Source organism: Mobula hypostoma, chromosome 13 (genome assembly GCF_963921235.1).
Source record: "Mobula hypostoma chromosome 13, sMobHyp1.1, whole genome shotgun sequence".
Lineage (NCBI taxonomy): Eukaryota > Metazoa > Chordata > Chondrichthyes > Myliobatiformes > Myliobatidae > Mobula > Mobula hypostoma.
The window spans coordinates 95,407,118-95,695,475 of NC_086109.1; the positions used below are offsets into that span (position 1 = coordinate 95,407,118).

Genomic DNA, 288,358 nt, shown 5'->3' on the forward strand with positions numbered 1-288,358 from the left:
GGTGTGGAAGGATGGGTTAGTGGGCGGAGGTGTTGATCAGTCTTACTGCTTGGGGAAAGTAACTATTTTTGAGTCTGGTGGTCATGTTGTGGATGCTACATAGCCTCCTCCCTGATGGGAGTGGGACAAACATTAATTTTAAAGGAAGAATATCTGTATTTAGATTCAAGGCAGGAAATGACACTGATTTTTGTTGTATGTTAGTGATTGAAGATTTTTCTTAGCAATCTAATGTTTCAGAAATATAAACCTTTATAGAACAATTTTTTTTATCGCTGTTCAACTTGATTTTTGAATTTACAAGTACAGCCTTTAAACTAATGATTGACAGGTAAGCCATCATTACACTCAAACAGTTTTATTTCAGCCTCTTTGCATTGCATCCCAGAGGAGATGCAGGACCAAGCAGTTAGTCTCTCAAGCTATCTTCAAATCTCTGTGAATGCCAACATTGTCGCCATCCCTTAAGAAAGCAGATGCTTGAATGTGGAAATGTTCAGGGCATTGCTGGGCTTCATACAGTAGGAAAAATCCTTGCAGTTTGTTATCCCTGCCTGCAGATGCTTACTAATTTATTTACAGCATGGAACAGGCTCTTCGGACTGCACTGCCCAGCAACCTACTGATTTAACCCATGCCTAATCACAGGATAATCCAATTAACCTACTAGTCAGTATGTCTTTGTGAGAGGCAACCCACGTGCACACGGGAAAGAATGTACAACCTTATTTATAGAGGATGCCAGAATTGATCTCTGAATTCCCGCTGCCCTGAGCTGTAATAGCATCGCACTAAGTGCTACGTTACCATAGCACCCCATTATTCTGCTGGATTCTGTGCAGCTCTGGGTGATTAGCTTAGCATTAGCATTTATTTACTTACCACATAGAAAACCTACAGCACAATACAGGCCCTTTGGCCCACAATGCTGTGCAGAACATGTACTTACTTTAGAAATTATCTAGGGTTATCCATAGCCCTCTGTTTTTCTAAGCTCCATATACCTGTCCAGGAGGCTCTTAAAAGACGTTATCGTATCCACCTCCACAGTTGCTGGCAGCGTCAAAATATACAGTGAGATATATCATTTGCATTAGCAACTAATACAGTCTAAAGATGTGTTGGGGGCAGCCTGTAAGTATCGCTATGTTTCCAGCATTAACGTGTGCCCATCCATACCTTACCCTAACTGCTTTGGAATGCAGGAGGAAACTGGAGCACCTGGTCTTGGGGAGAAGGTACAAACTCCTTACAGATATTTGTACTTGCTCCCCAGGCAGATGCTATGAACTCTGGTAGAATATTTCAACAACTGTCACTCAAATCTATTGAAAAGTTAAAGCTCAGCAGAAGATACAGGTGATCACAACAATTCGTCCTGTAGTTAGAAAACTTACGTTACATATTAATTTTATTTGTCACATGTACATACAGTGAAACGCATTGCTTTGCAGCAACAGCCAACACAATCCGAGGATGTGCTGGGGGTAGCCCACAAGTGTCATCATGCTTGTGGTGTCAACTAAAATGTAGTAACCCCACAGGAACTTTGTAATGAGGAGTTTGGGTTTGCTGAAAAAAAAGTCTTTCTGTGTCATGTGCAGGAATTCTCAGAGGAGTGAACTAAACTCATGATGAAGTATTCACACCACTGAAGGATCTAAAGCCCCAGGGGAAGAGAGAGGTTAAACTTGTGTTTTCATTAGTTGCCACTGGGTAGCAGGTCCCAACCAGTGACCACACTGTAGGCCCTTGTATGAAAGCAGGTATTTGCTTGCATTCAGAACTATTCCTATGAAAACCACCCCACCCAGGGCTCATCGTCACACTCTGAAGTAATGTCATCAAAAATTAACACAAAAGTTGTGTACAAAGAGATTTGCCAAGTTCAGCTAATTTTTCTAACGCATCAATGAGTTTAAAAGGACCTTCTCCCTCTGTTTGGAACCAATGAATAGTTTGCTAGATTGTTCTCTGCGTTTGTACATTATTTTTGGACTGTGTAGGGCTGCAGGATGGGCTTATTCAGTGAGTGTTTGGTATTGGTGGCATCTCTCCATCCTGATAAATGAAGAAAGCTTAGCAGGTAAGGTGATAATTTGTGTCATCTCAGTCTTTTATTAATCTCATTTGCCAAACTTAAAGATTAGCTTAAAAGTCGCACGTACCTCGAAAAATATGTACAGTGATGGAAATGTACAGTGAAATGCATCATTTTGCATCAACAGTCAGAGGATGTGCTGAGGGGGCAGCCTGCAAGCGTCACCGTGTTTCCAGCGCCAACATAGCGTGCCCACAGCACACAAACTATAACCACATGTCTCTGGAATGTGGGAGGAAACTGGAGCACCCGGAGGAAACCTGTGTGGTCACAGGGAGAACGCACAAGTTCCTTACAGACAGCGGTGGGAATTGAACCCCAATCAGTAATCACTGGCATTGTAAAGCATCGAACTAACGGCTATGTAACCGTGCTGAACAGATGTGTATATAACACACAGGATTGTTTTTTCCTACTTGATCGACACAGTTACTTAAATCAGTAAGTAAACACATCATCTGTTCAGCCAGGTGAAGGGATGATGTAACCAGGTAAACAATGGAAATGTATAGACTTGCTTTTATGACTGCTTAACGGTTCAAGAGGGTTTTTTTTTGGTGAATTTCAACATTATAATAATTTGCCATTTAATTTTCATAACTTGTACTGCACTAAAAATGATTGTGAAGTTTGTGTTTTGAAAGGAAGATTAGTGAAGTCCTACTTAGGCCACAATATAAGTCACTGATGTTGGCCTGAAGGTGTATGCGTTCACCACCAGTACCCTGGAGGACTCTGCACAACCCTAAAAGATGATTCTGTACTGGCGGTTTTATTTTCTGAATAGAGTATCCAGTCTGAGGGTAAATTCAGTAAACAATATTTCAATTATTTAGGTGTGGTGGTTATTAACATAACAGAAGACAACAGATGCAGTAGGACACATCTGTGATACTTGTGCACACACTAAAAGCTGTGCTGCTTTATAACTAACAATTACACAAGAGATTCTGCAGATGATGGCAATTTTGAGCAACATGCACAAAATGATGGAGGAACTCAACAAGTCAGGCGACATCTGATGTTGGCTCGAAACATTGACTGTTTTTTTCCCTCCGTAGATGCTACCTGACCTGCAGAGTTCCATCAGCTGATAGTCAACACAGTTTTATTTTAAAAGGGAAACAGCTCACAGCCTCGCCTTACCCCAATTCATCCCAGCAACCCCCCTGTGTTTCTTCCTGTGGGAATAATCTCCAAATTCATCCTTTAGAAGTGAGTTCCTTTCTTCTGAACTCCATGCTGGATTCATTACTGACAGTGATCTCCCTTCACAGGGGGAACACCTTTATCTACTAAAGTCTGAAAGACCCGTCAGGTCACCCCCTTGGTTCTCATCTTACAAAGACTTCTTGCCTGTTTGGTGTGTTTCTCTGTAACATTCTTGTGTGTGACTGTCCTGAGCTGTGTGTGCGGGCAGGCTGCAGAAAGGAGCTGTGACTGGGTAGAAGAGTGACGCTGCTGGACCAAGACGGGCTGAGGGATGAAGCAGACTGTAGTTCTGCACAGCATTCTACTGCCTCTGTGCTTGACCCTGAACTTCGACTGGACAAGAGATCACCGTGGATCCTTCTATTATGGGACCTTCCCTGCTGGTGAGGACACTCAAAGTATCTGAGCAGAACTAGAGACCATTGCAATGTATTATTTTGCCTGTTCATAGCTTTTAAGTTTTGTAAGATGCTGTGTGATGGAAGTGTGAGTTTTATGTTCAAAATAATTCTGCCTTTCCAGCCCTGCTCATTGACCCAACACTTTGATGCCTATTAGAATAGTGGAAATAAAGGAGGCCTTTTCGGATTGGCTGACGGTAACAATTAGTGTTCCACAGCGGTCTGTGTTGGGACTGCTTCATTTCAAGTTATATGTCGATGAGTTGGATGTCAAAATTGATGGCTTTGTGGCCAAGTTTGCAGACGATATGAAGGTGGGTGGAGGGGCAGGTAGTGCTGAGGAAGCAGGGAGTCTGCAGAGGGACTTGGACAGATTGGGGGAATGGGCAAAGAAGTGACAGATGGAATACATTTGCGGGGAGTGTATGGTCATGCACTTTGGTAGAAAGAATAAAGGCGTGGACTATTTTCTAAATGGAGAGAAAATTCAGAAATCAGAGGGTCAAAAGGACTTGGGAGCCCTCCTGCAGGATTCCATGAAGGTTAACTTGCAAGTTGAGTTGGTGAAAGGAAGGCAAATGCAATTTTAGCATTCTTTTTGAGAGCAAGGATATGATGCTGAGGGTTTATAAGGCATTGGTCAGAGTTCACTTAGTCATAGTCATAGTCATAGTCATACTTCATTGATCCCGGGGGAAACTGGTTTTCGTTACAGTTGCACCATAAATAATAAATAGTAATAGAACCATAAATAGTTAAATAGTAATATGTAAATTATGCTAGTAAATTAAGAAATAAGTCCAGGACCAGCCTATTGGCTCAGGGTGTCTGACCCTCCAAGTTAGGAGTTGTAAAGTTTGATGGCCACAGGCAGGAATGACTTCCTATGACGCTCTGTGCTGCATCTCAGTGGAATGAGTCTCTGGCTGAATGTACTCCTGTGCCCACCCAGTACACTTGGAGTATTGTGGGCAGTTTTGGGCCCCTTATCCAAGAAAAGATGTGCTGGCATTTGAGAGGGTCCAGAGGAGGTTAACAAAAATTATTCCAGGAATGAAAGAGTTAACATATGAGGAGCGTTTGATGGCTCTGGGCCTGTACTCTGGAGTTTAGAAGATTGAGGAAGAATCACATTGAAACCTATTGAATATTGAAAGGCCTAGACAGAGGGTACAGGGAGAAGATGTTTCCTGTAGTGGGGGAGTCTGGGATCTGAGAGAATGCAAGGACAACCCTTTAGAACAGAGATGAGGAAGGGTTTCTTTAGCCAGTGGGGAGTGAATCTGTGGAATTTATTGCCATGGATGGCTATGGAGACCAAGTCACTGGGTATATTTAAAACGGAGATTGATAGCTTCTTGATTACTATGGGCATCAAAGGTTGCAGGGAGAAGGTAGGAGAATGGGGCTGAGAGGGATAATAAATCAGCCATGATGGAATTCTGCTTCCTACGTCGTATGGGCTTATGGTGAACCAAGGATCATAATAGCGGCACCTGTCAGATCTGGAGTTTTCTCATTACACTAGATTGAGAGAAATCTTAGTAGTTTTTCATATCTTCAGAGCAAGCTGAAACCTTTGATAGTTTCTGTGCATCTAAGAGCTTCAGAATTTTTAGCAGTTTAGAGCAGACCAATGTATGATACCAGAAGCTGGATTTTGTGCATCATATTGAGTATTAAGTGTGAAGGATATTGTCCCCCACATACCATGGGTATTTTTATCTTCAAAGTTTACTAATTGGGACAAATATTCAAAAAGCTGATTTGATAAATATTTAGTCATCTAACAAGTGGGGCACTGGAATTGTTACAGCAGCAAGAGTTGGGATCAGCCTTGCCCATCGTTCACCATCCCCATGGTTAAAGGACACAATGACAACAGATGCTGACTAATGGCGCTGACCTATTAATGAGTCCAGACAAGAGGTGAATAGAGCCCCAGAGGTAACCTGCTCTCACAACTGAAAGGAGTTGGTCATGGGGTGTCTGCACTCTTCCATTAGATCAATCAACTTTATGCCAACTTTCTTGCCTTTGTTTGTCACAACCACAAAATTAAACAAACTTCAGCCTCAAATACTCAAATGACAGAGCAGCCACTGTCTGCTAATGTAGAGGATTTCAAACAGGCCACTTCTCAGCTCTGTCCCAAATTGATGACCTCACAGCTTGAACCCCAATTCCTAATTCCGGATTCGGGAGAAGTGGCTTCAGTATCCATCCATCCATGTCCTCCCAAAATCTTTTATGGACTCCTTGTTCTTCTGTACAGTGGGTTTAGGCCCATAAAATATAGCCCTTTGCAAATGGGTCCAATCTCACCTGCTCCTCCCACACACATTACATCCTCACAGATCACTCAGACTGAATCCCAAATGTTATTTCCAATAAGAACTATATCCAATTTGTTTCTGAATATGGACTCCTTCCACTTGCCATGCTGTTTGTGGGAGCTACATTGGTATCAGGTTAAGGAATGTCTTGGTATTAAACTTCCCATCCTTGTTTTCCAGTTCCTCTGGAGATTTTGTTCTCACTCACTCTAAACGGCATTCCCTTGTAACCTCCTCTGGTCCCATCTCTGTCTCACCTACCCCCTCCCACCCCCACTGCTTTGTGGTCTTCCAGATGTTACTCACTCCTCATTGTAGTCAGTTACTTGCTCCTCCTCCAAACCCAACTCAATAACTGATTCTGTCATCAGTCTCTGTGCCTCCTGCAAGGCATTTGGATGTCTTACATTGCCCAAGGCCGAATATAAAACAAGTGAAAAGTCCCATACATCTGTAGTTCCCATAGCAACAACATTTTGTTTGTTTCTAATCACTGATTAGACCAACCACGCTCAGTTTCACACAATTAAATTCTAAAATTACTTGAGTCATGTTTGGAGCTGAAACTTACGCATTGCAATTTTTCAACATTCTCTGCTCATGCCTCCAGTGACCAGAGTTCAGTCCTTGCCCTGCCTCTAGTTTCCAAAAGGGATTCTGCATATGCTTAAAATCCAGAGTAACACACACAAAATGCTAGAGGAACTCGACGCCTTGATTTTGAGAAAAGATGGGTTCATTTGCTCGTTATTATCATTTGAGCTAATTGATAGATTTTTTCCACGATCTAATTGTAAATTTTTTAGTATATTTTCTTTTCTTGCTGGCGGTTTGATGTTTACTTTTAGAAGCTTTTTGTATGACGCATGGCTCCAGGGTTGTACACCTAATGAGTTCTTTTTTTTTCACTTTTTCTGCTTAGTAGATTTTTTTTGTTATCACAAAAATTTTTTTCAATCTTTAAGATAATGTCTTTTTTGAGACATTGTAAGTGTTGTTACTTCAATGTACTCATGTTATTTCTTTTGTATAATATAACAATAAAAAGATTTGAAAAGAAAAGGAATAAACTATGAAGAGTCTTGGCCTGAAATATCGAATGTTCATTCCTCTCCATGGCTGCTGCCTGACCTGCTAAGCTCTTCCAGCATTTTGTCTGTGTTACTCCAGTATCCACATTCTCCCTGTGATCATACATTTACCTCCAGCTGTTCTGGTTTTCTTACACACCTCAAAGACTTGTGGATTGATGGATCAACTGGTCTGGATAAATTGTCCCTAATGTGGGTGGCGGGCAGGAGAATTAGACTGGAGCTGACGGCATGAATGGGAAAGAATGAAATTATGGGGAAATGGGATAGCATTAACAGCTGGTGTAAATTCAATGGGCTGAATGGCAGTGATGTTGTAAGGAAATATGAAATTTTAGATACCTTATTTTCAAGCAATTTGTCGTTGTCCCAAATAACAGTCAGTGCACTAATAAACTGTTGTGGAAAAACGGAATTTAAGTAGCGTGTCTGTTCCAGGTTTCTCCTGGGGTGTGGGCAGTTCTGCCTACCAGACGGAGGGAGCGTGGGATCAAGATGGGAAAGGAATGAGTATCTGGGATGTATTCACCCACAAGAAAGGAAAAATATTCCTGAATGAAACAGGGGATTCATCATGTGAAAGCTATTATAAATTCAAGGTAAGGACACGTAATAAAAGTTTGTATTATCAAGAGGTAAAGATAAAGATTGGCTTTATTTGTCACATGTACAGCAAGTAGTGAAATGTTTCAAATATGAATTCCACTCAGTAAGAGCTCACACAGAGATCTGCCCCTACCCTACCCTTGCTGCGCGTAAAGCTGCGGGCTTCTGCTGGAGAATTAGATCAAAATAAATTAGTCTGAAGCTAATTGCGAATTTCTTAGTATTTTTACACTTATTTGTTTGAAGTTAGGAGATGATGGTGCACTTTTACGTGCACTCAATGCTCACTTTATTAGCGACCTCTCATGTTTAATAAAGTGGCCACTGAGTGTATGTTCGTGGTCTTCTGCTGCTGTAGCCCATCCACTTCAAGATTCAATGTGCTGTGCATTCAGAGATGCTCCTCTGCACATCATGGTTGTAACACGTGGTTACTTGAGTTACCATCACCTTCCTGTCAGTTTGAACTTCTCTAGTCATTCTCATCTGACTGAACTCTCTCATTAACAAGGTATTTTCGCCCACAGAACTGCCACTCACGAGACTTTTTTTTTGTTTTTTGCACCATTCTCCATAAACACTAGAGACTGTTGTGCGTTAAAATCCCAGGAGATCAGCAGTTTCTGGGATATTCAAACCACCCCATCTGGCACCAACAATCATTCCACAGTCAAAGTCACTTTGATCATATTTCTTCCCCATTCTGATGTTTGGTCTGAACAACAACTGAACCTCTTGACCATGTCTGCATGCTCTTATGTATTGAGTTGCTGCCACGTGATCGGTTGATTAGATATTTCCATAGTCAAGCGGTATACCTAAGAAAATGTCCATTGAGTGTATCTGTACTAGATGGAATATAGTGTAGGGAAATGCATGGTCATGCACTTTGGTAGAAGGAATAAAGACATAGACTATTTTCTAAATGGGGAGAAAATTAAAAAAATCAGAGGTACAAGGGGACTTGGCAGGATTCCCTAAAGATTAACTTGCAAGTTGAGTCTGTGGTAAGAAAGGCAAATGCAATGTTTGCATTCATTTCATGAGGACTAGAATATAAAAGCAAGGATGTATTGCTAAGGTTTTATAAGGCATTGGTCAGACCACACTTGGAGTATTGTTGGTGGTTTTGGACCGCTTATCTAAGAAAATGTGTGCTGCCATTGCAGAGGGTCCAGAGAAGGTTCACAAGAATGATTCCAGGAATGAAAAGTCAGGAGCATTTGATGGCTCTGGGCCTTTACTTGCTGCAGTTTAGAAGAATGAGCAGGGATCTCATTGAAACCTGTGAAATATAGAAAGGCCTAGATAGAGTGGATGTGGCGAGTATAGTGGGGGAGTCTAGGGCCAAAGGGCACAGGTTCAAAGATTCAAAAAACTTTATTGTCATTCTAACCATATATCAGCTCTGCGGGGCAGAATGAGACAGCGTTTCTCAGGGGCAGTGCAATTCATAACATCACAAATGCAACACTAAATAATAAACATAACAATAAATAGTAAAACACAACAGCCACATGTCAGTTAAAATCAGTTATAAGTGTCCAGTGCAAGTTAAAAGTGTCCAAAGCAGAGTCAGGTAGAGCAGCTATTTAGCAGTCTGACTGCCTGTGGGAGGAAGCTGTTTAGTAGCCTTGTGGTTTTAGTTTTGATGCTCCTGTAACGTTTGCCTGATGGCAGAAGAACAAAACAGTTCATGGAGAGGGTGTGAAGGGTCTTTAATGATGTACCGTGTCTTCTGGAGGCATCGACTCCAAAAGAGGTCTTGGACAGAAGGTAGGGAGACCCCAATAACCCTCTCTGCTCCCCTAACCACCCTCTGCAAGGCCTTTTTGTCAACAACACTGCAGCTGGGGTACCAGGTTGTGATGCAAAAGGTCAGCACACTCTCAACCACACCTCTGTAGAATGTAGTTAAGATGTTAGTGGGGAGTGATGCTTGTTTAAGCTTCCTCAGAAAGTGCAATCTCTGCTGGGCCTGTTTCACAATCCCAGTGGTGTTCCTGGACCAGGTGAGATTGTCTGAGATCTGCACCCCAAGGAACTTGATGTTTTCCACTCAGAATGTGGAAACACTGTACAGCCTCAGAATGGAAGGGACTTCCACTGAGAACAGAAATGAGGAGGAATTTCTTTAGCCAGAAGATGGTGAATCTGTGGAAATCATTGCCACAGATGGCTGTGGAGACTAAGTCATTGGGTATATTCAAAGCAGAAGTCAGTAGGTTCTTGATTAGTCAGGACATCAGCGTTATGGGGACGAGACAGGAGAATGGGGTTGAGTGGGAAAATAAATCAGCTTTGATGGAGTGGCTGAGCAGATTCAATGGGCCAAATAGCCAAACTCTTGATTCCTATGTCTTATAACTTAGAGGTTACATGGATTATTTTTCAGGAAAAATTTAGCACAGAGGGGTTAAAAGATAGAAAGTGTATTGTGTCTTTGCTGTGGTTTGTAGAGAATATAAATAAAATGCTGAGTAATCAGACTGTTAGTCATTTTGCATTCCACATTCTACTCGTGTAATAAATCATTCCCATCGTTTCATTGTCCAACTGCTGTTAAGACAACACTGCCACTTTCCACTGCATTATAGTAATACTTGTTAAAATGACATATGACAATGAGTCCTGATGAAGGGCCTTAGCCCAAAACATCAACTGATTATTCACTTCCATAGATGCTGCCTGACCTGCTGAGTTCCTCCAGTATTTTGTGTGTTGCTCTAGATTTCCAGCATCTGCAGAATATCTTGTATGACTGAGATGTGTCATTGGCATCAAATCAACTCACAACTCAACTCAAGCTATTTTGCAGGCAATGGAATGTTTCAGGTTCAATGTGGCGAAATACTATTGCAAGACAGGGTGGGCCTGATTGGATCAGCCACTGTCAATCAAACTTAGTGACTCCATTACTGAGACGAAATTCGACTGCAAAATCCATCCAACTATCCTCTAACCCTATGCTTTTCTGGGTGAAAATACCTTGCACAGATTAACATGTTATAGTTCTTTCACTTGGTCTGTTTGTTTTTCTTTTAAGTAATTAGTTTCTAAATGCATCAATACCGACACTTCTCATACATGCAAAGCCTGGTTAACATTTAGTTTTATTGCAGGAGGACATTGCCTTACTGAAGGAGTTGAAGGTCAATCATTATCGCTTTTCCATCTCTTGGCCTCGAATCATACCTACAGGGATAAAAGGTAATGCCTCTCTTTGCACATCTTATGAGGGTGGGTACTACTTGTCTGCCACAGTACAGTTTCTGTGATGCAGCTTGTTAGGATTCTCTCTACTGCACATCTGTAGAATGACGTGCGTGTAGATGTACAAAGTCCAGCTGTCTTCAGCCTCCTCAGAAAGTAGAGGCATTGGTGAGCTTTCTTGAAAGTAGGTTCCTCGGAGTTGTTGTGCAAGTTGTTGGGGTGGTTAAGAAGACATATGGGGTGTTGGCCTTCATCGTTTAGGGGATCGAATTGAAGAGCTGTGAGGTAATGTTGCAGCTTTTTAAAACCCTGGTTAGACCACACCTGGAGTATTGTATACTGGTCGTAAACACAAAATAATCTGCAGACGCTGGGGTCAAAGCAACACTCATAACACGCTGAGCGTGTTATGAGCATTATATACTGGTGGACTCATTGTAGGAAGCTTTATAGAGGGTGCAGAGGAGATTGACCAGGACACTGCCTGGATTAGAAAGTATGTCTCATGAGGATAGGTTGAGTGAGCTTGGGCTTTTCTCTAAGGAAGATGAGAGGTGACTTGTTAGAGGTGTACAAGATGAAAAGAGGCATAGATCAAGTGGTAGTCAGATACTTTCTCCCAGGGTGGAATTGGTGAATACGAGGGGGGCAGAATTTTAAGGTGGTTGGAGGAAATATAGGGGGAATGTCAGAGGTAAGAGAGTGGTGGTTGTGTGGTAGAGACAGCTACATTAGGGACGTTTAAGAGACCACACTATACTATGGGAGAGGAAGGAGTGGAGTTGGGGGAGGAGCCCCTCAATTCCTGTAGTAACGAGCCACCCCGGGGGGGGGGGCAGTACTATTGGTGAGTAGGAATGTAATAGAACAGCATTGACTATGAATGTAAAGAATGAAAAGGCATTGAATGGTTTATTCTTCTGAATAATTTTTATTATAAATAAAGTTTATTTTCTTCTTAAAAAAGGGACTGTTAGGCACACGGGTAAAAGAAAAATGGGGGGATTGTGAGAGAGGGAAGAGTTAGATTGAGCATGGAGTTGATTAAAGGTCAGCAAACATTGTACTGTGCTGTACTGTTCTATGTATATAGTCTTTGTGTGGCTGTCGGAGGAGGTGCTCAAATGCAAAGAGAAATACGCAGCTGAGGAACGACAGGGCAGGGTAAAACAAGAAAGATTCTGTTTGCAAATAAGTGTCTGATTTGCACATCATAGATCATCTATTTCTTATCTTTACAAATTCTCCAGCCGAGCAAGTGAATGAAAAGGGAATCGACTATTATAATGAACTAATAAATGCCCTAATGGAGAGCAGAATCCAGCCTGTTGTCACCCTGTACCACTGGGATCTTCCACAGGTTCGTGCCAAATGTTTGACATGATTTATGACCTGCTGTATGTAGTCTCCCCACAGCAGCTTCTCCAGGCATTTCCAGCATGGGCAAGGTTTGCACTCAGCAGGGATAAATTAAAAACTTGCACACCAATTTTTGTTCCTGATCAGCAGATGCTGATAAGTTGAAGCATTTTTAAATGTTTTTTGTTGCAATGTTTTCAACATCTATGTCAATGTGTGCACACTTGTGTTTCACTGACGTCCCTCAGGAAAGGACATCTGCAATCCTGTCCTGACCACACAATCCATTTATTTTATTTGTTTAGCGATACAGTGCAGTCTGCCCTTCCAGCCACGCCGCCCCAGCAGCCCCTGACAACTCCGATTAACCCCAGCCTAACCACGGGACAATTTACAATGACCAATTCACCTGCCCAGTACATGTTTGGACAGTAGGAGGAAACCAGAAAAGAGTACGCAGGGAAAAGTCATGCAATCACAGGATGCCAGAATCGAACTCCAATCTCCGAAGCCCTGAGCTGTGATAGTTGTAGTTACACCAGACCTATCAATGTGCTCAACTCTGCACAAGGCTCAAGGAATAGGGAATAGATTCAAAGTTTAAAGTACATTTATTATCAAAGTATGTATGCAGTATACAGCCTTGAGATTCGTCTTCTTGCAGGCAGCCACAAAACAAAGAAACGCCATAGAACCTGTATAAAGAAAACCCTCACACAACAGTTCCATCAGACACACAAAAAACAAGAACAAATCACACAAACAGCAAAAAGTGAACAGATAACACACAAAGCATTAAACATCAAACCGTAGAGCCCCCACAAGTGGGTGCACAGCAACGAGCTGCCGAGGCGAGAAACGCCAGCCCAGGAGCCGACGGCCGCGGTCACAGCCACCAAGTTAGTTCCGCGCTGTGTCGATGGCTGCAGACCTCGATCAATAGTAAAGCGCATTCAGGTACAAGCATTGTGAGAAACTTCAACATCGTACGGATGGGCACTCTCCTCCTCTGCCTCACCCACGAGGTCTGTGCTGGAGGGACAGCTCCAGGGGAGCCTGCCTTTTGAGAAGTGTTAGTGTAATGGAGAGAACCTGTGATGATAACGCTTCGTCTAAATCTTCAACACGAGATGCTACAGATGCTAGAAACCTAGAGCAACACGCACAAAGTGCCGGAGGTCAGGCAGCATCTGTGGGGAGGAATGTTTTGAGCCGAGACCCAACAGGAGTGGAAAGCAGCAGGAAAAGAAGCCAGAATAAGAAGGGGGGAAGAGGGAAAAGGTTTTCAAGCTGGCAGGTGAATCTTCTAAACCAAAGCCTGGCTAGATCTTTGGATCCATTTGCTACCCCAGCTAATCGCAACCTTTTCCAGTGGGGGTGTCCACAAGGTTTGGGGTGATAAGAGAAGAAAATGGGGAAGGGACCACCTTAATAAACATTTAAAGATTATAAACTTTAACTTTATTTGCAATATAAACATTGAAACATACAGTGAAATGCCTCAGTGACTAACAAAGTTTTACCCCCTCCGAATTGGAGTCCTTGTAACTCTGCTCCATGCTTCTCTCACCATAGACCGAGAGTGCGGTGTTACGTACCCCGTAACTGGGTTGCCAAACCAGCAGAAATGGATCACTCAGTTGGAGTCTGGATTACTAGAACTAGGAAAGTTTTATTAAAGAAACAAGCAACACAGTACTCTAATCAAAAGGATAATAAATGCAGCAGTTCAGCAATGATAAACATACATGTACACAGAATTAAGATAACAGGATCAATCAAGCTCTATCGTTGTCTAGGGGCAAATGACCAGTTTCAAAGTGACACAAAGTTCAGTTCAATTTAGTTCAGTTCGCAGTAATCGCTGCCGTGGCGATGGACAGTGGGGGGGGGGAAGGAGAGAGAGAGCAAAACAAATGAATATTTAGCACAGCTTCCACACAGACCTTCGCAGTCAGCTTTCGGGCGAGCCCTTTGTGATGTCATCTGAGGTCACCGACTGTGACCCCTCCATTTCCAGATACGACCGTTTCTCTGCGCTGAACCTGGCACCCAGGCAAGGGTGGACACACACCAGGTTCCCGCCGATCGTGCCTTTCCACCCTGAGCGTCTAAGGCTTGATCCCGCGAGCAGCCGCCAAAAGCTTCCCACCGACTTGTGAGAGGCACACCGCTTCCAGGGTCTCATTACCTCGGGTGTCGTGTGTGTGCTACCTTAGCGAACCTGTCCCTTTTTATCCCCCTGCTGGGGTATCGCCTGTCCATCACTTCAAACAGTTCAGGGTTCAAAGGGGGGGCCGCTCTAGACAGCTCTCTCCTTCTGTTATTCTCTCTCCCGTCCCTTCATTACACATCTCCAAATGCTGCTCCATTGTTTCCCTTATCTCTCTCTCTCCTGAAGACAGGTGGCAGACCAACTGCTGATCACACAGGACAGCTAACATCTTAATCTATGTGTATTCTTGTCACAACGGACTGAAGCTTCCTCTGTTGCCAAACTGTTGGAGCAGTGTCTCCTCCTATCCACCCACAGAATGGGACTGAGTTCCTGATGATTGCACAGAGATTTAATAATGACAGTGGGCCAGGATTCGAGATCTGTGAGACTGAGAGAATATAGTAACTTTAGCCTAACAGCTTCACTCTGTGTTTCAATGTAAATGGATCTGAATCTGATGCTACATTGCCCTCTCTCCTTACTCCTCTATGCTACTAGCTAAGCCACACATCCTCATAACCAACCCAGGGGCCATAATTGTCAATAATTTAATGATCCGTGAATTCTGGTGACTGATCAGGTTGCCTTCTCTGGCTACAGAGACTCTCGACTCAGACTTATTTTACTACTTTGAGGTATGGCATGATAACGAGCCCACATCGTCCAATTACACCCATGTGACCAAATAACCGACTAACCCGTACGTCTCAGGCTCCTGTACTTCCTCACCAATGGCCGTAATGAGAAGAGCATGTGTCTGTGCATCACTGACAGACTTCATTCCACAATGGCCTAGCGGCAAAGGGTGTGTGTGTGTGTGTGTATAAATAAATAAAAATAAGGGGGCTTGTTTTGTTGTTGTTTGTGTTGTTCTGCTGAACATGGTGTGAATGCTATGTTGACACCAGAATGTGTGGTGGTACTTGCGGGCCGCCCCCAGCACATCCTTAGGCGCTGGCTGTTAACATAAACGACACATTTCACTGTATGTTTCGATGTACAGATGATAAATAAATGAATCTGAGTCTGAAACCACAGCACCTGGAGGAAACACACACGGTCACAGGGAGATCGTTCAAACTCCTTACAGACAGCAGTGGGAATTGAAAACATCTCGCTGGCACCTTAATAGCGACATACTACTGTGCAGCTCCAAAAAAGGGATCTCTCTCTTTTTCTGCAAAAGTCTGCCAGCTATTAACAGCTTTAATTGTAATTTCTCCTTTGACATTATGCTAATTTCACACTGTAATCTCCAGTCCAGACTAGCTCCCTGCCTAATATGAAACCATATCAACATCTCAATTTGAATTACATTCTCAGTGGCTACACACATTTCAAAAAGCAGTTCCAATTAGGTTTCAGATAGGAAAATAGAAAATTCAATACGTTCTCATCACCTGCTCTCTCCTGTTGACTACACAGTCTCACGTCTGGTTTATTGACACTGCTGAAAGAGCACATCAACAAACAGTCCTGATACAGTGGCCTTGGGATTATGATCACTCTTTGTCTCATTGGGTGAATCAGAATCAGGTTTATTATCACCGGCATATGATGTGAAATTTGTTAACTTAGCAGCAGCAGTTCAATGCAATACATGATATAGCAGAGAGAAAAAATAATAATAAATAATAATAATAAAAAACATAATAAATAAACAAGTAAATCAATTACGTGTATTGAATAGATTATTTAAAAATGTGCAAAAACAGAAATACTGTATATTATAAAATGTGAGGTAGTGTCCAAAGCTTCAAAGTCCATTCAGGAATCAGATGGCAGAGGTGAAAAAGCTGTTGCTGAATTGCTGAATGTGTGCCTTCAGGCTTCTGTATCTCCTACCTGATGGTAACAGTGAGAAAAGGTCATGCCCTGGGTGCTGAAGGTCTTTAATAATGGACGCTGCTTTTCTGAGGCACTGCTCCCTAAAGATGTCCTGGGTACTTTGTAGGCTAGTGCCCAAGATGGAGCTGACTAGATTTACAACCTTCTGCAGCTTATTTCAGTCCTGTGCAGTAGCCCCTCCATAGTCATAGTCATACTTTATTGATCCCGGGGGAAACTGGTTTTTGTTACAGTTGCACCATAAATAATAAATAGTAATAAAACCATAAACAGTTAAATAGTAATATGTAAATTATGCCGAGAGTGATGCAGCCTGTCAGAATGCTCACCACGGTACAACTATAGGAGTTTTTGAGTGTATTTGTTGACACGCCAAATCGCTTCAAACTCCTAATAAAGTATAGCCACCGTCTTGCCTTCTTTATAACTACATCAGTATGTTGGGACCAGGTTAGATCCTCAGAGATCTTGATACCCAGGAACTTGAAACTGCTTGTTCTCTCCATTTCTGATCTCTCTATGAGGATTGGTATGTGTTCCTTCATTTACCCTTCCTGAAGTCCACAATCAGCTCTTTTATCTTACTGACATTCAGTGCCAGGTTGTTGCTGCGACACCACTCCACTAGTTGGCATATCTCACTCCTGTACGCCCTCCCATCACCACCTGAGGTTCTACCAACAATGGTTGTATCATCAGCAAATTTGTAGATGGTATTTGAGCTATGCCTAGCCAGACAGTCATGAGTATACAGAGAGTAGAGCAGTGGGCTAAGCACACACACCTGAGGTGCACCAGTGTTGATCATCAGTGAGGAGGATATGTTATCACTGATCCACACAGACTGTGGTTTTCCGGTTAGGAAGTCGAGAATCCAATTACAGAGGCCCAGGTTCTGCAACTTCTCAATCAGGATTGTGGGAATGATGGTACTAAATGCTGAGCTTTTGTTGATGAACAGTGTCCTGACTTAGGTGTTTGTGTTGTCTAGATGGTCTAAAGCTGTGTGAAGAGCCATGGAGATTGCATCTGCCATTGACCTATTGTGGCAATAGCCAAAATACTCTTCTAATGGTTTTTTAAAACTCCATACCTCTATTTAGTATTTACAAAGACCTTGGATATATATATATTACTATATATTACCTTGATATTAATTTTCTTGCAGGCATTTACAGAAAAATAAATAAACACAATAGAATTTACGAAGAATAGAATAGAATTGTGTCCGGTGCTCCCGATGCAACCTCGTCTGCTTTGGTGAGACCTGTTGTAAATTGGGGGACTGCTTCATTATGCACCTCCGCTCCATCTGCCAAAAGCAGAACTTCCCTTTGGCCAAACAGTTTAATTTTAATTCCAGTTCCAATTCCCATTCCCAAGATGAGGCCACCGTCAGGGTGGAGGAGCAGCATCTTATATCCCACCTGACTATAAGTGCTTCCAACCTGATGGCATGAATATCGATTTCTCCTTCCAGCTTAAAAAAAAAATCCCTTTCCCTCCCCTGGTCTTCCATTCCCCACTCTGGTCTCTTACCTCTTCTCAGCTGTTCATCATCCCGCCCCCCTCCCGGTTCCCTCCTCCTTCCCTTTCCCTTATGGTCCACCCTCCTCTCCGGCCCTTTACCTTCCCACCCTCCTGGCTTCACCTATCACCTTCTAGCTGTCCTGCTTCCCCTCCCGCCACCATTTTATTCTGGCATCTTCCCCCTTCCTTTCCAGTCCTGAAGAAGGGTCTTGGCCCAAAACGTTAATTGCTGATTCAATTCCATCAATGGTGCGTGACCTGCTGAGTTCCTCCGGCATTTTGTTTGTGCTGCTTTAGAATTTGCAAAGACCAACAAACAGCCAGTGCGTAAAAGAAGATGAATTGTGCAAGTAAAACCACACTGAGAACATGAGTTGTAGGGTTCCTGAAAGTCTAACTGATCTATGCCTCCATCTGATGACTTGTTTATTTCACCTACAAGAAGTTTGTGATCTCTGTGGTCTAAGGTCTGTTAGAAAGAGCAACTACGATGTATTTCTCCATCTGTTTTTAGGTCCTGCAAGATAGATATGACGGCTGGCAGAACGACAGTCTGGTTAACTTCTTCAATGATTACGCCAACCTGTGTTTTGAGAAGTTTGGTGATCGCGTAAAACACTGGATTACCTTCAACAACCCCTGGGTAGGTTTGGTTTGATTCATTAAACATTAGCCTTTTAAGTTCAAGGTAACATTTTAGCTCCTGCACATTGGCAAAGAGTTCAGGGTTTTTTATCTGTATTTTTTTATTATTTAATAAGAAGAATTTATTTAAAAAAACAGAATTAGTAGCGCACAAAGAGAGCACAACACTGAGGTAGTGTTCATGGATTCATAGACCATTCAGAAATCTGATGGCAAAGGAAGAAGCTGTTCCTAAAACATTGAGTGTGTGTCTTCAGGCTCCTGTACCTCCTCCCTGATGGTGGTAATGAGAAGAGAGCATGTCCTGGATGGTGAGGATCCTTAATGATCGACGCCACTGCCTTGAGGCAAAACCATTTGTTCCCTAATCTGCTTAAAAATGATATTCATACAGCACTGAAACACCTCTTGTTCATTGTCCATGCTAACAATGTCTATCCAGACTTACTCCATTTGCCCACACTTAACCCATAATTTTTTCCGTCCATTTATCTCCCTGAATGTCTTTGAAACATTGTAATTTTAACCGCCTCTGTGATTCCTCTTGCAGTTCATTCCACAATGAGACCAATTTGTTTTTCACACCTTCCAAATTTATTCAGCTGATATACTATTCCCTCTATTGTTTATTGTTTAAACCTTTTGTTTAATATAATTGAGAGTGTAAGTAAAAAAACTATCATAAAAAATTACAACAATAGAACTACAGGTTCTAAAATTAATTAGTTCCCAAATGGCATTTTCTGTAAATGGAACAAGAAAAAATCTTCTTAGCTCAATGACTGTTCATGGTCAGTAATGAGATGTTGTAACCATGTGGGTTGGTTAATTACAAGTTTATCCTATTTGCCAGGGTTGACCTTGGCACCTCTGCCTCATTGGCAGATACACACTACACTTCGGCACCAAGAACTGATTCGAGATCAGCTTTATTCGTCACGTACAGTGAAATGCGTCATTTGTGACAAATCAATCAGTGATGATGTGCGGTGGGCAGCCGGCACCAACGTACCAGGTCCACAACTCATTGACCCTGATCCACACATCTTTGGAATGTGGGAGGAAACCAGGGCACCAGGAGGAAACCCACACGGTCACAGAGAGAAGGGAGAGCCTTACAGACAGTAGTGGGGATTGAGCCCGGGTCACTGTGCTGATCCAACTGCAACTTGCAACAGCATGACCAGACATGATCAGGCATGCAAGGCTCTGTAATGGACACCCAACGAAGAACAAGCCACTTGAACCTTGTATATCTGTCAAGTAAACTTTGATTTCGCTGACAGGAATTCTACATTGCATCTGATGGCCAGTGTTTGTGATGTAGTCCAGAAAACTTGCAGTAATGTGAACGAGTATCCTGAGCTTAAGTTTAGGGTGTGGGTTATTCTGCTTCCAATGGGGAATCGTACCTAATCTAACGGAAACTCTTTTATACATAGCGTAGAGTCATAGCACGGAATCAGGCCCTTTGGTCTATCTGTCTATTTGCCTGCATTTGATCCATAACCATCTAAACACTTCCAGTCTATGTAACTGTCTAAAGGTCTTTTAAACGTTGTTATTGTACCTGCCTCTACCACCTTCTCTGGCAACTCATTGCACATTCCCACCGCCCTTTGTGTGAGAAACTTCCCCTTTAGGTCCACATTAAACCTTTCGCCTCTCACCTTAAACTTTGGTGACCTCTGGACCAAATGCAGACAAACATGCAGATGGACTGGGGGGTATTTTTCTGTGCTATAACTCTTGTTGTCGTGGCTATCCCTCGAGGTCGAGGATGATGGTCTTCGTTCTGAAGAAGAGGCCCACAGAGTGAAGATGCCTGTGCGTGTATTTGTTTAACGTGTACTTGATGTTGCACTCCAAGAAGCACACGATACTTCACAAATCAACCAACTGATTCCAATGGCATGGAAACCACGACGATTGGAGCTGATGGATTTGTTGCAGCCTTCATCCGCCTTCACAGCCGTTGAGTTCGAAGTAACTTCGTCCGCCTGTTCCACCATTGAGGTCTTGGTTGGATTGTTCTTTGTCAGGGACCTCACCCTCGACCCTACCGCCATGGGTGACCCTACCAGGAGCATAGCTCCAGACGGCATCGCTCTTGGGATCACAGGACCACACAAGCCTCTCCACCACGACAAGGTGACAATCCATGGAGAAGACTATAACTCTACGACTGAACTCAATGTTTAGGGTGCTTAGGACAGGGTGTTGGGGCCCGGGGCAAGGGATGGACCAGTTCAGCCCGCTGCTCTGCTCTGAACCAAGGGTCTGGGGACAGACTCGCCTCGTGGACTTCAGTTCAGAATGCTGTATGTTTGCGTTTATTGTTTGCATGATATGTTTTTTTTCTGTTTGACAGTCTTTTTTTTAAATGGGTTCTTTTGGGTTTCTTTGTTTCATGGCTGCTTGTTAGGAGACAAATCTTGTGGTTCTATAATGTACATACTTTGATAATAAATGTACTTTGAATTCTAGGAAAAAGACTGAGGGCATTCACTACCTACGCCCCTTGTGATTTTACACACCTCTATAAAATCACTTCTTAGTCTCCTACCCTCTGAGGGAACAAGTCCTAACCTGTGCAGCCTCTCCCTATAATTCAGACCCTCAAGTCCTGGCAGCGTCCTTGTAAATCCTTTCTGCACTCCTCCTGTAGCAGGGCCAATAAATCTGAACACACTACTTCAAGAGCAGCCTCACCGATGACTTGTACAACTGCACCATAACATCCCAACTTCTATACCTCATACTCTGACTGATGAAGGCTGGCATAATAAAGACTCTACCTTTCAAAACTAAGGTATCAGAATCAGGTTTACTATCACAGACATCTGTTGTGAAATTTTTTGTTTTGTGCTAGCAGTACAGTGCAATACATGATAAAATTACTATCAGTTGCAGTACAACTCTAACAAACAAGTAGAGCAAAGTGGTGAGGTAGTGTTCGTGGACCATTCAGAAATCTGATGGCAGAGGGGAAGAAGCTGTACCGCCTCTCTGATTATAGCAATGAGAAGATTTGGAGGGAGGTAATAAAGGTGGGCTTTGTAGAGAGGGATGAGTGGATTGTGCGAAGGGAATGTCATAAGAAAGATGGTGAGGGTCCTTTGTGATGGGTGTCACTTTCTTGAAGCGCTACCTTTTGAAAATGTTCTGGATACCGGGGAGGCTGGTGCCCAGGATGGATCTGGCTGAGTCAGCATCTCTTTCCAAGCCTGTGCAGTGGCCTAGTCATCAGGAACCACTCCAAGTCCGGGGATGGACAGGCTGGGATAGTCTACATCTATACAAACCCCCAATTCTCCTCTGTAACTCTGTTTATTGCATCGAACATTGCACTTAAACATCGCATCATTCCCATCATTTTGTGAAGAAAGTTCAGTTCAGTTTCGTTTGTTGTCATTTAGAAATGCATGCATTAAAAAATGTTACAACGTTCCTCCAGAATGATATCACAAAAAAAGGACAAACCAAGACTAATACTGACAAAACCACATAATTATAACATATAGTTACAACAGTGCAAAGCAATACCATAATTTGATAAAGAGCAGACCATGGGCACAGTAAAAAAGTCACAAAGTCCCGATAGACTCATCCTCCCATGCAGACGGCAGGAGGGAGAAACTCTCCCTGCCATGAACCTCCAAGCGCCGCCAACTTGCCAATGCAGCACCATTGGAAGCACCCGACCGCAGCGGACTTTGAGTCCGTCCAAAAACTTCGAGCCCCCGACCAGCCCTCCGACACTGACCACTGAGCACCATCCTCTGCCGAGCGCTTCGCCCTCACCCCGGCCGCCGAGCAACAAGCAAAGCCGAGGACTCGGGGCCTTCCCCTCTAGAGATTCTGGACCACACAGTAGCAACAGCAGCAAAGCAGGCATTTCAGAAGTTTCACTAGATGTTCCTCCGTGCTCTCACGTCCACCTCCATCAAATCAGGATTGTGCATGGCACCCTACTGGACAAATAACAGACATCACCACCGGAGTGGCCGCTGCGATCTGTGTCGCGCTGCCATCTTCTGCCCTCTCATTTTGTGAAGAGAGTTGCAAAATAATGAAAATCTAATCCACGTCTTCCTTTAGAGATCCTCCTTCATTATCTGTACTTGTAAAACTATATCTTTAGATTTTCCTCAACTGTATTTGCTAGTATATTTTCACCTATTCTGCTCTCCCATTTTCATTTTTAATTCCACACCTATATTTTCAAGATTCAAGATTGCTTAATGTTATTTCCTGTACACGAATGCAAGGAGAGTGAATTAATTCCTATTTCACATCCAATGTAGCACAAAAAACTCTCAATAACATAAATAACACAATAATTTTTTTAAAAAATAAGTATAAATACATAAGATAACTTGTATACATTTCCATCCTCCAGGCTTTGTGCTGTACTGAGTATATCATAAGCATCCCTCTTCCTGTCACCCATGCACACAGTCGTCCACAAGGCACTATTTCTGGGAGAACCTATTTCACTGAAATCCCTTCAATGGCTCCTGTTGCTCATAAGCCAAATTGTCATATTTCCAACTGCCTTTCACCACTACCCATTTGCGTTGCATGGTGGACATGCTATGTACTGAAAATATGTTGAATTCTATACTCTGTGTGCCTCTTACACAGGTTGTATCACAGTTAATAGAACAGTGCAACATAGTACAAGCCCTTTGCCCATGATATTGTGCTGACCTTTTAATATTCTCTAAATCAGTCTAATCCTTCCCAACCTATAGTTCATCATTTTTCTATCAGCCATATGCCTAACTAAGAGTCTCTTAAATGGCACGGAGTTCCAGGCTCCATGCAGAATATGACCCGTCTACAACCACGCTTTGCCTTCTGTGAGCAAGCCAATTCTGGATCCACAAAGCAAGGTCCCCTTGGATCCCATGCCTCCTTACTTTCTCAATAAGCCTTGCATGGGGCACCTTATCAAATGCCTTGCTGAAATCCATATACACTACATCTACTGCTCTACCTCCATCGATGTGTTTAGTCACATCCTCAAAAAATTCAATCAGGCTCATAAGGTACAACCTGCCTTTGACAAAGCCATGCTAATCATATATATTCCTAATCATATTATGCTTCTCTAAATGTCCGTAAATTCTGCCTCTCAGGATCTTTTCCATCAACTTACCAACCACTGAAGTAAGACTCACTGGCCTATAATTTCCTGGGCTATTTCTACTCCCTTTCTTGAATAAGGGAACAACATCTGTAGCCCTGCAATCCTCCGGAACCTCTCCTGTGCCCGTTGATGATGCAAAGATCATTGCCAGAGGCTCAGCAATCTCCTCCCTCGCCTCCCACAGTAGTCTGGGGTACATCTCATCCAGTCCCGGAGACTTATCCAACTTGATGCTTTCCAAAAGCTTTAGCACATCCTCTTTCTTAATGTCTATATGCTCAAGCTCTTCAATCCAATGTAAGTCATCCCTACACTCACCAAGATCCTTTTTCTGTAATGAATACTGAAGCAAAGTATTCATTAAGTACCTCTGCTATCTCCTCCAGTCCCATACACACTTTTCCACTGTCACACATGATTGGTCCTATTCTCTCACGTCTGATCCTCTTGCTCTTCACATACTTGTAGAATGCCTTGGAGTTTTCCTTAATCCTGCTCGCCAAGGCCTTCTCATGGCCCCTTCTGGCTCTCCTAATTTCATTCTTAAACTCCTTGCTAGCCTTATAATCTTTTAGATCTCTAGCATTACCTAGTTTTTTGAACCTTTCATAAGTTTTTCTTTCTTCTTGACTAGATTTTCTACAGCCTTTGTATAGCACGGTTCCTGTACCCTACCATCCTTTCCCTGACTCATTGGAACCTACCTATGCAGAATGCCACGCAAATATACCCTGAACATTTGCCACATTTCTGCTGTACATTTCCCCGAGAACATCTGTTTCCAGTTTATGCTTCCAAGTTCCTGCCTGATAGCTTCATATTTCCCCTTACTCCAATTAAACACTTTACTAACCAGTCTATTCCTACCCCTCTCCAATGCTATAGTAAAGGAGATAGAATTGTGATCACTATCTTCAAAATGCTCTCCCACTGAGAGACCTGACACCTGACCAGGTTCATTTCCCAATACCAGATCAAGTACAGCCTCTCCTCTTGTAGGCTTATCTACATATTGTGTCAGGAAACATTCCTAAACACACATAACAAACTCCACCACATCTAAACCCCTTGCTCTAGGGAGGTGCCAATCAATATTTGGGAAATTAAAATCTCCCTCCACGACAGCCCTGTTATTATTACACCTTTCCAGAATCTGTCTCGCTATCTGCTCCTTGATGGCCCTGTTACTAGTGGGTGGTCTATAAAAAACACCCAGTGAGTTATTGACTCCTTCCTGTTTCTAACTTCTGCCCACAGAGACTCCGTAGACAATCCCTCCATGACTTCCTCCTTTTCTGCAGCCGTGACACTATCTCTGATCAGCATTGTCACGTCCTCACCTCTTTTGTCTCCCTCCCTGTCCTTTCTGAAACAACTGAAGCCTGGCACTCTAAATAACCATTCCTGCCCCTGAGCCATCCTAGTCTCTGTGATGGCCACAACATCATAGCTCCGAGTTTTGATCCATGCTGTAAGCTCATCCACCTTGTTTATGATGCTTCTTGCATTAAGATAGACACATCTCAAACCATCAGTCTGAGGGCATCCCTTCTATCACCTGCCTATCCTCCCTCTGGCACCGAATCCAAGCTTTCTCTATTTGTGAGCCATCTGACCCTTCCTCTGTCTCTTCAGTTCAGTTCCCACCCCCTAACAATTCTAGTTTAAACTTTCTCCAATAGCCTTAGCAAACCTCCCTGCCAGGATATTGGTCCCCCTCAGATTCAAGTGCAATCCATCCTTTTTGTGCAGGTTACTCCTGCCCCGAAAGAGATCCCAATGATCCAGAAATTGGAATCCCTGCCCCTGCTCCAATCCCTCAGCCACGCATTTATCCTCCACCTCACTCTATTCCTATACTCACTGTCGCGTGGCACAGGCAGTAATCCCGAGATTACTACCTTTGAGGTCCTGCTTCTCAACTTCCTTCCTAACTCCCTGTTGTCTGTTTTCAGGGCCTCCTCCCATTTCCTACCTATGTCGTTGGTACCGATATGTACCACAACCTCTGGCTGTTCACTTTCCTGGACGCAATCAGAAACATCCCGGACCCTGGCACCTGGGAGGCAAACTACCATCTGTGTTTCTTTCCTGTGTCCGCAGAATCGCCTGTCTGACCCCCTAACTATAGAGTTCCCTAATACTGCTGCCTTCTTCCTTTCCCTACCCTTCTGAGCCACAGGGCCAGACTCTGTGCCAGAGGTGTGGCCACTGTTGTTTCCCCCAGGTAGGCCGTCCCCCCCAACAGTATTCAAACAGGAGTACTTATTGTTAATGGGGGCAGCCACTGGGGTACTCTCTAGTATCTGACTCTTGCCCTTCCCTCTCCTGACTATTACCCACTTATCTGTCTCCCGATACTTACTTATCGCTTCTCTCTATCACCTCCTCACTTTCCCTGACAAGACGAAGGTCATCGAGCTGCAGCTCCAGTTCCCTAACTCAGTCTGTAAGGAGCTGCAGCCTGACACACCTAAAGCAGAAGTGGCCTTCCAGGAGGCTGAGAGTCTCCCGGACTTCCCACATCTGATACACAGTACAGAACACCAGCCTCACAGACGTGCTTCCTGTTTCTATTCTTCACAGGTAACCTACCTTGCCTCGGCCCATTATCACTGAAGCCCCTTTGAGCCAAAGCCCTCCTACTCTGACTCCCTCTACTGTTGCCCGCTCTATAAAGCTGTCTTCTTTTAAATTCTTCGTGCTTGTCTAACTTGCTGACGTCCACGTGCTTGTGCAGTCGTCCCTCAATCCCTTGTTAATGATTGTTCTAACACGGTATCCTATTTCACAACCCAATAATCCCACCCTGCCAAGCTCACTCTTTTTTTTTAAATCTCCCTCTAAATTTCACCAAAAGCCCTGTAACCATTCACTCTTTACTTCAAGGGAGATTGATATCACTTCCCTCATAATCCCCCATTCTTTGTCAGCCCTTTAGCTCTTCCACCTATCATCTCCCAGCTTCTTTCTTCATCCCGTCTCCCACATCCTCCCACTTTCCTCCTCATCAATCAGCTGCCAACTCATACTCCTCCCCCTCCGCCAAGTTATTCTGGCTTCTGCCTGCTTCCTTTCCAGTCCTGTTGAAAAGTCTCAGCCCGAAACTTTGACTGTTTACTCTTTTCCATAGATACTACCAGACCAGCTGAGCTCCTCCAGCATTTTGTGTGTTTGGGTGTTTCTCTGGATTTCCAGCATCCGCAGACCTCTTGCGTTTCTCATAATCCTGATCAGAGGGACGCAGCAACTGGCTTTGGCCAGCGCAGTAATCGGAGCAAATGCTTCTCTCTCCTGCACTAATTGTCCATTTTCCATTTACTTTGGCAGATGTGTAGTTCCTGTGTGAAACAAAACCTCGTATTGGTCTACTTGTTTGTAACTCTATTGTGGGAAAGTTCAACGTGATTCTCAGTTGGAATTAGAATAAGTGTGATCTGTAGGAATTGCCTTGGGTTGACAGTTATGTGTTTTATATTGTAGTCCGTGGCTGTAGAGGGATATGAGCTCGGAATGCATGCACCAGGGTTAAAGCTGAAAGGAGCAGGAGCTTACAGGGCAGCTCACAACATTATTAAGGTAAGTTTCTCCATCAGAAAATTATCTGATGCTGAGCTAAATGAACAGTAATCTCTGATTACCGGGTGCCTCCGGGACGTTGGTGGTGTTGGATTGGCAGATTTTCCAGACTGCTGGATATTTTTCCTCTTGATGCAACAACAAACTTTTAATGCACTTCAGTCCAACAGCAGCATAATAATTTTCCTAGTGAATCAGGGAGTGTAGCTGTAAAGCCCCAGTGAATCAGAGCACTACAGCACAGAAGCAGGCCCTTCAGCTGAGCTAGTCCATGCGAAAGTATTATTCTGCCACACATGGTACAAGACCTCTGCTCCAGCCCTATCTCAAAATCCCTGCCAAGCCCTGTCCTACAATCCGACCTCAGCCTACAACCCCGGACCGAGGGTCACCACCATATTTTACCTGGACCCTTCTTGTGTATGGCTTTGGGGGACGGGCATTTTCCGTTCGTTCTGTTGAGAAATTTAAATAACGTGGTGGGGCAAGTAAATGTGAAGAACCCGTGATCTCAGTAACATTCGAGGTGTCGACTTCTGTTTCGCAGGCCCACGCGACAGCTTGGCACACGTACGACAGGCTCTGGCGCAGTCGCCAAAAAGGTAATGAGCTCTCAAGATTAAGAAAGAAGGGTCTCAAACGTAAGTGAAACCTGTAGCGCAAGGCTCAGCTGATATCCGTGGTGTAGAGTGAAGTATACTGCACAGTTTGGCTGTGTAGGTGAGCAGTGTTGATGAAATGAACTTTTGTCACTTTGAGGTAGAATTCATGAGGCTTGTGCTCCAGATTCAGTAAGCCCATTCAAGCCATTGGAAGGATGTATGTTGGACCTTAGCTCGGCACATGTTGTATCTCAGTTTAAGAATAAAACTCTGAGCAGTTCTGTAGAGTTGTGAGAAGTTGCGATCTTCCTCCTTCAAGATGGCGTTCAGTTGAGATTTTAAAAAGATAGTCATGTTTGTGATAGGATTTCCAGAAATTAAATGAGGAATCAGTTGTTTAATGAACAAGAAACCAGAGAGCTCAGATTTGACATATCTGGCAAAGGAACATTAGAATAATTAGTGCGTGTTTCATAATGCAAGTTATGAAGGTACCAGCTGGAAGTGTTGCAAAGGCTAAATCAATAGAAATATGCTAGTGTAAATATACAGATAATTAGACCATTTGCCAGGCCATATGTTTCAATATCAGAGAGGGTGCAGGAGAGATTTACCACAACGCTGCCTGGATTAGAGAGCATGTTTAATGAGGATAGGCTGAGCGAGTTAGGGCTTTTCTCTTTGGAATGAAAGAGGATAAGAGATTTTATATTTATTTATTTAGAGATACAGTGCAGAACAGGACTTCCTGGCCCAATGATCTGCACCATCCAGCAACCCACTGATTTAGCCCTAGCCTAATCACAAGACCAATTAACCCATGAACCGGTACACCTCTGGACTGTGGGAGGAAACCCATGCACACTCACGAGGAGAACGTACAAACTTTCTTACAGAGGTCACTGGAATTGAACTCAGACTGTTACACCCCAAGCTGTAATACAGTCATTCTAACCGCTGCGCTGTCGTGGTTACCATGATAAAGGTGTACAAAATGATGAGAGGTGTAGATCATGTGGACAGCCGGAGACCACTTGCCAGGACGGAAATGGTTAATATGAGGGCACATAAATCTAAGGCGATTGGAGGAAAGTTTAGGAGGGATGTCAAAGGTAGGTTTTCCACACAGTGAGCAGTGGGTGGGTGGAACTCTCTGCCACAGGTGGCAGAGGCATTTAAGAGGCTCTTCGGCACACAATGAAAGAAAATTGGAGGCCTATTCGTAAACATGAGAAAGTCTGCTACAAATCTAAAGTAAGACACACAAAATACAGAAGGAACTCAGCATGTCAGGCAGCATCAATGGAATAAATAATTGACATTTTGGACCGGGACCCTACTTCAGGACTGATTAGAGGCCTATGTGTGAGGGAAGGGTTAGATTGATCTTAGAGAAGGTTAAAATGTGGACTCAACCTCATGGAGCGAAGGGTGTGTATCATGGTGTTGTGTTTTATGTTGTATGTTCACAGAGGAGGGTTTGGTTTAAACCAGCAAATGTCAAAGCCTGGAGATCTTGCCCGATAGAGGAGAGGACAAAAGGTGGCCCAGGATGTTGTGGAAGAGCTTCAACTTGGGAACTAGTTTAATTTACAACATCACAACTGAAATATTTATATTGCAGTTTAGAGATTATGTGTACTTATTAACCATTCTTTTACTATTAAAGGCATAGTGGGTATTTCCATCACAAGTGAGTGGGGAGAGCCAGTGGATATTACCAGCCTACAGGATATTGAGGCTGCAGAGCGATACATCCAGTTTAATCTTGGCTGGTTTGCCAATCCAATTTTCAACGGGGACTACCCTCAAGTTATGAAAGACTACATTGGTAAGTATAAAATAATAAGTTAATCTGGCACCAAAAAAAATCAAAAGCACAAAGTAAATAAACTTGTTTAGACCATAAGACCAAAAGATATAGGAGCAGAATTAGGCTACTTGGCCCATCGAGTCTGCTCCACCATTTCATCATCGCTGATTCAATGTTCTTCTCAGCCCTAATCTCCTGCCTTTTACCCGTATCCCTTCATGCCCTGACCCAGTGAGAATCTATCAACTTCTGCCTTAAATATACATACAGACTTGGCCTCCACAGCTGCCTGTGGCAACAGATTCCACAGATTCATCACTCTCTGGCTAAAGAAATTCCTTCTGTCTTCCATTCTAAAGGGATGCCCCTCTATTCTAAGGCTGTGTTGTCCTCTGGTCTCCCACCAAAAGAAACATCCTCTCCACATCCACTCTATCAAGACTTTTCACCATTTGATAGGTTTCAATTAGCTCATTCTTCTGAATTCCAGTGAATACAGGCCCAGAGCCATGAAACATTGTTCATATAACAAGCCATTCAATCCTGGAATCATTTTTGCGAACGTTCTTTGAACCCTCTCCACAGATGCCTATAAATCTGATTTTCCATTGGATTATTCAGGGGTCTAAGATGCCACCAGGTGAATCTTAAGAAAGGTTGGGTGAAAATTCAAACTAGGGGTCATACAATAAGGGTGAGAGGTTAAATGTTTAAGGGGAACATGAGGGGGAGCTCCTTCACTCAGAAGGTGGTGTGAGTGTGGAACAAGATGCCAGGGGAAGTAGTGTATGTGGGTTTGATTGTGACATTTAAGAAAAGTTTGGATAGGTACATGGGTGGGAGGCATGGAGGGCTACGCTATGGTCTTGGCGCAGGTCAATGGACTTGGCAGAATAAGAGTTCGGCACATATTTGAAGGGCCGAAAGGCCTGTTTCTGTGCTGTACTGCTCTATGGCTTTAATATATTGTGTTTACTTGCAGTCGAGTGCGAAATGAGACTAAATTTACAGTTTTTAATTTCCTCTGCTGAATACTGTTATAATAGGCCGAATGGGAAACCTGACTGGGGGATACTCCAGTGTGCCTTCTGAGTTCAGCTTGGCTCTGACTTAGAGATTCACCATACCACATATGCCAAAGCAGTGAATGGGACCATTGGGGCCTTCAGTAATGGACTCCTGCGTGCATCAATGAAATTATTTTAAGTAAGGAATGTTGGATCCTGATGCTTTTGCAATCCAAAGATTCTTCATCAGTCAAGAATCAGAATATCTCTGGTATATGTCGTGAAATTTGTTTTGTGGCAGCAGTACTTTGCAATATATAATAAAAACTATACATAACAGTAAGTATATACAAACAAAAATTAGATAAGTAGCACAAAAAGAGAGGAAAAGTGGTGAGGTAGTGTTCATGGACCATTAAGAAATCTGGTGGTAGAGGGGAAAAAGCTGTTCTTAAAGCGTTGAGTGTGTGTCTTCAGTCTCCTGTACCTCCTCCCTGAGGGTAGCAAGGAGAAGGGGGCATGTCCTGGGTGATGGGGGTCCTCAGTGAGGCATCACCATTTGTAGGTGTCCTCAATGTTGAGAACGCCAGTGCCTGGGATGGGGCAAGCTAAACAATAACACTAGTTGTGTACGATTGTTTTGTTAAGTGTTACAAGAACAAAAAGAAGAAGCATTAAGAAAACAAAGATAAGACCAGACTAAAGAGTAGTTTTGGTCGTCTCATACTGAGACTAGAGATGACAAAATGTGTTGGAACCCTTTTTCTTTTTACACTGCATGTCAGTAATTTGGATGACGGAATTGATGGCTTTGTAGCCAAGTTTGTGTACTGTCACGTACCCCGTGACGGGAGTAAAGAACCAGCAGAGATGGAGAACACTTTGGAGTCTCGTATTGCTAACAACTAATAATATTTATTAGTAACTACGCAATACAGTAATATTAAAGTAAATAATTCACACAGGTTAGCAATGATTATATATAAAAGTAAGTGTGGAATATATATGTATGAAAACCAAGCTTCTTTAAGTCTGGGGTAAAAAGATACAGTCTTACGATATTGAATAAAGTTCAGTTCAGTTCATGGTATTGACTTGAGTAGTGATGGAGAGAGAGAGAGAGAGAGAGAGATAGTTAGTTAGTTAGTTAGTTAGTTAGTTAGTTGAGTCTTCAGGTGAGCTGATGCCGTCGATTTTCTCGTCATCCTCCGAAATCCTTTACAAGTCACCGACTGTGACTTTAACCAGGGGGACCAGTTTCCTGTGGTGGAGCTATCACCCAGGCGAGGGTGGACACATAGACAACTCCCCACCAGTCAACCCCTTCTTCAGCGGTGGAATGGCAATTTGGAATCGATCCTCCAAAACCCACTTTCTCTGCGGGCACAACAATGCTCATTCAGTGTCCAGATCATGTGTCCTGAAGTCTGTATCATCTGACCTCCCATTTATTTCACCAGGCTGAGCATCACCTGTCACTCAAAGAGTGCCTCCCTCCTTTGTAAAGGACTGCAAGCAGGCAACAAGTCCTTGAAAGTTACATCAACAATCTGCCTTCGGTCACCATGGCAACCTTCGAGCTGCTCGGTGCTGTCTCCAACTCCAAACTCAGTAGAAATCCAAAGTTACTTCCAATGCCTTAAAGTGACAGTCCAACTGTCAATCTTCATCTCTCTCTCTCTTTTCCAAAAGCAACATATTGGTTGTAAATAACTCTGTCTCTCTCTCCTTTCCAAACAAACCATCAATGATAAATGTCTCTCTCCAAACAGTTAATAGGGGTACTCCAGGATCCCCTCACAGTACAATATGAAGATAGGTGGAGGGGCAGGTGATATTGAGGAAGCAGGGAGGCTGCAGAAGGTCCTGAACAGGTTAGAAGAATACTCAAAAAAGTGGCAGATGGAATACAGTGTTGGGAAGTGCATGACCATGCACTTTGGTAGAAGAAATGAAAGTGTAGACTATTTCTGAATGGAAAGAAAATTTAAAAATCTTAGGTGCAAAGGGACTTGGAATTCTTCGTGCAGGATTCCCTAAAGGTTAATTTGCAGGTTGAGCTGGTGGTGAGGAAGGCAAATGCAGCATTAGCATTCATTTTGAGAGGACTAGAATATAAAAGCAAGGATATAATGTTGAGGCTTCATAAGGCACTGGTAAGGACTCACTGTGAGCAGTTTTGGGCCCTTTATCTAAGAAAGGATATTCTGATACTGGAGAGGTTCAGAGGTGGTTCGCGAGAATGATTTCAGGAATTAAAGGGTTACCATATGATGACTGACTGATGGCTCTGGCCTGTACTCCCTAAATGGTCGGGGGGGGGCGGAATAGGGGGAGGAATCTTATTGAAACCTATCAAATGTTGAAAGGACTCGATAGAGTGGATGTGAGGAGGATGTTTCCTATGGTGGGGGAGTCTAGGACCAGAGGGCACAGCCTCAGAATAGAGTGACATTCATTTAGAACAGAGATGAGGAGGAGTTTCTGTAGCCAAAATGTGGTGAATCTGTGGAATTCATGGCCACAGACAGCCGTGGAGGCCAAGCCATCGGGTGTATTTAAAGCAGGGATTGATAGATTCTCCATTAGTCAGGGCACGAAGGCGTACAGGCAAAAGGCAGGAGATTGGAGCTGAGAGGGAAATGGATCGCCCACGATGAAATGGTGCAGCAGACCTGATGGGCCAAATGGCCGAATTCTGATCCTGTACTTTACAGTGTTATAATATAAAATTTTGCTGATAATTAACCTATAAAAAGCCAGATTTAAATGGTGTGACAACTAAGTTTCTAGAAACATATAGAAGCAACTGTACTATAATTACTGGAAAATTCACATGCACATATATGGGTGGTTATGTAAAAATGCAAGCAAGCATAGGAAGTTTAAACTACAAGGAAAATAATAATTCTACACCTCAATCCAACAAGTGCAGAACAAAATTCATAAAATCCTAGATAGAATGGAGCCACAAACACGTTTCCTGGGGAAGCTGTAATGTCCTGTGTGGCATCAGAAATGCTGGCAGGGTATAAATCCTTTTCATGGGAGTTGCTTTAATCTATTCAGCAGGGTACCAAGGGAGTAGTTGTTCATCTTGTCCACAATCTAAGTGGGTTGCCAGGGTTATTATCAGCAACTTCTAATGCACCCTTTCCAACTGCTTCAAGTTAGAAAAATGTGGGAGATGCTGATTGAATCTGACAATTTTTGTGAGGAAACTGTGCAAACGATTCTCACAACCGAGAAAATCTAGAAACAAATGAGGCCAGTTTAAGATCTGGGTAAACGTGGCACTGGTATTGTTCGAAGTATCTAACCGTTGTTCCCATATCTAACCAGCCTTGGTGTTTATCGTTAACAGGGAGGAAGAGTTCACAGGAGGGACAGGTTAACTCCAGGCTGCCCGCCTTCACTCCGCAGGAGAAATACTTCATCAGAGGCACAGCAGACTTCTTTGGACTGGGTCACTTCACAACCCGCTACATCACCAGCAAGAATTACCACCACAGCAAGGGGCCAAGTTATCACACCGATCGTGACCTAGTGGAACTCGTCGACCCACAGTGGCCGGACCCAGGATCCGAATGGCTGTACTCGGTCCCCTGGGGCTTCAGGAGAATCCTGAACTTTATAAAGGTATTTACTGCAGGTCAGATTGCTTACCCCAAACTGTTCCTTCCAGAGTAACAAGGAAGGGTTTATACTCTTTATGATCCCTTGACTTGCTAAATGCTATGAGTTAAGGGTGTCCTTTGTCAAGTCTTCAACAGTTTGTGTGTGACAGCAATCTGAAAATAACCACACCACCTGATCGATTAGGGTGAAACGTGAGTTACTCTCTTAATTGCCTAACATTGCATTTACCTACTTAAGGCTGATTTATACTTGTGCATCAAATGTACACTGTAAATACGGCATAGTGGCGCACCCTACGCTATACTCTATGCAAACCCTACGCCGTAGCCTGACGTGCACCTCTCCCAAAATGTAACTACGCGTCGCAGCGACGCAGACCGCAACAACTGTGATTGGTCCGCTTGGCAGCATCGCATTTCCTCCTACGCTGTAGTAGCTTCCCATTGGGCGACTGAAGGGCAGGGAAGGAACTCTGGCTGCAATGCTTTCCATAAAGCTTTACAGACCTCCGAAATTATGGAGGACCCTGTGCTTGATGCCAGTTTGTAGCCAGCTGCTACAGCCTGTTGACTTCCCCAACTTCGACTTCCAGCCAATTACCCAACCACCCATCAAACTGTTTTTGAAATTAAGCGTGAATCTCTTGAGTGATGGAGCTCTGAGGATGTTGTGGACCCATCCAGTGGGGGCAATGTTCGGACTATGCAGCAATATTTCACTAGTTTGGGATTTGGTTTGTCACCTAAAACACCCGCAAATTTTTACCGATGTACTGTGGAGAGTATTCTAACTGTCTGCATCACTGTCTGGTACGGGGCGGGGGGCTACTGCACTGGATCGTAATAAGCTACAGAGAGATACAGAGATACACCCTCGGTGTTTCAGGAACAGCTTCTTCCCCTCCTCCATCAGATCGCTGAACGTACAATGAACCCATGAACACTTCTTCAGTATTTTTCCCTCTCTTTTTATATATACTTACTGTAATTTATAGTTTTTATTATGTACTGTGATGTCGTGCTGCCATAAAACAATAAATGTCAGGACATATGCCAGTGATTTTAAATCCAATTCCGATTCTGATTGGCAGCAGAAAAAGGCCAGTAACATCATAAAGGGTCCACCCAGCCTGCTGATGGACTGTCTGTCCCACTCCCATCAGGGAGGAGGCTACGTGGCATCCCTGCTGGGACCACCGGACTCAAAAACAGTTACTTCCTTCAGTCAGCACCTCCACCCACTAACTCCACCACCACTTTATTATTTCCCATCAGTACAGCCCAGTGTCACTTTATGGACATATTCCATGTTATGTTTACTCTTTTTTTGTTACTATTTGCTTGCTTTGTCATCTTTTGCACATTGGATATGAGCCCATCTTTGTTGTGTGTGTTTTTTTTCATGAATTGTGTTTCTTTGTTCTGTGGCTGGCTATGATGAATCTCAAGGTTGAATATGGTATACATAGTTTGATAATAAATTTGAACTTTGAATATTTTGCCCTGCCACTTGAATTTGTGCAATTAGATGCTTTTTCTTTAAATTTGATGCCATATTTAACATTTTTTTAGTTATCTTCAGATGCAGGGTCCTCCCCTTGGAATATTATCTCTTTAGAATGTATCCATTCAGCCTGTTCTTTTAAGATTAGCTTTATTTGTCACATGTACATCGAAACACAGAAAAAGCAATGTTTTGTGTCAACAACCAACAGGGCAGCTCGCAAACATTGCCATGATTGCGGCACCAACACAACGTGCCTACAACTTAACAACGTGTTCACCTTTGGAAGGTGGGAGGAAACTGGAGCGCCCAGGTGAAACCCATGAAGTCACAGGGAGAACATACAAACTCGTTACAGATATTGTGGGAATTGAACCCCTATCAGTTGTCACTGGTGTTGGAAAGTGAGCTAACCACTATGCTACCGTGCCACCTGTTCTGAAAGATCCAGTAAATGTTTGCCACTGTGTCATGATTGAAGGACCCATTAATGTGCGGCAAAAGGAGAAAGGGAACTAATCAATCTCTGAACTCTTTCACCGTTCAAAGTTCTAAGTAAATTTATTATCAACGTACACAATGTCACCTGAGTTTCATTTTCTTGTGGGCAATCACCAGCAAATACAGGAATCACAATAGAATCAGTGAAAGACTGCACCCAACAGGACAGACAAACCACCAGTGTGCAGAAGACAACAAATTGTGCAAATACGACAAGAAAAATATATAAATATAATAAACAAATAAGCAATAAATATCAGGAACATGAGATGAAGAGTCCATAGGTTATGGGAACAGTTCAGTGTTGGGGTGAGTGACATTATCCCAGTCGTTACCAGTCTTCAGGCTCTTGAACCGAACACTTGCGGGCTGCTGCTAGGTCATCCTCTGACAGTGTTGGTTGTTGACGCAAACATGGCATTCCACTGTACGTTTCAATGTACATGAGACAAATAATCTTCATACTTGGAAGGGGTGCAACATAAAAGGGAAGTTTGCTTTCAGCACTTGCTGAGAAACAAAACCAGAGGATCAAGCTTTGAAACAAAAACAGAATTGCAGTAAGAACTCAGCCAGTCAAGCAGTATCTGTGGAAAGTGCAACCAGTTAATATTTCAAGTTGAATACCCTACATGGTCCAATGTGTTAACTGGTTTTTCTTTTCACAGTTGGAGCTTCACTAACTGAATTCTTCCAGCATCTCTGTTTATGTTTTATGTCACTCGGGCTGTCAAGAATTGTGAGGCACTGATGAAGGAGCCTCACGACCTTGCTGTGGGTTAGTTGTGGCTGATCTCTGTACTGTTCTGTTGAGACTCATGAGCAGACTTGGAACTGGAGCTCTGAAAGATGGAAACTAAGCCACGCATCATTTTCAAATAGCAAAAGGAAACAAAGAAAAATGTCTTTATTATAGGAAACAAAACAAACATTAAATACACAGATTACACGGGGCATAGACTCAGAATAGAGGGACATACATTTAGAACGGAGATGAGGAGGAATTCCTTTAGACAGAGGATAGTGAATTTGTGGAATTTGTTGCCATAGGCAGCTGTGAAGGTCAAGTCGTTGGGTATAATTAAGGTGGAGATTGATAAGATTCTTGATTAGTCAGGGTATGAAAGGTTACCAGGAGAAGGCTGAAGAATGGGTTTGAGAGGAAAATGGATCAGCCATGATGAAATGGCTGAGCAGACTCAATGTGCCAAATGGTCTAATTCTTCTCCTATCTCTTATGGTCTTGTCTTAAAACAAAACTATGGGAGAATATTTCAGACACTTAATTTGAGGTGAAGGGTAGGTGCGACCTCCAGTTAAAGTCCATCTGGAAAAGAATCAGAAAGATTGATCTCATTAATTGTACAATATATGTGGAAATGCTGATTTCATTACATCCTCATTTGGATCTCAAGGTGCTGAACATAAAATGAATTACTTTCCTGTCATTATCACTGTACTTATTGTAGTGGTTTGTACACAAGTTCATTTGTTGAGAAGTCACTAGCTCTTTGTCCAAGAAAAACCACCAAACACATTTAAAATAATAGATCACCTTCAGCAGAAATGGCTCATCTCTAGTTGGTCAGCAAAGCTAAACATGTCCTGCTATGTGTTACACCTAACCTCAGAACAAAAATAAAAAGGCCGGTTTGAACAAATTACAGGTGAAAGAAAATGTATTATGTCAGAATTTTCCTGGTATTGGATGTGGTCAGGAAAGTGACCAGCTCCGCTCCATCTGCCAAAAGCAGAACTTCCCGGTGGCCAAACAAATCCCATTCCCTTTCTGACATGTCGGTCCGTGGCCTCCTATTGTGCCAAATGAGGTCACCTTCAGGGTGGGAGAGCAACACCTTGTATTACCTCTGGGTAGCTTCCAACCTGATGGTATGAATATAGACTTTTCCTTCCATTTTAAAAAAAAATCCCTCCCCCTCCCCTCTTCTTCTATTCTCCACTCTGGCCTCTCACTCCCTCCTTCCCTTTCTCCTATAGTCCACTCTCATCTCCTTTCAGATTCCTTCCTCTCCAGCCCTTCACCTTTTTTATCCACCTTCTAGCTATTTTCCTTCCCCTCACCTCCCCCCCCTCTATTCTCCTTTCCCCTCATTTCCAGTCCTGAAGAAGAGCCTTGGCCCAAAACGTCAACTGTTTATTCATGCTGCCTGACCTGTCGAGTTCCTCCAGCATTTGCAGAATTCTCATGTTTATTATGGGGATATTATGTGCAGCAGACATTTTGGGGAAAAGGAAGAGGTTTTGATTAATAGTTGGATCCATCATTAAACACATGCCACTTTCCGTAAAATCTAAAAAACTTCAAGATCTAAAATTTGTCATTGGATAAGAGTCTAGATTGGCTTACAAAGCTAGGGGAAATATGAAACTGGATTTCAGTTTTGTAACACCTGCAAACATTAATAGCAAATTCAATGTAGAAAGTAGAATTATATGTTAGACATTATCATACAAAAGGTTTGGAGAACTGTGTGTGCAGGTGTTGGAATGATTTGAAGAGAGGCCACGGATGAAATGAATTTGCTGATATAATAGGTCAAAGACTACTTGGGTACAGAGCAAAAGTAGGAAGAAGATGCAAAGAACAACAGAATGTCTGAATCATAGTGTTTAACAATTCCATAAATTCCTGTGATTTTTTTTAAAGAAGGAAATCAGAGGAACAAGAAGTGGATATAAGGAAAGTGTCTGCTGTGAAGGAATTACCTTTGGAGGGAAACGGAAAACCAATGTTTTGTTTTGGGTCCAAAATGTCGTATGTACATTTCCCTCCACAGATGCTACCCGACCCACTGAGTTCCTGGAACTCCTTGTGTCATGCTCTAGACTTTTTTAATTATTTAAATTTATTTATTGAGATACAGTGCAGAAAAGCCCCTTTCAGCCCTTCGAACTGTGCCTTCCAGCAATCCACTGATTTAATGACAGTGTAATCATGAGACAATTTACAATGACCAATTAACCTACCAACCAGTATGTCTTTGCACTGTGGGAGGAAACCTACGCAGTCACAGGGAGAACGTATGAACTCCTTACAGGCAGTAGTGGGAACTGAACTTGGGTTGCTGGTACTGTAAAGTATTGTGTACCACTACTGTACCGTGTGGGCACATGGCCAAGTGGTTAAGGCATTGGACTAGCGACCTGAAGGTCATGAGTTCAAGCCCCAACTGAGGAAACGTGTTGTGTCCTTGAGCAAGGCACTTAATCACACAGTGCTCTGTGACGACACTGGTGCCAAGCTGTATGGGTCCTATTGCCCTTCCCTTGGACAACATCGGTGTCGTGGAGAGGGGAGACTTGCAGCATGGGTAACTGCTGGTCTTCCATACAACCTTGCCCAGGCCTGAGAGCGAAGACTTTCCAGGCGCAGATCCATGGTCTCGCAAGACTCTACCCTGCTGTCCCAGTATCTGTGCTCTTTGTTATGGTACCTGCTACATCCCAATATAAAAGGGATGAATAATTTTTATTCGTAATGCTTTTGTTTTCCGATGTGTTTCAGGGTCGCTATGGTAACCCTAGGATCTATGTGACAGAAAATGGAGTTTCGGAGAAACAGCTGTGTACTGAGCTGTGTGACAAGTGGCGAATGCAGTATATGAATAATTACGTTAACGAGATTCTTAAAGGTGCCTTTGTCATATGAAGATAATGAATTTCCATTACAACCACACACATTACTCAGTGAAGTAATTACTAATGTTATCTTCCCCATGGGAGTGAACAAAATTTAGAAGTCAGGAAGAATTTCTTTTTAAATGAGATCTGATTGTCTGCTGAAGAAAGTAGGGACGGACATTGGTACCTGACACCTCCAGCAGCCTGGGTCCAATCCTAACCTGTGGTTCTTTCCCCAACAGCAGTGGGTGCTCCAGGTCCCCCTCACATCCCACAGGCAGGTGGTTTGTTCGTTGGCTACTGTGGTGAAGGATTTAAAAATGGTGAGCAGGTTGATAAGGATAGGGTTGTTAAGAAGGTGTATGGTGTGTTGGCCTTCATTAGTTGGGGGATTGAGTAATGTTGCAGCTTTATAAAACCCTGGTTATACCACATTTAGAGTATTGTGTTTAGTTCTGGTCACTTCATTATTGGAAGGATGTCAAAGCTTTAGAGAGGGTGCAAAGGAGGCTTACCAGGATGCTATCTGGATTGGAGAGCATATCTTCTGAAGATAGGACTTTTCTCTTTTGAGTGAAGAAGGATGACAGGTGCCTTGATAGCACAGTAGATGATGAGGCATTGATTGAATGGGTAGCCAGAGACTTCTCCCCAGAGCAGAAATGGCTAACACAAGGATGCATAATTTAAGGTGATTGGATGAAAGCACAGGGGGACGTTAGAGGTAGTTTGTTTTTTTTTTACACAGAGACTGGTGGGTGTGTGGAATGCGCTGCCAGGGGTGGTGGTAGAGGCAGATACATTCCGGATATTTAAGAGACTCTAAGATAGGTACATAGATGATGGAAAAACAGAGGGCCATGTAGGAAAGAAGGATTAGATTGATCTTGGAACAGGCTAAAAGGTCTGCACATCATGAGCAGAAGGGCCTGTACTGCTCTTTGATCTGTGAAATAAGAAAAGAAATGATGGATTGCTTTAGTGGGAACCAGCATGGACTCAATAGGTCAAATGGCCTCCTGTGTTACAGTAAGTGTGTAAATTTGTTACTGAAATCCCTCAAGCCCTCAGTCAGACCTGTGGCTTCAAAGTGCATTGATGGCAAAGAAGGATTCATCTTTAGACATTAATACCTCCAAATATTGTGTATTTAGACGGCGTTACAAGTGTTTTGTAGGCAGAAGTTGTTCAAATTGAAGATAGTTTATGAACAATACAAGAACATAAGAATCAGCACGAGCTGGCCATTCAGAACCTCAAGCTTTCCCCACTATTCATCAAATTCATGGCTGATCTTCCATCTCAGCAATGTCTTTCCAAACTACTCCTGTATCCACCAAACCCTGATCATGTCTGGATGTAAAGGGAGCCTGTGCCACCCTTCAGGGTAGAGAATTCCAATGATTCGCTACCCTCTGAGGTTTCTCCTCACCGATGTCCTAAATGGCCTACCCTATGTGGACCGTTTCCTCAGCCATGGAAACCTGTATCCAGCTGTCATGCCCCACAGGAATTCTGTAACTTTCAGTGAGATCATCTGCCATTCTTGCAGGCGTTGGAGAATACAGATCTAGGCTACTGAAACTTCATGCGTATGTCATGCCATGAAATAGTTGGGTGAATTTTTTCTGTTCCCTTTGATAGCAAATATATATGTCTTTTGGTGAGTTAGCTAAAATTGTACACAATGACTCATCAAATTCCTAATTATTACAGCAAGACATTTTATGATAAAGGCCAATGTACCATTGGCCTTTGTAACTTTGGGTTTGATTTCAGTATTTAAGGGTAATTTGGATATGTATATTGATGGGAGGGGTATGGGAGGCAACAGGTAGATGGTACTAAGCAGAATAACAGTTTGTCATGGACTAGATGGGCTGAAGGGCCTGTTCCTGTGCTGTAGTGCTCTGCAACAATGACAAAGCTGGAATTTCAGAGTGGGATTGAGTAAAAAACCTTTTATTCTGCCTGAAAGTTTACTGCTTATGTATTAATTAAATTTTACTTGTTGCAATTTCTCATCAGATCACTGAGTTTCTGGCATTTCCTGGTTTGATACCAAATGATTGTTTTGTTTGTAAATGTGTGATTTTGAAACATTGCAGCTATTAAGGATGGTGTTCAAGTGAAGGGTTACACGTCATGGTCACTGCTGGATAATTTTGAATGGGACGAAGGGTATTCCGAAAGGTTTGGCCTTTACTACGTTGACTTTAACAGTAAGCACAAAAGGAGGTACCCCAAGGCTTCAGTTCAATATTACAAAAAGATGATCAGCTCTAATGGATTTCCCAACCGTAGAGAGGTGAGTACCACTGACTCTTTAATTAACAGCGATAATGCTCACTTTCAGTTATTCGTTGAGTTCAATAAACCATTTCATCATCTTGATACTGATTCAAAATTGAAGGAAAGAAAATGCATGGGCATTAGGCAGAGAGGTGTATAAATTCATGAGCAGCAGAGATAGCAAAAATGCACACAATCTCTCCCCCCCCCCACCAGAGTTAGGGAATCAAAAACTAGAGGGGGGGGGCATAGGCTTAAGGTGGGAGGGGAAAGATTTAAGAGGAACTGAGGGCAACTTTTATTTTTAAACACAAAGGGTGGCGTCAATGTGGAACGAAATGGTTAAGGCAAGTACAATAGCAACCTTTCAAAGTCAAAATAAAATTTATTATCAAATTATATACATGTTCACATGTATTACCTTGAGATTCATTTTCTTGCAGGCATTTACAGAAAAAAAATACAATAGAATTTATGAAAAACTGTACATAGATAAAGACTGACAAACTGGGTGTTTGTCAGGTAAAAACTGGGTGTTTTGAATGACAGTTTGACAGGCACATACATTGGGGGGGTTTAAAAAGGTTATGAGCCAAACACTGGCAAATGGGACTACTTTAGGTGGGGCATCCTGGTTGGTAAGGACCGTTTGGAGTGAAGGGCCTGTTTCTGTGCTGTACCGTGTGGGTTTCCCTGGATGGTCCAGTATCATTCACTTGTGGATTAGTAGCTTAACTGGCCACTGCAGGTTGCCCCAGTTGTTGGTTAGAAAGATGGGAATACAGGGAGCAGGTTTAAACTCCATGGAGATACACCAGCACTATCAGTCTGGACAGGGGGTTAACCAGTTCCAGGAAACTGAAAACATTTGGTCTGTTTATTATTTCGACATCACATTGCTGGTCCTCTCCTCAGCTGCAGGTCCTCTCCTCAGCTGCAGAATGTTGATCCTTATCCAAAGGACGTTCATTAAATAAGCTTTCTACTTTTCTCTGGCTAGATTGAACTTTGGCTGCGCAAGGCTGCAGAAGAATGTTCAACCACCAATGCACTGCTTGCCGCAGGTAGGTGAACATAGCCACAGGATTTGGGAACAGTCTGAAGCAAGACGACTCAGCCAGAGCCCATGTGGAGTAACTGTACTATGATGCGGCTGCCTAGCTACTGGTGACGCATGTTACAGGACACCAGTGTCTCTCTGCAACTTTGCAGAACACAAGCAAGTGGTGTTATTATTTCTCTAAGTAATTCCCCCCCCACCACCATTCAACAAAGAATTGTGTATTAAAACATGGGAAGCACGCTGTACTTTTAACCAATAACTCTGCAATCCATTTGATCACACTCAGATGATGGCAGCTCCACTTAACTCGCAATTGCTGTCTGTTGTAAATGCCTTGGATTTTTGCAGTGGTTAAATGTAGCAGAGTTGTACAACACTGAAACGGGGTCTTTCTCCCCAGGTACACTGAATGTATCAGAGTCGTATGACGCAAACAGGCCCTTCTCCCCAAGTACACTAAACGTATCATTCATACAACACTGAACGGGGTCCTTCTCCCCTGGTACACTGAACGTATCAGTTATACGACACTGAAATGGGTCCTTCTCCACAATTATAGTGAATATATCAGAGTCGTATGACACAAACAGGCCCCTCTCCCCAGGTATACTGAACGCATCAGTCATACGACACTGAAATGGGTCCTTCCGTCCAGGTACACGAATAATATTTGCCTGCATTAGGGCTATTCTTCTATCCCTTCCCTGTCTAAGTGCCTCTTAAACAGAATGACTGTATCAGATTCCTCCACTTCCTCTGGCATCAAGCTCCAGACATCAAACATCTCTATTAAAAAGGTACCCCCGAGATCCTTTCAAAATCTCACTTTAAACCTTGTTTTTCAGATTCAGATTAATTTATTTATCACATGTACATCAAAACATGCAGTGAAATGTGTCGTTTGTGCTGGGGGCAGCCTACAAGTGTCACCACACATTCTGGCGCCAGCATGGCATGTGCACGGTGTTCATCAGAACAACACAAGCAGGAGCAAAACAAGTCCCTCTCCCACCCACCCACATGATACTACTGCCGTGGGGATAAATGCCGAAAATCCTTAACCTCCTTGACTCCAGGGAAAACAAGGCCAGTCCAGCCTCCAATTGGGGGAAAAAATAAAAGGTAGCAACATGTGAAACATACTGTGGGGGGAACTTCTTCACTCAGAGGGTGGTGTGACCTATGGAGTGAGCAGCCAGTAGAAGTGGCAGATATTACATTTAAGAAAAGTTTGAGCCGGCACAGAGATGGGAGGGGTCTGAATCAATACATGGATGGGAGAGGTCTGAGTGGGCACAAGGATGGGAGGGGTCTGAATAGATACATGAAAGGGAAGGGTTTGGAGGGATATTTTTATTTTATTTTCATTTATTTTTAATTAGTGATACAGCATGAAACAACCTACCAATTTAACCCTAGCCTAACAATGGGACAACTTACAGTAACCAGTTAATCTACTAACCTTTGGACTCTGGGAGGAAACCGGAGGACCCGGAGAAAATTCACGCATTCCACAGGGAGAACGTACAGACTTCTTATAGATAACGTTGGAATTGAATTCTGAACTCCGTAGCCCCGAGCTGTAATAGCGTCATGCTAATCACTACTCTGGTGCCCTATGTCCAGCTGCACGTAGATGGGATCTGGCAAAAGACCAGGTCAGCATGGAGCAGACAGACTCTGTTGTGCAGGACCACAACGGGGGTGTACAAAAATCATTAAGTTGTAGCAGAGTTTAAAAAAAGGCAGCTCCCAAACAAACATATTGGTGATGGCAAGTCCATGGAATTTACAGAGATGGTGTAACATTGTCACTATTTCACACCAATGGAATGGACAGATACTCCTATGTTTCATCCACATTAATGGGGCTGGGGAACATATTATCCCGGATATCTGCATCCGATGCCAGTGGTATGGAATAAGCAGGTATCCCAGGTTAGTGGGGGGGGGGGGGCAGGAGGTGGAAGAAAAGCATATATGCTCCCACTTCATTATCCTGGACATCTGCAAAAGCTGCAACGGGCAAGTAAGGTTTTAACATTCCATGGAACAGAAGCAAAGTTTGATGTTCTTGTTACATTTTGGAGCAGTATTATTATCTTGACAGTTCTATTGCGAATAAGATACTCCCTTTCTACATCAACAATGCAATTATAATTTTAATCACACAAAGAGCTGAAGATTAAAGCCATGAACAAATTGTAGACACACTTGCCTTCACAACACTCCTCCCTAGGGTCACCCAAAGGCAGTGACAAAGTATTCAAGTAATTCCAGTAACTAAGAGGTTTCATAGTTCTATATACATCACCAGCAATGAAATAATAGTTGAATCTGTTCAATCTTCTCAAGACAGCTGAGTAACAAAATGAAGGATGGATAAATGTTGCTTTGTCTAAAAACTCCAGGAAAGCATAAATATTAAAATTAAAGAACTAGGTATCTAGAAACCTCAATGGGTCAAATGGCTTAATTCTGCTCCTATATATCTCATGGTCTAGATGGGAATAACTAACTTGAGGAAATATCAGACCACTCCTCTAGTTATAAAGGCACAAAACAAACGTGTTGCATTTTGTTTAAAAATGCACAGGATAATTGAAATTTGCATGTAGTAGGGATATTGACTGGCTGTCCCACAGCCCGGTATGGAAACACTAATGCCCTTTGAGGGAAAATACAAAGAGTAGTGGATACGGCCTAGTCCATCACGGGTAAAACCCTCCCCACCATTGAGCACATCTACACAGTGTTGTCACAGTAAATCAGAATCCGTCATCAAGGGCCCCCACCACCCAGGCTATGCTGTCTTCCTGGTGCTGCCATCAGGAAGGTGGTACAGGAGCCTCGGGACTCACACCACCAGGTTCAGGGACACTTTCGAGGACTCTTCATCTCATGTTCTCAATATTTATTGTTTATTTATTATCATTTCTTTCTTTCATATTTGCAGTTTGTTGTCTTTAGCACACTGATTGTTTGTCTGTACTGTTGCTGCATAATTGTTTCTATTGTAGACAGAGTAAATGTGAATAGGCTCTTTCCACTTAGAATAGGAGAGATAAATACGAGAGGACATGGCTTTAGGGTGAAAGGGGAAAGGTTTAGGGGGAACATTAGGGGGAGCTTCTTCACTCAGAGAGTGGTGGGAGTGTGGAACGAGCTACCATCTGACGCGGTAAACGCGGGCTCACTCTTAAGTTTTAAGAATAAATTGGATAGGTACATGGATGGGAGAGGTCTGGAGAGTTATGGTCTGGATGCAGGTCAATGGGACTAGCGGAATAATATTTCAGCACAGACTAGAAGGGCCAAATAGCCTGTTTTCTGTGCTGTAGTGTTCTATGGTTCTAAGCCTAAAATATTGGGTATAAGTTGGATCACTAAAAGTTGTATTTTCCCCATACTTTTTAAACTTCCAAAACTACTCCTTAAGATGATGTATGTATCAATTTTATAGAACTTTTCAATTGACACTGGCCCCACTGCATTTAATCTATTGGGGAAGGATTGAGTGAGGAGGCACCACTGTTGGGCTAACGGGTTCTTTTTGTTTGCCCTTTCTAGCTGGAAGAACAGACCGAACAAATGAGAAGCAGGCGCATTTGCCAACAGTTTGGCCAGTGCATGATGAAGTTTAGGTATTAAGGGTTTGAGATCATTTCAGTGCAAAGGTCAAGTCTTCAAAGCAACAAAGTTTTAAGTGCATGTTAGTCATGGTTAAAGTAGGCTGATTTTACTTTGTCCTCTCGCATTTAAAATCTCTCTGAAATAATCATATTGAGTAAATATTTTAACAAGTTGTGCATTTTGATTTCAATGTTTTCCCACTTCAGATCTCATACTGTCTTGAAAACTGCGAGCACTTTCTGGTAATGCGTTATTTATCTTTTAAAATACAAATGGCACACAACTTTTGAATTCTTGTAAATATGACAGCAGGAGCCATTTGGCCCATCAGATTAATACCACTTCTCAAAGCAATTCTATCAGTCCTATTCCTTGCTGCCCATTTCCTCACACGCCCAATCTCTCCTCTCAGATTCTCATACCATCCATCTCCACAAGAGGGGCACTTACACTAGCCAATTAACCTGCTGGCACATTATTGGGATGTGGAGGAAACCAGGGCATCCAGGAAATAATGCAAACTCCACACAGGTTAGCACAGGACATCGTTCCAAAGAAACACTATCTACAAAAGGGAAAAAGATAAGAGACTAGCTGGAGAAAGCAAATTTAATTCCACGAGACAAGACATAGGAGCAGAATTAGGCCATTCAGCCCACTGAAGCTGCTATGCCATTTAATCATTGCTGATTAATTATCCCTCTCAACCCCATTCTCCTGCCTTCTGCTTGTAATCTTTGTTGCCCTTACTAAACAAGAACAAATCAACCTCTGCCTTAAATATACCCATTGAGTGACTTGGCCTGCACAGCCATTTGTGACAGTGAATTCCACATATTCACCACCCTCAGGCTAAAGAAATTCCTCCTCTTCTCTGTTCTAAAGGGACATCCTTCTATTACGAGGCTATGCCCTCTGGTCCGAGACTCTCTCACTATAAGAAACATCCTCTCCACATCCACTTTCAATTTTTGACATGTTTCAATGAGATCCCCTCTCAATCTTCAAAACTCCAGAAGGTTTTACTGGTGACAAAAGCACGAATAAAGCTTTTATAAAAGTGAGTAGCAAGAGGGAGTATTATACAGGCAAGCAACGAGGCTTTATTGAAATAGTGCAGTTGCATCCAGGCAAGCCAGATTTCCCTCCAGACAACCTAAGCAAACACAAACAATCAGAGATGGTTGGACAGAGAATGGACATCAGGGAGCGATTGGAGAGAAGAAGAAAGCAATACCTACAAGACAGACCAGAGATACATCTGAAAAATATTCCATGACAAAAATTGGACTTGTTGATCTCTGAACCAACAGATCCGGCAGAGAACAGAGGTGACCCCTGCATTATCACTGTTTAGATAACAGAAATTCACCTTACAAAATTCACAAATCGCTGCTGAAAAATTTGAGATATGGAATAACTTCCCTAAGGTCCAAATCTAATGTTAAATAGAAGTACATTAAATAAACGTCTTTTCATCCCAGCTAGCATGGCTTGATACATGCAGAGATGATACAGCTTCACAGTAAAGAAAACTGATGCACACCAGTTGCTAGGAGCACAGGAGGGGTCACCTGTATTAAACAAGGAACAGAGGGATGCTGAGCTGGGTCCAGGAGCCTGAGTTAACAGGATGTACACGTTCTTTGGGGAATGGTCGAATAAACAGGCACTGGACTTAATAAGGAACTGGGATTAGAGTGTGCCTATAAAGACAGAATAGGCAGTGAAGGTGTGAGAGTAGCTGACCTCTTCATGTGCTGGTCTTGTGGACCTGAGTCAAACCTGGAAATAACAAGGAAGATCTTTAGGATGATTTGACACAAGTATGGAGAGCTCAGTAACTCAAATGGAGATGCTGAACTTTGCACACATTCCAAACACTGAAAAAAAAAATCAGATATATTCTTGGGTAACTTCAAGCCATAATTATAAACACAAGAGATTCTGCAGATAGTGAAAATCCAGACTAACAAACAAAATGCTGGAGGAACTCAGCAGGTCAGGCAACATCTATGTAGGGAAACAAACAGTCGATGTTTCAGGCTGACACCCTTCACCAGGACTGGAAAGGAAAGAGGAAGAAGCCAGAACAACAAGACTGGGGGAGGCAAGGAATACAAGGTGATGAGTGAAGCTAGATGGATGTGTTGGAAGGTGATAGATGGAAAAGGCAAAGAAAGAATCTGAAAGGAGAGGAGAGTGAAGTGAAGCATGGAGGAAAGAGGAAGGGCACTGAGGAAGGAAATAAATAGGTGAGAAGGGGGAAAGGGGGAATCAGAGTGGGGAATGGAAGAAGAGGGAAGGAAGAGGAGGAGTCAAGAGAAATCTATGTTCTAATGGAATTGAGGTGTTGCCCCTCCAACCTGAGGGTGGCCTCATCATGCCAGTGCAGGCATTGGAATTTAAATAATTGGCTATAATTCTACTTTTAAATTACATCACTATTAGCAAGGATGAATGTCTTGGTGTGTATTTCTAGCCTGTAAATAGTTCAATACTATCCCCCTCTCTATGGTTTAAGAGCTTCAAAGGAATTTAATGTTTCAATTATGAAAACTTCCCAAAAGTAGATGAACAGGAAAACACTACTATCAGTATTAGCAAAAGATCTATCCCAGCTTTTTTGTTTTATATAGGACCATAAGAGATCTTGTAACATATTAAATTAACTTCATTTAGTGAAATTATTTCCTAAACAATTGTAAAGAACATTTACATTGTGCCTTTTTCTTTTGAATTTTAGATCCTCTAATCAATCATATGGAAATGGTGACAGAGATTGTGGTCCCGACCGTGTGCACCCTCTGTATACTCCTGAGTGCTATTTTACTGATGTTCCTACTTCGGAGTCAATGAGAAACCTAGACTACTGTTACAGTATATGATGCTATATATGCAAGAAAGAAAATGGCTTCTTAATGGTTTGTTTCTTCAGAAAGTTAGTTGAAATAAAATTTTAATAAAAATTGGATTTGGTACTTCACCGGCATCATCTCAAAAAATACTGTTTTTTTGCCAGTGAATGAGATATTAAATCTTGGAATAATAAAATTCTTTTACTAATAATGCCATCATCCAGGCCTCCAATTCATATTCCATAACTGAGGTGAAGGAATTCACAACATGGTAACAGGATTTCAGCAGTTCCTTCCATAAAGGGCTCTGTGTACTATCCAAACCCAACAATGGTTAACTACTGACACAAGATATCTACCCAATTTCCCTCGGAATCAATTAAGTATATCTATCTATCTATAATAAATACCATCACCAAGTGCAATATGTATAGTGACAATGATATTATTTCATGCCAATGAAAAGGTCATGCTGAATAAATCAGTCAGGCTTTCAATGTGTCATGTTGAAGCCCATAACAACATGGTCCAGAAAATACTGGGTCAGTTAGTTAAACACATTGGTGAATTAATAATAACTGATAGACATTTGCCTAGTTCATATTATATATTCAATGACATATTTTTGTCTTCAAAAATATTTTTAAATTAATCTATTACATGTTTGGTTGATAAACATGACAGTGGTCAGGGGATTTGTTCAAATAAAATTACCTTTGAAAGGCTCAAATCTTCAGGCAATAATTACTAACCTGTAAAATAGGTATCAAAAGCAATTTGAAGGTAATTTTTTTTTTTACCCTAATGCAAAGGTAATTTTAAGTCCACTATATGAAATTAAAACCTCAGCCAGGTACAGGAGATGATATGAAATATTTGTCACTCGTAGCATTTGAATTTATTTGTGGCATGCCTATTGTTCATTTTTCTGAAATAAAATTTAGATTGTCCTTTCAGTAATTGTGGTATAATTTAGTAAACTGTTCTAACAGTAGATCATCAAACTGAACCATTAGCAACATATATAAAGTGCTGGAGGAACTCAGTGGGTCAGGCAGCATCTATGGAGGGAAATGGAGTCAACATTTTGGTCCGACACTCTTCATCAGGACTGGAACAAAAACAGCGGTAGCCAGAATAAAAGGGCAGAGGGAGGGGGAGGAGCACAAGCTGGCAGGTAATAGGTGAATCCGGATGAGAGGGAGATGGTAGGAAGATGGGGATGGAACAATATGACAAGTTGAGAGGTGATAGGTGGAAGAAGCAAAGGGCTGAAGAAGGAATCTGACAAGAGAGGACAGTCTACCATAGAATAAAGGGAAAGTAGAAGCGAGCTAGAGGGAGGAAGGTGTAGGTAATGGGCTGGTCTTGAGGCTGGGGAGGGAAAGGTTACTGCAAGTTAAAGAGATCAATATTGCTGCCATCCAGTTGGATGTCCCAAGCTGGAAGAGAGGTATTATTCCAGTCAGCATCTGGCCTCAATGGGGCAATTTAGGAGGCTCTGGATAGACATGTCGGTGTAGGAATGAGGGTAGCAGACACCAACAGAATCAGCAAACCTATTCGTAAGGCCAGTGATGTTGCAGGGATGGAACTGAACTCTCTGAGGGTGGTGTCTGAAAAGAGGATGCTGTCCAAGTTGCATGCCATCTTGGACAATGTCTCCCATCTACTACATAATGTACTGGTTGGGCACAGGAGTACATTCAGCCAGAGACTCATTCCACCGAGATGCAACACAGAGCGTCATAGGAAGTCATTCCTGCCTATGGCCATCAAACTTTACAACTCCTCCCTTGGAGGGTCAGACACCCTGAGCCAATAGGCTGGTCCTGGACTTACTTCCTGGCATAATTTACATATTACTATTTATGGTTTTATTACTATTTATTATTTACGGTGCAACTGTAACAAAAACCAATTTCCCCCAATAAAGTATGACTATGACTATGAATGTGTAGTGGAATTCAACTGGCTGGCCACCAGGATATCCTGGATTAATGGTGTTCGTAAAGCTAACCAGTCCCCCCAACCCATAAGCTGCTACAATCCCTACATCAGGCCTCAACAACGTAGAGGAGGCTGCACCAGGAGAACCAGACACAATAATTATCGCAATGGATTCACGTGTGAAGTGCTGCTTTACCTGGAAAGACTGTTTATAGGCTCTTGAATAGTGGTGATGGAGGTGTAGGAGCAGGTTTAGCACTTAGCACGGTTGCAAGGAAAGGTGTCAGGAAAGGGGTACTGGTAGAGAGGGTGATCCCTGTGAAAGTGGATAGGAAGGGGGGATAATGTGCCTGGTGGTGAGAGATCTTGTTAGAGATGGCAGAAGTTGCCATGAGTAATGTGTTGGATGTAGAAGTTCGTAGTATAGTAGGTAAGAACAAGTCGAAAACACTATCCCTGTTATGTCAGAAGGATGGAGTGAGGGCAATTGTATGGGAAATGGAGGAGATGCAGGTGAGGGCTGCGTGCATAGCAGTGAAGGGGAAACCTAGTTTTCTGGAAAGAGAAGAGCTGATCTTGAATGTCCTGGAATGAAAAGTCTCATCATGAGAAGAAATGTGGTGGACAGAGGGGAGCTAAGAGAAGGAAATGGAATCCTTGCCTGTGGCAGGATGGGAAGAACCATAATCAAGGTTCCTGTGGGAGTCAGCGGGTTTGTAAAAGGTGTTAGTAGATATTCTGCCTCCATCTTCAGAGGTCAAGAAAGGGGAGAGAGGTGTCAGAGATGGACCAAGTGAATTTGAGGACTGGGTGGAAGCTGGTGACGAAGTTGATGAAATTGACAAGTTTGGCATGTATGTACATAGCAGCACCAATGCAGTCATCAGTGTAATGGAGAAAGAGTTAGGGAGCGTTACCAATGTAGTTTGGAACACTGCTTGCTCCACGAAGCCGACGAAAAAGCAGGCATAGCTGGGGCCCATTTGATCTGGAGAAATGGGAAGAGCTGAAAGAGAAGTTGTTAAGGGTGAGTACCAGATCTACCAGAGAGGAAGGTGGTGGCAGAGGGTCTGTAATCAAGAAAAAAGTCTCCCTAATGGTGGATGGAATTGTACAGGTATTGGGCGTCAATGGTTAAATGAGGTGGTCAGGGCAGGGGAACTGATAGTTTGTATTCTATTCTCCACAAATGCTGTCAGCTGAGTATCTCAGCATTCATTTGTTTTTATTTCTAAATTATTTTGCTTTTCAAGCCAAGTACTTTGACCTGGTTACTAAGCAGTACTAAAGAAAATCTTGAGATTTCTGATGTTGAACCTGCAATCAATGCCTGTAGTGGGCTGGCTAATTCCTCATGTACAGTAAAAGGTGCAAAGTTATTAAGCATTCAAAGTATGGAAAATATATCCTTTTGTTAGATTTACCTTTTTCCTGCAATGATTTACAGGGAATGTGCTTGACTACACCTAATCACTGTGTTGTAGTAAAATGTCTCCTCGTAATCACCATTCAGTGATATATCCTCAATTGGCAGATCTTTAAAAAATAATAAAATTAGTCATATAATTTTGCATTTCAAACTGCGCAGTTTCAGATCTGAGAAGAATCATCAAACTGTCAGGTAGCTTAAGCTATGATATAATAAACCATAATGCAACAGTGCAGAAATCAGCTGTAAACATTCATCATCATTATGTGCTGTGTCGTATGACATCATCATTGTGTCGTGTCATATGACATGGGCGATCATGGTCTGCATGACCATGATTGTTCTTGGCAAATTTTCTACAGAAGTGGTTGCCATTGTCTCCTGGGCAGTGTCTTTATAAGTCGGGTGACCCCGGCCATTGTCAATACTCTTCAGAGGTTGTCTGCCTAGCATCAGTAGTCACATAACCAAGACTTGTGACATGCACCAACTGCGTCCATGGCTTCATGTGACCCCAATCCGGGGGGGGGGGGGGTGGCAGGGGGGTTGCTAAGCAGGTGCTACACTCTGCCCAATGGTTAGCTGCAGGCTAGTGAAGGGGAGGTGCGCCTTACGCCTCCTTTGGTAGAGACATATCTCCACCCCAGCACCCATTCACACAAGTAATAAGGTATATTTGGATTATATAGCACATTTGAAACAGTAACATTAACGGCTCTAAAGGAATAACAACCCACTTATGGTGTAATCAAAGCTAAGACCAAAACACAGGCCACAGCAGTAAATATTCTAGAATGCATAGCTATTTATACAACATTCAGTCAGATACCCCCTGCTTCCTAAAAATATTACCTTGTAAAAACATAAAACAAGTTTAATTGATTCCTGCCAGGGAAGCATTTTAAGTGTTAAGGAATCAGGACAGTTGTATGGAACTCAGCTACAGACAGAAGGTTAATTGACTGATTCCGGTTGCTGAGCTAATAACATATGGAATAATTATCTTATTCAATATGGTTAAACAGGCCTGTATCCCAAAAAACTAAAAGGCACAATTGGCATACTTTGTTTCAATACCAGAGAACATGAAAACACAAAAGAAAATACCTGGGCTAGTAAATGTCACATGGTCCACTGGTGGCCTGGCGTTCAACTGCCATATCGTCTTTAATTCTTTCTGCCCGTGGCCACTGGTGATCTCCATTCTCCACATGGTGGGATTTTCACTGCAACGCAAGAAGCCAGAACTACTAGGATATCACTTACAAATATAAAGAGCACTCTGTGTTTTATTGCTATTTGCCCCAAGTCGCATGTTCTAATCAGTCTTTGACTGGTGCTTGATCAGTGTGTGGTAACCACTGAGTAACAAGCATGCTCAAGGCACTTCAGACTGCAGACACAAATTTTAAATCATCTGATATTTGAGAACACCAGTGTGTACAATTTCCTTCAATTGATCAAAAATACCTGGATTTGAGGCATAAAAGATTATCAAGACACACTCAAATTTGAAGGAAAGTATTAAATATTAATGTTCAAGTTATACTCCAAATATCTACCTGGGTATTTTTAATCAAATAAATTGCTTCTGCATCAACACCTTAGGGATTATTATTTTGAATCTTACTTCTCAAAGAAAGCATTGATGGCCGTGGGTCTGATTGGCAATTGGAAAACATGATGTTCATCCAGTGCATTATCTTTGTAGTATTTAGAGCAGGACCTGTTGTAAGACAAATCAAGGAGATGCAGTATCATTTTTTTAAGTAACCAAAGAAAATACGTCTGCAATAATAATCTCAATAGTACATTTTAAAATCTTAACACACATGACTGATTTGTACTCACAATCAGTACCACTAATCTTACGCATTATAAATCAAACACAACCCTTTGCAAGTCCTTCAGCCCATTGTTTCCATTTTTCCGTCCAAGCAATTCAAAACTAATGTTACCATCTTTTCTCTTTCACTATTTTACCTTCTCCCTTTGCATCAAATACCACTTCACTTGTAATCACCTGTTAATTTTCTAAATTTCTACGTAACGTAGAACATACAACAGAACAGGTCCTTGGTCCACAATTAAATTAGTAATTATAAACTCAGCTAAACTGATCCCTCCTGCCTGCACAATGTCCATATCTCTCCATTCTCTGCACATTCACGTGCCTGTCTAAGAGCCTCTTGAATGCCTCATTTGTTTTTGCCTCTACCACCCACCCCTGGCAGCGAATTCCAGGCATCCATCACTCCTTGTGTAAAAATAAACAACTTCCCATAAACATCCCAGAATCAGATTTATTGTCACCTGCCTGAGTCCTGAAATTTGTTAACTACATAGCAGCAGTACAATGTAATACATAATATAGGAAGAAAAAATAAATAAGTAAATTAATTACAGTTAGCATATGTATATTAAACAGTTAAGATTAAAAATAATGCAAAACAAAAATAATATAAAAAAAGTGAGGTAGTGTTCATGGATTCAATGTCCATTTAGGAATCGAATGGCAGAGGGGAAGAGCTGTTCCTGAATCACTGAGTGTGTGCCTTCAGGCTCCTGTACCTCCTTCCTGATGGTAACAATGAGAAGAGGGTATGTCCTGGGTGATGGGGGTCCTTAATAATGGATGCCATACTTTAAGGCACTGCTCCTTGAAGACGTCTTGGTTACTATGGAGGTCAGTACCCAGGATGGAGCTGACTAATTTTACAACTTTCTGTAGCATCTGTCAGTCCTGTGCAATCGCACCCTGCCATCCCCACCCCCTACCAGACAGTGATGCAGCCTGCAAGAATGCTCTCCATAGTACATCTACAGAAGTCTGCATGTTTTAGGTGATAAACCCAATCTCTTCAAACCTCTAACGAAATATAGCCACTGTCTTGCCTTCTTTATAGTTCCATCAATATGTTGGGACCAGGTTAGATACTCAGATCTTGGCACCCAGGAACTTGAAACTGCTCTCTCTCCACTCCTGATCCCTCTATGAGGATTGGTGTGTGGTCCCTCGTCTTCCCCTTCCTGAGGTCCATAATCAGCTCTTTCATCTTACTGGTGCTAAGTGCAGGGTTGTTGCTGTGACTCCACTCAACTAGGTGGTATATCTTGCTTCTGCATGCCTTCTCATCTCGATCTGAGATTCCACCAATAATGGTTGAATCATCAGCAAATTTATAGATGACATTTGAGTTACACCTAGCCACACAGTCATAGGTACAGCGAGAGTAGAGCAGTGGGCTAGGCACACACCCCTGAAGTGCACCAGTGTTGACTGTCAGTGAGATTGTGGTCTTCCAGTTAGGAAATCAAGGATCCAATTGCAGAGAGAGATATAGAAACCCAGGTTCCTTAGCGCATCGATCAGGACTGTGGGAATGATGGTGTTAAACACTGAGCTATAGTCAACGAACAGCATCCTGACATAGGTACTTGTATTGTCCAGGTGATCTAAGGCCGTATGAAGAACCATTGACATTGTGTCTGCCATAGACCTATTGTGGTAATAGGCAAATTGCAGTGGGTCCAGGTCCTTGCTGAGGCAGGAGTTGATTCTAGCCACGACCACCTTCTCAAAAGTATTTCATCACCGTACATGTAGTGCTACTGGATGATAGCCATTAAGGCAGCTCACACTACTCTTCTTGGGCACTGGGATAATTGTTGCCCTTTTGAAGCAGGTGGGAATTTCCAACCATAGCAATGAGAGGTTGAAAATGTCCTTGAATACATCTGCCAGTTGGTTGGCACAAGTTTTCAGAGCCTTACCAGGTACTCCATCAGGGCCTACAGCCTTATATGGGTTCGCCCTCCTGAAAAATAGCCTGACATCAGCCTCTGAGACAGAGATCAGAGGGTCACTGGGTGCAGCAGGGATCTTCACAGCTGTTGTTATATTCTCCCTATCAAAGCAGGCACAGAAGGTGTTAAGCTCATCTGATAGTGAAGCAAATCCTGCCAGAGCTGATGTGCATCCAATGTCGCCTCCAACCTCCCTCAGAATTGTTTGTTCACTCTTGAGATAGTCCTCTGCAAGTTATAACTGCTTTTCTTGTACTTACCCCCTCACCTTAAAGGTATGCCCTCTGATATCAGCCATTTCAACCTCGGTAAAAAATTCTGGCTGTCTACTCTATCTACGCCTCTCATAATCTTATAAACTTCTATCAGGTCTCCCCTCTCTGGAGAAAAACCCAAGTTTGTCCAACCTTTCCTTATAGCACTAGCCCTCTAATCCAGGCAACATCCCGGTAGACCTCTTCTGCACTCTTTCCAAAGCCTAGACATCCTTCCTATAGTGGGGCAACCAGAACTGAATGTAATACTCTAGGTGCAGCCAAATTAAGAGTTTTATAAAGCTGCAACTTCTCTACTCTTGAAATCAGTATCTTGACTAATAAAGACAAACATGCCATATGCCTTCTTTACACCTTAACAACTTGGGTAGCACATTTAGGGAGCTATGAACTTTGACCCCAAGATCTCTCTGCTCATCAACACTGTTAAGGGTTTTGTCATTAAAAGTGTACTGCTTCTTTACATTTGACCTACCAAAGTGCAACACTTCACATTTGCCATTTCCCCGCTCATATCTGCAATAGATTTATATCATGCCATTTTTTTTGCCAGTCATCCACACTATTCATAACACCACCAATTTTCAAATCATATGTAAACTTAATAATCCACCCATCTATGTATTCATCCAGGTCACATACTATAACACAAGCACCGGAGGTCCCAGTGTGGATCCCTGCGGAACAAGACTAGTCAAAGACCTCCAGCCAAAATAAGTCCCATTGACCACGACTATCTTCTATTGGAAAGTCAATTCTGAATCCAAGTGGCTGTGCATCTTAATATTCTCAATCATCCAAGCAGGAAGAAGAGAACACAGAGTGCAATATCATTATAAGCCATGGTTTAGTTAAAAAAACAGTAGTAACACACACAAAATGCTGGAGGAATTCAGCAGGTCAGGTCAGGCAGCATCTATGGAGATGAATAAACAGTCAACACTTCAGGCGAAGACCCTTCATCAGGACTGGAAAGAGGGGCAGAAGCCAGAATAAGAAAGTGGGGCAAAGGTGAAGGAGTACAAGCTGGCAGGTGATACACGAGACCGGGTGAGTGGAAGGGAGGATGAAGTGAGAAGCTAGGAGATGATAGGTGGAAAAAGTAAAGGGTTGAAGGAGGAATCTGATAGGAGAGGACAGCTGACCATGGGAGAAAGGAGGAGAGGCACCAGAGGAAGGTAATGGGTAGGTAAGGAGAATGGAAAACAGAGAGGAAGGGTGGGGGGAGAATGACCAGGTTGGAGACATCAATATTCAAGCGATCACGTTGGAGGTTACCCAGACAGAATATGAGGTGTTGCTTCTTCAACCCAAGAGCGGCCTCATCTAAAAATGTAGTATTGTACAAAGAGATTTCTAAAGGAACAGATATCTACAAGTAAAGGAGACATTTCCCTGTGAGTCTGCAATCCTTGTTATAAACACAAGACTATGATTTACATAGAATATTTGAATTAACTAAGTGCTCACTGTGTCAACGCAAAGAGATTCTCATGGCTCAAGGTGAGGAAAGCACTGCAACTCACTACCAGCTCGAGCATATGATGGAGTTTTTGGAGACGGAGAATCTGGTCCTCAAAATTTACCGTGGAATTTATAAAGTAATCCTGAAAGACAGCATCGAAATGTCAATAAAGGCTAAAATAGATAGGGGAAAAATTAGTTCAGTCACAATTTATAAATATTATTCATTGCCCTTACCAAGTAATTCAAAGTGGTGAGTTCTTGACCTAGAAGAAAATAATTTTTCTATAATTACTTCAATTAAAAAACACACACATACAGAATTGAACTCGAGAAGTTCTGCAGATGCTAGAAATCCAGAGGAACACACTCAAAACGTTGGAAGCAGTCAGCAGATCAGGCAGCATCTATGGAGATGATAAACAGTCAAAGTTTCAGGCTGAGACGCGGTTCCAATAAGGTCCTGATGAAGGGTCTCAGCACATAATGTTAACTGTTTATTCCTCTCCATAGATGCTACCTGACTGAGCTCCTCCAGCATTTTGTTTGTGTTTCACAGTATTAAACTTACTTTTTATAGACGCAAGGGACTGCAGATGCTGAAATCAGATGGAGGAACTCAGCAGGTTGATCAGCATCTCAAGTCCTGAACCAAAATTCCTTTCCTCCCACAGATACTGTTTGACCCCCTGAGTTCCTCCAACAGGTCGTTTGTTCCTCACCTTTTTTGAAGTGTGCAAGAGACATGCGAGAGCTTTCAGTCACCCGTGTTGCCCTTTTCCTCAAACTTCACAACACATTTAGTTAACTCTGCTCTAAAGACTTTCCAGCAGACTTTCCAGATCACCTTTCCTTTCCAGCCTTGCCTCTCTCCACCCTTTGCTGAAACTTTAATGTGGCTTTAGCAGCAAAGAGGAATACAAATACATCCTACTGTCATTACAAAGTGCCATTTACTCCAATACCTCACACCATTTCACTAACACAGCATTGTCCTGCACCTTACCGGGCAAGGTGTGAGGGACGAAGGGTTTGTATTGATATTTCCAACCCAATGAAGCATTTTTCAGATTAATAAGAACTGAGGAATACCTACCAATAAAATAGTTAATGTAATCCCTCTGCAATTTGTCCAGACCTATCTCCAAAAGCATTCGGATAGCAGTTAATCCATTAACAGAGACAGTGGGCATAGCACTTTGATAAGACTGCTGGATTAGTTTGCTGAAAGAACTGTTGCTACCCTTATGAATCTGAAAAGTGACCAGAAATTGTTCAGGGTTTAGATACAATAAGCATTATGGTAAGTTACACAAAGCCCCAACACTTCTGAAAACAATTTGAGAACTGATACTTTCTTGGTAGATGCACTTCTGAAATATCCATGTAAATACATTTCAGATGGTCAGCATATGACGAACGCGAAATAACAACAGTACGGATGGGTATTGTCTGACACCAATGATACAAGTACTCTGAAAGCAGTACCAATGACAAATCATGTGATGTCCACAGCACGATATTACTGAGGCATATGAACATTGACAGTCTAATGTTTCAGCATTAATCAGCAAACAATTAGCTAAAAATACATATAAAATTTTAACTGATCCTCTATAGCAGGGGCTTCCAACCATTTTTATGCCATGGACTACTACCATTAACCAAGGGGTCTGTGGCTCCCAGGTTGGAGACCCCTGATCTAGAGTATCTACTCGAGCCCTTATATCATAAAAACAATAGTTTGCTTACATATATTTTTAATTTAACATTTAAACAACATTAAAATATGAGTTTGCATCATACCCATGGTTGAATATCCTTGCTTTGTAAATGCCTGATAACTAGTGTTAAGCAATCTACCACATCTTGGTACGAAGAAACAGCTAAAAATCAAACAAGGAGAAAAAACAATGAGTAGAACTCTGCATAAGTAATGCCAGGCTAGCAAGAGGAGGAGAAAGCACAGTTAGAGTTCCAATGTCACGGTCCAATTTAAGGCACCAAAATCAAAGTTTTCACGACAACTATTGCATACTCCCTTTTTTGGCTCTCTAGATGCTGTCTGACTTGTTTAGTATTTCCAAAATTCTGTTTTTTTAAAAAAAGGATAATACTGCGTTACCACGTGGTATATTTTCATTTAAACCCATCAATATTTACTGCCTTCTGCAGTGTTTACAGCTCTATCAATTATTAACTAAAAATTCAACTTTTTAAAAATTAAAATCGAGGGTTTAACTATCACATTGAAAACTCTTGTAAAGTTTACTTCACATGTTCGTTGTGCCTTTTTCTTGGGGGTGGGACTGGGAGAGAGTGAATCTACAAGGACCACTTATTCCATTCTCTGACATCCAATATCAATGGTGTGGGGTAGTCCACAGGAATAATCCATCCCACAGGTATACATACTTTTTCTCATTCTAGTCCAGAGCTGCTCTGCAAAATCAAGATCTCCACGTTCAGGTATAAATGATGAATAGATGGTTGATTCTACAGCTGCTTCATCACTTTTCAATTTCTGATAAAAAACAAAAATTTAATTAAAAGAAAGTCCTGATCAAAAATTTAATAATTTAATTTTTTAAAATCAGGTTAAACTGTATTCCAATCTAACCAAAGTACTGCTATTTTAGAATAACAATTAATGTTGCAAAGAATTATACACAAAGGAAGAAGCCATGTGGCCTAAAAAGTCACACTAATCTTCTCTGCAAACTGAAATTCCAAGCACTTTTGATATAATTTGAAATGAACTAGCATCCAAAGTATCAAAATTATATAGCAACCAAGTTATTCTTTGTATTTGTATGATTAATTCTTTCTAAATTTATTTTAAGTGATTCTATTCAACTTTTACAAAATCAATTAAATTTAATATATTATTAAATTCTTTTAACCCATTTATATCCAAGACTTTAAAACCAGAATAATTTTTTAAAAGGAGGCTATTTTTAAAAGGAAACATTCTATTTCTTCCATACACTACAAAACATCCACAAATCATTTTCTGATATGAATAACCCTCCCTTTACAGAGGACAGATAAAAAAAAAACATTCTGATACCAATTGCGACAGTAATGTTTTAAAAGGTTTTAGCCACTTCAGGCATAATTACTTCAGAAATATAGAACAGCAGTATCCATTGAGTAAAATAAATCAAAGTAGACTGGGTTACGGAGAACTTGTTGAGATACCAATACTAAGAGGACACCCCACGATGAAGTAGATACTTAATGCCACAAGGATTCTTAGCAACGTGAAGGAACAGAGGGATCTTGGGGACCGTGCACATTGATCACTCAAAGTTGCCGCACAGGTTGATAGGGTGATTAAGCATATGCTGTCTTGGCCTTTATTAGTTGAGGAATTGAGTTCAAGAGTAGCAAACGTAATGATGCAGCTCCATAAAACTCTGGTCAGCCCACACTTGGAATATTATGTTCAGTTTTGGTCATCTCATATGAAATTAATGTGCTTAAATACTTGGATACCAACATGTATTTACAATGTATTCACACCAAAGTCAAAAAGTTAAAATGGAGAGTTTAACTGGCTCCATAAAACAGTTGTACATAACTTTTATTTTCAGTTAAATTTATAAAGCAAGCAGACGCAATGAAGGTTAAACTAACAGGATTTGCTGGGTATAAGACAAGGGACAACATACTTGTCCTTGAATAACTATACCAGGCTTGCAGGCTTGAGACACTGTAATTCAACATGGGAACATGATCAAAGGTAAAGAGACAGAAGCCAGGGCTATTGCCATGGTAATCTAGTGGCCTCATCTACCCAAGTTATGACACCAACAAACTCATTAAGGGTATGGAGATCAGATGAACACAAGCCTTCTCAAGAATGATACTCCACAGTAAATATGGAAGACTTATGAAAGTCCATTTTCATCTTACAACTAATTAGGTCTGGGTTGTGTAGCTACAACAGCGTCAAAATGGCAAATAAAACATACTAGAGAGACCCTCATCACCATAGGAATGTACAAGATTAACCAGCTTCTGTGTTGCTGTACTTAGACCAAGACTTACAGTAGTTCCCATAGTAACAGAGATATCTATAAAAGACTCTCCAAGGATGTTGCCATAGCAATTGGGGAAATGTTTAGAGCAGTGACAAGGCTTACTCATGAGACCACCAAAATAATCAGTTGAGCAGACTAAACAGAGTTAATGATGTCAAAAGAGACTGATCACACAGGCAAAGCACTACAGCACAAAACAGGCCCTTCAGTCCATCCAGTCTGTACTGATCTGTTTATCCTACCCGGTCATATTGATTCGCATCTGGACCATAGCCCTCTATACCCCTCCTATCCATGTACTTATCCAAATTTCTCTTAAAAATTCAAATCAGGTGTACGGGAAATCGAGGCAGCAGGGTCCAGGCCCCACAGCGTATCAAAGCCACTGAACCCAATGTTTAGATGTCGATTTAAGTGCCGGGCTGAATCGGAAAGGTCAGGGTGTCGGGGCCCAAAGTGAGGGACGGGCTCGTTCAGTTTTCTGCACTGCTCTGTACTGAACTAAGACATACTTTGATAATAAATGTATTTTGGATTTCTGCTGGCAGCTTGTTCCACACTCTCACTATCCTCTGTATACTTATACATCTGTACTTGGCTGACTCATTGCCAGTAAATGGTTTGGCATGGTAGCATAGTGGTTAGCATAACAGCTTACAGCACCAGTGATTAGGGTTTAATTCCCACCACTGTCTGTAAGGAGTTTGCATGTTCTCCCTTGACATGCGTTTCTTCCGAATGCTCTGGTTTCCTCCCACATTCCAGAGACAGGCGAGTTATTAAGTTGTGAGCATGTTATGTTGGTGCTGGAAGCAGGGTAACACTTGCAGTTGCCCCAAATACATCCTCAGGCAGCACTGGGCATTGATGCAAGCGATGCATTTGACTTACAATAAGTAATGCCAATCTTCAACCTTTCTCTAACAATATATGTGCAGTAGATGAAAATGTTGTACCTCATTTCCAAATAGTGCCTACTTTGTGAAATTGGACAGCATGTGTACACTACGCCTGGTGAGGTGGACAAGCCCCATTTCCAAGGTCAATTGAAATAAATTCTGCTTGAGCTAACAGACTTTGTGAAAATTACTTTGCTCCTGATGGCGTTTTAATCCAAAGTTCTTTTAGTAGTCAGGAACAAGGCACAAAAATTGTTGTTTCACAACGTTTTATTAAGAGTTGATAGAACAGAAGAAAACTGAACAAAGAGTGACAGGGAAAGCTACGAATAAAGAAGATGACCCCTAGCACAATACAGCTATTTTTTTTACTACTGAGATAAACTTCCATTCAAATCAATAGATAAAAATAAACCAATAAGGAAGTACTTATTCAATACCGCAGTACCCAAGTTAACCAATTAAAAAATACTTAATTTGTTTAATGCAGAACAAAGCAGCTTCCAGAGCTTTCTAGAATTATACTTTATATAGCCAGTAGAGGCATATTAAACTGTTATGTATATAAAGACTACTTAAAGAACAAGCAGATAATTAATTGCTAAACTGCAAAGAAAATAACAATTAAACAGTCTAATCTAAGAATTAAACAGTTAGATCCAACACTCCATAACAACAATCATTTTTGCTTGCCTGTAGCGTACACTATAAAATGGCAAACCACTTCTGTAGAAGAATTTGCCAAAAACAATCATGGTCAAGACCATTATCGCCCATGTCATATGACTTGGCATATAATAGTGATCATGATAGATTGCACTCCTTTAAAACAGAAACCAATTTAATATTCAGACAAAGTCGTATTTACCATACATATTCTTATATTCTTAGCAAAAAACTTCACTTATCTAGATACCATACCTCTATGTCAGTTCTCTCTGGCTGATGCTGAGAGACAGTGATTTGGTTCTTTACATCTGCATAAAAACATGAAATAGAGAAAAGAAAAATTCCATACTAAGACAAATAAGACAACGTAGAAGTCTGTTCTCGGCAGAAGGCACCTTTCCTTGTTGTTAAACCAGACAGTGACAGTAAGATTAAGACAGTTATTCAAGCATAGTAATATATTATGATATGGAAAATGGGATTTTTCTGAGTTAATTTCAGAATTAAGGTACAGTACTGTGCAAAAGTCTTAGAGACAGGTGAGACACCAGACAAGGTAATTTGATTCCAAACAATTGGTTTATTGTTCATTACAGAACATCACTCTGGTGCTTCCCACTCCCTCCAGTCTCCCCTCCCCTTTTGCCAACCATGATTCCCCTCTCCCTGTCCCCCTTCCACTCTCAGTCCAGAATGGAGACCCATATCAGAATCAGGTTTACCATCACTCTCAAATGACGTGAAATTTGTTTTTGTTTTGTAGCAGTACAGTGCAATACATAAAATTATTACAGTACCGTGCAAAAGTCTTTGCCACCCTAGCTATATATACGTGCCTAAGACTTCTGCACAGTACTGTACATCTTCACTCTCTGGATCAAAACTCTAGCAGTTGCTGATGGGAATGAAATTTCGGCCTACAGTGCCATTTACAAACATCACAAAGTACATTCCTCATCACCAACACCACTGACTTGCTGATCAGAGAAGAGCAAGTTTTGTTTCCAATTGAAATGGGAAGTTTATGATGTGAATGCATGCCACTTGAAGCATAATATTTGCAGAGTAAACTTCCTATCAGCTGCAATCATTGGTGTACGATTACTACAGGAAGGGTAAATTACTGTTAACCAATCATATTAATAATTCAGATATTCAATTATATATTCAAATCATCCAAAATAATCTACAAAATTAAATTTATTGTAACAGCTATTGTTCAAATGTGAAAACTGTACCTTTGATTAACTCTTGCACAGCTTCAACCGCCGTTTTTTCCTCCAGAACCTCGGGCCACTCGGTTTCACCTGTCTTCAATCCTTCTGCTAAAACCTGTGGCAAAACACGTGGGAAACAAGGTCACCAAGTATTTGATATGATCGAATGCAATGCTTTCAAAGCAATATTTATCTTTTGTATTCTATCTTTTGAAGTCTAGTTTTTGCTCATCTGTGTATGCAATTTTCCCAATTTTTCTTTAACTCATTTACCAGCTCCGTTGATTTTGTTCAAGTGGTGCGGCAGTGAGTATCCAGCAAAGGAAATCCAAGCAAAAGATGTGATGACATTGAAGAGGGTCCAGGGAGGTTGTAGGGAACGATCCTGGGAATGAGATGGTTAATGTATGAAAGGTGTTTATGGCTCTGGGCCTGTATTCACTGGAGTTCCGGATCAAGTGGACATGCATAAGAGGTTTCCAATAGTGGGAGAGTATAGGATCAGAGGGCACAGCCTCAGAATTGAGGGACTTCCACTTAGAACAGAGATGAAGAGGAATTTCTTTGGCCAGACAGTGGTGAATCTGTGGAATTCGTTGCCACAAACAGCTGCGGAGGCCAAGTCCTTGGCATAATTAAAGCAGAGGTAGATAAGTTCTTGATTAGTATGGATGTCAAAGGTTTTGGGGAGAAGGCAAGACAATGGAGTTGAGAGGTAAAATAAATCAGCCTTGATGAAATGGCAGGGCAGACTCAATGGGCTGAATGGCCTAATTTTGCTCAGAGGAACAGCTGTGAAGGAGGTATAGGAGTAGAACCAACTATAGCCTTCACCAAACACACACTTTCCTCACTGGACAATGATCAGAATTAGGAACAATGGCTGATTTTTCTTTTTTGCTTCCCCCCTCCCCAAAGGAAAATAAAAGCCAGATATGCTCTGGAACAGGATTTGAGGCAAAAGCATTACCTACTGAATCAATGATCTGAAGTAATTAGGCATGGGATAAGCAGGAACTTGTTCATCTGTGTGCAATTTACAGATGTATCACACTGTAAACAGGAAGTAATGTCTTCTACCATATTTGATCCACATGAATGCATAAATCTCCCTCTTGAAGCACACAGAGCAACTGTGCTGCCAGATAATAACAACACAAACACAACCTGGGACTACGCTGCTGCTACACAGCATGAACACAGATTTCACCTTCCAGTGAGTTTGTTCCCTCCCCTCCCCTCACCTGCGCACCAGTGCCCCTCCTGCTTCCCTTTCTCCTGTGGTCTACCCTCCTTTCCTGACTGCTTATTCCCCTCCACTGACACTGTCTGACGTGCTGAATTCCTCCAGCACCTTGTGTGTTGCCACACAGTCAGTCAGGTTCAGACTGAGGACGGAGTCCCCATGCCTCCAAATACCATGCCATCACCCATCATTACAGAAGTAAGCTGACACTGAAAGCAAGTGGGCCACTCACACAATCAAATTACACATTTCTTTTTGAGGGGAGCAAAATAATCAACACACAGAAAAGTTCCAGCTTTATAACATCAACTACCAATGAAGTTGTGCTCTAAATTTTTGTACACTAAAACTAGGAATCTCAAATACCAATAAATAGCATATATCACACTATTTCATAAGGTTAAAGAGTAGAAGACACTGTAAATTCAACACCAATTTCAAACTCAACCCCCTCAACTCTGTTCAACAATGTCCCCTCAATGTGCAAGAAAATTACATGTTTCTTCATGAAGTGAGAGTTTGCAACATTGTTCAATGCAACACTCCAAGTAAATTTTTGAAAATGTTTGGCAAAGCCAAGATTTCTGAACAGAGAATGAACCCATGTACACCACTTCACTATTTCTGCACTACTAATTTATTCTATACTTTTTTGTAATTTATAGTATATTTTATGTATTGCATTGTACTGCTGCCACAAAACAAACTTCACAATATCTGTCAGTGATATTAAACCTGAATGGGATTCTGATTCTGCAATATATTCAGGCAGCAATTTACTAGATTGTGGCAATTCAGAAACCAAAGTGAAAGAACACACGACTACAATAGTTATGTGTCATACTTACAAGGAGAAATGCTAGCTCCTTGTATACTTGAAAGACAGGACTTCTCGGATCTCCAGGCTCCACTTTGATATTCTAAATAAATCACAGATGCAAGGAATGAGAAATCTTAACTGATGACAGAGTGGTTAATTTTAAAACTGAGAATATAATAACAACTCATTATGAAAGGCATGTGTTCCTGGAAACTAAATCAACATGGTAAAGCATGCATAAAGAATTAACAAAACAAAGATTTGCAGCAAAAGAGAAAGGAGACTCCAGGCTAGAGTTTGCAATGTTTGTTCATTATATGAGGTGATGATATAAAGAAAAATTTTAACAGGTAATCCCAATGGAAATCACATCCATTTTAAACTAAACTATAAACACGGGCAAATGAGACTAGCTTAGGTGGGCATCCTGGTCACTGTGCACAAGTTGAACCAAAGAGCCTGTTTCAAGCTGCATTGCTCTACAACTTTTAACAACTCTAACCAGGCATGATGAGACGAGTTTAGAAAAGCTGCGTGCATATTGTCCACTAAAAACCAGCGCTTCGCAGGAGTAGTCAGAGCAGGATTGACGTTCATCATCATGGGTCAATGGTTGCCTGATTGCTGAATACCTTGCACCACAACTGTGGCTGAGTCTGTTGCTGGAGAGAACAACAAAAAGGCATAGAACTTCCCAAGTGAAAAAATAAACTGTTCTGCTCACTCACCTTCCTACTCTCATGCCACTTGCGATTACAGAATAATTTATAACATGCATCATAAATAAGCTGTTACTTTGCTTACCAAGGTGGCAACCGATGTGAGTGGGGGGACTTCTAGGATTTTAACCACAGTGTTCCAAGTTAAATCCACCACAATGCTACTCTGTGGCTCTATGATGGTATTCTCCAACATGGAGACACCAAACAAGTCATAGCGTGCATAGCCTTTAGTTGTTACCTGCATTAAGACAATAAAGTGTGAATCTGGACACCGAAACATTAGTATGTTGCAAAAAACACACTTCCGATCAGACAACATTTGTTTCAACCTCAGCAAATAATAGATCTTGAAATGCTCCTTAAGCACGGTCACTGCTGTTCAGCTGTTTTCTGCATAGAAGTACAGTGGATTCCAGTTAATTGGGCAATTGGCTAATCAGGGCAGCCACTTATTTGGAACAATTCTTTTTAAAAAAACATCATAAATCGAGAAAATAGGCAGGACTCCATTTGGGACATTATGCCACTTAACTGGGACAGAGACTGCAGCCAAACATTTTCTAACTATCATCAGTCAAATGGCATGTTGCATGGCCATTAGACACTACACCATCACTTGTGGGTTTCTGTTCAAAAAGCAGTGACTTTTGTCACTGATAGTACACGAATAATAAACAGTAAGACAATTCAGAACTGTTTTTTTTTCCACTGCAGTTTCAAATTTTCATGCTTGAGATGCCAGAAATAGCCAGGAATGAAAATGAAACAAATTCCACTACTTTAACAAACTAGGAACACAGAATTTGTTCTTCTTGAACATTACAATGAAAATGAAGATTTGAAGGATACATTTCATTGAAAGCACTATACGAAGGCAGTCCATTATCTGCACTAGGTGCCTGCACTGATTTTGTTCATTTACAGTCAATCAAAAGAACACGGTAGTGTACAGTAAATGAATTCCTCCATTGGTAACTATTAGGAACTAACATACAATTTTATAGTGCTATAGTAGTATTGATAGTGTTCTAATTTGTGCTGTATTTTATTTAAATACATAATTTGTTACTCAGTTAAACAGTAGTTTATCTCTTTTTAAAAAATACTTCTAAACTAATTCCATGGAACTTCGGCTAATTGGGGTAGCCGCTTAATTGGAAGGAGGATGTGTCGCAATTAATCAGAGTCCACTGTAGTGTAGTTTGAGTGAACATGCTGTATGTACATCAGCTGCTCAGTTTCCCAAATTGCAACCCCCATTTGACTGCTAAAAGGGTATATTTGAACATAGGGAACTTCAGTGCACCCAAAGTTTGTGAAAGGTGTGAGAGAAATGCAATTTATTGGTCACTACAACATCCAGCTTCAAGCTTGAAAATACTGTAGTCTAGGATGAAATCTTCAGCAAAAATTAATAAATTAAATTAATAAAATGGCACTATGGTAGCATAGCTGTTAGTGCAATGCTATTACAGCTCAGGGCATCGAAGTTCAGAGTTCAATCCTGGGCATTCTCTGGCAGGAGTCTCCCTACGTCCTCCCCATAGAATGCATGGGGTTTCTGTGGGTGCTCCAGTTTCCTCCAAGGTCATCCCAGGTAGGTTAACTGGTAATTGTAAATTGCTCCGTGATTAGGTTGAGGTAAAATTGGACTGGTTAGGGGTTGCTGGGCAGTGTAGATCGAACAACCTGTGCTGTTATCTCCAAGTAAAATAAAGGAAGGAAGAAAAACACTGCAGACCCTTTAAAGATGAAGAAAAGAGAAGATGCTGGAAAGCTCAGAAGATCAGGCAACATCTGTGAGAAAAGAGAATAAGCATTTCAAGTCAATGTCTGATCAGAATAGAAGTAGCAGATCTGAGAGCCCAGACCATGGTGTCAAATACAGAATCTCAAAGGTGATGAGATTTACAATAAAGATTCATTTCCCAGAGGCTTAACTTTCTCTTTTGGATGATGTTACACACATTTCCAACATATTCAGTTCTTATTTTAAAATTTGTAGCTTTGTCAAAGATATTTATAGCTGAAGAAGGGGCACGAATACCTACAGCAGAACAAAGATGTCTGTCCTTGTGGGAAATTTTCAATTTTTCTAAGGTTGTGAAACTGCTCTTGTCAACAATTGGTCCTAAAAGAATAAGGAATTAATTACAATTAAACTTAAATTTGTTTGTCTTAATCACTATAAACCTAGAGATTATAAAATTGGAAGACATTTATATAATAATTTGACAATCTAATCAGTTAACAAAATAAAGTATATTTTACAGTTAATGTGAAATCTTACTCAATGTCAGCAAAACCAAGGAGCTGATTATTGACTTCAGGAGGAGGAAACCAGAGGTCCATGAGCCAGTCCTTATTTGAGGGTCTGACATGATAAGGGTCAGCAATTTTAAATTTGTTGGTATTATCATTTTGGACAATCTGTGCTGGGTCCAGCACGCAAATACAATTATGAAGAAAGCACAACAATGCCTCTACTTCCTTAGGAGTTTGCAAAAATTCAGCCTGACATCTAAAACTTTGACAAGCTTCTATTGGGTAAAGTCCACTGAACCACTGAGTACATCTATACAAAGCACTGTCGCAGGAAAATAGTATCTATTATCAGGGACCCCCAATACCCAGGCCATGCTCCCTTCTCACTGCTGGCATCAGGAAGAAGGTACAGGAGCCTCAGGATTCACACCACCAGGCTCAGGAGCAATTATTACCCTCCCTTCATCAGGCTCTTGAACCACTTCATTCAACTTCACTTGCCCCAACGCCCCATGGACTTGCTTTCAAGGACTCCCCATCTCATGTTGCTGATACTTATTGTTTATTTTTTCTTTCTTTTGTATTTGCACAGTTTGTTATCTTTTGCAAACAAGTTGATGCAGTCGTTCATCAATTCTATTATGGTTATTATTCTATTACGGATTTATTGAGGATGCCCGCAAGAAAAGGAATCTCAGGGTTGCATATGGTGACATACATGTACTTTGAATTAACACTACTTATCAGATTTACCTTCAAACTATTGTGTTAAGTTCAATAAATACTATATTTGAAACAACGGGCCGAAGGGCTGCCTCAGCGAGCCCAATTCTCTACACACCAAGATGAAGTCTAATGCTGTGGTGGAGGGAAGGTGTGGATTATGGGTCAATGGTGCAGACTGTTTAGAGATATAGCAGCATTGAAGGAGACAGAAGTGAAAGCACAGAAGAACATCTGGAGAAATTTCTGAAATGCCTGATTCGCTGCTGTTGTTACTGTGCGATCAAGAATCTTCCGGAGGGAAGGCCCTAAAACCCCCGGCTTTGCCTGCTGCTGGCCACCGAAGCTGAGGTCGAAGCGTTCGGATAGCGATGGTGCTCAGTACTCAGTGTCGGAGGCTCGAAGTTTTTGGACAACTCGGAGTCCGACTGTGGTCGGGCATGGCAAGGAGAGTTTTCTTCCTTCTCCCGTCTGTGTGAGATGTGGGACGTTTGAGAGACTTTGAACTATTTTATTGTGCCATGGCCTGTTCTTCATCAAGTTATGGTATTGTTGCACTGTTGTAACTATATGTTATAATTATGTGGTTTTTGTTAGTTTTTCAGTCTTGGTCTGTCCTGTGTTTCTGTGATATCACATCGGAGCAATATTGTATCATTTCTTAATGCATGAATTACTAAATGACAATAAAAAAAGGACTGTGCGTCCTCATAATCTAATAATCTAATAATTTGAGGCAGTCCTAAAGAATGTCACCTAGCTAATGCCTGAGTTGAGATAATTTTCTTATCAAGAGAGGCCAAACAGGTCAGGACTGTGTTCTATGGACTTTAGAGGAATTAAGTGATATAAGATCTTGGGAACATGAAATGTTGGATGTTGAGATGTTTTCACTAGATAAATGAAGAAACACTGTTTCAAGATAAGAGTCAGTTATTTTAAATTATGTTAGAATTTCTTCACATACAAGGTGGAGTTGTGCGATGTCCAAACTGGAATCAGTGCTGACCCCCAGTGTTTGCTCAGCAGAAGACAAGCTGTATTGTGTTCAACTGCAGACAGCTGTAACATGCGTGGACTCAGGGTCTTCCACATTTTTTTGTGTTACTGTATTTTACTGATATCTTATATGTGTTTGCTATCTTATACATGCTACATATGGCTTGCACTGTGTGTGTTTTTTTAAACTGGGTTTTGCACCTTGGCCCCAGAGTAACACTGTTCCATGTTATGGTATACATGGATATTCATGTATGGTCGAATGATGATTAAACTTGAACTTGAACTTGTACTTGTCGATCTCTAGAATTATCTGCCCTAGAGAGTTGAGAGACTACTCTTTGTAAGTTTTTATAGGTAGATAAATCTTTAACAGACTGAAAGAACTGGGATAGGTTATCCATGATCTTACTGAATGAAAGGGCAAGCTTGAACCCAAATAGACTACTCCTGCTTCTATTTTCTTTTGTTCTTGTAGGGGTTATATCTAAAACAGAATCTGTTCATTTTAGTTTGTTAGCTCCAGTTACACCTTCCAGTAGTAACCACCATAAGATATAGCAGCAGAATTAACCCATTTGGCCCATTGAGTCTGCTCTGCCATTTTATCATGGCTGATCCAGTATTCTACTCAGCCCCCATCTCTGCCTTCTCCCCATATCCCTTCATGCCCTGACCAATCAAGAATCTATTGACCTCTCCCTTAAATATACATAAAGGCTTCATCTCCACAGCTGCCTGTGGCAAAGAATTCCACAGATTCACCACTCCCTGGCTAAGGAAATTCCTCCTCACCTCGATTCTAAAAGGATGCCCTCTATTCAGAGGCTGTGCCCTCTGGTCTTAGACTCTCCCACCATAGGAAACATCCTCTCCACATCCACTCTATCAAGACCTTTCACCATTCAATAGGTTTCAATGAGGTCACCCCCCCCCACACAAAAATCTTCAGAATTCCAATGAATCCAGGGCCAGAGCCATTCGGGAGGAGGAGAAGATGGCGGCGTGACACAGCGCGCGCGGCCTCTCCAGTGATGAACATCTGTAATCTGTCAAGTAGGAGGCCATGCACAATTCTGATTGGATGGGGGCAGACGTGACAGCGTGGAGGAACATCTGGTGAAACTTCTGAAATGCCTGTTTCGCTGCCACTGCTACTGTGTGATCCGAAATCTCCGGAGGGGAAGGCCCCGAATCCTCGGCTTTGCCTGTTGCTCGGCGGCCAGGGTTGGGGTCAAAGCGCTCGGCAGAGATGGTGCTCGGTGTCGGAGGGCTAGTTGGAGGCTCCAAGTTTTCGGACGGTCTCAGAGTCGGACTGTGGTCGGGTGCTTCCAGGATGCTGCATCGGCAAGTTTGCGGTGTTGGAAGCTCATGGCAGGGAGAGTTTCTTCCTTCTACCGTCTGAGGGAGATGATGGGCTATTGGGACTTTCAGACTTTTTTTTTACCGTGCCCATGGTCTGCTCTTATCAAATTACAGTATTGCTTTGCACTGTTGTAACTATATGCTATAATTATGTGGTTTTTGTCAGTTTTAGTCTTGGTCTGTCTTGTGTTTCTGTGATATCATACCAGAGGAACATTGTATCATTTTTTAATGCATGCATTTCTAAATGACAATAAACGAGGACTGAGTGTCCTCATAATCTAATCTAAAATGCTCTTCATATGACAAGCCAATCAATCCTGGAATCATTTTCATGAACCTCTGAACTCTCTCCAGTTTCAGAATGACCTTTCTAAGATAAGGGACCCAAAACTGCTCACAATACTACAAATGAGGTATCACCAGTGCTTTATAAAGGGTCAACATAACATCCTTGCTTTTGTATTCTAGTCCTCTTGAAATAAATGCTGACATTGCATTTGCCCTCCTCACCACAGACTCGAGCTATAAATTAACCTTTAGGGAATCCTGCACAAGGACTCCCAAGTCCCTTTGTGCCTCAGTTTTCTTGTATTTTCACTCCATTTAGGAAATAGTCTACCCTTTCATTTCTTCTACCAAAGTGTATGACCATACACTTCCCGACACTATATTCCATCTGCCACTCCTTTGCCCATTCTCCTAATCTGTCTGTCTTTCTGTAGCTTCTCTACCTCCTCAAAACTACCTACCCCTCCACTTATCATCACATTGTCTTCAAACTTTGCAACAAAGCCATCAATTCTGTCACCCAAATCACTGACATATAACGTAAAAAGAATTTGCGTAACGTAATAATGCATGTAATTATTTTTAAAGGAGCTATATTGTGATATCTTACCAGAGCATGTGACGGTATGGAAAACCATTGACGTAATGTCCTTCCCAGTTTTAACAGGTTCAGCTCCAAACCAAACAGTGCCTTCACGATCAGAGCCATCACATCTAACCCATAGCACAGGTAATGCAGTAGGTACACTGCCGTTAATCAATTCTGACAGGTGCAGATTATGCGCCAATGTGTACCAGGAAGCTAACTGTCTGTGGGAAGGAAAAACAAATGGATAAACATTGCAGATAAGAACAAACTAATACAAGAGGTAAACACTGAAGTCAAGGGTATCACAGATACAGATTAACAATTTCTGATAGTTTGTGACTTATTAAAAATTTTGGTTAAAAGCATTTTAAAATAATTGGGCCAACTTGCAGGTACTGGTTACTGCAATCCTGAATCTTCAGCTTCTGTTTCCAAAGCACTGCAGGATAAGTGATTGTATGATATATACAAAATAGTATTTCCTTTCTACAGTGGTGTTTGTTCGTGTGTAAGTGTGGCACATCCTGTGATTTTATTTTCCCTTGTTCTCCCTCTCATTGAGATTTTGAGCAAGTGTGTTCGACTGCTTGAAGATTACATTTTTCATGACACAAAACTGGCTCCAACCTTAACGAAAAATATTAGACCATCAGACCACAAGGCAAAGGAGCAGAATTAGGCCATTCAGCCCATCAAAACTGCTCCACCATTCATTCATGGCTGGTTTATTCTCCTGCCTTCTCCCCATAACCTTTGACTCCCCTACTAATCAAGCATCTATCGACCTCCGCTTTAAATATATTAAGTGACAGGAACCAGTAGGCAAATTCTCACTTATTGAGTGAAAACCTCCTGGGTCAAGTGCAAAACGATAGTCTTTCTTCCAAAAGAATGCCCTCTCATATTACCAAGTCAACACAAGAAAGTTCTGCAGAATGATTCACACAGAAAACTGCAGAAATGCTCATACTAATCTAACTTCTCCTTCTTATTAACCTTCATCCTCGTTGTCATCATTTATCAATGATCAGATTGTACACCTTTGACATGGTCCTTCCCATTCATTGTATGCAATTAAATCATCACATACAAACTAATTGTCATTACCCAATGGAAGGAATCACAATTCCATTGGTGTTATATTTTCGTAGCACACTTACAGTTCTCTTAGTGCTACAAGGGAAGCACTCGTTCCAAAAAGCAAAGCAGATTACACGATGAACAGTACAATTCAGAAAGAAAGCCTTCACACAAGTTTTTTTTTATTTTTTGAGGTTTTTACAAGTGTGAGTGTAAGAAGTGAACAGAATTTCTGCAAACCGTGCTAGGTAACCAAGAGTCAATTCTTTTAATAGTAAAAAGTATATGTGAGTAACTTTGTTATTACTTTGCTTTTACCTTGCTTTCATACTCGAAAGAGGCAATGGGCCCACATCCTCTAACTTGCTGGATATTACCTTGCTGGTTTCATCATCTGCAGAGGTATCCATGTAGGCTTCATCCTGTTTAGGTGGCTATGAGAGAAAAGGGCACTCGTAGTCAGACCAAGTAACCAGAGAAAACAAATATTTTCTAACTCTGTTGCCCATGTACCACCAAAGCATTAAACCTCTGAAGCAATGCTTCACCTAATGACTCAGAATTCCCAAATTCAATCTTCAGGCATGAACCTAAATAGTGAGTATTGCCAGTTAATCAGCTAGAGAGACAAATCAGAGCCTAGCCCAATCCAGACAACATGAAACCCAGCCAATTTTTAATCTCAGAGTAAAGTTAATTCGTGGTGAATTTCTCCTCTAAGAGGACCATATCCTTGTCGTGGTTTGGAGGCTTGCATGCTTTAATAACACAGAGAACTATGTTGGCCGGAGTCAGGGCTTTATGCTTTGGCTTTTGGCAGGGTCACCCATGACAAACAGATCAAAGAATAGAGGCCAGACCAAGAGTGGTCCGCTGATCCTCCAGGTTCGGGGGTTCAGCTCAGGGCTAACAACCCTGACTGGTCAAACAAAACTGCACAGAAACAGCAACGAGCAATTTTTCTACTTGAGTGTAAAGGTATTCCTGAGTCTCCACCTGGCTGGCTGACAGTAGTGAAAACCGAGAGGAAACTACTGGCATGATGAAGAAAGCCTTGAACACCACCAGAGATGCCCTAAATGCCAACAGGAATAACTGACAGCAAGTAAGGGTCAAATTCTATCGTCCCAACTTTGCCTAACATTAGATCCAGCCACTCGTCATCAAACGTGGGATTTTCTGAGGGTCTATAATAACACAATACACATAATCAACAGTGCAAATTTTAAATACATGAAAAAAAAAGAAAAAAATTCTCATATTTTAAAGACTTGTCTTTGATAGGTTTTCTTCTTCTCTTTTAGGGTCTGTAATTAAATATTAGACTGACTTCCTCCCATGAACAGTTAGTAGCAGTCACAATGTTCCTTTATGGTATGAAAGAGATAACTTCAAATTTTAATAAACCAGCTCTTCAATCAGTAAGGTAATAAGAATCAGCGATAAAAAACATTATGCTAAGGTGGCAGAAAATTCAACAATAAATCTATGTAAAGCACAAATTCAAGTACAAGATTAATTATCGTTCAAACATACATGTATATAGCCAAATGAAACAGTGTTCCTTAGGGGCCAAGGTGCAAAACACATTACCAACAGCACACAGCATATAGGGTTACAATAGCAGAAGAATATACAGTCACAAAAAAATGATAATACAGTGGATTTCCATTAATTGGACACTCCAGGACCAATACACTTTGGTCCAATTAAGTGGCTGTCCCAATTAGCTGAAGTTTCATGGAAATAGTTAAAAAGGTATAAAGAATACAAACTACGGTTTAACTGAGTACCAAATTATATACTTAAAATGAAATACAGAACAGATTAGAACACTACCAATACTACTACAGTACTATAAAACTGTATTATTTTCTAATAGTTATCAAAAGAGGAATTCATCCGGTGTACACAATGAACAAAATCAGTGCAGACACCTAGTGCAGATATTGGACTGCCTTCAATCAGTGCAGTGATGATTCTATCCTCAAAATCTTCATTTTAATTGTAACATTCAAAATGATTGTTGATACCTTCAAGTTCTTTGTACTTCCTAACTTGTTGAAGTAGTGAAATTGAAGTATTTTCATTTTCACCCCCAGTTTCTGGCATTTCCAAGCCTGGATGCTTGAAATTGCATTGAGCAAAACAGTTCTGAGTTGTCTTGCTATTTATTACTTGTCAATTTCAGTGACAAAAATCACTACTTTTTGAACACAAACACGCACGTAACACTATTTTAAAAACGGTGTAGTGTCTAATGGCCACATGACGTGCAGGCGACTGACACTAGTTGGAAACTGTTCAGTAACAGACTCCTGACCCAGTTACGCAGCAGAATGTCCCGAATACACAAGGGGAATCCTGGCTATTATCTCGATTGGATTTTGTTCTTTAAGTTTTGTCCCAAATAAGTGGCTGCTCCGAATAGCCAATGGCCCAATTAACCAGAATCCACTGTATAGCCCAAGCCCAAGTGGCATGGCCTGTAGATTGATGGTAAGTTGTTCTGCTCCAGCTGCTTCTTCTACCAAGCGAACACCAGAAGTAGCACTGAGCAAATACTGGAGAGCCACACTGATAGAAGGCGCCAGCTCCGCCCCCCCACCCCCAACCCAGTACAGACTCTAGTGCACCTACAGAGGCCTCTGCTCCCTCCCACACCACCCTGGTGTCTCCTCCCCCGGGTGGCTGCAACAGGTGACTAATCCAAGGGCCACAACCGAGGCAACACAGCTCTCCTGCCATCGGTCTCACCAATGAGCCAGTGAACTAGACTTGCAGTATACTACATTACCAATGTCCAGCAGGGTCCTGTAATCACAATAAAAATGCCCACTGCATACCCTCTTAGCACAACATCAGCACACAATAAATCCAGCTCCATCGCCATCAACCAACTTGCTGATGGGATAGTCCTGCAGTGATGTTCTAGTATCCAACAGTGATTTGTGATCATAAAAATAGATGTAAGGGACAAACAATTACACCTTTGACTGGTCCCACTGTGTCCGAGGGTGCCGCCATCTTACAAAAATAAAGGATCACTGAAAGGCATGTGCTTTCATTTCAGAAACAGTTCAAAGTTCACATCCTTTAACTTGGAATAACAAGAAAATGAAGGACTAGGCCACTCAGTAACCATCTGCTTTCATTTCAGGTTTAATTTAACACTACTGTTGCTGCTGGCAGCCCTCTTTGAGCACACCTATACAGATGTTCAAGTGATCTGACACAGATTGATAAATTACATACTTACTGCCTTTTCTGCTATGAACACCGACGCATTCTCCTTCCAGAATGCGTGCAAAGGACTTTTATTCACTTCATCTACAATGTGCACTTGAACATCATCCTACAAGACAAAGAAATCTTTATAAAATCTCTGAACATCCCAAAGCACCCTACAAACATTAAAGTATTCAAGGTAGAGAAAAAAGATGGAAATCTCAAAAAGTAAAATCAGATCTAAACTACCCAATAAACATTGAAATAGTAAAGATGTCGGTCATGGATAGGAAGGGAAAGGTACAAATGCACACTTCGTTATTACTAATTTGATATGTCACTGTATCATAAAACAAGAGGTGTGCACATCTAATTCCCTGTAATGACATGATCTTGATTTCTGCCAATGCTGCCAAGGTTTATCAACTGAAAATGTTTAATACATAAAAGATAAAAGAGAAGCAAGAGTAGACATTGTACCGCTTAAAAATGATGCTGGCGAAGTAGTAATAGGAATCAGGGAAATGACAGAGGAGCTCAATCAGTACTTTGCATCAAACTTCGCAGCGGAGGGCACCAGTAACAGCCAAAAATTCAAGACCATTGCTCCTGTATCTTATGGTGTTACCATTTCAGCATTAGTTTTGTCAGTGAACATATCATTGACATTAAGAACACTTCCGTTTGTGAACAAGCTGACCCACATACAGGACCCAGGTATGCAACTCAGTTGTCCGTTGGGGATATTGTTTGGAGATACAATGCAGTAACAGGCCCTCTTGGCCCATCGAGCCCGCACCACCCAGTGACACTCTTGTGACCAATTAACATACTAACCCATATGTTTTAACATACTAATCCTTTCGATTTAACATACTAACCCATACGATTTTGGAATGGGGGAGCAAACCAAAGCACCTGGGAGAAACCCATGTGGTCACCAGGTAAACATACAAACTCCTAACAGACGGTAGCAAGGAACTGAACCCAGGTTGCTGGTGCTGCGTTACCATGCTGCCCACCTTGAACTCTTGTTCCTCTTGGAACTTTTATTTGTTTGGCTGCTTTTTAAGTGCTTCTTGAAATTCCACGTTTCCCTTTTAGCCACCTTACCTTGAACAATTTTCCACAATCTACATTGACCAATTCTATTCTGCTTATAACGTTTCCAATAAATGTTTTCACTTTCCAGCTATTCGGTCAAAAGGTCTATGGTTCCCTGTTTTCTATCTTCCTTCTTTCATGAATAGCAAAATAAGCAGTTGCTAAATATACTAGACTTCAGAATACTCTTGTTTTTAAACCTCTGCTGCCTTGCGGCCATACCCACCCATGGGAAAGGCTTTGGGAGTAAACCTCGAGGAAGAAATCCGGAGCCGGGGTCCCTAAGGCAGTTTGATGTTGTTTACAACTTCACTCTGGCAACCTCTGCGATGACACTGGTACCAAGCTGTATCAGCGCTTGCCCTTCCCTTGGACTACATCAGTGACGTGGAGAGGGGGAACCCGCTGCATGGGAAACAGCCGGTTCTCCAAATCTTCCCACCCAGGCTTGCACCCTGGAGAGGACACAGTCCACCAGAGGTCCTCTGGGATGATCATCGACGGCTGTTTGCTACTAGTAGTCTATTATGAACTATTAATTTCAAGAATGCTTATCAAATGGTCAGTTAGATTTTTTTTAAAATCAGCTTTTATTGCACTGATGTATATTTTCAAAGTAGTCGAGTTCCTGGGAAATGAGGACAGAAGTGAACGTCATTGGTACTGCTGAAGCCGAACCATATTCAACCCCATTTGGATGTGGACTTGGATTGTGTACTGTTTATCAGTCCTATGGGTTTTTTTGTAATCTGTGTTTTTCACCCTATCATTCTCTTGTTTTTTGTGTGCGGGGAAAGAGGATCTGGGGGTCGACAAGCCTGTTACATTTTTGTGTTTTTTTGTGCAGTGAAGAGGGAATTGGGGGTTGAGGATCGTGCAGCTTCGTGGTTATCTGGAGAAGAATAATTTCAGAGTTGTATACTTCAATAATAAATGACTCTTTGACATATGAAATAATTAAGCAATAGGATGTAGACAAGAAATAGCAGTGGCTGAAAATCATAATTAAGAGAAAAAGCAGGAATGGCGACAGAAAGCATTGGTGGAAATTTTTAATATACAGCAAAAATACAATTCTCCTCAGCTGTTCAATGGCAGAGAGGTGATGGACAATTACCTCAAATAGCACAGGACCCTTCAACTTTCCTTTCTTCTCTTCCTCACAAAGTCTGGGAAGAAGAAAAATATATTGAAAGACAAAATCAGACTCCAACAATGCTGTACATAAAGGTGGTAATCTTTGTTTATATTGATTTACTGGAAGAATTTTCTACCACTCTAGAATTAATATACAGTCATAGAGTTACACATCATGGACTCGACACTTCTGCCCATCTCGTCCATGCCGACAGTGCTGCCTCTAGCTTAGCTTGTCCCATTTATAGAACATAGAATAGTACAGCACAGAACAGGCCCTTCAGCCCTCAATGTTGTACCGACCCTCAAACCCTGCCTCCCATATAAGCACCCACCTTAGATTCCTCCATATACCTGTCTAGTAGTCTCTTAAACTTCACTAGTGTATCTGCCTCCACCACTGACTCAGGCAGTGCATTCCACGCACCAACCACTCTCCGAGTAAAAAAACCTTCCTCTAATATCCCCCTTGAACTTCCCACCCCTTACCTTAAAGCCATGTCCTCTTGTATTGAGCAGTGGTGCCCTGGGGAAGAGGCGCTGGCTATCCACTCTATCTATTCCTCTTACTATCTTGTACACCTCTATCATGTCTCCTCTCATCCTCCTTCTCTCCAAAGAGTAAAGCCTTAGTTCCCTTAATCTCTGATCATAATGCATACTTTCTAAACCAGGCAACATCCTGGTAAATCTCCTCTGTACCCTTTCCAATGCTTCCACATCCTTCCCATAGTGAGGTGACCAGAACTGGACACAGTACTCCAAGTGTGGCCTAACCAGAGTTTTATAGAGCTGCATCATTACATTGCGACTCTTAAACTCTGTCCCTCGACTTATGAAAGCTAGCACCCCATAAGCTTTCTTAACTATCCTATCCACCTGTGAGGCAACTTTCAGGGATCTGTGGACATGTACCCCGAGATCCCTCTGCTCCTCCACACTACCAAGTACCCTGCCATTTACTTTGTACTCTGCCTTGGAGTTTATCCCTCCAAAGTGTAACACCTCACACTTCTCCAGGTTGAACTCCATCTGCCACTTCTCAGCCCACTTCTGCATCCTATCAATGTCTCTCTGCAATCTTTGACAATCCTCTACACTATCTACAACACCACCAACCTTTGTGTCATCTGCAAACTTGCCAACCCACCCTTCTACCCCCACATCCAGGTCGTTAATAAAAATCACGAAAAGTAGAGGTCCCAGAACAGATCCTTGTGGGACACCACTAGTCACAATCCTCCAATCTGAATCTGCTCCCTCCACCACCACCCTCTGCCTTCTGCAGGCAAGCCAATTCTGAATCCACCTGGCCAAACCCCTGGATCACATGCCTTCCAACTTTCTGAATAAGCCTACTGTGTGGAACCTTGTCAAATGCCTTACTAAAATCCATATAGATCACATCCACTGCACTACCCTCATCTATACGCCTGGTCACCTCTATCAGGCTTGTTAGACATGATCTGCCCTTCACAAAGCCATGCTGACTGTCCCTGATCAGACCATGGTTCTCTAAATGCCTATAGATCCTATCTCTAAGAATCTTTTCCAACAGCTTTCCCACCACAGACGTAAGGCTCACTGGTCTATAATTACCCGGACTATCCCTACTACCTTTTTTGAACAAGGGAACGACATTCGCCTCCCTCCAATCCTCCGGTACCACTCCCGTGGACAACGAGTACGTAAAGATCCTAGCCAGAGGCTCAGCAATCTCCTCTCTCGCCTCGTGGAGCAGCCTGGGGAATATTCCGTCAGGCCCCGGGGACTTATCTGTCCTAATGTATTTTAACAACTCCAACACCTCCTCTCCCTTAATATCAACATGCTCCAGAACATCAACCTCACTCATATTGTCCTCACCATCATCAAGTTCCCTCTCATTGGTAAATACCGAAGAGAAGTATTCATTGAGGACCTTGCTCACTTCCACAGCCTCCAGGCACATCTTCCCACCTTTATCTCTAATCGGTCCTACCTTCACTCCTGTCATCCTTTTTTTCTTCACATAATTGAAGAATGCCTTGGGGTTTTCCTTTACCCTACTTGCCAAGGCCTTCTCATGCCCCCTTCTTGCTCTTCTCAGCCCCTTCTTAAGCTCCTTTCTTGCTTCCCTATATTCCTCAATAGACCCATCTGATCCTTGCTTCCTAAACCTCATGTATGCTGCCTCCTTCCACCTGACTAGATTTTCCACCTCACTTGTCACCCATGGTTCCTTCACCCTACCATTCTTTATCTTCCTCACCGGGACAAATTTATCCCTTACATCCCGCAAGAGATTTCCAAACATCGACCACATGTCCATAGTACATTTCCCTGCAAAAACATCATCCCAATTCACACCCGCAAGTTCTAGCCTTATAGCCTCATAGCCTCATAATTTGCCTTTCCCCAATTAAAAATTTTCCTGTCCTCTCTGATTCTATCCTTTTCTATGATAATAATAAAGGCCAGGGAGCAGTGGTCACTGTCCCCCAGATGCTCACCCACTGAGAGATCTGTGACCTGACCCGGTTCATTACCTAGTACTAGATCTAGTATGGCATTCCCCCTGGTCGGCCTGTCCACAGACTGTGACAGGAATCCATCCTAGACACACTTAACAAATTCTGCCCCATCTAAACCCTTCGAACTAATCAGGTGCCAATCAATATTAGGGAAGTTAAAGTCACCCATGCTAACAACCCTGTTATTTTTGCACCTTCCCAAAATCTGCCTCCTAATCTGCTCCTCTGTATCTCTGCTGCTACCAGGGGGCCTATAGAATACCCCCAGTAGAGTAACTGCTCCCTTCCTGTTCCTGACTTCCACCCATATTGACTCAAAAGAGGATCCTGCTACATTACCCACCCTTTCTGTAGCTGTAATAGTATCCCTGACCAGTAATGCCACCCCTCCTCCCCTTTTCCCCCCATCTTTATCCCTTTTAAAGCACTGAAATCCAGGAATATTGAGAATCCATTCCTGCCCTGGTGCCAGCCAAGTCTCTGTAATGGCCACTACATCATAATTCCATGTATGTATCCAAGCTCTCAGTTCATCACCTTTGTTCCTGATGCTTCTTGCACTGAGGTACACACATCTCAGCCCTTCTACCTTACTGTCTTTACACTGTTTATTCGGCTTCTCTTTCCTCAAAGCCTCTTTGTCTGCATTTGGCCCATATCCCTCTCTGTACAAATGTCTATTAAACATTGGAATTTGTCCCTGCCTCTACCACTTCCTCTGGCAGCTCATTTCACATCCCACCACCCTCTATTCAGTAGTTCCCAAAGTGGGCAATAGCGCCCACCCTATGGGACAGTGGAAGTTTCTAAAGGGGTGATAATATAAAGAGGGCGGCGGGGGGGTGCGCTCAATAGCAAGAAGGCAGCTGAGGGATTACAGGCTTAATTTAAGAAATGAATTACTTATTATAAGCATTTGATCCTCAGTGCCTCATAATTGATTACAATGATCACATCTCTTGCTAACCCAGGGTTCTCTAAGAATTAGATTTTGCTTGAAACGCATTATGGTATTTTCAGAAAACCATGTACTTATACCCCAGGACTCTCTTGATTCTATACCACTCTCCGATGCCCCACCATTTACAGTGCAAGTCCTGCCCTGATTAAACTTACCAAAACGCAACACTTCACACTTAGCAGAATTAGCTTCCTGCCGCCATTCCTCGGCCCACTTTTCCAGTTGATCTAGATTCTGTTATCATTTTAAAAGATTTTTGTCACTGTCCATTATCCAAATAATTTTGACATCACCCACAAACTTACTAACTATGCCTCACCCAAGTTGTTGAGAAAGAAGACAGACAACAATGGACTTATCACTGATGCCAGTGTACACTACCAGACACGGTCCTCTGACCTGAAAAACAACCCTCCATACCACTGTATCCACAAACATTTTGTAATTTAGACCCTACGTGGAAAAATATTCCAGACTAGCAGGACATTGTTAAAGCCTTGCTAGAATTCATATCCTTCATGGGTCCTTAAAGATAGGTGAGGGGAGAGATGAAGTGGGAAGCTGGGAGGTGAGAGGTGGAACAGCTGAAGAGCTGAACAACAAGAAACTAATGAGGAAATTGGAGCATGGAAGAAAGTGAACATAAAAACAGTACAGCACAGTACAGGCCCTTCAGCCCACAATGTTGTGCCGACCCTCAAACCCTGCCTCCCATATAACCCCCACCTTAAATTCCTCCATATACCTGTCTAGCAATCTCTTAAACTTCACTAGTGTATCTGCCTCCACCACTGACTCAGGCAATGCATTCCACGCACCAACCACTCTCTGAGTAAAAAACCTTCCTCTAATATCCCCCTTGAACTTCCCACCCCTTACCTTAAAGCCATGTCCTCTTGTATTGAGCAGTGGTGCCCTGGGGAAGAGGCGCTGGCTATTCACTCTATCTATTCCTCTTATTATCTTGTACACCTCTATCAAATTGGAGCATGGAAGAAAGCGAAGGAGGAGGGGACCCAGAAGGTGGTGATGGGCAGGTCAGATGGAGGGGTGAGAGTGTAGTCAGAACGGGGAACACAAAAAGTGATCCTGAGTTATGACACCAAACCCTTTTTGAACAGGGTGACCCCTGTTTCCATCCAGGGGGTCAGTGTGGACATGCTGGAGGATTACAAATACCTGGGGATACGAATTGACAATAAACTGGACTGGTCAAAGAACACTGAGGCTGTCTACAAGAAGTGTCAGAGCCGTCTCTATTTCCTGAGGAGACTGAGGTCCTTTAACATCTGCCGGACGATGCTGAGATGTTCTACAAGTCTGTGGTGGCCAGTGCTATCATGTTTGCTGTTGTGTGCTGGAGCAGCAGGCTGAGGGTAGCAGACACCAACAGAATCAACAAACTCATTCGTAAGGCCAATGATGTTGTGGGGATGGAACTGGACTCTCTCACAGTGGTGTCTGAAAAGAGGATGCTGTCCAAGTTGCATGCCATCTTGGACAATGTCTCCCATCCACTACATAATGTACTGGTTGGGCACAGGAGTACATTCAGCCAGAGACTCATTCCACCGAGATGCAGCACAGAGCGTCATAGGAAGTCATTCCTGCCTGTGGCCATCAAACTTTACAACTTCTCCCTTGGAGGGTCAGACACCCTGAGCCAATAGGCTGGTCCTGGACTTATTTCATAATTTACTGGCATAATTACATATTACTATTTAACTATTTATGGTTCTATTACTATTTATTATTTATGGTGCAACTGTAACGAAAACCAATTTCCCCCGGGATCAATAAAGTATGACAAACAATAAAAAATGTCTCAGCCCGAAAGGGGTTGTTTATTCCCCCTCCATAGATGCTGCCTGACCCGCTGAGTTCTTCCAGTATTTTGTGTGTAGCACGGATCAATAGAGCACAGAGTGCACCCGGTCCCGACACTTCCCAAAAGCTATTGAACTAATCAGACTTCTCTTCAAATATTTATCTAAATCTTTATTGGACACGTCCTATCGCCCCTTCTCCTCCATCCCGTTAGACAGTGACTGCTGTCACAAATTGGTCCGTGCGATGACACTCACCCAAGCAGAAAAGTCAGGAAGCTCCGCGCGGACCTGAGGACCGCTGACTCCATTCTCCTCAGGAAACCTTTTATATTTTAAACTCCAGCTTCTGCTGAGGAAAACGCATTTCAAATCACAACCGATAAACGCGCGTAGTTGCACGCCCGCGAACGTCACTTCCGTCACCAGAAACGTTTACTTTTAACCGCTGTTTTGGCGCACTTTTGTCTAGAAAAATTTTCTAAATCAAAACATATACATAAAATCAATTTTAAATTTTAATTAATAATTCAGCTTTTTAACCATATGGCTTGGTGATGTGTCAGCGCGCGTAAAGATAGTGCCGACATCGAAAGAAAATAGTGCCGACCATATTCTGATTCTTTTTGCAGAAAGACGCAAGTATTTATACAATTTTAAAGAGGAAATATGTATAAAAGGTTAAGTTTTAATATTATCCTTGAGTTTTCCTCATAATTACTGGTTATTTCTGAAGAGAGCTCGGCGGCGATATTCATCTAGCGGCGCGGCGGTGAGGGGTTTTTCCTCTTCCTGTCGAGGTCGCCATCCCGAGCGGGTGGCGCCGAGCAGCTGCGACCATGGTGGGTGTGAATTGGGACTTAACTGTATCCTCGGCGGGGCAGCCAGACCTCAGGGCTCGCGGGCACCTCAGCAAAGTCTAACTTGTTTAAAATTTATGAACTTTTGTCAGTCATAACAGGGGGAAGATCAGGGGGACGAGTTCTGCCAGGTCGCCATTTTATAGCATTGAGTGGGGGAGGGGAAGACACGTTGTTCTCTCTAACTTCACTGAAGCCGTGTAAATACGATAGTATGGTCAAGCTATCGTTTCAAAGTTATTCAGACTAAAATTCGCTAAACCACAATGGTGGACAAAGTATATTGCGTGGCAGAATGTAAGTCCATTAAATCTGGTTCAGTTCTGGAACATAAGAGGCTTTGGAGAATGTAATGTGTCTGAATATAAAATAGTTCGTTTAAAAGCAAAATCCGTATGAACTTTCAGTACCGGCTAATGAAGGGGGAGTTTCGCTAACAGCATGCTGTTTCTATGTACCTAGATTCTTGGTTTACTAAGTTTAGTTTGATGTCTATAAAGTGAATTGTGTAGTTGGTGTTTAAATAAATATTTGTGGCTTAAATTGCGGGCATGAAGTCAAATTTAGTACCATCTTTTTAACTTGTGTCTTGACGCAGTGTAGTGGACTAGTGGAAGTCTTGGTTGTCTTACAAACCATTCATTGGTAAATGAATGATTGTATTTGAGACCTGGGAAGTGGCTACTACTGGGGAACTGCAAATCGTCTTATTAGTGGTGTTTTAACCTAATGGATATTTTCAATACAATCCTTCAGGCCTGTGCTCGCCCACTGATAACAGTGTACAGTGACAAAGGAGAAAGATCTGGCAAGAATGTGGTTATGCCTGCTGTTTTCAAGGCTCCCATCCGCCCAGATGTTGTGAACTTTGTTCACACAAACTTACGCAAAAACAACAGACAGCCATATGCTGTGAGTGCGGATGCAGGTAATTATTTTTTTCAACTAATAGTTCCCTGAACTAAATTGTGTCTTTTTAGCTGTTTTAAAAGTAAGCTAATAATTCATCTGCACATTTGCTATGTTGTGCCTCAGTCAATTGTGTATTGATAACTTGGAGGATAGCAGGGTTCTTCTCCCTCCTAGTCCTGATGAAGGGTCTTGGCCCGAACTGTTGACTCTTCATTCCTCTCCATAGGTGATGCCTGACTTGAGTTCTGCCAGCATTTTGTATGTGATGCTTGAGCCATTCAACTTGCAGCTGCTGCAGAGTTGATTAGACAGGATTGACCTATTCTACAAGTTTAAAAACAATAAAATGAGCATCTTTCAACAACTACTGAGTGGTTGGTGGGATAAATGTTGACAGTTTCTGGTTTGGGGAGTTTTAAACAGTTTTCTCAGATTGGAGGTGATCACTGAAAGCTGTTGGAAGGTGTCTAAGTGTTGAGAATTATTGAAGTAATATGAAAGGTGTTTGAAAGTAAATTTAACGTGTCACCATTACAATCCTGAGATGGGTTAAAAATAAGGACATGTGAAATGTGACTAATTCTTTTGCCATCAGAAAGGGGCCTACAAAAGTGTTGGAATACTCAGCAAGTGTTAGAAACAACCTTGCTGTACAAGTCAGCAAGTTTGAAGAAGTTGGGATGAGCTGTGAATGAGCAAGTACAGGAGGGGGTAGGCTGCAGTGTGTAAAGTGAAATGTGGAACAGGTGACTTTCAAGTGCCATATATCCTGTTGGGGAAGGGCTCCGGAAATGGTAAGAGTTTGGTAGTTTTATCCAGTTGGATCAAGGAATCTGGAGTAAAACAACTGTGAGGTGTCTGAAGACTACTGCCCAGAGAAATGGGCAAAAGGTGAAGATAAAATATCCTGATCTCCTTCCATCTCCATCAAAATTGCTCTTTGTTCTGGCATCTTCCCAGGAAGAGAGGAAACTTATGCAAGAGAAAATCTGCAGATGCTGGAAATCTAAGAAACAAAATGCTGGAGGAACTCAGGCCATACAAAATCTAGGGAAAAGAGTAGTTGACGTTTTGGGCTGAAACCCTTCATAGGACTGGAGAAAAAAAAGATAAGTCAGTAAGAAAGAGGGAGGAGGGGAGGAAGAAACATAAGGTGATGGGTGAAGTAAAGAGCTGGGAAATTGGTGAAAGATACAGGGCTGGAGAAGGGGGGAATCTGATAGGAGAACATGGAAGAAAGGGGGAGGCGCACTACGAGGTGTGGAGGGAATGGTGAAAGAGATGAGGGGGAGGCATTATTGCTCCTCCAACCTGAGTGGGAGTAGAGGAGGCCATGGACTGACATGTTGGAATGGGGTGGAACTAAAATGGGTGGCCACCTTGAGATCCTGCTTTTTCTGGCAGGTGGGATGTAGGTGCTCAACGGGACTCACTGGGAGATCCCGTTACCTAGTGTTGTTTGGGAGCAATTCCCTCTTCTTTCCTTCAATGTCCACTGACCTTTACTATCAAAATCTCATGTTCAGATTCATAGCAACAGGTTGTAGCGGAGAGGCTGAGATTTCTATAATTGGTACCTGAAAAGAAAAGACAGCTGTTCTGTTGAAACACCTGATGTGATGGTGGCACCATGGAGCAAGACAACTTTAAGATAATGTGAATCAGTCATGCTGCCATGATTTCTTTAGCACGCATCTGTTTTTGTGGGGTATCATTGTGATGAGAATAATTTGTGGTGACTTTTTTTGAAAGTGTCTGATCATAGTTGTATCTGATATAAGGATTGGGCTTCAACTTGATTAAGTCCTGGCTGACTTGACATACATTTGGAATTCTTGAAGTACAGTGCATTCCGGTTAGTTGGGACACATCGAGACCTGTACGTTTTCGTCCGATAAAGCAGCTGTCCCAATTAGCCAAAGTTTCCTGGAAATAATGTTAAGGTATAAAGACAAACTTGAGTTGACCAATGAAGTATAATATTATAAATTATATTACCAGTACTACTGCAGTACTATAAAACTACCAGTTCCTAATACTTATTGGCGGAGCAATTCATCCATGTCATGTTCATTTGTGTGTAAATGAACAAAATCAGCGCAGGCCCCCTAGTGCAGATAATGGACTGTCTTTGTACAGTGCTGATGACAGTTGCATCCTCCAACTCAATATCTTCAACATTCGAGGTGGTTGTCCATTCCTTCAAATTCTTTGTAGTTCCTAAATTGAAGTGGTGAAATTTCATTTTCATTCCCAGCTATTTACGACATCTCCCAACCCTGAAAGATTGAAGCCACAATGAGGAAAACAGTTCTGAATTGTCTTACTGCTTATTTCTCAAACTATCAGTGAGAAAAATCACTTTTTTGAACACCAGGGCACACGACTGGCACTACTTGCTGTTCAGCAACAGCCTCCTGTTCTGATTAAGTGGTTTGGTATCCCAAATAAATGAAGGGAATCGCAGCTATTTTCTTGATTAGCTTTTGTTCTTTAAGAGTTGTCCCAAACTAGTGGCTGCCCTGATTAACGATGGCCCAATTAACCAGAATCCACTGTATTTGGAAGGGTAAGTGATGTCCAGGGTTCTAGCTTATGGTGGCAGGGCAAACCAAACCCCGAGGTCAGGTATAAAGTTAGTTACTAAAGGTAAAGAGGGAAAGCTCATCAATTTTGTGCAGTTGTAATGAGAACTGGCATTCTTTGGTAAGGATCCTTTTGAAGCGAGATGATGTAACCTGAATGGAGGGGAAGGAGAATCTGTGTGTGATCAGGTGTAAGGAGGACAAAGCTATTTGTAAGGTCATGACTTTTGTATTGGTCTGAAAATAGTTACACAGCGGTCGATGGCTTGATTCTGTTGATGTGGCCTGTCAGTGTTACCTTAATGTTTCCGTATACAATTTGTACTGATGGAAATTTTTCTTCTAGGTCACCAGACCAGTGCTGAGTCATGGGGTACAGGCAGGGCTGTGGCTCGTATTCCCCGCGTTCGGGGTGGTGGTACCCATCGCTCTGGCCAGGGTGCTTTTGGAAATGTATCCTCTTTGAATAAGGTTAAATGATCTTGCAGATCATGTTCACCCCTTGTTGTTTGTGTGCTCTGTTACTAATGAGCTGCAGTATATTGCACTGCCTATTTTGGACTAATGTCTTTTTTATCATTATGGAGTAAGTGCCTCCTGCACCTGTGGCCTTCTATCATTAACCTGGTACATAGGAATGAAGAGCACCGAGTCAGCAAGCTCAGGTTCCCAACTTGCTCGTTGGGAAAAGTTGTGCACCTTAACCCGCACCTCAGATGTGCCGTGGTGGCCGCATGTTTGCTCCCACAAAGACCTGGCGACGCTGGCACCGCCGGGTGAATATAAACCAGAAACGATACGCCATTTGCTCTTCTCTCGCGGCATCTGCCCTCCCTGCTCTGGTGATGTCAAAGGGTAAGTCTATTCTATGGTTCTTGAGTCACTCAAATCAAAGCACTTCAACTTCTGATCATCTTGCGTTGACCAGCAGTTCTCAGTCACAGGCGAAAGGATATTAAATTCTGTTTAAATGAAAGTTAGTGGATTTGTCCACAGCAGCTTCGATCGGCATGAAAGTAAAATTACCCACGTCAGTGCAATTGCTGCCTGAGGTGCGACATTCTAGGGCTACAATCCTAACAGGTTCCTTCTTCTCCAGCCCTTTACCTTTCCTATTCACCTATTGCCTTCTACCATCCTCCTTCCCCTCCCTCCACCTTCTTATTCTGACATCTTCCCCTTCCTTACTGAAGGAGAAAGGCCTCAGCCCAGAACATGGACTGTTCGTTCATCTCCATAGATGCTGCCTGCCCAGCATTTTGTGTGTGTTACTCCTCGGGGAAGGCCTTGGTGGTGGATGTGGAGAGGATGTTCGCTGTGGTGGGGTGGTGGAGATGGGTTCCATTTGAATTTCTTTAGCCAACGGGTTCCAATATTGATGGTCAGTAGGGCAGTGAGCACATCAATATTTGACAAAATTAAAGTTAATAGAATTAACTGAAAATGGGAAACAGTGATGGGAACTTTCTGTTTAAAATCAACCATGGTTTTAAAGCTGAGTACACTTTAAACAGTTCCTGCATTGTTGTTAAACTTTAAAATGTGGCTGTAGCTTGCTATGATGGTGTAATTTGCGTCTTATTCTGTGCACAGCAACAGTTGCCTGCTGTTATAAGCTGGTACGGATAAATGACGAACACTTGGTCTGAGCAGCTCCTAGCCACGTTAACTGGGACATCTTGAGGAAACTTCCTATCAACACCAGCTAGTGCTTTTTTATGCCATGTAGCATCATGTTCTCCACTTAACTCAGTGATCATAGCTCTTTAATTTTTCTCACTTCAACTTTTCACTTTTCCTGACATTGACTGACACAGATCTTTGTTCACTTAATGGTTATTTATTTCAACCATCTTAACACAAAATGGAATGTCTTTCTTCAATTATTGCTTTTGAGCCATAACATTTTATGTCAGGAATTGCCTCTAGCTGAACTTAGGGGTTTGATATTTATTGAGTCATATTGGCATGGATACTGGTTTTATATTCCCTGCAGGTCATCGTATTGAGGAAGTGCCAGAGCTCCCACTTGTGGTTGAAGACAAGATTGAGAGTTACAAAAAGACGAAGGAGGCTGTTCTGATGCTGAAGAAGCTGAAGGCCTGGAATGATATCAAAAAGGCAGGCAGCTCTTTCTTCTGTTCACTGATGCACTGTGAGAAATGATGAGCTTTCACTTCTGGTCCGTGTTTCTGATGGCTGATGATTTCGAAGCTCTGATCTCAAATTTTTTAAAAAGAGCAAGTGTTTGGAATTGGTCAGAAATCAAATTTTTGTTTTGCCTGCAGGTTTATGCTTCCCAGCGTATGCGTGCTGGCAAGGGTAAAATGAGGAACCGTCGTCGTATCCGGCGCAGGGGCCCGTGCATTATCTACAATGAGGACAATGGTGTTGTAAGGGCTTTCAGGAATATCCCAGGTAAACCATTTCCTTGAGTGAATACCACAGTATATGGTTTCTCTGGGGCATTTGATTAGTTAGAACACACTTGCAGCATCTTTAATGTTAGGAACACTGTTCTGGCATCCTGTCAGCAGAAAGGGAACTGCTTACAGTGAATTGCATGAGATAAAATTGGGCGGTGGGGGTGTGGCTCCAGTTGACAATGATTTGTAACTGTGAGCTAGACAGAATAATGGGATTCAACTTGGCCTGTTTTTGAAGGTCATGATCTTGGTGGAAATTCTGGCATTAATGGTTAGGGGAGATGTAGCGAATGCAAATGAGTTTGTAAGCGTGAAGAAAAAGGTTCTGTCTTCGTCTTGTTTCATTATTTTTCGTGGTGGTTGTTGACGGATCCTATGCGTTCTGTGTTTTGCCTGCTCCAGGTATAACTCTTCTCAATGTCAACAAGTTGAATGTCCTGAGACTTGCTCCCGGTGGCCATGTTGGGCGATTCTGTATCTGGACTGAGAGTGCCTTCCGCAAGTTGGATGAACTGTATGGAACCTGGCGCAAACCTTCAAAGTTGAAGGTTGGATACAAGTAAGTTTCCGGTGTAAGCAGAGACAATTCATGGGACTTTATATGTTCTGTGTAAATGAATCTCTTCCCCTTCCCCTGTCTGTAGTTTCCTCAAAGTTGCCATCATAGACTAGAGGCCCTCCATTGGTCAGTGTCGACCAGGTATATTGCGTCCCAGCTGTCTACATGATATGCAGGCCAGGGCAGTACGATATGGAGAGCAAGCTGTTGCCTGTGCAGCAGGCTCTCTCTGCACAGCTGGTGAATCCAAAGGAATGATAGACTGATACAGTTTGTCACCAGCAGCGTTGCAGGTATTGCCAGTCAGCATTGAACTCAACATAGGACTGCCTTAGGGACTCCAGCTCTGAATTTTTCCTTGAGGTTTACACCTGAAGCTTTTCCCATGTGTGGGTATAGCTGCAGGGGTGTGAGATTTGAGTTTTCTTTCTAGATGAGCTGCCAATCCCAGCAGACAAGCACCATCTGCCTGAAATGACTGGTTTTAAGGTGTTAGTAACCAGCTTTTCCCTTCTGTCAGTAGAAACTCTTCGGCTGGGTTTAGCTAAGCCACATGTGAAGGCTGGGAGCTGGACTTGGTTGTCAGAGGCTATTTGAGTTGCACACCATTGGGTGCATTTATAGGTAGTGGGAGCTTGTCCCCATTACCACCCTTGGCTATAAAGCTGATACTGTTACCCACCTTAACAGTATTACTGATTAATATAGGCACTCCTGTCCAATGTGAGAGCTTTACATTCATCCTGATGTTTTGTGGTGTGACAATGATGAGGTTCCACTTCATGGTCCGTGTTTTTGACAGCTCATGATACCAGTGGAAGTTCTGATGTCTGAGCAGGTTAATTACAGCTTGTACATGTTTCCTGGCTCCCCAATCATAGGATGCTCATAATGGTATCCTCCCATTAGTGAACCTTGTTTTGTACTGGCAGGTTTGGTTTACTGTCCTGTTTTTGGCTGTTTACTGATTTAATTCTTTATTATCTAGCCTTCCCATTCACAAGATGGCTAACACAGATCTGAGCCGCATTCTGAAGAGTCAGGAAATCCAGAAAGCTCTCCGTCCTCCAAAGTAAGTTTAAAATGCATCAGTGAACCAAACTTCATTCCTCTGGGTCCCTCAGGAGCCATGTGTATCAGTCGGAACATTAATTTCCAGGCAGTGATGAGATTCCACTTCATGGTCCGTGTTTTTGATGCCATGTGATATTTGTGGAAGTTCTGATGTCTTGTTCCTTGTTTGGAGATGAAGTTGGAATAATCATTGGGTGGCGGGGGGAGCAGAGAAAAGATAGTTGAAGCATTAAATATTCATGCAAATTTCGTTTCCACCTTTCACCTAGCATTGTAGGAAGTTACTCTGTGGGTGTGCATTGTTCTAGCTGAGGATGCAGAGGCCCTTCCAGCCCAGGGAGTCTGCATTGCCCAATTTCACCTATGTGACCTACTATCGTGCACGTCTCTAGGGTTTGTAGTAACTGCAGTGATGGGGGAGAACAATGGGATTAAGGCCAGGTCATTGGTGCTGTAATAGTGTACTAACTGCAATGCTACCGAAATCAGATTGAGTTAGTGGGTGGTCAATACTACCTCTCACCATTCTTTTCCCTGTGCCTTTTGATTGAGCCATAAGTCACAGGAGCAGAATTGGGCCATTTGGCCCATTAAGTCTGCTCCACTATTCCATCATGGCTTATCTTTAATCCCTCTCTACCCCATTCTCCTGCCTTCTCCCTGTAACCTTTTGGCACCCTGGCTAATCAAGAATCTTTCAACCTCTGCTTTAGATATACCCAATGGCTTGGCCTTCACTCTGGTTCCATTGGCTGCACAAGCCTAGGGAAGACCATCTCTGACCCCACCAAGCGTGGGAGATTGAAGCGAAAGCCCACCAAATCACCATTTGTGTGGATGCTGTGTGATTCATTACTCTGTTACAAATAAGTGCCACAAAATAACAGACAGTACACCACATACAATTGAAGTATTTAGCTTTATAATTCTTAATTTGTCTAGAGGGTTAGTAAAGTAAGGGAAAAGGGTCCATTTTAATTAAATGGTCTAATGTGCATAAGTTGGAACTCAGTTTCCCCTTCACTGATCCTCCTTCGACCTCCCAGGACTTGGTTGAATCGTGGCCCCACTCTTACAGCCTTCTCTCCAGTGTCTTCTCCCACAGAACAAAAGAGCCAACTCACAACACGAAAAACACACTTTCATTGGGCAGCTCACATTCCAAAGCACCAACCATAACCCTAAACACTGCTTCTGCAGAAAGACCATTATGTTAGCATTGGAACCTTACCCAGGGTGTTACATTTTCAATAAGATCCTCCCTTTATTAGTCTAAACTCAAGTGAGTATGTAAATTTGCCACTAATTCTTGCATATCTGAAGCTAAAAATGTTTTCCCTGCTGCTTTGCACAGCAAAAAGATTCACCGCCGAGTACTGAAGAAGAACCCATTGAAGAACCTGAGGATCATGATGAAACTGAACCCTTATGCCAAAACTGCACGTCGCCGTGCAATTCTCCTGCAGGAAAAGAATGTGAGTATGGCCATGTAGACTGGTTGGTTCTATCTTTGATCAGATGATTAAAGATTATAAATTAGTTACTAAGTTTTTAAAACTGAAGATTATTATGAATTTGGGCCCCAAAAACTTGCACACATGGATGCAATAAATTACTTAATTATTAATGTAGATAGTGCAAGTTTTATTAATTTCGTTGCAAGGCTCTGGTCATAAACTAAACATTGCTGAACACTATTCAGTTTTGAAATTGGACTGTGAGGTTGTGCCAGATTCAGTCATTATGTCCTTGGGTAGGTTCATGCTTTCTTTAGCTGCTTAGAGCTGAGAATCTTTAACATCAAACATTAAAATAATGGATATTTTTGTGGGTAGCTGAAATTGATTTTGTAAAATTTTGGTGCATGTCACTACAGGTTTGAATTTGCTGCATGGTTTGGCAAGTGTTTCAGATGCTGATGACTATATTTTACCTTCTTTCAGCACAAATGCAAGCAGGAAAAGAAGCAAAAGGCAGCTGCATAACTGTTCTGGTTTACAGGCATGTGGTTCCACGTTGTATGGTTTCTATTAAAATAAACCTATTTAAAAATGTGTATCCTTGTTTTTTTTGTTTACACTTCATAATTTGCAGTAAGCACTTGGCTAATTCAATAAACTCTTCTCATTTTGCTTGAAGACTGCTGATTTTTTCCATTATCCATGTAATTACACCCTTACCCTAAACCTGACGCTGGCCCACTCCCACAATTGAGCACTCATTCCTTACAATCCCATATTTACCCCCCCCCCAAGCTGAAGTAATAACTCTGTTTAGTATATTCATAACCATAAACCTTAACGTGTGTGAGGAGGAAGGTGCCCAGGAAGGCAAGTGTTGGACCTGGTTAATGAAGGTTGGACCCGATCCAAGCAGCAGGGTTCAGTGTCACTGAATCTCTGGTAACGAGATCAAGAAATGTGAGGGATAATTATTGTGATTTTGACCTGTTTGAAGGGGGAAGTGGATTGTAAGCAAAGAGTACGTATTGTGAACATAAAATTTTTCTGCTAGCCTACAGGACTTCATTAATAAAGGTGTTTGAGTGCTGTGCTGCTACTAGTATTTCATAAAACATTCTTTGGCCAAAAATGAGATTTCCCATTTTAATTATTTAATGAACTATTTTAATTCCTATCCCCATTCCTGTTATGGTGTTGGTCAATGGCCTCGAGCTGCAAGTGTACCACCTGGGGAGGAGCAATGCTTCATTCTGTCTAGGTAGCTTCCAACCTAATGGCATAGGCATCAATTTCTTCTGGTAATTTTTCACTTCCCTCTGCTTCTATTTCCCACTCTTACCTCTTCTCACTTTCCTATCATGCCCTTTTCTATGATTTGCACTTACCTCAGCCCCCCACTCCCCTTTTCTAGTCCTGATGAGGGATCTCTGAAAAGTCAACCAGTTATTCAGTTCTATAGATGGCTGTCCTTGTTCCTCTAGCATTTTGTGTCACTCATGAAAGGTCCACCCTTCAGCATTGTAAGGGATTTGTTTTCGTTCTGGTTTCATGGAGATTTTGTGTGGGTCTCAAAGCTGTAGATTTGTGCTGGTTTATGGCTGCTTAAATCAGTGAATAGCTAGTAACTTTGAAAATCTTTTATGTAAGAAATGTACCACATGTACAACAGTGTTTATATTAGTGGTAGGCTAGGCACAACACAAAGAGCCCTCAAGTCTTGGTAATCTGCCAACCTTAGGCTTGTGAAAGACAACACAAGTGGAAATAATTTGGGTCTGTAAAGTTTTGATCACATTTATTTCCCCAATTAATATTAAAAGCGGCAAAATGTAAATATGAAGTAAAAACACATACCTCTGTTGCAACATTGGACTTTAATGGTGAAAATGTTAGCTGTAACACAGATTGAGGGGTTTTGAAGTGCACACTTGATTCACACCATTTTAGCAGTCAACAATATTTTCTCACTGGTTAAACACTAGGTCTAGAAGAAAGATTGTTGGGTTGAGCGTACTTGCACGTTTGATCCCTAAAGTTCCCAATTTGTTGTTCCTGATTTTCCAAAACAAAGTACAAAAGTTCATTTGAAAAGGTGGATTAAGATTCCTAGTGAAGGAGTGGCAGGGGACAGTAGTAGTGTGGGTGAGGGCCCGCCCAATCTTCCAATGTCAACATTGCAGTAGCTGCACTTTCCACCAGGTGGGGATTGAAATAAAGCGCATCTTGTGCCTGGCGAATAATATGAAACAATGGGTAAAGGAGATGAGCTGTGTGCTTTCTTTCCCTGGGATTTAGGAGATTATCTTTCAAGAGAGCTATCCAATTCTCACTGGCAGCACAGGGCAAGAATCTGCAGCCAGAGTCAGTTTATGGATATAGCAGCTGATTAATGTACAATACTAGTAAATGAATGGCTTTGAGGGATTACAGATGCACATTCCTATATTTCTTTAAGCTTAATGAAGATTGTTACTTGCTTAGCAGGTACAGTTATTAACATTAAAACTTACACAAGGACCCTATCTGCTCCATGGCTGATACACCTGGGATAATTTAGATGTTCTATCAAACTGGAAAATTACAATCAATTAAAACAGGGTTGTCCACCTAAAGACCACAATGAGTTCAGGTGATACACTCAGCTGACATACCTGCGCAACTTCACACATCTTAAGGTAAAATAACAGTTCATCTGCTTCACAAATTAGGTCACTGGGAGGAAAGTACAGGAAATGTGATGGATTTAATATCACTGATGCACCAGCTATTCCAGAAAACAAAGCTATGCACACTTAAATATAACTAAACAGATTAATTCTACACAATCTATTTCATATTTTGTTCTATCAACTTCATAAACAGTAGAAAATACTGGTGTATATCTTCCACTGGAAGTGAGTGAACTGAGCAGATTAAGTTGATCTCCAATAAAAGTTCCTGCCACTTTCTCCGAGTGTAGCACAATCATCCTTTTAAAGTGGCACTGCACTATTAACTGATTTACTACTTTCCCCCACATTGCCTTTAGCATTTAATCTTTAATACTATAAGCTGCTTTGATTGTTTTAACTCTGGCTATTTCCTCTTAATAAATTCAAGGAACAGATTTCTCCTTTATAATTTTACAACCTTCCACATTCAATGAATCAAAATTATTACACTTATCCATCCTGTGTTATAATTCCTGTCTTCACCCATTTCCCATTCACATACTTAAGCCTGGTCCATCCATCTTCATGTGCTGGTCACAAAGGTTTCCTATTGTCAGTATGCAGGGTGTTTTGCCTTTTCCAGTATAATGCTCTTGGTACACAAGATCAGAAATAAAACCATACTGTATTGCCCTGTATTTAGCCCAAATACTTGCAGGGTATTAGGGGGAGGCTAGTTAAGTACAGACTCCATTAAAGGCAGGTGAAGAACAATGAAACTAATTTTCACCCTTCAAAATGCAAAGGTCAGTTTTGAAGCCAGGATTGGACCATGCAAATAGGAATTTAAACCTGTGGTATGGCATATAGAAACTATATGTTAAATCTATGTTTGGAAAATGCCTGTCACCCACCCAACTACTGGCTTTAAAGTCACACTAATGAACAGAGGGCCTACCCCACCCTTTGGGAGAAGACAGACTGTGTCAATGAGGCAGAAATTCCTCTACCTGCAGTGTAACGTACACATTAGTAAGCATCCAGAGCATTCCCTACCTGCCACCTGGTGACCAGCAGATGCACTTTATAAAATGACGAGTTATGTATGGCCCTGTAAACAACAGCGGTATCCCATAATTATCCACAAAATTGGGTGTATAATAGCTTAGTACCATCCCTTTGAAAAGTTAACCAGTTACCCTCAACTTATTCTGTCGGCACTAAGCCCTAAATAAGACCAACTTGCTAACTATTCCCATTGGCAAATACTAAAATTTTAAGGAAGTTAAATTTTGACAATTTTAACAGACATCATTCCTTTAAAAATGTAAATACATCTCTTTAAATATATCATGGGACAGAGGGTTATTCATGAGGTAACATCAGCAGAAACATCCATCAGTTTGCTGCACAAAGAACAGTGGTTTAGCATGACTTAGATAGCGGGAGTGTGCGTTGGAGTGCTTGGCTGCTTCAAGCCAATCGTCGTGCACAGCCAGCCTGCGAAATCCACTTCTTCCGCCTCTGATCGCTTGATGAAAGCATGAGCCTGTCAAAAAATGTTAGATATTGGTCACGGGGAAAGACACCGGTCCAGAGAAGAAAACTTCATCCCATTTTAGACAAATAATCATTTATTGTCACTGCCACTCTCAACACAACGGCAATGAAGTAACATCACCATAAATATAAAGCATCTCTGTATGCTGACCACAAATCTCACACCTCTAAGAGGACCACAACGTTGTAGGGTCTGGAGGCTTGTGTGCCTCAAATGACCCAGAGAGCCATGTTGGCTGGAGTTCAGGGCTTTATGCTTTGGCTCTTGGTAGGGTCACCCATGCCAAATGGATCAAAGGGTAGAGGCCAGACCAAGAGTGGTCCACCAGTCCTCCAAGTTCAGGGGTTCAGCTCAGAGCTAACAACCCTGACTGGTCAAACAAAATTGTTACGGAAACAGCAGCAAAGGATACTTCATCTGTGTGCGACAGTATTCCCGAGTGTACACTCGGGACTTGCATGGCTGATCCCTGGAGCAGAATAAAGAAGACGGTCAAGGACAGAGAGAGATGGATGACCTTCCTTGCTGCCTTAAATGCCAACGGCAGTAAGTGTAAAACACTTCCAAGTTGTCATCAGGAAGAAGACCATCACCCACTGTCCCTTTGACAAGTCCTATGGTCTTGCCCCTCTCTCATGTCCTCACATTTCCAAATTTGAGTACAATTAGTTTTTGGGAGTTGGTACTGAACTGGTTTCTGCATCCATTCATCCAGTGAGTGCCAGATCGTGGTGAACCTTCTGCTTTTGCTCCAGACCCCTGCCAGCGGAAACTGTTCTCCCCTGTCCGCTCTTTAAAATTCCACTATGTAAAATTGGGACGACACAGCAGTGTAGCAGTTAGCGCTATGCTTTTCAGCACCAGCGATCGGGTTTCAATTCTGCTGCTGTCTGTAAGAAGCTTGTTTGAATAAACTCTTCTTGGGCTTCCAGCCGGGTACAAGTATCAATTTTAACCAACGTTTCAATGACAAACTCTGCCATCTTCATCAGGGATGATGCCCGAGAATGTCCAGTGCGGTGGTATTTATACCCCTGTTGTCTATTCTAATTGGTTAGTCCTCATCCAATCAGGTTTCTGCTGTCCACCATGTTTACAATCAAATTCCAGTTCTTATTTAGAGCAAGACCTTCGTCTTTGTTAAAATTGTTTTCCTCTAGTTTTATTTCAATGGCTTCCTTCACCAGGCAGCCCCAAAAGCCACTGGAGTGGGAAAGTTTTTTTGTGGCGTTGAAGACAATTGCATTGCCATTGCAAACACCATGTTCTGCTACCGCCAATTTCTCTGGGTAACCCAAACAGATACACCTCCTATGCTCCTTGATGTAGGTTTCCACCGTGTGTCCAGTCTGGCCAATGTATGCGGCTGTAAATGCCAGCCAACCTGAGTCCCAGGTCATCTTTGACACAGCTTGTGTGGGTTAGACAGAATCTAAGGAAATTAATAAACAGTCGACATTTTGGGCTGAGCTTTTTGGGCTTGAGGGTTGTAAAGGAAGAGGGAAGACACAAGAATGAAAAGGTGAGGGAGGGGAAGGGGGATAGCTAGAAGGTCATAGGTGAAGCCAGGTGGGTGAGAAAGGTAAAGGGCTGGAAGGTAAGGCATCAGATAGGAAAGGAGAGTGGACCTTGGGAGAAAGGCCTTGCTCCTCCACTCTGAAAGTAGCCTCATTGTGGCAAAAGAGGAGGATGTGGACCGACTTGTCGGAACAGCATTTCACTGCATGTTTCAATTCCTATATTAGAAAATAAAGCAATTTTTTTTTTAAGGATTGAAAGCTTTTAACCCTTTCCCTCCCCAATCTAGTGTTTCTAAAAGCAGAGATACAGTGTAGAATAATGGCTTCCCAGTCAGTTTCACACAAAACATTAAATCGATAGAACCTCCATCTAATCTTTTCTCTCAAACATTCAAGGTCATTGTTGGACTGTCAATAAACATTTATTAAATAATTAGGTTATAACAACACAGCAGTGACAGTTTATTAATACAAGAGTTAAACACTTAAATCAATCAACATCCAGGGCTCCACTCACCATGAGCTGTTTCAAGTCTGCTCTCTCCGCAGGATTCTTTATCAAGCTGTTAAAAGAAAATGAGGCACAATTAACTGTAAATAACAATAAATCTCCACGCACTATTCACTCTGAAGAGATACCGGAACAGTGGGATCTTTCCATGATATCCCCTGCTCTCTCCATATTACAACAGGAAGAGGACGTATTCAGCGTTATTGGCCGATATTCCACCTCCCAGCAAGCATGGGAGGCAGGCTTGAATTCTTCGTCTGAGAGAGGCAGAAGAAACTGAGGGGAGAATCACTGCCAGGTGTCTACTCTGTCATTCCATCATGGCTGATTTATCTCCCCATTCTCCTGCCTTCTCCCTGTAACCTTTGATACCCTAATAATCAACAACATAGCAACCTCCATTTTAAATATACCCAATAACTTGCACAACCACTCGTGTTTAAAAAATATATACCCCCCCCACCCTAGACCCACTTTAAAACTTAAGTGGAATTTCCCCATCCCCATTCCGAAATGTTATTCAGTGGCCTTCTCCTCTGCTATGATCAGGCCTCTCTCAGGGTAGAGGAGCAACACCTCATATTCCGTCGCAGTAGCCCCCAACCTGATGGCAGGAACATCAATTTCTCCTTCTGGAAATTTTCCCCCTCCACCTTCCCTCTGCTTCTATTCCCCACTCTGGCCTCTTATCTCTTCTCCTCACCTGCCTATCAAATCCCCCTGGTGCCCTCCTCCTTGCCTCTCTCCTAGAGTCCTCTCCCATCAGATTCCCTCTTCTCCAGCCCTTCACCTTTCCCAGTCATCTGGCTTCACCTATCACCTAGCTCTCCTCCTTCCCCTCCCCCTTACACCTTTTCATTCCTCTTCCCCCTTCCTTCCCAGTCCTGATGAAGGGTCTCGGCCTGAAACGTCGATGCTGCCTGATCTGCCCAGTTCCTCCGGCATTCTGTGTGTGTTTCTTCCTCTCCAGGTAAAACCTAGATGGAGTGGACACAGAGAAGAGGCTCCTACAGTGGGGGAGTCCATTTAGAACAGACAAGAAGAGAAATTTCTTTAGCCAGAGGGTGGTGAATCTATAGAATTCATGGTCACAGACGGCTGTGGCCAAGTCATTATAGCAGAGGTTGATGGGTCCTTGAGTGATCAGGGAAAAGGTTATGGGGAGAAAGCAGGAGAATGGGGTTGAGAGGGATAATAACTCAGTCATGATGGAATGGCAGAGCTGACTTGATGGGCTGAATGGCCTAATTCTGATGCTATGTCTTATGGTCTTATATCACATAGAACAGTACAGGCCCTTCAGCTGGCAATGTTGTGTCGACCTTTTAACCTACTCCTAGGTCAATCTAACCCTTCCCTCCCCCAAAGCCCTCCATTTTTCTATCATCCCTCTGCCTAAATGTCTTAATGTATCTGCCTTTACCACCACCTCTGGCAGCACATTCCACACATTAAAAAAAAATCCTACCTCTGACATCCCCTATATTTCTCTCCAATCACCTTAAAATTATGCCCCTTCGTATTAGCCATTTCTGCCCCGGGGCCGGGGTGGGGGGTAAAAAAATCGCTCACTATCCACTCAGTGTCTGCCTTCTGTCATCTTGTACACCTCTATCAAGTCCCCTTTCATCCTTCACTCCAAAGAGAAAAGCCTGAGCTCACTCAACCTATTCCAATAGGTCATGCTGTCTATTCCAGGCAAGCATCCCAGGCTATGGTCTTAAAACACGCCCTGCCTATCCAATCTCTCCCTGTGACTCTGTCCTCTAGTCGGACCACATCCTGGTAAATCTCTCCACCATCATGTACTGACCAGATAGCCAAGGATGGGTGCATCAGCACCTGGTACCATCACCCACCCCGTCCCTCATGTCTGCTGTGGGACCCTCCTGTGCAGTGGACCCCCTGGCTTGGGCTTTCAGCAATAAACGACTCACCAGATATTCACAAAATCCTGGAATTCGTCACTGAAGACGCCGGATGGCAACTTAGGAGGTGGCTGTAACGAGAATGAACAATCAAATTACCCCAGAATCAGGGTTATTACCAGTGGCCTATGTCGTGACATTTGTTGTTTTGCAGCAGCAGTTCATAAAATTACTATAAATTACAAAAATGTACTTGAAAATAAAGAAATAGTACTAGAAGTGAGGTAGCGTTTGTGGGTTCACAGACCGTTCAGGAATCGGATGGTGGAGGGGAAGGAGCTGTGTGGCTATCATCATTAACATGGATGGAGGAATCCATTACCCCACCACCCAGGACACACCCTCTCCTCGTTACCATCAGGGAGGAGGTACAGGAGACTGAAGACTCAATCATTCAGGAACAGCTTCTTCCCCTCCGCCGTTCAATCTCTGAATGGACATTGAACCCACGAACACTACCTCAGTACTACCATGAACACTTCTCATTACCAGCATCAATGAGGAGGTACAGGAGACTGAAGACACACACTCATGTTTTACACCTGATTCTGATTATTTCACAAAGACCCGTTTGAAGGCCAATCTGCTGCAGTTAACAAGAGGGGCCAATCTGGAGTAGAGAGCAAACAAAAGACTGCAGATGTCACCGTCTACAATCCAGGTGGCCCTGCATTACAGCCCGAGATACAGGCGACCCCACGTCACAGCCCGAGATACAGGCGGCCCCACATCACGTCCGCTTGGGTAACCGCGATTCACCCTTACAGACACCAAGAATCTCTATGCAGTAAGATACAGAATAAATTCGCTACTATGGAACTTGTGGGAAGTAAATAAAGAAATGTAGTTTTTTCAACTCGCTGTGTGGGCTTCACATAACAAACTATGTAACTACATGCTGGAGGAACTCAGCAGGTCAGGCAGCATCTATGGAGAGGTATAAAGAGTCGACGTTTTGAGCTCGGGGCTGGAAAAGAAGGGGAACAAAACCAGAATAAGGTGGGGAAGGGGAAGGAGGACAAGCTGACAGGTGAGGGAGATGGTGGGTGGGGGGGTGGATTTGAAGTGAGAAGCTGGAAGTTGTTAGGTAGAAGAGGGAACAGGTTGAAGGAGGAATCTGATAATTGCAACACTGACTACTTTTGTGGATTGTAATTCCCCACCCCTCCCCTGTGTTACGTGGGTCATTTGTGAAAAAACGAGACCTGTTAGAAATCCTTAGCAGGCCACTGAGGCAGAGCGACTGGCACGGGAGGAGTGTCTGATGGCTGTGGGCCAGGACTCACTGGGGTTTGGAAGAATGAAGAGGGATCTCATTGAAACCTACTGAATACTGAAAGGTCTAGTCAGGGGTCCACAGGACCCTTGATGAATGGCATAACAACTGTCGGGAAGCCCTGGTGTAGTAGATCAAGAATGAGAATCAAGTTTAATATCACCGGGGTATGCTGTGAATTTTGTCATTTTGCAGCAGTACATTGCAATACATAATTAAAAACACTAAACTACAGTAAGAAATGTATTCATAAAACTAAATTCAATAAACCGTATAAAACGAGAGCAACAGAAAGAAAGAGGACAGTGAGGTAGAGCACTGAAAACCAGGAACACTATCAGGGCTTGATGCCTTTCAAGGGTTCACCTTCTTGAAAGATGTTCTGATGTGGATGTGGAGAGGATGTTTCCTATGGTGGGAGAGTCTAGGACCAGAGGGCACAGCCTCAGAATAGAAATACGTCCCCTTAGAACAGAAATAAAGAGGAATTTCTTTAGCTAGAGGCTGGTAAATTCATTGCCACAGACAGCTATGGAGGCCATGTCATTGGGGCATATTTAAAGCAGAGGTTGATGGTTCTTGATTATTAAGGGTGTCAAAGGTTAAGAGGAGAAGGCAGGAGATTGAGAGGGACGATCAGCCATGATGGAATGGCAGTACAGATTCAATGGGCCAAATGGCCTAATTCTGCTTCGACATATTATGGTTTTATGGAGTGTCTTGGGCAAGGACCTTTCACAGGGGCTACCCCACGGTCACAAAGCCCTGTCTGATCAGTGGAAAAGAGGCACCGTCACTGGCCTGAGCAAAAGCCGTGTCACTCACCTCATTCACTATGTAATCCAATAGTTCAAATATCGCCATCGGAGGTCGGCAGTCCAGACCAAAAGCTGCAGAGAGAAAGAATCAGCTGATGGGCACCCAAGTCCCAACTATTCTCCAACAACCGGCTAAATTACCCCAGCCACAGGCACACTGTACCTCCAGACACAACCAGACCAACGATACAGGTATACCGCACCCCCAGACACAACCAATCTGACAATACAGGTATACTGCACCCCCAGAAACAACCAGACCGACGATACAGGCACATTGCACACCCAGACACAACCAGACCGACGATACAGGCACATTGCACACCCAGACACAACCGCACTGATGAAACAGGTATACCGCACACCCAGACACAACCAATCTGACAATACAGGCACATTGCACACCCAGATACAACCACACCAACGATACAGGTACACTGCACACCCAGACACAACCACACCAACGATACAGGCACATTGCACACCCAAACACAACCACACCAACGATACAGGTATACTGCAAACCCAGACACAACCAATCTGACAATACAGGCACGTTGCACACCCCAGACACAACCAGACCGATGATACAGGCACATTGCACACCCAGACACAACCACACCAACGATACAGGCACATTGCACACCCAGACACGAGACCAACGATACAGGCACATTGCACACCCAGACACAACCACACCAACAATACAGGTATACTGCACCCCCAGACACAACCAGACCAACGATACAGGCACATTGCACCCCCCAGACACAACCAGACCAACGATACAGGTATACCGCACCCCCAGACACAACCAGACCGACGATACAGGCACATTGCACACCCAGACACTGCTGGTACTTTGTAACTAAGGCAGGCCTGGTCCTTTGCTGGCCCAGCTTACAGTGATGGAGTGTGGCAAAGACATGGAACTCAGTCAAATACCAGGACTGGCTGGTGCATTCCCTGAATTAAACCCTGCAGATGCTGGAAAGGCCGACAAATGTTTTTGAAAAAAATTACAGGGAAATGGGGAAAATGTTGAGTAGTGTTGAGTAGGAAACATAAAGTTGTGGTGGTAGGGGATTTTAATTTTCCATATATTGATTGGGTCTCCCATACTGTTAGGGGTCTAGATGGTTTAGAGTTTATAAAATGTGTTCAGGCAAGTTTTCTAAATCAATATATAGAGGGACCAACTAGAGGGGATGCAATATTGGATCTCCAATTAGGAAGCGAGTTAGGACAAGTGACGGAAGTCTGTGTAGGGGAGCACTTTGGTTCCAGTGATCATAACACCATTAGTTTCAATTTGATCATGGACAAGGATAGATCTGGTCCTAGGGTTGAGGTTCTGAACTGGAAGAAGGCCAAATTTGAAGAAATGAGAAAGGATCTAAAAAGCGTGGATTGGGACAGGTTGTTCTCTGGCAAAGATGTGATCGGTAGGTGGGAAGTCTTCAAAGGGGAAATATTGAGAGTGCAGAGTTTGTATGTTCCTGTCAGGATTAAAGGCAAATTGAATAGGAATAAGGAACCTTGGTTCTCAAGGGATATTGCAACTCTGATAAAGAAGAAGAGGGAGTTGTATGAAATGTATAGGAAACAGGGAGTAAATCAGGTGCTTGAGGAGTATAAGAAGTGCAAGAAAATACTTAAGAAAGTAATCAGGAGGGCTAAAAGAAGACATGAGGTTGCCTTGGCAGTCAAAGTGAAGGATAATCCAAAGAGCTTTTACAGGTATATTAAGAGGAAAAGGATTGTAAGGGATAAAATTGGTCCTCTTGAAGATCAGAGTGGTCGGCTTTGTGCGGAACCAAAGGAAATGGGGGAGATCTTAAATAGGTTTTTTGCGTCTGTATTTACTAAGGAAGCTGGCATGAAGTCTATGGAATTGAGGGAATCAAGCAGTGAGATCATGGAAACTGTACAGATTGAAAAGGAGGAGGTGCTTGCTGTCTTGAGGAAAATTAAAGTGGATAAATCCCCGGGACCTGACAGTGTTCCCTCGGACCTTGCAGGAGACTAGTGTTGAAATTGCGAGGGCCCTGGCAGAAATATTTAAAATGTCGCTGTGTAAGGGTGAGGTGCCGGAGGATTGGAGAGTGGCTCATGTTGTTCCGTTGTTTAAAAAAGGATCGAAAAGTAATCTGGGAAATTATAAACTGGTGAGTTTAACGTCAGTAGTAGGTAAGTTATTGGAGGGAGTACGAAGAGACAGAATCTACAAGCATTTGGATAGACAGGGGCTTATTAGGGAGAGTCAACATGGCTTTGTGCGTGGTAGGTCATGTTTGACCAATCTATTGGAGTTTTTCGAGGAGGTTACCAGGAAAGTGGATGAAGGGAAGGCAGTGGATATGGCCTACATGGACTTCAGTAAGGCCTTTGACAAGGTCCCGCATGGGAGGTTAGTTAGGAAAATTCAGTCGCTAGGTACACATGGAGAGGTGGTAAATTGGATTAGACATTGGCTCGATGGAAGAAGCCAGAGAGTGGTGGTAGAGAATTGTTTCTCTGAGTGGAGGCCTGTGACTAGTGGTGTGCCACAGTGATCAGTGCTGGGTCCATTGTTATTTGTCATCTATATCAATGATCTGGATGATAATGTGGTAAATTGGATCAGCAAGTTTGCTGATGATACAAAGATTGGATGTGTAGTAGACAGTGAGGAAGGTTTTCAGAGCCTGCAGAGGGACTTGGACCAGCTGGAAAAATGGGCTGAAAAATGGCAGATGGAGTTTAATACTGACAAGTGTGAGGTATTGCACGTTGGAAGGACAAACCAACGTAGAACATACAGGGTTAATGGTAAGGCACTGAGAAGTGCAGTGGAACAGAGGGATCTGGGAATACAGATACAAAATTCCCTAAAAGTGGCGTCACAGGTAGATAGGGTCGTAAAGAGAGCTTTTGGTACATTGGCCTTTATTCATCAAAGTATTGAGTATAAGAGCTGGAATGTTATGATGAGGTTGTATAAGGCATTGGTGAGGCCGAATCTGGAGTATTGTGTTCCGTTTTGGTCACCAAATTACAGGAAGGATATAAATAAGGTTGAAAGAGTGCAGAGAAGGTTTACAAGGATGTTGCCGGGACTTGAGAAACTCAGTTACAGAGAAAGGTTGAATAGGTTAGGACTTTATTCCCTGGAGCGTAGAAGAATGAGGTGAGATTTGATAGAGGTATATAAAATTATGATGGGTATAGATAGAGTGAATGCAAGCAGGCTTTTTCCACTGAGGCAAGGGGAGAAAAAATCCAGAGGACATGGGTTAAGGGTGAGGGGGGAAAAGTTTAAAGGGAACATTGGGGGGGCTTCTTCTCACAGAGAGTGGTGGGAGTATGCAATGAGCTGCCAGACGAGGTGGTAAATGCGGGTTCTTTTTTTAACATTTAAGAATAAATTGGACAGATACATGGATGGGATACATGGATGGTCCGTGTGCAGGTCAGTGGGACTAGGCAGAAAATGGTTCGGCACAGTCAAGAAGGCCCAAAGGGCCTGTTTCTGTGCTGTAGTTTCTATGGTTTCTATGATACAGGTATACTGCACCCCCAGACACAACCAATCTGACAATACAGGCACATTGCACCCCCCAGACACAACCAGACCGATGATACAGGCACATTGCACACCCAGACACAACCAAACCAACAATACAGGCACACTGCATCCCAGACACAACTGGAATGATGAAACAGGTATACCGCACCCCCAGACACAACCAATCTGACAATACAGGCACACTGCACACCCCAGACAACAATAAAAGTACACATCATTCTCAGATTCTCTTCAATCGAGTTACAGGTAACTCAATAAAAATAGACATTCCTAACACCAGTGAGAGAACATGGCATTTTTGCCACTGCCACCCACCAATTCCCCAACCACTGCAACCTCCGTAGCTGATGGGATACAAGTTCACGTTCTAAACTCACAGCTGCCAGGACGCCCAGGCGGTCGACCGCTCTGCTCAGGGGATGATGCGTCCTCGCCCATCTGACAGCCGAAAATTTGTTCAAGCTCTTTCGCATCGGGCGGAGGAATTGGGTAGCGGCCGATCGCCATCTCCACCAGGGAGAGCCCCATACTCCAGATGTCCGACTGAACAGAATAGTGTGTTCCCTGGAGTCTTTCCGGCTGGCAGACAAGCAGAAGGTTGATTCATTAATTCACACATAGATCGCAACACACAGTGAAATGTGTCCTTTGCGTTCGCAACCAGCACAGTCCAAGACGTGCTGGGAGCAGCCGGCAAGCGTTGCCACAATTTTGCCACCAACACAGCATGCCCACCGTACTCGGCAGAACGAAACGGAAAACAATCCCCCTCCCTCCCTCCCACCCACACAGACAGTCCTCCAGCTCCACAGCCCATGGCCATTGGGCATTGACCTCTGACCACCCATTGGGTTTCCACCTTCGGCATCAACCCACACCACTGTAGGCTGGAGGTTAGCTTCCCTGTAACAACATCCACTCACACAAACACTTCATTACCCTGCTTGGTCTCCGTAGCCCCTTAGAAACTCTCCCATTGCACTTAGAGGATGGGAGACTTCTCACTTCCCTCGTGTCTGAAAGCTGGAAGCAGCAGCAATGAGAGCAGGGTGATGGGGGCTGGGGAGGGGAGAGGAGGGAACAAGTTGTAAGACTACAGGAGAATACCGAGAGGGGGAAATCATTCTGACGAGGTTGTTCTGCCCGGGACAGCACAGACCCAATGGGCTGAAGGGTTTCTTATATCATAGCAAGCTTGACGTCATCCAGGACTTCAGTCCCTCGGAGTGGACAGCCTTTCAGTTTCAGGGCAGCTTGACAGTCTCCATCAGTTACCCTGAACTTCCCCAATTACCCCTCCCCACCCCCAGCTGAGAAACACCCAGCGGAAGCCGGTTCTGTTCCACCTACAGTGTCAGATCCAGAGGAGCACAGCAAAGCCTGGAAGGGACTTACAGACATGTAGGACCTGGTCCCAACAAACGAGTTGGCCATCGAGTCAATCAGCTGCCCACTGACCCCAAAGTCACACAGCTTGATTTCACCACGCGAGTTCACCAGGATGTTCGACGGCTTAACGTCTGCAAAGAAGCAACATTTAGAAGGTTCTAGAAGTGGATGCCGTCGTACATTAGCTCAGTTTACGACATTACCCTGGGGAAAAATGGCAGGCGGAGTTTAATGCCGACAAGAGTGAGGTGTTGCACTTTGGGAAGACTAATCAGGGTAGGAGACACACAGTAACCGGCCGGGCACCGAGGAGAGCAGCAGAACAAAAGGTCCATAAGACACAGGAGCAGAATGAGGCCATTCAGCCCATTGAGTCTGCTCTGCCATTTTATCACGGCTGATTTATTATCCCTCTCAACCCCATTCTCCTGCCTTCTCCCTGTAATGTTTGATGCCCTGACTGATCAAGAACTTCTTCACTCGGAGGGTGGTGGGAGTGTGGAACGAGTTGCCAGTGGAAGTGGTAAATGCGGGTTTGATTTCAACACTTAAGAGAAGTTTGGACAGGTACGTGAATGGGAGGGGTGTGGAGGGCTGTGGTCCTGGTGCAGGCTGATGGGACGAGGCAGAATAACAGTTCAGAAAGTGCTAGATGGGCTGAAGGGCCTGTTTCTGTGCCCTATAATAAACCAGCAAACAACGATGTGGCTCAGGGATTTTACACGAGAGAGCTCCCCAGCAGGAGCAATATTCGATAACATGTCACCATACCTCGGTGCATAATCTTGTGTTTCTCCCGCAGGTACGCCAGTCCCTTGTTAACCTGTGAGGGTGAAAAGCCTGGTTAACAACAGATGCAATACCTCAGATCGAGCGGCTGTGATCTGGACCACATTGTCCATTTACACTGTCCACACTTGTCAGGATGACCATCACCCCAGATGTCCAGTCCCTCTGGACATCTCTGTACAATTGACAGCCACATGCCAGCCTTTAGATCTGGAACAGCTAAAATATGACAATAGTCGCCCCAGGGGAGGGGTCCTTGCCTCAACTTGAGGCTTTATGCAAGTGGCACAGCGGCTCACAAGATCCAAGATTATTTTGGTTTTTATTTAGTAATAAGTCCTTTTCACGCCAACGGGCCCGTGCCACCCGATTATACCCATGTGACCGTGCAACCCGATTATACCCACATGACCCTGCCACTCGATTATACCCACGTGACTATGCTACTCGATTATACCCACGTGACCAATTAACCTACTAACCGGTACGTCTTGGGACTGTGGGAGGAAACCGGAGCACCCAGAGGAAACCTACGCGGTCACGGGGAGAACGTACAGACTCCTTGCGGGCAGAGATGGGAGTTGAACCGGGGTCACTGGTGCTGTAAAGCGTTAACACTAACCACTGCGCCACCGTGCCATCCCACAAGATGACACAGCTGATGGACCCAATGCCCACCAGATCATCAACACCAGTTCAGTCAAGATATCTGCTCCTGTCTGTGTGGAGTTTGTGCGATCTCCCTGTGAATGCATCAGTTCTCCCACATCGCAATGTCTGCATGTCCGCATCGCAAGGACATGTGGGTACGAAGGCTGACTGAACTGCCCTTGGTGTGTGGGCAAGTGGTGGAATCTTAAGGAGGTGAGGGGTGGATAGAATGAACTGTTGAGAGAGATGGTGGCTTTGTGAGCTAGCATGGATTTAAGGAGCCAAATAACCTCCTATTGTGTTGCAAGGAGAAATAAGGAGATGTGACATTTTTCAGGTGCACTAACAACATCAGCAGACGCTGTCCACAGGGCAGGAACGTCCACACTGTTGTCTGCAGCCAAGTGCAACCAAGAGAGTCTCTGTAGCCACCAGCAAGCAAAATTCAGCCACCATCCTGATATTCGGAGTAGCTTCTTCCCAACTGTGATAAGACTGCCAAACGGATCCTGACCCGGATCTGGGCCGTACCCTCCAAATATCCGGACCTGCTTCTCGGTTTTTTTGCACTACCTTACTTTCCATTTTTATATTTTCTATTTATGATTTATAATTTAAATTGTAATCCAGGGAGCAGGAAGCGCAGAATCAAATATCGCTGTGATGATTGTACGTTCTAGTATCAATTGTTTGGCGACAACAAAGTATAAAGTATAGTCCGGAGAGTGCAGATCACTCAGACATCGCAAACAGCCCAAGGTGGATGGCTCCCCAGTCGGGGAGTACTGCCATTAACAATCATAGAAACATTGAAAATCTACAGCACATTACAGGCCTTTCAGCCCACAATGTTGTGCTGACCATGTAATCTACTCTAGAACCTGCCTAGAATTTCCCTACCGCATAGCCCTCTATTTTTCTAAGCTCTATGAACCTATCCAAGAGTCTCTTAATAGACCCTGTTGTATTGGCTCTATCACCATCGTTGGCAGTGCATTCCACACGCTCACCGCTCTCTGCATGATAAATTTACCCCTGACATCCCCTCGGTACCTGCTTCCAAGCACCTTAAAACTATGCCCCCTCATGTTAACCATTTCAGCCCTGGGAAAAAGCCTCTGGCTATCCACACGATCAATGCCTCTCATCATCATATACACCTCTATCAGGTCACCTCTCATCCTCTGTCGCTCCAAGGAGAAAAAGCCAAGTTCACGCAACCTATTCTCATAAAGCACGCTCTCCAATCGAGGCAACATCCTTGTAAATCTCCCCTACACTCTCTCCATAGTATCCACATCCTTCCTGCAGTGAGGTGACCAGAACAGAACACAGTACTCTAAGTGGCATCTAACTAAGGTCTGTAACATTATATCACGGCTCTTGAACTCAATCCCATGGTTGATGAAGGCCAACACACCACACGCCTTCTTAACAACACTGTCAACCTGCGCAGAGGCTTTGAGTGTCCTATGGACAAAGACCCCAATATCTCACATCCCCCACACTGCCAAGAGTCTTACCATTAATATTATATTCTATCTTCAAAATTGACCTACCAAAAGGAACCACTTCACACTAATCTGGGTTGAACTCCATCTGCCACTTCTCAGCCCAGTTCTACATCCTATTGATGTCCAGCTGTAACCTCTGACAACCCTCCAGACTATCCACAACACCCCCAACTTTTGTATCATCAACAAACTTACTAACACACCCTTCTACTTCCTCATCCAGGTCATTTATAAAAATAACAAAGAGGAGAGGTCCCAGAACAGATCCCTGAGGCACACCACTGGTCACTGACCTCCATGCGACCTCCACCATCTACAACCACTCTTTGCCTTCTGTGGGCAAACCAGTTCTGGATCTACAAAGCAATGTCTCCTTGGATCCCATGCCTCCTTACTTTCATGGTGAGCCTCGCATGGGGAACCTTATCAAATGCCTTACTGAAATCCACATACACTACATCCACTGCTCTACCTTCATCAATGTGTTTCATTCTTCTTCTCTTCCCAGACCATCCAACTTCTCGAGTTCTTATTCACCGTTCACCTGACACTCGACTGGCCTGGCTGTGTCTGTTACCATCACAGCCCCACTATCAATGCCACCCTCACCCACATCTCCTCCATTTCACACACATTTGCCCTCACCACAACCTCCGGTTGCCATAACAGCGATCGATCGGCTTACCTACCACCCTACGAGCCTCCATAGCTCCTCCATACCCAGCATATCTTTCTCCATAACCTTCACCACCTCCAAGGAAATCCTACCACTAAGCACATTCTCCTCCAACCCCCCTCCCACTTTAGCCTTCTTCAGAGATCACTCTATGAGACTCCCTCGTCCACCCCTCCCTCCGGCTGATCTCCCTCCAGGCAGGATAAGTGCCACACCTGCCCCTTCACCTCCTCCCTCACCACCAAGTAGACCCCTTTCAAGGCGAGTCAACACTTCACCTATGAACCTGTCGGGGTCATCTACTGTATCCAGTGCTCCCAGAGCAGCCTCTTCAACGTTGCAGAGATCTGACGCAGGTTTGTCGAGCATCATTGCTCTACCCGCCACAAGAGGCAGGATTTTCCACTGGCCACTCATTTCAATTGAGTTTCCCGTTCTGATTCCAACAACTCTGTCCACGGCCTCCTCTACTGCCACAATGAGGCCACACCCTTCTCTCTTTTTCCATTCCCCTTTCTGGTTCCCCTCTCCTCCCTGGTCCTCCTCCTCCTTCCTTTTCTTCCATGATCCACTCTCTTCCCCTATCAGATTCCTTCTTCTACAGAGATTTACCTCTTCCACCTACCAGCTCCCAGCTTCTTACTTCATCCTCCCTGCCCCCACACACCCACCTGGTCTCACCTGTCACCTGCCAGCTTGTGCTCCTGCCCCTCCCCCCACCACTGTGCCCCCTTCCATTCCAGTACTGGTGAAGGGTCTTGGCCCAAAACCTCGACATAGATGCTGCCTGACCTGCTGAGTTCCTCCAGCACTGCATGTGTGTTGCTCAGAATTTCCAACATCAGCAGAGTCTCGTGTTACAGAGACAGGGTTACAGGACAGTCCTATCTATACAGCAGAACAGCTGTCTATCCGGGCAGGGCCACAGACAGAAGATAACTCTGTTACACAAGGTGATAATCCAATTCACACAGCACCCAGCAAGAGTATCACACACCCATAAGGCTATACCTAGTCTGTAACATAACATATAGAGCACCATCTCCAGAGCAATGGATTATGGGTATCATCTCTGCCATTCATAAATCACATCCCGAGAGCAGACAGTAGCATAATAGGTGGTGAAAACTGACCACAGATGCTGCTCCCCTTCCTGGAATTAGCAATACCATTCAGTTACTGGAGCAATACATCCCTGTGCTGATGAGCTATACTTACAGCTATGCTCACTTTGCCCAGGACCTGCTCCGTAATTCTTCCTGCCTTTTTCAGCACTTGATCCAATGATCCGCCATCCTAGTAGGGAAGTAAACATGATAACTGGTCAGAATGAACTAAAGAGTTTTACAATCTGGTGACCGAACAGAGAATATTCTACATCACAGGGGTCAGCAGGGGCAATGACACAATGTGATCGAATGTTCCCATGCGTTTCATTCAAAGTTCCAATAACTTTTTTAAAATTATTTATATATTTTAGTAATACTTCATTAAAACAGTAAACTTATTGCAGACCGCTCAGAAACTCCTGCGGCCCCAAGTTTCTCTTATTTGGGCCTCCTATGAAATCTGGCATTGCCCCCCAGGTGACCATACAGCCCACGTTGAGAACCACTGCTCTAACCTCCCCCGGACTGAACATAAAGCACTACAGCACAGTACCGGCCCTTCAGCCCAGTAAGATCAATCCAACCCTTCCATTATTCCACAAGACATAGGAACAGAATTAAACCAGTCAGCCCATCGAGATAGCTCTACCATACTATAACTGATTTATTACCCCTCTCCTTTCCCTCCCACATATCCCTCCATTTTTCTATTGTCCACGTGCCTATCCAAGTGTTTCTTAAATGGCCCTAATTTATCTGCCTCTATCACCACCCCTGGCAGCGCCACCACTCTGTGTACAAAACCTGCCTCTGACATCCCCTTCTACTTTCCTTCAAGAACAAGATTATCGCCCCTCGTATTAGCCATTTCCACCCTGGGAATGAAGTAGCTGTGCTCTCAATTTGTGCCTCTAATCATCTTATACACTCCTCTCATCCTCCTTCACTCCAGAGAGAAAACCCCTAGTTTGATCAACCCAACCTCATAAGACATGCTCCCTAATCCAGGCAGCATCCTGGTAATCTCCTCTGCACCCTCTCGAAAGCTTCCATATCCTTCCTACAATGAGGTGACCAGATCTGAACACAGTATTCCAAGTGTGGTCTAACCAGGGTTTTATAGAGCTGCAACATTACTTCCTGGCTCTTGAGCTCAATTCCTCGACTAGTGAAGGCCAACTCTCCACACACCTTCTTAACCACCCCATCAACTTGCTCTTCTCATCTTGTAGACTTCAGACAGGTCACTGAGACCAGTTCACAGATCGTCCAAATTTTTTAAAAAGCTTCATTTTTCAAAGTAAAGGGACAGAGTGAAAAATGGAATGCTCAGCTTTATACCCAGAGGATGAGAATAAACATTATTATTTTATAGAGGGAGTGCTGGTCAGACCCACGCTAGCAGTGGACAATTCTGATAGTGCACATCGGGAAGGGCAGTGGCCTCAGAAGAGAAAAAGCTGGAGGGAAAGGTGAGTGGACTAACCTATTGGATCACTGTTCCAAAAGAGCTGGCACAGCCCGTGATGGGCTGAATGGACTCTCCTTATCTACTTGCCTGAAAAATCCATTGTATCTATAAAAGGGAACCAGTGGAGGGACAAGACCATAAGACATAGGAGCAGAATTAGGTTTGAGTATCGAGTAGGCTCCACCGTTCCATTGTAGCTGATTTATTATCCCTCTCACCTCAATTCTCCTGCCTTCTCCCTGTAACCTCTGACACCCTGACTAATCAAGAACCTGTCAACCTCCAATTTAAATATACTCAATGACTTGGCCTCCATAGCTGTCTGTGGCAAGTAGGACTTGAGCAGGAAGGTTTAGCAGAGACTAGATGGGTGGGCAGCTGGCCCGCTTCTGTGTTGTGGTGCTGTGTGACTCTACGGTAACTACTGAACAGAGTGCAGAGACCCGGACTTGTGACCGAAGGAGACGGAAAGAGCTGGCCACTGCTCCCCGTGCCCAGCTGACTTAGTCGCACACGAAATGCCTCTGCTTGCATACCATGTGCTCCATGCAGATGCTAATCTCGCCGTCGCTGTAGAAGGCTCCGTAGAATCCCACGATATAGGGAGAGTTACACTCATGGAGCACCTGCAGTTCTCGGATAATCTGGTTCCGAATGGCTGGCTTGATCTCCAGGTGGATCAGCTGGGAAGGGAAAGAAGCGTTCACTTTACTTTTATTTATTTTGCAATACGCGCAGAGTCAGTCCTCCCCACCCCAGCAAACCCTGACAAACCCGGCTGTCGTGGGACAATTTACAACGACCAACTAACCAGCCCGGTACGTCTTTAGACTGGGGGAGGAAACTGGAAGACCCAGGGAAAGCCCACACATTCCACACGGAGGACGCACAGAGCCACCTTACAGAACGGTGCTGGCATTGGACTTGGAACTCCGGAATGGCCCGAGCTGTAATAACGCCGCGCTAACGACTACGTTACCGTGACGCCCAAAACAGCAGCAGAAGAGCACACCATGTACCACTCCTGTCAACACTTCAGTAGATACACTCCTGCTCCTAATAAAGTGGTCACTGAGTGTACATCCCACCAGCCTGTGCTGGAGCCCCGGCCCTTTGCCTCCATCTTTTTACAGATGTGGATAAGCTTTATTCATCACCCGGAGGAAATCCACGCAGTCACCGAGAGAACATACAAACACCTTACAGACATGGGCCAGACTGTGTGGCGACACCTGCAGGCTGCCCCCAGCACATTCTTGGGTTGCGTAGGTTGTCAGCACAGACCACGCACACGTTTCAGTGTATGCGTCACAAGTAAATAAATCGGAACCTGCTGCCTCTTCACCCTCACTGAGGAGCCTCAGTCAGAGCAGAGAGGGAGGCAATCCTCTGGTCAAGTGGTCAGGAAAGAGCGAGCAGTCTGACAGAACGGGAAGGAAGGGAGGGGGAGGGAGATTTTACCTTCCGGGCCATGATTAGACCGGACGGTTTGTGGGAGACCTTGAAGACAACTCCGCCATTGCCTGCACCCAGCTCCGAGATCTTCTCAAAGTCGTCATCCTTCAACTCGCCGACTTTCTGTTTCTGAGTTAGGAAGGCCTCCAACCTCTTCCGCTGCTGTTCGTCCAGCTCCAGCTCCTCCAACTTCTTCTGCAGCGCTTCCAAATTTGTCCTAAAGCACGGAGAAAACAGAGCTTTACCAAGCAGGTGAAAGGTTAAAGATTAGTGTCAGTCGTCACACACATTGAAACTTCGCTCTGATCTTGACCGGTTCGGTAAGTGGGCCAAGGTGCGGCAAACGGATTCCAATGCAGGAGGTGCATTCTGGTATGTCAAACCAGCTTTGGACTTGTACTATGAAGATAAAGATATCTTTATTAGTCAGATGTACATGAAAATATAGGTGAAATTTGTCGTTTGTATCAATGACCAACACAGTCTGAGGATGTGCTGGGGGCAGCCCACAAATGTCACTACACATTCTGGTGCCAACATAGTGTGCCCACAACCCACGAACCTTTACATCTTTGGAGCATGGGAGGAAACCAGAGCACCCAGAGGAAACCCACATGATCATGGGGAGAACGTACAAACTCTTTACAGGCACTGCTGGGAATCAAACCCTGATCGTTGGTGACCACTACGTTACCATGCCAAATCTACGCAATGACATCACCTCATTTGGACGGGGGGGGGGGGTTGGCAGGGGGAAATCAGACCAGGGACCACGTGGTGAAGAGGTGAAGGACTGGCTAGCAGACCCAGCCACGGGGACCGACCGAGCTCATTTTGGATCGGGAGGGAGTGGCAGGGGAAATCAGACCAGGGACCATGTGGTGAAGAGGTGAAGGACTGGCTAGCAGACCCAGCCATGGGGAAGGTGGTGGTAGGGCAGCACGGTAACATAGCAGTTAGAATGACGATATTATAATGACAGCGGCCCGGGTTCAATTCCCGCCACTGCCTGTAAGGAGTCTGTACGTTCTCCCCGTGACCCTGTGGGTTTCCTCCGGGTGCTCTGGTTTCCTCCCACAGTCCAAAGTTGCACGGGTTAGGGCCAGTGAGCTGTGGGTGTGCTATATTGGTGCTGGAAGCGTGGTGACTCTTACAGGCTGCCCCATTACATCCTCAGACTTTGTTGACTGTTGACATGAATGACGCATTTCACTGCAAGTCTTGATGTACATGTGATAAATAAATTTAATCTTTAATCTTTTATCTGGCTCTCCCCAAGATCAAAACTCAACCTTGAGCTTTTTAAATTCGGATCACAAATATTTAAGGACATTCGGCACAGTAAAATGGTGAGAAGCAGAGAGTAGGGAAAAAGATACAAAAGGAGAGAGATTCAACCAGACGGACACTCGGATCAACAAAGTGACAGATCAACATCTTCAGCAGCCATTGATCTGTCTCAAAGGGAGTCTGTCCAGTTCACTAAGCTGAGATACACAGGAAATAATCTTCCTCCCTCACTAACCGACCTCCAGTACTCCGGCACTCCTTTTTCTATTGCATTCTAAAGGGACATAAAAATTCGATAGAGTCCAGTTAATTGAGCCATCGGCTAATTGGCGAAGATGCTTATTTGGGACAATGTTTGAAGAACAAAAACTAATCGGAAAATAGCTGGGGTTCCTTTTATTTACTTGGGACACTATGCCACTTAATTCGGACAAGAGGCTGCCGCCAGACAGTTGGTATCTAGCGTCAGTCATGTGCACGTAATGTGGCTGTTAGACACTACACCATGCTTAGAGTAAACAGTGTCTCTTGTGTGTGTTCATTTGTGTTCAAAAAGCAGTGATTTTTGTCACTGATTGTTGGCAAGAAATAAGCAGTCAGACAATTCAGAACTGTTCTGCTCACTGCGGTTTCAACATTCAGGCTTGGAGATGCCAGAAACGGCCAGGAGTGAAAATGAAACAATTTCACTACTTCAACAAGTCAGGAAATACAAAGAGTTTTAAGGTATCAACAATCATCTTGAATGTTTCAATGAAAATGAAGATTTGGAGGATGCAATCATCGAAAGCATTGTATGAAGGCAGTCCATTATCTTCACTGGGTGTCCGCATTGATTTTGTTCATTTGCAGTCAGTCAGAAGAACTCGGAAGTGTAGACTGAGTCAATTCCTCTGTCAATAACTATTAGGAACCAATATAGTACTGTAGTACTATTGGTGGTGTTCCCATTTGCTCTATATAATTTGTTACTCAGTTTGTCTTTTTTATACCTTTTTAAACTATTTCCTTGACACTTCAGCAAATTGGAGCTGCTGCTTAAATGGGCCAAAAAGTACTGGTACTGATGTGTCCCAATTAATTGGAATCAACTGTATGCTGTTGCAGGAGAGGCGAGGAGAATGGCTGAGGACTGAGATCAGGATCAAGAGGCGATGTCTGGGTGATGATTCCATTATAGCGCCGGAAAAGGAAGAAATTTCAAGGCTGGGGGGTGTTCCTGGGAGAGGTCAGTGAGATTGATTGGAGAGCTATTGCAAAATTTTTAAAAAACACACCCAAGTACAGAGGGCCTCCTGTGCAACTCCAGTGATATTGGAATAACAAATCGATGTCACACTTTTGAGCAACACCACGCACTGGAGTACGTTCACGCAGACCAGGGAACAGAACAGAAACTCAAAAAGGGAGAGATTCGGCTCTGAGAGCAAAGGCTGGGCTTTGTAAAGTGTAGGGACAGGAAGGAGAGTGCTACAGGTTTTATTATGTATTGCAATGCACTGCTGCCATAGAACAACACACTTCACAACATATGCCAGTGATACTAAACCCGATTCTGATCTGAGGGAGGCCAATTTTCAGGAAGGTAGTAGGCCATTCAGCTCCTCTAGCCTGCTCCGCGATGAATGAAAGGCAGCAAGAGAATGGGCTTGTGATGATGGGGGGAGAACAGCAAATCTGCCGAGATGGAATGGCAGAGCAGACTCTCTGGGCCAAATGGTTTATTTCTGCCCCTATGCCTTATGATAATGGCTGAACCGCTCTGGGCCTTTCACATCTAAATGCTCCAGTCAGTCAGGTTCGAGGATTTGATGTCCCTGTGTGAGATCTAACAAGGCACAGGCACAACGACACTAAAATAGCCCACAGTGAGGGCTTCAGGTCATAGTGAGCAGTAGCTGGCAATACCACTGTTGTAATGCTTAATGGGACCAGCAGGTGGCAGTGTTTCTAACACCATCCACACACACAGGGATTTCCATGGCAAAATATCTCAAATCAAGTCAAGTTAATGTATTCAAAATTGTTTAATGTTATTTCCAGTACACAAGTGTAAAGGAGAACAAAGTAATTGTTACTCTGGATCCAGTGCCCACAAACAAAAAGTAACTAACACAATAACAATAAAAAAAAACACTAAATATAAATACATAAGATAGCGTAAAGACATAGAGTGTATTTCCATGGAGTGAGGCTAGGCTGCACATGAAGTGATACGATGAGAAATAATAAAGTAGTGGTGGGTTGGTAGGTGGAGGTGTAGATCAGCCTTACTACTTGGGGAAAGTAACTGTTTTTGAGTCTGGTGGTCGTGTTGTGAATGCTACAGAGCCTCCTCCCTGATGGGAGTGGGACAAACAGCCCATGAGCAGGGTGGGTGGGATCCTTCATGATGTTACTGGCCTTTCTCCGGCACCTTTCTGTATTTATGTCTTTGGTGGTGGGTAGGCTGGTGGCCGTGCTGCTTTGGGCAGATTTGACTACCCAGTGTTGAGCCTGTCCGTCTGCCGCAGTTCAGCTTCTGCATTGTCCTCTGCACAGGGGTAATGACAGACCGACTCGCAGCAGCATCGCAGGCACAGCGTCAGATAAACAGCTTTCCCAAGAAAAAATAAATGATAGCGTTTTTACAAAAAACTCCACAAAATGATCATCAATGTGTTCATAGTACAGTACTGCTAAATTGACTAGGGTTTTGCCAGCTTGTTCAGGAAACAAATGGTTGAAGGGAAGCAACATACATCAAAGTTGCTGGTGAACGCAGCAGGCCAGGCAGCATCTATAGGAAGAGGCGCAGTCGACGTTTCAGGCCGAGACCCTTCGAAGTCCTGACGAAGGGTCTCGGCCTGAAACATCGACTGCGCCTCTTCCTATAGATGCTGCTTGGCCTGCTGCGTTCACCAGCAACTTTGATGTATGTTGCTTGAATTTCCAGCATCTGCAGAATTCCTGTTGTTTGCGTTGAAGGGAAGCAGATGATTTTGAACCTGGTGGTGTGGGACTTCAGCCTTCTGTATCCCCTGCCCAATGCAAAACACAGTAAAGCCCAAATCCACTTTTGTTTAGGGATTGTGTAGATGCTGGAAATCCAGAGCAACGCACACAAAATGCTGGAGCAACTCAGCAGGTCAGGCAGCATCCATGGAGGGGAATAAACAGTCAACATTTTGTGCTGAGACCCTTCATCAGGACTGGAAAGGAAGGGGGCTGAAGCCAGAATAAGAAGGTGGGGAGAGGGGAAGGTGCTGGCAGGTGACAGGTGAGACCAGCAGATGGGGAAGGTAGGCGAGTGGATGAAGTAAGAAGCTGGGAAGTGAAATGTTGAAGAAGGAGACCCTGTTAGGAGAGGTGAGTGGACATGGAGGAGGAGGGGAGTCAGCTGATGATTACTGATTTACAATTTTACTTACAGATACAACGCCAAATAGACCCTTCCAGCCGTTTGAGCCATGACACTCCCAATTTACCCCTTGCCTATCCAACGGGACAACTTTCAATGAACAATTAACCTACCAACCAGTACGCCGTCGGACTGTGGAAGGGAACCAGGACACGCACCCAGAGAAAGCCCCCATGGTCACGGGGAGAGCGTACAAATTCCATACAGACAGTGGCAGGAACTGAACCCAGGTCACCAGCACAGTAAAACGCTACCTTGCTGCCCAGGTGAGGGGGAAGTGAAGGGGCAAGAGGGGAAACAGAGTGGGGAATGGAAAAAAGAGAAATGGGGATGGGGAGAAGTTAGCAGAAGGTGGAGAAATTGATGTTCATCCTGTCTGGTTGGAGACAGAACGTGCCCCTCCAGCCTGAGTTTTGGCCTCACCATGGCTGTAGACCAACATATCAGAATGGGAACAGGAAGTTGGGTGGCTTCCGGCAGATCCATGTGTTATTTTGCTGAGAGGACCAGGGTGAAGTGAGGCTCCTGGAACCCGATCCAGGCTCTGACTGAAAGCAGCAGCTGCACTCATGGAGATCACGTCTCAGGGGAAGTGATTCAATCAAGTGACTCAGACTTCTCCCTCAAACTCGTGACTCACACCCCACCACTCCCTCCTGTAGGTGGCTTCCCAGCAGACCAGCTGCAAACTCATCTACCTGTGGAAAAATTCCAATCCTCTGTTCAGAATCCTTGTGTCAACCATCGCAAACACCCCTCAAGGGGAGAGGGCCAATTCCATGGCCTCTCACCACTGCCACATCCATTCAAATCCAGGCGGACCATGACCCACGCCAAACAAATCCCTCTGCCCGGGACAGGAACCATGCAGGCTACTGTTGGTGTGGACAAGTGCTTCCAGTCACACCTGATCTCCACTGTCACCAGTGCAGAAGCTGATGATACCTCCACAGAAGATCTGCATTGCTGTGGTACCTGTGGTAATTCAGGACTTTCTCAGAGTATGATGAGAACCAGATGTTGGCTGAAATTCAACTTGGATTGACTTCAACATGGATGAATGTTGACTTGGGTTGAAGGAAAGTTGAACAAGCTAGGGCTTTTCTCTCTGTGAGAGTTGATTTGATAGAAGTGTAAGTGATTAGAGACATAAATCATGTGGACAGCTAGAGACTATTTCTCAGGGTAGAAATAACTAATATGAGGGGCATCATTTTAAGTTGATAGGAGGAAAGTGTGGGGTGGGGTGATGTCAGATGTCACTTCTTTACACAGAGTGGTGGGTGTGTGGAAGGCACTGCCAGGGGTGCTGGTAGAGGCAGATACATTAAGAGACAGGCACACGGAAGGCTGTGTGGGAGGGAAGGGTTATACCTATCTTGGAGTAGGTTATATTGTGGGCCAAAGAGCCTGTACTGTGCTGTAACCTATGAAATCGTTATCACAGGTGAGCTCACCAGCTGCTTTTCTGAAAACACCCTGGGACTTCTATGCCCAAATCGAGAGCGCAAGCGGGGCATGCAGATGACGCTTCACGCCAGACAAAGCCCCCTCCCCCAGGGGTGCTGCGCTACTGCACGTACACAGGGCTCCGGGATGGGTTCTGAACGAACAACTGGTGAGGCCTGGGAACACTGCCCACTGACCACAGACAAACCCTCCCTGACACCGGGCCGCTCCGCTGTGTTCTGCACTGGGCCAACAAGCTTCCGTGTGCGAAATTACACCTCACTCATCTGGGCTTCTCAGACGTCAGCTGAATGACGGGAACCTCAGGCCTGGGGTTACTGGCGTAGTTCCCCGGGGTAAGCAGCCCCAGATATCTGTGCTTTGTAGCAAGCTGAGAATACCTGGACAAGAGCCAGCACACCTCAGAACTATCTGTAGCACTGGATGTTCTCGAGGTTTTCCGACTGCTGGGCTACCATGGTAACAATGGACTGCGGATCGCTACACTCCCACGTGCACACACGCACACAGAACTGCTCCCTCTCCAAGTGCAGACGGTGCAGTGAGCAGTAACTAGCTTCAATGACAGCCAATCATGGGGGTCAAGGGGCTTCTGACACCGGCCTCACAGCTAACTGCACTCCTTCGATGGTGAAGAGTTCAAGCTGTCACGGGGAGGACATACATACTCCTTACAGTCAGCAGTGGGAATTGAACCCAGGTCACTGACGCTGCGAAGCCTTATGCTAACCTCTACTCTACTCAGGGTTCACATCCATTGACCCTCAAAGCTGCCGCGCAGGTTGGTAGGGTGGTTAAGAAGCTGTATGGTGTGTTGGCCTTCATTAGTCAGAGGACTGAGTTCGAGAGCCAAGAGATAACGTTGTAGCTTTATAAAACCCTGGTCAGGCCACACTTGGAATACTGTGTTCAGTTCCGGTCACCTCATTATAGGAAGGATGTGGAAGCTTTACCAGGGTGCTATTGGGATTAGAGAGCACATCTTATGAGGAAAGGTTGAGTGAACTAGGGCTTTTCTCTTTGGAGTGAAGGAGGATGAGAGGTGACTTGATAGGGGTGTACAAGATGATAAAAGGCATTGATAGTGATTTTTTTCCCCCAGGCCTGCAATTGCTAATACAAGGGAGCATAATTTTAAGGTGATTGGAGGAAAATGTCAGAGGTAGGCTTTTTTTTAAGTGTGTGGAAAACACTGCCAGGTAATGGTAGAGGCTGATACCTTAGGGACATTTAAGAGCCCCTTAGATAGGTATATGGATGACAGAGAAATGGAGAGTTGTGTAAGGGGGAGGGTTAGATTGATCTTGGTAGGTTAGAAGGTCAGCACAACATTGTGGGCTGAAGGGCCTGTGCTGGTCTACGTTCTATGAGACCGTAAGACATTGGATCAGATTTAGGCCATTCAGCCCATTGAGTCTGCTCTGCCATTCCATCACGGCTGATTCATTATCCTTCTCAACCCTGTTCCCTTGCCTTCACCCCATAATCTTTGACTCTCTTACTAATAAAGGCCCTATCAACCTCCGCTTTCAATATACCCAATGGCTCAGCCTCTACAGCATCTGTGGCAATGAATTCCACAAATTCACCACCTTCTGGATAAAAAAAATGTCCTACTCGTCTCTGTTGACATCCTTCTAGTCCGAGACTCGCCCACCACGTTTAACTCAAAGTTGCAACTGGAACTCCCCCTCCCTGGGGACAGCCACCCCCCCCCCACAAATGGAGTGCGATGTCCATCACTATTTGTGCTCAAAAAGCCTGGAGATCTGCCTTCCCTCAACCGTCCTTTCCACAGGCAGCTTCCAGCTGTTCAGGGCACTTGCTGTGTTAAATTGGCCTTGACAAGTCATTGATAAATGAATAATTTGCGCACTGATCTGTGCAGTGGGTCGATCTGTGCAGTCACTGTTGTGGTTAATTATTTTCCAGTAGACTTTGCAACTTTTTGCAGTTTATCAGAGAACTCGGAGACGTTGATGCATTTCCAATTCTGATAAATCACGGCAATGGGCCGTGCGTTTTCAGGGCTGGTGTTTTTGCAGATTCTTTACATTCTTCAGACTGGATGTGAATTGCCTGCAGGGAACGAGGTTTGTGCAGACAGGGTGGATCAGTGCAGACTGACAGGCTACATAAACACCAGAGATTCTGCAGAACAACACACACAGAAAATGCTGCAGGAACACCATCGGTCGAGCAGCATCTATGGAGGGGAATAGCAGTCGAGGTTTCACGGGTCCAAAACTCTCTATCCCTCTCTGTAGATGTTGCCTGACCTGCGGAGTTCCTCCAGCGTTTTGCCTGTGTCGCTCACAGACTGACGCTCGTTACCCACGGAAACCACAGCACAGTCTGGCCCATCCTTCAGGAAGCCACTTCTGACAGAAACTCGAGCACACCAATAGATTCCTTTTTTTAGAACAAAGCATGGGCACAAACAGTTGCAGGCAGAGTTCAGTGGAGTAGTAGCTGATTAGTTTTCAGTTACTTGCTGGGCGCCCATGACAGAGAAAGAGACACGCACGCACACTCGCACAGACACCCCATCACGCTCGACAGCCAGATTTTAAAATCAGGCAGTTCCTCTCCGCACAACCGTGCACTTTTCTCAGTGTTGCCATCAGCAACGTGGTACAGGAGCCTCAAAACCTGTACCACTAGGTTCAGAAACCATTACTATCTGTCAATCATCATGCTCTCAAACCCGAGGGGGTAGCTTCACTCAGTGTCACTCACCCCATCACTGAACTGTTCCCACAACCAATCGACTCACTTTGAAGGACTCTTCACCTCCTGTTCTTGATATTTATTGCTTATTTATTTATTATTACTACTAGAATTTTATTTTTTCTCTTTCTTTCAGGGTTGTCTGTCTTGCCTGTGTGGTCTTTCATTGTTTCTATTCTGTTTCTTGTACTTCATGTGAATGCCCACAAGAAAATGACTCCTGGGTTGTCGATGGTGACATGTATGTACTTTGATAATAAATTTACTCTGAACTGCTGACAAACCAAAGTGCTTTACAAATAGCATTTCCCTGCAAAATAAAGCCACTGTTGTAACAGAGCAAACACAGCCATCGATTTACACACTGCACAAGCTCCCACAGTCGTAATGAACTGCATGACTTGATGCCAGGCTGCTGTTTATTGATCACAGCTCAGCATTCAACAGCACCATCCCCTCAGTACAAGCAAAAAGACCCAAAACCTGTGCCTGCAACTCCCTCTGTAACTGGACGCTCGACTTCCTCACGGGCAGACCACAGCCGGTGTGGATCAGAAATAACATCTCCTCCCCACCGACGAGGACGTGTGCCCAAGTCTACTCCCTCCACACTCATGACCGAGAAGCTAGACACAGCCCATCTATGAATTTGCCAAAGATACGACTGTTGTCGGCAGAATCTCAGATGGGCCTGTTGAGGGGTACTGTAACACCCTGGCACTCAACGTCAGCAAGACCAAGGGGCAGTCAGGAGAACACACCGAGGGGTCGGCAGTGGAAAGGGTCAGCAGCTTCACGATCCTGGATGTCAACGTCTCCCAGGATCTCCTAGGCCCAACATATTAGTGCAACTATGAAGGCCCAGCAAGGCTAGATTTCACGCAGACTTGGTATGTCACCAAAGACTCTAGAAAATTTCTACACATGTACCATGGAGAGCATTCTAACCGGCTGCATCACTGGGGCCGCAGCACAGGATCAGAAAACTGCACAGAGGATGGTAAACTCAGCCAGCTCCATCATGGACACCAGCCTCCCCAGCATCGAGGACACCTTCAAAAGGAGATGCCTCACGGCGGTGGCTCACATCATTAAAGACCCTCATCATCCAGGACACGTCCTCTTCCCATCACTACGATCAGGAAGGAGGTACAAGCTCAGTGAGTTAGGGACAGCTTCTGAATGGTCCATGACCCTGAACTACCTCTCTATTTATTCTCTTTTTTCCAAAGTTCAAAGTAAATTTATTATCAAACTACATATATGTCACCATATACAATTGGAGATTCACTGTCTTGTGGGCATAATCAATCTATCCAATAACCACAACAGAATCAATGAGAGCCATACCAACGTGGGCGTTCAACCAGCGTACAAAAGCAAAATGAAAGAAATAATAATCATAAATTAGCAATAAATAAAGAACATAAGATGAAGGGTCCTTGAAAGTGAGTCCATTTTGCAACACATTTTATATTTCTTATTGTAACTTACAACTACTGTACTCCTGCTACAATAGAATAAATTTCATGATAATAAACCTGATTCCGATTGGGGTTTTGTACCGATGAGAGGTAAGTATTAACCCTGGAATCTTGTGATCTATTGTCCTGGTCTCCCCTGTGTCAGGGTGACAGAACACACAAGTTTTCAGTATAACCTCCTTCTGGAAGACAGTATCTGACAGTACAACGCTCCCCATGAACATGGGGGCGGTGGGCTCCTCTCACAGGCAAAACTCCTTCCACCAAACTAACGTCCAAACGGAATGAAGAGCGGGAATCTGAGTGGCCTCCAATCCACCTCCACACAGACAGGGAAAATAAAGTCTCTTGAAATCTCCATCAAACGGAGCAGAGAAACTTTGTTCTTCTCATCTCTGCACAAGTGTGTCACTTTCTATTGATAAAACCTTCTATTGCTTGTTGGCTTTCAAAGTCTGCTTCTATTAACATAACTAATGAGCCAATACAAACAAGAACAACTCAAACATTACTGTTGAAAGCAAAACTAAATAATATTAAGCACCACATTAAGGGCTGGCAGTGCTCCACGATGGCCGGATCTGAAGCGGATTTAATTGATTTGTTTATCGTTTTCAGTTTCAAACGTGCCCTTTTCCCGTTGTACCCATGTATATGAGGACTTGAGCTTGTGTGGTGGGAAGTCCGCTGACTGGCCACATCACGGCCTGGTACGGGAACACCAATGCTTTTCAGTGGAAAATCCTACAAAAGGTCATGGATTCAGCCCAGTACCTCATGAGTAAAATGCTCCCAACCACTGAGCCCATCTATGTGAAACATTACTGTACAAAAGCAGCATCCATCATCAAAGATCGTCACCACCCAGACCATGCTCTTTTCTCGCTGCTGCCGTCAGGAAGAAGGTACAGGAGCCTCAGGACTCGCACCACCAGGTTCCAGAACAGTTACTACCCTCAACCATGAGGCTCTTGAACAAAAGGGGATAATTACACTCATACTATTCCTGGCATTCCCACAACCGATGGTCTCACTTTAAGGGCTCTTTATCTTGTTATTTCATGCTCTCGTTACTTATTGATATTTATTTATATTTGCACTTGCGCAGTTTGATGTTCATTAATCCTGTTTACAGTCACTGTTCTATATATTTGCTCAGTATGCCCAACAGAGAAAAGAACCTCAGGGTTGTATGTGGTTTTATGTATGCTGGTAATAAATTTTACTTTGCACTTGTCTGTAGTGGAGCTGTCTATCGCTTGGGAAATGGAACATAAAAAGATAAAGTACAGGAACAGGCCATTCGGCCCACAATGTTGTGCTGAACCAGCTAAAAAGCAAATCAAAAACACACAAACACTAATCCCTCCTACCTACACCATGTCCATATCCCTCCATCTTCCTTACATCCATGTGCCTATCCAGACATCTCTTAAAAGTCTCTAATGTATTTGCTCTTCCACCATACCAGACAGCCCATTCCAGGCATCCACGACCCCCTGAGGAAAAAACTTACCCCTCACATCTCCCTCTCACCTTCAATGCATGCCCTCTAGTATTAAATATTTCAACCCTGGGAAACAGATACTCTCTGTGCACTCTATCGATGCCTCTCGTGATCTTGTAAACCTCTATCAGATCTCCCCTCAGCCTCCAACGCCCCAGAGAAAGCAACCCAAGTTTATCCACCTCTCGTGATAGCACATGCCCTCCAACCAGGCAGCATCCCGGTAAACCTCTTCTGCAGCCTCTCCAAAGCCTCAACATCCTTCCTACAGTGGGGTGACCAGAACTGTGTGCAATACTCCAGCTGTGGCCGAGCCAGAGATCGAAGAAGAATTCTGTTTGCACTGACACGCAGTGTTGAGCTGTGAAACTGCAAGGTGCTCAGACCCAAGATGGACAGTTCCCACAAAGCAGCTGTAAATGTCACCAAAACATTTGCCGCAGGAGATAAAGATTAGCTTTATGTCGCATCAACATCAGTGAAACACATCACTCAGATCAACGAGGATCACTGCGCTCAGCCTGCAGGCATCGTCACACTTCCAGAGCCAACACACCATGCCTATGACTCACTAACCCTGCTGTCTCAATGCAGTGCTCCCTCTGCACAACAAGTCCCTCCTCCTGATGCACCCCTCCCTCTTACCTGATGTAAGCCACACTCAGGTTGGAGGAACAACATCTTATATTCCGTCTGGGTACCTCCGACCTGATGGCATGAACATTGACTTCTCTAACTTCCGCTAATGCCCCACCTCCCCCTCGTACCCCATCCATTATTTATTTATTTACACACATTCTTTTTCTCTCTCTCCTTTTTCTCCCTCTGTCCCTCTCACTATACTCCTTGCCCATCCTCTGGGTTTTCCCCCCTCCCCCTTTTCTTTCTCCCTGGGCCTCCTGTCCCATGATCCTCTCGTATCCCCTTTTGCCAATCACCTGTCCAGCTCTTGGCTCCATCCCTCCCCCTCCTGTCTTCTCCTATCATTTTGGATCTCCCCCTCCCCCTCCCACTTTCAAATCTCTTACTAACTCTTCCTTCTGTTAGTCCTGACGAAGGGTCTCGGCCCGAAACGTCGACTGTACCTCTTCCTAGAGATGCTGCCTGGCCTGCTGCGTTCACCAGCAACTTTTACGTGTGTTGCTTGAAATTCCAGCATCTGCAGAATTCCTCGTGTTTGCGACTCACTAACCCGAACCAGTATGTCTTTGGACCCTGGGAGGAAAGCAGAGCTGTTGGGGAAACCCACGTGGTCACAGGAAGAACATTCAAACTCCTTATGAGACAGCGTTAGGAATCGCAAACCAATCTTACAGCCAGCACTTTAGACCAATTTTGTGCTAACAGCAACATTATCATTCAAGTATATAAGTGAGCCACTCAATTAGTTAGATGTCGAGCAGCCTCAGAGGAAGGAGCTGCAGAAACCAAGACAGATCCTTTGTTATCAGATCCAGCAGAGGGACATGCAGAGGGAGGGGTGCATTGGGAGAAGGGTTTGTGGTGCAGAGAGAGTGATGCCAAGAGAACAGTACATTGGGGAAGGGGACATGGTGCAGAGGGAGGGATGCATCAGGAGGAGGGACTTGTTGTGCAGAGGGAGCAGTGGATTGAGACAGGAGGGACATGGTGCAGAGGGAGGGATGCATCAGAGGGAGGGACTTGTTGTGCAGAGGGAGCAGTGGATTGAGACAGGAGGGATATGGTGCAGAGGGAGAGGTGGATTGAGACAGGAGGGATATGGTGCAGAGGGAGCAGTGGATTGAGACAGGAGGGATATGGTGCAGAGGGAGCAGTGGATTGAGACAGGAGGGATATGGTGCAGAGGGAGCGGTGTATTGAGACAGGAGGGATATGGTGCAGAGGGAGGGACTTGTTGTGCAGAGGGAGCAGTGGATTGAGACAGGAGGGATATGGTGCAGAGGGAGCGGTGGATTGAGACAGGAGGGATATGGTGCAGAGGGAGCAGTGGATTGAGACAGGAGGGATATGGTGCAGAGGGAGCAGTGGATTGAGACAGGAGGGATATGGTGCAGAGGGAGCGGTGTATAGGCTGTGCAGGCTATAAATGGTGCTAAAGAAGACCCTGGGTTTATCAAATCTCTGCAAGGTCATAAAAATCCCAAGAAAAATTACTTGAGGAACATCAGACAGGGCCTGGTTCATTGCTCCTATACCGTGACTTGCCCAGCGTGTACTATGACTGTCACAGCTCAGTACAAACGTTTAATCACACCCCTCTGTTGCAGCTCTTGCTCCGCGCATCCATACCGTTAAGCAACCATTGTTACGAGTGCTTGCTATTTAACAAATTACCCCGGTTGGATGCTTTGAGATGACAAAGGTGCATTACAAACGTTCCTCTTTTAGATGCCCAAACTTGTTGGGTCTGTAGGAGAGACCCCAACCATGTTAAACTGTTGCTAAGTCGGTGAGGACTTGAGGCACTAACATTCTGTTCTACTGATACAGTTAAACTTGCGTTGGGTTGGGTTGAGTTGTTCTCTGACCTTGGCAATTTGCTTGCAAACATTTCGTCACCATACAAGGAGACATCGTCAGTGCGCTGTAGTGTCCTCCAAATGCTTGGCCTTTATATATTTATCAATCAGCCGACTAGTCGTCATTTTGGGAACTCAGCTAGGGAGGAAATCTCGTCGCTGATTGGTTGTGCAATGAACTTTGTGCATTGCGGTCTGGAATTGTGCAGCAAAGCAATTTCCTCCCCACATCACAACCAAGTTTCCATAATGACAACCAATCAGCTGATGGATAAGTACATAAAGGTCAAAGGCAGTCGACAGCGCACTGACGATGTCTACTTGTATGGCAACGAAATATCTGCAAGTAAACTGAACAACTCAACCCAACCATCACCCATATTTTCTGAATTAGTTTCACTATTAAACTTTGTACATAATGAATAATCAGATGATGAAATGACGACAGGATGCACAAGTTGAAGACCTGGTTGTCAGGTGCTATAGAATTGAAGTTACCAAGGAGACCAAGGCATTGAATTTTAACATGTGCTCCTACTGTGTAAATTATTCAAGGCTTCCTCTCAGAGATTTTAAAAAACAACAAATTGATAAGACCATAAGACACAGGAGCAGAATTAGACCATTTGGCCCACTGGCCTCACTGCTATCCCATCATGGCTGATTTATTATCCCTCTAAGATAAGATGCAATGATAGAGGAGACAGCCTAAGGCCTTTTCACCAGGGCAGAAATGGATAATACAAGGGTGCATAATTTAACGGAGAATGGAGGAAAGTATCGGGGTGGGGGGATGTTAGAGATAAGTTTTTTTATCCCCCACACAGAGAGTGGAGGGTGAGAGGAGCACACTGCCAGAGGGTGGTGGTAGAGGCAGGTATTTTAGGAACACTTAACAGACTCTGAGATAGGCACATGGTGGAGGGAAAGGTTAGACTGACCTACCTTAGAATCGGTTAAAAGATCGGAACAACATTGTGGGGCTGAAGAGCTTGTACTGTTCATTACTACCCCTTTAGTATTTTTTGATAAGTTTTCAATGTAGCAGCTTGGGGTTGAGCTGGTTCCAATGGCTGGTCCATTCAGAGCCTCAGACATTCAATTAGATCCCTGGTTTGCAAGCTGCGATGGGGAGCCTGTAGATGCCCATAGACGTGGTGCACTTGGATTTTCAGAAGGCCTTTGACAAGGTGCCGCACATGAGGCTGCTTAGCAAGATAAGAGCCCATGGAATTACAGGGAAGTTACTAGCAAAGATGGAGCATTAGCTGGTTGGCAGAAAACAGAGAGTGGGAATAAAGGGATCCTATTCCGGCTGGCTGCCAGTTACCAGTGGAGTTCCACAGGGGTTGATGTTGGGACAGCTGCTTTTTACAATGTATATCCATGATTTGGACGACAGTATTAATGGATTTGTGGCTAAATTTGCTGATGATACAAAGATAGGTGGAGGAGTGGGTAGTGTTGAGGAAACAGAGAGACTTAGATAGTTTAGGAGAATGGGCAAAGAAGTGGCAAATGAAATACAATGTTGGAAAGTGTATGGTTATGCACTTTGGTGGAAGAAATAAACGGGCAGACTATTATTTAGATGGGGAGATAATTCAAAATGTAGAGATGCAAAGGAACTTGGGAGTCCTTGTGCAAGATACCCTAAAGGTAAACCTCCAGGTTGAGTCAGTTGTAAAGAAGGCAAATGCAATGTTGGCATTCATTTCTTGAGGTATAGAATATAAGAGCAGGGACGTGATGTTGAGGCTCTATAAGGCACTCATGAGACCACACTTGGAGTTTTGTGTGCAGTTTTGGGCTCCTCATTTTAGAAAGGATATACTGACATTGGAGAGGGTTCAGAGAAGATTCACAAGAATGATTCCAGGAATGAAAGGGTTACCGTATGAGGAACGTCTGGCAGCTCTTGGGCTGTATTCCCTGGAGTTCAGGAGAATGAGAGGGGAATCTCATAGAAACATTCCAAATGTTAAAAGACCTGAGCAGATTAGATATGGCAAAGTTATTTCCCATGGTAGGGGAGTCTAGGACAAAAGGGTATGACTTTGGGATTGAAGGACGTCCTTTTAGAACTGAGATGCGGAGAAATTACTTTAGTCAGAGGGTGGTAAATCTGTGGAATTTGTTGCCACCGGTGGTTGTGGAGGCTAAGTCATTGGGTGCATTTAAGGCAGAGATAGATAGGTTCTTGATTAGCCAGGGCATCAAAGGGTATGGGAAGAAGGCAGGGGAGTGAGGATGACTGGAAGAATTGGATCAGCCCATGATTGAATGACAGAGCAGACTCAATGGGCCGAACGGCCCACTTCTGTTCCTGTATCTTATGGTATTAGAAGTAGATTGGAGAATGAGAGGGGGTGTGAAGGAAGGTGTCCTTTAATGTGGGAACTGCACGCATTATTAGATCACAGATACAGACAGCTGCTTCTGTACACCCCTTCACTCTCTCCATCTCGGCTCTGGAAGATGGGATTTACCTCAACAGTCCACACAACCAGCGTGACGCATTACAGTGCGAGCAAACAGGGTTCATTCCCCACTGCTTTCCGTAAGGAGTTTGTACGTTCTCCCATGACTACGCGGGTTTCACCCCACATTCCAGAGACATAGAGATTAGAGTTACATCTACGTCAACAACCAGAGTCCAAGGGCACAACTTACTAACCCTGACCCGTACAAACTCCATGCAGACAGCGGAGAGAATCAGACCCTGATCAGTGATCGGCAGCACTGTAGAGCGACTGCTCTCACTGTTACACTACGGTGCTGTCCTCCCTACTCCAACACCTCCATGAAACCAGCTGCCAGTCTCCTGCAGCACCTGTGATCCAGCCTGGACAGCCAGGCCGCACTGGGGAACACAGGGGGCCAGTGCTGGAGACGGACACATTCCCCCTCAGGGCATTTCAAAACCATCCACTGGCTAAAGAACCATGTTCTGTGAAAAGAGGCCGTGGGAGGGGTTGGGGTGGGGGTGGGGGTGATTTCAGAAACAGGAGCTTTGTCACTGGAAAAATTATACAGGAAGAACCAAGCTCAGACCCTGTTTGAGAGAATTTGCAAATTGTTTACACAGGGGTCAGCCCCTCAAGCATGCCCTTGATCATTGCTCGTTGGTTCAAGTTTGATCATTGCTCAATCATACATGAATATCAACAAATGAAAGCGTGTTTCTCTGGAGCCAAGGTGCAAAAAACATATCCAACAGCATATAGCACAAATATGGTTAAAATTTCCAGGCAAAAAAAAATTAAGGTCACAAAGAGAAGAACTAAAAATAATAAATCCCAAGTTTCTGTGTGGCACGACCAGATTGATGATAAATTGCCCTGGCACAAACAAGAGAAAATCAGCAGGTACTGGAAATCCAAAGCAACTCACACAAAATGCTGGAGGAACTCAGCAGGCCAGGCAGCATCTATGGAAAAATAATACAGTCGACGTTCTGGGCTGAGACCCTTCATCGGGAGTGGAGGAAAAAAAAGAGGAGATGAGGAGTCAGAGTAAGAAGATGGGAGGACGGGAGGAAGAACCTCAAGGTGAAAGGTGAAACTGGGAGGAGGGGGGAGAGGTGAAGTAAAGAGCTGGGAAGTTCATTAGTGAAAATGATAAAGGGCTGGAGAAGGGTGAGTCAGATAGGAGTGGGCAGAAGGCCATGGAAGAAAGAATGGGGAGGAGCACCAGAGAGAGGTGATGGGCAGCAGGGAGATAAAGTGAGGGGGGGGGAAAATGGGAAATGGTGAATGAGATGGTTACTGGAAGCTCGAGAGAGCGACGTTCATGCTCAGGTTGGAGGCTAGCCAGACGGAACACAAGGTGTTGCTCCTTCAACTCAAGTGTGGCCTCATCGCCACAATAGATCACTTCCCATTTCAACATATTCCACTTCCCATTCCGACATGTCAATCTACGGTCTCCTCTACTGTCGCAATGAGGCCACACTTGGGTTGGAGGAACATCACCTTATGTTCCTGGCCCTGCTGAGTTCCTCCAGCATTTCATGTGTGTGTGTGTGTTGTAGAAATTGACAGAGTCCAGCTTGTTCTTCCACTGAGCAAACACAGGAGGGCAGCACTGAGCAAAAACTGGAGCGCCCCACTGCCCTAGCATCGCCTCCCCTGGCGACCGCCATGCCCTCGGCCTAGTCCTCACTCATCCCTTGGGTGGCAGGGAGATTTTCTTCCCGCAGACAGAGACAAGTGTGATTAAATTGCAAGAGTAGTAATAATCCAGACAAACTTCATTTCCAGACTATGAGAATGTGGAATTCAGTCCCACAGAATGAATTACAGATATTTTTACAGGGAGGGGCCATAGTCAGTGATGTACTTCACAGAAACAGGCCCTTCGGCCCACAACATCTGTGCAACCTTTCCACACATCCTCAGCAATCCCATTTTCCAGCAGTAGGACTCTGGCACTCTCTGCCTCGCTCATTTAACAGCCTGTCTCAGGAAGTGGCTCTATCCAACTCCACCACTACCTCTGGCATCAACCACTCTGTGTAAAATAAAATCCTCTTTAAAAACTCCCTTCCCTTCCCTCACCTTCAAAATTCAAAGTAAATTTATTGCCAAAGCACATACATGTGACCATATACAACCCATGAGTTATTTTTTATTTGCAGGCATTCACAGCATGGTGTAGTGGTTGGGGCGACCCTATTATAGCTTGGGGTGATCTGGCGTACAATGTTGTCGCCATCTGTGAGGAGTTTGTACATTCTCCCCATGACCACGTGGGTTTCCTCCGGGTGCTCTGGTTTCCTCCCACAGTCCAAAGATGTACCAGTTAGTAGGTTAGGTGGTCATTGTAAATTGTCCCGTTATTAGGTTAGGGTTTAAATCAGTGGTTGCTAAACAGTGTGACTCGAAGAGCTAGAGGGATCTGCTCCATGCTGGTATCTGCAAATAAAAATCTTTTAAGATAATTTGTGCAATTCAAACATTTCGGGCTCCAGCACACAGGATGTAGGGGTCCAGGCACCAGTGCTTCACCCTCTGCACCAGCCTCCAAACACATCACACACCCGGTGGGCAGTTGTGTGTTGGTGGTGGTGGTTACGCACCAGGATAACCAGGACGTTTTACCATTCCATCGCCAGGATTGTGAAGGTGGACTTCCTGACGTCACCCTGGTTTCAATGCTGGGTCTCTGAACCTTATTCTAGCTAGACCTTCCACCTGGCAACAGGAGTTTCTCTCTCTGTCTCTCACCAGTCCATCCAAGTCCCTGCACCATATGGAACACTTTGTTAAGATCCATCCAATCCCCATGTGTTGAGCTGGGAAGAAGGAATACGCCCGGATACTTCTGAGCCGAACAGAATCACCAGGAGCTACACATTTACACAATGATTCCAACAGACAAGGTCTGCTGCACTTGGTGAACACAAGGTGGGAGGAAACCAGAATACCCGGAGAAAGCTGTCGTTTAGCAGCAGTACGATATATAAAGAATTACTATCACTCACAACAAGGACTATAAAAACAAAAATAAGAGTAAAAAGAAAGCTAAAATGCAAGGTAGTTCGATGTTTACCAATATTCACCACCATCCAAATAGCGAGGTGGTGCTATGGACCATTCAGAAATGTGATGGAGGGGCCCCAACTCCAGGAAATCCGCTGAGGAGTCCCTCAAGACAACCTCAGGGAACACCTTCCATCCCGGCTCAGACCTGGGACGTTTACTGATGACCGAACAATGTCTGTTCTACTGACAGCTCCTCGGTAAATGAACAGGGTCCTGCCTGTCAGCAGCCATCGCTGGTCCACATTCAGTCACGGGCTGAGCTAACCAAAGCACAGCATCATGACTGCAGCTCAGCTGCTCACTGCCGGGGTAGGGGTAATCGGATTCCTCCATCCCCACCCCCACCCCACGGGCTTTTTGTGGTTTCCTGCTGTGATGTAGACATTGGTGAGAATGGGAAGCACGTGGACTGACTAGCACACAAGAAGCTTCCAGAGGCAGCAATGAAAACAGCCAGTTAATAACATACAGCTCCGGTTGGAGGAGCAACACCTCATATTCTACCTGGGTAGTGTAGCCTCCAAGCTGATGGCACGAACATCGATTTCTCTAAGCTGGTCATTTCTCCCCCTCCCCTTCTCTCTTTTTCCATTCCAGTTTCCCCCCTCACCCCTTCTCTCCCCCTCACCTGACCATCACCTCCCTCTGCTTCCCCTCCTCCTTCCCTTTCTCCCATGGTCCACTCTCTTCTATCAGATTCCTTCTGCCCTTTACCTTTCCCCATCTATCCCCTCCCAGCTTCTCACTTCATTCTCCCCACCTGCCAGCTCAAACTCCTCCACTCCCCCCCACCTTCTGTGTGTCTGTCCGTGAGTGTGTGTGTGTGTCCGTGAGTGTGTGCGTGTGCATGTGCATGTGCGTGTGCGTGTGTGTGTATGTGTGTGTGTGTGTGCGTGCGCTGAGTGTTGCTCTGGATTTCCAGCCTTTGCCAAATCTCTTGTGTTTATCAACAATGTACCAGCCCTGTGGTCTGGTTGAGGGATGAGCTCTGAGCCAGACTTGGGGAATGATATCCAAAAGGTTTATGCTTCCCAGCATATGCGTGCTTACAAAGGAAAGTAAGGAACCGTCACCATATTCAACGCAGGGGCCTGTGCATTATCTACAATGATGACAATGGTGTTGTAAGGGCTTTCCGGGATATCTCAGGTAAACCATTCCCCTGAGTAAGTACCACAGTATATGGTTTGCCTGGGAATTTGATTCCACAGGAGGACATTTGTAGCATCTTTAATGTTAGAAATATTGAAGGGGGGGTTGGGGAGGGAGTCTAGGACCAGTGGGCACAGCCTCAAAATACAACAATGTCTTTTTAGACCAGAGATGTGGATTAATTTCTTCAGCCAGAGAGTGATGAATCTGTGTGGAACTTGTTGCCACAAGCGGCTGTAAAGGCCAAGTCATTGGATATATTTAAAGCAGAGGTGAGGTTGATAGGTTCTTGATTAGTCAAGGTATCAAAGGTTACAGGGAGAAGACACAAGAATGGGGTTGAGATGGATAGTAAGTCAGCCATGACTGAGTGGTGGAGCAGATTTGACGGGCTGAGTGGCCTAATTCTGCTCCTATGCCCTCATGCTGTTGCAAAACCCTCTTTGCTCATCTTACCCAAGGCCCAGAGAGCCTCATTTAATGTTAGTTCAGCAAAGGATGCCACGAGGAACTGGACAGCATTCCCTCACAGGTGCATTAAACTGCTTGGCTTAGCTTGGACCTGGGTGCTCAAATCACTGACATAGGCCTTAAACCCAGAACTGGAACCAAATTCACAATGACCAAAGACTAGGCAACACACAAAATGCTGGAGCAACTCAGCAGGTCAGGCAGCTTCTTTGGAGAGGAATAAACAGTTGACGTTTTGGGCCGAGACCCTTCATCAGGACTGGAAAGGAAGGGGGAAGAAGCCAAAATAAGGTGGGGGGGGGAGGAGCTCAAGCCAACAGGTGACAGGTGAGACCGGGTGAAGGGGGAGGGGGGGTGAAGTGAGAAGCTGGGAAGTGATAGGTGCAAGAAGTAAAGGGCTGAAGGAGAAATCTGATAAGAGAGGAGAGTGGGCCATGGGAGAAAGGGAAGGAGGAAGGCAACCAGAACGTGGTGATGGGCAGGTGAGGAGAAGAGAAGGGGTAAGAGGGAAGCTCCCTCCCTTTCCGGTCCTGATGAAGGGTCTTGGCCTGAAACATCAATTGCTTATTCCCCTCCATAGATGCTGCCCGACCTGCTGAGTTCCTCCAGCATTTTGTGTGTTGCTCAAGATTTCCAGCACCTGCAGGATCTTGGGTTTATGAAAAATTACCTCGGCAAGTATGGACAGCAGTCTGAAAACCACCTCCCTCCCCCCCCCCCCCCCCACCGAGAGAGATTACAGACAATGTTTTCAAAGTTCCAGTAGATTGGAATGAAAATTGTCATTGGACCTGAGAATATTGCTACAAGATACAACGAAATACAATGTAACTCCCTGGACAATGTTCACTTGAATGCCTGTTAATTATTTTGTTTTCCCAGAATTATTCCTTCCACATTCAAAGTATCATTATCCATTTGATACATTACTTAATTCCTGGTATTTTCATATTTAACATTTTTCTGATACAAATGGGCACCTTCAAAGTAGTTATGACTTGAAATATCATGTGGCAAACATTCACCAAATAGTTCTTGGATTAAGTAATGCTGATTCCTAGTTCAGAGGGCTCTCATAAGTAAATATTTTTGTTGTAAATATATCTCTATTTAGAAGCTCAATACAGTCACCTAAGCAAACCAATTAACAAGCCTCCTTGCCATTCTACAGGACCACCAATTGATCAGACTGTGACCATGAAGCCGTAAGACACAGGAGCAGAATTAGGCCATTCAGCCCATTGAGTCTGCTCCGCCATTCTATTATGGCTGATTTACTATCCCTCTCAACCCCATTCTCCTGCCTTCTCCACTCGAACCAATCAAGAATCTATCAACCTCTGCTTTAAACATACCCAATGATTTGGCCTCCAGTCTTCTGTGGCAATGAATTCTACAGATTTGCCACCTTCTGGCTAAAGAAATACCTCATCTCTGTTCTAAAATGATGTCTTATTCTGGGGCTCTGCCCTCACGTCCTAGACTCCCCCCATTATAGGAAATATCCTCTTCAATATTTGATAGGTTTCAATGAGATTCTTCTAAACTCCAGTGAATACAGACCCCAGAACCATCAAATGCTCCTCATACATTAGCTCCATGTCCCCAACAACCCAAGGTAAGTCTTCATCACCTTGCTTTACCAAAAAAAAACAGTTAAAACCTTCAGAGACACTGCTTCACCCATTCCTAGTAGAACACGACTCCAGTTTCTCGACTCCTGGAGAAAATAAAGGGAGTTTATCCCCTACAGAAAGTGGTTGATACGGCCCAGTCCATCACAGGCAAAGCCCTCCCCACTGAGCTCATGTACGGGGAGCTCTGCCGCAAGAAAGCACTGTCCGCCATCCGAACACAGCCGTGGCTTGATCTGCTGGTGCTGTAACCACGGCAACACTCACGGGCTGCCCCCAGCACATCCATGGACTGTGCTGGTCATTGATGTAAACAGCACCTCTCACTACATGTTCAATGTACACGTGATAAATAGAAGTTAATCTCCTCAATCACTGAAACGCATCTTTAGTAATCGCCAATGAAGTGCAACGCAGAGATGCTGCTGGACTCGAAACTATCTGAGCAGTATCAGGTACGAAATTCCTGAGGAAGTCAGGCAGGTAGTTTCTGATAAACAGTCCAATGTTTCAGGCCTGACGGGCTGGTCTCCTCCGACCTCCACATCCTCACACAACCACCGGACTACTGCAGTAAGATTGGGAACACGGGGCCCCTAGGCGCTGACTCTGCGGCACCTCACTCACCCTCAAAGCCCCAGACGCAACATCTCCGTTCACGATTTCACTACTGACATCCTCGAAGTCCAGTGGATTTGTTAAACGTTACTTTTCCATCATAAACCCAGTGTTTTCTAATTGCATCTTGACGTTTTTCCCATTCCCAACATTAGGATGACTGGTCCATAACCCTCTCCGGACGTTATCATGACCGGTCCGTAACTCTCTCCGGACGTTATCATGACCGGTCCATAACCCTCTCCGGACGTTATCATGACCGGTCCGTAACTCTCTCCGGACGTTATCATGACCGGTCCGTAACCCACCCCCGACATTAGGATGACCGGTCCGTAACCCACTCCTGGCGTTATCATGACCAGTCCGTAATCCTCTCCGGACATTACGATGACCGGTCCATAACCCACTCCTGATGTTATCCTGACATTACAATGACCCGTCAGTTGTTCCCCCTCCCCCCACTTTTGGGCACCAATACATCCACTACCCCAGGGACACTTTCTTTATTAGCAACACACAAGATGCTGGAGGAACTCGGAGGGTCAGGGGTGTCTATGGGGGCAAATGGACAGCCGATGTTTCCGGTCAACACCCTTTATCTGGACATCCCAAAAAGAGTCTCAACCTAAAACGTCTTCTGTCAATTCCCCCCAGACTCCAGCTGATCTGCAGAGTCCCTCCAGCACCTTGTGCATTGTTTCAGGTTCCCACATCCGCTGCTCCTAGCGTCCTCACGTTCTCTATTACCCTGCCCCCCCCACTCTAAGTCCCCCCAACCTACCCCTTAGTAATCCCGAAGGCTTCCGTTTCTCCCTCACGGCAGACCCTTGGTTCCCTATGATACCTGGGACTCTATTTGTGTTCCCCTTTCGGAAGCCAGAACCTGCCAGTAACACACACAAAATGCTAGAGGAATTCAGCTGGTCTGGACCCAGAAACGTTGACTGTTTATTCCCCTCCATAGATGCTGCCCGACCTGCTGAGTTCCTCCAGCATTTTGTGCGTGTTGCTCTGCATTTCCAGCATCTGCAGAATCCCTCGTGTTTATCAAATGATGCATTTAATTTTCCTTATTTCCATCTAGAATTTCTCCAGTTCCTGACCTTTACTCGATCCTCCAAACCTTCCTGACCTCCCTCTGTAACCTCCCGGAGCCATACACCCTCTACACCTTCCCCGGCGAGCGCCACGCTCCGAATCCCGTCCCCGGCACCAACCTGTGCCCAAACTCCGGGCCCCCTCGCCCCACACAAGGATCCGCGGGCCTGGGCTGAGTGAGGGCTCCACTCTCCAGTAATGGGGCTTCCCTTTCCCAGCGGGGAGTGGCCCGAACTCGCTGCGCTAGAGGTCGCTTTCCATGGGCGGGGATGCCTGGGCCGCCAACGGCGAACACTTACCCAAGGACCCACTCCGAAACCCGCGGGGCTTTTCGGCCCAAGCCCGCTCCGCACCTGGGACCCCGACGGTGTTCGGAGGACCGGGGCAGCCCGTCTCATTCATTGAGAATGAGCAGAACCGGCCCCGTCGCCGCCATCAGCACTATTTATAAACAGGATTGGCTGGAACCGAACTCTTACTCTGCGGAAGTGGTGCCGTTGATCGCGGATCCATCGGGACTCGGGTGCAGCTGGATAGGTCCCGGCTTTTTCTTGGGCATGCTGGCCTAGAGGCTGGGTCCCGGCCCGGTCCGGGCTGCGTGCACACACACGTGGGCTCAGACAGTCTCCCCTGCCTCCGCGACGCTGCCGACCTCTCCCGTTCCCGCTGCCTCACGAACTCGGTCCCACCTCCGCCGTGCGCGGCTCCCGGCAGCGCCGCCTTCCCCCGCTCTCTCGGTGCGTCCTGATCCGCTTCAACGGCGAGGGGGCCGGCCGGCCACAATGTCTCACCGCGCCGCTACAAATGTAACGAGGAGCCGCCGCCGCCGCCCGACTCTTTGTATCCAGCCGCCCGCCACATTCCCTCCGCCTCTGACAGCAACCCGAAGCGGGCTGCGGAAATGCGTCAGCGCTCCGGCTGGGTGCTCGAAGCTGCCAGAGCGAACCGCAACTGTGGTGGGGGTGGCTGTCACCGGAGAGAGGCTCCCCCACCAGGAAATGAGTGACTGCAACTGGGCTGAGGTGGGAAAACAAGCGGGCAACTCCAGTCTGACAAAAGGGCGGGTTGGAACTTCAGAATTCCGCGGCTGGGTCGGCGATTGTATAAAGCACGGACTGGATGGGCCGAATGGGCTGTCCCCTGTGCTGCAGCGCTTGTCAAACCATATTCACGTTGCAGTTGTTCAAAAACAGTTACAACCCCTCAACTTTGAGGCAATTGAATAAAAGGCGATAACTACACTCAACTTCATTTGCCCCCGTCATTGAAATGTTCCTCATGCTCTCATTATTTATTGCTATTTATTTATATGTGTAGTTTGTTGCCTTCTGCATTCTACTTGATATTTCATTGATCCTGCTATAGTTACTATTTTATGGATTTGCTGAGAATGCCCGCAAGGAAATGAATCTCGGGGTTGTGTATGGTGACTTGTACGTACTTTGATCGTAAATGTACTCCGAACTTCTGTTGAACTGAGTCAGAGAACCTGTAAATCAAGGAATTATCGTGGGGTGGCAAGCAAGTCCGTCGCCTCACATTCCAAGAGTGCAACGTGCCGTCTCCCAACTCAAACCCACACCCCCACCCACACGGTGAGGCTCCGCCGGGCTTGGCTCGGGGAGACAGGCTGGTCGACACCGGTGAACTATCTAACATTGCCGCTTCATCACTTGCACCAGCATTACCGCACCGTGGCCGATAGGGGGCGTGTGGTCGCGCCGTGTCTAAATGCGACGGTGGGAATTTAAAATAGAAATGTGACCTTTGACACCCTCACTAATGAAGAATCTATCAACCTCACCCTTTAAGTATACTCAATGACTTGGCGTCATGAATTCCACAGATTCACTACCCTCTGGCTAAAGAAATTCCTCCTCATCTCTGCTCTAAATCTCCCTTCTATTCTGAGGCTGTGCCTCTGGTCCTAGACTCTCCCCCCTATTGGAATCATCCTCTCCTCGTCCATTCCATACAGGCCTTTCGATTCAATAGGATTCAATGATATCCCCCCCCCCCACCTACGGTCATTTTTCAAAACTCCAATTCTATCATAAACACAAAATACTCTGCAGATGCTGGGGCCAAAGCAACACTCACAACACGCTGGAGGAACTCGGCAGGTCAGGCAGCATCCGTGGAAACGATCAGTCAACGTTTCAGGCCGGAGCCCTTCGCCAGTCCTGACTATGCTATGTTCCAATGCTATCAAATGCTCTTCATACGTTAATCCTTTCATATAAGGTGCTGGAGAAACTCAGGAGGTCAGGCAGTATGTGTGGAGGGAAATGGACAGTCAATGTTTTGGGTTGAGATCTTACACCAGGACTGGAAGGAAAGAGGGGAAATAGCCAGTATTAAAAGGTGGACGGGGGGTGGGATGAGAGTTGGCGGCACCTTAGCTGCATCCACTGTACCCGCCAGGATCTCCCAGTGGCCAGCTATTTGAATTCCACGTCCTATTCCCACACTGACGTGTCACACTGAGCGCTGGCACCGACTGAACCCAGGTGCGGAGGAACGACAGCTCCCATGTAGAGATGGAAACAGCAGTTTATACATTTCACAAACAATACATTCCAACAGGATGTCGGGGGCACGACAAGGTGACACTGCGAGATGAATCATTCTAAACAGACGGGCCCCATGATAAGCACTTATCAGGAGTCTAAATAATCACAAAACACTGCACACCCATGCCAGTCACAATTAACTTGACAAGATTAAACAGAAAGTACAAGGGCTTGACAACTCTAATTAAAGCAACAATTAATAAATATAGGTGCTCGAGAAACCTCAGATGCCAACGATCCACATTCCACAGAGCTCAGGACAGACATGTCTGTGCACAGTCTCCTCTACCGTCTGTCCAGTCTCCTCTACTGTCTCTCCACAGTCTCCTCTACTGTCTGTCCAGTCTCCTCTACCGTCTGTCCACAGTTTCCTCTACTGTCTGTCCACAGTCTCCTCTACCGTCTGTCCAGTCTCCTCTACTGTCTGTGCACAGTCTCCTCTACCGTCTGTCCAGTCTCCTCTACCATCTGTGCACAGTCTCCTCTACCGTCTGTCCAGTCTCCTCTACCGTCTGTCCAGTCTCCTCTACTGTCTGTCCACAGTCTCCTCTACTGTCTGTCCACAGTCCCCTCTACTGTCTGTCCAGTCTCCTCTACTGTCTGTCCACAGTCTCCTCTACTGTCTGTCCACAGTCTCCTCTACCATCTGTCCAGTCTCCTCTGCTGTCTGTCCACAGTCTCCTCTACCATCTGTCCACAGTCTCCTCTACCGTCTGTCTAGTCTCCTCTACTGTCTGTGCACAGTCTCCTCTACTGTTTGTCCACAGTCTTCACTACTGTCTGTCCACAGTCTCCTCTACCATCTGTCCAGTCTCCTCTACAGTCCGTTCACAGTCTCCTCTACTGTCTGTGCACAGTCTCCTCTACTGTCTATCCACAGTCTCCTCTATTGTCTATGCACAGTCTCCTCTACTGTCTATCCACGTCTCCTCTACTGTCTGTCCAGTCTCCTCTACCGTCTGTCCACAGTCTCCTCTACCGTCTGTCTAGTCTCCTCTACTGTCTGTGCACAGTCTCCTCTACTGTTTGTCCACAGTCTTCACTACTGTCTGTCCACAGTCTCCTCTACCATCTGTCCAGTCTCCTCTACAGTCCGTTCACAGTCTCCTCTACTGTCTGTGCACAGTCTCCTCTACTGTCTATCCACAGTCTCCTCTACTGTCTATGCACAGTGTCTCCTCTACTGTCTATCCACAGTCTCCTCTACTGTCTGTCCAGTCTCCTCTACCGTCTGTCCACAGTCTCCTCTACCATCTGTCCAGTCTCCTCTACTGTCTGTCCACAGTCTCCTCTACTGTCTATGCACAGTCTCCTCTACCGTCTGTCCACAGTCTCCTCTACCGTCTGTCTAGTCTCCTCTACTGTCTGTGCACAGTCTCCTCTACTGTCTGTCCACACTCTACTGTCTATGCACAGTCTCCTCTACTGTCTATCCACAGTCTCCTCTACTGTCTGTGCACAGTCTTCTCTGCTGCCAAGCTGAGGCTGGACACAGATTAGAGAAACAGCACCTCACTTTCTGTCTGATAGTCTCCAAGCTGACAGAAGGAACTTTGATTTTTCTAACTTCCAGTAACCATTCCTCTCTGTCCCATTTCCCCTCATCATATTGCCCCACCCCACTCATCTCTTTCTACTCTCCCATATCTCCGTCTGTCCACCACTCGTATATTCCCTCGCGCCCCTCCGTACCTCCTTCCTTTATTCCATGGTCTACTGTCCTCTCCTGTCAGTTTCCATTTTCTTCAGCCATTTGTCAGTTCACCTGCTACCCCCCAACTTCTCACAACATCCCCCCTCTGCCCCCTCCCCTCACCTGGATCTACTTATCACCCACCTGCTCTTGGTCCACCCCTTTCCCCCCACTCATTTCAGAAAGGCTATCTCCCCCCCCCATTCTTCCTTTCCAGTTTTAACCTGAAAATTCAGCTGTTTATTGCCATCTGTAGATGCTGCCTGACCTCTGAGTTCCTCCAGCACTTTGTGGATTGCTCAGATTTCCAGCATCTGTTCATCACTTTTTTTTCCAGATATTTCTTATAACATCAAACTATCTTGGTTCTCTCTACTGGCAAGAATAAAGTTTTAGTTTTGTTCTGCCCACTTTTATCATATTTTGTGTTAGAATTCCACATTTACTTCCCATTTCCCATTTCTCACCTTTGTTTTGCTGGAATGAGTATTTGCCAATTTCCCACACCTCTACCACCCTTTTCCCCCTGGCCCTTCGTGCCCATGGAATTCCTGTGGCAGAATTGGCCATTTGCGACGGAAGAATTTGAAATGAGCTCCTTCAGAAAGACAAAGGCAAGAAAATCTGCAGATCCTGAAGAAAGGTCTCAGCCTGAAACATTGGCCGTTTGCTCTTTTAGAGAGTTGCTGCCTGGCCTGCTGAGTTCCCCCGGCATGTTGTGTGTGTCCCTCAGAAAGATCTCTTTATTGGGGTAAAATATATTGACGATCTGACTCTGTGGCCTCTTTCTGCACCTAAAGTTCGGACTAACAGCTGACCAGTCCATTACACGTAAAACCATTGTGCACGTCTATAGGGAGTGCTGTCACAAGAAAGCAGCATTTATCATCAAGGACCCCCCCCCACCCCCCCCCCCATCCAGGTCACGCTCTCCTCTATCTGCCACCATCAGGAAGGAGGTACAGAAGCAAATTAGGTCCCACAACACCTAACTGTTCAAAGTTCAAAGTAAATTTATTATCAAACTACATATACTGTATGCCACCATGTACAACTCTGAGATTCATTTTCTTGTGGGCATTCACAGTAAACCTATGGAATTATAACTATAACAGAATCAATGGAAGACCGCCCAACTAGACTGCTCAACCAGAGTGCAGACGACAACAAACTGTGCAAATACAACAAGATGAAATAATAATAATATTAATAATAAATAAATAAGTTCAGAAACAGGTATTAATCTTCAACCATCAGCCTCCCGAACCAGTGTGGATAACTTCACTCACTCCAACACTCAACTGATTCAACAACCTACAGGGTCACTTTCAAGCAACACACACAAAGTGCTGGAGGAACTCAGCAGGCCAGACAGCATCTATGGAAAAGAGTACAGTCGATGTCCCTTCATCAGGACTCACTTTCAAGGCCTGTCCCTACAACTCATGTTCTCAGTATTATCTATCTATTCATTTATTTATTTCTTTATCTATCTATATACATATTTATTTTGTGTGTTTGCAATTTGTCTTTCTTTGCATGTTGGTTGTTTGACAGTCTCCGTGTGTAGCTTTTCATTGATTCTATTGTATTTCTTGGTTCTATTGTGAATGCCTGCAAGAACATATATCTCAGGGTAGTATATGGTGACACATACATATTTTAATAATACATTTACCTTGAATTTTGAACCTCATCCCAAGCCTCCTGAATATCAAGCTTTACCAAGGCTTTGGGGTAAATAATGCCTCGTCAATGACTTATTCTCACAGAGAAGGTGTCACCTGCTGCCCATCTCCAGCTTTTCTGGACAAGGTACTGATTAGTCTCCTTGAATGTCATGGTGGAAACAGCCAGACACACAGCACACAGGCAGAGATCAAGTTCTTCTGGAAGTCCATCACCTTGATGTTGGACACTACTTGGTCTGCCCAAAATGCACTGGTCCGCAGCACAGCAAGGTGTCCATAAGAGGTATGTTGAGATCTCTGAACCTTCTATAATCATCAGGTATTTACAATATTCAAAATGTGACCTTGCCTGGGATGTACACAAGGTCAGAGTACACTGCTCTGTTGAAGTATTGATCCCGGAGAGATTTTGACAGTAATCTGACAGGAAAGGTCACAGTTTTCTAAACGATCTCCCAAACTTTCCAGTGCACAACAAAGAGAAAAGAAACGAGTATAAATCTCCCTGAAGATTTCTACAGAGCCGTTAAAAACAACTTCCGAATACAGGCTTGATAAGGAACAATGGCTGATTTAAACATTCTATTGAACAGGTTCCTTATCATTGATTAGCTAAGCAGGCTTGATCATTCAAAATCTTCATTTCAACAAGGATTACATGTTGAAGAGAGAGTGAATTCATAGTAATGTCAACGTGACACTTACCGTGATATTGGTGACTGCTTTAGAAAACATCCAATCATCATCAAGTCTTTCTCAAAGGACCATGAGACTGACTGAAGCAGAAATCTGACAGTGTTTAATGGCTGAAGCAGGTGGTTGAAGAAACGGATAATGAAGTGAGAAGATGGAGCTGATGTTGGGGCAACAGGTGCCATTCACCCCATCCATCACCTGAGCTGGCTGACCTCTGCTGGCTCCAGGTCCAACAATGCCTCATTATAAAACCCTCACCCTTGTTTCCAGATTTCCCCATGGGTTGAATAGCTGTAATCATCCAAAGACTACCATCCAATGACACTTACATCAACTATAATGAAGTTCTTTGAGAGGCTGGTTATGGCAAGATTCAACTCTTGCCCCAGAGATTACCTGGATCCACTCCAATCTGTGAACCACCATAACGGGTCAACAGCAGATGTGGTTCCTCTGTCTCTCCATTCTGCTCTGGACCATCTGTTCATCAACTGCAGCTCGGTGTTCAACAAAATCATCCAAACTCATCATCAAGCATTCTAGACCTGGGCCGGTGGATTCTCAACCTCCTCATCAGTAGACCTCAGTCAATGAGGGTTGGTAACAACACCTCCTCCTCGCTGATCATCACCTCCCTCTGGAAATAGATTCTCAACTTCCTCATCAGTAGACCTCAGTCAATGAGGATTGGTAACAACACCTCCTCCTCGCTGATCATCACCTCCCTCTGGAAATAGATTCTCAACTTCCTCATCACTAGACCTCAGTCAATGAGGGTTGGTAACAACACCTCCTCCTCGCTGATCATCACCTCCCTCTGGAAATAGATTCTCAACTTCCTCATCACTAGACCTCAGTCAATGAGGGTTGGTAACAACACCTCCTCCTCGCTGACCATCAACACAGGTTCACCCCAAGGCTGTGTGCTTAGTCCGATCTCTACTCTTTATACACACACAACTGTGCGGCCAATCACAGCTCCAACGTCATCTTCAGGTTCACCCCAGTCACCGCGGCTGTGGAACAAATCACAGGTGGCGATGAGTCAGTGTGTCAGAGCAAGGTAGGGCACTTGGTTGAGTGGTGCCACAACAACAGCCTCTCACTCAACATCAGTAAAACTAAAGAGCTGACTTCTGAACATGTACCAGTCTGCATTGAGGGATTGGTGCTGGAGAGAATCATTGGCTTTAAATTCCGAGGGATTAGCATACCAGATGACCTGTCCTGAGCCCAGTACATAGAGGCAATCAACACCAGAATCTTTACTTTCTTTGGAGGTTAAGGAGGCTTGGCTTGTCACCGAACAACTCTAACAAAGTTCTAACAACTCTAATAAAAGTTCAACATTTATACTGTTGACAGTGTCCTGGCTGGTTGTATCATGGTTTGGTACAGCAATTCAAATATGCTAAAGAAATTCCTTCTCTCCTCTGTTCTAAAGGGACATCTACTGATCCTTCTATACTGATCTTCTAAACTAAAATTTACAAGGATGATGCTGGGTCTGGGGGACCTGAGTTACAAGAGAAGATTGAATAGGTTACCACTAGCCCTTTCATGCTAGGTTTGAAATCTGTTGAATAAAGTCAGCAGAACCCCTCTTTAAATGGACACATACGAGATCCAGTGATGTTCCATTAATGATGCGAGGTGATTTGTTGTGTCACAATGACTTTTCCAAATTTCTACAGACGTACAGTGGAGATTCTGACTTCGTCATGAGCACTACTGTCCCTGCCATCGGGGCCCTCTTCAAGCAGCAGTGCCTAAAGAAGGCAGCATCCATCATTAAGGACCCTCAGCATGCAGGACAGGTCTTCTTCACGTTACCACTATCAGGAAGAGGTACAGGAGCCTGAAGACACACAGTCAAAGTTCAAAATTCAGAGTAAATTCATTGTCAATGAATTTCACCCTATACAACCCTCAGATTCACTGTCTTCCAGGCATATGTAACAAATCCAATAACCATTATCGACCACACCCAACAAGACAGACAAACAACCAGTGTGCAAAAGACATCAAACTGTGCAAAAACAAAAAAATAAAGAAAAAAAATTAATAATAATAATAATAAATAAACAAGAAATATCAAGAACATGAGATGAAGAGTTCTTGAAAATCAGTCCATAGGATGTGGGAACAGTTCAATGATTGAGTGAGTGAAATTGAATGCAGTTATCCCCTCTGGTTCAAGAGCCTGATAGTTGAGTAGTAGTAACTGTTCCTGGACCTGGTGGTACGAGTCCTGAGGCTCCTGGACCTTCTTCCTGCTGGCAGCAGTGGGAAGAGAGCATGTCCTGGGTGGTGGGGGTCCCTGATGATGGATGCTGCTTTCCTGTGACAATGCTCTGTGTAGATCTGCTCAGTGGTGGAGCTGGCTTTACCAGTGCTGGACTGGGCCGTGTCCACTATGTTTTGTAGGATTTTCCATTCAAGGGCATTGGTGTTCCCATGCTAATGGAATAAACATTCAAAAGGAACAAGCAGATGAGGTTTTGGGCGGAGATCCTTCATCATGTCCTGATATAGTGCCTCGGCCCAAATCGTTGACTGTTTATTAATTTCCATAGACACAGCCTGACGTGCTGAGTTCCTCCAGCATTTTGTGTGTGTTGTTTATTGTATATTGAGCATTTCATATCTGTGCATTCTGCTGGTCAAATTAAACTTCCCACTCCTACATTTGTGATGAAAATTGGAATGGGAAAATCACACCCAGCCCCCTCCCCCATGGTCAAAGCAGTGTCTGTAGCACATCTACAAGTGGGGGAGTCATGTCAATATGACAAGCCAGCACTGGTTCCTGATAAGAAGAGTATAACAAATATAGAATTAAGAACTAATATGATGAACCCTTGCATTTTAACTGGAATTTTATGACTTCAGGCAAGCCTGAGTACTTTACAAGCAATCAAATATTTATGAAATGTAGCCACTGTTGTAATACAGGAAGCTATATAATCTAAATTCTCATGTTCATTTTTATAATCTCAATTAACATATCGTCTTTGTCTTTCCCGTCAGAGCGACTGGAGGGAGGGAATGGAGGAGGGGCGAGGACTGAGTGGGGTTGGGGTTGGGCTGAGGGAGTGAGAGGGCATATGTGCCATCACCCTCTGGTGTGGAGGGGACGCTGCGCAGAATCAGAAAAAGCTACAGAGGGTTTCTGACCCGGCCAAATCCGTCAGGGGCGCTAACCTCCCCAGCATCGAGGACATTGTAAACTCAGCCAAATCCGTCAGGGAGGCTAACCTCCCCAGCATCGAGGACATTGTAAACTCAGCCAAATCCGTCAGGGAGGCTAACCTCCCCAGCATTGAGGACATCTTCAAAAGGCAATGCCTCAAAAAGGCAGCATCCATCATTAAGGACCCCCATCACCCAGGACATGCCCTCTTCTCACTGCTACCATCAGGGAGGAGGTACAGGAGCCTGAAGACACACACTCAATGACTCAGGAACAGATTCTTCCCCTCCGCCATCAGATTTCTGAACGGACACTGAACCCCCACCATGAACCTCTCTTCTTGCACTGCTTATTTAATTATTTTATACTCAGTCTACTTCTTATGGTAATATACAGTTTTTATGGTTATGTACTTCAACAAAGTGCTGCTGCAAAACAACACGTGCAAGTGATATTAAAACTCATTCTGATTCTGATAGGAAGGGGGTAAAGACAGAATCCATGTTCTAAGAGTCTGTTCAGAGTTTTGTGCCTTTACGTTGTCTATTATATCCGATTCTGTCAGTAAAAATGTTGCTTCTCTAGTCTGTTTATCCCCCTCCATAGACGCTGCCTGACCAGCCGAGTTCCTCCAGCGTCTCGCATGTGTCGCTCTGGATTTCCAGCACCTGCAGAATCTCTTGTGTTTATGATTTCCTCCATTCAGAGGATTGGTCCAACTCTCTTCCTTTCCATTCACAGGATCGTCCCAACTCCCTTCCTCAAAGGTTTATAGGTGCCATGGCATCGTAGCGGTTAGTGCGACATTATTACAGCTCGGGGGGGGGGGTTGTCGGAGTTCGGAGTTCAATTCCAATGTCTTCTGTAGGGAAATTGTACGTCCTCCCTGTGGAATACATGAGTTTTCTCCAGGTCCTCCACAGTCCAAAGATGTACTGGTTAGTAAATTAACTGGCCGTCGTAAATGGTTCCGTGATTAGATTAGGGCTAAACTGGGGATTGTCCGGGGTTGTCTCTCAAACGCCATAAGGGCCTATTCTGCACTGTATCTCGATAAATAAATAAAATGGTTGTCACATGACTGAGATAGAGTGAAAAACGTTGTTCTGCATACCGTCCACACGGATTATTTCATTACACGGTGTGTGAGGGAGTACAAGGGGAAACAATGACAGATTGCAGAGTGAACTAACAGCTACAGAGAGAGCGCAGTGCGGGCAGACAATAAGGTACAAGGTCATGACAGGTAGATTATGTTTTCAGGCGTTTGTATCTTTCGCCCAGTGGAAGCGGGGAGAAGAGAGAATGTCTGGGTGGGGTGGATGGGGCCTTTGATTATGCTGGCTGTCTTACAGAGGCAATGAGAAGTGTAGGGAAGGCCAATGGAGGGGAGGCTGTTTCCTTGATGTGCTGAGCTGTGGCCACAACTCTGCAATTTCTTGCCGTCTCGTGCAGAGCAGTTGCTGTATCAAGCTGTGATGCATCCAGATAAGACACATTACTTTCTACTGCTGCTACAAAACAACAAATTTTGTGACATATGTCAGTGATGTTAAACCTGATTCTGATTGTGATTTTGGCATACAGGGTGGGAGTGTATCTGAGAAATACAATGGAGATAATCTCCGAACGTAAATGGAACAAAATTCAGGAATCAGCTCTTATTGCAAAACCTACTTCAACAATTTTTGGAACTTTTTAAATGAATAAGATATCATCATGGTGCTGCAGCAAGATCCTTTGCCTTTGCACACTGATGAGCAGCAGGGACCAGTGTTGGCAGAACAGTCTCTGTCACCAAAGATGGGCAATTTCTGCAGTTGTACTGTGGGGAGCATTCTGACTAGTATGAGGGGGCCACCGCACAGGATCGGGAAAAGCAGCTGAAGGTTATAGGCACAGCCAGCTCCATCATGACCACCAGCCTCCCCAGCTTTGAGGAGATCTTCAAAAGGCGATGACTTCTAAAAAGGCAGCATCCATCATTAAGGTTCTTCACCACCGCTTTTCATTACTACCATCAGGCAGCGTGATGGTATGGGGTTTTCTGATGCAAAGTTCTAACCTCAAAGACCTTAAGCCTTATCTGATCTAAATAACCATGAATACTGTCACTAATGGAAGGTTATACTGTAACTATCTGATCTTCAAAGACCAGTTTACTTCCTTGTGTATTCCCTACTGTGTGTTTAGTTGCCAATAACCACTATTCGAGGGCTGGGTCCCCTCTCCTTACCAAAGAAGAGATACTTCCAGCTAACAAAGTAGTTTGAAACAGTGCATTTATTTTTAGCGATACATGCTTAAATCCAAACAACATTCTTAAAACACATTTAAAAGTCACAGAGGACTTTTATCTTATAAAACAGTTCCAAATTACAAACCATTTCTAAAACACAAAGGATTTCCAAAACACAAGTACAGTTCTTACAAACTAACAAGGCACACCAATGATGTAGATGAATCGTCCTTTGCAGAAATCAAAGCCAAAGGATTGGATTTTAGTTCACCCCGTGTTTCTTTCACTCTTCTTGATGTTCCCTACCCCCATTTCTAATAAGCCAGAACTGCTTTCTACATTTAAGCAGTTTCTTTACTGCTCAGGTGACTGCACATGTACGTATTTCCTTACATACCTTTTTTTTTACACAAAAGGTCTCAAACCTTTTTGGAGACACACAGACTCCAGCTACCCATAATTAATGCCGTGAAGCTAACTTTCTTAGACCATAAGACCATCAAACATAGGAACAGAAGTAGGCCATCTGGCCCAACAAGTCTGCTCTGCCATTCAATCATGGCTGATCCTTTCTTTCTATCTCCTCCTCAACCCCAGTTCCCAGCCTTCTCCCCGTAACCTTTGATGCCATGTCCAATCAAGAGCCTATCAATCTCTGCTTTAAATACACCCAATGACCTGGCCTCCACTGCTGCATGTGGCAACAAATTCCACAAATTCACCACCCTTTGGCCAAAGAAATCTCTCTGCATCTCTGTTTTGAAAGGGTGCCCCTCTATCCTGAGGCTGTGCCCTCTTGTCCTAGACTCTCCCACCATGAGAAACATCCTTTCCACATCTACTCTGTCTAGGCCTTTCAACATTTGAAAGGTTTCAATGAGATCCCCCCTCATCCTTCTGAATTCCAGTGAGTACAGACCCAGAGCCATCAAACGTTCCCCATATGATAACCCTTTCATTCCTGGAATCATCCTTGTGAACTTCCTCTGGACTCTCTCCAATGCCAGCACATCTTTTCCAAGATGAGGGGTCCAAAATTGTTCACAATACTCAAGGTGAGGCCTCACCAGTGCCTTATAAAGCCTAGCATCACATTCTTGAGTACATAAACCTTCCAACTATGAACACATCAGTTATTTGATATGCTTAATGATATCCATCTGGTCTGCAAGCTTCCTTGAACTGTACAATTTGGTCAGCTTGTTTATTTTGAAACAAGCAAATGTAAATAACCCAATGTCTTATACTGCACCTGTTCAGCAATGAGCCAGGGTCAGTGACTAACATCCTGTTTTCTACAGAAAATGTGTCTGCTATATATAGAGCTTGTTTGCTAAGCTGATCTATAGACAGTGCTTTGTTTTAACTTCAAATTGATTACTGCTTGCCATTTACATTTTAAGAACTGAAGACTGGCTTCTGTTTACAACCAGAAGCTAAACAAGGAGTATAGTTGGAAGTTTAACTTCCATTGTTTGATCTTACAAGTGACAGCTGTAACGTTTAGAAAGCTGAGCTTGGCAAAACATGAGGCTCCCTCTGGCCCAGGAAGTGAATATTCATCAAAAGAGGAGGTACAGGAGCCAGAAGACACACACTCAAAGTTTCAGGAACAACTTCTCCTCTGCTATCAGATTTCTGAATGGTCCTTGAACCCATGAATGTTGCCATACTATTTTGCTCTCTTTTTATACCGTACTACTTATTTATTTTCCTTATTGTAACTTAAAGTAATATTGTAATGTGTTGCACTGTACTGCTGCCACAATTTCGCAACATTTGTCAGTGATAATATATCGGATTCTGATAGGCTGCCGATACCGGCAGGAAGGCTGGGGTTCAAATCAGGGATTACTGGGGTGGGTGGGGGGGGGGAAACACAGAATTAAAATATATTGCCACATTGTGTCATTAGGCCGAGGATATTTCTCATGAGTCACTGAGTCAAACACCTACTGAGACTTTTATCTTAGTCTCTTGTTAGCACTTGTCAATTTTTATAGATTATTTATTCGAAAACAATAGGTCAATCATCTCAACAGATCTATTCCAGCTCTCAGCAATCCCATTATTGCATTTAAATATTACATATTGTTATTTTATATTTAATTTACTGAATATTTAATTAATATTTAATATTAAACAAAATCTATTGCATTAAAAGATAGGAATTTCCTTAAGGTTGTTATAACCGGGTGTGGTAGTGGGGATAAGCTCCCACTACCTAGTAAATGCTCCCAGTGTCATGCATCTCAAACAGCCTCTGACAACCAGTCCAGCTCCTGGCGTTCTCATGTGGCTTAGCTACTAAGTCCAATGGAACGATTTCTACTGACAGGACAAAGGACAAGGTCTGGTTACTGGCACCTTAAAACCAGTCGCTTCGGGCAGATGGGACTCATCAGCCGTGGTTGGCAGCTCGTCTCGGAGAAGGGAAACTCTGATCTCAACCCTCTGCTGCCTTGTGGCTATACCCACTCATGGGGAAGGCTTCGGGAGTAAATCTGGAGCTGAAGTCCCCAAGGCAGTCCTACATTGAGATCAATGATTACTGGCAACTTCTGCCATGTCGCTGGTGCCAAACTGTATCGATTGGTCTCTGCGTTCCGATGGATTCATCAGCTGGGTGGAGAGTGGGAGCCTGCTGTGTGGGCAACAGCTCGCTCTCCATGTCCTACTGCCCTGTCAGGTAGACAGCCATGTCACAATGTCCATGTCCTAATCAATGAAGGGACTCAAAAAAAAAGGAAATTTCCAGTATTTTGATTTGAAAGCTGAGTGCTTACTAACTGAAACTTCTACACCAAGAAGAACAATTTTAAGCCATGCTTTGTTATAGCTGTGATGAATTTGCTGAGCAGGACAGCTCCTGTGTGGAGTGGAAAGATGGCAGGCCGGCTCGTAGGCTGTGCTGTGTGTATGTATTAGAGAGATACAGACAGATAGTAAGAAAGATTAGCTTTATCTGTTACATGTACATCAAAACATACGTTGTTTGTCTCAATGTGCTTGGGCAGCCCACAAGTGTCACCATGCTTCCAGCCAACACAGCATGCCCACGAAGTGCTGACCCATACTTCTTCGTGACGTGGGAGGAAAGCAGAGGAACTGGGGATGGTGACCTCACAGAGAGCTGCTGGAATTGAACCCACGTCACTAGTGCTGTAATGCATCACGCTAACTGCTGCATCACTCTGCTGCTCAGTTACTAATTAAGCAATTACAGTTTGCAACAAACTTACTCACTACAGCTCAAGCACCAGCACCACACCATCTGTCAGCAGAGTCGTCGCTGCTGAGTTACCCCAGCAGAGGCTAGAGAGGTAACTCTGCGGGTCCTCTCAGTCCGGGTGCAGACCTCCAGGAAAATGCGTTCGTGTGCAGTCGTACGAGTCATTACAATTATTCGCAGTTGAGATGGATAGGTCTTCCAGTAAGATGGCGATGTGCTCAGATGCAGCGCATCTTTTGTAAAAAGTACTTTTTAAAAAAAGACAAAAACGCCTTTAGTTGGCCCCATACTTTTTAAAAAGTACTTTTCACAATTGCAAGACACTGCCAGACATTAAGAACGTCAAGTACTGCATGTCTATCCCATCAGTGAATTGCTCATTAGTGGAGGAGCTGGATTCGGTGCTTCCTACCACAGAAAGGTGTCAGAATTGGTGCGCAAGGGCACTGTGCAGTCTAACAGCGAGTGATTGTCCTCGGTGTTTTTCTTGTATGACTTGCCAGTTTATCGGCAGGACCAAAGGCGGGGTAGCTGCCTGGCCTCAGCTGTAGCACAAACCAGGTCCTCATGCCGCAGGGTTGCCTGATACAGCTGCCCAAAAGAGAGTCATCGGAGCTGGTACCTGGAGGTGGTGTGACACGGCGTCCATGCTGCCCTCCAGTGCTTGCTCGGCAGAAGACAAGCTGGATTGCATTCACCTGCAGACTGCTGCAGCCTTGCTCTTTCCAACAACATTCATGGACTCAGGAATCTGGCTGTATTATATTAATTTTGTGTGACTGTATGTTTACTACTGCTGTGCCTTGTATGTGCTATATGAGTCTGTGCTGTGTATGACTGTCGGTACTATGTTTTGTACCTTGGCCCTGGAGTAGTAATGCTGTTTTGTTTGGCTGAACTGAATTTGAACTTGAACTTGGACTAAGAGGTGTTTGATATGTTTGGATGGGAGGGGATGGAGGGCTATGGTCCAAGTCCAGTTTAGATGGTTCAGCACAGATTAGATGGGCCGAAGAGCCTGTCTCTGTGCTTTAGTGCTCTATGACTTTGTGTTTGGGAATTGAAGATTATGTGGAGCAGCCCACGAGTCAGGTCAACAGAGGGGCAATGGGCAAACAGTCTGCATGTAGACTTCGGAGAGGGGGAGAGAGGCTGACCAGGAGAAAGCTGTCTTTTGCAAAAGAGCAAATTCAAAAAAAAAGAAATGATATGATTGTTTGCTATTTCCGTCGAAAAAAATAAGCAGTGACAGGGATACAAAGAGAATAGATTAATATTCACGAAAACACACGCTGTCACTGATAATAAATAGCACTTTACTAGTCTTTTGCTGCAGTGAGCTTGAGTAACTATGGCAACCAAAACATTAACACTTAATATTTCTTGTACTTTGACACCACTTTGATTGATTATGTGGGCATTGTTTGTGTGCATCATTATTGCTCTTGGAATAAGCTTTACTTAGAAACATTATTATTAAGTGCTCAACTTGTTATATAATTTCTGGCCCTTGTTTTAACCAACCAGAGACTCGGGATCTGTGAACAACATGCCATCTCACAGCCAGAAAGCTGAAACCTTGCCCCACTCAAGACTCTGATAATGGCAGTAAAGGGCAGAGGATCAGATCTGGGGTGCTATGCTTTGATGCTCATGTGATTTATTATTTAGAGATATAGTCATAGTCATAGGCATACTTTATTGATCCCGGGGGAAATTGGTTTCCGTTACAGTTGCACCATAAATAATTAGTAATAGAACCATAAATAGTTAAATAGTAATATGTAAATTATGCCAGGAAGTAAGTCCAGGACCAGCCTATTGGCTCAGGGTGTCTGACCCTCCAAGGGAGGAGTTGTAAAGTTTGATGGCCACAGGCAGGAGTGACTTCCTATGACGCTCTGTGCTGCATCTTGGTGGAATGAGTCTCTGGCTGAATGTACTCCTGTGCCCAACCAGTACATTATGTAGTGGATGGGAGACATTGTCCAAGATGGCATGCAACTTAGACAGCATCCTCTTTTCAGACACCACTGTCAGAGAGTCCAGTTCCATCCCCACAACACCACTGGCCTTACGAATGAGTTTGTTGATTCTGATATCACATGGTAGCAGGCTCTTCTGGCCCAGTGAACGCTCGCTGCTCAATCACGCCCATGCGACCAATTACCTACTAACCAATACATCTTTGGACTGTGAGGGGAAACCGGAGCACTCGGAGGAAACCCACGTGGTCACGGGGAGAGCGTACAGACTCCCTATGGACAGTGATGTGAATTAAACCTGGATCGCTGGCGCTGTGGTAGTGTTACGCTGTCCGCGGTGCCACCATGCTGTCCCAAGTGACCAATAGCTGGGTTTAAAGGGCATTTTTTAAAAACTTGATGATGACTCAAAATAAAATTAATTATTCATTATTACTTACTGGCTGTTACACCGCTGGCATTTTAGGGCAGCAATGAAGATCCTCCATCTCTGGCGGTGTTCAGGGCTTCCTTCATCATGTCAGTAGCTTCCTCTCAGTTTTCACCACCGTCAGCCATGCAAGTCCCGGGTGGAGACTCCGGAATACCGTCACACTCAGATGTAGAAGGATTCTTCATTGCTGTTTCCGTAGCAATTTTGTTTGACCAGTCAGGGTTGTTAGCCCCGAGCTGAATCCCCGAACCTGGAGGGCCGGTGGACCACTCTTAGTCTGGCCTCTACCCTTTGACCTGTTTGGCATGGGTGACCCCACCAAGAGTCAAAGCATAAAGCCCTGACTCCAACCAGCATAGCTCTCCGGGTCACTGAGGCACACAAACCTCCAAACCCTACGACAAGGTTGTCGTCTTCCTGGAGGAAAAAATAAAACTAAGAGCTTCTAAATAAATAAAAATAAAACTTCTAAAACTAAAAACTTGTACTAAAGTGCAAGGAGTTCACATGTGGCAGATAGAATTTAGCACAAACGTTTAACATTACGTTGTATTTGTACAAGTCGTTGGTGAGACTGCATTGGGAGTACTGTGTGTAGTTCTGATCACCATGTTACGGGAAAGATGTGGTTAAACTGGAAAGAGTGCAGAAAAGATTTATGTTGCCAGGACTTGAGGGCAAGGTAGGACAGGTTATGTTATCATTCCTTGGGAATGTACTGTGGGAAATGAAGAGTAATTTATGGAAGTATTTAGGAGACACATCAATGAATTGAATGTGAATAGTCTTTTCCCCAGGGTAGGGGAGTGCAGAACTGGAGCACAGAGGTTCAGGGTGAGAGGAGAAAGATATAAAAGGGACCTGAGGAGGATTTTTTTCACACAGAGGGTGGTCAGGATATGGAACGAGCTGCCAGAGGAAGTGGTTGAGGCAGGTATAATAGTGTCGTTTAAGAAACACTTGGAAGGGAGGGACCTGCAGAAATATGGGCTGATGGCAGGAAATCAGGACTAGCTGGGTGGTCAATGTGGTCGGCATGGAAATTTTGGCCGGAAGGTCCTGTATTCATTACGTGTTGTTCTATGTGTTGTTGTAATTGTATATTTGGGTCAAAAGAATGAGAGGCAACATGTTAAAGAGGACAAGACTCCTTCGGGTATGTGTCGAGACAGTAGGACAAGCTAAGAAGGCATTTCAAATGTAAACGGGATCCTCGGGTTTATAACTAGAGTCATAAAGTACAAAACGCATCATTGGTTGGGCACCTCCTGGAATTCTGTTTTCAGTTCCTGACACCACAGTTTAGGAAGGGTGACAAGCCTTGGGGGTGGGGGGAGTGTAGGGGGTGAAGAAAAATAAATTTACCAGAGCAAGAGACCCCAGGAATTTGAAAATATGGGTGAAGCTGAGGCTTCTCCTTGGAGCAAAGGGAGTCAGAGTAGTACTGCTCGGCTCTCAGCTCAAGCCTTCAGCTAATGAAGGCCAACTCAACATACGCCTTCTTGACCACCCTAGCAACTTGCACGGCAAATTTCCCTCTACGGATGTGGACCTTAAGATAATACTCCTGTGAACTGTCATGGAAAATTGACTAAATTACATGTGTCATATTAATGCGAACTGCTTTAGAGAATCTGGCAATTTTTGAAAAAAAATTTTATTCAGGGGAATTATATATTAACGTTTAGTGTCTGCAGGGTTTTTATGCTTTAGGAAGGATTTGTTTAATAGAGATTGTTGTTCCACTCTGAGCTGGGTGCAGTTCTAACATCATCTGAGATAAATTCTCTCCAAATGAGAGAATGCTCAAAAATGCAACCTGATCTATTAAAGGAAAATTCAGTATGTCATACTGCCACTGGGAGAAATGCTGGAAGGCACTGGCAGGTTTTCCGAAACTGAACTTGCATGTGCTGTCATGATCATTTACAAATACTTGCACAGAGACAGCTCTTGCATAATAACAAATGGAACAACTGCCGCCTGAACATGGACCTCAAATTGTATCGTACACAACCTGGGTCTTGTATCGTACGCAAATCGTATCATATACATGGGTCCTGTATTGTACACAAATCGTATTTTACACATGGGTCCTGTCAAATCGTATTTTACACATGGGTCCTGTCAAATCGTATTTTACACATGGGTCCTGTATTGTACACAACATGGTTCCTGTATTGTAGACAAATCGTTTCGTACACATGGGTCCTGTACTGTACTCAGATTGTATTTTACACATGGGTCCTGTACTGTACACAAATCATATCATACTCTATTTTAGAATTAACCAGCACCAACTTTTGTTGAGAATCATCTCTGCCAAAATTTCAGGTTGAGTGGCAGACCACACATAAATTAAATTAGATTAGATTCATTAGTCACATGGCCTGTACTCACTGGAATTCAGAAGAATGAGAGTTGACCTCATTGAAACCTATCAGATGTTGAAAGGCCTCGATAGAGTGGATATGGAGAGGTTGTTTTCTATGTTGGGGGAGTTTAAGACCAAAGGACACAGCCTCAGAATAGAGGGAGGTCCATTTAGAACGGAGATGAGGAGGAATTTCTTTAGACAGAGGGTGGTGAATTTGTGGAATTCTTTGCCACAGTCAGCAGTGGAGGCCAAGCCTTTATGTATATTTAAGGCAGGGGTTGATAGGTTCTTGATTAGTCAGAGCGTGAAGAGATAAGGAGAGAAGGTAGGAGATTGGGGATGAGAGGGAAATGGATCAGCCATGGTGAAATGGTGGAACAGACTCGATGGGCCAGATGCCCTATTTCTGCTCCTATATCTCATTGATCACATGTACATCATACAGTGAAATGTGTCGTTTGGTCAACAACCAACACAGTCTGAGGATGTGCTGGGGGCAGCCCACAAGTGTCACCATTCTTCTGGCGCGAACATTGCACACCCACAACAAACAGCATACAGCCAACATATAACAAGACAGACACAACAATGGCAAAATAAACCCCTTCCTTCCTCCATTGGGAATCACTGTCCCTCGTCCTCAGGGGCCACCGATCATGGACCTCGAACTCGGGGATCGCAGGTCTTTGTCCTTGGTTATTGCCAACCTGATCTCACTGGTCTCTGACATCCTGACATGCTGACTGCCCTATGGCCTCTGTATCTGCCCACATAGAATTCAAACCCTGGGGCTCACCAACCTTGGGGGGGTTGGGGGTGGTCAACAGCCCTCCCCCTCAGGACCTGCCAATCTCAGTCCTTGACCAGAGCACCTGCCAACCTGATCTTCATCCTTGGGGATTCATTGGCCTTCAACCCTGGAGCAGTCTGACCTGGACTCTGACCTCTAACTCCTGTCCCTGACCTCAAACTCTCCCTAAAGCCTAACCTGTCCCCCAACTCCCCACATTGTCCCCAAAACCATCCCTATGAACCACGAGAACAACTCAGCCTGAGAGGTTGCCGAGCTGTGATGATGGACTTCAGAGCTCAACATCTTGCCCAGAAGCTTGTCCCAATGTATGAAACAATTAATCCATCAGAAATAGATATTTCCATTGCTCTGCTTGCAAATGGAAAGAATACAGCTGCCCTGTATGCTCGAGTGTATGAGTGTCTGGAACTTTACACGGAGCAGGTAGCACCTCCCAGCCTGTATTGTAGGGGTTCCCCACAATACTTATGCAATGGACCAATGCCATTAAGCAAGGGTCTGTGGACTCCATGTCTATGTCCACCCTTCCTTCCCTCCCTGACTCCATCACCCTCCTCACCTGGATCCATTAAGCTTACCTAGCCCCTCCCTTACCACCTATCTACTCTCTCAGTCCAGAAGAAGGGTCTTGACTTGAAACATTTACTGTCCATTTCCCTCCACAGATGCTGCCTGACATACTGAGTACATTTAATAGTTTGTTGGTTTTTTTTGGCTCTAGATTCTTTTGAGTGTCCTGAATTTGGATGCCAATGGATAAACCTAATCCTTTCAAATTTCGCTTATCGTTCTCCCAACTCCCAGGAACAATGCAGACAGGTTTTCACCCAATGCCTGCCAAAGTCAAGGACAATTTTCAAATAAAGACTTAACTCCATAGGACATGTGAGCAGACATTACGATCAAGATCCACCATATGAACTCTGAAATCTTTACATTATTAAAGAAGAATGCATAAAATGAAATGGTCCTTGGGAAATAACTGTAGATCAGCCACCCATTCACACAAAACTGAATTTCTTTTCTAATCAGGCAAAATGATTACACCTCCAAGAAGACTACGACCTTGTTGTAGGGTTTGGAGGCTTGTGTGCCTCAATGACCCAGATAGCGATGTTGGCTGGAGTCAGGGCCTTGTTTGGTTCCTGCTTTGGCTCCACCGGTCCTCCCAATTTGGGGGGTTCAGCTTAGGAGCTCCTGGTTTAGGTCCACCGGTCCTCCCAATTTGGGGGTTCAGCTCAGGCTGTCCTGCTCCGATAACATTGGAGTCACGGCCCAGACAGCTCATCAACACCTCTACTTCCTCAGGAGGGGAAAGAAATTTATTACATTGACTCTTACCAATTTTTATCAATGTGCCATAGAAAGCATTGTGTCAGGATGCCAAATAGCTTAGCACAGAAACTGCTCTGCACGTGACCACAGGAGACTGCAGAGAGTTGTGGGGGCAACTCAGCACATCTCAGGAACTAGCCTTCCTTTTTACTGTTGGACTTCGGCCATATCCCACCGAAATACAACACTGGGCGGCACGGGAGGTCGTTCCTGCCTGTGGCCATCAAACTTGCAGCTCCTCCCGTGGAGGGTCAGACACCCTGAGCCAATTGACTGGTCCTGGACTTATTTTCCATCTGGCATAGTTTGCATTTGTTGTTTGATTGTTTGTGGTTTTTGTATTGCTATATTTATGCTCTGTTCTTGGTTGGTGTGGCTGTAACAAAACCCAAATTCCCTCGGGATCAATAAATTATATCTGTCTATCTATCCCTCCATGGACTCTGTCTACGCTCCTTGTTGCCTCAGTAGAGCATCCAGCATAATCAAAGGCCCCACCCCAGACATTCTCTCTTCACCTCCTCCCCCCCGATTGGTCAGAAGATATAGATTCCTGAAAGCTCATAACACTAGGCTCGACGATGCCTTCAACCCCACTGTTATCAGACTCCTGAACCGACCTCTGGTACAATAAAATGGACTCCTGGCCTCATAATCTACTTTGTTATGACCTTGTATTTTATTGTTTGCCTACAATGCACTCTTTCGGTGGCTTTTACACTTCATTCAGCACTGTTATCTTGTTCTAGCTCAGGGCACTGTGTGATGATCTGATCTGTATGAACAGCACGGGAGACAGGCTCTTCACTGTATCTCAGCACACGTGACAATAAGACACAAATTCTGACTCAGATTCATTTATTTAATCACACGTACATCGAAGCATAAGGTGAAATGCAAAGTTTGTGTTAACAGCCAATGCAGCCCAAGGGTACGTTGGGAACAGGTCGAAAGTGTCACCACACACTCCGGCACCAGCACAGCATACCCACAATGCTCAGCGGAACAACACGAGCAACAACTAAACAAGCCCCTTTTCCACCCCCACCCACACACAGGCAGGCCTCTCCAGACTACTCTGCTTGGAGCCCATCGAAATGTAGTATTCTGCACCTACAAACAACCCTTGGAACCAGCCTGGAAACCAAGGTAACCAATACACCAACACCAACAAAGTGTCTGACCTCCCTCCACCCAATTTACACCATCACGTTGTAACCCACCAATAGAAGATTACTGAAACGTCGACTGTACTTTTTTCCATAGATGCTGCCTGGCCTGCTGAGTTCCTCCAGCATTTTATGTGTGTCGCAGAAGATTACTATTATTGCTGTCTGTCTCCCTCCTACTTGTCTGTCCCTATAAATTAATTCAAGTTTCATTTCCTGTTCTATTTTGTGCGTGGAGAGTGGGGTTTTGGGGGGGAGGGGTTGGTGATCAGAGTGCTTTTATTTTGTACGGGGGGTGGGGTGAGTTTGATGTTTCTCTCTGAAAGATTTTCATGTTCTTTCTTTGTTTTGTGGCTATCTGGAGAGTACAAATATCAGAGTTGTATAGGGATACATGCTTTGATAAAAAATGAACCTCTGAACCTTTGAAGTTCAAGTTTAATTGTCAGTCAACCAGACACATGTACACAGCTAAACAAAGCAGTATTCCTTCAGGGCCAAGGTGAAAAACACAGTACATATATTCACACACAGCATGATCACAGTGAATGGCGGTGCTGGCTTGAAGGGCCGAATGGCCTACTCCTGCATCTATTGTCTATTTAGTTACGATAGCACATACAGTCACAAAATAATATTCACTCAAGTCCCTGAGTGGCATGGCCTGGAGATAGATAGTACATGGGATATTGTCCTGGAGCCATGTTTCTGCAAGAACAATTATGCAGCAGTTCCTGATCTCGCGCTGGGTCAGTTGCAGATGAAGGCAAATCGGCTTGACTTGCAGGGAGCGAACACTGGAGAGCAGCACCGACGGGAGAACTGAACTGCAGGGGACAGCATTAGAATTTGATAATACATTGTACCACCAGATGCAACAAGCCATTAGGTTGATCAACACCTCAACTCATTAACCCATCCCACCACCACCACATACACACCACCTACTGTCACTTTATGCACACAATCAGTCCATGTATGTAACAGTTAATTGTACTTGCATTTTATAGGATTGCTTCTATATATATAAATCTTGTGTTTTTATAATGGTGTTCTCTATGCTTATTGTGTTTTTTTATAAACACAAAATATTCTGCAGATGCTGGGGTCAAAGCAACATGCACAAAACGCTGGAGGAACTCAGCAGGCCGGGCAGCATCCGTGGAAACGAACAGTCAACATTTTGGGCCAAGACCCTTCATCAGGACTGTAGAGGGAGGGGGCAGAGGCCCTATAAAGAAGGTGGGGGGAGGGTGGGAAGGAGGAGGCTGGTAGGTTCCAGGTGAAAAACCAGTAAGGGGAAAGATAAAGGGGTGGGGGAGGGGAAGCAGGGAGGTGATAGGCAGGAAAGGTGAAGAAGGAATAGGGGAAAACATAATGGGTAGTAGAAGGAGGCGGAACCATGAGGGAGGTGATAGGCAGCTGGAGGAGAGGCAGAGTGAAACTGGGATGGGGAAAGGGAGGGGGACCGAATTACCGGAAGTTGGAGAATTCAGTGTTCAATGTTTATGCTGCATTGAATCCACAGTAGCAATCACTTCATCCTCATTAACACTCGTGTACTGAAGAGTGACAATAAACAATCTTGAATCTTATTTTTCTAAGGCTCTCGCAAGAGTGCTCACAATCTATGTCAGAGACATACGTTGCGACTCATAAAGTGTCAATGTATGAAAAGCCAAGAAGTAACTCTATTCCCTCTAATCTGCACGGGTGCATGGCCATGCAGTAACCAAAATGCCCCCACGCACATAGCCCTTGTTGCTATGCAGCTGGGATTTTCTTTTATATGATGTTGATATAATTTTGAAAACATTGCAGCAATACCGTGATTTCAAATTTGCTGTTTCTGAGAAAGTTAAAATTGGTTCAATTAAGGCATTCACTGGTAGGTTGAACTACGTGCTTAGAAATGAAGAATTTGAAGACCTGTCAATTCTTGTTGACATCATTGGAACACTTCAAGCTTCTCGTGCTGACTGTGAATGTGGATTCAGTCTTATGAATCCAATCAAATGTAAATCCAGAAACAGACTAGAACTGGATCATCTGGATGAGCTAATAAGGATTACGAAGTGTCTTTCATCTGGATTTCTGCCCTAAATGCCAGCGGTGTAACAGGCAGTAACTAACTATTGCTTGGTTGGTGACTGCCTGTTCGGAGATGAATCTTCATTCTGGATGTGAAATTAATCTGGACAGTATTTACAGACAATGGATTTGTTATAAAGATGAATGAGAAAAAATTTACGAAATGTGAAAGATTTTCTTTGTTGCTCTGTATTTCATTATACCCTTCAAATAATAAATAAAATCAAAAGTACGGGATTTTTCAATTTTCATTCCAAATATTCATAGTATGCATATTACACAAAAAACATTTAAAGTGGCACGCAGTTTTCAGAACGTGTGAAAATTATCTGCTCAGAGCAAGGGTTGGGCAGCGCAGCTGTAAAAAAATTGATAGGGAATGTCAGAAGTCACGCAAACTTTTATTATTTATCACAGGCTGCCTCTCCTTTTGAACAGCGGCCTCTAGAGAGTAGCGCTGCCACCTCGGTTTGCTTCCACCTACAGTCTCTGCAACACCCTCCCACTACAACTGTCTTCAAAGGTAAAGTTATCTTCATACATTGCACTAAAATTACACACAGATGCAATTAAATTCATCAGCAGGAAAGCAGCATCCATCATCAGGGACCCCCACCACCCAGGCCATTCTCTCTTCTTGCTGCTGCCATTAGGAAGGAGGTACAGGAGACTCAGGTCCCACGCCACCAGGTTCAGGAAGAGATATTACCCCTCAACCATCAGGTCCCACACCTCCAGATTCAGGAACAGTTATTACCCTTCAACCATCAGGTCCCACACCACCAGGTTCAGGAACAGTTATTACCCCTCAACCATCAGGTCCCACACCACCAGGTTCAGGAACAGTTATTACCCCTCAACCATCAGACTCCTGAACCAGTGTGGATAACTTCACTCACCTCTACTCTGAACTGAGTCCACAATCTAAGGATTCACTTTCAAGGACTTTACAATTCATGTTTGCAAAGTTTTATTTATTTATTTATTTATTTGTATAGTTTGTTGTCTTTTGCACATTTGTTGTTCGTCTTTGTGTGTGAATGTTTTCACTGATTCTATAGAGTTTCTTTCTATTTACTTTGAATGCTCACAGTAAAATGAACCTCAGGGTTGTATACTTTGATATAGGTAGTGGGTAGTGGTTCCATATGTCACTACTACAGGGCGTGACGACCCTGCCTTACACGAGTCCCGGGCTCAGCTGGCTCCGGCTGACAGTACCCGGAATGGGCCCCTATCCAAGGTTACGGATCCCACTGCCTTGTGGGTATCTTCGGGAGAAGAGAAGACTAAGGAGTAAACCCTACACAAATCCGGAGTGGAGCCCCTAAGGCGGTTGGATGACGTATCACGTCACCTCCCGGCAGCTCCTGCAGCCAAGCTGATGCCAAATGTACTGCTTCGCATTCCTTTGGACTACATCTGCGATGCCGAGAGGGGGATCTTGATGTCTGGGCAGCCCAGGATCTCCATATTCATCGCCCAGGTCTGCACCCCAAGAGGCACATCCATTGTCTACTTAGACAGACGGAGCCTTCATTATACTTTGATAATAAACTTACTTTGAACTTTGATATTCAATTCTTCAAGCTTCAAATTTTCAAAGGTTCATTTGTTATTGTCAAAGTGCATGTACACTACAACTCTGACACTTGTCTTCTCCAGATAGCCATTAAATATAGAAAGACCATGGGTGCTGATGAAAGAAAAGACCTCAACCCCCACCTCTCGGCATGAAAAAGAAAAGAGATAAATGAAGACCCCAAAATCCCCCTGTCCTGCAGAAAAAAACCAGAGAGAATAATAGTCTCCAACCTCTCAGTTGCACAGAAAAAATAATGACAATAACAGACCCCTTCCCCCTCACTCGCAGGAAAGAACAGCAACAGTAACAATCCCTGATCCCCTCACTCACAGCAAGGAACAGCATCAGTAGCACCAAACCCCCAATCCCCTCCCCTTACACACAGAAAATTAACAGCTCACCCACCTGCCAACTGGGTATGAGAAAAAAAGCACCAAAAAACTTCAGGAAACCAATATAAAGTACAGTTCAATAATCACATGAATCTCAGAGTATCAGAAACATCTTTAAGCTTAACTGTACAATCTCCTAAATGCTTCTATTATAAAAACAAACAACTAGTCAAACACATTTACCTGTCAGGTAAAATGGTGCAAGGACATAACTTAGTTACATGTGTTTCTTATTTAGAATTTAATCTCTTTGCCCTGATGAGAATGTGGTTTGCTTCCATCAAGATTACCACAGGTTTATCATTCTTTGTTCTCAAGACCAATTTCAATCAGATTCACGATCTTTAGAAACTTCCTCCTTCTCCTCTCCAGTCTATACATCAAAACAAAAGAAAGATGCAATTAGAGACAAAGAAACATTAGCAGGAATTAGTTCTTTGAGAAATTCAGAAGCATCATTTCAGGGTGAATATTAGACTGCATGCAGCTCTTTAAATAATCTGTTGTCTACTGACCAGTTTTGCATCAAATTGCAAAATTATTCACAGCAACATTTCAAACTTTTAGTATTAATAACTTCTTTCTCTAATTTTAATTTGGGATCTGTCCATTTTCATGTTTGCTGCTTCAATTTAATCTTTTTTCAGCCCCCTATTGCAGAGTGACCCACTGCAATATTTTGGATCGTTTCTGTCTATCATAAAGGAAGGAATAATATTCACTCCAGCGAATATTAGTGAAATGTGTTGTTTGTGTCAACGATCAACATAGTCCAAGGATTTCGCTGGGGACATCCTACAGATGTCACCCTGTTTCCAGTGCCAATGTAGAATTCCCACAACTTACTAACCCGAACTGTACGTCTTCGGAATGTGGGAGGAAAGCCACGCAGTCATGGGGAGAACATAAAAACTCCTTACGGACAGCAGTGAGAATTGAACCCTGATGGCTGGCACAGTAAAGTGTTACACTAACCACTATGCTAACGTGCTGCCCTTATGAATTCATTCATACTGAGAAAACTTCAAACTTAATGTCATCCTATTGTAACACCATCAGATTCATGATTCTGTATTTCTAAATTTATCTTTCACAACACAATTTTCTCCCCACTTTAGAAACATTCCCAAGTATTCCAAAGTATTAAGTATTCCTAAGTGTAACACATTCCTAAGTGTTTAAGGAATTTCCTAAAATTCCCAAGTGTTTGTATTACACAAATGAAGTTGATTTTTCCTTCCGTTCTTCTTTTTTGTATGATACAAAGTATTTTATTTAAAGCACTTTAATTTATTCCCATATTTTCTGTGTTACTTAATAATTCTATATCCATATTTCTTGATAATTCAAAGATACTTTAGTATCTTTTCTCATAGGACCATAATTCAAGATTCAAGATTCAAAAACTTCATTGTCATTCTAACCGTACATCAGCTCTGCAGGGCAGAATGAGACAGCGTTTCCCAGGGGCAGTGCAATCATAACATAACAAATGCAACACTAAATAATAAACATAACAATAAATAGTAAAACACAACAGCCACATGTCAGTTAAAATCAGTTATAAATGTCCAAGCTAAAAGTGTCCAAAGCAGAGTCAGGTGGAGCAGCTATTTAGCAGTCTGACTGCCTGTGGGAGGAAGCTGTTTAGTAGCCTTGTGGTTTTAGTTTTGATGCTCCTGTAACGTTTGCCTGATGGCAGAAGAACAACCAGTTCATGGAGAGGGTATGAGGGGTCTTTAATGATGTACCGTGTCTTCTGGAGGGATCGACTCTAAAAGAGGTCTTGGACAGAAGGTAGAGAGACCCCAATAACCTTGTGGCTACGGGGATCAGGGGGTATGGAGGGAAGGCTGGGGCGGGGTTCTGAGTTGGATGATCAGCCATGATCATAATAAATGGTGGTGCATGCTCGAAGGGCCAAATGGCCTACTCCTGCACCTATTTTCTATGTTTCTATGTTAACCTTCTCTGCTCCCCTAACCACCCTCTGCAAGGCTTTTTTGTCAACAGCACTGCAGCTGGAGTACCAGGTTGTGATGCAAAAGGTCAGCACACTCTCAACCACGCCTCTGTAGAATGTAGTTAAGATGTTAGTGGGGAGTGATGCTTGTTTAAGCTTCCTCAGAAAGTGCAATCTCTGCTGGGCCCGTTTCACAATCCCTGTGGTGTTCCTGGACCAGGTGAGATTGTCTGAGATCTGCACCCCAAGGAACTTGATGTTTTCCCCTCTCTCCACTGTGGAGCTGCTGATGCTGAGGGGTGTGTGCTCAGGCTGAGACCGTCTGAAATCGGCGATCATCTCCTTGGTTTTGGTGACATTAAGCATCAAGTTGTTATCCCTGCACCAGCTCTCTAGGTGTTTGACATCCTCCCTGTACATTGTTTCATCATTTTTGCTGATGAGCCCCACCACTATGGTATCATCTGCAAATTTAATGATCAAGTTCTCCTTGAATCTGGCTGCACAGTCATGTGTTAGCAGTGTAAACAGCAATGGGCTAAGCACCCAGCCTTGTGGGGATCCAGTGCTCAGTGTGATGGAGTCAGAGATGTTCCCGCCAACACGGACTGACTGTGGTCTCTCTGTCAAGAAATCCAGAATCCAGCGACACATGGCAGTGCTAAGGCCAAGCAGCGACAGTTTCTCCACTAGTCTCTGCGGGATGATGGTATTGAACGCTGAACTGAAATCAATGTACAGGATTCTGACAGAAGTGTCTTTGTTGTCCAAGTGAGAGAGAACTGTGTGCAGTGTGGTGGAAATTGCGTCCTCCGTAGAGCGATTTGGACGATAAGCAAACTGTAGAGGATCCAGCGATGAGGGGAGGCTGGCTGTGATATGAGGCTTGACAAGCTTCGGCCATTCGGCCCATTGAGTCTGCTTCACCATTTCATCATGGCTGATTCATTTTCCCTCTCAGCCTCATTCTCCTGCCTTCTCCCTGTATCTGTTCATGCCCTGAGTTTAACTATTTTCTTTGTCCTCTAACATTACCTGTTACGCAGTTTATGATTTACTGTCTATTGGGCATTTCCTTCAGGTTTTACATATTCTTTTGCTTGTTTTATCCAACTTTCTTCATTCCCTTATCATGCAGATAGATCTTTTTTAATCATGCCACCGTTGCCCCACATCAAAATCCCATCAATCTTCCCTCTGTCCTTTCAGCAATCTAAAACCAGCTTGTTTTCTTATTTCAGAAAGTATCTTCCTGAAGCATTTCCTGTTTCCCATACTGTATGACCTTTTGAATTTTCCTGCAAATGCTGCTTTTCTCATTTTTATTGTAGGAGGCTTTTGCAGAACATTAAATTAGAAAGGCAAAAAAAAAAGCTAGAAATGACATAAAAACATAAAATGCCTGAAACATCCAGCAGGCCAGGGAACATCTGGAGAGAAGTAGAGTTACTGTCTCTGATCGAGCTGATGCAGATGTATATTTTTTTACACAAACAATAAAATGTAAGATAGAAAATTAATAATAAAGCGCGTGAAATATAAAGAATATCAGTAAATGAGCGGGAAGTTCTGACAGAAAATGAATCAAACTTGTCTTTGTGTAGGATGCCTCACCCCACATACCCAGTTTAACAACCGAGTTCCCCAGCAATTTAGTTTAAGAATTAAACTTCCCGCGCGTGACGTATGTCATGAGGAAGAGAAAAATAAAGGTTGATTGGCTTAAAGATCAGCGCGAATCAGTCCTAGGTTTATTATGAAACGTTCATTTCTATTGGATGTCTCCTACAGTAAAGACAGTCGGAGGCTCTGATTGACCCACTGTTTTTCCAGGTCTGAGCTTCTGATTGACTACTCTTGGCCATCGGATAGATTCTAAGTTTCTATTGGTTGCCTGTGATAGCCGGTTATCTGATTGGTTGGTGGTGGAACGCGCGCTTTGGTTGTCTGAGAGAAAGGTGAGGACGTGAGCCCGGGTAGGTGCTGAGGTGATTTATTGGGATAACGATCTGATTTCTGCTGTTTGAAACGCTGTGGTTTCCACTCTAAACCCCCTCTCACAAAAACACCTTTTACATTTGTTGTTTTTTAAAACTGAAAATTGTTGAAAAATCCGAGCCCGCGGCCCATGTAGGGGGCGAGGGGCGGCGAGACAGTGCGTGATGGGAGCGGGACGAGACAGTGTGTGATGGGAGGGGGCGGCGAGACAGTGCGTGATGGGAGAGGGACGAGACAGTGCGTGATGGGAGAGGGGGCGGCGAGACAGTGCGTGATGGGAGCGGGACGAGACAGTGCGTGATGGGAGCGGGACGAGACAGTGCGTGATGGGAGCAGGACGAGACAGTGCGTGATGGGAGGGACGAGACAGTGCGTGATGGGAGAGGGGGCGGCGAGACAGTGCGTGATGGGAGAGGGACGAGACAGTGCGTGATGGGAGAGGGACGAGACAGTGCGTGATGAGAGAGGGGGAGGCGAGACAGTGCGTGATGGGAGAGGGACGAGACAGTGTGTGATGGGAGAGGGACGAGACAGTGCGTGATGGGAGAGGGACGAGACAGTGCGTGATGGGAGAGGGACGAGACAGTGTGTGATGGGAGAGGGGATGGCGAGACAGTGCGTGATGGGAGAAGGGGCGGCGAGACTGCGTGATGGGAGAAGGGGCGGCGAGACTGCGTGATGGGAGAAGGGGCGGCGAGACAGTGCGTGATGGGAGAAGGGGCGGCGAGACAGTGCGTGATGGGAGAAGGGGCGGCGAGACAGTGCGTGATGGGAGAAGGGGCGGCGAGACAGTGCGTGATGGGAGAGGGACGAGACAGTGCGTGATGGGAGAGGGGGCGGCGAGACAGTGCGTGATGGGAGAAGGGGCGGCGAGAGTGCGTGATGGGAGAAGGGGCGGCGAGACAGTGCGTGATGGGAGAAGGGGCGGCGAGACAGTGCGTGATGGGAGAAGGGGCGGCGAGACAGTGCGTGATGGGAGAAGGGGCGGCGAGACAGTGCGTGATGGGAGAAGGGGCGGCGAGACAGTGCGTGATGGGAGAGGGGCGGCTTATGTAGGGGTCCGGAGAGGGTGGCAGAGACAATCTCTTCCCATATCTATTAAGCGTCTGTTTGCGAAACGAGAAACAGTTAATGTTTCAGGTAGAAGAACTTGGAATTCCCAGTTTCATTCTTTATCTTACTGACTTTGATTTTTTGTTTCTGACATCTTTAAGTATCCCTAATATACTTGTCTCTCCGCTTGGAGTAACTTTTATGTCATGCTTTGCGGTGCTAAACGACCAATTTCTCGTCATATGTCAGTGAAAATAAATTTCATTCTGAATCTTCTGCTTCTAGCCTAAGCTCGAGGAACAGCTCCTGATCTGTCTGGGCATAATGGAGTCTTTTGGACTTGACATCAAATTTCAGGTGTCTCAGAACAGGCCCTTTCTGCCCTAGGTCATCCATCTGTGATATTGCCTCAGTCTTTATTCCCTCTCCTCTAGCAAAGTCTGGCTTGCTTGTTGCTCTGTATTCTCAACTTTTGCATCCCTTTATTTGCCATCGTTTCAACAGAGACGTTCACTCTCCTGCTTCATGTTCTTGTTTTCTTAACTCCTCATCGCTCTGGTATCCTGCTGTTGTGACTTTAGCTCTTTTTTTGCACTACTTCAGACTGCAGTACAATCTGCACCATTCTGCTGTATTGCACTCACTGAGGATTTATTATTGGTTACTGTTTACTTTTTGCACTTCAGTCATGCAGCAGAAACAACATTCATCAAATATAAAGAATTGTATAACAATAAAGTTAGAGATTAAAGGGTAGATATAAAGTTATAGAACACTACAGCATAGAAACAGGCCCTTTGACTATCTAGTCTTCATCAAACTATTATTCTGCCTACTCCCAACCACCAGCCCTCTGTACCCCTCCCATTCATGTACCTATCCAAATTTCACTTAAATGTTCAAATGGAACCCGAATCCATCACCTCTGCTGGCAACATACACAAAATGCTAGAGGAACTCAGCAGGCCAGGCAGCGTCTATGGGAAAAAAGTACAGTCGACATTTCCGCTGAAATCCTTCAGCGGAAATGCTCCAGCATTTTGTGTGCACTGCTCAGATTTCCAGCATCTGCAGATTTTCTCTTGTACATCATGTGGTTTGGCTCCTGCTGGCAGCTTGTTCCATACTTGCACCAGCTCCGATATGGAATAAAATAGATAGATAGATATACTTTATTAATCCGGAGGGAAATTTGGTTTCGTTACAGCTGCACCAACCAAGAATAGAGCATAAATATAGCAATACAAAACCCCCCAACAATCAAACAACAAAATGCAAACTATGCCAGATGGAAAATAAGTCCAGGACCAGTCTATGTGCATAAATGTCAGCATGTGTTTACAATATAAAACACATTATAAAAGGTGGCTTCGTGTGCGTGACACCCTTCCTTTGTCCTCCCTGCCACTCGAAGCTAAGTTGTGTTTTCTCTTTTGCAGTGTGACAGAAGGATCTTTGATCTCAAAGGTCTCTCTTTCTACAAATGCTGACTGACCTGAGCGCCTCCAGCATTTTATGTCTTTATTTCAGGATTAATTTGTCTGTAGTTTGTCATAAAATGCTCGATGAGACAAGGTTTTCAGGGGAGACCAAGGTGGAATTGGGGCGGCGAGCTCTTTCTTGATCAGTGCAAAGACAATGGCTGGGGTGAGAGAGAGAATGTGGAGAGGCAGATACATCAGGGACATCTGAGAGACTATTTGATCGGCACATGGATGAAAGAAAAATGGAGGGCTATGCGGGAGGGAAGGGTTGGATTGATCTTGCAGTAGGTTAAAAGGTCAGCACAATATTGTGGGCTGGATGAGCTGTACTGTTCTGTGTTCTATAATGTGATAGAAAAAGATCCTTATAATGCTCATTCCTGTACTTGCTCTCTGAATGAGTGCTTTCTGTGTTTTTTTAAAATATTATTTATCCTATTGCCTTTGTGAAATTACCATTGAATTTTCTCTTTCAGGCATCACAGTAAATTTCCTTTAACTTTGACAGTTTACATTTTCATCCCATCCTACTGTACGTCTGGTTCTGTTGGCAATCACTTTCCTCTTGCTCTAATTCTCCAGCCAATGATGTTTCTTTGTGCTTACACTATCAAAGCCTTTCTTAATTATACTGTAAATGCCTCCAATAAATCTTTCCTTAACCAGTTCTTAGAATAATGCAGGCTTTTCTTTGGCCTAGTCACTGAACTGTCCTGACTATTCTCTGCACCTTCTGCAAAATGTATGGACAGTGCTGGCTGTGACCTGCACAGTGACAGAGTGATTAGAGCTGCTGCCTCGCAGATTTAAACTTGTGCTACGAGGAGCTTGCACGTTCTTGACACCACTTCGGTTCCTCTGTCTAGTGTCCACTGGTTTCCTTCCATATCCCAAAGATATGCGGGTTTGCCCTTCATTAATTTGTCCCCAGTGTGTTCGTGTGTGGTAGAATCTTGGGGGCTGCCTTGCTTATTGATGATCAGTATCTGCAGAGAAAATGTTATTTACCCAAGGAAGTGAAAAGGGGGGATTGAGGCTCTAACATTGAAAAGATTACTGTTAAAGAGGGTTTCCACTTCTGCCAAGTTACTGAGGTAGAAAAATTAACCCAGTGATGGCTTTGTATTTGAGATGTAGGTCTTAAATAGCTACGTAATTAAAAAACATAAATTTAAATATTTGTAAATTATGGATTCCTACCATATTTTAAAATTATTTATTGATTTCTTGATGTAATTGTGGCCAATAGCATGTTTGTTTACATTAACCAGGTTAAATTGAAGATGGAGTTGCATTCCTGTTGGCTGGTTTCCAAGTTTTCAAGGGGGGTTGCAGGGTGTCCTTACAGATGATCTGTGAAAACATCTGTTGTGTATAAATTTTAAAAATTGCATTTCAGTTCTTAAACTGCTTTGAAAAGGCTGTGTTTTATTTGAGTAAGGAACAAGATATTCAGATCACTTTTTTCATAATTTGTCTCTCTCCACCTTAAATATATCAAATGATCTGGCCTGTATCATTCTCAGGGGCAGTTAATGCCTGAGATTCAACACGATTTTTCCATTCCCCATTTTGGCTCCTTTCTTATCCCTTTTCTTCCTCACCTGGCCATCACCTCCCTCTGGTTCCCCTCCTCCTTTTTTTCCTGTATGGTCCACTGTCCTCTCCTATCAGATTCCTTCCTCATCTCTTTACCTCCTCCACCTATCACCTCCAGCTTCTCACTCCCTCCTTCTCCCACTTTCCCCTTCACCTACCAGCTTGTACTCCTTCCCCTCCACCCACCACCTTATTCTGGCTTCTGCCCTCTTCACTTCCAGTCCCGATAAAGGGTCTCGGCCCAAAATGTCAGCTGTTGATTCCCCTCCATAGATGAACACAAGAAAGTCTGCAGTTGCTGGAATTTGAAAGCAATACACATAAAACACTGGAGGTACTCAGCTGATCAGGCAGCATCTATGGAAATGAATAAACAGTTGATGTTTCAGGTCTAGACCCTCTATCAGGACCGCAAAGGAAGGGGGAAGAAGTCAGAATAAAAAGGTGGGGGAGGGGAAGAAGTATAGTTAGAAGGTGATAGGTGAAGCCAGGTGGGTAGAAAAGATAAAGGGTAGGTTGTGGGCATGCTCAGTTGGTAGAGGAAGCCTCGCAGTACGTTTCAGGTCATTCTCAGCATGACTTGGACAGTTTAGTAATTGATGCAAATGACGCATTTCCGTAAGACCATAAAACATAGGAGCAGAACTAAGCATTTGTCCCATCGATTTGCTCTGCCATTTCATCATGGCTGATCCTTTTTTCCCTTTCCTCAGCCCCACTCCCCGGCCTTCTCCCTATAACCTTTGATGCCGTGTCCAATCAAGAACCTATCAAGTGCGGCCTTAAATACACCAACGACCTGGCCTCTGCAGCTGCCTGTTGTAACAAATTCACCACCCTCTGACTGAAGAAACTTGTTGCATCTCTGTTTTAAATGGATGCTCCCCTATGCTGAGTATGTGCTCTCTTGTCCTAGACTGTCCCACCATGGGAAACATCTTTTCCACATCTACTGTGTCAAGGCTTTTCAACATTTAAAAGGTTTCAATGAGGTCCCCCTTCATCCTTCTAAATTCCAGCGAGTACAGACCCAGAGCCATCAGATGTTCCTCGTATGATGACCCTTTCATTCCCTGAATCATCCTTGTGAACCTCCACTGAACCCTGTCCAATGCCAGCACATTTTACTTAGATAAGAAGCCCCAAACTGTTCACAATACTCTAGGTGAGGCCTCACCAGTACCTTGTGTAGCTCGGCATCACATCCCTGCTCTTGTCTTCTAGACCTCTTGGAATGAATGCTTACACTGCATTTGTCTTCCTCATCACCGACCTGACCTGCAAGTTAACCTTTAGGGTGTCCTGCACAAGGACTCCCAAGTTCCTTTGATCTCAGATTTTTGGATTTTTCTCCCCGTTTAGAAAACAGTCTGCTTATTTATTTCTTCTACCAAAGGGCATGATCATGCATTTTCCAACATTGTATTTCATTTGCCACTTTCTTGCCCATTCTCTTAATCTGTCTAAGTCCTTCTGTAGCCTTCCTGTTTCCTCAACACTACCTGCCCCTCCACCAATCTTTGTATCATTTGCAAACTTGGCAACAAAGTCATCTATTCCATCATCTAAATCATTGACATACAAGATAAAATGGTCCCAACATCGACCCCTGTGGAATACCACTAATCACTGGCAGCCAACCAGGAAAGGATCCTTTTATTTCCACTGGATGCCTCTTACCAATCAACCAGTGCTCTAACCATGCTAGTAACTTTCCTCTGATATCTTTCCTGTAAATTTCCTATAATAATTTCACTGTATGTTTTGATGTACATGTGACAAATAAAGCTCATCTTTAATTGTTAACACATTGTTGAGGACCAAGAACTGATCGCTGAGGTACTTTGCTGGTTGAAAAACTGCTTTTTATGTGAGAGCAAATTTTCGATCCACATGAACACAATTCCTTCCATAATTTATGTATCAGCCTCTCGTGTGGCACCTTGTCAAATCCTTTTGGAAAATTTACATCAACAGATTCCCCTCTATCAGCTCTGCCTGTCACACCTTCAAATAATTAGTGCAGATTTGTCAAGCTTGATTTACCTTTCGTAAAAATCACATTGGCGAGGTTTGATTACAGTATGTTCAGCTTTTTAACAGTTGCATTGATTTGTTTTAGGGTATTATCACATTGCTTTAACAGTATATGAATACTGGGGTAAAGCCAACAAACTGATGAGATTTCAAAGAATATGAAGATCTAAAAATTTGAAGAGAATTGATAAGAATGTGGGGAGAATAAGAAACATGATTACCAGAAAAATAATACTGGAGCAGGTCAGGTCACCTATGGAGAAGAATTAAGAGCCGATGATTTGGGTTGAGGCCCCTCGTGAGTCCTGACCATCAGCACTTTATTCTTCTCCAAAGATGCTGCCTGACCTGCTGAGTCCTTCAGCATTTTATATGTGTTACTCGGGATTTCCAGCATCTACGGAGTCTCTTAGGATCAGTAGAATTGGTGTAAATAGGTGGTAATGACAACTTCAGAGGGAGATCAGGGTGGTACCCAAGGAGCAACCAGGCCAATGAGAGGTAACTGAAGTATTTGATTATGTGTTAGCATGTCTATGGTCTGTAACACTTTTCTTTTGACTTACCCACCTGGTTTTTGTTTTAAGTCGATAGGACAAGTTGCAGTGATGAGTGACCCTTTGGAAAATGGTTTGTTCGATATCCCTGACAATGAAGAGTTAGAAGATGAAATCTTTCCTCCCCTTCCTCCTCCAACATCACCTGGCCAACCGGGATATGGTGAAGGTTTCGCTGATGGTGGTGAGTCAGCTGTTTAAAATTGAACCAGAATCAGGTTTATTATCACCGGCATGTGACGTGAAAATTGTTAACTTAGCAGCAGCAGTTCAATGCAATACATAATATAGAAGAAAAAATAATAATAAATAAGTAAATCAATTACAGTATAGAATATATTTAAAAAATGCAAAAAACAGAAATACTGTATATTTAAAAAAAATGTGAGGTAATGTCAAAAGCTTCAATGTCCATTTAAAAATCGGATGGCAGAGGAGAAGAAGCTGTTCCTGAATCGCTGAGTGTGTGCCTTCAGGCTTCTGTATCTCCTGCCTGATGGTAACAGTGAGAAAAGGGCATGCCCTGGGCGCTGGACGTCCTTAATAATGGATTCTGCCTTTCTGAGACACTGTTCCCTGAAGATGTCCTGGGTACTTTGTAGGCTAGTACCCAAGGTGGAGCTGACTAGATTTACAACCTTCTGCAGCTTCTTTCGGTCCTGTGCAGTAGCCGCTCCCCCATACCAGTCAGTGATGCAGCCTGTCAGAATGTTCTCCATGGTACATCCGTAGAAGTTTTTGAGTGTATTTGTTGACATGCCAAATCTCTTCAAACTCCTAATGAAGTATAGTTCCTGTCTTGCCTTCTTTATAACTGCATCAGTATGTTGGGACCAGGTTAGATCCTCAGAAATCTTTGACACCCAGGAACTTGAAACTGCTCACTCTCTCCACTTCTGATCCCTCTATGAGGATTGGTATGTGTTCCTTCGTCTCACCCTTCCTGAATCAGCTCTTTCGTCTTACTGATGTTGAGTGTCAGGTTGTTGCTGCAGCACCACTTCACTAGTTGGCATATCTCACTCCTGTACGCCCTCTTGTCACCACCTGAGATTCTACCAACAATGGTTGTATCGTCAGCAAATTTACAGATAGTATTTGAGCTATGCCTAACCACACAGTCATGTATATACAGAGAGTAGAGCAGTGGGCTAAGCACATGCCCCTGAGGTGCGCTTAGTTAGGAGGATATGTTATCACCAATCCGCACAAGTTGTGGTCTTCTGGTTATGAAGTCGAGGATCCAATTGCAGAGGGAGGTACAGAGGCCCAGGTTCTGCAACTTCTCAATCAGGATTGTGGGAATGATGGTATTAAATGGGGAGCTATAGTCGATAAACAGCATCCTGATACAGGTGTCTGTGTTGTCCAGGTGGTCTAAAGTCGTGTGGAGAGCCATTGAGATTGTGTCTGCCGTTGATCTATTGTGGCGATAGGCAGACTGCAATGCGCCCAGGTGCTTGCTGAGGCAGGAGTTCAGTCTAGTCATGACCAACCTCTCAAAGCATTTCATCACTGTCGATGTGAGTGCTACCGGGCGATAGTCGTTAAGGCAGCTCACATTGTTCTTCTTTGGCACTGGTATAATTATTGCCTTTTTGAAGCAAGTGGAAACTTCCGCCCATAGCAGTGAGAGGTTGAAAATGTCCTTGAATACTACCGCTAGTTGGTTGGTACAGGTTTTCAGAGCCTTACCAGGTACTCCATCGGGACCTTCTGCCTTGCAAGGGTTCATTCTCTTTAAAGACAGCCTAACATCGGCCTCTGAGACAGAGATCACAGGGTCACCAGGTGCAGCAGAGATCTTCACAGCTGTAGCTGTGTTCTCCCTTTCAAAGCAAGCATAGAAGGTGGTGAGTTCATCTGGTAGTGAAGCATCGCTGCCATTCATGCTATTGGGTTTCGCTTTGTAGGAAGTAATGTCTTGCAGACCCTGCCAGAGTTGTAGTACATCTGATGTCGCCTCCAACCTCATTCGAAATTGTCCCTTCGCCCTTGAAATAGCCCTCCGCAAGTCATACCTGGTTTTCTGGTACAGGCCTGGGTTGCCAGACTTGAATGCCACAGATCCAGCCTTCAGCAGACGACGTACCTCCTGGTTCATCCACGGCTTTTGGTTTGGGAATGTACAGTGAGTCTTTGTAGGCACACACTCATCCACACAGGTTTTAATAAAGTCGGTAACAACTGCAGCATACTCACCCAGGTTCAAAGATGAATCCTTGAATACAGTCCAGTCCACCGATTCAAAGCAGTCCTGTAGGCACTCCTGTGCTTCCCTTGTCCATATCTTCTTGGTCCTCACTACTGGTGCTGCAGTCTTCAGTCTCTGCCTGTACTCAGGGAGTAGAAGTACAGCCAGGGAGTAATATTGAACTTGTAAATTAAATTTTAACAAATAAATAGCTTTATTTAATAACTAATACATTATATTAATTCTGAGTTCAGGTGAAATTTTCTGTGTTACCTTGTTTTTTAAAATATTTTATGTGGGTATTTGTGTTCTCCCAAAGTAACTTTTTCAAAGTCAAGTTTATTGTCCTATGCACAAGTATGTACTTATTTGCAACAGCATCACAGGTTCATAGCATATAAGCGGTATTCACAATAAAAAAACATAACTTAAACATAAATTATACACAATCTTTACAAGATGTAATAGAACGACAAAAATCCAGTACAATTTTAGTGCAAAAGTGATCAAAGTGATTATGGTGTTGCTAAACTGCAGCCAGTAGGGTTGTGCCGGTTGGTTTGAGAACAGACTGGTTCTTAGGCAGTTGCTGTTTTTGAACTTGGTTATGTGAGATTTCAGGCTTCTGTACTTCCTGTCTGATTGTAGCTGTGAGATGATGGCTTGGCCCGTAAGTGGGGATCCCGGATGGATGCTGCCTTCTTGAGGTAGAACCTCCATAACGATGGTGGGGCGTGATGTGCCTGTTGTGTTTTGGACAGAGTGCACTACTCTGCAGCTTCTTGTGTTCCTGCACATTTGAATTGCCATACCAAACCATGATGCAACCATTCATGACATTTTCAACAGTAAATCTGTAGAATTCTGTTAGAGTCTTCAGTGATAAGCTGAGCCTCCTTGATCTCAGTAAGGACACTGGTTCATTTTCATTGTGATTGTGCATTTATGTGCTGGACCCAGGACGGTCATCTGATACGTTAATGCCTAAGAATTTAAAGCAGCTGACTGCTTTGCTACTTCCCTGCAATGTAGACTGGCGTGTGTTCGTCATCCTTCCCCTTTCTTGAACAACACACACAAACTGATGGAGGAACTCAGCAGGTCAGGCAGCATTTATGGAGGAAAACAAACAGTTGATGTTTCAGGGCAATGGTGTGTGTGTTGCACAAGGTGTCCAGCATCTGCAGAATCTCTTATGTCCACTTGCTGAAATCAACAATCAGCTCTTTGGTTTGACTGACATTGAGTGAGAGGCTGTTTTTGTGGAACCACTCAACCAGGTGTCCTGTCTCGCTCTGGTAAGCTGATTCATCACCCCCACAGTGGTGTTATTGGTAAATTTGTCTATGGCATTGAAACTATGATTAGTGGCACAGAGTGGACTAGAACATCATTTGCTAACTGTGATGTTCGGTGGTCAAAGTTACCTGGTTGGTAGGCATATCTTGGGAACTTAATTATCATTCTGCACACTTATGAAAATTTTAAACTGATGTACGTGGTGGTGTCTGCCAGGCAATGCATATTTTGACATCAATTGAACAATATTCATTTGCAGTTGTGGGGCTTTGGGTGTTAGGTAAGGGTGTAAGGTGGCGGTGATGAGGAATCCTGGACAGAACCTAGTCTTAGCTGGAGAATTCTGATCTGCTTCTGCCTTTAGTTAAAAAAGAAGTTTACTTTTTCGAGCAGGTGGATGTCACCTTGTGTTCACAAACCTCTCCCGGTCCACACAGCAGTTCCGGAGTTCCCACTACCCACTTTTCCTCATGACCCTGCATGTTGCAACTGCATTGGCAAGATCTCACACTGTGAAGAACTTGCTAGTCCAGTGCCATAACTACTCAGCCGAACTACCCAGCACACTGATTCTGAATACTTAGACTGTAATAGATTATCAGCCACCTTATGTCGTTTTATTTGCATTGAATTTTGTTTCTTCAGAAGATGAAGCTCGACAAGAGGGAACTCAATCTAAGGAGCCTGTAGTACTCAGGAAAAGTGTAAGGAGGCCACAGCCGAAACTGGATGCTCAGCGGTAACTAAAGGTTTAAACTCTGTTAAAGTGGATGCTGTTGTCCATAATTAAAGCTATTCTCCAGGCAGCGCCTGGTACGACTGCAGCAGAACAAGTGCTTCAGGGACAGTTGAGACACATTCCCATGAGGAGCAAAGCAAGAATAAACACGTGCAGAGCTCCCTGGATGACAGAACTGGTACAGCGGGAGGTTGAGCAAAATAGTTTGCATATAGTTTGATTATTAAGAGTTAGAGGGAAGTGAGAACTAAATTAAGGGGTAAGTGTGTATGACAAACATAGCAGCCGATGTAGTTGGGAATCTAAAAGTGTTCTGTAAGGATATAATCCCTGGCAAAGTAGCCTGTTAAATGGAATCTTGTACATGGTTGGTGAGGACCGTGTAAAGGTAATAAATGTGTAGTTTGCACCTGTCTTCACTAGAGTAAGTGAAGGAGGTGGCTTTGACTGAGTTATTGGGGTACTGACCAGAATCTTTCAGTCCTCATTGATCATAGGAATAGTGTCAGAGAGCTGCAGAGTTTCAGTGTTTCTCCCTTCTTCACAGAATGAGCAAGGATAAACCTAGCAAATATTGGCCAGTCAGCTTAACCTCTGATGGGAAAGCTTTTAGAAACATCAATCCAAGACAGGAGTGATACTCACCTGGAGAAAAATGGAGTAATTAAGGAAAGCAGCACACTTTTTAACCAAGCAACACACGCATAATGCTGGAAGAACTCAGCAGGCCAGGCAGCATCTATGGAAAAGAGTAAACAGTCAACGTTTTAGGCCAAGACCCTTCATCAGGACTGAAAAGGAAGTGAGAAGTCAGAGCAAGAAGGTGGGAGGAGGGGGGAAGAAGTACAAAGAGGTAGGTGATGGGTGAAACGGGGGGGGTGGTGATGAAGTAAAGAGCTGTGTTGATAGGTGAAAGAGATTAAGGGCTGGAGAAGGGAGATTCTGATAGGAAAGGGTAGAAGACCATGGAAGAAAGGGAAGGGGGAGGTCCAGGGGAAGGTGATGGGCAGGTAAGGAGCTGAAGTGAGAGAGGGAAATGGGAATGGTGAAGGAGGGGCAGTTACTGGAAGTTTGAGAAGTCAGTGTTCATGCCATCAGGTTGGAGGCTACCCAGACAGAATATAAGGTGTTGCTCCTACAACCTGAGTGTGGCCTCTATATTCCTCTAGCATTTTGTGTGTGTTGCTTGGATTTCCGGCATCTGCAGATTTTCTTGACTTTGAGCTACATTTTTTAACCAACTTGATTGAATATTTTGTTAGGTAATGATTAAAGAGGATAACAGTTTTGAAGTGGAGTACTTTGCAGCTTCTAACAAACCGCATTAAGGAATTGGAACTGGTTGAATTCTAGATCATTTGGGAGGCTGAAGGGGATGATAGATAGGACAGAGAGTTAGTTACACCCAAGGTGCAAGACATAAGAAACTGGTGACAGTCAGGAAGGGGAAAAGTGTGAAGGTGCTAGTGCAGAGTACCCCTGTGGCTAGCCCCCTTAGCAACAGATATATCACTTTGGGTGCTGTCAGAGGGGATGACCCAATGGAGGAAAGTCGCAGGCACTGAGTCTACCTCTGTGACTCAGAACAGAAGAGGGGGAAATAGAGCCGTGCTGTGGTGTTGGAGGATTAGTTAGTAAAGGGAATGGACAGGAAGTTCTGTAGGCAAGAATGAGATTCTGGATGGTTTGTTACCTCCTGGGTGCCTGGGTCAGGGATATCTCGGATCGAGTCCTTGGCGTTCTTAAGTGGGAGAGTGAACAGCCAGAAGTCGTGGTCCATGTAGGTACCAATGACACGGGTTGGACAAGTGATGATGTTGTTCATAGGGAGCTAGGTGCTAAGTTAAAGGGCAGGATCTCTAGGGTTGTGATGTCAGGATTGCTACCCGTGCCACGTATCAGTGAGGCCAGAACTAGGAAGATTATACAGTTTAATACATGGCTAAGCAGTAGGTGTAGAAGTGCTCTCTTCCGGCGAAGGTGGGACCTGTACAGAAGGGACAGCTTGCACCTGAACTGGAGGTGGGGGGCCAATACCCTAGCAGGAAGGTTTGTTAATGCTGCATGGTGGGGTTTAAATGGGAACCAGAGTGCCAGAACAGTTAGTGGAGAGGTTGTGAAGACATGTTAGTAAGACCTCAAAGTCAGGAATCAAAAGGTTGAGACTAGTGCCCTGAGCTGCGTATATCTCAATGCAAGAATTATCGTAGAAAAGGCAGGTAATAGTGTGGAAGGCAATGTGTAGTGAGGAGAGGCTTTTGATAGGGCAAGGTGCAGTCAACAGGATGAATTGCAACATCAAAGGTGGACAGAATCGAAAAGGTGAATACAGCTGAAGGTCACAGCTGTGAGCTTAATGTCCAAGGATACACATTGTATTGAAAGGACAGGCTGGAAGGCAGAGGTGTCGGTAAAAAATGAAATCAAATTATTAGAGAAAGGTGACATGGGGTTGGAAGGTGCTGATTCATTGTGGATAGGACTAAGGAACTGCTAGGGTAAAAAGACTCTGATGGGAGTTGTATACAGACTCCCAAACATTAGTAAGGATGTGGCCTACAAATTACAACAGGTGATAGAAAATGCATGGCAAAAAGGGCGATGTTGCAATAGTCACAAACAAGAAAAAATCTGCAGTGGCTGGAAATCCAAGCAACACAGACAAAATGCTGGAGGAACTCAGCAGGCCAGGCAGCATCTATGGAAAAACAGTACAGTTGACGTTCCTGCCAAAGGGTCTTAGCCCGAAACGTCGACTGTACTTTTTTCCATAGATGCTGCCTGGCCTGCTGAGTTCCTCCAGCATTTTGTATGTATTGAATGTTACAATAGTCATGTAGGACTTCAATGTGCAGGTAGAATGGGAAAATCAGGTTGGTACTGGATTCCAAGTGGGGGAATTTCTAGATGCCTACAAGATGGCTTTTTAGAGCAGCTCATGGTTGAACCCACTAGGGGATCAGCTATTCTGGATTGGGTGTTGTGCAATGAACCAGAATTGATTAGGGAGCTGAAGGTAAAAGAATCTTTAGGGCCATGTGATCATAATATGATTGAATTCACCCCGAAATTTGAGAAGCTAAAGTCAGATGTATCAATAATACAATGGAGTAAAGGGAATTACAGAGGCATGAGAGAGGAGTTGGCCAGAATTCAATGGAAAAGAGCACTGGCAGAGATGACGGCAGAGCAGCAATAGCTGGAATTTCTGGAAGCAATTCAGAAGACACAGGATATATACATACCAAAGAGGAAGAAGTATTCTAAAGGAAAGATGACACAACCATGGCTAACAAAAGAGGTCAAAGTTAACATTAAAAAGCTAAAGAAAGGCTATATAATAGAATAAAAATTAGTGGGAAGTTAGAGAATTGGGAAGCTTCAACAGAAGGCAACTAAAGAAAGTCATTAAGAAAGTAAAGATGGAATTTGAAAGTAAGCTCAACAATAATATTAAAGAGGATTCCAAAGGTTTCTTCAGATACATAGGGTGTAAAAGAGGTGAGAGTGGATATCGGACTGCTGGAAGATGATGCTGGAGAGGTAGCAACGGGGGACTATATTTAAAGCCGAAGTTGATAGATTCTTGATTGATGAGGGCATGAAGGGATGTGGAGAGAAGGCAGGACATTGAGGCTGAAAGGAAAATTGGATCAGCCATGATCCAGCGGCAGCAGACTCAGTGAGCCAAATGTCCTAATTCTGCTCGTGTATCTTATGGTCTTAATTGGTCATTGTCAATTGTCTCATAATTAGGCTAGGATTAAATCGGGGGATAGCTGGGTGGCGTGGCTTGAAGGGCCGGAAGGGCCTATTATGCGCTGTATCTTAATAAGTAAATAAATGCTTATCAGCAAAGTTAAAGCATGTAGCATAAAGGGTTATTAATACCATGGATTAAAAAATTGGCTAACAAAGAACAGAAGGTTACGGTGACTACAGGGACACAAGAAAATAGGAGCAGGAGTAGGCTGCAAGGCCCCTGAAACTTGCCCCAACATTCCATATAATCGTTGTTAACCTATAATGGCCTCAGAACAAACTTAAGCTGCTGGGCAGATCTCTACAGATGTGGTTTGACCTGCTGAGTTCCTGTAGTAGCTTATTTTTTTCCCTCTAGTCTTCAGTATCTTCAGTTCCTTGTGTCATTGTATAAATCCCACTGCTGCCCATATGGGATTTGAATTGAAGTCTCTGGATTACTAGTTCAGGATCTGAACCATTGTACTCAGAAGCAGCGGAGTTTTACTAAATATTGTTTGTTTTTGTATCAAAGGTTGACTTCAGATCGAGGATTACCAGCTTTACGAAACTTGTTCGATGGTGTCCGATTCAAAGGTAAAGGACACGAGGTAAGCCAGGGAAACAGACAACCACCCTGCTGGAACTCGCTCAAAAATCAGCTGCCCATGTTGAAGGTCAGATCATTTCACTCACTGCTTGTACTTGCTGGCCTCTGTCAAAAGGAATAACGGGGTGATGTCCATGGGCTTGTGAACCATTCAGAAATCCAATAGTGGAGGGGAAGAAGCTGTTCCTAAATTGTTGAGTATTCAGGCTCCTGTACCACATCCTTGACAGTAGTCATGGGAAGAGGGCATGTCCTGGCTGGTGAGGAGCCTTAGTGATGGTGATGTAATCTCGATGTACCACCACTTGAAGATGACCTTGACGGTGAGGAGCCCAGGATGATTGCCAGTTGTCATCTGGGCTCAAAACTATGGAATCTGGGTCCTACACCTTTTCACTTTGATTTTTCCCTCCCCTTATTTAAGGGGCTCTACTTTCCACCTGGCCTTTGCTCATCTGTATATTTCTATATGTGGCTGTCTGTCAATTTGATAGTGCAGCTATGAAGATCTTGCAGTTTTCCACTTTAAAGGTGTTATATAAATATACATTGCCATTCTGCCCCATGTCTTAACAGGTCCTGGTTAGAAAACTGTTTTGCATCAATGTGACATTTAATTACCCAGTGAACAAAGTTGCTGATGTATTTACATTTATATTGTGTAGCAGTTTAATAATAAAACAATTGGCTCCAATAGGAAAGTTCACAGGATAAGTAAGCCAAACTAAACATAAACAAGGATGTTGCCAGGACAGGAGGGCCTGAGTTTAGAAGGGGAGGTTGGTCTGGAGAAGATAAATCTCCGAGTTGTATACTGCATACATACTTTGTTAATAGATGAACCTTCTACACTTGGTCTTTGTTTCTTGAAATATGGACGATCTTATAGGAATATCTAAAATTATGAGATAAGGTGAATGGTAAGGCAAGTCTTTTCCCAGTGTAAGGAAGTCCAGAACTAGGGTAAGAGGAGAAAGGGGCCTGAGGGGCAATATTTTCAAGCGGAGGGTGGTGAGTCTTTGCATGAGCTGCCAGAGGAAGTGGTGAGGCAGGTACATTAGTATCATTGAAGAATTATTTGGACAAGTGATTGGAACGAGCTAGGTGGGCACTAGTCAGCATCGACATTCAGTATATTTAAAACAGGTTGGTAGGCTCTTAATTAGTAAGGGTGTCAAAAGGTTACGGAGAGAAGGCAGGAGAATTGGGGTTGAGAGGAATAATAAGTCAGCCATCATGGAATGGTGGAGCAGACTTGATTGGCCGAATGGCCTAACTTTGCTCCTATGTCTTATGGACTGGTTGTTCTTAAGGGCCTGTGCCCCTGTTGTATTGGGTCTGTGACTCTGGAAAAGTTGTGTGCTTGACTTCTTTGTATTGTTCATCTTATGGTGGACAAGCTCAATGGACCCTATAATTCACTGCACCTGGTCCACTTTGGTTCATAGTGGTCGAACCATCATCAAAAAATGACGCTTTGATGGACATGTTAACTAACTTCAAATGGTTCATGCAATATGATCTATTTGCAAAGCAAGTGTAATATTACACTTTTAAGCACTCTTAACTATTACCTAAGTACTTGATACTGATGGACATGCAAGATAATTTTGTCAGACATTTCTCAAGAATTCCAGCCAGGTTTTGAGCAAACATTTAAATTAATTTTATTCTGTTTTTTACCTCCTTTGTGTTAAGAATGAAGACGTGAAGACTCTGCTGTGGCACATGGAACATTGGGCTCACAGGCTGTACCCCAAATTACAATTTGAAGAGTTTGTTGCAAAAGTGGAAGCCTTGGGTGGTAAAAAGGAAGTTCAGGTAACCTTTTCTGTTGTATTACCTTGAGTTTTCCTGCTGCTGTGTGTAAGGTGTGTGTACTTTATCCCCATGACTCTGTGGGTTTCCTCTCACATTCAGAAGACATACCGGTTAGTAGGTAATTGGCCACATGGGTATAATTGGGTTGTGCAGGCTCATTGGCTGGAAGGGCCTGTTACTATGCTGTATGTTTAAATAAATTCTTTTCCATTCTGAAACAGGGTGGATTTGAGTCAAAAATATTTTTTGAAGCAGTTGACAGCAATTTAAAAATTAATTTGACACCAAATGGATGAAGTTGCGGCAGTAGTTATTCATACGATTACATCTATTCTTGGATTGTGTATAGTTACTGATGGTTAGAGAGTGGTAGAATTGTTTCTATGGCAACCATTACACAACAGAGACTGAACCTCTGTTAGCAGCAGAAGGATAAATTGATGTCAATATTTGCAGGCTCAGGCTCCAATCAGAAAGTGGTGGCATTAGATGCCATTTCGAGACCTGAGCTCAGATCCTGGCATGCTGCTTCACAGCAGTGCAGAGGGAGAGCTGCACTGTCAGAGAGGTGGACTTGAGACTGGCATTACAGGATCTGTTTTCATGCAGATATTGAAGAAAAGCAGAGAAGTTACTTAGCTGAATTTTATCTTTCACATAATATCACTACAATTTATTATTTAATCTTTATTACATTGCCTTGTCTGGAAACCTGCTGAGAATAAGTAATTGTTTCCTCTTTAACAGTAATAACATTTCAAAAAGGGTTTGACCAGAAGCATTAACTCTATTTCACTCTCCACAGATGCTACTTGACCTGCTGAGTGTTTTCAGGATTCTGTTTTTATAAGACCATAAGACACGGGAGTAGAATTAGGCCATTTGGCCCATCGAGTCTGCTCCGCCATTCGATCACGGCTGATTCGTTTTTCCCCTCCTCAGTTCCACTCCCCAGCCTTCTCCCCGTAACCTTTAACGCCATGTCCAATCAAGAACCTATCAAGCACCTATCAAGCTTTGCCTTAAATTCACCCAACAACCTGGCCTCCACAGCTGCCTGTGGTAACAAATTCCACAAATTCACCCACCCTTTGGCTAAAGAAGTTTCTCTACATCTCTGTTTTAAATGGGCACCCCTCTATCCTGAGGCTGTGCCCTCTTGTCCTAGACTCTCTCACCTTGGGAACATTCTTTCCACATCTACTTAACAATTCATATTTAATTTCAGGCCACTGCAGTAATCGCCTGTGAGTAATTAGAGTGGCTATAATTTGCTTGTTTGCTTTTTTATTCACTTGCATACACTTAGTGGCCACTTTGAGCTAGGTATTGCCCGTATGTAATAAAGAGGCCACCGAGTTTGTGGTCTTCTACTGCTGTAGCCCATCCACTTCAAGGTTCGACATGTCCATTCAGAGATGCTCTTCCTCACACTGCTGTTGTAACACATGGTTATATGAATTACTGTCATCTTCCTGTCCACTTGAACCAGGTTGGCCATTCTCCACTGACCTTTCCCTTTAACGAAGTGTTTTTGGCCACTGAGTGTATGTCTTGACATCAGGTTTCATTGGAAGTAACTCGTTGAACCTCATTAACAAACGTTCCTTTAACCTGTGTTTATTTTGGAGCTGCTGTCTTGTTCAGTTTCCTCCTCCTGGTATGGTGCTGAATATGAGTGATATGACAGTTAATGTTTCAAACTAATGATCTTTCATCAGAATCTATGAAAGGTTAACCTGAAATATTAACTCTGTTTCTCTGCACAAATGCTGCCCGACTTGCTGAGTGTCTCCTGGATTGATTTCTAATATTTGTATATGTTACGTTTGTAGAATGTAGTGGAGCCTCCATGTCCTTGTTGGTCTGTACACTTTCTGTGTGATTGTGTACCAACACTCCTACAAACAACTTCTGAGTGTTATTTGTCCATAAACCTTGTACTCTGTTTTTATGCTTTAGTTAATAGCTTTCTGTCAGCATTTATCTCTTTCACTTGTTATGTCAATATTCCCCATTTATTTTCACCAGCTAAATTGCCATAACTTACAGAAGATGCCACTTTTCCCCATCTATTGTTATTTGGCAGTTATCTTGTACATCATTTCGGATTCCTCACTAGAATCTTGATAGGATTGCAAATGTGATTAACAAATCTCAGTGCAGCAACCAGCTAGTGTTTGTTGTTTGGCCTTCAGCTATGAAATGCATTTGCACACGACACCCGAGATCTTCAAACATTATTCTTCAGATGCTCAGTGAAAAATTCCCAACTCTCAAACCACAAAATGGCCCCTGCTTTTCATTAAGCTTTTAATTTTCATAAAGAATGGATGATATGACATACATATGTGTAACATTAAGCAATCTAGTCCCCAGGAACGGGTCTTGTATTTGTCTATTTTTATTTGTATAATGATGGTGTTTCTTCAGTTGAATGTAGGTTGGCATCTTCTGGAGAAGAGGTGGGTCATTAATAATTTCAGGCCAAGTAACTTGCAACATTTTGTCACTATCAAATTTTCATTTCAGACCTGTTTGAAAAAAATTCGTCTTGATATTCCCCTCACTACTGAAGACTTTACTTCCAATGAAGGTAGGTGCTTTTTTCCTGATTATTTTGCTTTCTGATAAGCAAACAATAATACTTCAGTTTGGAGGTTGTTTCAGAGAAAGTTAGGCCTTGAGTCAGTTGTGTCTGATAATTCTGATGTTTTATCTAGTTCACTAATATCTGTATAATTCTCAAATTTGCTTCAGAGTATAAAAACTCAATGTCTACAAGTCAGTTTTGGGGAGTTGGTAATGGGGAAGGATTTGGCTAATAAAGATGAAAGAGATTAGCTTTATTTGTTACATAAACATTGAAACGTACAGTGAAATGAACTGTTTGAATCAACGACCAACACAACCTGTAGATGTATTAGTTGGAATTATTCCTGCTTTATTAACTGCAGATGAGTAGTGGTTCCAGATGGCCAAGCTTGCAGTGGCTGAGTCATGTGCTGCTTTGTTCACGCTGACTTTAGTGGTGTCATGTAATTTCCTTTGTTGAATAAGTGAAGTTATTGGACTGACCTTACAGCATCAGACACAAAAGTGTGCTTGTTGAACCATACCCTCGAGTTATATTACATGAGGTCATACAATCTTTGTGCAGGATTAAACAAGAGAATAAATTTCTCTCTTTTTCCCTCCACATTCCCGACCAGTAAGGATAGGATTCCCCGAAGGATATCAGTGAACTAAATGGGTTGGTGCAACAATCCGGTGATTTCAGATTTAATGTCATTAATAGTGGGCTTTTAATCTAGATTTACTATCTTGAATTTAAATGCTGGGTTCAGACTAATGGTTCAGTCTCTGAATACTAGTCCGGTGACTTAACCACCTCAGTACTGCATCTCTCTGTACTCATTAGTGTCGCACCAGGCATGCAGGTTCTGAGATCAGGACATTTCCACTGTATCAGTTCAAATCGCTCATCCAGGAAAGTCTTACCTGAAGTTATTTGTGTGTTGACTCAAGGGGGTTAGCATACAGGGGTTTTTCCAAGGTGGGTGTGTACAGCAGATCTGATCTCTGTGCAAGTGGCAGCATGGAAATGGGTGGTTAGCGCGAAACATGATATTTATCCTTGTGCTTATATGAGCAAATCTTTTATTTCCCTTTCCTGACCTTTAAATATTGATGGTGATTCTTGCTTCAATCACCATTTCTAATCGAGGATTCCAGTCTTGCAGCTGAAAAAGTCTGAATTCGAAATCGGCTGCATAAACTGCTGACAGCAGTACAAAACTTGCACCATCCAGAGCTGGCTTAGGCCAGTACAGCGAGCATCTGTCAACATGGTCTTCTGCAGTATAATTTGTCACAAGGTTAAGTAGCGAGGAATGATGGACAGTTGGTAGAGCAAAGAAAAGGGAAAACTCATCAGTTTATGCCATCACCCACTAACTCAACTGGCTATCAAAATATTTCTTGAATTCAAAAACAAAGATTAAAAATGCATAAATATTTGGTGTTCTAATTTCTAAATGACCTTATGCTTTTTGCTGTTCGTCTCCTTCAAAAACAAATAATCTGCTTCTTTCAGTTGATAAAACAAGGTCAAACAAGCACAAGCTGAGACTTGTGTTTTATGCAGAAATTCTGACACTGCTGAGAATTCCCCATAGACTCAGAACCATTGTTTCTTCTGCCCTCTGCCTAAGCCTTGTTACGTGAACTCTTTCCAAAATGGTCCCACTTTCCCACACTGGCCACGAGTAGTACCAGAATATTGGAAGGTAGTAAATTAATTCCTTTGTTCAAGAAGGATTGAGAGGAGATTTGATAGGGGTATACAAAATTATGAGGTGTAGATAGGGTAAATGCAAGCAGGCTTTTTCCACTGAGGTTGAATGGGACTATAACCAGTGGTCATAGGTTAAGGGTCAAGGGTGAAAGGTAAAAAGTTTAAGGGGAACATGAGGGGAAACATCACTTAAAGAGTGCGGAATGGGATACCAGCACAAGTGGTGCACGTGAGCGCGATTTCAATGTTTAAGAGAAATTTAGATAGGAGGTACATGGATGGTAGTGGTATGGAGGGCTACAGTCCCATGCAGGTCGATGTAAGCAGTTTAAATGGTTTCAGCATGAATAGATGGGCCAAAGGTCCTGTTTCTGCACTCTACTTCTCGATGACTCTATAATAGGGGTAATCCTGGGAAGTTACAGTCCAGAGAGTGTTGTGTCAGTGGTGGGCAAACTGTTGGAGAGGTTTCTTAGAGACGGGATTTACAAGCATTTGGAGAAGTGTTGTCTGCGTAGGGATAGTCAGCATGAGGTTGTGAGGGGAAGATCATGCCTCATGAACCTGATTGAATTGTTGAGGATGTGATAAAGCACATTGATGAAGGTAGAACAGTCGATGTAGTGTATATGGAATTTGGAAAAGTATTTAACAAGGCATGGTAGGCTCATTCAGAAAGTCAGGATGCATGGGATTCAGGGAAACATGACCTTGTGGATTCAGAATTAGCTTGCCCGCAAGGCAGAGGAGGGAGTGGGTGAAGTGTATTCTGCCTGGAGGTTGGTGAACAGTGGTGTTCCACAGGAATCTTTTCTGGGACCACTGCTCATTGTGATTTTTATAAATGATTTGAATGACAAGTCGAAGATTAGGTTAGTAAGTCTGCAGAATACATGATGGTGGGTGATAGTGTGGAGGATACAAGGGGAAATTAGCAGGTCACAGAGCTGGGCTGAGAGGTGGAAGATGGGGTTCAATCCAGAAAAAGTGTGAAGTGATTCAGTTTGGAAGGTCAAACTTGGAGGCAGAGTACAGGGTTAATGGCAGTATTCTTAGAAGTGTGGAAGAACAGATGGATTTTGGGGTCCAGGTCCATAACATCCCTCAAAGTTGATAGGCTTGTTAACAAGGTCTATGGTGTGTTAGCCTCCTCTAGTTGGGAGATTGAATTCAAAAGCTGCAAGGTAATGCTGCAACTCTATAAAATTCAGATTAGTTCTGGTTGCCTCATTATAGGAAGGATGTGGAACCTTTAGAGAGGGTGCAGAGGAGATTTACTAAGATGCAGCCTAAATTAGAGAGCATGTCTTATGAGGAAAGGTTGAGTGAGCTAGGACTTTTGTCTTTGGAGTGAAGGAGGATGAGAGATAACTCGATATGGGGTGTGTAAGATGATAAGAGGCATTGATTGAATGGACAGCCAACACCTTTTTTCCTAGGGTGGAAATGTGAGAGGGCATAATTTTAAGATGATTGGCGGGAAGTATAGGGGGATGTCAGAATCTACACAGTGGTGTGTGTGTGTGGAATGCATAGTCGTGGTTAGTGGTAGAAACAGTATGTTAGGGACATTTAAGAGACTCCTAGATAATTACATGGATGAAAGAAAAATGGAGGCCTATGTGGGAGGGAAGGATTAGATTGATCTTAGTATAGATTAAAAGGTTGGTATAATACCATGGGGCGAAAGGCCTGTAGTATGCTCTACTGTTTGTACACAGAGGTGAGCTGACATCAATTCATTAATTTTAAAATACTGTCTCTGCTCTAGAATTTGGAGGGATCCATTACTATATAACTAAACTCTACAGAAACCTTTGTTCTGGAATCATCAGCAAGCCCTATTATCTCGTGAGGGGAGTTATTGTGTAAATCCTGGAATTACTGTGGGCTTTTTGGTCAGAATGCATCACTAAGTCAGTGCTGTCCTAGTACATTTAAACACGTTCTTGATTTTTGCCTTTCCTTTTATTGCACAAGGTACCAAACTGCAGTGGGAAATGTGAGGAGACTTTTTGATAATATATCAGATGAACAGTAAATTAGACTCTCATTATGACAAAATTGATTAAACATCCAGAGACTCATGCATGCTCTTGGAAAATTAACTTGAGAATTGTGATAAATTGATCCAAGCAAAAGTCTCCTGCTGACACAAATTATTTGCATTTACAGCTGTGGAGAATGAAGATGTGCTCCAAGTTGATAATTCTGAAACTTCATTCAACGAAATGCCTAGCCAACCGGTTTCAACATCAACTCCTTGCCCCAGCACACTGTCGGAGGAACAACGGCTTCGGATTGAAAGGAATAAACAGCTTGCACTTGAGAAACGACAAGCAAGACTTCAGTTGGCTAATCAAACCCCCTCCAATGGTGATTATTAAGTGCTCCTTAAAATGAATTTACTGCAGGCAACTGTTTGATTTTTGTACTAAAGGAAATTGAAGTACAGTAACCTGGCTGTACTGAAGGCAACAATGAGATTTACTTTTATCTTCCTTCTCTGAAGGAGGATTCAATCATGGAGGAATTGGAATTTAACAGCCAGTGTGTTTTCTTATCACTTGTTCTATTACACAGTGATTACGTGGGTGCTGGAATACAGTGTTCTGGTCAAATGTGGTTCCTACTGATAGGGCTTATGAAGTTGTCTGATATCTTGCATTAATTTGTAGAGCAAAGGTACTTGGGTCCTAATTTGAGATCTATAACTGCTTTTCAAAAGCTCTGCTGCCCCACCACATGCATTGCTTAATTTCAAATGAGGAGACTGCTTAATAATTCTAAAAACTGTTACTTTAATTTTAAACCATGTTCAATGTCAAACACGTTTGATGTTACAGATACACTCAGTGGCCACTTTATTAGGTACCTCCTGTGTGTCTCTAATCTTTTTTTCACTTTAGCCCGCCCCCTTCAAGGTTCAATGTGTTCTGTGTTCAGAGATGCTCTTCTGCACACCACTGTTGTGGTTATTTGAGTTACTGTCACCTTCCTGTCAGCTTGAATCAGTCTGGCTGTTCTCCTCTGACCTCTCGCATTAACAAGGCATTTTCACCCACTCACTGGATGTTTTCTTTTCCGCACCATTCTCTATAAACTCGAGGTTAATGTGTGAGAAATCCCAGATCAGCTGTTTCTGAGATACTTCAACCTCCCTGTCTGACACTAACAATCATTACAGATTGTGACAATATTTAAAAGAGAGCATTCTATTCTGGATTATTTTAAACAAAATGTTGGAGGAACTCAGCAAGTCAGGCATCATCAATGGAAATGAATAGATAGTTGACATTTTGGGCTGAGACCTTTCTTCAGGACTGAAAAGGATATTCTTAAACATCACAAAGTTTGAATTTAAAGTTTTGAACATCCAGTCATTCCCTCAATTTGTGCAGATTTCAATATACACGTGATAATTTGTTACTATCAGTAAACCCTTCATCATCTTCTGTACAACTAAATGTGATATTGTCCATTTTGGCAGGAAAACTGCAGAGTGAGGATCTGGATGTCCCAATGCATAATTCACAAAAGACCAATACAGATATACCAATTAATGTGAAAGTTGATAATTTTTTTTACATGAGGGTTTGGCAGATGGAGTTCAATTTTGAAAAATATGAACTGATTCACTTTGAAAGATTGAACTTGAAACCACAGTACAAGGTTAATGGTAGGATTCTTAGCAGCGTGGAGGAACAGAGGTATTTTGGGATCTAAGTCCATAGATCCTTCATAGTTGCCATGCAAGTTGATGGGGTGGTTCTGGTGTGTTGGCCTTCATTAGTCAGGAGATTGTGTCCAAGAGCCACATGGTGATGTTGCAGCTCTATAAAACCCTGGTTAGATCATACTTGGGAGCATTGTGAGTATTCTGTTTGCCTTATTACGGGAAGGATTTGGAAGGTTTAGAGAAGGTGCAAGGTCCAGGATGCTGCCTTGATTAGCAATCATGTCTTACAAGGACAGTTTGAGTAAGCTAAGTTGTTTTTCTTTTTGGAGCAAAGGAGAATGAGGGGTGATTTTATAGAGGTGTAGAAAGTGTGGACAGCCAAGGACTTCTTTCCAGAGGGTGACAATAGCTGACAGCAGAAGACATCCTTTTAAGGCGAGTGCAGGAAAGTTTAGGGGAGAGGTCAGAGGTAGTTTTTTTTTTAAACTAAGTGGTATGTGCATGGAATGCACTGCCAGAGATGGTGGTGGTAGAGGCAAATACATTAGGGACATTTTAGAAAGACACATAGATTAAGAAAATGGAGGGTTATGGGCAGTGTAGAAAGGAAGGATTAGATTGTGGGTTGAAGTATACTGTACTGTTCTATGTTCTAAAAGGAAAGTTGTTCCAGTTAAATAGACCATTGGTAAGATCACAGCTGAAACTCAGGACATGGAAATGGCCTCATTATTTAAGAAGAACATTAATATATTGGAAGCAGTTTGGAGGTTTACTGGGCTGTGTTGTCTTCTGAGGGCAATTAGAACAGACCAGGCTTGGATTTGCTCAAATTCAGAAGAGTGAAAGGGGACAAATGAAGTGTACATGATCCTTAGGGGTTCTGAAAGGGTTGAGGTGAAGATGTTTCTTTTTGCAGTGTAATTTATAATTGGTTCTTTCTAACAAATCTCTTTTGTTAAACAATTGGCTAGCTAAGTTTGGTCTTATTGAATGGTGAAATCTCTGTGTTGGTCCTAATCTAGATGTCTAAATACCAAGGGGATTGGAGGTGAATTCTTTTGGCCAAAAATAACTTTCTCTTACTGAACTTAAATATTCAAGATATAGTAATCTATTAACAATTGTGCTTTAAGAGTGACAGTGCTCAACAGAAACATTTCTCAGCTGAGAACAAATATCATGCTCAATCTCAGTCATTGGAACTAATAATTGCCTGCAGACTTCATGAATGTGTTTGCCTCTTGTATTTCAGATCATGGAGATTCCCAGTGCTCGAGTCAGCCCATGATGGCAAATGGAAATAAGATGGTGTTTGATCCTGATACGTTTGAAGATGAAAATGTAAAAACTATAACTGTACCTTCTGAGCAACTTAGTGAATCACAACTCCCAACAGAAGTCACTCTTGTAGAAACTCCAAAAGACTCTGAAGAGATGAACAAAACAATTGACTCTATTGAACCAGCAGACAATTCTGAAGCCACGGAGGGCACTTGTCCCATACTCATTCCTGAGACAGCACCAGAAGTGAAGAAAGTGAACATGGAGACAGAGATTTCCTGTTCAGGAGCTGGAAACCTCTACAATGTGTGATTAAATGTGAAAAGACTATAAGATTTGACATTGATATCAACTGAGATGTTTGTTTTGCAAGAGGATGGTTATGTGCCACTGATGTAAGTGAAGAAGTTAATGCAGGGTTTGTTTTGATTGTATAGTATTACACTTGAGAGATTCTGAACCTCGATTCATAACACCACCGTCACTATATTGGAAAGGGAGTTTGGAAATCTAATCCTGGCAGTGTTCTCACCACAGAGTTACCAGTCACTGAAGCTAATGTCCCATTATAAACCACAAACCAAGGGAAGAGGATGAGAAATCCCAGTAGTGAACTTACATGAAGTCTTTCTTTCTGTTAGCAGATCTACTTGAATAAGTTTAACCGTGAAATAAAAAAAATATGCTTTTAGGACCTTTTACAGAACATGATTCAAACTTTAATGTGTGCTGTGTATACAAGTTTTTAAAAAAACACCAAACTAGTTGTAAGTACTAAAGACAAAAGGGGTACTTAGTATATGAGTTTATTTTTTTTTCTAATCCTAGTAGGGAGACTAGAAATGAATGGTAAACTTTGTGTCAAATACATTGAATAAAACTTGGAGTTATATACATCTTGTTCAGAACAAATCTCTACATCTCTTGCATTGCATTCAGGAACCACATCAAATAAGTTGGTTGAAGTAGCTGGAACCTGCCACTTACTTCCAGTATAACCATAAGCTTAAAAACTAGATCTTTGCTCTTCTCATTTTTAAAAATCTATTTCTATTAGTGGTTTTCATTAAGAAATTTAAAATGAGCCCCAAGACTCAACTAGGGCACTTATTCAACACTAAGATCTAAAAGAGCCATTTCCTTGATTTCTTCCAACAATGAGTAGAGGCTGTTTCCCTGGGTTTGACAATATTCCCTCTCTTCATCCCTGATCAGTATACTTCTTGCATGCTCTTGGGCAAGCTGAGCCTCTTCTGCACATCTGATTACATCCCGAACCAAGTCTGTCTTTGTTGTGTCAGAGGTTTCGGGCACGGGTTCTGCGCTGGACAGTTTACAAGGTTGGTTACTGATAATGTCCAGTTTGATGCTGTCAGGATGTGAACGGGATGAAAATTCAGAGATTCTTACCTGTGTGAGCGCAAAGGTTTACAAAAATTAAACAGTTTATAAACCAGAAAGTCCTTCTTATCAAAAGGCTAGGGTGTTACATTAAATTCTTCAATGAGGTTACAGCAAAAATGATGAGAAAATGGGCACATAAACAGAGCATCTAAATGTTCAAACACAAGTAAGATCCCTTCAATAAGAAATAAAGATGAGCCATGTTAGACCTGTGAGCTACAGTATGTTTAATATTGATTGTATAAAAATACTATGTTGGAGGATCTCAGCAGGTCAGGCGGCATCTATGGAGGGGATTAAATTTGGCATTTTGGGCCGAGACCCATTATCAGGACTGGAAAGGAAGGAGCAGAAGCCAGCATAAGATAGTGGGGGAAGGGGAAGGAGTAGAAGCTGGGAGGTGATAGATGAAACCAAGGCTAAAGAATCAGCACTCACTGGAAAGTGAGCTTGGAGTTAGAAGCACAGTATTCATGGCTGGATTTGTCAGGGGAATGAATTGAGGGAGAGAACAAATAAGAACCTTGAAAGGCCGCAGTTTGTAAATTGTAAGGAATAAGAATATCAGGCCATTCAGTCCTTCAAACCTGCCCAGCACTTCATTAGACCACAGCTTATCCAACTTCCACTTTCCCATAACCCTTGATTCCCAAACTGATCAAAAATTTCATTTAAGACTCTGAATTTGAAAATTTGGTGAAACTTATGAGAGGCAGAAAGGGTAGATAGAATCTTTTTCAGATTTAATTGTTAATAAAATTTTCATTGAACGCTGGAGCACAAGTGACCCAGCACTCAAACCAAGGGGAATCACTTTTACAACTTGAACTTTTGCTCAGTAAAACATTTTCTGGAATGCAATCTATTCATAAACCAAAGGACACCTGTCTTTATTCTAAATTATTTTAATAGTCATGACATTGATTTTCCTCTTTTCATTAGCTTGATAATTGTTGCTTTAAGCATATGACCAAGTTTTAAGCTTAAAGACTAGACTTTTCTTAAATCAAAAAACTGCAAATGCTGTAAATCTCAAGGAAAAAATGCAAAATGCTGTAAACATTGAGCATCTGTGAGTAGGGAAATATTTAATGTTTCAGGTTGAGGAGCCTTGGAACTGGAAAGAAAAGAGTTTATTTTGCTGAGGGTAGGGAGGAATGGATAGAGTAAAGGGAATCTCTGATGGGAGTGATGCTTGGGTTGCCCAATTTAGCAGTGTCTATCTCACAATTTAATTAGGAATTTAAAAGAGAAAACAAAAAAAGCATATTAAACTGAAACACAGGTCAGAGCTGTCGCTGAATCCAGCGGATCAGGCATCGTAATGTTAACTCCACACACAATGGATGCCTTTGCAGAATTGCCCAGAGCAATATGCACAAAATGCTGGAGGAACTCAGAAAGTCAGGCAGAATAAAGAGCTGACATTTAGGGTGAGATACTTCATCAGGAGGAATCTCTTGTGTTTATCAGCAGATTTCCAATTCTTACACAAACTGAGAAAGCAAATTAGCTGAAGTTGAATTTCAAGTCTTGGAGGTTGTTAGTTGTTAAGATGGAAGATGACTTATGAGGTGTTGTACCCCAGCCAATGCTGGATTTTGTTGGAACTGTACAGAAGGGCATAGACAGATGGAAAACTAACATGATAGGCAATTGAAAACGTTGTAGAGTGATTTACAAAGTAGTCAGTCTAGCTGGGTGTTGTGTTTTTAAATTTGCTGTTTCATATGTTTAACATTTATTTTTACTTTTGGAACTTCCAAACCGAATATATAATTTGTCTACTTACTGTGATGTGCTCAAAGAGAGAGAAAGTAATAGATCTCCCATCAGCTGTAGTGGAGATAATTTTGTCTCTAAGACGTCTGAGGGAGCCAGGTTTCCATTCACATGATCCATCTGGCTGTGCTGCAATCACATGTCCCTCTTTCTTCTTTAGGTATGCTGGTGCTTTTATCCCATACCTAGTTTATCAAGAGCTCAATGTTATTTTTCTATTAATTTACTTACATCAGTATATTTAGTCTAAATTCAAATCTACAAAAAAAAAAGATACAAAATAATGTGCTAAAGGGAAATAATCAAATTACTGCCAGCTTGCAAATGATTTGTTAAAAAAAACTCTTGGAGAGTGCCAGATCTCTGTGCATCATAGTCCTGATGAGTTCACAGAAGAAAAACTCATATTACTCTTGCCCATTAGCTAAATTACCAACACTGAATCAACCTCCCACTGAAGGTCATCCAATTCCAGATTCCAAGTAAAGCTCTTAGTTTCACCACTATCAGGAAACACTTCACCCATTTAAATAAACTTAGCTCCACGAAAATGACTTGAATGTCATACAGCGTGGGAGGAGAATGAGAGGAGATTTGATAGAGATATGAGGGGTATAGATAGGGTAAGTGTAAGCAGGCTTTTCCCACTGAGGCTGGGTGAGACTAGAACTAGAGATCTTGTCATGGGTTAAGAGTGAAAGACGAAATAATTAAGAGGAACCTGAGGGGAAACGGAGAGAGTGGAACAAGCTGCCAACAGACGTGGTGGATGCAGGTTCGACTTTAACATTTAAGTGTGGATAAGGACGCAGATGGGAGGATTATGGAGGGTCAATGGAACTAGGCAGAATAACAGTAAAGCACTGATTAGGCTGAAGGACTGTTGCTGTGCAGTAGTGCCTTCTAACCGTATGAAAGACTAAGTGCACTGGTTCAGAAACATCTCAGCAAAGGCAACAAGAGATCCTCCAGATAACCTTTGAAATGCCGAGGGATCTTCTCTACCCACCCGAGAAAGCACGTGAGGCTTTGATACAATATCTCCTCTGACACTGTTGCGATACAGTGTTGATATTGTGCCGCCCTAGATGCCTTTTGCTTACCTCTATGATAGAACTTGAACCTACAAATCTTTTAATTTGGGCAAATGCTTAATTCAGATTCACTTATTTATTTATCACATGTAGATTGAAACATAGTGAAATGTAATGTTTGCTATGACAACCAACACACTCCAAAGATGTGCAGGGGAGAAGGGCAGCCCACGTGTTGTCACACATTCCAGTGCCATGTTCAGCAGAACATAAGCAACAAAACAATGGTAAAATGAGTCTTTACTCACCACACACACACACAGTCCTCTAACCCCAGGACAGGCTGTCTCTGGGCCTCTGGACTCACAGATACAGGCTTTCAACTTCTCCAATGGACTCAGACCCAGGGCTACAGCTATCAGGCCTCAACTTCTGGACTTCTGATTGAATTTTGCTACAGAATACCCTGTTCCCTGTCCTCCCCCAACCCCAACTCTCCTCCCCTTGCTACACTGCGTTTTGCTCTTGTTAACATGGGGCAATCAAATCTTAGTCTAGGTGCTGGAATTGTGAGTTAAAATGTGCAACTGTAGAAAAAGATTCCGTCAACATTACAGGTGGATAATCCAAGGGTGTAATTCAAGCTTCTTTGAATCAAAGTGTAGTTTCAGCTTAGTTGCAGAATTTAACCGACATGGATGTTTGTCTTATTACTTTTGTTTTCATGAACTGATAGACACAGAGTATAGCTAAGTACTAAGTACTTTCAAAACAAAACCAAGAAACTGGTTGCTCATTTACTTATAAAACAGAGACAAAGCTAAATAACATCAAGTTATTGTAAAATACAATGAACGTAGAACAGTACAGCTCAGTACAGGCCCTTTGGCCCACGATGTTGTACTGACCTTTTAACCTACTCTAATATCAATCGAACCCTTCCCTCCCACATAGCCCTTAATTTTTCTTTCAACCATGTACCTATCTTAAGTGAGTCTCTTAAATGTCCCTAATTTATCTGTTAGGGTGTTCCATGCACCCACCACTCTGTGTTTTAAAAAAAAACCTACCTTTGACATTCCCCCTATACTTTGCTCCAATCACCTTAAAATTATGTCCCCTTGTATTTGCCAAATCCACCCTGGGAAAAAGTCTCTGGCTATCTACTCTATCTATGCCTCTTATCATCTTGTACATCTCTATCATTCCAGTAAATATCTGCACCCTCTCTAAAGCTTCCACATCGTTCCTATAATGAGATGACCAGAATTGAACACAATACTCCAAATGTGAAAGATACTAAATAAAGCCTTGCATGCCCCTTTCAGCAATACTTCTTGGAATCCAACATAATCTCGTATTTCCTAAATATGAAACTGGGTAAAGAAACTAATATGAGGCTTAGAGACGGAAACAGAAAATGCTGGAAGTTCTGAGCAGGTCGAAGAATGAGAAGCAGCCAATATTTGTACAGAAGTGCCGGTGATCTGACACGTTGACTGTCTATCCATCCTTATACTGCCAGGTTTGCTCAGGTTGCATTAACCTTGCATTTCCTGTTTTTGTTCTGGATTTCCAGCATCTGCAATTTGTACTGATTTTCACAGGCTTACAAAAATTGTTGTGCACAATCTAAGTTTGTCTATGCACTCTTAGCAATTTATAGGCAAATATTTGAGAAATATTAGTTCAGGAAAGGTAAGAATTACTTTACTATATCAATTGTTAAGTTAGAAAAATATTCAGGCACTTACTTTGGCACAAATATCAGCACACCATTTGCACGTATTGAATATATGATACCATCTGCTATGCAACGTTCATCACAAGTGGGATCTTTATCCTTAAAGTACATGCACTGAAATAACTCAACAGATTGTTTCTGCACATGCTGAGCAGCCTAAGAAATAATGGGAAGAGAATCAATTTAATTAGGCGGCAGCATGGAATTCTACAGGCAGAACTTGCACAAGACATTGATTTTTCAGACTTTGTGAACTGCCTCTAAAGCCAAATCATCACTGACAGACTCACAGTAGAGAATGCTTTTCACACAAAGTACTGTCAGTCCATAAAAAGAGGTAGTCCGGTTTCACTTACAGTTTAATTAAAAACACCACGATTTGGCATAGTAATTTCAAAAGCAACATAACAGAAAATACCATGTACCAGAGAAGAGTCAGAGTGATAACCCAGGTGGTTTTACATGGTTAACCACAGGCAGTTTTTTTCCAGCAAGGGTAATGCATTTGTGATGCTCAAACTGACACATTTCAAACAACCTATTTCCATGTGTAAGCCACATTCTCCTCCATTCCTCCTTATTTAAAAACTAAGCAAGCAATCTGCTGTCAGGTCTTGAACAGATGGCTGGGAAGAGAGAGGTGCAGATATAGTCCTTTTTACAATCTTCCTTTAAGTAACAGTTTTCTGCTCAGTCCCTTCCCTGGAAGATCTAGTGAGTATAAGAACTTTCTGGGCAATGCAACAACATCAACCATACTGCTGTACATATAATAGGTGAAGAGGTGATGTATTGAATGGGAAATATATTGAAGATGTATAATTTCTCTAGCAAAGCTTGATATCTACATTTACTACTGAAACGTGTGTTCTGCTCTTCCAAATAAGATGGAAGATATTTTAATAAAACTGTTCTCAGATTACATTAATTTTGTTAGGGCGTAACTTCCACTCTTGCTCATAGTAAGTTTTCTCTCATGGTGATACCTTGATTTCCTTCCGCAGCTAACTCTGATAATCTCTGCGAGTCTGTTGGGAAAGATGAAGGCCCATTGCCTGCAAATCCACGAATCTGTTGGAGGCTGAAGATACCCTGTTCTGGGGTTAGAGGACTGTGTATACATGTGGGTGAGGGGGTGGGAGAGAGGAATAGGGCTTGTCTCGCTGATGTTGCTTTGTCACCTGGTAAGACATTCTCCTTCCAAAGTGTGAGTGTACTGATACTTGCACAATAACTTGATTTAAGTGTGAAAAGCTTACCCAATTATTTCTCTACTCACCCTATTCTTGTTGTTGATATGGTGACATAATTCATTCAAATACTTCTGGCTGAACAGTGGATCTTCAGGCTCCAATTTCTTATCCTTCATTAAAGCTGCCAGCAACAGTCTGTGCACCACTAAGTCTGCATACCTCCTGATTGGCGAAGTAAAATGTGTATACTTGTCCAGAGCAAGGCCTGTGATTTAAAGAGAAAAACACAGTAACAAGCTCTAGGTGTCTGTTGGGATTCATAAATAATCTGATCTCAGAATTTTGCCAACTCTTGCATAATGGAGACTACCACTGCACCTAATAAAGTGGCCACTGAGTGTAATTATGTCTGCTTCTGCTGTTCTGTTGCTGTAGCCCACCCACTGCAAGGTGTGACATGCTGTGCATTCAGAGATACTCTTCTGCACGCCACTGTTGTAGCGAGTGGTTATATGAGTTACTGTCACCATCCTGTCAGCTTGAACCAGTCTGACCATTCCCTCCTAGCAGGATGAACAGATCTGCCTCTCACTGGATGGATTTTTGTTTCTCGCACCATTCTCTGTAAACTCTAGATTGTTGTGTGTGAAAATCCCAGGAGATCAGCAGTTTCTGAGATACTCAAACCACCCAGTCTGGCACCAATTCCATGGCCAAAGTCAATCAGATCAAATTTCTTCCCCATTCTTGTATTTGGTCTGAACACCAACTGAATCTCACAACATAAGGGATTCTGCAGATGCTGGAAATCTGGTCCAGCACACACAAAATGCTGAAGGAACTCAGCAGGTCAGGCAACATGGAAAAGAATAACCAGTTGACATTTCAGGCCAAGACCCTTCAGCAGGACTGGAAAGAAACAGGAAGAAGCCAGAATGATACAACTGAACATCATGTCATGTCCACATGCTTTTCTGTAATGAGTTGCTGCCACATGGTTGGGTGATTTTGCATTAGCGAGCAGGTATACAGCTGTATCTAATAAAGTGACCACTTAAAGTACCTCAGCAAATCTGGGAAGTAAAAAGGTCTGGAAACACATTTTGCCCTTATTTGGCAACAATGAAAATGAAATCATAATGGGGGAAAAAGTCATAGGAATAACCAGCTTATTAGATCTTACTTTCACAAAACCATAATCTAAATGTGCATTAGCTGCAGAACCGAGTATCCCCACAGGAAATATTGTTTTACATTAACAAGCTTTCCCGTACTCCACTTGAACAAGCAATGCAGCAAAGATGTTAAGATCTAATAGAGACTCAAAGAGTGAAATGAGTCAAAGGTCACTTTTCAACTTCTAGGCAAAAGTTCAGATCCTGTCATGGCTGAAAGTTAGTCTGTTGGGTAAGGTCCCTTCACAAAATAAATTCAGGGATAAGCCCATTCCCTGCTTCCATGCAGTTTATATACAAATGCTGCCTACAATTTGGGGCTTTTTAAGGCACTGGTGAGGCCTCACCTTGAGTACTGTGAACAGTTTTGGACTCCATATCTAAGAAAGGATGTACTGAAATTAGAGAGGATCCAGAGGAGGTTCATGAGAATGCTTCCAGGAATTAAAGAGTTAACATATGACCAAGAGATATAGGAGCAGAATTAGGCCAGCTGGCCCACTGAGCTTGGTCCGCTGTTCTGTCATGTCTGATCCGTTTTTCCCCTACTCAGCCCCGCTCCCTGACCTTCTCCCCGTAGCCTTTGATGCCGTGTCCAATCAAGAACCTATCAAGTTCTGCCTTAAATACACCCAATGATCTGGCCACCACAGCTGCCCGTGGTAACAAATTCACCACCCTCTGGCTAAAGAAATTTCTCCACACCTCTGTTTTAAATGGATGTTCCTCTAACCCAAGAGTTTGCCTCTTGTTCTAGACTCACCCATCATGGGAAACACGCTTTCCACATCTACTGTGTCTCGGCCTTCCAACTTTTGAAAGGTTTCAATGGGATCCCCCTCATCCTTCTAAATTCCAGCGAGTATAGGCCCAGAGCCATCAAACGTTCCTCGTATGATAACCCTTTCATTCCTGGAATCATCCTTGTGAACCTCCTCTGAACTCTCTCCAATGCCAGCACATCTTTTCTTAGGTAAGGGGCCCAAAACTGTTCACAATATAAGGTGAGGTCTCACCAGTGCCTTATAAAGCCTCAGCATCACATCCCTGCGCTTATATTCTAGACCTCTTGAAGTGAATGCTAACATTACATTTGCCTTCTTCACCACCGACTCAACCTGCAAGTTAACCTTTAGGGTGTTCTGCACCAATATTCCTAAGTCCCTTTATATCTCAGATTTTTGGATTTTCTTCATTTAGAAAATAGTCTGCTAATTTATTTCTTCTACCAAAGTGCATGACCACACATTTTCCAACATTGTATTTCATTTGCCACCCTCTTGCTCATTCTCCTAATCTGTCTAAGTCCTTCTGCAGCCATCCTGTTTCCTTAATACTATCTGCCCCTCTACCAATCTTTGTATCATCTGCAAACGTGGCAAGTTATTTTCCTGTAATACAATGGGATTTTTATATACTTGAAAAAGCTTTTTTTTAAATCCACTTTGATACTGTTCGCTAGCTTGCTTTCATATTTCATCGTTTCCCTAATGATTCATTTAGTTGCTTTCTGTAGGTTATTAAAAGCTTCCCAATCCTCTATGTTCCTGCTAATTTTTGCTTTGTTGTATGCCCTCTCTTTTGCTTTTACATTAGCTTTGACTTCCCTTGTCAGCCACGGTTTTACTATTTTGCCATTTGAGTATTTCTTTGTTTTTGGAATATATCCATCCTGCACACTCCTCATTTTTCCCAGAAACTCAAGCCTTTGCCACTCCATGTCATCACTGCCAGCATCTCCTTCCAATTTACTTTGGCCAACTCCTCTCTCATACCACTGTAAATTTCCTTTATTCCATTGTTAAGACTTTACTTTCTCCCTATCAAATTCCAAGTTGAACTCAATCATGTCATGATCACTGCCTCTTAAGAGTTCCTTTACCTCAAGCTGCAAAATGCCTCCGGTTCATTACATAACAGCCAATCCAGTATAGCTGATTCCCTAGTAGGCTCAACGACAAACTGCTCTAACAAGCCACGTAGTAGGCATTCATCAAATTCATTCTCTTGGGATCCATTACCAACATGATTTTCCTTATCCACCCACATGTTAAAATCTCCCATGACTATCATAACACTGCTCTTTTGATATGCCTTTTCTATTTCCTGGAGAAGTATTTGATGGCTCTGGGCCTGTACTCGCTGGAGTTTAGAAGAATGAGGGGGAATGTCACTGAAATCTATTGAATATTGAAAGGCTGAGATAGAGTGAATGTGGAGATGATTCTACAGTGGTAGAATCTAGGACCAGAGGGCACAAACCCAAATACAAGGATGTCCCTTTAGAACAGAGATGAGAGGGAACTTCTTTAGACAGAGTGTGGTGAATCTACAGAACTTATTACCACAGACAGCTGTGGATGCCAGGTAATTGGGTATAGTTAAAGCAGAGGTTGATATGTTCTTGATTAGTCAGGGTGTCAAAGGCTGTGGGTAAAAGGCAGGAGAATGAGACTGTGGGGGACAATAAATCAGCCACGATGGAATGGCGAGGCAAGTTCAACAGACCAAATAACCTAATTCTGTTCATTGGTTTTATAGTCGAATCTGCCACAACTAGCAACTGGTGCAGAGCCTGAAGAACATCAAATTAATTCAAGAAATCCATTCTGTTGGCTCCTGATGCTTTGACAATAACATATCTGTGTGTTATTGTTCTTATTTTAATGTGTTTGATGTCCAGAGGATTTCATTCTGCTATTGCCTCATCAAATAAACCTGGAATCGCCAAACACCGTTGTACAGTTCAAAACTATAGTCCATCTAAAAGCCAGGAATGTGTCTGCAAAGTACTTGGCCTTAAAAAATGAGAAAATAGTAACCACACTGAATGAAGAGCCAATAAGTACATAAAGGGAATGTAAAGACAGCAGATTTGAAGATGTTGAAATTAACATAAATCCAGTATATGACATGGAAGCCATTGTCCTTCCCTGCAGTTTCAGTGAAATCTAAAACTGACATAAAAAGGTATTTCCCTCAATAAGCAGGGAAGGGTGTAGTTGATATAAAAGTGGAAAACTCCTAGATTTTAAAACAATAGACTTGTGTGTGTATACACACATAGAAGCGATTCTGCAGATGGCTGGAAATCTAGAGCAACACACACAAAATACCGGAAGCACTCTTGATGAAGGGTATCAGCCCGAAATATCGACTGTCCACTTCCCTTTATTAATGCTTCCAGCAATTGTACGTGTGTTGCTCTCTATATATATCTCCCTTCATAAGCTCGGGATTTTTATAAAGTTCTTCGCAGTCAATAAGAACATCCACTGTTGCAATGTACTAAACATACGGATTTTTTATTGGAAAATAATTTTGCTCCTGTGTTATTTTGTGAAAGCACTAGATGTCAACTAGGGACAATCTATAGGCACTGCTGAGCTAATGCCTCACCCAAGTGTCCGTTCTTTATGATTAAGACTTATGACACATATCACTGCTTATTTCAATGTACATGTGACAAATAAAGCCAACCTTTTTGCTATCTAATGGATTGTTAGGTTAATATTACTGTGTATGCCAGTAAGAACATGGTGAACATTACCAACCATACAAAGAGAACATTAGCCAGATTTGGTTTATGGTTACCTTTGCCCTATGGAGAGAGAAAATAAATCAGCCATGATGGAATGACGGAGCAGATGCGATGGGCTGAATGGTCTAATTCTGCTCCTATGTCTTATGGTCTACCTAGACACTAACTTGAACTTATTATTAATTGTTCAAGTGTCAAGTTTTAACTGTTTAAGTATTTTGGTATGTCTTACTATTTTACAACCCTGTAATATGCTGTAAATTAATCAAATTAAAAACTCTATTAAAGGATAGTAATTTAGGAACTTCATTTTTCAAGACAGCTGTTTAAATAGGAGATTTATTTCTATTCGTCGTGTATTGATAGTAAATATACAAACTATTCTATTTATGAAATCATGATTCTGACCAGTTAGCATGCAAAACCTGTTAGACAACTTGCCAAGCATCTGCAATGCAGTGTAAGGCACAGGCATTGACTAACGTAGTCTGATCACTGCAGAACACTGAGACCTAACAGAACAAGTGCAGCATTGGATGTGTGGGTGTCCTGTGAGAAAAAAAATCTTAATTCACTGCCAATGCATTTCTCAACTGCTGAAACAGACCTTTCACAAGGAAGAAATATTCTGAAAATAAATTTGAAAAGATATTTTAAGGGTATTGTTTTAAGGATATAAAATTAACCAATTATAAGGAAGATTAGCATGTGTTCACTGATATGGGAATATTGGAAAAGAAATATTTGGGAGGCATCAGCACAATTTCCTCCCACAGAAAAAGTCTCTGGCTATCCACTCAACCTATGCCTCCTATCATTTTGTACACCTCTATCAAGTCATTTCTTATCCTCCTCGACTCCAAAGAGAAAAACCCTAGCTCATTCAACCCATCCTCATAAGACACGCTCTCTAATCCAAACAGCATCCTGCTGGGTCTCCTCTGCACCCTCTTAAAAGCTTCCACATCCTTCCTATAATAAGGTGGCCAAAACCCAGTATTCCAAGTGTTGTCTAACCAGATTTTAGAGAGCTACAACATTACCTCACAGCTCTTGAATTCATTCCCTTAACTAACTCTAGACCAACATATGCCTTCCTGACAACCCTATCACCTTGCGCTGTAACCTTGAGGGATCAATCGACGCGGACCCCAAGTTCCCTCTGTTTCTCTGCAATGCTAAGAATCCTACAATTTACCTTGTATTCTGCTATCAAATTTGACTTTGCAAAGTCAATCACTTTTATTTATATTGACTTATCCACTCCATAACCTTACAAAATAAGTAGTGAAAACTTGTATGTAATTTACCGTAATGATAAAAGAGATCTTCGGAACAGGAGCCTGTGGAAAAATAGAGAGCATTGGACATCGCCTGTGTGGCCATAGATCGCAGGAGTTTATTCACCAGAGGGTCATCTGGATCTTCAGCCACGTCCAGTGAATCTGCCAGAGCCTTGTTGGAGCTAAAAACAGTCAACATACATTTTTAATATCAGAATATGTAATTCTATTAAAACATCTGTGGATGCATAGAGGAGTAAGAAAGATAGAGATCAGAAAAAGTCCTACTCCAATTTAACTCTTTACTGATTGCCAGTCCTGTGGTTTATTCCTCTCCCCCTCAACAACATTTGTGAATATAAATTTAAAGTTTGTTGTCATCCGGTTATTAATGGGGAAACCTTATAGACAAGAGCATCATTCAGGATTTTGTCAGCAATAACATTTCTGTAAAATATGCCCAGGATTTTCTGCTTCCCAAACACAACTAAAGATCAATGACTAAATCAGTTTTGTTGTAGTTCAGGATGAATTGTCATTCAACCATATATAGATGTATACAGTTAAACAAAACATCGTTCCTGCAGGGTCAAGGTGCAAACACAGTGCACACAGTCACTTACACCATATATAGTTACAATAGAACATACAGTTACAAAAATAATATTGGCACAGTGGCAAGGCCTGAAGATTGAATGGTGTATGGGATATTGTCCTGGAGCCACATTTCTGCAAGAACACACTTGCAGCAATTCCTCATCTTGCTTATTAATTAATTTTTTTTTAGAATACAGCTGCTGCAGGCAAGGCTAGGAATTATTGTTAACCTTCATTGCCCTCAGAGAGATGGTGAGCTAGGTTGCTGAATGTTGCAGTCCCTCTAGTGAAGGTATTCTCAGTGCTATTGAATAGAGCAATTCAGGGTTCAAACCCAGTGACAATGATGTAACAGTGGATATTTCCTGATCAGAATGGTGTTCAAATATAAGGACAACCTGCAGGAACTGCTGTTCTCTTTTGCCCTTCTTGGTAGTACACAGTTTGGGAAATAATGTCAGTGAATGTGAGTCAGTGCAGTGCACTTTACAGGTGGCACAACTGGAATGAACTGGATGACACGGACATACAAGGTGGGTGGATGCACAGAAACATACACCATAGTGACTCAAGCACGACCTTAGCTCAAATGCAAGACTTCTTTGCAAAATCATTCTAATTGTAGTGTGACCTATTTAGATCAGATTTATTTGCCATCTGTATATTCAAATCATACAGTGAAAAAGGTTATTAACAATGTGCTGGGGACAGCCCGCAGGTATCGCCATGCTTCCAGCACCAACATAACATGCCCTCAACTTACTAACCTTAACCCATACGTCTTTGGAATGTGGGGGGAAACCCACACAGATATGGGGAGAATGTACAAACTCCTTACAGGTTACAACAGGAATCAAACTCTAATCAGTGTTCCCTGGCGCTGTACAGCAATTGCGTTTACTGCTAAGCTACTCCATCGTCAAGGATCCCCACCATCCATGCTACACTCTCTTCTCATTCTTGCCATCAGGAAGGAGGTACAGGAGTCTTAGGTCCCACACCAGCAGGTTCAAGGTGCCCACAACTATATTTACTTATTTATTTTGTATTTCCATCTTCAGTTTTTCATTGATTCCATTGTACTTCTTTATATCTACTGTGAATGCCCGCAAGAAAATAGTCTCTGGGTAACATATGGTGACATGTTTTCATTTTAATAACACTTTTATTTACAGCGTGGGATAGGCCCTTCTGGCCCTTCGAGCCACGCCGCCCAGCGATCCCCCGATTTGTTCAGAGCCTAATGACCGGAGAATTAACAATAACCTGCCAACCATGGATGGTGAATGGTGGGAGCAAACTGGAACACCTGGAGGGAATCACGCTCGGGGAGAATGCACAAACTCCTTACAGACATCTGTAATATAAAGTGCTGTGCTAACCATTCTGCTACCGTGCACCTGGACTTTGAATTGTGCCACCTCCAAGGTCACTATAACAGAAAGTTCAAACATTAACCAATACCGTATTCATGGAAATGTTATCCCCAATAAAAATGTAGCCCATTATCTCATTCTCTCCAACGTGTATTTGTTCATTTATAAATGTAGGCGATTGGCACCTTTCAAACAAAAATATTCAGCTGCAGCATCTTTAATAAGTTACCTACACAAATGTGGCACATACTTCATCAGGAATTAAACACAAACTTTAATTAGTGCTAGACAACGTTAAGTGGCTTCCGAAACACAGGACAAAAGGACAGCGTCTTAAGGTCTCAGGTGAAGAACCTGTGACAATGCATGATTCACCTTGAGTGTGTGTTCAGTCCTCGGGTGGAGGTCACCACTGTACGTACTAATTGAACCGATGTTAATAGAATACCAATTACTTAAAGGTGCAGACTGTTTTTATTCTTAAAAACGAACAGAACAGATGGAGGAGGAGAAATTAAAAACTAACTATTTAATGGGTTAAGCATTGTCTCAGATCATGAGTGCTTCATCTAGACAAAAAAACCAAGAGCTTTATCCATCACTGTTAATGAAAATATGCAAACAAGTATTTCTTATCCGCACATTACCGTGTATCTATTTTGAATCCCTTTGCCTTTGCACATTCGACCAGTACAGTGAATGACTCCTGTCGTGGTGGAGGATGGCGACGTAGCAGGGCTTGGAGAGGGAAGCTCTCAGTAATTTTCTTTGCTACCCAGTGATTTGCCAGAATCATGCACTCCGCTACAGTCTCATGCACCTCCAGGGGCTGCTTTGGCACCAGGTCCCTGATATTCTTCTCTTCATCCAACTGCACTCGTAACTCAACTCCCTCAAGCTCCAGGCCACCTTCAAGAGAACGCTTTGCCCGCATACGACGAGCTATCTCAGTCAGTTTCTCTATTGCCCATATCAACTCATTCAACTTCTGATATTTTTCTTTCTCCTCAAGCCCTTTGAGCTCGGGGATATCATCCACAACACTGAGATCTCCGTCCAACAAGGCTTGAGCAGCTTCATAGAACATCTTGTAAGTTGACTTTATTATGGTTCGTCCAAACCACACTTTAAGGACTTCGTAATTGTTTTTGTCTAATTCCCATAACACACTTACTGCATACCTTAAAGATACAATGAACATGGAAAATTAATTTTCATTTTGAAAGATCAATTAAAACTACATAACATAATATATTTATTTATTATTTAATCATTAACCTTTCCCTTTTACTCAAGTTCTCAAATACCGGCAACATCCTTGTAAATTTTCTCTTACTCTTTCAATTTTATCAATACATTTCCTATAGGTAAGTGATTAGAATTGCACACAATACTCCAAACTTGGTCTCTCCAAAATTTTATAAAGGTTCAACATAACATCCCAACTCCTGTACTCAATATGTGTACATCGTTCCCTCGGCACCGGATACAGCTGCGACATACCTGTCAGCACCCCCAAGTAACGAACATAATTCAGCACTTAGGATGGCAGGTAACATGTCATAGCGTCGATCTGCTAGGTAACAACTTGTTGCCCTGTAAAAAAAAGTTTGTATCAATATTAAGCATACAGTCAAAAATTATAATAGCATTGCTGGAAAAAATACATTATATTTACCCAGCCCAACATTGGGATCTAACAACAGATGCCAATTAGACTTCCACTATGATATTCAGTGAATTCCATCAGATTTCCGAACGGTCCACAAACCCAAGTACACTACACCACTATCTCGCTCTCTTTTCGCACCACTTATTTATTTTTTAAAGTTCCTTACTGTACCTTTATTTTTTTTTATGCATTGCACTGTACCACTGCCACAAAACAACAAATTTCATGACACACACAGCATGTTGGAGGAACTCAGCAGGTCAGGTAGCATCGATAGAGAAGAATAAACAGGTGACACCCTTCATCAGGACTGGAAAGGAAGGGAGCAGAAGCCAAAATAAGACACTGGGGGTAGGGGGAGGAATACAAGCTGACAGGTGATAGGTGAGATCAGTGAGGGGGAAGGTGGGTGGATGGAGGGGGAGGGGGATGAACTGAGAAGCTGACAGGTGATAGGTGACACCAGTGAGAGGGAAGGTGGGTGGGTGGATGGGGGGGGGGAGAATGAACTGAGAAGCTGACAGGTGATAGGTGAGACCAGTGAGGGGGAAGGTGGGAGCTGAGAAGCTGACAGGTGATAGGTGAGATCAGTGAGGGGGAAGGTGGGTGGATGGAGGGGGAGGGGGATGAACTGAGAATGTGGCAGGTGATAGATGAGACCAGTGAGGGGGAAGGTGGGTGGATGGGGGGGGAGGGGGATGAACTGAGAAGCTGACAGGTGATAGATGAGACCAGTGAGGGGGAAGGTGGGTGGATGGGGGGGGGGGAGGGGGATGAACTGAGAATGTGGCAGGTGATAGATGAGACCAGTGAGAGGGAAGGTGGGTGGATGGGGGGGGTGGAGAATGAACTGAGAATGTGACAGGTGATAGATGAGACCAGTGAGGGGGAAGGTGGGTGGATGGGGGCGGGGAGGGGGATGAACTGAGAATGTGGCAGGTGATAGATGAGACCAGTGAGAGGGAAGGTGGGTGGGTGGATGGGGGGGGAGAATGAACTGAGAAGCTGACAGGTGATAGGTGAGACCAGTGAGGGGGAAGGTGGGAGCTGAGAAGCTGACAGGTGATAGATGAGACCAGTGAGGGGGAAGGTGGGTGGATGGAGGGGGAGGGGGAGGGGGATGAACTGAGAATGTGGCAGGTGATAGATGAGACCAGTGAGGGGGAAGGTGGGTGGATGGAGGGGGAGGGGGATGAACTGAGAATGTGGCAGGTGATAGATGAGACCAGTGAGGGGGAAGGTGGGTGGATGGGGGGGAGGGGGATGAACTGAGAATGTGGCAGGTGATAGATGAGACCAGTGAGAGGGAAGGTGGGTGGATGGGGGGGGGGAGAATGAACTGAGAATGTGACAGGTGATAGATGAGACCAGTGAGGGGGAAGGTGGGTGGATGGGGGAGGGAGGGGGATGAACTGAGAATGTGGCAGGTGATAGATGAGACCAGTGAGAGGGAAGGTGGGTGGGGAGAATGAACTGAGAAGCTGACAGGTGATAGGTGAGACCAGTGAGGGGGAAGGTGGGAGCTGAGAAGCTGACAGGTGATAGATGAGACCAGTGAGGGGGAAGGTGGGTGGATGGAGGGGGAGGGGGATGAACTGAGAATGTGGCAGGTGATAGATGAGACCAGTGAGGGGGAAGGTGGGTGGATGGAGGGGGAGGGGGATGAACTGAGAATGTGGCAGGTGATAGATGAGACCAGTGAGGGGGAAGGTGGGTGGATGGGGGGGGAGGGGGATGAACTGAGAAGCTGACAGGTGATAGATGAGATCAGTGAGGGGGAAGGTGGGTGGAATGAACTGAGAATGTGACAGGTGATAGATGAGACCAGTGAGAGGGAAGGTGGGTGGAATGAACTGAGAATGTGACAGGTGATAGATGAGACCAGTGAGGGGGAAGGTGGGTGGATGGGGGGGGGAGGGGGATGAACTGAGAATGTGGCAGGTGATAGATGAGATCAGTGAGGGAAGGTGGGTGGATGGAGGGGGAGGGGGATGAACTGAGCTGACAGGTGATAGGTGAGACCAGTGAGGAGGAAGGTGGATGGGGGGAGGAGGGGGAAGTAGGTTTGAATTGAGAAGCTGGGAGGTGAATTTCACAACAGCGATAATAAACCTGATTCTGAATTTGCTTTGCAAAAACTATTTCCGAATCTGCAGCTTGGTATGTTCAGGTGTCAGAGGCCAGAATGGCAGGCAGTGACTAGTGGGGTACCGCAAGGCTCAGTGCTGGGACCCCAGTTGTTTACAATATATATTAATGACTTGGATGAGGGAATTAAATGCAGCATCTCCAAGTTTGCGGATGACACGAAGCTGGGTGGCAGTGTTAGCTGTGAGGAGGATGCTAAGAGGATGCAGGGTGACTTGGATAGGTTGGGTGAGGGGGCAAATTCATGGCAGATGCAAATTAATGTGGATAAATGTGAAGTTATCCACTTTGGTGGCAAAAATAGGAAAACAGATTATTATCTGAACAGTGGCTGATTAGGAAAAGGGGAGGTGCAACGAGACCTGGTGTCATTATACACCAGTCATTGAAAGTGGGCATGCAGGTACAGCAGGCGGTGAAAAAGGCGAATGGTATGCTGGCATTAATAGTGAGAGGATTCGAGTACAGGAGCAGGGAGGTACTACTGCAGTTGTACAAGGCCTTGGTGAGACCACACCTGGAGTATTGTGTGCAGTTTTGGTCCCCTAATCTGAGGAAAGACATCCTTGCCATAGAAGGAGTACAAAGAAGGTTCACCAGATTGATTCCTGGGATGGCAGGACTTTCATATGAAGAAAGACTGGATGAACTAGGCTTGTACTCATTGGAATTTAGAAGATTGAGGGGGGATCTGATTGAAACGTATAAAATCCTAAAGGGATTGGACAGGCTAGATGCAGGAAGATTGTTCCCGATGTTGGGGAAGTCCAGAACAAGGGGTCACAGTCTGAGGATAAAGGGGAAGCCTTTTAGGACTGAGATTAGGAAAAACCTCTTCACACAGAGAGTGGTGAATCTGTGGAATTCTCTGCCACAGGAAACAGTTGAGGCCAGTTCATTGGCTATATTTAAGAGGGAGTTAGATATGGCCCTTGTGGCTACAGGGATCAGGGGGTATGGAGGGAAGGCTGGTGCAGGGTTCTGAGTTGGATGATCAGCCATGATCATAATAAATGGCGGTGCAGGCTCAAAGGGCTGAATGGCCTACTCCTGCACCTATTTTCTATGTTTCTATAACAGGTTAGTCTGCTCCCATAGCCCCTGCAGCTTCCCCTGTGGGCAATTCCAGTTTGAATGGTTCGCTTCTTATCAATTACATCCGAAAAAGATTATTTTATATTAATTACAAAGACTTTTCCTATGAGTAAATAAGCTTTTCCTACAAGATTCAAGATCGTTTATGAGAATGAAATGATTGTTACCCCAGATACAATGCAGGATTAAAAAAAACACAAAAAGCATTAACAACACAATAACAAAAAAACCCTCAATAAATATAAAGGCAATTCTATAAAACACAATGTACAAGAAACTAATATATACATAGACTGACTGTATGAACATTAAGTGATGTTAGGTGATGTGTATGTAGGGGTGGTGGGGTGGGTCAGTGGGTAGAAGTATGGATCAGCCTGACGCCTCGGGGCAAATAACTGTTTTTAAGTCGAGTGGTCCCGGTGTGGATGCTACATAGCCTCCTCCCTGATGGGAGTGGGACAAACAGTCAAGGCAGCATTTTGAACAAAAATTTTTCCTCCTAATTTTTCCCACCTTCAATCATTTGAACTCCTGTTACTAGATGTTTAATTTCACAATACCTTGATCTAGCCTCCAGATCTGTATGTGAATTTAATTTCACAAAGTGAGTAACATCTGCAATATGAACACCCAGCTCCAAGTTTTGATTTGCTAATCTGCGGACAGACAGTGCATCATCCACATCTTCACAGCCTTTGGGGTCAATGCTGAAGATGAGATGAGTATTTCTTAAATCCACACGTCTGGCATTCTCCTCGGCATCAATTTTCCAGGGATTCTCCAGAGTGTTCACGGGCATTTCTCGCAGCTGAAGAATTGAAGAAAACAAACATCTCTGAATATCTTTTCTGTTGAAATTAAGACAGAAGAATTTTCCCTGGAATAGTTACTAGAGATGAAGGGAAGATTATCTATGATGTTTCCCTCAAAGGGGTCAGGAGGGAGAATACCTGCCCGTCAGTTTTGTGCTCTACCCAGACATGTGCCTGAGATTGGTAAATTCACTCATGTGAACTGTGGAGAAAAGGAAACAAATGGATTGAACCACAGGTAGTCATTTACAATACCACGTTTAAGATACTACATGTGAGAGTATGATTCAAGATTCAAGATTCAAAAAACTTCATTGTCATTCTAACCGTACATCAGCTCTGCAGGGCAGAATGAAACAGCGTTTCCCAGGAGCAGTGCAATCATAACATAACAAATGCAACACTAAATAATAAACATAACAATAAATAGTAAAACACAACAGCCACATGTCAGTTAAAATCAAGTTATAATTGTCCAGTGCAAGTTAAAAGTGTCCAAAGCAGAGGCAGGTAGAGCAGCTATTTAGCAGTCTGACTGCCTGTGGGAGGAAGCTGTTTAGTAGCCTTGTGGTTTTAGTTTTGATGCTCCTGTAATGTTTGCCTGATGGCAGAAGAACAAACAGTTCATGGAAAGGGTGTGAGGGGTCTTTAATGATGTACCGTGTCTTCTGGAGGCATCGACTCTGAAAGAGGTCTTGGACAGAAGGTAGGGAGACCCCAATAACCTTCTCTGCTCCCCTAACCACCCTCTGCAAGGCTTTTTTGTTGATAGCACTGCAGCTGGAGTACCAGGTTGTGATGCTAAAGATCAGCACACTCTCAACCACGCCTCTGTAGAATGTAGTTATTAGTGGGGAGTGATGCTTGTTTAAGCTTCCTCAGAAAGTGCAATCTCTGCTGGGCCCGTTTCACAATCCCAGTGGCGTTCCTGGACCAGGTGAGATTGTCCAAGATCTGCACCCCAAGGAACTTGATGTCTTCCACTCTCTCCACTGTGGAGCCGCTGATGCTGAGGGGTGTGTGCTCAGGTATGCTTTTCCTCTCCGATTCAAATTTGTCGTAACATCATTCTGGGACTTGAAAATTGCCTATTAATTTTCTTGAAGGCTTCTATAGAGTTACGTATCACAATGGGATAGGGATCTTAGCCTCAATAATTAGTACAGCAATGCCATCAGTCTTTTTTGATTCTGGAGACCCTTACGTGCCAAGGATTACCCTTCCTTCTCAGATGTCATGTGGATTTGCAGACCAGAGTCCGGTATAGTTAATGAAGTCAGTTAATCATACATACTCATGGTGGAATGGTGGACTAACTAGCATCACAACAACTGGGGAGGCATGGTAACCTAACAGTTACAGTGCCAGCAATCAAGGTTCAATTCCTGCTGCTGTCTGTAAGGAGCTTATACGTTCTCTCTGTGACTCCCTTTCCTCGGGGTGCTCTGATTTTCTCTCTCACATCCCAAGGATGTACAGGTCAGGGTTAGTGAGGTGTGGGCCCTCAGCGCACCCTCAGACTGTGTTGGTGTTATAGCAAAACATGCATTTTTATGAAACCCTTCATGTCATTAAATTTCAAGAAAACAATTATTTTTCAAATAATTCCTTTGGAATGCATTGAGTATAAGAACCAGGAAGTCATGGTTAGGTTCCACTTGCAGTTCTGAGTGCCTCGTTAAAGATAAAGATCAGCTTTATTTGTCACATGTGCATCACACATACAGTGAAACATGACTTTTGCATCAACAGTCCACACAGTCTGAATATGTACTGGGAACAGCCCACAAGTGTCGCCAGGCTTTGGGCACCAACATAGCATGCCCACCACTCACTAATTCTAGCCCGTATTTCTTTAGAACGTGGGAGGAAACTGGAACACCTGGAGGAAATCCTCGCAGTCACAGGGAGAACATACAAACTCCTTATAGAGAGCAGTGGGAATTGAACCCCAATCTTATAGATGGTGTGTAAAACGTTATACTAACTGCCACATCACCGTATTGACCTATACACTACCATACCACCCTCTGTCCATATTACGGGAAGGACGACGCCTGGACGAGAGAGGATTAGCCGCAAGGAGGGGTTAGAGGGATTGTTTTTTTTGGACATCAGTTGCTGAGAGGAGATGGTAGGAATTTATACAGTTATGAAAGGCATATATAGGGTATAAGATAAAACTTTTATTTATCCTGAAGGAAATTATTGTTCAAGATTGCTCAGTCAGAAATATATACTTTAAAATACAAAATGTCAGCATTGCGGTACAAAGCATTAAGAAGTAATAGTGCAAAATACACATGTGCAATGAAACTATACACATGTATACTTAAGGAGGAAGAGCCGTAGAATCTTATAGCCACAGGGAGAGAGGATCTCCTGCGGCATTCAGTGATACACCTAGGTGGAATCAGTCTGTTAGTAAAGATGCTTCTCTGTTTGTCCAGTGTGTCATGGAGGGGTGAGAGGGATTGTCCACAATGCTCTGTAGCTTCTGCAGCATCCTCCTCTCAGACACAACCACCAGGGAATCCAGTTCCAAACCCAGAACAGAACCAGCCTTCCTGATGAGCTTATCGATCTTCTTGGCATCAGCTGCTCTCACCCTGCTGCCCCAGCAGACTACAGCGTAGAATGCCGGCCACCACTCAGTCACAGAACATCGGCAGCATAATATTGCAGACGTTGAATGACCGGAGACTCCTCAGGAAGTAAAGTCAGCTCTGTCCCTTCTTGTACATAGGCCCTGCATATAGTCACAATCTCTTTCCCATGATAAAAACTGCAGAATGTAGCTTTGCGAATGGGAGAAAGTTTAAATGAGATGGGCAGGATAAAGTTTTGTTTTACATAGGGAATGTCAAGTGCCTGGAATGTTCTGCTGGGACAGAAGCAGATATGTGGCCGCACCATTTTAGAGACACTTAGAAGCAACATAAATGTGCACGAAACAGAGGAACGTAGATCATGTGCAGACAGATGGGAGTTTTAATTTGGCATTTGTTCCAGTGCTGTACTGTTTTATGTTCTAAGTATAGTCATCGTTATGTAGTTTATTCAAATAGTGGCCATCCAAGGGATAACTTCCCTTCAATCAGAGGGGATAACTTCACTCAACACAACACTGAACTGTTCTCATAACCCATGGACTCGCTTTCAAGGACTCTTCATCTCATTTTCTTGATATTTATTGCTTATTTGTTACTATTTTATTTTATTTTGGTTTTTATCTTTTTGTATTTGAAGTTTGTTATCTTTTGCACATTAGTATTTCATTGATTCTATTAGTTTTTCATATATTTACTGTGTATACCCACAAGAAAATGAAACTCAGGTGGTATATATGTACTTTGATAATAATTTTACTGGAAATTTCCACAGCAATACAAGTTATACCAGGTAGTATTCTCACACAGGCAGGACGTTGTTTTGAAGATGGAGTCCCTGATAGATCTTCACTCTCCCAGAAATAAACTGAAAAATTAAGCTAGTTTTCGCTCATTAGGCCTTAAACTTTGTGACTCTGATACAAAGTTCCACAATGAACCAAGCTGTCACACAAATCTTTATCACACAAATATTTCTAACATGAAAATATTGATGAGCTCCTTAAGCACAGATATCAGCATGCATTAATACAAACTTAGCATTTTGCCATCAATAATTTCCCTTGAAATACGATTTTGAAATGGGTTAAATCACACTAAGTACAATTCAACAATTAGCAACATGAGTCAAGGAATCACATCTCTCACATTATTTGTAATGCAGACTGGGATTTACCTGGGCTTCAGTAAAAGGGCTGACAGAAATGCCATTTTCCACAAGAATAGCTGCAATTTCTGTCTCTAAATCACCAGCTCTTCCAAGAACCTTCACAAAATGCCCACTGGGATAAAGAGATGTGGAATCCCAGGAATCAATGCGGACAATAATTCGGAAATTCTGTGTGATGGGAAAATTTAAAAATGAAGTTCTCTGTATGAACCCATTAGAGCATGAAAGATTATTACTTAAAAAGAGTGCAACAAATCTTTTTACTGCAGTTCATATATGTGCTTTTTTCCCTTTTAATCAAGTGTTTGATTCAACACTTCCAAACCCAGAGAGTATACAGTTTTTAATACTTGAATTTGATATACAGTGGTGTTAGAAAGTTTGTAAATCCTTTAGAATTTTCTCTATTTCTGCATAAATATGACCTAAAACGTGATCAGATCTTTACGCAAGTCCTGAAACTGGATAAAGAGAACCCAATTAAATAAATAACACAAAAAACATTATACTTGTTCATTTATTTATTGAGAAAAACGATCCAATGTTACATGTATTGTTCGAAAAAGTATGTGAACCTCTAGGATTATACCAGTTCATTTGAAGGGGAAACTAGAATCAGCTGTTTCAATCAATGGGATGACAATGAGGTGTGAGTGTGGGAGGCCCTGTCCTATTTAAAGAACATAAACCTGGGTCTTCACCATCAAAGTCACCATCACCATGCAGGGTTTTAGAAATGTGTTGATCAAAGGAGATTCTCAGGACCTCAGAAAAACATTTGTTGATGTTCACCAGACTGGAAAAAGATACAAAACCATTTCCAAAGTGTTTGGGCTCCACCAATCCACAGTCAGGCAGATGGTGTACAAATGGAGGAAATTCAACACAGTTGTACTCTCCCCAGGAGTGGTCGACCAACAAAATTCACTCAAAGAGCAAGGTGTGTAATATTCCTGGAGGTCATAAAGAACCCCAGGGTAACATCTAAGGAGCTACAGGCCTCTCTTGCATTGGCTAATGTCAGTGTTCATGAGCCTACCATCAGGCAAACACTGAACAACAATAGTGTGCATGGCAGGATTGCAAGGAGAAAGTCACAACTTTCCAAGAAGAATATTGTTGCCCATCTAAAGTTTGCTAAATAACCACGTGGATAAGCCAGAAGGCTTTTGGAAGAATGTTTTGTGGATGGATGAGTCCAAAATGGAACTTCTTGGCTCAAATGAGAAGCGTCGTTTGGTGAAAAGCAAGCACTGCATTCCAACATAAAAACTTCACCCCACCTGTGAAACATGGTGGTGGGAGTGTCACGGTTTGGGCCTGCTGTGCTGCCTCAGGACCAGGATGGCTTGCCGTCATTGATGGAGCTATGAATTCTGAATTGTACCAGCAAATTCAACAAGAAAATGTCAGGATATCCATCCATGAAATGAAGGTCAAGAGAAAGTGGGTCATACAGCAAGACAATGGCTCTAAACACACAAGTCAGTCTACCAAAGAATGGTTAAAGCAGAAGAAATTTCATGTTTTGGAATGGACGAGTCAAAGTCCTGACCTTAATCTGAGAGAAATATTTCGAGGACTTGCAGCAAGCAGATCATGGCAGGAAGCTCACCAACATCCCAGAGTTGAAGCAGTCTTATGAGGAATGGCCTAAAATTCCTCCAAGCCGATGTACAGGACTGATCAACAGTTACCAGAACCATTTGGTTGAAGTTATTGCTGTACAAGGGGGTCATACCAGTTAGGTAGAAAGAGGATGATTTGGCAGATAAATGCGTGGTTGAGAAGCTAGTGCATGGGGCAGGGCTTCAGGTTCTTGGATCATTGAGATCTCTTCTGGGAGAGATATGACCTGCACAAAAGGGATGGGGTGCATCTGAACCTGAAGGGGTCCAATACACTTGTGGGCAGGTTTGTTAGAGCTGTTGGAGAGGGTTCAAGCTAATTTGGCAGGGGAATGGGAACAGAAGTGAAAGGACTCAGTACAGGATGGATGGTAAAAAAGTAAAGGTAGCATGCAGTCAGACTGTCAGGAAGAGCAGGCAGATGATAGGACAAAATTGTACCCAGCAAGGTGAATATCAGTGAATAAGGAATGCAGAATCAAAAAGGATAGCACATACAGTACACAAAGTGTTATACCAAAAATGCATGGAGCATAAGAAATAAGGTGGACGATCTTCTTGTACTTTTACAGATTGTTGGGTGCGATGGTGTGGCCATCACTGAATCGTGGCTGAAGGATGCTTGTAGTTGGGAGCTGAATGTCAAAGGTTACACATTGCATCGGAGGGATAGGAAGGTAGGCAAGAGAGGGTGGTGTGGCTCTGCTGGTAAAGAATGGCATCAAATCATTAGAAAGATGTGACACAGGATTGGAAGATGTTGAATCCTTGCAGGTTAAGTTAAGAAACTGCAAGGATAAAAGGACCCCAGTGGCAATTATATAAAAATCTCCAAACGGTAGCTGGGACGTGGACTACAGATTACAACGGGAAATAGAAAAGGTGTGTCAAAAGGGCAGTCACAAACAAGAGAAAATCTTCAGATGCCGGAAGTCCAAGCAACACACACAAAATGCTGGAGGAACTCAGCAGGCTAGGCAGCATCTATGGAAAAGAGTAGCTGACGTTTCAGTCCCGATGAAACGTCTCAACCTGAAACATTGACTATAAACTTCTATAGATGCTGCCTGGCCTGCTGAGTTCCTCCAGCACTTTGTGTGTGTTGTCAGAGGGGCAATGTTATGACAGTCATGGGAGATTTCAACATGCTGGTAGATTGGGAAAATCCGGTTGGAAATGGATCTCAAGACAGTGAGTATGTTGAATGCTTATGAAATGGCTTTTTAGAGCAGTTTGTTGTTGAGGCCACTAGGGGTTCAGCTACATTGGGTTGGGTGTAATGTGATGAACCAGAGGCGATTAGGGAACTTAAGGTAAAGGAACCCCTAAGAGACAATGATCACAATATGATTTGAGTTAAACTTGAAATATGATAAGGAGAAAGTAGAGTCTGACACAGCAGTCTTTCAGTGGAGTAAAGGAAATTACAGTGGTATGAGAGAGGAGTTGCCCAAAGTAAATTAGAAGGAGAAGCTGACAGGGATTACAGCACAGCGGCAATGGCTTGAGTTTCTGGGTAAAATGAGAAAGGTACAGGATAGATGTATTCCAAAAATAAAGAAATACTCAAATGGCAAAATAGAACAACCATGGCTGACTAGGGAAACCAAAGCTAATGTAAAAGCAAAGACAGGGCATTTAACAAAGCAAAAATTAGTGTAAGATAGAGGATTGGGAAGCTTTTAAAAACCTACAGAAAGCAACTAAGATAATCATTAGGAGGGAAAAGATGAAATGTGATCGCAAAGTGGCAAAATATCAAGGTGGATAGAAAAAAGCCTTTTCAAGTAGATAAAAAATAAGAGAGAGATGAGAGTGGATATAGGAGCACTAGAATATGAGGCTGGAGAAATAATAATGGGGACAAGGAGATGGCAGATGAACTTAATGAGTATTTTGCATCAGTCTTCACTGTGGAAGACAATACGAGTGTGCCAAGTGTTTAAGGGTAGAGGGAAGAGAAGTGAGTACAGTTACTATTACAAAGGAGGTGGTGCTCAAAAAGCTGAAAGACCTAAAGGTACATAAGTCACCCAGACCAGATAAACTGCACCCTAGGGTTCTGAAAGAGGTAGCAGTGGAGATTGTGAAGACATTAGTAATGATCTTTCAAGAATCATTGGACTCTGGCATGGTTCTGGAGGACTGGAAAATTACAAATGTCACTCCACTCTTTAAGAAAGGAGGGAGGCAGCAGAAAGGAATTTAAAGGCCAGTTAGCCTGACATCAGTGGTAGGGAAGATGTTGGAGTCAATTGTTAAGGATGAGATTACGAGGTTGATGTACAAGGCAAATGCAATGTTAGCATTTACTTCCAAGAGATCTAGAATAGGATGTGATACTGAGGCTTTATAAGGCATTGGTGAGGCCTCACCTTGGGTATTGTGAATAGTTTGGGCTTCTTATCTAAGAAAAGATGTGCTGGCATTGGACAGGGTTCAGAGCGGGTTCACAGGGATGATTCCAGGAATGAAAGGGACATGAGGAACTGATGGCTCTGGGCCTGTACTCATTAGAATTTAGAAGGATAAGGGGGGGGATCTTATTGAAACCTTTTGAATATTGAAAGGCCTAGAATGAGTAGATGTGGAAAGGATGTTTCCCATGGTGGGGGGAAGTCAAGGACAAGACAGCACATCCTCAGGATAGAGGGGTGTCCATTTAAAACAGAGATGTGGAAGAATTTCTTTAACCAGAGGGTGGTGAATTTGTGGAATTTGTTACCACAGGTAGCTGTGGAAGCTAGATCACTGGGTGTATTTAAGGCGGCGATTGATAGGTTCTTGATTAGCTATGGTAGAAATCCGGAGAGTGGGGCTGAGGAGGGTAAAAACAGGATCTGCCATGATTGAATGGTGGAACACTTGATGGGCCAAAATGGCCTATTTCTGCTCCTATGACTAAAAAATAAATGTTTTGCCTTATATCAGCCTTATTTAAATATCTTGCCTTATTCAGCTTAATCTGACCAATGGGGAAAAGATAAAAAAAATTTTCTTGAATGCACAGGACTAATGTAGAAGCCAATTTATGGCAATAAAGGTAATTTATTTTTAATCTGAGAGTAAAGTAAATTGAATAAAGCACAATTACTGAGGCTACGACCAGATGGTGTTCCAGATTTAGAGCCATTGTACACAGTGTTAGTTCCTCTCATCTGGTTCAGTGTAAAATGTGCTACATTTCACTTAACAATCTTGAGTTAGGAGGATAAAAGTGAACCAGCTCTCCTGAGTAACATCTCGATCCAGTGATCCATGCAAGGAAATGTACACATCTGGTTCAGAAGTGAACTATGAAAATGATTGTTTGTGCTACGGCACACACCTGACTGCGCCAACCTCGGCAGTGTAGATGCTCCGAGTCGGTAACTGGCACAGTCCCTTTAAAGTTCCAGACCTGCTCTGCTAATTGGTGGCCATGTTTTGGCGCCAAGATTTGGATATTTAAAGAGCACCCGAACCGAATTCGGATTAGATGCTCAATCATCAGCTCAACTTTGGTTCAGTCTGCAATTGCGTTTTGGATTTGTCTTATTTGGATTCTCATCTAGTCTCGTCAGGTTCTCGTCTAGCATCTAGTCAAGAATGCTGTTCTCATCTCAGTCTCAAATCGTGCCTCGATTCTAGTCTCGGATACTCACCATCCTTGTCTAGGTCTCTCGTCAGTTTAACTTGGTGAGATCAAGCCAGAAAGGGACAAAAAATGTTAAAAATGAGGAAAATAAAATCAAAGAAATGGAAAATATGAAAAAAGATCAATTCTAATGAATGGATTCAGTCTAGGAACATGGTGCAGATATGTTCTTCTCAATCTTCACAAAATGTTACAAATGCTACTAAATTTTGAGAGAGTAAATTTATAATTCTTACCTGTAGGTATTCAGCTTGTTGAGTGGTGATTCTTATTTTAGGAATTCTGTAATCCCAAGGTGTAACTAAGACCTTCCGAACATTTTTACCCTGAGACTGGATGTCTTCCTTTGGTGGAAAGGATGCTACATAATCTCGCCAGTTGCGCTGAATAATGCCAACAACCTTACCTGCAAGAAAGAAGGATTCAATCTGAATCTTTGTAATTTGTTTTGCCTCATATTAAGGTAATGTTAATTAAACCAGAAAAAAAATAACAATGCATATAATGTGTTTTAATTCTATTGCATTTCTTTGTTCTACTGTGGACGCCTGCAAGAAAACAAGTCCCAAGGTCATTTGTGGTGACATATACATACTTTGGTAATAAATTTATTTTGAATTTGCCTATCAACATAAATAGACTTTCTTGATGGACTATATTAAGGCATTTATGAGTGGAAATACTAACAAATTTGCCAAAGACAGCCAGTATACAAGTATGTTCTCTAGCATTTTATAGAACAGAGCTGAATCGAGCTCTTATAAACACAAGAGATTTCGCAGATGCCGGAAATCCAGCGCAACATACACAAAAATTCTGGAGGAACTCAGCAAGTCAGGCAGCATCTACGAAAAAGAATACCCCCACTCTCTTACTTTGACTTCTTATCTTTTTTTCTAGTCCTGATGAAGGGTCTCGGCCCAAAACAACGACTATACTCTTTTCCAAAGATGCTGCCTGGCCTGCTGAGCTCCTCCAGCATTTTGTGTGTGTTGCTTAAATAGGAAAATAAATCAGAACTGGAAAGGAAGAGGGAAGGTCTGAATAAGATAGTGGGGATGGGGAAAGAGAAAAGGCTGGCAGGTGAAGCCTTCCTTTCCAGTCCTGACAAAGGGCCTCAGCCCAAAATATCACCTGTTTATTCCTTTTCATAGATGTTGCTTTTCCCTCCAGTATTTAGTGTCTGTTACTCTGTATCCAATTCTCAAATGAGCTGAGAAGAATCGCTATAAGAAACATAGAAAACCTACAGCACAATACAGGCCCTTCAGCCCACAAAGCTGTGCTGAACAAGTCCTTACCACAAAGGTGTGCTGAACAAGTCCTTACCTGAGAAATTACCTAGGGTTACCCACAGCCCTCTATTTTTCTAAGCTCCATGTACCTATCCAGGAGTCTCTTAAAAGACCCTATTGTATCCGCCTCAACCACTATCACTGGTAGCCTATTCCATGCACTCACTAATCTCTGCATAAAAACTTACCCCTGACATCTCCTCTGTACCTACTTCCAAGCACCTTAAAACTGTGCCCTTTCGTGATAGCTATTTCAGCCCTGGGAAAAAGCTTCTGATTATCCACATGATCAATGCCTCTAATCATCTTGTACACCTCTATCCAGGTCACCTCTCATTCTCCGTTGCTCCAAGGAGAAAAGGCCAAGTAAGAAGTCACTACAAATCCCTCAGGTTACTTAGTTTGCCAGTTAGAACAATTACATCCTTGGACTTCCACTGTCATCATCCAAAATTCTATAGATTCTGGAAGGGTAACAAATATCACCCTACTGCCTAAGCAAGGAAGGAGAGAAGAAGTGTGAGAACAGAACCTAGAGGTAAGAATTTGCCTGATAATAACATTAACAAAAATGCTAGATCTATTATTAAGGAAGTGTAACAGAAAATATGTCATGAATCTCGAAAGACTATAGAAAAGATTTACGAGAATGTTGCCAAGACTCAAGGGGCTGGGTTATAGAGAGAGGTCGAACAGTCTAGGACTGTTTTCCTTAGAGAGCAATAGACTGAAGGTAGGTGTGCATGAAATCACGAGGAGCATAGATATGGTCTGTTCCCCAGGATTGGGGAATCAAGAACTAGAGGCCACAGATTTAGGGTGAGAGGGAAGACATTTAATAGGAACATGAGGAGCCACTTTTTCATCGAAATGGTGGTCAGTATATGGAATGAGCTACCACAGTAAGTGGCTGAGGCAGGTACATTGACAACATTTTAAAAGGCACTTGGACAGGTACATGGAAGAAAGATTTAGAGGAGTATGGGCTGAATGGGATAAGCGAGACTAACTTGGATGGGCATCTTGGTCAACGTGTACAAGATGGGCCTGTTTCCATGTTATACAACTATATAACTCCCACAAGGTCTGAGGATGCATTTGGTCAGATCCAAGGGATTTAACCACCGTCTTTAGTGATTCGTAAGTTATCCAAAACATCACGATTCACTGGCCTCAATTCCATATTCTCTATGATCTTCTCCACAGCAAAAACTGATGAGAAACATTCATTAAAAATTTCACCCACCTCCTGACTCCACACGTACAGAACATGCTCTCCCTGGCCTCTTGATATTGCATTTTTGAATGTTAAGAGGGAATGAGATGGCTATGACAGGCAAGGTTAAGGAAAATGCCAGGTTATTCACACTTGCCAAACATTCCCTTTACCTGCAAACCTTTGCAAGTTCCTGCTTAATGCCTCCAAAATTGAACTGTCCCAATTTACGACCTTAACTAGTGGATCAGTCCTATCTTTCTCCATGGCTATTTAAAACTAGAAGTATTGTGGTCACTGGTCACAAAGTGCCCCTCCACCGACACTTCAGTCACTTGCCCAACCCCATTTCCCAAGAAGAGGTCCAGTGTTGCACCCTCCACACAGATTAGCATGCAAGTTCAGGGTAAGTACTGGGTTGCTGGGACTGTGAGCCAGCTTGAATGAGTCAACCATTCAGGACAAAGCTGGATGAAGAAATTTCTTCACAGAGAGTGATGGATTCTTGGAATTCTCTACACAAGAAGACTGTGGAGGCTCAGTCACTGGGTATATTCAAATTGGAGATGAGTAGACCTTTGAACATTAAGGGAATCAAGAAAAAAGCTTGCCATAATCTTATTGTAATGGTAGAACAGGCACAAGATTCGAATGGCCTACTTTTGCTTTTGTTATGTTCTCTTACTGACTTAGCTGTCCATCACATCTGTCAATGACAGTTATTTGTTCAGTTCTAAAGTGAACTGCACATAGAAACCTGTGCAGGAGTTTTTAAAAGTGGAAAAAGCCGTTCCACTCTCTCAACCTTGTGACTCTGGGTCCAGTGGTACTAGCAGACATCACAACTGGGGTCTTCCTTGGATGCAGTGGACGATCACAACTTTTTCTATGCCCTATCATGCCCTTCACTCTCCACGAAGTGTTGCAGAACTGCCTTCCTGGCCGACTCAGTCTACCGAAGCTGACTTTGCATGCTAGGACAGGCATGTTCCTATCTCAGGGGGGTATGAGGCTTACTGGCTACTGTCACTGGTTTAGTCCCCCTGTCGAAGCAGTGTTGTATATTAACGGACTGCTTATACACATTCTTAAACAGGAGAAGGAAACTAGAGCATTTTTAAAAATCCAAAGATTATAGATGAAACATTTGGTTGTTTATTTTACTAATAGTGCCCTACCTGTAGCCATTGGCTCACTTTCAGCTTCTTCAGGGGCTTTCTCTTCAGACTCATTCTCACACAGCACCGAAACTCTTCCCTTCCACTGATTCCTTGGCAGTAACTCAACAGCCACCACATCTCCCTGGACAGCGCGATTTCGAGCCTTCGAGCCACAGATGAGTATGTCTGTTTCTAGCTCTAACAGACACAAACAACACTTTACAAACAAATCAATTTCTGAAAGCAGATTTACTTTTTAAAGTTAGTAAGGTTACCTGATCCTTTATTAGGCAATCCCTCAATACGAACAAAGGCTTCCAACTGAGACCTGTGCTTGTTGACATTTAAAACACCCTGAGAACATAAACAAATCAGTTAATATTTACATTAAAAGGAAAGGTACGTCGCATCCGGAGTTTCTCCAGTTAGCGGACGATTTCCCTCCATGCCTCTCTGACGTAGTGGGGAATCGCGTATGAGGCAAGTTACATTAGGTATGAGAGAAATTGAGAAACTTAGTGATGTCATCATACTCGCACAATTTTCACTAGTTTCCCAGGTATCAGTTGCAGTTTTCAATATTTTTGATAAAAAGAGAAACAGTGGAAATATTTCTGAATGTCATACTGTACACCATTGAAAATCAGTTAACATCATTAGGATAGCTTCACACATACAAAGTGCTGGAGCAACTCAGCAGATCAGTCAGCATCTATGGAGGAGATTAAAGAGTAATGTTTTCCAGACAGCCTGTAATGTTGACTGTTTATTCCCCTCACTAGATGTTGCCTTTCTGCATGTGGTTCTGGATTTCCAGCATCTGCAGAATCTCTGGTGTTTAGTTTCTGTGATCTCATCTTTTCTGAGCCATTATTAATCTATCTAATATCTCTAGATCAGCCTTTCTCAACATTTTTGCCTTGGAGGAACCCTTGAAATAATTTTCAGGTGTCAGGGAACCCCTGCATAAAAATTATTATATCAAGAGCTCATGGTATGTTAGTATGATCAGTAAGTTATAGATATAATAATCCAAAACTAATTGTCAATGTTCTTTTGAGTATAAGGAATTAATTTTTAGCCAATCTTTCTTGAAAAAAAAAGATAGTTGAGCTTAGCTTACCTTTCTTTCTTTCTCTTTCTTTCAATAAATTTTTAAAAAACTCACAAGGCAGACATCATAAATTTCTCAATTCTGGGTTGAACTTGAGATAAGCACACACAGATTTCAGCTTCAACTGAAATGAGATGACTTCAATCCTTGTCTTAATGCTTGTTAAACAAGAAAAAGCTTACTCACACATTGAAAACTGCAGCGAAATGTTCATTGCTTTCCTATGAATGGCAGGATGCTCTTCTTTCACAGGAATCCAGAACTTGACCAGGGGCAGGTCAGTCAATCCCATCCTGAGTGCACGACCAGAGTGCAGCTCACAAGGTTCTTCCTCTTCTCTCAAGGTCATGTTATAGACAACAGACAATAGGTGCAGGAGTAGGCCCTTCGGCCCTTCGAGCCAGCACCGCCATTCACTGTGATCATGGCTGATCATCCACAATCAGTATCCAGTTCCTGCCTTATCCCTATAACCTTTGATTCCGCTATCTTTAAGAGCTCTATCCATCTCTTTTTTGAAAGCATCCAGAGACTTGGCCTCCACAGCCTTCTGGGGCAGAGCATTCCATATATCCACCACTCTCTCAAGCTGAGCAGAAGATTCAGAGAAAGGGTCCCTCACCCAGTCATACACTTGTGTTGAAATGGAGGAAAAATACTGTTCAATTTTGTTCTGTGTTCTTCCAGGTGGTTTTCAATAAGACTCGAGACTTCCTGATATCCTTCCTCACTCCCTAGCCCAAGCAGCAGCGGAAACATTTCAAATTTCCTTTTGCAGCATGATTTTTCCAAAGATTCAGTTTCCTTTTAAATCCAAGAATCTTGTCACTTGAAGTCAAAACATTTTCTCCAGGGCCTTGCAGAGAGACTTGTTCAACTGGTTCATTTGATGAAAAATGTTCTTGCAAGTACTCCTGCAATTGACCTTTCAGTGCAAACACTCTGTTGAGGACTCTCCCTCTGCTAAGCCACTGGATTTCTGTATGTAGCAGGAGATTGGTGTGCTCTTTGTCTAGGTTTTCACACAGCTTTTTAAATATTCTCAAGTGAACTGGTCTTAAAACAACTAAATAACTAAGCTTCTTGAACCTTTTTTAAGGTCTGTGACTTCATTTTCAAACGCTGTGATCTGTTTGTTTTGAGATTCCAACAGTATTTAAAATAATCAGCATTTTAATGTGTCACATAGCTGTTTGTAGTTAAGTGTCTTCAATTTTGCTGGAGCCATTGCTACATTTGTAAGTTGTTTTCCATACACTGGGCACAATGGAATAGGACAACTTGGATCACCAGTCCAAGTAAAAGCCACTGATAAGTAGCTTTCATTTTAAAGATATGTTACTGGCTGATTACTTTAGACCCACCCACTGCTTTTGTCTCCAGGACCCAGAAGAGGCAGGTGGACTTCTTCTGGAGCAACAGGAGGCACTGGGTCTCTGCTGTGGTCCTGAGTCTTCTGAATGTGGTGGGCGGTTGGTCATTGGTGTGTGTTCACACCCAGCTAGGGCTCTCCACCTCAGGACTCTGCAGAGATACCTGTACAACAACCATCCACCAAGATGGCACGCATTGGCGATGCACTTTCTCTCTGCCAGAGACATTGCCTGCAAGAGGGCACGCGGCTTCCAGCAGACAGCATCAGCCGCACCACTTTGAGTGAACTGCCTTGCTTTTACTGACAGCTGATAAGGATATGGGGTCTAGTCTCATTCAGCCAGGGTGCTCCTGTGCTGGTGGGGAACAGTGCTCTTGCTATAAGGGGGACTGGTCCCCATCCTATCATGGTGGGTGTTGAGGGGGCTCGGGGAAGTGGAGAGGTTCCAGCTGCATCGCCATCTGATGGGCTAGAAATGCTCATCGGACCCAGGCCTCGGGAGACCATGTGGGAGAGGGCCCCACTCAATGCAAGTCATCTCATAGGACCCCCCCACTGTGCCACTCCAAAGCGTTTCTTGAATGGGCTGCTCCTGCACATCTTTCACTTCCTTGCCTTTGTCTGCCGACCAGACTCACCAGCAGTGGAAGAGGTCCCCAGCAGACTTGGGGGTGGGAAGTGTTGCATAGGCAGTACCATGCAACAGGTCTTTAGGCAGGTTCACTGATACCCCATCCACCTGTCCATTCTGTGGCCGGGAGAGGTCAGTATACCATGCTTATACGGAGTGTGAGAGGTTGCAGCCCCTGTTTGAGTGTCTGAAGGGGCTGCTGCTCAGGTTCTGGTTGCGTTTCAGCCCCGCGCTCCTTATATATGGGCACCCAGTATGGAAGGGGGTGGGTGCGAGGAGGATCTACTGGTGGGCTTGCTCCTGGGCCTGGCTAAGATGGCCACTCACACGTCCAGGCAGGGGAAAGTTGAGGATTCTGCTAGGCCCAACTGCCTTCCCTCCTTCGAGGATACATTCGTGCCCAGCTGTCCTTGGAGAGGGAGCACGCGGTCACAAAGGGTACAGTGGGGGGATTTCTGGGAGAAGTGGACCACCCAGGGAATTGACTGTTTTATAGACAGTAATAATCATATTCTAATTTGAATTTATTCACCATCTTGTAAATACTTAACATTTGTACTTTGTGTAATTATTGTGTAAATAAACTTTTATAGTTTTGTGAAATAAAAAGACGGACTTTTTTTATGTCCATTGTTGCACAAGTCCAGTGAAATGACTCCGAAGATTGTAATTCTTCATCAGAATTGTCCATAGGCCGAGGCCTGGAATCCTCCTCTTTCATCTCACACCTCCTCTTCAAAAATCGCCACACAGGACCGTGTTTAGAATGAAAATTTCCCTCCAATTTTCTACTACATCGGTAGAGTTTGTTCACTCCAATAAGTCAGGTACTGCCACGTAAAGGGAAATTGGGGGAGGAAATTCAGGAGAGGCTGACATCACAGCCCAAGTTGGGTGAGTCCATTCAATGCTTGGAAAACACACTTCACGCTCCTCAACAGCCTATTGTCCTCCTCTCTGTGCAATACAGCGCTCACCAATTATCAGCCTAACGTCCTCCGCTCCATGCAATACAGTGATCACCAGTGATCAATTATCACCCCTATCTCATGTTAGAAACTGAGAATGGACTCAAGCAAATAAACACAGTTCTACTGCGCACTGCCATACTGGGCTGAGAGATCTCTAATGAGACTGCTAACACGGCTGCTCAGTCACTGCCCACCACTGCCAGCACTAGCATCACGCAGTTCAAAAAACAATATTTATTATTTTAACCATAATCTCTCACGGAACCCTGGTTGAGAGACCCTGCTGTAGATTACTAATACTCAGTAGTTAAAGAGAGATGTCAAGGTTTTGTTTAAATCATTCCTCCATCAATATTCCAAGTGCTGTTTTACTTTAATGGGGTCATGAAACATTTGCAGTCTTGGAAAGAGAGGAGGGAGAGGGAAAATTATCAGAAGTTAGAGAAATCAATGTTCTCTTTTGGTAGGACAACCCTCTCTTCCTAGGAATTAGCCTGGTGAATCTCCTTTGCATTGCCTCCAATGCTGTCTTGTGTTTATTGAATTCAGAAAGAATTCATTATTCCCATTTAAAAGCACATCTGTAACCTCACCTGAACATATCTCCCAGATTTAATGCCAGCCTCCAGTATTTCCAAAGGCAGATGCTCTGAGTATTCCTTTCCATTATTTTCCTGATTTTCAATCTCTCGTTCTTTCCGAGACTGAACAATAGACTCATACAGCTGGTGCACAGCTTCCAGGTCAGGCCAAAAATTCTCCAAATAGCTCTATAAAGAAAAAAAAAAACCCATAAAAGTTTTCATGGCATGTACTTTGGCATTTCACAAATAAAGCTTCAAAATTATGCTATTGCAAACATGTAGCTCATGTCAAAATGTACTAACAAAAAGATGAACCAGTGTAGCAGATTAGTTCATTCCACTGTGGAGGCTTGAAACTACCAGGATGAAAAAGCTCATTTAATGGTCCTAGAAGAGGTTCATTAAATAGCTAAATCCAGAGCCCAACAGGTACAACCACAGTATTCATTCCCACTAGAAATAAATGATCAGAATGGGAAAGAGCTGCTGATGAAACAGATGTTTCCGATGAGATCAAGCTTCCTGATGGATCCCATAAGAGTTTTACACTTTTAACCATCATTCAAGCATTTCAAGGCAATAATATGCCACTTATTTTACAACTCAGTCTAAAATTAGACTTCACTTGGAATATTGTGCTCCATTCTGAGCGCCTCATTATAGGAAAGACATGGATGTTTTAGAGAGGCTGCAGAGAAAATTTACCAGGATGTTGCCTCAATCAGAGAGCTTGTCTTATGAGGATAGGTTAAATGAGCTAGGTTTTTTCTTTTTGGATTGAAGGAGGAATAGAGGTGACTTGATAGAGGTGTACAAGATGATAAGAGTCCTTGATAGGGAGGACAACTAGAGACTTTTTCCCAGTGTGGAAATAGGTAATACAAGAGGGCATAATTTTTTGGAGGAAAGTATAGGATGGGATGTCAGAGGTAGGCTTTTTAGCACAGACAGCAGTGAGTGCATGGAACACCCTACAAAGGGTAGTGGTAGAGGCAAATAAATTAGGGAGATTTAAGAGACTCTTAGATAAGCAGATGGGTGATAGAAAAATGGAGGGCTATGTAGGAGGAAAGCGTTAGTTTCATCTTAGAGTAGGTTAAAAGGTCATGGGCTGAAGGGCCTGTACCGTGCTGTAATGTTCCATGCTCTAATATCTTGCTAGTATCTGATAATTCATAATCTAAGAATATACTTATACATTCTAAAGAATATAATTCAACCACATTTTGTAAAACATTTTAGTAATGAATAGCCTTTAATCAACTTATCTTGAACAGTTATTCAGGATCTGCATCACCCAAGTTTCCACTGAAGAGATAATTTCATTAACAGTACTGCCATCTAGGGTAGCAACAAGGAATTACTTTCAGAAGTAATTTACTGTAGTACTCATTTAGCTGATTAATGAAACTGAAGAAAAAGAGGTGGAATGAGAAAATAAATTAGGGAGATTTAAGAGACTCTTAGATAAGCAGATGGGTGATAGAAAAATGGAGGGCTATGTAGGAGGAAAGCGTTAGTTTCATCTTAGAGTAGGTTAAAAGGAGAATGGAGAGTTGGATAAAAAGAAGTGGAGAGATGCGAAAAAGGTCAGAAAACATAACAGGTATAAGTCACATAGAGATATCAAGAGACACAAGACCCATCAAGATGGCGCCAGCGAACAACTTAATCAACAACCACATCCTTCAGACAGTTCACGAAACTACGTCTTTTACTTCTTCTTTCAAATATGATTCTACTACTAAACTGCATGTGATTGGAACCTGTGATTTACATTTTGATGGAGTGTTTTTGGGCTGATTAAGCAAACTGGCACTTTGCTGTCTCTGAGGGAGTTCGGTGAGGTTTGCAGTGGAGTGAGCAGCCTGGAGGTCAAGACGACTGGAGACAGGGCACGAGCCCATGATCAACTCAATTTCTCACCAATCTTACCGATTAAAATGCCAAGCATGATTGAAATCAAAGAGGACGACAGCAGAAGGTGAGCAGATATTGAGTGGCACCTGCCTGCATTTGACCAGTCTCCCACTCGCTGCCAGAGGAAGGTCTTGGGTCTTGGGCAAGGTTTGATCAGTGTGGTTTGTGGATTGGATTCATTTTTAGAGGACTCATGTTATATATGCTTCTGTTTTTTGATTACTTCTTTTCCTATTGCTATTTTGTGTGATTTTGATCAGTGTGGACTGGCTCTTCACCTGCAGTCACAAATGACACAATGCTAAATTGAACAGAAATAAACTAAACTGAGTGTTCCTAAACTGTTTCAAGAACTCTGTAGTTTGATGTTTAATATTCTGTGTGTTATACACTTGTGTTTTTTTTTGCTGTTTGCACGATTTTTTTTGCACGTTGGGTGTTGATGTTTTCTTTGAACGCATTCAATGCTGTTTCTCTGTTTCATGGCAGACTGAGGGAAGAAAAATCTCAGGGGTTGTATACTGCATACATACTTTGATAATAAACATACTTTCAATCTAAGAGACTGCAAATGCTGGGATCTGGATTTGCACACAAGGTCCTGACCCGAAATATCGACAATTCCTTTCTCCCTGCAGATGCAGCACAACCTGCTAAGTCCTTCCAGCAGGCTGTTGCTCCAGATTCCAGAATCTGCAGCCTACTGTATATTTGTCACTATCTGTCATCTACATCAATGATTTGGACGACAACATACAAGGGATAGTTAGTAAGTTTGCAGATGACACTAAAATAGGAAATATTAATGGTGAAGGTGGTTATCAGGAATTACAGTGGGATCTTGGTCAGCTGGATAAGTGGGCTGAAGAATAACAAATGCGGGTAGGACTTTCACAGTCAATGGTAAGACACTGGAGAGTTTGGTAAAACAGGACTTTGGAGTACAAATACCTAATTCACTAACAGTGGCATTACAGGTAGACAGGGTGGTAAAGAAAGCGCAGGACACTGCCCTTCATCAGTCAAAGCATGAAGCATATAAGTTGGGACGTTATGTTGCGGCTTTACAAGATGCTGGTGAGGCCCCATTTGTAGATTGTGTTCAGATCTGATTACTCCACCACAGGAAAAATGTGATTAAGCTGGAAAGAGTACAGAGGCTTTTTATGGGGATGCTACTGAGACTTGAGGGACAGACCAATTGAGAGAGGTTGAGCAGTTTGCAGCATTCTTCATTGGAGCGTAGAAGAATGAGAGATGATTTTATGATCCATAAAATTATGAGGGACATAGGGTGAATGTACATAGTATTTTTCTCGGGTTTGGAGAATCAAGAAGTGAAAGGAATAGGCTTAAAGTGAGAGGGGAGAAATTCAACAGGAACCTGTGAGGCAACCTTTTCACCCTCAGCATTAACACAAGAGATTCTACTGATGCTGAAAATCTTGAGCAACACACACAAAATGCTGAGAGAGCTGAGCAGGTTAGGCAGCATCTATGAAAGGGCATAAACAGTTGATATTTCAGGTCAAGACCTGAGAAAGTAAGGACTAGGAATACCAGTCAACCATCTAACCCATTGAGCCTGCTCTGCCATTCAATAAGATCACGGCTGTGGACTTAGTTCCACCTAACAAGTGATGAGGCCACACTTACGTTGGAGGAACAACACCTTATATTCTGTCTGGGTAGCTTCCAACCTGATAGCATGAACGTCAATTTCTCGAACGTCCGGTAATGCCGCCACCCCCACCTTCACCGTTCCCCATCCCCTTTTCCCTCTCTCACCTTATCTCTTTGCCCACCCATTGCCTCCCTTTGGTGCTCATCTCCAATTTTCTTTCTTCCATGGCCTTCTGTCCTCTTCTATCAGACTCCCCCTTCCTCAGGCCTGTATCTCTTTCCCCAAAAAATTTCCCAGCTCTTTACTTCATCCCTCCCCCTTCAGGTTTCACCTATCACCTTGAGTTTCTCTCTCCCCTCCACTCACCTTTTAAATCTTTTTTTCTCCAGTCCTGCTGAAGCGACTCGGCCCGAAATGCCAACTGTACTCTTTTCCATAGATGCTGCCTGGCTTGCTGAGTTCCTCCAGCATTTTGTGTGTGTTGCTTGGATTTCCAGCATCTGCAGATTTTCTCTTGTCAGTTCCACCAACCAATCTTTCCCCCATAACCCTTAATTCCCCTGCCATGCAAAAATCTATAAAACTGTGTTTTAAATATATTTAATGAGGCAGCCTCTACTACTTCCCTGGAAAGAGAATTACTGTATACAGATTTACTATGCTTAGGGAAAAGCAGCTTCCCCTCATCTCCATCCTAAATCTATTCTCCCAGATGTTGAGGCAATGTCTCCTAGTCCTAGTCTCATTTACCAGTGGAACAACATTTTTGCTTCTATCTTATCATAATTTCATGATTTTATGTTTCTATAAAATCCCTTTTCATCCTTCTGAATTCCAGTGAGTATAGTGCCAGGCGACTCCACCTCTCTTTATAAGCTAACCCCCCTCATCTCCGGAATCAACCTAGTGAACATCCTCTGCACCACCTCCAAAGCTGGTATATCTTTCCTCAAGTAAGGAGATCAGTATGCAGTACTCCAGGTGCAGCCGGTATCCTATACCGGGGACCCCACCTTGTTTGCACCGTGGACCGGTTTAATATTGACAATATTCTAGTGGACCGGCCGATGGGGTGGGGTGTTCAAATTCAACAGTGCGCAACAGGGAAAGAGGAAAGGTGCAGCTGACTCATATCGTTTCATATCACCAAATCATATTGTTTCCTCACAGCCCGGTGGTTGGGGACCACTGTCCTATACAGATGCAGAATAACTTCCCTGCTCTTAACTTCAATCCCCCTAACAGAGAAAGGCAACATTCCACTTGCCTTCTTCATAACCTGCTTCACCTGCAAACCAACCTTTTTGCAATTTGATGCACAAATATTCCCAAGTCCCTCTGTACAACATGCTGTAATCTTTCAACATTTAAATAATACTCTATTTTCCCTTTCAGAGTGGATGATATCACATTTACCATCCATCCTTATCTATGTGTAAGTCTTCTATACAGTACCTTATCAAATAACTTCCAGAAATCCAATACACAACATTCACCCGTCTCCCTCTAACCACTGCACTCAGTATATTCTTAAAGATCTCCACCAGGTTTATCGACAGGACCTCCCTTCATGAATCAATGCTGCGTCTGCCTGTTGCTATGATGGCCTTCTATCCAGATACCTTGCTATTTCTTCCTTAATGATAGTTCAAAGCAGTTTCCTGACTACAGATGTTAAGCTAACTGGCCTGCAGTAACTTGCCTTTTGACTATATACTTTTTCAAATAGTGGCACAACATTCGCTGTCCTCTAATATGTTGGGACCTGCCCAGAGTCCAGAGAATGTTGGTAACTAATCACAAATGCATTTACTATAACTTCTGCCATTTTTTTCAGTACCTTAGGATGCAACCCATCAAGACCAGGGGACTTAAGCTACTGAGAACCCATTAGTTTGCTCGTCACTACCTCTTTAATGACAACGATTGTACTGAGCTCCTCACCTCCATAGCATCTCCCTTTGGCACGTTAGACACGTCCTCCCCTCTGAAGACTGACACAAAATCGTCATTCAAGGCCTCAACCATTTCAACTTCACCCAATATACATTTCCTCTTCTCATCTTCCAAGGGACCTACATTCACTTTAGCCATCCTTTTCTGTTTTACATAATTATAAAAACTTTTGCCATTCTGCTTTTATATTTTGTGCTAGTTTACTTTCAGGATCTATCTTCCCTTTCCTAATTGCTTGCTTAGTGCTTCTTTGCTGCTTTTTAAAGATTTTCCAATCTTCCACCTTCCTGCTACTCTTGGCAATTTTGTTTGCATAAGCTTTTAGTTTTAATGTCTTTTTTTATTTCCCTAGCAATCCAAATCTGACTCTTCCAACCCTTACTGTCCTTGATTTTAACTGGAATATACTTCTGTTCAGCACCGTGAAAAATCTCTTCAAAAGTCTCCGTGGTTCCTCAACTGTCCCATCATACAGCCTGTGTTTCTAGTCTCCGCTAGGCAGCTCCTCCCACATCCCACTGTGGTCTCCCTCTTTTAAGCATACTGTTGCATCCTCCATTTGTACGAGGAATTCATTCGTACTGTGATTACTCCTTCAAAGAGGATCCCTAACAACAAGATTGTTAATCTTACCTGCGTCACTGCACAGGACTACCTCCAAAACAGATGGCCCCTTGTAGTTAATTAACACACTGTTCAAGAAAGAGATGGACCCGTTTCACCCAGAGAATGGACCTTATATGGATTCAGCTGCCAGAGGAAGTGGTTGAGGTGGGAACATTAGCAATATTTAAAAGGTACTTGGATAGGGAAGATTTAGACAGATATGGGCCAAAAACAGGCAAACTTGGTCAGTACAAGGAGGACTGAAGGGCCTATTTCCGTGTTCTGTCACTCTTGGCCAAACAGTATCCATAGAGGCAGAAGAGTAGTGCATTGTATGCAGGGTCTCAACCCAAAACATCAACTCGACCTCTGCCTGCACAGATGTTGCCTGATCAACTGAGTTTCTGAAGGAGTCTGCTTTGTGTCATAAGGACACACAAGAAACCAAATCAAGAAACCAAGTCTGGCATTCCAAGTTCACTGTGTTCTAGTTGCCACACTACAGGAAGGATAGTGATAGCAAAACAGAGAGTGTAGAAGAGAATTACCAGCATTTTGCTTGGAATGAAGGACTGCAGTTACAATTAGACAATGGACGGACTGGGTATATTCTCACCAGAACACAAGAGGCTGAAGGGTGACCTTGTAGAGGTTTACAGGCATAGAGGTGATAGTCAGAATATTTTCATAGAGCAGTGAAGTCCAGAACCAGAAGGCACAGGTTTAAGGTGGGAGAGAAGAAATTTAAAATAGATCAGAGAGTTAATGTTTTCACACAGAAGGTGATGAACATTTGGAAAGGTACCGATGGAGGTAGATGCAATGACAATGTTTATAACTACAAGCGCGGATTAGATGATTACTTTCCCGTGTATCTGTGCTCTGCCTGCAATGGCTATCTTGACATCCCGGTTACAAGCCATTTCAACTCCCCTCTCCACTCCCATGTCAAGTCATCTGTCCTCAGCCTCCTCCACTGCCAGGGTGAGGCCAAACGCAAACTAGAAGAACAGCACGTCAAATTCCATCTGGGCAGTTTACAACTTAACAACATTCACACTGAATTCTTTAGTTCAAGTACTACACCCCCTCTATTCTTTTCTCTCTCCTCCTGGTCCACTAAATGTTATCACACGGCTCCCTGTTATAGCTTCTTTTCCCTCCTCCAAAATCAGTATTAATATCACTGGCATACATTGTGAAATTTGTTGTTTTGCAGCAACAGTACATTGCAAAACAATTAAAAAACTCTAAATTACAATAAACAATATATATTTTAAATTTTAATAAGTAGTGCAAAAAGAGAGCCAAGAAAAAGTGAGGTAGTGTACATAGGTTCAATGTCCATTCAGAAATCTAACGGCAGAAGGGCAGGAGATGTTGAATTCTTGTCGGTTGAGTTAAGAAACTGCAAGGGTAAAAGGACCCTGATGACGGTTATATACAGACCTCCCAACAGCAGCTGGGATGTGGACCACAGATTATAACAGGAAATAGAAAGTGTGTGTCAAAACAGCATTGTTATGATAGTCATGGAAGATTTCAACATGCAGGTCGACTAGGAAAATCAGGTTGGAAATGGATCTCAAGAGAGTGAGTTTGTTGAATGCCTACAAAATGGCTTTATAGAGCAGTTTGTCATTGAGTCTACTAGGGGATCAGCTATACTGGATTGGCTGTTATGCAATGAACCGGAGGTGATAAGTGATCTTAAGGTGAAAGAATCCTTCGGAGGCAGTGAACTCAGTTCAATTTGAAATCTGATAGGGAGAAAGTAAAGTCTGACATAGCGGTATTTCAGTGGAGTGGTTCTCAATACAGTGGTACGAGAAAGGAGTTGGCCAAAATAAATTGGAAGGAGATGCTGGTAAGGATGACCGCAGAGCAGCAATGGCATGAATTTCTGGGAAAAATGAGGAAGGTGCAGGATAGATGTACTCCAATAACAAAGAAATACTCAAATAGCAAAATAGTACAACTGTGGCTGACAAGAGGAGTCAAAGCTAATGTAAAAACAAAAAAGAGGGTATACAACAAAGCAAAAAAATAGTGGGAAGGCAGAAGATTGGTAAGCTTTTAAAACCCTATAGAGAGCAACTAAAAGAGTCATTACGAGGGAAAAGATGAAATATGAAATCCAGCTAGCAAACAATATCAAAGTGGATAGTAAAAACTTTTTCAAGCATGTTAAAAAGAGATGAGAGTGCTTACAGCACTGCTAGAAAATGAGGCCGGAGAAATAATAACGGGGGACAAGGAGATGGCAGGTGAACTAAATGAGTATTTTGCATCAGTCTTCACTGCAGAAAACACTAGCAGTGTGCCAGATGTTGAAGGATGTGAGGGAAGAGAAGTGAGTGCAAGGGAGAAGGTGCTCAAAAAGCTGAAAGACCTAAAGGTACATAAGTCACCCAAACCAGATAAACTGCACCCCAGGGTTCTGAAAGAGGGAGCAGTAGAGATTGGTCCACAAAGTTGTCTGAAGTATTCTCCGATTCCTTTCCCAGTATCCAAGTGGGGTTGAAAAAGGAAAATAAATCAGCCACGATTGAATGGCAGAGAAGACGCAATGTCCGAATGGCCTAATTCTGCTCTGATGTCTTATAGTCTCAAAGGTCCATACACCAAACTTGCCATTTTCTCCCCACCTTCTGCAGCTGCTGCCAGGTTTCCAGCACACAATTTTATAATAACACCATGACTTATTCAACATGTTCCATCACGTATCACTGAACTGCTGATTACCTTAAATGATACAACAAACACTCCATCTGTTTCACTCCCATACTTCTGAATGGCTTCTGTATCTTCGGTAACCATAACAACTGGCATTAATCCTGCAAGATGATTATAATACCAGACCGTGGCATAATAAATGCACCTAGAACAAATAATTAGCATTTTATTAATTTTCTTTGCATGACTGAAATAATAAACAATGTCCACATCATGGCTACAGTAGCGTAGCGGTTAGTGTAACACTATCACTGTGCCAAGAACCCAGGTTCAATTCACGCTGCTGTAAGGAGCTTATATGTTTTTCCCATGATTATATGGGCTTCCTCTGGGTGCTCAGGATCCTTCCCACATTTCAAAGACTTACGGGGGGGGGGGGGGGTTAGTAAGTTAATTGGTCATTAGGGTGTAATTGGGCAGCACAGGTTTGAATTGAATTGACTTTATTACTTACATCCTTCATATACATGAGGAGTAAAAATCTTTACATTATGTCTCTGTCTAAATGTGTAATGTGCAATTTATAGTAATTTATAATAAGCAGTATGTACGACAATATAACAAAGAAATTAGTTGTGTTAGCATGAATTAATCAGTCTGATGGCCTGGTGAAAGAAGCTGTCCCAGAGCCTGTAGGTTAGTGGTCACCAACCTTTTTAAGCCCAAGATCCCCTACAGCCTGGTTTTTTATGCTGCGGTACCGTTTCCGGGATGGTAGCAGCAGGAATAGTTTGTGGTGAGGTGACTCAGGTCCCCAATGATCCTTTGGGCCTTTTTTACTCACCTGTCTTTGTAAACGTCCTGACTAGTGGGAAGTTCACATCTACAGATGCGCTGGGCTGTCCGCACCACTCTGCAGGGTCCTGTGATTGAGGGAAGTACAGTTCCCATACCAGGCAGTGATGCAGCCAGTCAGGATGCTCTTAATTGTGCCCCTGTAGAAAGTTCTTAGGATGTGGGGGCCCACACCAAACTTCCTCAACCGTCTGAGGTGAAAGAGGCGCTGTTGTGCCTTTTGCACCACACAGTCGGTATGTACAGACCACGTGAGATCCTCAGTGATGCTTATGCAGAGGAACTTAAAGCTGTTCACCCTCTCAACCCCAGATCCATTGATGTCAATAGGGGTTTATTGGGTGGGAAGAGTCTGTTACCGTGCTGTATCTCTAAATAAAAATAAATACAATGACAAGAGTGTAATACTAATCAGCTTCCAAACCTAGAAAACCCTTTCTTCCAAATTTCAAATTTACTTGAATACATTCCAGCAAGAAAAAATTGAGTTATATTGGGCGAATGCCTCTGCCATACTTACAAAAGTTAAATCTATGTCATAACATTAAAACATCTACAATTCACCCATAAAGTTCCACCTTTTCATGAATTATACTACCCCACAGAGCAAACAAAATCCTGTAATTCTGAATTCCTGCCACAAATTCCTTCTCACACATCACAACTGCCATTCCAAAGTAATTTATAATTGCCTCCTCAGCCTCAGGTGACATTCCACTGTAAAAATGACAGGATCTGCCATATAGTCTAACGAGACAACGATGCCCAATCTTACCAGATTGTCATTGCCATAGTTCCTCCTGTCCTCAGTTAGAAAATTCTTACACTCAATCTTTGAGTTAATGCTCTTTAGACTATATTCAGTGAAGGATTGTGAATATGAAGGCAGAAACAAGTCAGACTATTTCTACTAGTCTTAGATTAGGTCAATCCTTGATGAGTAAAGCAGCCTAATAAGATGGCTCTTGTGCAGGGGTTCCCAATCTTTTTTCGGCAATTGAGCCTCACCATTAACCCAGGGATCTGCAGAACCCCTGCTCTATTGGTTCCTGATCAACATGTTTGTTTCAATCCCACATGGTGAATGTATTTTTTTCCTGCAATATGTGAGATTAAACAGAAGTTGTACTTCTGCTCGTTTATGTTTTTAGTTGCCAGAGTGAACTAAAAACTTCTGAGATTAGTGTACAGTATTTTACATTAAATACAGTATTTTTTTAAAAGCTAGAAAGATTAAATTGAAAGTCAATGACAAACCTGGTATGCCATTTTTCTAGGGATTCTCCTTGTTCTCTTGGGACATACGAGTACAACTGAAATTCATTGAAGAACATAACACATTCATGACGAGCATCCTTCAGCAGGTTCCGCAGCTTGTTGTACTGTCTGCAATGATACAAATGATGATGTAACCACACTGGTCCAATAGTTTTTCCACAATTGCTCATTTAAAAAAAAGTGGACTATTCCTTTTCTGTTCTTCTATCATCGCAACTTGAAATTTGTTCCTCAATCACTGGAAGTGAGGACAATGGAATCCAGTTTTGACTTCAACACAGAGATACTTTGTTTGCAAAATACTTATGCATCTACAACATCTCTTTTTATTAAATTCTGGATTCTGACAAGGCAGATTCGGATTCATTTATTTATCACACGTACAATGAAATATACAGTGAAATGCGTTGCTGCGTTTGCAACCAACACAACCTAAGGATGCGCTGGGGTGACTTGCAAATATCGCCACACATTTTGGTGCCACCATATTCAGATGGTTGCAGAGGTATGACAATGTAGAGAAAGTAAAGGGAAAGATTTGGGAAAGGGATAAAAAAAAAATGAAAAAATTAAGTAAATAAGTACATAGGGATTGGATAATTATGTCTGCGGGCAGGAACAAGCACGAACAAATTGGGATATAAACACCTACAATGGTTGGTATATAGGCTTGTATGCAACATTTTGGACCAGTGGAAATAATCCAGAAGGGTTGTATGGAAACTATTATTACCATTTTTCTTAACAACTAATTTCATTACTTAGCCTAATAGGTTAGATTTACCACAGTACATAATTATCTATTTAAATGTTTATTTTGCTTTTATATCATCTCAATATGTACTTAAGAATGTATAAATAATTGTAGTTTTATACATATAAAAAAATGGAAAAGGTTATATGTGTGAAAAAAGTACATGATAATTGTGAACTCCTTATCCAAATAAAAATAAAATTAAAAAAAAAAATTGCTAGGGTTACCCATAGCCCTCTATTTTTCTACGCTCCATGTACCTATCCAAAAGTCTCTTAAAAGACCCTATCGTTTCCGCCTTCACCACCGTTGCCAGCAGCCCATTCCATGCACTCACCACTCTCTACATAAAAAACTTGCCCCTGACATCTCCTCTGTACCTACTCCCAAGCACCTTAAACCTGTGCCCTCTTGTGGCAGCCATTTCAGCCCTGGGAAAAAACCTCTGACTATCCACATGTTCATTGATTTTGCTTTACCCAGGCTCCTCGGTGACACTCTCAGTCAAAAACTGCCTTGAAGTCAAGAGTAGTCACCCTCACCTCACCTTTCATATTGTACTAAGGTAAGAAAAAATGTGGAGCTGAATGATTCTGGCCAAACCCAAAATGAGATGGTTTTCTAGTAATTTATTCCTGATATGGAGTCGTCAATGTACAGGATTGGAAAAAGATGCAGAGGATTGTAAACTCAGCCAGCTCCACCATGGGCACTAGTTTTCCTACCATAGAGGACATCTTTAAAATGCAATGTCTCAAGAAGTCGGCATCCATCATGAAGGACCCTTACCATCCAGGACATGCCCTCTTCTCGTTACTACCATCAGGAACCTGAAGACACACATTCAACATTTTAGGAACAGCGTTTTCTCTTCTGCAATCAAATTTCTGAACGGACCATGAACACTATGATTACCTCACTTTTTGAACTACTGTATATATAACTCCTTCTCTCTGGTCACCCTTGGGCAAGCTGTAGCACCTGTTTAGAACCCCCCACCCCCACCAGGTTCACGTGATGTCATGGGAACAGGTGGTGGATGATGGTATGAATAGCTGATACATATCACAAATCCTGGTTATGCGACCACTGATGCCAGGCAGACAATCTCTGAATGGCTGGGGTCACCTGTCTTATAAAGATACTGTCCAGAAGAAGGCTATGGCAAACCACTTCTGTAGAAAAATTTGCCAAGAACAATCATGATCATGGAACCCATAATGGCTCACATGATACGACACAGCACATAACGATAATAATGTTATAGTAATTTTATGTACTGCACTGTACAACAAATTTCATGAAATAGGTCAGTGACAAGAAACCCGATTCTAACTCTGAGAAAGCAGTGCTTGACAGCAGTGTTAATGACACCTTCCATCACATTGCTGGTGATTGAGGGTAGACTGATTGTTTAGACATACAGATTGGACTTGCCCTGCAGTGTGGGAACAGGATGAACATAAACCGTTTTCTGCATTGTCAGGTAGATGCCAGTGTTGGATCTGTACTAGAACAACTAGGCTAGAGGATCAAAGATCAAGTTAAAATTAGGAATTTAATTTGGTTATGCAGCAGCATCTAACAAGAATGTTTTGATAACAAAATAAAAGAGTTGGTACAATCTAATTAGCCAAAAAGAAAAGATCTTGTTGGTGAGGATCAAACTATTAACAGAAGAAATTAATGTTTAATAGCTTTCAATTAGATTTGCCTTACACAAGCATATTTTGTCTTTTGGTGTAGTCATGTAAATTGAAGACATGCTGAGAGTCAGCTAACAGAGATAAAACAGTATATTATGAGAATCGTGGAAAGCGAAATATTTCTATCTTCACCTGTGTCAATCAATATAAGCAGTGTAAAACTGCCCATTCCTCATTACTCTGCAGTTTGAAAACGCAATTCCATAGCAGTAAAAAAGACGTGATCATGTTTGTGTTTATCGGCATTTTGATAAGGAAAGTGACAGAATGTAATGAGCTTTTCGATTTCAACTTGATCAACACAAATACTAAGCTCAGAACATATATTAGAATCTCCAAGCCATTAATTACAAGTGCTTTATGTTAACTGTATACACAAGTATCAGTCTTACTCTTAGCAAATGATGAATAAATGCTTCTAAAACCTTATTGATTTTCAAAAATAGACAAAACAATTAAAATAGAAATAAAAATAATCACTCAATAAGTTGATAGCTTCAAAATAGCAAGACCAATGGATTTCCATTAAGATGAAGAATAATTTAGTATATAAATGAATAGAATAGAAAAAGAGTAATAATATGTATCAGAATCACGTTTATTATCGCCGACATATGTTGTGACATTTGTTACCTTAGCGGCAGCAGTACATTGATAACAATGTAGGAAAAATATATATATAGAAATTAAAAATAATACAAAAACAGAAATATATGTTAAAAAATGAGGTAGAGTTCATGGGTTCAACGTCCATTGATAACAATGTAGGAAAAATATATATATAGAAATTAAAAATAATACAAAAACAGAAATATATGTTAAAAAATGAGGTAGAGTTCATGGGTTCAACGTCCATTTCGTAATCCAGTATCAGACAGGAAGAAACTGAATCACTGAGTCTGTGCTCTGCAGCTCTAGCTACCTGGGTTCAATCAGTTGTTGGGTGCTGTCTGCATGGAGTTTGCACATTCCCCTGTGTATGTTTGCCCTGGCTACTCGGGTTTCCAAGTCTTACATGTTGATTAATTAGCCTCTGTAAATTACTCCCAGTGTAGATAGATGGTGACAGCAATAATTACGAGAAGGCATCATAAACACAAGAGATAGAGAGAAATAAACAGTCAATATGTCAGGATGAGACCCTTCATAAATCAACTGCTTGTTCCTCTCCATAGATGCTGAGTTCCTCCAGCACTTTGTATGTGTTAATCAGGGACGACAATGGGAACAATTGATGGGCTGAGTGGCCTAATTCTGCTCCTATGAGAATTTACAGGGAGAAAGAGTGTATTTTGGAAGTGGCAAAGGCTCTACACTGAATTGCCTCCACCTTTGACATCAGGAAACAAAATAAATTTAAAACAATATGCAAATGAAAAATGTTTTTGTTTCTTTAATCATAACATTTTGCTTTTTATATAATGGCTTATTTGGGATAAGCTCAAACTTTAAAATAATAACAAAAAAAATTGAGTGAGAAGAGTCTTAAAGTCCTTAAATATTCCAGTCAAAACAGCAAAGATAGAAAATTGTCCCAGGCATGGATGTCCATATAATGCACAGTGGGAATCAAAAGAGTAACAGGGACAAAATGAACAGCAATCTGCTAAACTGAACAGCTTTGATTAAAGTAGCCCCAGGCTTTTAACAGACGCTCATTCCTTAAGGGAAAACTTTTAAAAATGTCATTAGCAAGTTAATTTTCCTCACCCTATTACTGCTATCTTTGGACTACCTAAAATTTCTAGTAATCTTTCCCCTTCAGCCCGTAGAATGATTGCATTTCTTACTTTAATGGCGAAAAGATGTATTTTACAACATTGGAAAGAGCTTAATGCTCCAACTACCTCTTTTTGGTTTTCTCAGACGATTTTATGTTTGAATCTGGAGAAAATTAGAAGTAACCTTTATGATTCTTCATTTAAATTTGAACAGATTTGGGGACCTTTTATTCGATATTTTCATTTAATGTAATATTTACCCTTCTTGTTTTTTCTTCACTGTTTTAATGGAGGTCGGGATTGAGGACGTGATTTTAAGTTTAACTCTGTTTGGTTTCAAGTTAGCCCATTGCTTTGCTTTGCTTTTAGTTAGTTGCACGGTGGGTTTTTTTTTTGGGGTTTTTTTTTTCTTTTTTTTTCCATTGATATATATAAAATCTAGTATACTATTATGTTATCTTGGTTTCTTATGCTTAAATTACATTGTTTGTAGTATTTTCTTTTTGGTATTGTTATCTTTTGGAATTTTATTATACTTTAACATTGTATTAATGTTTATATGGCTTACCTTTTTTGTATACTTACTCAATAAAAAGATTTAAAAAGAAAGAAAGCAAGTTAATTTAACTAATTGTATAATTAACTATTTACACCTTCTTGAAAAAGGAAAACTACTTTCATTTAATTAAAAGCCCTCCAAAGCCAAACACATTTTGTTGATTCTGTATAAATAAATCAATTATCTTACATTTTCTCTATCATCTGTTTTCAAGTCTATTCGAGCCATTTACCCAGATGGATAAGAGAAACAAGGTCATACAGACAGAGTTTCAAAGGTAGGACCTCTAAAGGAAGGCAAGGTCGGAATTACTCCCAGTGCCATGTGTTACTAAGTAGAAATGAGACCAGAGCAGATGAATGCGTGGCTGGAGGGAGCTTATACACTTCTTAGGCATTAGAACAATTTTTTGCGGTGGGTGGCACCTGTATAAAATCAAACAGATTGCACCTCAGAAACCAGAACTGATCTCCTTGCTGAGGGGTTTAATTTTGCTAATGGAAAGAATTTAAATCAGCTCAGATTAATTTCTCCAACTCTCCTCCCTCCCTCCTCTCTTTTTCCTTTCTCCATTCTGGTTCTCCTCTCATCCCTTCTCCTCACCTCCCTCCAGTGCCCCTCCACTTTCACTTTCTTCACAGTCCACTATTCTTCTTCAGCCCATTACCTCTTCCTCCCACCTTCTTACTTCATCACCCCTCTCCCCCATCCACCTACCTCATCTGGTTTCACCTATCACCTGCCAGTTTGTATCCACCCCACCCCCACACAATCCTCATATTCTGGCTTCTGCCCCCTTCCCAGTCCTGATAAAGATCTCAGCCCAAAATGTCAACTCTTCGTTCCTCTCCATAAATGCTGCCTGACCTGAGAGTTCAGCCAGCACTTTGTGTGTGTTGCTCTGGATTTTCAGCATCTGCAGAATCTCTTACGTTTTAAAAGATTTTTTTTAAATTTCAAGTGTAGAGAAAAAGAGGGACTTAGGGAGGAAGATCAAAGCAGTTCATGGCCACCAAATGGAATGCAGCTACAGACAATTAGAAAGCCAGATTTTGAAAGCCAAAAGCACAATTTTAAATTGAATGTGCTGGAAGGCAGAGATATACAGGTCAACTGAGCTGCAAGTGATGGGAATTGAAATGAATGAAGACAACTTTATTTTTGGGGGGAGGATATTGGGTTTTATAGAGCAAAAAAGACTGGTGAAGAAAGAACTAAAATGATTGATCATAGAAGTAAAAAAAACATAGGCAATGATTTTCAGTAGTAAGAGCCCAGAGACAGGGTCAGAGATAAGCACTAATGCAGAAACTTTGTTAGAAACGATACCAAGGATTTGAAACTTGGAACAAGATTTTGTACAACTTTACTCAAACTTGAGCAAGTCATTAGGGAGGAGAAATAAGTTAGTGACAATAATTAATGACAAAATTTATGATGGCTATCAGCAAAAAGAATTGCAAGTCATCTATGACTTGAACAGACTACTAATACTCCATATTAATAAAATAATTCACTGTGCCAGTCCAGTGCATGATAAAACTGTAATCCTTCTGATAGGGTATCTGAAAAATGTGCCTGAAATTTTCCTATTCATTTATGGCACCATTATGCTTCAGCATCACATTAATTTTAGAAATATTGCACAAGATAAGCTTGGAAGATACTGGCAGAAGACAGTATTGCAGAATACGGTAATATTTTAGAATGTCTTACAAAGTGGAAGAAATGTCATCTCTCTATCAAAAAGAGGGTTCTGGAATAGGTAATGTTTTCAACTGAGGTGACCATTATTTTACATCCTTCATACAACCACTGTAGATTCAGAGGAGAAACATCACATTTCTAAAATACTCTTGAAAAGGTTCTACAAACAAACTGAAATCTCTAGGAATTCAGCACAAGTTATGAAAGTGGACAAAAACTGATTGAAATAGTTAACATTATGTGTTGGGAGTTACATCAGTTAGTGGTGGAAAAATACAGAACATCTTAAGGCTTGGTACTGGAACTACTATTATTAGAATTAAGATCTGTGAATAATGCCAAACCATGCAGTAATGTGGTAGTAGAAAATGCAATTCAGAAATCACAGAACACATTAATATATATCACAAGTCCAGAAATAAACAAATGTTTAAGTTGTACACAATTGATGCACTATTTATATTGTATTTTCTCATAATTTTATTTCATGCAATATAAGACGATAATAAACCCGATTCTGAAAATTGATACATTGAGAGAAGAATAATAAATATGAGCTGAACACTATTAGAGACACAAGTACAGGATGATAAAGACTGCACTGACTTGTCAAAGGGTACTTGAGATTTAAGGGGTGGGAAGCTAGGAGGAGTGGACAATGGCTCTATTAATTAATGATGATCTTACAGGAAAAGACTTAAGCTCAGGAAACCAAGAAGCAGCAGTGGCTTGGGTGAAGACAAGTAATAATAGAGGTGAGAAGTCCTTTTGACTCTCTAAAATGGCCAAATGATAGGACAGTGTTAAAGAAGAGATATTAGAAACTAATCAGATACAGTAAATATATGGCTATAATCATGAGGGATTTTTATCTATGCATAGATCAGAAAAGTGAGATGGCGAGATGTAGCCTGGATGCGAAGCACATGAAATAATTTTGGGATAGCTTCTTAGAATAGTTCTGGAGCCAACTAGAGAGCAGTCTATATTAGATGTGACATTGGCAACGAGAGAGGATTAATTAAAGATCTCATGATATGATTGCATTTTACATTCCCTCTGAAGGAGAAGTGAATGAGCCCATGACTAGCATTTTAAACTTAAATAAGGGCAGGTTTGAGAGCACGATATCAGAGTTCGTTAAGTAAACTAGAAGAGCAGTTCAAGGGATTAGTCAATCAAGACACAGTCACAAAAGATCTTTCAGAATACATACATCTCAACGAGAAAGGAATACTTCCAAGGAGAGGACCTGTGGTTGACGGAAAATTTAAAGATAGTATTGAATTTAGCAAGAAAGAAACAGCAGAGAATAACGAAAAGATTAAAAGGAAAATTAACCTATGAGATAAGCTAGCCAGAAACATAAAAGTAATTACTGGGAGCTTCTATAGATAATTAAGAAAGAAGAAAAGCAGATAAAGTTAGTATAAAGTGAAGATGGGGAATTACTAATAGAAAACAATGAGATTCCAGAAACAATGAAATTGGTATTTTGATTGGCCTGCTCTTGAGCTATATCTGGGGTGTATTCTCTATCAATCAGGAGTTAAAAGGTAGGCAGCTCAGAAAAATTATGATCATCAGGGTCTTAATACTGGGGAGCTGCATTCTAACAAAACTTCAGGTCTTGATTAACTTTTTCCCAGATTCTTAAATGAAATAGCAAGTAGGAAAGATGATATGTTGGTTTTAATTTTCCAAAATATCTTACATTAGGAAGGAAACTACAGGCCTGCTAGATAACATCTTTCATAGAAAAAAAACATTATAAGCTGTTGTTAAATATGTTACAGGAGAGTATTTAGAAAAAAATATCAAGGTGATCAGGCAAAGCCAACATGACTTTGGGCAAGGTGATTCACTTCTGACCTGTATATCAGAGTTCTCTGAAGAGATTTACTGTATTTAGATTTCCAAGTCATTGAAAGGTGCTATCAAATGTTAACACAGAAAATTAAAGCACATGGTGTATTTGCGTGAACAGAAGAATGAATGGCTAATGTATTAGGCAAGGTGAGTGGTGTGCTACAGGAATCAGTAACAGCCGAACGTTTCACCATTTGTATTAATGACTTCGACGAAGATGCTGAGGTCTAATTGGTAAATTTACAGACAAGACCAATTGGGAAAGTACTTGGGGAGAGGAGAAGAGGAGGCACAAAGGAATATAGATGAGTGAATGGGCAAACAGGGTATGTTAGCAAAAGGGAAATAGGATTTTTTTTAAAAATTGCCTCATTGGTGCAGAGGGATCTGGGTGTCCTGATGCATGATACTGCAAGTAATTAGGAAAGCTAACAGAGCATTATCATCATTTATCGAAGGGGAACTAAACAGAAGAGAGATTATCCTTCATTTATACAATAGAACAGAGGCACAAAATCTGGAGTACAACGTACAATATTGGTCTCTTTATTTAAGTTTATTAATGCATTAGCAGCTTAGAGAAGATTAGCAAATTGACATCTGGATTAGGTAGTTTTAAACGGTTGAACTGGTTCAGCTTTTCTCTCTCGTATTTGAGAATAGAAAGAGGAGACAATGGGAACATACAAGATCCTACGGAGTTTGGATAAAGGACACTTTCTCTCAATGGAGGCCCTGAGGAGTTGTGTATTTAAGACAGGTAACACAAAATATCTTTTTTGAGGCGCATGAATTTCTTCATTAGAGAGAAGTGGAAGAAGAGCCTATAGTATTCTTAAGATGGAGGTAGATTCTTGATAAGGGGTGAAACTGGGTGAAAAGTTACTAAGCATGAATGAAACACAGACTTGTGGTGTAATCGCACTGAATGGTGCAGTGGCCCAGGGGCTTCTCCAGTTTCCATTTCATACACAAACATGCCTGTTAGAGCATCAACCCACTCCTGACTATATAGTTAAAAGATATACATGACTTAGCATGGTACTTAACCCCATTCCCTTACCTACTCTCAGCTATGTAACTCTTATTCCATCCCATCCTCACTGTACCCATGCAAAATTCATATCCTTGCTTTCCTGATTGTAAGATAGGAAGTCATTCCTGCCTGTGGCCATCAAACTTTACAACTCCTCCCTTGGAGGGTCAGACACCCTGAGCCAATAGGTTGGTCCTGGACTTACTTCCTGGCATAATTTACATATTACTATTTAACTATTTATGGTTTTATTACTATTTATTATTTATGGTGCAACTGTAATGAAAACTAATTTCCCCCGGGATCAATAAAGTATGACTATGATTGAATATTTTGGCACTTTGCATTCTGCCCCCTCCAGAACCTCTCCTCACATAAACCTTCAAAAGCTCCATGAAAGAAAACGCAGGGATATGTAGGAGGGAAGGATTAGATTGATCTAAAGTCTCCTCCCACAGTCCAAAGACATACAAGTTATCAGAATCAGGTTTAATATCATTGGCCTATGTCGTGAAATTTGTTTTTGTGCAGTAGCAGTGCAGTGCAATAAATAATAAAAAGTACAAATTACAATATACAAAAAAAAGAAAATTAAATTGAGTCCTGCAGAAGGATCTCGACCTGAAACATCGTCTGTACTTCTTTCCTAGATGCAGCCTGGCCTGCTGAGTTCCTCCAACATTTTGTGTCTGCTGCTTGAATTTCCAGCATCTGCAAATTCTCTTATTTGTGATTAATTAGTAGTGTAAAAAAGGAGGGGATAAAATACTGATGTAGTGTTCATGGGTTGATTGTCCATTCAGAAATCAGATGGCAGAGGGGAAGAAGCTGTTCCTGAAACGATGAGTGTGTGCTTTCAGTCTCCTGTACTTCCTCCTTGATGGTAGCAATGAGAAGACTGCTTGCCCCAGGGATATGGGTGCCCTTAATGAGGGTTTTCGAGGCTTCGTCTTTTGAAGGTGTCCTGGATTCTGGAGAGGCTAGTGCCCAAGATGGAGCTGGCTGAGTTTAAAAATTTCTGCAGCTTTTTCTGATCCTGTGCAGTGGCCCCTCCATACCAGACAGCGATGCAGCGAGAATGCTTTTCATGGCACATCTGCAAAAATTTGCATGTGTCTTTGTGACATACCAAATCCCCCCAAACTCCTAATGCTGTCACGTCTTCTTTGTAATAGTATCAATATGTTGGGCCCAAACTCCTAATGCTGTCACGTCTTCTTCGTAATAGTATCAATATGTTGGGTCTTCAGAGATGTTGACACTCCCAGGAACTTCAAACTGCCCACCCTTTTCACTTCTGATCCCTCGACGAGGACTGGTATGTTGCTTCATCTTAACCTTTCTGACGTCTACAATCAATTCCTTGGTCTTATTGACATTGAATGCAAGGTTGCTGCTACTACACCACTCAACCAGTTGATCGATCTCGCTTCTGTACGGCCCCTTGTCACCATCTAAAATTCGGCCAACAACAGTTGTGTTGTCAGCAAATTTATAGTTGGTGTTTGAGCTGTGGCCAGCCACACAGGTGTAGAGTAGAGCAGAACAGAGAAGTGGACTAAGCATGCATCTTTGAGGTGTGCCAATGTTGCCTGTCAACCAAGGAGGAGATGTGGTTTCCTGGTGAGGAAGTCAAGGATCCAGCTGCAGAGGGAGGTACAGAGGCCTGGGTTTTGCAGCTTGTTTATTAGTGGGTAAATTGTCCTGTGATTACTTACTTACTTACTGCCCATACATCGCTGCTGCTGTTTAGGGCAGCAATTAAGATCCTCCAGCTCTGTCTGTCCATACGGTCACAGACAGATATAGAATGATTCTTCATTGTCGTTTCTGTAACTATTTTGTTTTACTTGTCAGTGTTGTTAGCCCTGAGCTTACCCCAAACCTGGAGGACCAGTGGCCCACTCTTAGTCTGGCCCCTACCCTTTGATCTGTTTGGCACTGATGACCCTACCAAGAGCCAAAACATAAAGCCCTGACTCCAGCCACCATAGTTCTCTGGGTCACTGAGGCACGCAAGCCTCCAAACACTACAAGAGGGTCCTGTGATTGGTGCAGGATTAAGTAGCGGGGTTGTTGGTGGTGTAGTTTGTTAGGTCGGAAGGGCCTGTTCCTCACTTTACCTCTAAATAAATAAGTAGGTTAAAGAGTCAGCACACCATTGTGGGCTGAAGGGCCAGTACTGTGTTATACCATTCTATGTTAATCCTTAACTACACTAAGTTACACCATCCCTTATTTATCTGCATTAACACCTGTTGTCCCCTCTCTCATAAGACATATCAAATTTATTTCCACATGATATAGAATGAAGCCATTTGACCTGTCATGGCCATGTTGTAGAGCAATCCTAATCCCAGTCACTGTATTTTCCCAGTAACCCACTTAGAAGTTAAAGTACTCTAACCTCTAAGTTTGTTTTTAAATAATTCTTTATTCTGATAATTGTTTAATGTTGTTGTTTTTTGTCACATGTCACACCAACACACAATAAATTCCCAATAAATACAGGGGATTCCAATTAATTGGGTCATCAGCTAATCGTGGCAACTGCTTATTTGGGACAACTCTTAAAGACCAAAAACTAATCAAGAAGAAAATCGGGATTCCCTTAGTTTATTTGGGAAACTATGCCACTTAATTGGGATAGGAGACTGTTGCTGAAGTTTCTCGTTTCTGTGCACTTGCGAGGCCATTACATGATATACCATGCTTACAACGAACAGTTTTTAAGTAGTGTCACTTATGTGTGCTTGTGTCCAAAAAACAGTGATTTTTGACACTGATAGTTGACAAGAAATAAGCAAACTCCGAACTGTTTTGCTCACTGCGGTTTCAAGCATTCAAGCTTGGAGTTGCCAGAAATGGCTGACAGTGAAAATGAAACAAGTTAGGAACTATGAAGAATTTGAAGGTATTGACAATCATTTTGAATGTTACAATGCAAATGAAGATCTGGAGGATGCAATCATTGACCACACTGTATGAAGGAAGTCCATCACCTGCATGAGGTGTCTGAGCTGATTTTTTTCCATTACAGTCAATCAAAAGAACATAGCAACATACACCAGAATAATTCCTCCATCAATAACTATTACGGACTACAGTTTTATGGTACTGTAGTAGTGTGTTAGTGTTCTAATTTGTTCTGCATTTCCACTTAAATACATAATTTGTTACTCAGTTAAATGGTAGCTTATCTTTTTTGTACGTTTTTAACTATTTTCATGAAACTGCAGCTATTTGGGGCAGCTGCCTAGTTGAGCCAAAATGTATTGGTCCCAATATGTCTGAGTTAACCAGAATCCACTGTACATGTAAATGTATATGGCAAATAAGACCCTTCATCCTTCATAAATTATCCCCAGATTGTGTCACCCATTTACACTAGTGGCAAGCTACAGTGACCAACTAACCTACCAACCTGCAGATTTTTAGGATGTGGGAGAAAACCCCAGCACCCTGAGGAAACCTGTAGCTACAAGGAAAATGTGCAAACTCTACATAGTCAGCACCAGAGGTCAGGAATAAACCTGGGTGTTCGAAGCTGCGAGGTACCAGCAACATTAGCTGTCCCGTTCTAAAGATTATATATTATAACCTGTAATTGTTTTGCTCAAATAACCAACTATTTCCTTGCTTTTCTTCTATCCCTTGTAATTTCTTTATTTAGAGATACAACATGGAACAGACCCTTCCGGCCCAACAAGCCACACCAACCCAGCAACCCACTTATTTAATCCTAGTCTAATCACAGACCAATTAACATACTAATCGGTTTGATTTTGGACTATAGGAGGAAACCAGAGCATTCACAGGAAACCCACATGATTATTTGTTGAATAAGAATTCTTTTTTCTTCGACTCATGTCCTTTTTTCACTCCTTTCATGTCACCTTTGACACTTGCTCTCACAATGCCATCTTCTCTGTATATCCTCGAATGGCTCCAATCATTAAACTTTTAAAAATAAACCAATTTATTTGACTGAAACTTTTACTAGCCTTCCTAATCCGTCCACTTTTCTCCCACTACCAGCTCGTTAAGTTTGCTATGAATTCTGTATAAATACTAACAAATGAATGCAAATGAATTAAGAACTTGAACTAAAACTGTCTGTATTGTTTTGTTATGATAGTTGCGAAGAAGCGATCAGTTAAATGAGTTCTGGGGAGTTTTCTACTTAGTAACTATACTGCATTTTATGCAATCTTTAGAACCATCAAACGACCATCTACAGAGAAATAACCAGCACTAACCTGCGTCCCTTCTGGTGCTGGACAGCCTGACAAGCTGTCTGCATGAAGATAATGCCTCTTAATTCAGGAAACTCAAGTATCTCCAGATAATCTTGCACCACTTTCCAGTCAGGTATCACATAATGTGTTGCACTTTCTGAGAGCAATTTCCCTTCTGAAATATTAAGTTAATATAGAACTAAGCAACAGCATATTACAAAAATGATAACTACACTAACAGGATATTAGTTTTAGAGAAACGTTTTGATTTTTAGATGGGCATTAAACTGATTTTTGCTAGGTCTGATTAATGTGGAAGACCACTCTGTACTATTTGAAATGCAAGGATACCTGTGCAAAATTCATCGATTCCTCAACCAATAAAGGTAGTTTCTCAAACTATTTGTTTAAGGGCTATTGAGATTTTTGTGCGGAAAATGGCTGGCAGGTTGACTGGCATATCGAGGTTGACTACAATTCAAAAATAATTCATCAATTGTACAGCTTTTTGAGATATGTTGTAAAATGCAAATCGTTTCCCTATTACAAGATTCCTTAAATGTGATCATTATTTTAATTAACGATCTTTATGTAATTGTGTACCAGCCAACCCTCTGAAGTCGCAAGGTTATGACACAAATCCGTGTGATTTGAATGTTTATGATCATACTCCAGTGAAGGGCCGTGGGAGTGCTGAGGTGCCAGATTGTGGTCCCAACATCTTAGACATATAAAAAAAATTCCACGGTTGTAATTAAAGATCAGAGAGCTCCAGAGGATAATATTCATTCCTCAAACACCATCACCAAAACAAATTAACTGACCTCTTTGCACCGCGCTTTGCGAGATAATGCAAATTGGTTCTGGCAACGGTAACTAGACGAGAGAGAAAAGAACTTTCGGAGCTGTAAAACTTTTGAGGGTAAAGTGATAAACGCGAGGAAAGGTTAAGGATTCGGATGAAATAACCGCTTCTCTCTCCTGTGGCTTATCATCTCTCGGCGGCTACTGCCGTTCGGCTGCGAGATGAGTGTTTTCATTTCGCATTTGCAGCGCGGTGCCTCCCCTCTGCCCATCTTTACCGTTGTGGCACCGGGCCTGGCACAGGCAGCTGTGGCACGGCACCGACTCCCGCAGGTAGTGCTCCCGCACCACACGCACCGACTTCCCCTTGCAGCTCCTCAGGTGCAGCACCTTCTCCGTCTTAATCATCGTGCTGCCGGAAGGGAGGCATGGGCCGGCGGGTCGGCTCGCTCCTCTCGTCTCCAACGAGCCTCCCGGCCGAGGGCTGCACGAACCGCGCTTTCCGGACGACCACTACCCCATCTCCTGCCGCCCATTTTCCGCCCCCCGGAAGCACTCGCCCGCGTCACCCGGAAGTACAACCCCGCTCTGCGGGGCAAAGTGATTCCCAAAGCCCTCAACCACGTGCAATTGAGAGGCTGGGGATTCCCCCAAGAGTTTAGATTGACAGTCTTAGAAAACTACGGCACTTCGGCCCATATAGTCCACCACGAAACCATTTAAACTGCCCACTCCCATTGTCCTGCACCTGGACTCACATGGTGTGAGCAGAATTATCCGCAGCTTAATGTGAAATAGACTAAGGAGCTGTTGGTAGTCATAGTCATACTTCATTGATCCCGGGGAAAATTGGTTTTTGTTACAGTTGCACCATAAATAATAAATAGTAATAGAAATAGTAATATTACTATTAGTAAATAGTAATAGTCATAGAAATAATAAATAGTAATAGAATAGTAATAGAAAATAGTAATAAATAGTTAAATAGTAATATGTAAATTATTGCCAGTAAATTATGAAATAAATCCAGGACCAGCCTATCGGCTCAGGGTGTCTGACCCTCCAAGGGAGGAGTCTCCTCAGGAAATAGAGACGGCTCTGACCCTTCCTGTAGACAACCTTGTATACCTGAGGAGAGCTAAGGTACCGGTGACCCCTGTTTCCATCCAGGGGGTCAGTGTGGACATGGTGGAGGATTACAAATACCCAGGGATATGAATTGACAATAAACTGGACTGGTCAAAGAACAGAGGCTGTCTACAAGAAGAGTCAGAGCCGTCTCTATTTCCCGCTGAGACTGAGGTCCTTTAACATCTGCCGGACGATGCTGAGGATGTTCTATGAGTCTGTGGTGGCCAGTGCTATCATGTTTGCTGTTGTGTGCTGGGGCAGCAGGCTGAGGGTAGCAGACACCAATAAAATCAACAAACTCATTTGTAAGGCCAGTGATGTTGTGGGGATGGAACTGGACTCTCTGACGGTGGTGTCTGAAAAGAGGATGCTGTCTAAGTTCCATGCCATCTTGGACAATGTCTCCTATCCACTACATAATGTACTGGTTGGGCACAGAAGTACATTCAGCCAGAGACTCATTCCACTGAGATGCAACCCAGAGCGTCATAGGAAGCCATTCCTGCCTGTGGCCATCAAACTTTACAACTCCTCCCTTGGAGGGTCAGACACCCTGAGCCAATAGGCTGGTCCTAGACTTATTTGCTGGCAAAATTTACATATTACTATTTATGGTTTTATTACTATTTATTTATGGTGCAACTGTAACGAAAACCAATTTCCCCCGGGATCAATAAAGTATGACTATGACTATGACTATGACAATGACCATAGCTTTCAGTACGCCTACTATCCATGTACCTATTCAAACTTCGCTTAAACTTTGAAATCGAGCTCGCATGCACCACTTGTCGTGGCAGCTCGTTCCACACTCTCACCGTGCTCTGGGTCAACAAGGTTCTTCATGTTCCCTTTAAACCTTTCACCTTTCAAGCTTAACCCATGACCTTTAGTTGTAGTCCCACACAAACACAGTGGAAAATGCCTGCTTGCATTTACCCTATCTATATCCCTCATAATTTCATATACCTCTATCAAATCTCCTCTCAGATCCTAGCAGTATCCTTGTAAATTTTCTCTGTATTCTTTCAATCTTACTTACGACTTTCCTGTAGGTAGGTGACCAAACCTGCACACAATACTCCAAATTAGGCCTCACCAATGTCTTATACAACTTTTTTTTTTCTTTTTAAATCTTTTTATTAAATAAGTATACAAAAAGGTAAGCCATATAGACACTAATACACTGTTAGAATATAATAAAATTACAGAAGATATTAATACAAAAAAAATACTACAAACAATGTAATTTAAACATAACATACCAAGGTAACATAATAGTATACTAATTTTATATATATATCAATAGAGAAAAGGAAAAAAAAAACCCCAAAAAAAACCCACTGTGCAACTAACTAAAAGCAAAGCAAAGCAATGGGCTAACTTGAAACCAAACAGAGTTAAACTTAAAATCACGTCCTCAATCCCGACCTCCATTAAAAACAGTAAAAAAAAACAAGAAGGGTATATATTACATTAAATGAAAATATTGAATAAAAGATCTCCAAGTCTGTTCAAATTTAAATAAGGAGTCATAAAGATTGCTTCTAATTTTCTCCAGATTCAAGCATAATATCGTCTGAGAAAACCAAAAAAAGGTAGTTGGAGCATTAAGCTCTTTCCAATGTTGTAAGATACATCTTTTCGCCATTAAAGTAAGAAATGCAATCATTCTACGGGCTGAAGGGGAAAGATTACTGGAAATCTTAGGTAGTCCAAAGATAGCAGTAATAGGGTGAGGAGAGATATCTATATTCAATACCTTGGAGATAATATTAAAAATGTCTCTCCAAAAAGTTTCCAAAGTAGGGCAAGACCAAAACATATGAGTTAAAGAGGCTATCTGCCCCGGACATCTATCACAAAAAGGATTAATATCAGAATAAAAGCGCGCTAACTTATCTTTGGACATATGTGCTCTATGAACAACTTTAAATTGAATTAGGGAATGTTTAGCACAGATAGAGGAAGTATTGACTAATTGTAAAATCTGCCCCCAGTCATCCACGGAAATGGTAAACCCCAATTCCTGTTCCCAATCTACCCTAATCTTATCAAATGGAGCTTTCCTAAGTTTCATAATAATATTATAAATCATAACCGATGCACCTTTCTGACATGGATTAAGGTTGATTATAGTATCTAAAATGTATGTAGGAGGAAGCATTGGAAAGGAAGAAAGTATAGTACTTAGGAAATTTCTAACTTGTAGATATCTAAAAAAATGTATTCTTGATAAGTTATATTTATTAGATAATTGTTCAAAAGACATAAGGGAACCATCTAAAAATAAATCCAAAAACCGTGAAATACCCTTAGTCTTCCAAGTTTGAAAAGCACGATCCGTAAAAGAGGGAGGAAAAAATATGTTACCTAAAATAGGAATCGCTAACCCAAATTGATTAAGATCAAAAAATTTTCTGAATTGAAACCAGATACGCAAGGTATATTTAACTATCGGGTTAGACACCTGTTTAAGGCGTTTCAAATCAAAAGGAAGAGAGGAACCTAAAATAGAGCCAAGTGTAAAACCCTGAACAGATTGTAATTCCAATGCTACCCATTTAGGAATGGATAGTATATCCTGGTCCAGTAACCAGAATTTCATATGTCGAATATTAATTGCCCAATAATAAAATCTAAAGTTAGGTAATGCTAAGCCTTCATCTCTCTTAGCTTTCTGTAAATGTATTTTACCCAGTCTCGGGTTTTTATTCTGCCAAATAAATGAAGAAATTTTAGAGTCAACTTTGTCAAAAAAAGATTTTGGAACAAAGATTGGTAATGCCTGAAATATATATAAAAATTTTGGCAAAAAAAATATCTTAACTGCATTAATACGACCAATCAAAGTTAAATATAAAGGAAACCATTTAGATGAAAGTTGAATAATATGGTCTATTAATGGTAAAAAGTTAGTCTTAAATAAATCTTTGTATTTACAAGTAATTTTAATCCCAAGATATGAAAAATAATTGTTAATCAATTTAAATGGAAATTTATAATATAAGGGAAGTTGTTTATTAATCAGAAAGAGTTCACTCTTACTAAGATTTAATTTATAACCTGAAAAAAGACCAAATTGTGCTAATAACTCTAAAACAGCCGGGATGGATTTTTGAGGATTAGAAATATATAAAAGTAAATCATCAGCATAGAGTGATAATTTATGGGACTTTAAGCCCCGAGTTATCCCAGTAATATTTGGAGATTCTCGAATGGCAATTGCAAGAGGTTCTAATGCAATATCAAATAATAAGGGACTAAGAGGACAACCTTGTCGAGTACCTCGAAAAAGAGGGGAAAAAAGGTGAACTTAAAGAGTTAGTACGGACCGAGGCCACAGGAGAATGATATAACAGTTTAATCCAGGATATAAATTTCGAGCTAAAATTAAACATTTCAAGCACCTTAAATAAATAAGGCCATTCTACTCTATCAAAAGCTTTCTCAGCATCTAAAGAGATAACACACTCAGAAACATTTTGTGAGGGAGTATAAACGATATTTAACAGTGTGCGAATATTATAAAAAGAGTAACGACCTTTAATAAAACCCGTTTGGTCTTCCGAAATAATAGAGGGAAGTACTTTTTCTAATCTATTTGCTAATAACTTAGAAAAAACTTTAGAATCAACATTTAATAAAGATATTGGTCTATAAGATGCACATTGAGCAGGATCTTTATCCTTCTTTAATATTAAAGGAATTGACGCTCTATTAAAAGATTCAGGAAGTTTACCAAGTTTCAATGAAGCCTCAAAAACCCTACAGAGCCAAGGGATTAATGAAGGAGCAAAACATTTATAAAATTCTACGGTAAACCCATCAGGGCCAGGAGCCTTCCCCAAATTCATAGAGAAAATAACATTCTTAATCTCATCCATGGTAATGGGAGTATCTAACATAGAAGACATATCCTGTGAAATCTCAGGAAAGTCTAAATTATCTAAAAAATCATTCATATATTTAGAATCTCGAGGAGACTCTGATTGATATAAGGAAGAGTAAAAATCACAGAAGGTTTGATTAGTCCCCACATGATCAAGTATCAGTCGATCATTTTGGTTATAAATCTGATTAATTTGAGATTTAGCATAATTAGACTTCAATTGATTAGCCAACAGTTTGCCAATTTTGTCACTGTGTACATAAAATTCACTTCTTGTTTTCTTTAATTGGTTTACAATCGAGGACGAGAGTAATAAACTGTGTTCCATTTGAAGTTCAGTTCTTTGTTTATATAACTCCTCAGAAGGAGCTATAACATATTTCTTATCAATTTCCTTAATCTTGTCCACAATTACCAACTCCTCCTGCTTCTGCTTCTTCCTCAAAGCAGCAGAATACGAGATAATCTGACCACAACTTCAACATAACATCCCATCTTCTGTACTCTGTAGTTTGATTTGTGAAGGCCAATGTGCCAAAAGTGTTCTTTACGGCCCTATCTACCTGTGCCACCATTTTCAATGAATTATGGACCTGTATTCCCAGATCCCTTTGTTCTACCGCACTCCTCAATGCCCTATTGTGTTAAACCTTCTATTGACACTGTGTTCCTCTCCTGAATAAACACAGATGCAAAAAAAAATTCATTTTTGGTCTCCCCCTTCTCTTTTGGTTCCACGCATGGATTACCATTCTGACCTTCCAGAGGACCAATTTTGTCCCTTGCAATCATTTTGCTCTTAACATATCTGTAGAATCCCTTAGGATTCTCCTTCACCTTGTCTGCTAGGGCAAATTAATGCCTTCTTTAGCCAGAGAATGGTGAATCTGTGGAATTCTTTGCCATAGGCAGCTGTGGAGGCCAAGTTTTTATGTATATTTAAGGCAGAGGTTGATAGATTCCTGATTGCTCAGGGCATGAAGGGATACGGGGAGAAGGCAGGAGTGGGACTGAGTGGAAAATTGGACCCGCCACGATAGGCCAAATGGCCTAATTCTGCTTCATTATCTTATGGTTTTATGGTCTTATGGTCTTTTACCCTTCTAGATTTTTTTCTTGTGTTCTTTTGCATTTCTTTTACTCCATAAATGCCTTTTGTTCCTACCTGTCTATACCTGCTATGCAAATCCTTTATTTTCTAAACCAGGGTCTCAATATTGCTTGAAAACCAAGGTTCCCTACACTTGTTATCCTTACCTTTTATTCTGACAGGCACATACAAGCCTTGCACCCTCAGAATTTCATTTTTGAAGGCCTCCCACTTTCCAAGTACACTGTTGCTGGAAAACAGCCTGTCCTAATCCACGCTTGCCAGACCATTTCTGATACCATCAATGCTGGCCTGTCTCCAATTTAGAATCTGAATCAGCGGACCAGACCTATCTTTTTGCATATTTCCTTTGAAATTAATGGCATTGTAGTGACTGGATACAAAGTGTTCCCCTACACAAACTTCTGCCACCTGCCCAGTCTCATTCCTAATAGCAGATCCAGTATCGCACGCTCTCTCACTGGGACTTCTATGTGCTGATGAAGGATATTTTCCTAAACACATTTGACAAACTCTATCCCATCTAGTTCTTTTACAGCATGGGAGTTCCAGGCAATATGAGAACATTAAAATCACCTTATGTTTTTTGCAGCAGTCTGTGATCTTTCCATAAATTTGTTCCTCTAAATCCCTCAGACCGTTGGGTGGTCTATAACATAGCCCCATTATCATGGTCATACCTTTCTTATTCCTCAGTTCCACCCATAATGCTTCACTAGATGAGTTCTCCAGTCTAAACTGACTGGACTCTGCCGTGACATTTTCCCTAACTAGTAACGCCGCTCCTCCCCCTTTAATCCCTCTCATTCTGTCACATCTAACACAATGGAACCCTGGAATATTGAGCTGCCAGTCCTGCCCCTCCTGCAACCAAGTCTCACTGATGTCTACAATGTCATAATTCCATTTGTTGATCCATGCCCTGACCCTCATCTGACTTCCCTGAAATACTTCTTGCATTGAAATACACGCAGCTCAGGGCATTAGTCGCACCATGCTCAACCTTTTGATTCCTCACTTTGTCTGAGGTCTTGCCAACATTTGTCTCCACAAACTCTCCACTATCTGTTCTGGCACTGTGGTTCCCATCCCCTGCAGCTCTAGTTTAACCCTCCACACCACTGCCCCATGAAGCAACCCTTCCCACTAGGATATTATGCCATCTTGGACAAGGTCTCCTATCCACTACATAATGTACTGGGTGGGCACAGGAGTACATTCAGCCAGAGACTCATTCCACCGAGATGCAACACTGAGCGTCATAGGAAGCCATTCCTGCCTGTGGCCATCGAACTTTACAACTCCTCCCTTGGAGGGTCAGACACCCTGAGCCAATAGGCTGGTCCTGGACTTATTTCATAATTTACTGGCATAATTTACAATATTACTATTTAACTATTTATGGTTTTATTACTATTTATTATTTATGGTGCAACTGTAACGAAAACCAGTTTCCCCCGGGATCAATAAAGTATGACTATGACTATGACTATTAGTCCCCCTCTAGTTCAGGTGCAAACCATCTCTTCTGTATAGGTCCCACCTTACCTGGGAGAGTGTCCAATGAACCAAAAATCTGACACCCTCTCTCCTGCACCATCTCCTTAGTGTTAAACTGTATGATCTTCCTGTTTCTAGCCTCACGAGCATGTAGCAGTTCTGAGATCCCAGCCCTGGAGGTCCTGCCCTTTAACTTTACATCCATCTCCCCGAACTCCCTTTGTAGAACCTCGTCAATCTTCCTACCCATGACCTTTGGCTGTTAAGAATACTGAGGACTCGATCCAAGATATCCCGGACCCTTGCACCCTGAGGCAACATACCATCTGGGAATCTCATTGACGTCCACAAAGCCTTTTTCCCATTCCCTTAATTAACAAATCCCCTATCACCACAACTCACCTCATCTACCTGCTGAACCATGTCTACGCCCACCTGGACAAGCCAGCGAGCACTGTGAGGGTCATGTTTTTTGACTTTTCCAGTGCGTTCAACACCATCCACCCTGCTCTGCTGGGGAGAAGCTGACAGCGATGCAGGTGGATGCTTTCCTGGTGTCATGGATTCTTGATTACCCGACTGGCAGACCACAGTACGTGTGCTTGCAACACTGTGTGTCCGACAGAGTGATCAGCAGCACTGGGGCTCCACAGGGGACTGTCTTGTCTCCCTTTCTCTTCACCATTTACACCTCGGACTTCAACTACTGCACAGAGTCTTGTCATCTTCAGAAGTTTTCAGATGACTCTGCCATAGTTGGATGCATCAACAAGGGAGATGAGGCTGAGTACAGGGCTACGGTAGGAAACTTTGTCACATGGTGTGAGCAGAATTATCTGCAGCTTAATGTGAAAAAGACTAAGGAGCTGGGGGCGGTGGTAGACCTGAGGAGAGCTAAGGTACCGGTGACCCCTGTTTCCATCCAGGGGGTCAGTGTGGACATGGTCAGGATTACAAATACCTAGGGATACGAATTGACAATAAACTGGACTGGTCAATACACTGAGGCTGTCTACAAGAAGGGTCAGAGCCATCTCTATTTTCTGAGGAGACTGAGGTCCTTTAACATCTGCCGGACGATGCTGTGGATGTTCTACAAGTCTGTGGTGGTCAGTGCTATCATGTTTGCTGTTGTGTGCTGGGGCAGCAGGCTGAGGGTAGCAGACACCAACAGAATCAACAAACTCATTCGTAAGGCCAGTGATGTTGTGGGGATGGAACTGGACTCTCTGACGGTGGTGTCTGAAAAGAGGATGCTGTCCAAGTTGCATACCATCTTGGACAATGTCTCCCATCCATTACATAATGTATTGGTTGGGCACAGGAGTACATTCAGCCAGAGACTCATTCCACTGAGATGCAGCACAGAGCGTCATAGGAAGTCATTCCTGCCTGTGGCCATCAAACTTTACAACTCCTCCCTTGGAGGGTCAGACACCCTGAGCCAATAGGCTGGTCCTGGACTTACTTCCTGGCATAATTTACATATTACTATTTAACTATTTATGGTTTTATTACTATTTATTATTTATGGTGCAACTGTAACGAAAACCAATTTCCCCTGGGATCAATAAAGTATGACTACTACTCCTCCATTCCCATCTGAGTCACGGAGCCAGACTCAGTGCCAGAGACTGTACCACTGTGACTTTCCTCAGCAAACTCACCCCCACCAACAGTATCCCAAGTGATATACTCTACCTGTATGCAGTGAAGGGGGTTGGCAGGGGTACTCTGCACTGGCTCCTTAACCCCTTTCCCCTTCCTGACTGTCACCCAGTCTCCTGTGTCCTGCACCTTGGGTGTAACTACCTCTCCATATGTCCTATCTATCATTCCCTCAGCCTCCTGCATGATCTGGAGTTCATCCGGTTCCAGCTCCAACTCCTTAATGCAGATTGTTAGAAGCTGCAGCTGGATGCACTTCTCACAGCTGTAGTCATCAGGGACACTGAAGGTCTCCCTGTCTTCCCACATCCCGCAAGAGGAGCATTTCACTATCCTGCCTGGCATCTCTACTGTTCTAACTGGGAAAATATAAAGAAGGGAAAAAACAATAAATAAACTGGTTGGGCAGGGGGAAGCTACCTACAGCTTTTTGTTTTCTCTCACTCAGGCCTCTCCTCGCTGGAGCCTCAAAGAGCTAAAGTCTCAAAATCCCCTGTAACATTGCCCACTCCAACAGTGCCTCTCATATACTTCAAAACCCCCACTCTAACACTGTCCACTCCAACAGTGCCTCTCATATACTTCAAAACCCCCACTCTAACACTGCCCACTCCAACAGTGCCTCTCATATACTTCAAAACCCCCACTCTAACACTGCCCACTCCAACAGTGCCGCTCATATACTTCAAAACCCCCACTCTAACACTGTCCACTCCAACAGTGCCCCCATATACTTCAAAACCCCCACTCTAACACTGTCCACTCCAACAGTGCCTCTCATATACTTCAAAATCCCCACTCTAGCACTGTCCACTCCAAAAGTACCTCTCATATACTTCAAAACCCCCTGTAACACTGCCCACTCTAACAGTGCCGCTCATATACTTCAAAGTGTCTTGTTCCCGTCCAGCAATGCCCCATCTTGCTATTGTCTCCTTGATTAGGTCTTAATCCCCTCGTCTGATTTCCAATTGTTTCCAGTTCTTATTAATTACAGTACACCTGCTTTCCATCAGCGAACTGAGGATAAGAACCCTGGTGTCACTGTCATGCTTCGCCAGTTCATTGGTCTATTCTAGTGTGTGTAAACCTCGTTTCCTGATTCCTTAGGACTGTCAGTTCTAAGCTCCACACCATTCCCTGGATAATCTATGTAAACCTTGTCTCCATGTAAAGATTCTCCTGAATACCTGTTCCACATTCATGGCTGCACTAACGCCTCACAACCCTGTCTCCGTGCCTGTGTCCCGCTCTTGGGTTTGTCCCCAGCCACGTCCTTGCAACACAAAGCCCCGACTCTAACACTGTCCACTCCAACAGTGCCTCTCATATACTTCAAAACCCCCACTCTAACACTGCCCACTCCAACAGTGCCGCTCGTATACTTCAAAATCAATGAAAATAGGCATTTGAGATAAAAGTTAGTGCTGGTTCATTCTTTTCACTCACAGAAATTCTCATTGCGACAACTTTTCCCCACTTTAGCGGCCCTGCTGAGCAAAGTCAACATCAAAATCGGGTTTACCGTCTTAGGCACAGGTGCACTGAAAAGCCGACTTGCAACAGCATCACAGGCTCGTAGCATTAGATACCCAGCATTCACATGAAAACATAAACATACATTATACAACATTTTACAAGAAAGAACAATGTCCTTGTTTCTCTTTCCTTCTGAGTTTGCAATACTGCTGACAGAATATGGAACATGGGGAGTAGAGCCCAGGAACAAGCCCTTCTGTCTGACGAAGTCTAATTCCAAATTAAACCAGCTGTTTCTGCCAGTACATGATCAATATTGTTCCACTACCTGAATATTCATGTGCCTATTGAAAATTCTTTATTCATACAGTCATGCAGCATGGGAACAGGCCCTTCTGCCCAAATGATCTGTACTAACCACAATTCTGATCTGAGCTGGTCTCATTTGTTCGAGTTTCACCCATGTCGGAATCAGGTTTAACATCACTGGCATAAGTCGTGAGATTTGTTGTCTTTGTGGCAGCAGTATAATGCAATACACAATAATGGAGAAAAAACTGTGCATTACAGCACACACACATACACACACACACACACACACACACACACGTATATATATAATAGTTAAATTAATTAAGTAGTGCAAAAATAAAAATGAAAAAAGGTAGTGAGATAGAATTCATGGGTTCATTGGCCATTCAGAAATCTGATGGCGGGGGTGGGGGGAGGAAGCTGTTCCTGAATTATTGAGTGTGTGTCTTCAGGCTCCTGTACCTCCTCCCTGATGGTAGTAATCAGAAAAGGTTATGTCCTGGCTGATGGGGGTCCTTACTGATGGATGGCGTTTTCCTGAGACATCGTTCTGAATCTTCCCTATTCAGGTACCTGTCCAACTGCCTTTAAAACATATTAATGTACCTGCCTCGGGCATATACAGACCATCCTCTGGCTGAAAAAGCTTGCTTCTCAGGATTCTAGTAAATATCTCCCCACCCATCATCGTTATCACCATGACACGGGTAATCATGGTCTTTTGACTCTGGTTCTTCTTGTTAAATTTTTCTGCAGAAGTGGTTGGCCATTGCCTGCTTCGGGGCAGTGTCTTTACAAGATGGGTGACCCCAGCCATTATCAATACTCCTCGGAGATTGTCTGCCTGGTGTCAGTGGTCACATAACCAGGACTTGTGATCTGCACCAACTGCTCATACGACCATCCGCCACCTGCTCCCATGGCTTCACGTGACCCCGATCCGGGGCGGAGGGGGGCTAAGCAGGTGCTACACCTTGCCCGAGGGTGACCTGCAGGCTAGCGGAGGGACGGAGTGCCTTACACTTCCTTTGGTCGAGACGCATCTCCACCCCACCACTCTAGTAAACCCTGCCCTCAAGATTACCCAACCCTTGGAAAAAGACTGCACATTCACAATGCCTGTGCCCCTGATAGGCATTGTTCACTAAATAATCTAGCTACAATCTCTTTCCTTTTGCAATGATAACTTTTTTTAGTCCATAATTGACTTCACCTTCTATGTTTTCGTTTCTTTTTGTTCCCATAGGAGATTTATTTATCGGCTGGTCTTTTCCTCATATTTCCCGCGTGTCTGTTTGCTCCCCTTTTACTTCCCCTTGGACAAAACAGTTCAGTTTTATTGCACCGAACGCGTTCGGATATTCGACCTTTGTTGGACACCCCGGACCTCAAGGCGCAACCTGAAACGAGGGCTGCGCATTTAAAATCCCTTCATGTTAACACAAAAGTCTCTTTACAAATACAGTGCACCTTTAGGCTTAAGGGACTGAGTTAGACACCAATTTTATAAAGTGGTAGAATAAAACACGACAAAAACCGAAACGTCGGAAGATTAAGCATTGAGGCATGTACGTTTTACAAACACAAGCGATTCTGAGAATGCTGGAAATCCAGAGCAACACACATAAAATGCTGGAGGAACTCAGCAGGTCGGGCAGCGTCTATGGAGAAGGAATAAACAGTCAACGTTTCGGGCCGAGACTCCTCTTAGTTTATTTGGACACTAGGTGGAATTTCTTGGACAAATCTTTGGCGTAAGTATTGATGTTGAAGTCCAATAGCTGACAGTCCACATTCTGAATACACCAAACGTAATCAATCTTCAAATGCACGAATTAAAATTGTCCAAGTTATTCCATCTAAGGAACAACAACAACCTTCCTTCCTTAAATAAATTTCCCAGTTAGTCGTGATTTCCTCCTGAGACCTGAGTGGGCTAAAGGCTGATTAACCACATTCTCGTCCGCTGCATTCCAGATGCACGGGGAAGCGGCGTCTAACATCAGGGACCCCCACTACATGCGTCATGCTCCCTTCTCGCGTCAGGAATACCCACCACCCGGGCCATGCTCTCATCTCGCTGCTGGATCAGAAAGAAGATACAGGAGCCTCAGGTCTCACACCACCAGGTTCAGGAACAGTTATTAACCCTCAGCCATCAGGCTCCTGAACCAGAAGGGATAACTTAACTCAACTGTTTCCACAACCTATGGTCTCACATTCAAGGAATCTTCACCTCGATATCTATTGCTTGTTTGTTTATTATTTCTTTTTTTTTATTTCTTTTTGTATTTGCACGGGTTGTTGTCTTTCGCACACCGGTTGTCCGTCCTGTTAGTGCGATTATGGTTATTGGATTTACCGCGTATGCCCGCAAGAAAACGAATCTCTGGGTGACATATATGCATAATATTTGAACTTTGAACTTGGAAATTGGGACTGAGGAGAAATCGGAGCCGGGAAACCATCCTTCTGCATCATCTCGCTGCATTGTCTGTGTGTGCATTATTTTATATCACGGGCTGGGGAACTTTGCTCCCTTCGTCCATTACACTGAATTACATTATTTAGGTGGCGCTGGCTGTGAAATTGCAGAGGGTGCTGGGAGCTTTTCAGGAATGATTCCGGGAATGCAAATTTAACGTCTGAGAAGTGTTTGATGGCTCTGGTTCTGTCTTTGCTGGGGTTTAGAAAAATGGGGGGGGGGCACGGGGTGTCACTGAAACCTATCGAATATTGAAAGGAACACACATAAAAGTTGCTGGTGAACGCAGCAGGCCAGGCAGCATCTCTAGGAAGAGGTACACGGCCGGAAACGTCGACTGTACCTCTTCCTAGAGATGATGCCTGGCCTGCTGCGTTCACCAGCAACTTTTATGTGTGTTGCTCGAAATTCCAGCATCTGCAGAATTCCACGTGTTTGCGAATATTGAAAGGCCTAGACAGAGTGGATGTGAAGAGGATGTCCAATAGTCTAGGTCCAGAGGGCACAGCCTCAGAATTTTCCTTTAGAGCAAAGATGAGGAGTCTGTGAAATTCATTTCTAGAGACGGCTGTGGAGGACGTCATTAGGTAAACAAAGTAGAGGTTGCCGGACGTCAAAGGTTATGGCGAGAAGTCAGGGAAATGGGGCTGAGAGGGATAATAAATCAGCCATGATGGAATGGCAGAGCAGACTCCATAGGCCGCAAGACCTAATGTTGCTCCTGTGTATAATGGCTGAAGAAATTGCTCTTCACCTTGGTTCTAAGTGAATCCAGTCCAGATTCTTAGGATGCCCCCCTGGTTCTAGGCTCAGTAGGTATTGGGACCCTCCACGCCCCCGCCCACAATCCCCGCCGAATCTAATCCTGGTAGAATTCCATAGGATTTTATAAGATCCTCTTTCACTCTCGCCATGAGAGGTCGCAGGTCTAATTGACTTAATCTTTCCTCGTACAGTCAGTAAATCCTCAGTGTCTACTTCTGCTCCTATGTCTTATGGTTTTATTGAATTATGACAAAATACACGGGCTGCGGGATTGCTACTATGTTAAAAAAGTACTTTAAAGCAATTCGCATCAATGTTGTTTTGCAGATCTTTGGGTTTACATCTAAATATCGATGCATTGATCATTTCCGCGCGGTAAGAGAAGAAAGGATCATTTTTTGACTAACCCCGAAGATGGATCGTGGCTCCAATTTTAACCTTTCTTTGCGAAAGAAAGCTTGGTGTAATCTGTTGTTTAGACGCGTGGGGGCGCTGAGTGCCCAGAATCGCGCAGCTCTGTCCAATACCGTACTAAAGTAAATCCGTTAAATCTAACTTCTTTTTTCGGGAAAGTATTTGTTACTCAGCAACCTTAACAAAATCAAAATTGCAGGAGACTAAAAGAGAACTTGGGAAAGTAGCTCTTCGTGTTCCGCAGAGGTAGAGTTTGCGTTTGCCGGATGATACATTGAAACCACGCCGTCTCCGTGGTCCTATTCTTGTCCGAAGCTTCAGAACGCGGGGCACTTTCTGAAAATCTTCAAAAAAAGTACATATGATTTTCTCCTCATCCAACCAGAAGCTGAATAGATGGGCAAGTGCCAAGCACCAATAGGAACTCACTGCGACCAGTTCAATGGAAAATAATTCCCCGAGGCGTTTGCAGTGCAAGGAATTACATGCAGAATGTTTAAACGCATCAATGCAATGGCCGCGGCGTAGCGTCCAGGGACTGACATATATCCCGGACAAGCTTATAGTGGTAATATCAAAATCCTCTTCTGATTCCATCCAGTTTAGAAAAGCTATGAAGACGTGAAGTGAAACGTGAGTACAATACTCTTAAAAATGTGTGTGTGAGTGTGTGTGTGTGTGTGTGTACGTACGCGCACCTCTTCGTTCCTTCTACTCCGCCTGGGAACTTTAGATCATATACGTCATTTCAAATAATATAACTTTAAAGTAAAGGTCAAAGATCGATGTGTGTTTTTTTAAGTTCGGATTTTCTTAATGCACTATTGAACACCTCCGGGTTTATCTCGTGTTGGCCGGTGAAGATCCCTATAATTCAACAATGCTCTCGAAGTGGTTACAACAATTAAACTTATTACGTTTACATTTTTTGACCCGGGACCATCGAATTATGCTAGTTATTTCTGGAATAAGTGACCAGGTACAGCGGGGCTGAACTATCTAACTCTGCCTTAGAGTATGGGGTGAAGTGATCATTGTCGGTGAAAATCCCCCGAAGAAGTGACTTTTTCTGGTTCGTTTTATTGCTAATTTCCAACACAATGTACAGACTTACAAGTTATTTTACTAACCTGCGTTGCAAATAACCTCACTTCGTTGCTGCATACACTGGGACGTCCTGAATCGTGAAAGGCACTACTGTAGTGAATTACAAATACGTACGCATTTTTTCTTTGCAGCGTGTCCCGGTCGTTGGGATATAAAAGAAAAGGATGTTTTTATTTAGTAATATCTAAATCCAGCAAAGGGTTGTGATCAAATATTGAAAATATAATCCGAAATTTTCAGCTGCAGCGATCAACATATTGCATTCGGTGGAGTGTTTTAAACTGGTATATTGGCTTACTGTTGCCACACGCACAGTGAAGAACTTGTCTTGTCATCCCGTCTGCTCATCACTACATTTCAACAGAGAATTGAGATGGTTCACAGTATCTTACAGATTCTTCACAACTGCTCCGCAAACTTGCAGTGTAAAGGTTACGCATTCGACTCCAGCGAAAGGTGCGGACGATCACAGCTCTTTATCACTGTCAGGCCTCTGACTGTTCGTTTTCTCTCCGACAGCGCTGCGCTCCTTACGCACCCCGTAAGCTTTCCTTACGGTGCAGTACTTCATTCTTTCCTTACCAGTCACACGAATGTTCAACTTAACAACGGGATGCCAGTGGCCGATCAGAGGCATATGCCGACCTGTGAGCCACGGAGGCGCTCAGAGCGAGTTGGGATGGGTTGTGAGGCGTGAGACCAATTCCTGGTTCAAACTAAAACAAACACACAAAAAAGCGTAAATTCTGGAAGTCGGAAAATTGAAGTAGATGGTGTTAAGAATGAATTTGAAAAAGAACTGTTCATGTAACAGAGCGCAAAAATGGTACAGGCTTCGGGGCAATTTGCAGTGGCACGAATATTGACAGATTGTGAATATTGTAACATTCGATACGTAACATAAAATGCAGCTGTAAGTGGGCCCAACACAAAACAACAGTCACAATTAACTGTATCACAGATGATAGTTCTAAAAAGGTGACGAATAGGTGTTGAGGAAACGAAGGGGCCGTTCGGAAGGTATGACGGAAACTCGGTCGAAGAGATGGACCACTCTTTCCGAACGAGCCCTGTTGGTCTCAGCGCGAACCCTCTTTCGCGGAGTTACCAGTTTACATTCTCACGCAAGGAACACTCCATTGGATATTTAAGTAAAACGGTCACACAGAAGAAGCGTGTTCTGTTCACTATACTGTCCATCCCTCGCCTTCTTCAATATAAGCGGGCCATGCTTGACGGAGGAACTAAGCCGGCATTGAGGTTTGATGCCTCTCGCGGTCCGATGGTCGACAGCAGCCGGAGAAAGACCCAGACCCCGGACAAACCGCGCCGTTGTTGTAGCACTACTCCTCGATAAAGCGAAAGGTGAACTTGTCGTAATTAGTAAGCAGTCTTGAGTGTTTGCCTAAAAATGTCTCAGCCAAAAGAGGCGAAAGTGTGACAAATCTGAACATTTTAGACTTTGATGTGCGGTGCATTGATTCAACGCATAAACATTGGATTCTGGCTTCTTCCCTCTTCCTTTCCAGTCCTGACGAAGGATATCGACCCGAAACGTCCACTCTTTATTCCCCTCCAATAATGCAGTCCGATCTGATGAGTTCCTCCAGCATTTTGTGTGCGTTTCCTTGTCTAAATTCCAGTTTAAAGATACGGAATGATTAAAACCACCTCTTCTCCAAAAATACAATTACTGTACCTGTACATTCAAATTGAGAGAATAATGAAATTATCAACATGCTGTAACTATCGTTTGTTTTAAGTACTGACTCCACTATCTCCGTTTTTGCGTTTCTGCAGGTAAAACCTGACAATGACAGAACGTTGTCATGTTTACCGGAACGTCACAGATGCACAAAACGAGAGTCGAACGGTCCTAGCGGAACACGCAACATGCGGAAGGAATACAGCAGGTCAGGCAGTGTATATGGAAACGAGCATAGTCGACGTTTGGCGCCGAGATCCCCATTCCTGAAACGTCGATTGTACTCTTTTCCATTGATGCCGCCTGGCCTGTTGAGTTCCTCCAGCATTTTGTGTGTGTTATTTGTGATGGGTCCTAGCGCTGAACATTTTATTCTAACTAAATCTCTTAAACCATCTGATAAGATAAGAGAACCAACATCAATGTCTCTTATCAGGCCAACATCTTCAGCAATGTTGACTCAGTTACAGTCAGTTGGCTCGGCACGGCAGCCAACTTGATTCGCATACCCAACATCAGACACTCCTGTCCGAGATCCGTCACTGGAAGTGAAAGCCAGTTGAGGAGAGGGAACGATTTTAGAGGGAAAGGGCTTCCCTAAAAGTACGCGCTCTTTGTCTTTTGGATATTGTTCCATAGTGCCCATCCAACGGGGAGGAAAATTCGAGATGCCTCTGACAACCTGGAGTCTTTAGCGAGAGGGTGGCGAATTTGTGGAATTTATTACTGCAGGCGGCTGTGAAGGCCAGATCGTTGGGTGTGTTAAAGACGGAGATTGATAGGTTCTTGATTGGACACAGCATCACAGGTTATGGGGAGAAGGCCGGGGAGAGGGGCTGAGGAGGGGAAAAAGAACGATCAGCCATGATTAAATGTAGGAGCAGACTCGATGGGCCAAAAGGCCTAATTCTACTCCTATGTCTTGTGGTCTTAATGAATCGGGAGCAGAAACCTATCGTCCATTGGCTTGTCCGGACGGGCACCTCCTGCGGAGGGGCTTGCAGTTTCCTGGGTGGGTTACCGGTCACTACAGAACTGCAGCGAAAGGCACTTCTCTGCCTGGGAGACTGGGGAGAATGAAGGAGCTGAAATATATTGATAGTTACTACTATCGTTCCGACAGGTTTTCCAAATGTGAATGATTGTGAAAGAGTTTGGCAGGACTTTCGGCCGCTGAAGACGCGGTTACGCAAAGTACACCAGCAGTGACGGCGCATGCGCACGGATGATGGGCGAGCGGGAGGTCACGAGGTGTCGGGGGCTCTCGTGCTGCGGCCATTGGGCGTGGGCGAATGACGTGATCCTCCATCCTCACCCTCACCCGCCCCTCACCTACCTCACCATCACCTTCACTAACCTCACTATCACCCTCCTCTCCCTCATCCATCTCCCCCTCACATACCTCACCATCACCTTCACCCACCTCACTATCACCCTCCTCTCCCTCACCCAGCTCACCATCATCCTCATCCCACCATCACCCTCCTCTCCATCATCCACCCCTCACCATCACCTTCTCCCACCTCACTATCACCCTCCTCTCCCTCATCTACCTCACCATCACGTTCACCCACCTCACTATCGCCCTCCTCTCCCTCGTCCACCCCTCACCTACCTCACCATCACCTTCACCCACCTCACTATCACCCTCCTCTCCCTCATCCACCCCTCACCTACCTCACCATCACCTTCACTAACCTCACTATCACCCTCCTCTCCCTCATCCATCTCCCCTCACCCTCCTCACCATCACTTTCACCCACCTCACTATCACCCTCCTCTCCCTCATCCACTCCTCATGTACCTCACCATCATCTTCACCCACCTCACTATCACCCTCCTCTCCCTCATCCAGCTCACCATCACCCTCCTCTCCCTCATTCACCCCTCACCCACCTCACTACCACCCTCCTCTCCCTCATCTACCCCTCACCATCACCTTCACCCACCTCACTATCACCTTCCTCTCCCTCACCCAGCTCACCATCATCCTCATCCCACCATCACCCTCCTCTCCCTCATCCACCTCCACCTCACCATCACCTTCACTAACCTCACCCACTCTCACTGACCTCAACTTCATCCTCATTGACTTCACCCTCTCCAATGCTCACCTCATCTTCTCCCTCATCCATACCTACCTCATTCTCTCCCACATCCACAACTACCTTATCCTCTCCCTCACCCACACCTACCTCATCCTCTCCCTCACCCACACCTGCCTCACCCTCTCCCTCATCTTCACCTACCTCATACTCTCCCTCTTATTCTACCCACCCCGGCGTCAACCCCACCAAGCTATGTCCTCACCCGAACCCCCCTCTCACCCACCTCACCCCCACCCACCGACTCCCTCTCCACCTCGACTACACCCCATTGGTTGTTCGATGAGAGCAAATGGAGAGACGTTGTGAACCTCCCTCACCCCCACCCCAAGCATTCCCACTCCCATTTTCCCACTCTCCCCTTCCCACTTCATCTCCCCCTTACCACCCCATCCCCACATCCCCCGACCCCACCCCTTCCCCATCTCCCTATTCATCCACACCCCATCCCAACCCTCCCCCTACCCACCGCAACATGCCCTCATCCCCACTCCATCCCAACCCTCCCCACCCCATTCCAAACACCTTCCACCTCATCCCCACCCCAACCCACCCCCCCTCCCCACCCCATTATCTCCACCCTATCCCAAACCCCTCATACCCACCCCATCCCAAACCCCTTCCTCTCATCCCACCCCATCCGAACCTCCTCATCCCAACCCTCTCCCCTCCACACCCCATCATCCCCAACCCATCCCAAAGCCCTCATCCCACCCACCCCAACCCAACCACTCCATCCCCCACCCCAACCCAAACCCTTCATCCCACCCCCATCCCAAACCCCTCATCCCACCCACCCCAACCACTCCATCCCCACCCCAACCCAAACCCTTCATCCCACCCCCATCCCAAACTTCTCATCCCACCCCACCCCAACCACTCCACCCCCCACCCCAACCCAAACCCCTCATCCCACCCCCATCCCAATCCAACCACTCCATCTCCCACCCCAACCCAAACCCTTCATCCCACCCCCATCCCAAACCTCTCATCCCACCCCCAACCCAACCCAACTACTCCATCCCCCACCCCAACTCAAACCCTTCATCCCACCCCTTCCCAGACCCTTCATCCCATCCCACCCCACCCCAACCACTCCATCCCCCACCCCATCCGCCCACCTCAGATCCCCCCATTCCCCCCACCCTCTCCAGACATCCTAGGCGCCAGCAGCAGTGAATTTGCGGACAAGTCAGTGATGAATTCCTTGTCCCAGTCCTGTGTGCTCATCCGGCCCGTGTCCCGGTGAGTGTGTAACCGTCTGGAATTCGCACACCGCGTGTGTTCAGATCCAGCACTCCAATCTCTAAATCACAAAGCGACTGCTACCCACGCTCAGAATTCCCATTACCTCCCAAATGTGAGTACTAGTTATCAATCAATGTATCGTACTGATGGTGTAATTAAAGATACAGCCAGGTCCCGACAGGCAGAACAATGCAAAATGCGGTCATTTAATTTTCCTTGACATCAGATGCAGGCGTCATTTATGTTGATACTGTTTAGGTGTAGCATTGTGTGGACCAATTTCGCTGTGAAGTTTTTAAGAGGGCGTTGCAAAATAAAACAATTTTCTTTTGTTCAATTATTCCATTAAAAAAATAAGAATAACCCCGTTGAAGGCTGGTTGCTTTTGTGGTTTTATGGATCTATCAAATGAAATCCACTACACATCGTCACCACTATCTTTCAATATCAGTTTATGAGATATGTTTGGGGGTCAGAATGTGGGGAAATCTTTGGCCAATGTACTGAAATCAAGCTATTCTGCAAATTGACTGGCTCAGGAATACAGAATTATGAAGTATATTACTCTTGAAATATCCAGGCACCTTAATGTTGCAAGTTGGAAAGTTGCCATTCTTTACTTGAGCTCTCATTGTAGCCACCGTTTGAATTTATGGGAATGTTCAATCGAAGGTTGTTAATTCAATTTAAACTGTGAGACAGCTTTTTCAAGGAACTGTGTTGATTGCCAAGAGCTCAGGGTTGTTTCAGATGAGTCAAATATAGCAAGATGTAACTTTGTCACAAAGCAAGGAAATTAGGAAGAAGATCTACAAAGGGCCAACAGAAAGGAAATTGGGTGGGATGGTGAGTGCTTTGTAACTAGACTTGTGTTATTCCCTCTTTATAGATCCATGCATAAGCACTGTAGATAGATGCCCATGAGCTAGTTTATGTAATTTAAAATACTACAGTAAGTGCAGGAACCAAATAATAAATTTGAGGAGGAAAGTTGAATATATCTGTTTTCTTGTTGTATAAGTGATGTTATCGTGTAGTGAATAATCTTTATAGTGTTCTTTGAAGTCCTGAATAGACCATTGTAATCCTATGGTGTACTATGCATTATGAAAACTTTATGATATGATTGAAATCCCATCATAATTAATCCAGAAGTAATCGTAGCTAACACTATTTGTTTGACATTGATTGGGATTTATGTGTCTAATAAATTGCAGAATAATTTGTGCAAACTGTAAAAGATACATGAAAAATGTTTAACAAGAATCTCCAACATAAGTAAGTTGCATTTCTTAGAGGGAACTCAATTATTGTCAAATGAAGGGTATTAGGCTGAGTAAAATGTTAAGTATGTTGCATACAGTAATTTTAAGGTGCAATCCAGTGCCACATTTAAATTATGGTAAATAGTTATTGTTACCCATCTTAGAAATTTTGTACTCTTCAGATTTCCTTTAACATGTATTTTTAAGCAAAAAGGAAAGTCATTATCCCAAAAAGAACAGAGTAGAATGGAAACGAGAAAATCTGCAAAAGCATGAAATCCAAATAACGCACAGAAAATGTAGCATCTATGCAAAAGAGTACAGTTGATGTTTTGGGGGTCTCAGCCTGAAATGTTGACTATACTCTTTTCCACAGATTGTGCCTGGCCTGCTGAGTTCCTCTAGTATTTTGTGAGGGCAGAATGGAAGTCAAGACAAAATGTTGACAAGTTCAATTTTATTGTCATTTGACTGTAATACAAACAATCAAATGAAACAATGTTCCACCAGACCACAGTGCACCGGCTAAACATATATCCACACTTAGCACATAAACCAAAATATTATCCCAAGTAAGTTAATTAAAATATGATTCAAAATGCATGTGAATTGCCCACCAC

At 43.1% G+C, this 288,358-nt stretch overlaps 7 protein-coding genes and 4 non-coding genes across 24 annotated transcripts in view; 8 read left to right on the top strand and 3 right to left on the bottom strand.

Annotated features, from left to right (window-relative positions):
• Positions 1-2,967: 2,967 nt before the first annotated feature.
• Positions 2,968-50,736, top strand: LOC134355802 (lactase-like protein). Of its 2 annotated transcripts, XM_063066235.1 has the most exons (14): positions 2,968-3,696; positions 7,580-7,740; positions 10,870-10,957; positions 12,211-12,320; positions 18,430-18,558; positions 27,199-27,294; positions 27,842-27,896; positions 29,566-29,727; positions 34,081-34,355; positions 39,886-40,012; positions 42,110-42,309; positions 43,294-43,357; positions 46,927-47,000; positions 49,736-49,858. In XM_063066235.1, exons 1-13 carry the CDS (start codon positions 3,585-3,587, stop codon positions 46,998-47,000), a joined length of 1,653 nt encoding a protein of 550 aa, XP_062922305.1. In that variant the 5' UTR covers positions 2,968-3,584; the 3' UTR covers positions 49,736-49,858. The 2 variants fall into 2 exon arrangements, with proteins under 2 accessions (XP_062922305.1, XP_062922304.1); XM_063066234.1 differs by lacking the exon at positions 46,927-47,000 and having other exon boundaries at positions 49,736-50,736.
• Positions 35,307-86,863, bottom strand: zwilch (zwilch kinetochore protein). 4 transcript variants are annotated; one of them, XR_010020205.1, is made up of 20 exons: positions 86,731-86,849; positions 81,153-81,204; positions 78,963-79,058; positions 76,022-76,137; positions 74,645-74,844; positions 70,443-70,522; positions 68,474-68,629; positions 67,698-67,769; positions 65,625-65,718; positions 64,639-64,694; positions 61,188-61,296; positions 60,579-60,658; positions 59,869-60,025; positions 59,010-59,038; positions 58,779-58,915; positions 54,857-54,952; positions 54,334-54,452; positions 53,222-53,333; positions 48,739-48,774; positions 35,307-37,686 (listed from the first exon to the last, which is right to left on the bottom strand). XR_010020205.1 is itself a non-coding variant. In XM_063066233.1 (20 exons), the coding sequence occupies exons 5-19, from the start codon at positions 76,111-76,113 to the stop codon at positions 53,239-53,241; spliced, it is 1,572 nt and encodes a 523-aa protein (XP_062922303.1). In that variant the 5' UTR covers positions 76,114-76,137; positions 78,963-79,058; positions 81,153-81,204; positions 84,802-84,880; positions 86,731-86,863; the 3' UTR covers positions 35,307-37,686; positions 53,222-53,238. The 4 variants fall into 4 exon arrangements, 3 of the variants coding, with proteins under 3 accessions (XP_062922303.1, XP_062922300.1, XP_062922301.1); XM_063066233.1 differs by lacking the exon at positions 48,739-48,774 and adding an exon at positions 84,802-84,880 and having other exon boundaries at positions 86,731-86,863; XM_063066230.1 differs by lacking the exon at positions 48,739-48,774.
• A 304-nt stretch (positions 86,864-87,167) lies between these two features.
• On the top strand, positions 87,168-96,944 carry rpl4 (ribosomal protein L4). Of its 2 annotated transcripts, none has more exons than XM_063066238.1 (10): positions 87,168-87,314; positions 88,089-88,260; positions 91,176-91,282; positions 91,546-91,684; positions 92,826-92,950; positions 93,118-93,247; positions 93,658-93,814; positions 94,803-94,886; positions 96,243-96,363; positions 96,765-96,944. In XM_063066238.1, exons 1-10 carry the CDS (start codon positions 87,312-87,314, stop codon positions 96,768-96,770), a joined length of 1,044 nt encoding a protein of 347 aa, XP_062922308.1. In that variant the 5' UTR covers positions 87,168-87,311; the 3' UTR covers positions 96,771-96,944. The 2 variants fall into 2 exon arrangements, with proteins under 2 accessions (XP_062922308.1, XP_062922307.1); XM_063066237.1 differs by having other exon boundaries at positions 96,832-96,944.
• Positions 92,384-92,481, top strand: LOC134356034 (small nucleolar RNA SNORD16). The gene has a single exon (XR_010020272.1). It is a non-coding gene; the product is annotated as a small nucleolar RNA SNORD16 (small nucleolar RNA).
• On the top strand, positions 92,987-93,053 carry LOC134356033 (small nucleolar RNA SNORD18). Its single transcript, XR_010020271.1, has one exon. It is a non-coding gene; the product is annotated as a small nucleolar RNA SNORD18 (small nucleolar RNA).
• Positions 94,575-94,645, top strand: LOC134356031 (small nucleolar RNA SNORD18). The gene has a single exon (XR_010020269.1). It is a non-coding gene; the product is annotated as a small nucleolar RNA SNORD18 (small nucleolar RNA).
• Positions 94,972-95,043, top strand: LOC134356032 (small nucleolar RNA SNORD18). Its single transcript, XR_010020270.1, has one exon. It is a non-coding gene; the product is annotated as a small nucleolar RNA SNORD18 (small nucleolar RNA).
• Positions 96,945-98,205: 1,261 nt separating the features above from the next.
• On the bottom strand, positions 98,206-145,068 carry map2k1 (mitogen-activated protein kinase kinase 1). The gene is made up of 11 exons (XM_063066236.1): positions 144,619-145,068; positions 119,245-119,455; positions 118,320-118,466; positions 116,422-116,499; positions 112,345-112,396; positions 111,580-111,704; positions 110,562-110,763; positions 106,624-106,688; positions 104,532-104,593; positions 102,601-102,646; positions 98,206-100,551 (listed from the first exon to the last, which is right to left on the bottom strand). Exons 1-11 carry the CDS (start codon positions 144,696-144,698, stop codon positions 100,438-100,440), a joined length of 1,182 nt encoding a protein of 393 aa, XP_062922306.1. The 5' UTR covers positions 144,699-145,068; the 3' UTR covers positions 98,206-100,437.
• A 30,465-nt stretch (positions 145,069-175,533) lies between these two features.
• On the top strand, positions 175,534-202,316 carry tipin (timeless interacting protein). 5 transcript variants are annotated; one of them, XM_063066241.1, is made up of 8 exons: positions 175,534-175,576; positions 182,359-182,512; positions 186,467-186,560; positions 190,837-190,978; positions 192,610-192,732; positions 195,265-195,328; positions 199,205-199,405; positions 201,964-202,316. In XM_063066241.1, exons 2-8 carry the CDS (start codon positions 182,380-182,382, stop codon positions 202,302-202,304), a joined length of 1,098 nt encoding a protein of 365 aa, XP_062922311.1. In that variant the 5' UTR covers positions 175,534-175,576; positions 182,359-182,379; the 3' UTR covers positions 202,305-202,316. The 5 variants fall into 5 exon arrangements, with proteins under 5 accessions (XP_062922311.1, XP_062922314.1, XP_062922313.1 ...); XM_063066244.1 differs by having other exon boundaries at positions 190,837-190,912; XM_063066243.1 differs by having other exon boundaries at positions 186,470-186,560.
• Positions 202,317-202,351: 35 nt separating this feature from the next.
• Positions 202,352-266,109, bottom strand: dis3l (DIS3 like exosome 3'-5' exoribonuclease). 2 transcript variants are annotated; one of them, XM_063066239.1, is made up of 17 exons: positions 265,830-266,109; positions 264,769-264,922; positions 251,137-251,265; positions 249,094-249,229; positions 240,252-240,428; positions 235,843-235,921; positions 235,586-235,765; positions 232,133-232,302; positions 226,638-226,799; positions 222,600-222,847; positions 218,625-218,717; positions 217,769-218,302; positions 215,176-215,330; positions 209,236-209,414; positions 207,967-208,112; positions 205,189-205,363; positions 202,352-203,402 (listed from the first exon to the last, which is right to left on the bottom strand). In XM_063066239.1, the coding sequence occupies exons 1-17, from the start codon at positions 265,957-265,959 to the stop codon at positions 203,100-203,102; spliced, it is 3,150 nt and encodes a 1,049-aa protein (XP_062922309.1). In that variant the 5' UTR covers positions 265,960-266,109; the 3' UTR covers positions 202,352-203,099. The 2 variants fall into 2 exon arrangements, with proteins under 2 accessions (XP_062922309.1, XP_062922310.1); XM_063066240.1 differs by lacking the exon at positions 264,769-264,922 and having other exon boundaries at positions 265,830-265,965.
• A 14,656-nt stretch (positions 266,110-280,765) lies between these two features.
• megf11 (multiple EGF-like-domains 11) overlaps positions 280,766-288,358 on the top strand; it is a 454,053-nt gene continuing 446,460 nt past the window's right edge. For all 4 annotated transcript variants that reach the window (XM_063066247.1, XM_063066248.1, XM_063066249.1 and 1 more), the window contains exon 1: positions 280,766-280,941. The gene's annotated coding sequence lies outside the window, so the exon portion shown is untranslated. The remainder of the gene's footprint in view (positions 280,942-288,358) is intronic.

Coding starts and splice junctions, on each gene's coding strand:
- dis3l (XM_063066239.1), bottom strand. CDS start 265,959: ATGATTAAGACGGAGAAGGTGCTGCACCTGAGGAGCTGCAAGGGGAAG. Junction 264,923..265,829: donor CCAGGCCCGGTGCCACAACG/GTAAAGATGGGC, acceptor TTAATATTTCAG/AAGGGAAATTGCTCTCAGAA. Junction 249,230..251,136: donor CTAGAAAAATGGCATACCAG/GTTTGTCATTGA, acceptor TATTTGTTCTAG/GTGCATTTATTATGCCACGG.
- map2k1 (XM_063066236.1), bottom strand. CDS start 144,698: ATGCCCAAGAAAAAGCCGGGACCTATCCAGCTGCACCCGAGTCCCGAT. Junction 116,500..118,319: donor GCATCTGCATGGAGCACATG/GTATGCAAGCAG, acceptor CTTCCCTACTAG/GATGGCGGATCATTGGATCA. Junction 104,594..106,623: donor TGGATTACATAGTGAATGAG/GTGAGTGACACG, acceptor TTCTCGTTACAG/CCACCTCCTAAGTTGCCATC.
- tipin (XM_063066241.1), top strand. CDS start 182,380: ATGAGTGACCCTTTGGAAAATGGTTTGTTCGATATCCCTGACAATGAA. Junction 186,561..190,836: donor CCGAAACTGGATGCTCAGCG/GTAACTAAAGGT, acceptor TTTGTATCAAAG/GTTGACTTCAGATCGAGGAT. Junction 190,979..192,609: donor ATCAGCTGCCCATGTTGAAG/GTCAGATCATTT, acceptor CTTTGTGTTAAG/AATGAAGACGTGAAGACTCT.
- rpl4 (XM_063066237.1), top strand. Junction 91,685..92,825: donor TGCTCTGGTGATGTCAAAGG/GTAAGTCTATTC, acceptor TATTCCCTGCAG/GTCATCGTATTGAGGAAGTG. Junction 94,887..96,242: donor AAAGCTCTCCGTCCTCCAAA/GTAAGTTTAAAA, acceptor TGCTTTGCACAG/CAAAAAGATTCACCGCCGAG.
- LOC134355802 (XM_063066234.1), top strand. CDS start 3,585: ATGAAGCAGACTGTAGTTCTGCACAGCATTCTACTGCCTCTGTGCTTG. Junction 29,728..34,080: donor AGTTATGAAAGACTACATTG/GTAAGTATAAAA, acceptor TATCGTTAACAG/GGAGGAAGAGTTCACAGGAG. Junction 42,310..43,293: donor GATTTCCCAACCGTAGAGAG/GTGAGTACCACT, acceptor TTCTCTGGCTAG/ATTGAACTTTGGCTGCGCAA.
- zwilch (XM_063066230.1), bottom strand. CDS start 86,783: ATGGAGTCAGCGGTCCTCAGGTCCGCGCGGAGCTTCCTGACTTTTCTG. Junction 81,205..86,730: donor TTCCTGACTTTTCTGCTTGG/GTGAGTGTCATC, acceptor TCTTCTTCCCAG/ACTTTGTGAGGAAGAGAAGA. Junction 59,039..59,868: donor TTACATTAACTATTTTATTG/GTAGGTATTCCT, acceptor ATTTTCTTCTAG/GTCAAGAACTCACCACTTTG.